General features: G+C 47.6%; 1 protein-coding gene across 1 annotated transcript; it reads right to left on the minus strand.

Moving 5' to 3' along the window:
* Window positions 1–105,121: 105,121 nt before the first annotated feature.
* LOC144811768 (uncharacterized) lies at window positions 105,122–241,175 on the minus strand. The gene is made up of 6 exons (XM_078673880.1): window positions 241,041–241,175; window positions 240,898–240,928; window positions 147,213–147,365; window positions 138,099–138,212; window positions 135,161–135,281; window positions 105,122–105,667 (listed from the first exon to the last, which is right to left on the minus strand). The coding sequence occupies exons 3-6, from the start codon at window positions 147,356–147,358 to the stop codon at window positions 105,569–105,571; spliced, it is 480 nt and encodes a 159-aa protein (XP_078530006.1). The 5' UTR covers window positions 147,359–147,365; window positions 240,898–240,928; window positions 241,041–241,175; the 3' UTR covers window positions 105,122–105,568.
* Between the last annotated feature and the right edge of the window lie 2,618 nt (window positions 241,176–243,793).

Raw genomic sequence — 243,793 nt, forward strand, 5'->3', positions numbered from 1 at the left:
TTTAAACTCTTTATTCATGACTGTCACAAGGTGTTATACATTACTGTACATTACCACATGTGTTTACATACATCAGTCTTTTCCGTTTCCATCATCGGTTACTATACCTAGCATATCTGTGCCAGGATGAGCTGTTTTCCTCATTCAAGCTCGGATTCATCTCATTTGTGATCTTGAAACATCAGTATCTTGACTTACAAAACTGCCAAACCCCAACTACCCATTTTTCCCCCCCTCCCACCTCCCGTCTCCTGGTCGTCCTCTCTAGTACACTCTACATTTCAGTCCAATGTGTCTCAAGCTATCCGGAAATAGGTAGGTGTGCTAGGCCCGGTCTGGCCCTTGTGGATGGTGCCGACATTCGTGAGTCCCAGCCGCCCTCCACTATATGTAAATGTTCACCCCACCTGGTCTTCCGGAATATCTAGGTCCACCTCTTCCAGCTCAATCATCATTGAGTCCCAGTCCTGCGCGATAGGGTATTTGCGAAGGCCCTTGTTCTCCTCCTCCCGCAACGCCGCAGATTCGGCTTTGCCCCATTTCAGCAAGTCAGTCCGCCACATGTCTACCTTCGGGGCCCTGGGCGACTTCCATCGCATAGTGAGCACCCGGATTGCCAGTACGAGCGCCAGATCCGTGAATTTCAGTTGTGCTTTGCGTGTCTTGGGTCTTTTCCTATTCCCTATCAAGCAGGGTAATGCTCCCTCAGCGATCCGGAGTGTAGTCATGGAGTGTATCGTGTGTTTAATCGTCCCCCAGTAAGTATGTAATTTCGGGCATGTCCAGAGCATGTGAAGGATATGCGCCTCTTCTTGTTGACATCTCGGGCAACAATGTGCGGCGGTAGGGAACATCCTATGAAGCCTCTGGGGTGTAAGATATGCTCTATGGAGAATCATGGCCTGTATGAACTGAAACTTACCATTCCTAGACACTCTTCTATGGTGCCCCAAAATTATTTTCCACTCCCCGTCTGTTATGTTTTCCCCGGAGTCCTCAGTCCAAATCTCTCTAAGTGTGGTGATCGGCGACGTCACATGTTCTCTGATTCCGACATACAGCCATTTCACCAGGTGTCCCCCCGTGCCCATGTAATGTAGGAGGTGCACTAATTCGTGTTGTTCTGGTTTCGTGCGTTGTGGGGCCCAAGCTCGCCGCACGAAGTGCGTCACTGAGGCGTGTACCATGTATAGTCGCGGAGTCGCCCCCGTGGTCTGCACAAATGAAGCGTGATCCAGCATGGTTTCATCTCCAAACAGGTCTCCCACTCGGTCCACCCCGGCCTCCGTCCAGGGACGTAGTATGCGTGATGTCAGGGTCCCCTGTGGTGTCGGGAGTCCCAGTAGGGGTATGTTGTCTGCATATGGAGAGGTCCCAGCCGTGTATGACAGTGCTTTCCTCCAGCAGGTCAGAGCTACATGCAGGAGAGGGTGGCAGTCTCTGGGGATCTTAGCAGTGGGCAGTAGGAGGGAGTGTAATTCTCCACGTGCTAGTTTATCTGCCGTGTAAGCGATCTCTTGGAGATCTCTGCCCGCCACCCATCGGGTCAACCATTGGAGCTGGCTGGCATAGTAATAACTCCGCAGGTCTGGTACGCCTAGGCCTCCCTGTCTGGTGTGTAGTTGCAGTTTTTTAAGGCTGATTCGTCTTCTCCCCGAGCCCCATATAAGGGTGATCAGTAATGTATTGAGCGCGGTGAAAATTTGTCGCGGGAGCAGGACCGGCAGGTTTACAAAGAAATACAATATGCGGGGGAGCAGGACCATCTTTGAGATCGCCACACGTCCCATTACCGATAGGGGTAGGGACGTCCAGAAGCCTATACTACTTCGTAGGCCAGTAATGGCCTTCCGGATATTACCGTCTATTTGGGCCGCCGGGACTCTGTATACATTAATTCCGAGATATTTAAACGTGGTCGGTGCCACTTGGATTTCATGGGCGCCGAACTGTATGTGGGGGGGTTGTTGACCATCCCGAAAAAAGAACCCCAGAGACTTTCCCGGATTTATAGCCAATCCAGATATGGACTCAAATCGTCTGAAGATAGACGCCAGGTGGGAGTGGTCCCCTCGTAGGTTCCGGAGGAACACTAAGATATCGTCTGCATATATAGAGACCATGTGGTCCGTACCCTCCACTGGTATGCCCTCCTCTCTAGCTCTATTACGGAGTGCAATAGCCAGGGGCTCCAGTGTCAGAACAAACAACAATGGCGACAGTGGGCAGCCCTGTCGGGTGCCCCGGTGGACTGCGTAGCTGTCAGATTTGTGTCTGCCCGGGCGCGTCCTGGCGGTCGGGCCCGTGTACAATAGGCGGATCCATTTTATGAGGGGCTCCGGGAATCCAAATCGATGCAGGACTTCGAACATGAAGTTCCACGTCAGGGAATCAAACGCCTGGCGGAGGTCCAGGGCTATACAGCCAGCGTGTGGTAAGGTATTAGGGGTAGTTGTCATAAGGGCATGGAGGCGTCTCGAATTTTGGGAGGTACTTCTCTCTGGGAGAAAGCCACATTGATCAGTATGTATCAGGCCAGGGAGGTGGTGCTGGATCCGCATGGCGATAGCCTTACTAAGGATCTTATATTCCGTGGAGAGCATGGAGAGGGGCCTGTAGTTCCCCACCTCTAGGGCGTCTCTACCGGGTTTCGGGATAGAAATCACCAAGGCCTGCATGGTGGTAGCCGGGAGATGGCCGGTCTCGTAAGCAGTGTTGTATATTTTCTCCAGTATGGGGGTCAGCACATCAGCATATGTTTGATAGAACTCCCCTGGCAGGCCATCCATGCCCGGGGTCTTTCCTCGGTTAAGTGTGTGAATTGCTATCTTTATTTCGTTTTGTGTGATAGGCCCGGCTAGGGCCGCTTGGATTCCCGGGGCCAGCCTTGGGAGCAGAAGCTCTCCCAGGAAGTCCGCCATGTCGTCTCCAGCCTCTACAGGAGGAGGAGCATAGAGGTTCTCCAGGTGAATCTTAAATGTTTGGTTAATTCCTAGTTGTGTATGTACTTGTTCGCCTGCTGCGTTTCGAATAGCCGCTATTGTAGGGCTCTCTGGGGCATCCCTGACCAGCCGGGCAAGCAGAGCACCAGATCTGTCCGCCTCCGCCTGTTGGCGTTTCAGGTATGTCCCATGATCTATCACCCTCAAGGTTTCCAGTAGTTCTGCATGCTCAATGTTGCACATCTGCAGATCAGCTTTCCTGTCGGGGTCCTGCCCTGCCGCATTTTCAAGGTCTCGCAAGCGCTCTTCCACGTCGCATAATTTGCCATGGATTTCCTGTCTGGCTCCCACTAGCCGGCCTATGGCAGCCCCCCGGATCACAGCCTTCATTGCATCCCATACGATTAGGTTCGAGGACGCCGAGTCCCAGTTTGTGGCAAAGTAGTCAGTCAAGGGGTCAGCTAAGTGTGCCCTAGATGGGCCATCCTCGAGCAGCGTGGGATTAAGTCTCCATGTAGGGACTGGCGAGGGTACCTTTCCCCAGTGTAGATCAAGTGTTAGTGGTCGGTGGTCTGAAAACGTTTTAGCTAGGTAATCTGATGTGACGCATCTAGTCGTGATGGAGTTGGAGCACACAAATCTATCCAATCGGGTATGTAGGTCGTGGACGGGGGAGTAGCATGAGTATTCTCTGTGTGTTGGGTGCAGTGCGCGCCAGGTGTCAGCCAACCGCCACCCTTGGAGCCAAGTCCCGAAAGAGTCTGATAGTTTATGTATTCCCGCCGCCTGAAGTGGGGGGTGTGATCTGTCAAGGGTCACATCTAAGATCATGTTCCAGTCACCCCCTAATATCCAGGGGACATCCACCCAGTCCGTCAATGCCAGGCCCACTGCAGCAAGGAATCTATCTTGGTCAAAGTTCGGGGCATAGATGCTGCCCAGGACCACCACCTCCCCGTCCAGAGTACCTCTCACCAATACATAGCGCCCTTGGTCGTCCGTGCGCCTTTCTAGTTCTACAAACGGAGTGCCGTGGCGTACCCATATTGTGGCTCCCCTGGAAAAGGCAGAGTATGTCGTGGAAAATACAGTACCCCTCCACTTTTTCCGTAGTAGGAGGGACTCGGAGTGTGTCATGTGTGATTCCTGGAGGAACGCTATATGTGCCTGTTGTCTGAGCAGGAAAGCATGCACTCTGTGTCTCTTCTGCACAGCCCCCAGTCCCCTCACATTCCAGGTGACCAACCTATACTTTCCCTTAATGTCAGCCATAATCATCTGTAGGTGTCGCAAAGAGTGTTCCCATATGTTCAAGCAAGTGATTCTTCGTCGTCAACCAGGAGACAGTCCCCTCCCTATCCCAAACCCCAACTGTGGAGGCGCAGCCTCTAAACCCTGCTGTGCCAAACCATAAACTTTCAAACAGATGTAAACAGGTAACGTTGCATACGCTAGTGGGGGGTCGACCAAGCAGGTGCCGTGTCCATTGAGCCATACCCGGTCAAGCCGTCGGCTCAACGGCGCCGCCGGGAGAGTTCTGTCATATTTGCGCAGTATAAGCAGCCACGTCTCGTGGAGGGGGGGGGGGAAAGGCAGAGGAATAGGGGAGGGGAGGGGGGGAGAACTCTGCCCACCGTCTAATGCTGTCGGTAGGATGCAATCAGGTGTCCCAGGGGCACAGGAGGTGTACGAACCTCACCCCACTAGTCCCGGACAGATGCCACTCCTCTCCCCCCCCCCAGGTCCAGGCCATTTAGTGTTATCCAGCAAGGGAAGGGCCCCAAATATATCCAGGACAAACCTAAAGTCCCTCCTCCCCACCTCCGCCACCCCCCAGTCTATACAAAAAGGATATCATGTTGTGTTCCAGCCACAGGGCAGAGCCACAGGAAGTGTAATTCTTGGGCATTATCCATAAGTTCGTCCGCAGCTCTGGGTGTCACTGTCGGGAATAGGACCATACTGTTGTCCGAGTCCGAGTGGACTGTGCTATCCTCAGTGTCCGAGGGGATCTTCTCTTGGTCCTCTCTGAAGGAGCTCACCGCCGCCACTGCATCATTTTGTTCCTGCTTCTGTTGGTGGACAGTAGGTTTGCGCTGTTTCGGGTGATTGCGTCGGGCGTTCTTCCCGGTCCCTCCCCGAGTCGAGCTTTCGCTGGACCCAATATCCGTAGAGTTTTGTGTCTGGTCCAGATGGTCCTCGATCTCCATCGTTTCCATCCATTCCTCCACATCAGCAGGGCTTTCGAAAAAATGAGATTTTTGGTCATGGATCACTTTCAGGCGCGCCGGGAATAACAAGGCGTAGCGTAGTTTTGCCCGTTGGAGTCTCTGTTTTACTTCATAGTAGGAGGACCGCTGTTTCTGCACATGAGTGGTGTAGTCCGGGTACAGTGATATGCGTTTGTTCTCCCACTGTATGACCGATTTTATTCTGGCCTGGCTTAGCAGCATGTCTCTATCCCTATAATTTAGGATCTTGACAATAAGCGGCCGTGGTGTTTGTCCCGGTTTCGGTTGGCCAGTTGGGATCCTGTGAGCTCTCTCTACACAGAAGAACGGTGACAAACCTTCAGAGGCGACATTATCCCGGAACCATTGTTCCATGAACTCCGTTGCACGGGATCCCTCGCTTCTCTCCGGCAGGCCAATAACGCGGATGTTATTGCATCTATTACGCCCTTCTGCATCCTCCACGCGGTCCATCAGGGTCTGTACTTGACGTTGGATCAAGTGTATGGAGTCCGTATGTTCCGCCACCGCCGGTGTAATTTCAGCTATCGTCAGGCCCTGATCCTTGACTCTATCCGCTAATTTCTCATGATCTGCTTTAAGCAAGGAAAGGTTGGTGGTGAGGGTGCCCATCTGCGTCTCCATCATCGTCCTGGAGTCTCTGATCTCTTTAAGTATGAGGTCTAACTTGTCTCCCTGCTGGTTCTCCGGGGCGGTGGAAGTCGATGGCAGCAGTGCAGGGCCCCCCGGGTCCGCGTCCAAAGTGGGTCCTGTGCCCGCTCCCTCCTTGCCCTCCACAGTCTTTACGCCTTTACGCACCATGGTAATCTGCGGGTGTCCGGGTGGCAGAAGGGGTACGAATCAGGCCAAGGTTCGGCCGCTCGGCGTGTGTTGTACCTTCTGGAAGTGTCCCCTTCGGCCTCTCTTATCCCTCCCTCCCAGGGTCAGTTTCCAGTGGGGTCTCAGTGTTTCCTCAGAGGGGGGGGCGCCGTATCCCACCCGGTCCAGGTCAGATGGGCACTCAGTCTGTCTCTATAATCAACTCTCGTTAGGCGAAAGGTGTCTCCCTCCGACAAGCGGGGTCCAGGGTCGACAGCAGGATCAAGTGGCCGCCTTCCCGTACCGGCTCCCAGTCATGAAGAGGCAGGGGCCGACCCAGGAGGGCCCGTCAATAGCGTATGGTTGGCGGCACCCCGGGGGTTCCACTCCAGGTCCCGTTGACGCCCCAGTCTCCGATCCACTACTTCGGCTCCGCCGCTTCCTAGTCTATCCCCCGGGGCACCACGGCAGGGTCTGGTCGCGGGCTCCTGGGTCCCCGCCCGCCACAGCTCGTGTCCGCCCACGATCAGGGCCGCATTCGCACCCGAGGCCCCGGTGCTCCGCACAGCGTCAGGCCCCAGGGGCTCCCTCCTCTTGCCCCCAGGCTCCTCACCTCAATTCACTGCAGGGTGTCGATGGGCCAGGCGGGGAGAGCCCCAGTCAGCAGGCGCCGGCGCGGGCAGTCGATCTCCAGCGCCCGCGCCCCGGAGCCCCCAGCCACGGCGCAGGGCCGGTCGCAGCCTCCTCCTCTCCCGCCGGTGCCCGGGGTCGCAGGGCACCGGTCAGCGCTCTCAGTATAAGCAGAGACAGGATCTCTGTCGCGGGGACCCGTTTCCGGTGCGCAGATGCTCCGCCGCACCGTCGCCCTCCTGACTCCGCTCTCCGGGCACCTCCGCCACTCGAGCCCCCGGTCAGCAGCGTGAGACCAGGCTTCAGACTCGGCCATGGCAGATCTCCTACCCTCCAGCCGTCAGCTCTCCAGGATTTTCGGCGGAGTAGGCGGGAGGTCTGTATTACAGGATTCGGCCGTTTTCAGGCAAATTCAGCCCCTCGGCGCGGTCACAGGATGTTTTACTCCCCCGCCGGCTCCGGAGCTCTAACAAACTCCGTCCGCCATGCTGGCCTGCTAGCCACGCCCCTCCGCTGTACCCTTATGACTTGTAAGCGGGACTTCTGCAAAGGATTTTTTTGGTTTGATTTTTTGCCTATCGTCGTTTGTCTAATTTTCCCCGATCTCATATCGATCCTTGCTTCTGTGATCCTTTGCCCTTCTTCTGTTTCGCTTGTCCCTCTTCCCTGGGGGATAGGATATCGTGGAGATTTGAGTGATGTCTCCTGATGTGAGCTTATGTGGCCTTTAGGCCACCCCTTTTTGAATGGTCGCGGGCCCACACAGTTCTCATCAACGTAGGCACCCCCCCTCGCTCCACCTGCTTTTCCCACAAGCCGGTGGGCCAGGAGTCTTTTCCTACGACCGGGGGGTCAAGGGGCAATTGTCCAGCAGACTAGCACAGTTTTTGTATGCAAGCAGGAAAGTGGGAGAGGGGTGGTGACCCCCTACTCCTTCTCTCACCCTGCTCCTACCCTGCTTTCCCAACAGTGTTACTGGATCACGGAATCTCCGTGAAAACTGTTCGTTAAGAGCTATCAAGGCTCTTTCCAGTCGTTACAATACTCGCGCTCTCACCCCCAGCTCACCCCCAGCTCCCGAGCACCTTACCACTGCAGCCCTTGAGCACCACCGCCGCCGTGCTTAATTTGTAAAATATGAAGTCCAGGTGCTCAATTTTTTTTAGGATGCCACACCCACTACCCCCGGCTCCACCCACTTCCTCCACTGGCTCCACCCACTTGCTCTAGTGGCTCCACGCGCATACTCCACTGGTACCACATAAAGCCCAATGAAATACCCGATCTGAATTGCAGCAAGGGAGGTTCCCTCAAGTAAAGTTTTCATAGGAGGTTCCCACCGCCCCTTGAGGAAAAGTTAAAAAAATTAAATCAAAAGTGTATTTAAAGCACAATTTTGGAATAGATTGGCTAAAGTTATTAATGCATTGAAAAGGGAACAAGGTCGAACATGTACGCCAGGGTGTATGTCTTTATCCCATATAATACATGGCCACACCACCACCTTTTGCACATACCACTTAAAACATTGGTGCGCAGCAATTTTATATTATAGAGTGAGCATGCTTGCAATCATGAAGAATACAAATAAAATCTCTAGTGCTGCAAAATTATACACACCAAAAACCTGCTGGATGTGTGCTGCATACAGATATTAGAAACACTTCAATACAAGTCAGTTTAAAAAAAAAAGCTGGAGTAGTTTGGAACATGTAGAAAGTGGAAACATGCAGAAAGAGATTCTAGCGTTTCTCTATCTAGGGGTGCAAAAAAACATATTTTCTCTGCTTGTTCATGTAAACTATTAAAATAAAGCAGGAATAGAACACACATCTGAGACTATATCAGGGAAATAGAAGTCCCCAGCTTTAGCCCTCCCCTTGTTTACACCAATGAATAAAACGGAGTCAATGAAAGAAAATATCAGCCTAGGATCACACAAATTGGTTAGGGAAGCCGGCAGTGATCCCAGGTTTTCAATTTTCACTGCAACTCAGAAACCAACTGGGGATGTTTTTCTGATATCAACGGGTGATGTTTTGTCCTGAAAGATGATATTATAGCAAAGGTGACAGTCAGAATTAATTTTATTTTTGACGGGCATACAAGCTTTTCATTAAGGGGAGAAACTCCATACTATGTTACCATCTTATAGCAGACGGTACAGCTAGGTAGGCGAGCTGTCCTGAATAGCAACAATTGGCCCCATAATGTGTGCCACTAGCCACTGCTACCTTTAGCCAGTACAAGGTTTTCAAGAGTAGAGCACATAACCATGTGGGACTACTAGTTTCACTTTATAAGATTTCAAGAATGTGTGCTGATGGCAGAAAAACAAGACTACCTGAATGTGCCACTTAGGGGCGGCTCCTCCTGTGTCCCCTACCACATGCCCTACCCTGGCCAGTACCCTCAGTGTGACCTATGCCCCCACGACCATCTCACACTGCAATCAGACCCTTGCCACACATTTCCCTCAGATTTGCATTTGCCTCCATTACTCTTCTGTTTGGCCTGCGACCCCCCATGCACAGCTGTCTGGCTTCTGCTCAGTCACCCACCAGTCTTGCTCGTACCATCCCTTTCAGTCCCAGTTCACTTGTACCTCCTTGGGCCCCAGTCTAGTTTGTGGTCCCTTATGCTCCAGTCTGGCATGTGCCCCCTCCCCGTCTTTATGCCCCAGTCTGGCGGGTCACTGCTCATTAAAGCTTCCCTTTCTTTGTCGGCTTTCTAAAAATGCTGGTCCCTAAACATCTGATTGACTGAAAACCTGCAGTCTCGTGACCCCAGGGACCTGGGCTGAGAAGGCTTAGTTACCCTCACCTGTCCCCATGCAGTAGTGGAAGAGAGGAGTCTTGCACTCTGAAAAAAGGCCTTGCCTTATACCGGAGGGAACACTATTTATAAGTGATAGGATAATGCCACTCCCTTTCTAAATAAACCAATGATTATTTCACCAGCCTAGTGCAGACTCGGCAGAGGTAAAACATGTTTAAGATAGCTCTGCTTGTAGAGGGTCTTAGTTTCCCATTGCATTATGGTAGGTGTAGCTCTTTGCATCACACACATTTGTGATCCTTTAATTTGTTTCTAGTGCAATGGACATGAGGACGTGCACTACTGCAGAGCTGGCAGTCAACCATACTATTGTGATGTATTTAAGAGTGCACTGCTAAAGTGCACAACGCTGCTCTCATGTGAGAGCAGCGTCATGATTAGGTCGGGACGGGTGCAGAGGAGCACTGAGGTGGCGTCCGGCAGCAGCAACAGGTAAGTTATTTTATGTTTTTATTTACCATTACCGCCCACCCCCCCCCCCACACCCACCAAGTGTTTTTGGCAATAGCCGCTACTGGTGTCACTCGATGCAAAATAAACCTTTCTTTTAAGTTAAAAGCCAGCAGCACAGCAGTGGAGGAAAAACTGCAGCTGTGGGCCCCACACTATAAAATGATATTTAGCATAAAGAGCCATTTCACTGTTTTGAGACAAATTCAGCACTGAGCACTTGTACACAGTTGATGGCAATAAAACAAGACTACCTGAACGTGCCAGTCCTGGCAAAATTCACATTCAGGTAGTCTTATTTTTCTGCCGTTAGCTGTGTACCAGTGTTCAGTGCTGTATTTTGTCTACAAAGCAGTGAAATGGCTCTTTATCCTAAATAACGTTTTATATTGTGGGGCCCATGGCTGCAGTTGTTCCTCCTTTGCTGCTGGCTTTTAACTTTAAAGAAAGATTTATTTTTCCACAAAAGTTAAAAGCCAGCAGCAGTGGAGGAAGAACTGCAACCGTGTGCCCCGCACTATAAAACGTTATTTAGCATAAAGAACCATTTCAGTGCTTGGTAGACAAAGCGCTAAACACTGGTAAAAACAAACAAATGTTGGTATCATTTTTCAGAGTAATTACTTACCGGGTCTGCGGGACAGCATTTATAGTTTTAAATGATCTGCGAGGAATGTCTGCTGCATGCTTACAGGTTGCTTCCATCGTGGGATGATTAATGTTGTAGCTGTGGTGTGCTGGGCGGGCCGTCAACGAAGACACTGCTGATTGGTCTGACTCTTGCCACACACTTGACGATTCGCCAAGCAGGGACCAGGCCAGGCTAAGATTATATTTTGCAATTGTTCATTGGTTGTGCTCTAGGCTAGCGCACTACCAATGAATGATTGCAAAATGAGTTGCGACGTGAACTATGCTACTCCGAGGTAGGGACCACCCAGGCAGTTTCATTTCTGACGGAAATGTGTGTAGGGTTCGTAATGACCACACTGAGGCAGGAGTGTGCTTACTCTAATTTATTTAAGCCCGGAGCGCCCGGAGACAATACGCTGCTTGCAGCGGTAGGCGCCAATGACAATATGGCCGCCTTCCGCTTCCTGTCTCTCCACTTCCTTTTCCGGTGACGGGAGACTAGACCGTCACCACATATCTCCCCCCTTTATGCACAATAACAATAAACAATGAAGTCCTTACTTCTAGTCCATATCATAGTCCTTGAACTTCTCTGGTACCTTTACCGCTCTTCCAACTCTGGTCCTCATTACTTCAGTTCTATCTTCTTCTCCTGGTCCTTTTCTGTCTAACCTTCTCCCTTCACCTTCATTTTCTCTGTCATGAACTTCCACGTTGCTTTCAGCTTTGCATCCGCTTCTCATCTCTTCACTCGTACCACACTTTCCTTCGCTGTCTTCCACTTGCTGCTCTCCTTCTTCTACATTCTCAATTCTCCTTCCACTACTTTCTCTTCCATCTCCATCTTCTACTTGCTGAGTTCCTTCTTCCATGTCGTTTCCCCAATTCAATATTTTGCTGCACTTAGCCATCCTGTCCAGGGACCATACCTTTCCATCACTGAGCAGGGCAGACCGGGTGTAGGGCTCCAGCACTTGCAATGGTGGTGAAAATTTGCTTTCCCCTTTCTTCTTGAGTATGGCCAGTTTAACTCTCACCCAGTCTCCCTTTTCCAGTTCTGCTCCCTGAACGTTGCGTCTCTTGTTATAGTGTGTTGTGTACACTTCTTGGGCTTTCTCCAAATTCCTTCTGACAACGGCTGGTGACCACTTACTTTGCACCACTAATTTCCTCCATGCCATGTTGTCCTTCGTAAAGGCATCTCTTCCTCTCAACACCTTAAATGGGCTGTATCCTGTGCTTCCCGGGGTGATGCGATAGGCCCAGATCATTTTCTCTAATTCCTTCTCCCAATCCAAACCATCGTTTATGGCTGCTTGAATGGTGCCCATGATCACCCTATTGAACCTTTCCACTTGACCGTTTCCGGCAGGATGGTAGATAGGCGTGTGTTTAACCTCTATGCCGTTCCTGGCCATGAATGCGGTCCATTTCGCCGAAGTGAATTGCGGCCCATTATCACACGTGATAATTTTTGGGATGCCTTCTCTGACGAATGTGGTACGTAGGAAGCGTACCACTGCCTCCGAATCTACATTTTCCATTATCTCCACCTCAGGCCACTTGGAATATTTGTCTATTAGAACTACAGCGTACTTCTGTGTTCCATCTTTGTTGAGGACGGTGCCCATGATGTCCACCGAAACCATTTCCCATGGCCCATCCGGAACCGGGAATTTTCCTAAAGGTGGTCTTAAAATGCTCTGTGACTTGTCTGCCTTGGCACATGACTCGCATTGCCGTACATGTCGTTCTATCTGGGTATCAATGACTGGCCACCAGTATGCTTGTCTGGCCAAGGCTTTTGTCTTTGTGATTCCCTGGTGTCCTTCGTGTAGAAGATTCATCAGGTGCTCCAGTATGCCTTGTGGAGGAATCACTTTGTCGCCTCTGAGCAAAAAGATGGGGTTGTCAGCCAACGAAAGTTCATCCCTCACTTCCCAGAATTTTCTCAATACCTCCTTGAGATGTCGTTTTTCTGGCCACCCGTGCACCACGTATCCTTTGTTGGCTTCTAGGTCGGCGTCTTCTCGGTATGCTGCTTCCCACTCCTGGGCGCTGATCACTGCCTCCGTGTCCTGAATGGTGGCTACCACATACCCTTCCCACCTTTGTTTCTCTCTGTCATCCGCCGCTTCCATCGCCGCCGCCCTGCTCAGGAAGCCGGCTACTTTGTTCTGAGGTCCAGGGATGTGTTCCACCTCGTACACAAAATCCAACAGTCTAAGAGTCATCTTGGCAATCCTAGGTGTCGCGTGAGCATGGCCGCTTGAGGTTAGTACTCGGACCAAAGGCTTGTGGTCCGTTCGGACTAAGAATTTCGCTCCCCACAGATACTGTCTGAATCGCTCCATCGCCCAGACCACTGCCAGCATCTCCTTCTCCACTACACTAAACTTCTCCTCATTGGGTGCAAGCGATCTCGAGGCGAAGCTGACTGTCGATATTTCTTCGTTGTCTGATTTCTGCATAAGGACTGCTCCTAAGCCCCGGTCGCTGGCATCGGTAGTGAGGATGGATTCCGCACTTGGGTCGAACCCCTTCAGGGGAATTGCTGAGCTCATTTCTTGTTTCAGTGCTTCAAACTCCGTTTGTTCCTCCTGACCCCATGCGAACTTGTTCTTCTCCTTCAGGAGTTGGCGTAGGAGATGTGTTTTCGTGGCGAAGTGAGGAATGAACTTGCTATAGTATTCGGCCATTCCAAGAAATGATCGAACATCCTCCTTTTTGGTTGGTGTGGGAGCGTCTTGAATCGATTTCATGTTGTCCTTTTTCGGTAGTATCCCATGTTCGCTCACTTCATGTCGTAGGTACGTGACGGATATCAATCCAAACCTGCACTTTGTCCATTCTGCCGTCAGGCCATTGTCCTTCAATGTCCTCAGTACGGTGTGGAGTTTCTCGTTGTGGTCTTGTTTAGTTTTCCCCATCACCAAGATATCGTCTTGAAAAAACTGCACGTTCTCCACTCCCTTCAGTAACTTGTGCATGAGCTTCTGAAAGACAGCCGCTGCGGATGCTAGTCCAAATGGCATTCTCACAAATTCATAGCAGCCGAACGGCGTGATAAAGGATGTGAGATGGCTGCTCGAGGAGTGTAGTTTTACTTGGTGGTAGGCCGACGACAAGTCTATTGTGGAAAACCACTTGATGTCTTTGGTCCTCGCTAGCATCTCATTAATTCGTGGTAAAGGGAATTTGTCGATAACAATGTTTTTGTTCAATTCTCTTAAGTCTACACACAGCCGCACCTTGCCATTGGGCTTCTGGGCTACTACTAGAGGGGAAAGCCATTCAGCACTCTCTATGGCTCTGATCACTCCCTCTCTCTCCAGCCTGTCCAATTCTGATTGCACCGCTTCCCTGCTGCGGAAGGGAATGTTTCTCACCTTGTGCACCACTGGTTCCGCTCCCTCTTTTAGCTTTATGAGGTGTTTGTATTTCGTTAGTTCTCCGATTTGTCCATTGAATACTTTGGGGCACGCTCTCTGCCAAGACTCCACGTCATCTTTCTTTTCCATGTCCATTAGCAAGATTTTCTCAATGCCCCCTGGGTTGAGTTGTATTCCCAAGGCTCCTTGGTCCTTCCAGCTCAAAACTGAGGGGCCCTTCTCGGCAATGTATAACTTGCATTGTGCGTGGCGACCACAGAACTCACAGGAGGGGACAATACCCCAACATGGGAATTCTTTGTCCTGTGTACGTGACTGGCCTCAAATCCATCGGGTGTAATGTCTCCTTTATCTTGGTAGCGAATCTTTCTTCCCAAACCTGTCGTTGTATGATGGAGATGGGTGCTCCACTGTCTGCGATCATTTCCAGTGGTATCCCTCCAATGTGCATCTTCAGTCTGGGTTTGTCTGTTCCTTCCCCTTCCATTTCCAGCACCTGGACATCGATGTACAGGAACTCTTCCTGGTCTTCTGCGTCTTCTCAGTCTTCTGCATCTTTACTTTGTTCTTGGTCAACATATCTGACTACTGCTCCTTTGGTTCTTCGGCGGCATACCTTCTCATAGTGTCCGAACACACTGCAATATGAGCACTTTGCCCTAAACGCCGGGCACGCTTTGTCATTTCCCATGTGCGTGGTACTGCCACACCTGTAGCAGCTCGGCCTGCTTCCCTTATTTGATCTGTTGTCTGTTTGAGCGTAGTTGTTGTTGTTGTTGGATCTTCTTCCATCTTGGTACCTTTGCGGGTCTCTCTGTCGTGGCCGGTCACTTCTCGCCGGCGTCATGATCTTGCATACCGTCTGTGCTCCACCTGCTTCTTTCTTGGCTGCTTGTGCACAACGCTTTGACATTTCCGCTTTTTTAACCATGGCCCATATCTCTTTGAGAGAAGCATCTCCGTTTACCCAAAGTTTCTCCTGGACGTGGGAGCTGGTAGTGTGCATGATAATCTGGTCTCTAATTAGGTCGTCATGCAACCTATCAAACTTGCACGTAAGGGCCAACCTCTGCAGGGCTACTACATACTCGTCCACCGTTTCACCACTCCTTTGCTTCCTTTGAAAGAAATTGTATCTGTCTATTGCGACGCACACTACAGGTCTATAGTGGGCGGCGAGATCTGCGATGGCGTGACTGAAAACGTCTGTGTCCGTACCATCCCTCTCACCTTTGACGATGGTGTCATAGATCCTGATCCCCTCCGGACCTATGCCCCCACGACCATCTCACACTGCAATCAGACCCTTGCCACACATTTCCCTCAGATTTGCATTTGCCTCCATTACTCTTCTGTTTGGCCTGCGACCCCCCATGCACAGCTGTCTGGCTCTGCTCAGTCACCCACCAGTCTTGCTCGTACCATCCCTTTCAGTCCCAGTTCACTTGTACCTCCTTGGGCCCCAGTCTAGTTTGTGGTCCCTTATGCTCCAGTCTGGCATGTGCCCCCTCCCCGTCTTTATGCCCCAGTCTGGCGGGTCACTGCTCATTAAAGCTTCCCTTTCTTTGTCGGCTTTCTAAAAATGCTGGTCCCTAAACATCTGATTGACTGAAAACCTGCAGTCTCGTGACCCCAGGGACCTGGGCTGAGAAGGCTTAGTTACCCTCACCTGTCCCCATGCAGTAGTGGAAGAGAGGAGTCTTGCACTCTGAAAAAAGGCCTTGCCTTATACCGGAGGGAACACTATTCATAAGTGATAGGATAATACCACTCCCTTTCTAAATAAACCAATGATTATTTCACCAGCCTAGTGCAGACTCAGCTGAGGTAAAACATGTTTAAGATAGCTCTGCTTGTAGAGGGTCTTAGTTTCCCATTGCATTATAGTAGTTGTAGTTCTTTGCATCACACACATTTGTGATCCTTTAATTTGTTTCTAGTGCAATGGACATGAGGACGTGCACTACTGCAGAGCTGGCAGTCAACCATACTATTGTGATGTATTTAAGAGTGCACTGCTAAAGTGCACAACGCTGCTCTCATGTGAGAGCAGCGTCATGATTAGGTCGGGACGGGTGCAGAGGAGCACTGAGGTGGCGTCCGGCAGCAGCAACAGGTAAGTTATTTTATGTTTTTATTTACCATTACCGCCCACCCCCCCACACCCACCAAGTGTTTTTGGCAATAGCCGCTACTGGTGTCACTCGATGCAAAATAAACCTTTCTTTTAAGTTAAAAGCCAGCAGCACAGCAGTGGAGGAAAAACTGCAGCTGTGGGCCCCACACTATAAAATGATATTTAGCATAAAGAGCCATTTCACTGTTTTGAGACAAATTCAGCACTGAGCACTTGTACACAGTTGATGGCAATAAAACAAGACTACCTGAACGTGCCAGTCCTGGCAAAATTCACATTCAGGTAGTCTTATTTTTCTGCCGTTAGCTGTGTACCAGTGTTCAGTGCTGTATTTTGTCTACAAAGCAGTGAAATGGCTCTTTATCCTAAATAACGTTTTATATTGTGGGGCCCATGGCTGCAGTTGTTCCTCCTTTGCTGCTGGCTTTTAACTTTAAAGAAAGATTTATTTTTCCACAAAAGTTAAAAGCCAGCAGCAGTGGAGGAAGAACTGCAACCGTGTGCCCCGCACTATAAAACGTTATTTAGCATAAAGAACCATTTCAGTGCTTGGTAGACAAAGCGCTAAACACTGGTAAAAACAAACAAATGTTGGTATCATTTTTCAGAGTAATTACTTACCGGGTCTGCGGGACAGCATTTATAGTTTTAAATGATCTGCGAGGAATGTCTGCTGCATGCTTACAGGTTGCTTCCATCGTGGGATGATCAATGTTGTAGCTGTGGTGGGGCGGGCCGTCAACGAAGACACTGCTGATTGGTCTGACTCTTGCCACACACTTGACGATTCGCCAAGCAGGGACCAGGCCAGGCTAAGATTATATTTTGCAATTGTTCATTGGTTGTGCTCTAGGCTAGCGCACTACCAATGAATGATTGCAAAATGAGTTGCGACGTGAACTATGCTACTCCGAGGTAGGGACCACCCAGGCAGTTTCATTTCTGACGGAAATGTGTGTAGGGTTCGTAATGACCACACTGAGGCAGGAGTGTGCTTACTCTAATTTATTTAAGCCCGGAGCGCCCGGAGACAATACGCTGCTTGCAGCGGTAGGCGCCAATGACAATATGGCCGCCTTCCGCTTCCTGTCTCTCCACTTCCTTTTCCGGTGACGGGAGACTAGACCGTCACCACATATCTCCCCCCTTTATGCACAATAACAATAAACAATGAAGTCCTTACTTCTAGTCCATATCATAGTCCTTGAACTTCTCTGGTACCTTTACCGCTCTTCCAACTCTGGTCCTCATTACTTCAGTTCTATCTTCTTCTCCTGGTCCTTTTCTGTCTAACCTTCTCCCTTCACCCTCATTTTCTCTGTCATGAACTTCCACGTTGCTTTCAGCTTTGCATCCGCTTCTCATCTCTTCACTCGTACCACACTTTCCTTCGCTGTCTTCCACTTGCTGCTCTCCTTCTTCTACATTCTCAATTCTCCTTCCACTACTTTCTCTTCCATCTCCATCTTCTACTTGCTGAGTTCCTTCTTCCATGTCGTTTCCCCAATTCAATATTTTGCTGCACTTAGCCATCCTGTCCAGGGACCATACCTTTCCATCACTGAGCAGGGCAGACCGGGTGTAGGGCTCCAGCACTTGCAATGGTGGTGAAAATTTGCTTTCCCCTTTCTTCTTGAGTATGGCCAGTTTAACTCTCACCTAGTCTCCCTTTTCCAGTTCTGCTCCCTGAACGTTGCGTCTCTTGTTATAGTGTGTTGTGTACACTTCTTGGGCTTTCTCCAAATTCCTTCTGACAACGGCTGGTGACCACTTACTTTGCACCACTAATTTCCTCCATGCCATGTTGTCCTTCGTAAAGGCATCTCTTCCTCTCAACACCTTAAATGGGCTGTATCCTGTGCTTCCCGGGGTGATGCGATAGGCCCAGATCATTTTCTCTAATTCCTTCTCCCAATCCAAACCATCGTTTATGGCTGCTTGAATGGTGCCCATGATCACCCTATTGAACCTTTCCACTTGATCGTTTCCGGCAGGATGGTAGATAGGCGTGTGTTTAACCTCTATGCCGTTCCTGGCCATGAATGCGGTCCATTTCGCCGAAGTGAATTGCGGCCCATTATCACACGTGATAATTTTTGGGATGCCTTCTCTGACGAATGTGGTACGTAGGAAGCGTACCACTGCCTCCGAATCTACATTTTCCATTATCTCCACCTCAGGCCACTTGGAATATTTGTCTATTAGAACTACAGCGTACTTCTGTGTTCCATCTTTGTTGAGGACGGTGCCCATGATGTCCACCGAAACCATTTCCCATGGCCCATCCGGAACCGGGAATTTTCCTAAAGGTGGTCTTAAAATGCTCTGTGACTTGTCTGCCTTGGCACATGACTCGCATTGCCGTACATGTCGTTCTATCTGGGTATCAATGGCTGGCCACCAGTATGCTTGTCTGGCCAAGGCTTTTGTCTTTGTGATTCCCTGGTGTCCTTCGTGTAGAAGATTCATCAGGTGCTCCAGTATGCCTTGTGGAGGAATCACTTTGTCGCCTCTGAGCAAAAAGATGGGGTTGTCAGCCAACGAAAGTTCATCCCTCACTTCCCAGAATTTTCTCAATACCTCCATGAGATGTCGTTTTTCTGGCCACCCGTGCACCACGTATCCTTTGTTGGCTTCTAGGTCGGCGTCTTCTCGGTATGCTGCTTCCCACTCCTGGGCGCTGATCACTGCCTCCGTGTCCTGAATGGTGGCTACCACATACCCTTCCCACCTTTGTTTCTCTCTGTCATCCGCCGCTTCCATCGCCGCCGCCCTGCTCAGGAAGCCGGCTACTTTGTTCTGAGGTCCAGGGATGTGTTCCACCTCGTACACAAAATCCAACAGTCTAAGAGTCATCTTGGCAATCCTAGGTGTCGCGTGAGCATGGCCGCTTGAGGTTAGTACTCGGACCAAAGGCTTGTGGTCCGTTCGGACTAAGAATTTCGCTCCCCACAGATACTGTCTGAATCGCTCCATCGCCCAGACCACTGCCAGCATCTCCTTCTCCACTACACTAAACTTCTCCTCATTGGGTGCAAGCGATCTCGAGGCGAAGCTGACTGTCGATATTTCTTCGTTGTCTGATTTCTGCATAAGGACTGCTCCTAAGCCCCGGTCGCTGGCATCGGTAGTGAGGATGGATTCCGCACTTGGGTCGAACCCCTTCAGGGGAATTGCTGAGCTCATTTCTTGTTTCAGTGCTTCAAACTCCGTTTGTTCCTCCTGACCCCATGCGAACTTGTTCTTCTCCTTCAGGAGTTGGCGTAGGAGATGTGTTTTCGTGGCGAAGTGAGGAATGAACTTGCTATAGTATTCGGCCATTCCAAGAAATGATCGAACATCCTCCTTTTTGGTTGGTGTGGGAGCGTCTTGAATCGATTTCATGTTGTCCTTTTTCGGTAGTATCCCATGTTCGCTCACTTCATGTCGTAGGTACGTGACGGATATCAATCCAAACCTGCACTTTGTCCATTCTGCCGTCAGGCCATTGTCCTGCAATGTCCTCAGTACGGTGTGGAGTTTCTCGTTGTGGTCTTGTTTAGTTTTCCCCATCACCAAGATATCGTCTTGAAAAAACTGCACGTTCTCCACTCCCTTCAGTAACTTGTGCATGAGCTTCTGAAAGACAGCCGCTGCGGATGCTAGTCCAAATGGCATTCTCACAAATTCATAGCAGCCGAACGGCGTGATAAAGGATGTGAGATGGCTGCTCGAGGAGTGTAGTTTTACTTGGTGGTAGGCCGACGACAAGTCTATTGTGGAAAACCACTTGATGTCTTTGGTCCTCGCTAGCATCTCATTAATTCGTGGTAAAGGGAATTTGTCGATAACAATGTTTTTGTTCAATTCTCTTAAGTCTACACACAGCCGCACCTTGCCATTGGGCTTCTGGGCTACTACTAGAGGGGAAAGCCATTCAGCACTCTCTATGGCTCTGATCACTCCCTCTCTCTCCAGCCTGTCCAATTCTGATTGCACCGCTTCCCTGCTGCGGAAGGGAATGTTTCTCACCTTGTGCACCACTGGTTCCGCTCCCTCTTTTAGCTTTATGAGGTGTTTGTATTTCGTTAGTTCTCCGATTTGTCCATTGAATACTTTGGGGCACGCTCTCTGCCAAGACTCCACGTCATCTTTCTTTTCCATGTCCATTAGCAAGATTTTCTCAATGCCCCCTGGGTTGAGTTGTATTCCCAAGGCTCCTTGGTCCTTCCAGCTCAAAACTGAGGGGCCCTTCTCGGCAATGTATAACTTGCATTGTGCGTGGCGACCACGGAACTCAAACAGGAGGGGACAATACCCCAACATGGGAATTCTTTGTCCTGTGTACGTGACTGGCCTCAAATCCATCGGGTGTAATGTCTCCTTTATCTTGGTAGCGAATCTTTCTTCCCAAACCTGTCGTTGTATGATGGAGATGGGTCCTCCACTGTCTGCGATCATTTCCAGTGGTATCCCTCCAATGTGCATCTTCAGTCTGGGTTTGTCTGTTCCTTCCCCTTCCATTTCCAGCACCTGGACATCGATGTACAGGAACTCTTCCTGGTCTTCTGCGTCTTCTCAGTCTTCTGCATCTTTACTTTGTTCTTGGTCAACATATCTGACTACTGCTCCTTTGGTTCTTCGGCGGCATACCTTCTCATAGTGTCCGAACACACTGCAATATGAGCACTTTGCCCTAAACGCCGGGCACGCTTTGTCATTTCCCATGTGCGTGGTACTGCCACACCTGTAGCAGCTCGGCCTGCTTCCCTTATTTGATCTGTTGTCTGTTTGAGCGTAGTTGTTGTTGTTGTTGGATCTTCTTCCATCTTGGTACCTTTGCGGGTCTCTCTGTCGCGGCCGGTCACTTCTCGCCGGCGTCATGATCTTGCATACCGTCTGTGCTCCACCTGCTTCTTTCTTGGCTGCTTGTGCACAACGCTTTGACATTTCCGCTTTTTTAACCATGGCCCATATCTCTTTGAGAGAAGCATCTCCGTTTACCCAAAGTTTCTCCTGGACGTGGGAGCTGGTAGTGTGCATGATAATCTGGTCTCTAATTAGGTCGTCATGCAACCTATCAAACTTGCACGTAAGGGCCAACCTCTGCAGGGCTACTACATACTCGTCCACCGTTTCACCACTCCTTTGCTTCCTTTGAAAGAAATTGTATCTGTCTATTGCGACGCACACTACAGGTCTATAGTGGGCGGCGAGATCTGCGATGGCGTGACTGAAAACGTCTGTGTCCGTACCATCCCTCTCACCTTTGACGATGGTGTCATAGATCCTGATCCCCTCCGGACCTAAGTTGTGCAATAGTATCTTTTTCCTCCTCTTGCTTGAGAACGGAGTGTCGCCTTCCTCTTCCAGGGCTTCAAGATAATTGAGGAAATACCTCTTCCAGTCTTCCCATTTCATCTCTGGTTCTCCACACTTCGTCAGAAATGGCACCAATTGGGTGAGGGAGGAAGACTGAACCGCCATCTTGGATACACCTCTCTGACGAGCTGGAACGGGGAGCGTCCGACCCGGTGGGCTCTCCGGTGTGTGTTGCTCTGTGGAGTCGCCCTCACTTATGTCGCTGGCGCTGTCCTCACCTCTCTCTCTGTTCGTGGGACCAGGTGATGCCTGCTGGTATCCCCTTGTGGCCGGAGTCGTCGAACTGGGTGCTTCTGTGCTCTGCCGCTGCTCCGCCAGTGTGCCTCGCTCCGCTGGGGATAGAATGCTACCTCGTGGGCTGTGTTCTGTCAGGGCTTATTACTTATACAATCAGCACCGGCCTTGGTGGGCATTGGATTGTCAAGTGCTTGTTTGTGTCCTTTATGTCAAGTCCACATAAGCAGAACGACGCCCTGCCAACTCACTACTAGCGCTGGGTTCGTTGTGGGGTGAGCGGTGGGGGGTCCTCCTTGTTCGGGCCCTTTACGACGCTGTTTCCGCTCCTCTGCCACGCTCCGGGCAATTTGCGGCACTGAACTAGTGCTACGTGGTAGGTCCGCGGTTCCGCCGTGTGTGGGCCGCTACTCCGCATTCCTCGTCGCCATTGTAGGGTTCGTAATGACCACACTGAGGCAGGAGTGTGCTTACTCTAATTTATTTAAGCCCGGAGCGCCGGGAGACAATACGCTGCTTGCAGCGGTAGGCGCCAATGACAATATGGCCGCCTTCCGCTTCCTGTCTCTCCACTTCCTTTTCCGGTGACGGGAGACTAGACCGTCACCACAATGTGTGGCACAGAATAAGGCGGGCGGCCAGGCTTCCAACATCTCATTTGAAATATTTATGCGCACGCAGTCACATGGGGATCGGGCGATATTAGATCTTCACAGGGAAGACTCGGACCCTACTCTGTGGTATTACATGTGAGCACAGTGTACTCTACACGCAATATTTGTAATGTAATAACTGACAGTGTGCTGCTCAGCGTGAGAGTGAAGACCCGGCCCTGAGAAATAAGTGCCGGTGCTTAGCACCGGAAAGCACCGGCACAAATTAAGCCCGCTGTAAAGAGCCGAGCTCCGCTCTGAGACACGACAGCGTGTCTTGTGGCGTAACACGAGGCTCAGCTCACTTGCGGCTCCCGCGGCTCAGAGTTCCCAGTTCGTGGCCCTGGCTTCACAGTGCGCGCCTCCCGGGTTCCTGGGCCGGCACGGTTCACAACCGGTGAAACACTTCAGTGGGGTTTTTAGAAAATCAGATTACTCCGGCGCACTGCCTAGGATATACGTTACAGGGTATTGATTGACAATCAGACATGTAGTGCGTAAAGAGCAGGCGGAAAAACACCCTTAACCGTCTAAAAAGTCAAGGGACTAAACAATGTATATACAAGTGTGCTCTCGCTACTACAACAAAGTATCACAAACAGTGCAATGACTGAAAATTATATAAGGAAACAGAAGCAGAATCTTTGGTGTGTTCTTGATACAGCAAGAAGATGATTTATTCTCTCCAGACTCAAGAGATGTAATGAAAAGCCGACACGTGTTTCGTCGTGTACAGTTGAGTCAACACGACTCTTCAGGGCTGATGATACAAGAATAACATACATCAAGTCAGTACTGCCGTTGTTAAATACTGCAAATGGTGACAAACTGCAGCCAACATGCAGTGGTGCCGTACGTATGGGTTCGCACGTGATAGTGTTGTGTAGTGGTGACATCAACACATTAGTACATGTGTCACTCAAAGGCTGTGAGTGGTAGCCCTCGGGTGGTGGTGCATCGACATGAAATTTCGTGACATAACGCTTTAGTGTGTGATCGTGTTTAACACATACACAGAGATCTTGCATTTCGAGGGTTCATGCAGTTGTGGATCAATCCGAATAAAACTAAGTGAGCCTGTGTGAGGGGGTGTGGGTGAGGGACCATAACAGTAACATGACGTGGTTGGCCGGTGTTGTCTTTATCCGTGTTGTTTAGGGGTACTCAGGGAGTTCTGTTATTGCGCCCCTTAAGAACGTGTGATTGGATAGGATAGGACAAGTCACTGTCTCTCGCCATTATGGATTATTTACCTTGAGGAATGATACGTTCGTGGTGTTTGGTAATAGGTCTGGGCTAATATCCGAGTACTGGACGGTACTTGCCGGAGAGAGACTAGAGGAGAGAGTATATGCAAAAAGGAATCATTAGAAGAAGCATTCTAAGGTAGGGGAAAAAGGACATCTACTCAGTTGAATAGACGGCGAACAAAAAAGTGCGGTATTCTTACCACGAGTCTAAATGTGACTAGAAAGAAACGGTCTGTCCCTTTATGATAGTCACGTGGAAGGTACTAATTACTTGGTATTCTGTATTCAAGAAAGGCACAAATCTTCGTATTTGTCCACTCTGTGTAAACGGGGATCACAAAAAGAAGAATACAGAAAAAGAGTCAAATTAATGCGCGAGTTAGCGCAACGTTTAACAAAAGGACATATTGCATTGTTTCTTTTAGAAATGATTATGGGTCTATAGAGCATTCCGTTAAGGAGAAAATACTAGACTCCTGGTGTGTTAGGTATTGGACATTTAAAGCGCATAATAGCGTATTCTTACATGAGGACATATTGCTCCTTGGAAAGAGATAAGGTCTCTAGGACTAAATTAAGAAAATACCTGACTCCTGGTGTGTCAGGAGATAAGCCGGGAGGGGATCCGTCTAGCTGATGTCAGACGGCTGGCTGGTGGCTAGCGGCTCACGGGATCTCACTCCCTCCTGTGGCTCTCAATAGTTCTCTCCGCCGCCGCTTTCACACCTGTGTGCTCTCCTCTCCACTCCTCTAGACACCGAGATAATAATCATCAACAAATTGGAGTTATGATCAACAGGAATGATGTGTTGAGCTTGACAATGGAAAGAATGTTACTGCACATCTTGGCATGTATATCGAACAGCCTTATATAGAGATGAAAGTTCAGTACCAATTCCCTGGCTGTGACGTCATCACAAGTTTTCCTTTGTCCCTAACAGTTTCTATACATTTTGCATTTTTGGCAGAGTTTGTAGGGCCCTTAATTGCTAGAGCAACTAAAACTTGCAGATGTGCTGTTTCTCTGGGACACCTTTTAGGTGCTCTCAGAATGGGGGGATCCTCTATTGAGTACCCACACATGTAGTCTCATTGGGGTAGCCCCCTTATCCCTCTACACAAGCTCTGTCACATGCACTGTGCATTGGTTGGCTAGACCACCTGGAGCTGCCTAGCAGCGCACTGATCATGTTTTTAGACTTCATCATGTCCGGACCTTTGCTGATGACGTACATCCAGAATGTGAACCCAGCATGCTTGCCACTTTCTTCTGCCTAGGCCTAAGCCTGTGGCCCTATAGAAGCTCTCCTTTCCTGTCTTGCTGCTAGCTTGCCTTTCAGCTAGCCCAAGAAGCCCTGACAGCCTGAGGGCACTTTAGCCTTCACAACAACATGAAGGTCGGCTGCTGACTATCCAAACTTGATGACTCTGGGCTCTCCCGGCACCCTTAACACTGTTGTGGCAGTTTTCTTTCTGCTGCATTGTTCAACTGATTACAAATAGGTATGCAAATATTTTGTAAATCAGTGAAGAGATACAAAGTATCCGATTTTGTGGAAAGGATACTGTCCTGAATTTTGGGCACCAGTGTCCGTATACATAAAGTTTCAGGGACATTAGCTGTAGGTGGCTCTAGTAAACCCTTAGCTGCACATCTTGCATTGGATCATGTAATTTTATGATCTGAACCTCATGAACAATAGAACTTTGTGAACTGATCATGAACATTGTATGGTGTTGACCCAGGAGCCTGGTTTCTGTATTGTAATTGCTCTAGCTGCTTTTTGGTGGGAACCAACATGAGCCCCCGATTTACACTGTGAGAATATTAATTCAGGATGACATTACTGTATGAAATGTATTGTTTTGTATGTTTATATAATTTCACTACCTGTTAATACTGTCAATGTATTTTATACGTGCAATGTTAAGTGTTCTGTACTCCATAACATGTGGCTGGACAATCATACCTTCTTGTTACTCTTATAACTGTTAACTGTGCCCTTGTGCCTAGATTCAACTCACTTTCCTCTAGTGAGTCAATTCTTGGAGTCCTCGTTCGTTTTCTACCCAGAGAGTGAAGGACGCTTAATTGAGACTCTTTCTGTTACGAACTCTTGAGCACTGGTTACCAGGAGTCCTTCGCTTTCTTTCCCTTTTGTTGAGAGCTTAGTGGTCCATACAGCTCCATACCCCGGAGAAATAGGCCTGACACCATGTCTCCCATAAAAGCAAAGAGTAGCCACTCTTATGAACTCCATCCACTCAAGAGCACCCACCGACCAATACACTCATCAAGTCCTACACCTTGGAAGAGACTAGATCAGCCACCAGCTCACCACCATCCTTAACACCTCCATAACCACAGCCACACTTCTCCACCTCTCGTGGAGAAGTGTGGCTCAATGGTTAGAGCGGCAGACCCTGATGCAGAGGTCTAGCCCGGGACCAGGGTTCAATTCCCCGCCTCGGCGGGTCTTGGGCTAAAAAATTCCACGGATCTGATAATTCTCGCCTCGGTGCCTATTCCAATCATGGAGTCCCACTCTGCAACTCTGGGCAATAGCTTGCTTAATCTCCACAACGGCCCCCACAACGCTAAGGATGCCTGGCCTCCACCTTGGGGGTGCCCAGGAGTGGACACCTCACAGGGAAAGCCAGGGTGGGTTCCACAGCGGTATTCGTACAAGCGCCTTGAGACCCTTGCGGGTGAGTAGTGCGCTATACAAGTATCAATTTACATTTACATTTACCTTTCCCGAGGCATGGAAACGTGGTAGTAGACCCCTCCTCAAGAAACCATTGGCAGACCCTAGTGAGCTCTAGAACTACCGCCCCATCTTCCTGCTCCTGCTCCCTGCCAAAGTCCTGGAGAAGGCCATCAACCTTCAACTCGCAAAACACCTGGAGAGAAACAACCTGCTGGGCCCATCCTAATCAGGTGTGTGGAGATATGAGAGGTCAAGCTCATAGATACACTGGATTGAGGTAGACTATTAGGTGATTTACAGAATAGTTAATATCAGTGGCGAAGTGGGCAACAATTGAATGTGGATTCTGCACCTAGATTGGTAGTGGTTAAATATGCAGATTCATAGGATTAGTGGACTGAAATGAAGCATGAGGAATCTGTTGATTAAAAGCCTGGATGGGGGAAACTTAGGGGGACAAAGAACTACTTCTGGATCTACTTGCGTGCCACTGTCCTGACGAGATGACTGCGATGACATAGGAGAGACTCCAGAACCCTTATTAGAGAAGGCCTCCCCTGGAAGACTGAACTGAAGGGACAGCTGTGGATATTTCCTCAGGGTTCCCGAGGCCCAAGCCCCCAGTAGCTCCAGACACAAATGAAGACCTAAGTCACTCACTGCGCCCCACATATCCGGCTTTAACCAGTTCTGGAATCTCCTTTGTATTATTAGTTGGTGAAATGCCGCTATACTTCTAGATATTCGGACCCGAGTATGTGCCAAATTACGAAGAAGGTACAGCCGAACCTGAAAGCACTGGTAGAGAGGAAATGAAGGCTTTGTTGAACCTGACTTTTTCTGGAAAAAAACAGAAATAGAAGACTGTGATGTGTAAAGTTGCTGCTGGGTTCCTCTATTGCAACTGGTGGATTTCTTTGTTTTGAAGCAAATGGAATTACATGCCCAGAGCTCAATTTCCTCAGTGCCGTTGCCGGGGGGAGGACAGTGCTTTGATGATTAAATAAGGGCCTGAGTTACTGCTCCCCGTAGGTACAAGCCACACAGGCCTTACAGCGGCCACCTCCACACTCAGGAGGGCTGCAGGCACCCAGCGCACTCCTGCGAAGAGCTGCATCTCCACACGCAACCCCTATGCCAAATGGCAACCAACTCTGACTGCCACCAGGGAGGGCAGAACAGGTGTAATGAGCCGCAAGCTTCAAATCAGGAACTCTGTGTGCACTCGCACTCTGAATGCGCAAAGTTGGACCTCTGATGCCATTTCACAGGCACTTCGCCTTCCTCCCCTCACCAGTATCCAGTACCTTAAATGGCGGCAGCAAACTGTAGTGGAAATCGCATTTTATTCGTATGGGTGCATTATAATCAAGTGTTGAGCGCACCCGCGTATAATCTTTTGTCGTATTAACATGAGGTATTAGAATTGTGAAATATATTAACATGAAACATGTGGGCGTAGGGGTAAACAACATTTACCCCGAACCTTTAACGCAGGGAATCACAACGCGGTCATTACAACAACCGCATTGTGATTCCGCATACCATTACTCCGCAAGTCAGCACAACAACTTGTGGAGGGGATGGGGAGGTGTTGGATTTAAAATCCAACACCTTCCCTAGTGTCCACACAGACTGGAGTTGGAATAGTAAATTATACTTTTCCAACATCCAGCGCCCCCCCTCCGCAAGTCGCCGTTCGGACTTAACATAGAAGGTGGATGTAACTAGCAGAAAACATTAACAGGAAGGCTTTGTTGTGAAACTGATATTCATGTACTAAATTAATTTATTAATGTGTCGTTTTACATGTAGATAAATGCATTAATTGAATGTGCCTTATTTTCCTATGCAAATTTGTAAAGCTCATATACTGGTTTCTTATGTTAGTTAAATCTTGTAGGCCTAAAATGCAGTTCCCTGAAACTCTCGCTTTAGAATTAATAGCTGAATTTCATGTGTGCTGTGTAATTTGTTCTTTCTCACGTTTTGTGTTGCAGGTGTAAGAAGCACTCTTGTTAGCTAGAATAATGTCTCTGTTTTACTAGTCAGGCAACGAGAGAAGTTACAATTGCATAGCCTGAGTCGATAAAGGAAGGTCGTTGTGCTTCACATAGTAGAAGGCCTGGGAACCAAGGACAAACTGTTGCAAGAACACTATTATCCCATGGAAAACTACCTTTAGAATTATACTCATAGCAGATGGCGTAACCTGCAAACAGTTTTGGGAAAGATACCTGAAATAATGTGATGCTGAGAGTAGGGAAAGTGCCCACTTCTTCCTTTGCCATCGGTTAGAGAGCATCTTAAAACAAGCTCTGTCTCGATAGCTTTATGGTGGAGAGACTTCTTAGGAAGACTTCACATGCTGACACCTTTTATTCTTTCTTTCTGAAGATGCTTAAGTGGGAATGTCACTTTAGTGTAGGGATAGATTAATGCTTTAACTCATCAACCTTCAATGCAGAGACACTTGGACACATGCTTTCTGATCCTCTGCATCCTGCTTCTTTCATTCAATGTTTTACATTTGCTACATAGTCTTAATTGGATACAAAGATTTGGCTTTATGCTATTTCTGATGTACTTTTACACTCTTGTCTCGAGGTGCCTTTATGTTCAATTATTTCTGGCTTTGTAATATATTAACTAACCATACGTAGTTGTCTGTGGTTACTATGTGTTCAAAGGATTTCTTGTTGATCTGATTGGTAATAACTAATTTTCTCCCCTATATGTGTCCATGTTGCTAAAAAGAACCATTGGATTGTGATTCTAGAATAGGTCCAGAACTCACGGGCCCTGACCTTTTAGTTGGTAGCAGAGTAGGATGGTTAACGCATGAAATAAGGGGAGAATGGACAGTAACGGAATCCGGCAGATACTCAGGCCACCAAGACATATAAATGATGTGTGAGCATCGATATAGGAGCAGTATGTTGTTGGGAGGGTTAATGCTCCAGTTAGATGACCTTGTGTGTTAATAACGTTTATGAATTGTTATGTGTGAACTATTTGATCTTATGATTATTTTACTACCCATGTTTGATTCATGATCTGATTGTTACCTTTCCCTATAACTGTAAAGCGCTCTGATATCCTTCGGGATCTAGTCCGGGCTATATAAAACTTTATAAATAAATAAAATAAAATAAATTTATGGAATCTGATGTGCGGAAAGATCAGTGGTGAGCAGGGGAGTGAGTATCAATAGGGTGTATGTTGTGTGCTAGATTGCGGGAATTAATTGCTTGTGTGATATCTTGCGTAGTTGGTGTGGGAGTCGAGTGAAAGTGGTTTCAGGCGGGACGTGGTCCAAGGATTGAGATTTAAGTTTCAGGTTCCGAAGTGGCCGAAAATCCTTGGACATATATTAAAGATTTAGAAAACACCGAGATTGATTGTGATGCTCTGACCGAAGAATTGAGGAGTTGTGAGACATCCTCGGCAGTTCCACCTAAGATAGGAAACTTTGTGTGAATGGGACGTATGGAAATCGTTTGGTGAACCTTGTGTACAGGGGTAAGCTTTATTGGTTCGGGTGACGAGTGCAGGCCGAGGGTCACTGCATGTGGATGTTCTTGGATGATTGAATTCTATCAATCTTTTAGGCGGCAGGCAATTCCGGAGTTTAAGACAATTGTGTGAGTGAATGTGTATTGAGAAATTATGAAAGAGGGTGAGCTGCTGCAAGCAGTGACTGTGACGTCAGAGTGTGCTGTTATGTGATAGGTTGGTTGGTTGGTGTAATGCCGCGCTGGGATTGGTTGGTAGTCATCGGGACACTGTGGTTGAAGAAAATGTCAGTCGAAAATGTTCAAACCACAAATAGCAATTTAAATCATGCAATGTTTTAGGGTGTTGCAGGAACTTTTCAGGGGTGATCATGGGTTTGTCACTCGAGTGGGCACCACTCAAGCATACTCCAGCACATTATATGGCAATGAAAACTGGACTCCATACTATAATTTGGCTTCAAAATTGACATAAAATCACTGAAAAGGAGGGTGAATGGTCATTCCTACATTTTGGTTCATTTTGGTTAGATGTATTGCACCAGTTGAGAGGAGTAATGTTTGCACTGCGACCTTTGCCTAGATCAACACAGTTTGATACATTAGACGCTTCAATGTCTGTGAAGTCATATCAGAACGCACAGTGCGATGCGTGTACACATATGAATTCTTGTCTTGTAGGGGATGTTATTTACCAAGCCACTTTGTTAATGTAATGGTCAATGTTGGGTTCCTAGAATTTGGAACTATATCTGGTTTTTTTGGTTGTTTTTAACCTGTACATAACAATGTGTTTTTAAGCTCAGTGTGTCATGTCAATCACTATAATATATAAATGTGTGTGCCTATTAAGTGGGTAACCTCAAGTGAGTCTTTTGCAGTTATGTAACATATTTTGGTCCTAAATATCTTAATGTCCTTATTTTGATGTTTGTCCCCTATGTTTATGCCATGCTTTTGTACCTCATGTAACTATGCTCCAGCAACTGATGTAACTCGAAGGTATCAGAGCGCTTTACATGAGGAAGAACATAGTTTCAAAGTTACATTGCTGGAGCATAGTTACATGAGGTACAAAAGCATAGCATAAACATAGGGGACAAACATCTATGTACTGAAACTATGTTCTTCCTCATGTAAAGCGCTCCAATACCTTCGGGTCTAGCCAGCGATATATATAACTTTTCAAATAAAGAAATAAATGCACAGCTTATGAAATAAGTGCGTACCATAGAAGGAGAAAGGTTATATTCAGTACTGGTTGAAGAGGGAGATAATTTGAGTGATTCAGAATCTTCCGATATGAACAGACAACCATTCAGGGGCCGGGGAAGAAGAGCATCTTGGAGAGGGTATACGACACCTCCATTTCAACATTGGTGGCCACCTACACCATGGGGCTACCCGCCACAACAGTTTCAGCCACCTGGAGGTCCTTTTCAACCTTATCAACAAGCCTACAGTGACCAGTATTTTTAATACCCCAGGATGCGACACTGGATACCATCTCAACCATCTTGAATGATACAGATTTGAATTCAATCATTCCAGTACATTTTATCATGACGTTGGCACATCTGGCCATGAAAGACAACTTCTTTAATTTCAAAGAAACCTTCTACCTCCAGGTCTCTGGAACTAGCATGGGGAGCGTTTTTGCGCCGAGCCTGGCGAATCTCTAGGTTCACAACTTTGAACAAGAACATGTACTGAACAACGATAATCCCTTCCATTAGTTGATCAGTCTAGGGAAGCGATATATCGATGATATTCTGGTTGTATGGCGTGGAGACTTGACGTCGATAGCCGACTTTCATACATGACTGAACACCAGGAATTAATTTTTGAAATTCACCCTAGAGGTAAACAAAACGAGGATTTCTTTTCTTGATTTATCCATCTTTGTGACTCCAACAGGATTGGAGAGTGAACTCTACAGAAAACCGATGTCACGCAATTCGTTGCTGCGATATGATAGCCAGCATCCAAATCTTTGCGTGATAATCTGCTGTTTGGCCAGTTTTTACGGGTGAGACGGAATTTCTCTACCAATGAGAGATATACCCATCATGCAGACAATCTGTCGGAACAACTATTGGAGAAGAAGTACCCGAAGAAACTTATCAGACCGGCATGTAAGCGGGCTTCCAGTAACCATAGGGAGGCTCTGCTGGAACCGAAGATCAAAAAACCACCAAGGGGCAACTGACTTTTGTTAATACCTTCAGTACATTGTCCAATGGTATTCAAAAATGCATTCGAAAGAATTGGCGGATCCTGAATATGAGTAAAGAAAAGATTCCAATGCCCCTTTTCTCATTCAAACGAGGTCAGAACCTACGCGACAGACTCATGCATACTCGCCCTATACAACAAGGACCAAAGAAAATTGGAACACTTTGGAATCTACCACAAGTACAAGGTCATTTTCCTTGTGGAGCCTGTGCCATCTGCCCACAAACTCAACAAATCAAAATGTTGGCTATTGGGCTATCTAAACCATGGAGACAAACCAGCTTCTCCAATTGCAACAGTGATCACCTAATTTATTTGATTCAGTGTCCCTGTCAGAACCAGTATGTCGGGATGACTACCCGGAAGGTGAGACTGAGGATGTTGGAACATAAGAGCACCTTTCAGTGTAAGAAGACCATACTAAATTAACAAGACATTTTGCTGAAGCTAACCACCAGCCCGATGAGTTTACATGTACGGTTTTGGAGAAACCATTCATACCACCTCATGTTACTGACAAAAAAGTTTCTTTTTTTACAAAGAACAGAAATGGGTGTTCAGATTAAAGAGTGACACCCTGGGCCTCAATGACTCAATACCATGGATACTGCTATGAGACCATTAAACGGTTTATTAACCATATATTGGGCTCGCTCATAGGGTTATATTCGGTCATGAATATATTTAGGTCCTATACAGGGGTGATAACATACATCTGTCCCTTAAGCATCTGATATAGTTTGTAAATTGGGTGTTCGAACAGGCATATGATCAAGAAATAGAGGAATACTCAAGACCTATTTCTTGTTCATGTGATACAATCTAATGAACATTACTTTATACGAGCACTTAATCAAAGATTTTAAGTTTTGCAAAACACTCCGAAACGACATGTAGTCATAGTTGTAAGTCCCTCTCTAGCCTTTTGATTATATCTTTTTAACAACAGAGGAAGAGACTCTCTACCATTAGGCCTTTCTTTCTATGTTGTTTGTGCTTTATAAAGTAAGGTGAAATGAGTCTATTTTCTTTGCTGGATTTAATTGAGAGCGCTTGATATTCATTTTGGGTTAAAATGCCGACAGGGAGTGGTATTATCTGGAGTTAAACATTCAAACTACAAGTCATGATGCATATGACATCACGTTGTAGTTTTGTTTACGAGATGCCAACCTTATTCACCCGGTCGTCCAACTCGCTAAGCACTACCTATGCCAACATCTGTAATTCGGGATGTTACAGGCATTTCAGAGGCAGGAGTCACTTTGTTTGCTTTGGGTACGTATATTGAGCTATGGCTGCAATTATCAGGATTTACCAGGCTCATCTTTGTTGATAGCATCACGGAAACACTAACACTAATTTGATATCAATTTTGGGCAAAATGTTGACAGGGAGTGGTATTATCTGGATTTTAACATTATTGTACTGCTGTGGTAAGGGGAAGGGGACGCCTAAGCCACAGAGTGGGGCCTAATCTCCACTCAGTGAAGGATTTCACACAGACGCTGACTGCAACTACGGGCTGAAGACCACGAGCGGTCTCGCGCCCACTTATTTATACCCTTCGGGCGAGCCCGCCCTCAGGGTGTATGAATGCGTGCATGCGTGTGTACGTGTGTGCGTGCGTGCGTGTGTGGACGGGCCGGGTGGCTCCGTCAGTACATCCCTCCAAACTCATAGATCTATAGTCCATCTCACAGGGGCGTTTGTCCAGGACCCAGTGTCCAGGCATAGTCCTTCAGTCGTTGGCTGGGAGTTGGATTGGGTCGGAGGTTGTACCTCTGATTCCGCTGGATCTCGGCACCTCCCCCCTCTCCAGCACACTCCTCCGAACTCCCAGTTGCGCCTGTTGCACCTTCACTGCTCGTGGTCGTCCAGTCCTGGTCTTGCTGGGGAGGTGTCCTCCCTTGGATGGCTTGGCAGTGTCTCGCTCGGGGCCTGATCTTCCATCTCATAATCCACGTCCGCAGACGCGGGCCCATCAGATTCTTAACTTCTTGTGACACGCTTAAACTAGGATACGTTCCGCGTCACAGCTCTGTTGCCTCTGGTGACGGACACCATGGTGCCCTGAACGTTTTTCGACCTCCCACAACTCGGGTTCATACGCTGTGAGATATTTCCAGTTGCGGTATCGATTCTTCAAAATCACCTTGTCACCAACTACCAGGGACCTGGGTCTCGCCCTCCTTGACCGGCTTACTCTTTCATTGGTCCGTTGCCTTCTTAGCTGGGTAGCATTTTTGTCCATTGTTGGCGGGTGCCAGGAGGGCCCCGTTGGTACGCAGTCTCTTGGAACCTTTCTAAACAATAGGTGTGCTGGTGCACATTTGGTGGTGCAATGGGGTGTCTGACGGTACGCACTCAGAAATTGCGACAAACACTCCTCCGCTACTTCCCCTCTCTCAACTCGGATCTGAAGGGCCTTATTCAGCGTGCGCATGAACCTCTCGACCTCTCCGTTTGCCTGAGGCCATTGCGGCATGATCTTCCTATGACGGATGCCCCGTGCTGCCAGATACGCCTGGAATTCCTTCCCTTGAAAAGGTGGGCCGTTGTCTGACCTTATTTCGGTGGGCAGGCCCATCATGGCAAATGTTCGGTTCAGTGCTGCCTTGACATGGGCAAACGCGGTAGATGGCACTACTTCGACCACGGGGAAAACGTGAGTGCGAGTCTATTATCACCAAAGTGTGTCTCCCGTCCGGGAAGGACCCAAAGTCAATGCTTAACTTCGTCCATGGTTCTGTACATGGCTCCTCCGTGATGACCGGGTGTGGGGCAGAGTCTTGGCCTGTGATGTTGCACGAGTGGCAGTTACGCACCTCTTCCTCGACTGCAGCGTCCATTCCTGGGAACCATACCTTGCTGCGCAGTCGCGCTTTGGTTTTCGACACCCCCTGGTGGCCCTGATGCGCGAGCCGTACCACTTCTTTCCGCAGGCTTGTGGGAATCACAATGGCGGTGCCACGCAGGACTATCCCATGGGGCCCTTCGCTGAGTTCGCTTTGAGCCTGCCAGATCTGCTGACGAAAAGACTTCTCCTCGGCCGTGAGGGCGCTTGCTCCATCCAGGAAGTGCTTCCAGCTGCGGTCTGCCAGCGTCGCCTTGGCTCGGCGAAGGCACTCGTCCTCCTCAGTGGCTTTCCCTATGTCTTCGAGTGTGAGGGCCTCCGGGCAAGCATCCTGCGTCAGCATTTTCACAAACTCTTCCACCTCTTCTGTGTCCTCGTGATCCGTCGCGGGGAACGTGACCTTTGGGTGCCGAGACAGAAAGTCCGCGGGGTTGTCTGCTCCCGGTCGGAAGATGACTTTGAAGCGATACATTTGTAATTGGACGGCCCACCGTTCTATCCTCGGGGGAGGGGGGACGGGGGGGGGAAGCCTGTTTGTTCCTGCAAATAGGGGCACTAATGGCTTGTGGTCCGTGACGACCTTGAACTCATGGCCATACAGTTACAAGTGGAAATGGTGGCAGGCCCATTTGATCGCTAAGGCTTCACGCTCAATCTGTGTGTAGCGCATTTCGGTAACCGTGAGGGCACGACTGGCATAGGCGGTGGGAACCCATTCGTGTGCCTCCGTCTCTTGCATGAGCACTGCGCCAAGCCCGACCGGACTGGCGTCCACTACAACTTCCGTGCGGCGATGAGGGTGAAAGTAGGCCATGACTTTATCATCGATCAGGGCATCCTTGATTGCTGAGACCGCTCCATCTTCTTTCGCCGACCACGTCCAAGGTTGGCCGTCTTTGGTCAGAGCACGCAGGGGTTCAGCAAGGGAGGCTAGGTTGGGGATAAAACGACCGCAATACGTTGCCATCCCAAGGAAGCTCCTGACTTCGGTGGCCGACGTGGGCCGAGCGCTGATCGAATGGCCTCCGCTTTCTTCGGGTCGACGCGCAGTCCATCTTGGGAAAACACATATCCCAAAAATTCCACTAACTCCTGGTAGAAGGAGCACTTTGCCGGTGCAGGGTGAGGCCGTGGTCTGCTAGGCGCTGGAGGGTAGCGCTGAGGTGCGCATGGTGTTCCTCGAGTGTGTTAGAAAAGACGAGGATGTCATCACTCAAGTTGATGACGCCGGCAAGTCCAGAAAGAGTCTCTTTGATCGCATTCTGGAACACCTCAGCGAGGAGACACCAAAACTCAGCCGCTGGTAACGCCGTAGGCCGACGTGCGTCGAGAAGGGGGTTATATTACGGCTGTCCGGGTGGAGCTCTAGTTGGTGGTACCCCTCATTGAGGTCTAACTTGGAGAACCACCGGGCCCCGTTTAAGTCCGCAACGATGTAGTCCATCGTGGGGGTGAGGTGTCTCTCTCTCTTGACGGCCTTGATCGAGAGGCGCATGTCCACACATAGATGAATGGCACCGGGCTGTTTTGGCTTTGGGGCGACCACGAGGGGTGACACCCAGGGTGTCGGGCCAGAGACCTTCTCGATGATGCTGAGTTCTTCAAGTTTCCGTAGTTCCTCCTGCACCTGCGGCCACAAGTGGAACGGTACCCTTCTGTGCCTCAGTGCCGTCGGTCGTACTGTACGATCAATGTGCAATTTGAATGTTTTGCCCTTGAGGCGACCCAGACCCTGAAAGAGGTTGGGAAAATCCCTGAGCATCATGTTGGCGTGCAGCTCGTGCACCTGGTTAGCGAAGAACACCAGTTGAAGGTCTTCGGCTGTATAGCAGCTGAGCAGCGTGCCACGCTTTCCACCGGTGACGTGGAACTTCGTCTTCACTTCATGCCCGTTACTGGACACCACCACATCAATTACGCCTCGAAGGGGTAACTGATCGTCACTGTCGTAGGTGTAGTTTTTGCGTTGGACGGAGAGAGAGACGGGCGAGGGGTGAGACGGTCATATTGGATGCTGTCCATAATGTTTAAAGGCCCCAGTATCAATTAGAGCGTGTACTGGGGATCCTGCGATCCACACGTCGCACATTGGTGGCGGCCGCCTTCGGGCACCATCCCTGCCAAAAAAGGATACAAAGTACACTTCGTTGTCTTCATCATCCAGGCTGAACGCTGCGCGGGAAAGGTCGCTACAAGGACCGGGGTCTTCAAGCGACAACTGATGCACCCCTCGTGTAGGTCCTCTTGCGCCTGCGTTGGACGGATGACGATTGTGGCCACTCCGGCACACCTTCGCGAAATGGTTCTGTTTTCTGCAGTTGGAGCACGTCTTGCCCTTCGCGAAGCATCTCCCACTGGCGGGGTGGTCCATCCCGCAGTTCCCACAGGATGACTGAGGGTTCGCCCTCGCGGGTCCTCTCACCGATTGCTGCCGCCGGGGAATTTCGTCGAGGTGTTCCTCCTTGATGGGTGGTGTGCGATTTGTGGGTCCCGATCGGTGGAGCGCTGCTTCCATCTCATCAGCACGGGCATTGGACAGTTTGTGCGACCTGGCCAGCACAAGGATCTCATCAAGCATGATGCGTGGTTGTCTCAGGATGAAGCACCGAAGCTGGACCGACCTGCACCCTTGTATAAGTTGAGCCCGAAGCTCCGCCCTCTGGTCCGGTAATTCGCAAGCTCTCGCAAGCTTGCGGAGGCGCGCATAGTAGGTGTCGATGCACTCAGTTTCGCCTTGGCGCGCTTGGCGCAGCTTGAACCATTCATACTCCGGGTTGACACGTGGGTCAAAGTATCGGTTCAGAGCAGTGACTGCCGCAGTGTAATCGTTAGCCTCACCCCTGTCAGGTAGGGTCTCAAACAGCTCGTACAGCTCTTCACCGCCGTAGCCCATTAGCAAGGATCGCTTAACTCGCCGACAAAGTAGTGGTCCAGGCGACCAATCCACAGCCGCCATCGGGCTGCCACAGTCGAGGGATCGGAAAGTTCGCAGAAAGGCGGCAGAGGAGCGGCCATGCCATGGCCGAGATGCGTCGGTGGGTTATGCGCAGGTGGAGTAGCTGTGGCGGACCCTTGAGCGCCAGTGCCAACCGGCGGTACCGCAGCATTCTGGGGTGCAGCAACTAGTGGGGCCTGAGCGGCGCGTCCCGCGGTGCTGTTAGTGGTAGCGGTTTGACTCATTCCCCTGGTCGGTGTGCGTCTGCAGGCCAACTGCTGCGCCACTCACGATGAATCACCCCCTACTGGCACTGGATGGTGGGATTGGTGTCCTAGGATTTGGATCCGATCTTGCGCAGTGTCAGGTGCTAGGAGCTGGCAGGCTGCGCAAAGAGGCTGGGGCGTGAGGAGCCAAATGACAGGCAGGGCCTCCGTGGCCACGTGGGGAGCTTCAATCTTGCTGTGCGCCACCCGTTTCTTCCCCTCCTGAGGTGTTCTAACAAAACGCCACCAATGCCAGGTTCTGGGGCGGGTGGGGGGGGGGCGGGAAACGGGATGCGTGTCCCTTAAACCATCAGATAGGCTCCCTGTTCCTCCGGCAGTGTCAGGGCGGGCTGCGCCGCCGGGAGCACCGTGCGCTGTTGCTCAGCAGAGCCAGTCACGGGCTGCAGCCGGCTTGAACGGGAGGGCTCACCTTGGCGCCACGCCGGGCGCGAGGACAGTGCGCGGCGGCAGGTCCGCGCCAGGCCACGGCTGCAAAGGCCGGCCAGCAGGTCTATGTGACAGGCACCTTCGAGAGTGCGCCGCAATCGCCTCAGGCTCGAATGCCGAGGCGTGAGCTCCGCAAGGACAAGACCTGCGGCTGCGGGCGATCGCGGTGACAAGGCGTGTGAAGATCCCGCCCTCCATCGCCAAATGTACTGCTGTGGTACGGGGACGCCTAAGCCACAGAGTGGGGCCTAATCTCCACTCAGTGAAGGATTTCACACAGACGCTGACTGCAACTACGGGCCGAAGACCACGAGTGGTCTCGCGCCCATTTATTTATACCCTTCGGGCGAGCCCCCCCTCAGGGTGTATGAATGCGTGCATGCGTGTGTACGTGTGTGCGTGCGTGCGTGTATGGACGGGCCAGGTGGCTCCGTCAGTACAATTATAACTACAAGCCGTGACGCATATGACGTCACGTTGTAATTTGATTACGAGACGCCAGGTGTCAACCAACTTTATTTACCCGGTTGCCCAACACGCTAAGCACTAACCATGCCAATATTTCTAATTCGGGATGTCACGTACATTTTAGAGGCAGGAGGCATTTCCTGTGCCTTGGGTACATGTATTGAGCTATGGCTGTAATTATCGTGATTTGCCAGTGTTATCTTTATACCATCACGGAAATACTAACAAACTACAATCTTGACGCTGATGACGTAATTGTGTAGTCCTATTAAGAGACGCTCTATACGCTTCTATTTAATGGCGTTTTCCGAGTGCCTCGGGACCTCCCACGATCTCAGGGAAAGCCCGAGGCACCACCGACCGAGAGCTAAGGCCATTCATTGTTTTTGCGCCAAATAGTGTTAGAAGCACTCTGGCCATGCACTGACTTTACGTTTAATACTGAAGCCGTTAGATACATTCGGTATAAAAGCAGCACAGTTGCAGCAGTTTATGCTAGCTTTACAAACGAAAAGTTCCGTTTGTTAACATGTGTATTTCTCAATATATATGCTTCAATGAGGGCTTGGTGAAACACTTGATATTATTTAAACTCCCGTTGTAGGCCGACGATGACATGCTTATGTAGCATAAACTGTAATCTGTTTGAAAAGCACTAACGGGCTTGGATTAGGAAACAGACTGTAGAGTCGCCGTTCTAGTGTTCACGCTACATAATGACGTAGCGTGAGCAGCGGCCATTTTGTATTCGCGCGACTCACAGCGCGAGCAGTCGGGCGCCGGAGCGGTGCACAGACAGCACGCTCGGCGCTCTGTGTGCCTCATTGATTTAAATAATAAATAAGGTATTCACCCTCAAACAAGGTGCCTGTCTTCATTATAAGTGGCATCTTTACAATGGCGACGAGGAGTTAAAAGTGATTAAGACGGGGACCCACAGCAAACAGTGGAAACTAAGGAAGAAACACGAACCCTGGCCATCTCTCCTCACCAATACTAGAGGACAGAAAGACCTACCCGTCGGACAGCACCACCGGAGAGAGGGGAAGCACACAGAGCGTGGCAGAAGCGGCTGCACCCTGCCCCATCAAGCATTGGTCATCATAAGAGGTATAGGGGACACCACTGAGGCTCACCACTCGCTAGAAGGGTTGCAGGGTGGCACAGGAAACCAGTCCTGTAAGAGAACCCGGCCGGATAGTAGCTCTGGCGGATCCAGGGGACGTAGAGAGTGGTGAAGAGGGAGACACCCAGCACTGACCAGGCGAAGGAGAGGAGAACAGCGCGCCAGGCAGCCCCAAAACCCAGAGTGTCACACCACAAAGGCGGGAGACCATGTGCGCTCAATCATCCTCGGCGCCGGCGCTGATTCCCTTCCTGCCAAAACCGGGAGAACCCTTAAAGAAGTGGGAGGACTGGAAGGAATACATCACAAATTACATTGAAGTACTGGAGGATGAAAACGAAGAAGCCTTCACAAGCGTCAGGAAAAGAAGAATCTTACTACACAACTTGGGCCCGGAGGGAATCAGGGTGTTCAAGAACCTGGTACCCAAACAGAGACAATCAAGTGACGACGATGTGTATGCGCACGCCCTAGAAGAGCTCGACGAACATTACCGACCAGCGGTTTGTGTATCGATTGACCGATACAATTTCCAACAGCGGAAGCAAGAGCAGGGCGAATCTATCCTAGCTGTTTGTGTAAGTGAGTCCCTCCTGAGGCGGAAGCCGGGAGGTTGTGGTGCTAATTCTGTCAGATTTCCTCTTGTGCATTATTTATCTGTTTTGCTTGAGTCACGAAGCACTTTGATTTCCTGCTGCTAATTTTTTACTTACTATTTTAAAATTCCGGAAATCGCTTTTTTATTAAAAACGAGTCAACTATTGACTCTTGCTCACTCACCCCTGCACTGCCTTGCCTTCTAATTACATCGCAGCCGATTTTGGGGCTGGGGAGACCCTCTCCCGGGCAGGCAGAAGTGCGGCGGCCATCTTGGGTGGGGAAGCATCTCCACACATTTCGAGTGGCCAGTACATAAGGGGTACTTGGAGCCAGGCTCCGTCCTAGCCGTTTGTGTAAGTGAGTCCCTCCTGAGGCGGAAGCCGGGAGGTTGTGGTGCTAATTCTGTCAGATTTCCTCTTGTGCATTATTTATCTGAGTTGCTTGAGTCACGAAGCACTTTGATTTCCTGCTGCTAATTTTCTATTTAGAGTGGCCAGTACATAAGGGGATGGGCTCTCCTCCGCGCAGCGGACGCGATCAGCGGACGCACCGGACCTGCGCCGTAGTCGTGCCAGAGTCCAGCCCGTCTGCGCCCGTCAGCGACCATGCCGCGGCCGCGGCCACACCCTCTGATGGATTTTCTACTTCTGAGGTTATTACTTTCAGTAAGGTGACTTTACTTTCTTTGAAGCCTACCTCCTGTGCCCTCCTCCCCCCTATGCAAGCTGATCTTTCTGCCTTTCCCAATCTTTGTAGCCCGTGCTGTCAGGTTCACGATACTGCTGACCAGCCGTAGTCCTGCCCCTTCCTACACACCCGCCCTTGGTCTCGACATAGTTTAATTAATCCAAAAAATGTAACCTTCAAAGCTGGCTTAATTAATTGCCGCTCCTTGGTAATCATTCCTTGGATATCTTCCAATCATTGGTGGACAATAATTGGGATCTCCTTTTTTTGACGGAAACGTGGCTGGGAGAGGAATCCAATCCTGCTATATCATTAGCTATTCCCCCGACTTATAACATTTTATGTGTTAACAGACAGAGTCCTCATCCCGGTGGTGGCATTGCGATTATTTTTAGGTCACACTGGACCGTTTCCTCCTTCCCTTATCCACAAATTGAATTCATTGAAGGACTCCCCTTTTCCATCCAGCTTTCAGCGAATATTTCGTTCTCAGGATTCTTAGTTTATCGCCCCCCTAAGTCTAAGGTCTCCTTTTTGTCTACCTTCCTGGATTTTATTCTTCAGGCTAGCCTCCGCTATGCTAATTTTACTTTATTGGGGGATCTTAACCTCCATGCGGAGGACACACTAGATACCACCTGTCTTAATTTTCTCGCTACCCTGAATGATGGAGGGTTGAGTCCGCTGATTTCTCACCCCACCCATAGAGCAGGCCACACATTGGATCTCATTTGCTCTAACCTTAATGAAATCACTATAGGGGATCTCTATCCTGTAGTTTGGTCGGATCATTTCTTCATCCCTTTTACCTTTTCCTTTGACCGCCGAGATAAACCTCCTGTTCCTGCCAAGACCACAGGTCGTAATTGGAGCAAGGTCACCATTGACAGTATGGCCGCCTGCCTGCCGGCTGCTACCCCATGGGAAGTGCCAGATCTAGATTCCCGATTGACCACCTTTAGCAATTGGGTATCTTCCGCTATTGATTCCCTTGCCCCTACCAAGCCTATAAAAACGCACCGAGCTGCCCCTTCTTCACCCTGGTACTCTGATGAGTTACGCAAATCTAAATCCGCTTGCAAACTTTTGGAGCGGCGCTGGAGATTGTCTTACTCTCCTGAGTGTAAGCGGATATATAAAACAGCCCTTAAGGACTACCGTAAGAATATTATAAATCACAAAAGAATCTTCTTAGAAGAGAACATTAACGGGGCCCATGGCTCATCCAGAGAGATTTTTAATACAGTCAAGTCTTTCTCAGAACCAGGAGCCCTTAAACGTGTTCAGAGGACATCTCAAGCCCTATGTAACCGTCTCTCAGATTATTTCGAGGAAAAAATTGCTAATATTTATGATTCGTTCCAGAGCAACTCTAACTCTGTCATGGTTGAAAAAATTGATACCCCCTCTGACCCTGTATCGGTCTTCTCAGCCTTCGAGGAGATTACCCTAGAACGCTCCTTAACTGAGCTGTCTAAATGCAGATCAGGCTCTCCCCTTGACCCGTGGCCTGCCAAACAATACAAACTACTGGCTCCTCTTTTAAACCCCTCACTTAATGACATCTGGAACGAGTCTTTGAGGTCCGGGCTTTTCCCGGATTCCTGGAAACATGCCCTCCTCGTCCCTATCCTCAAAAAGGCTAATGCTGACCCCGATGAACCGGCCAACTATAGGCCTATATCGCTACTGCCTGCCCCTGCAAAGGTACTAGAAAAGCTCGTACACCAGCAACTAGCCGGTTTCCTTGAGACCCATGGCCTTCTCCATACCTCTCAGCATGGATTCAGGACTGGCCATAGTACTGAGTCGGCACTGATTGAAATGGCCAATTCTGTAAGGCGGAAACTGGACGGGGGCTCTAGAGCGGTGTTGGTGCTGCTCGATTTATCGGCAGCATTTGACACCGTCTCTCACCCCGTCCTGATTGACCGCCTTAGGTCTAAGGGTATCCGAGGTAAGACTCTGGATTGGCTGTCCTCTTTCCTCGCCAATCGGACACAGGCTGTGTCTACTCCCCCTTTCAAGTCCAATCATCGCCCACTAAAATGGGGAGTCCCCCAGGGCTCGGCATTGAGTCCGCTATTATTTAATGTGTATTTCTCCCCACTTGCAGAGCTTATCTCGGAGCTGGGAATTAAGGCCATTTCATATGCAGACTACATTCAATTGTTGTTTGCTTATGATGACACCCCTACTGCCACTACCTTTGACCCATTAAAAAATTGTCTCCGTAAAGTTGCTCAGTGGATGGATGACAACTTCCTCCGACTCAATGCCAGAAAAACGGAGGTCTTATTTTTTCATCAGCCATCATCTCTGGACTCTAACCTTTGGTGGCCACTTGACTTGAGCTCTGCCCCTCTCCCGAAGGATTCAGTTAGGAACCTGGGGGTTAGATGGGATACCACTCTTTCCTTTAAGAACCAGGTCCAAACAGTGTCCTCCTCTTGTTTTTCAAAGATCAGGATGATCAAGAAATTCATTAATTTCCTTCCCCCTAATACCAGGAAAACGATTGTCCAGGCCCTTATCACCTCGCATCTAGATTATGCGAATGGTCTTTACCTAGGGTTGGCCTCTGGCCTTTTAGACAGGCTTCAGATCGTCCAAAACGCAGCGGTTCGGTTAGTGTGTGGTATCTCTCTGCGAGAGCATATTTCCCCCCACCGACGGGCATTGCACTGGCTACCGATCCAAAGAAGAGCCGAATTTAAGGCTCTCACCCTTGCACATCGTTCACTTAGGGGTAAAGGTTGCGCCTATCTGGCCTCCTGCCTCCAACCCTATAGCAATGCAAGGTGTCTCCGCTCCAGTTCTCAACATTTGCTGTCTACTACTAGATACAAAAGAGCTCACTCAGGGGGCAAAACTTTTCAGGTCAGTGCCTCTGCCCTATGGAACAAACTGCCTGTTTCTATTCGTATAATTAATGATGAACTGCACTTTCGCAGAGCTCTAAAAACTATCCTCTTCTTTTAATTTCCCCTCATCTGAGTATGATCATGCACAGCGGCTGAAGCGCCGGGACACCCCGTTGGGGTAGCTGCGCGCTATAGAAAATACACTTAAATAAATAAATAAATAAAATCTATCTGAGTATGTAGCGGCCTTAAAAAAGTTGGCGTCCACGTGTCAGTTTGGCGGACTCCATGGTGATTTCATCAAAGACCAAATAGTGATGCATACGACAATGAAATCAGTACAGGACAAGCTGTGGTCGAGTGGGGACACCACGTTGAAGGAGGCGATTGCGATGGTGGAGAAGGCCGAATTACCACGGAGATGCGCAGATGTGGCGAAAAGAGAAATGGCGGCAAAACCCATGGTCAACAGAATAGAGGACGAAGAGCAAAAAGGAGGGAGCAGGAACACAGGTTCGACCTACAAAGGACCCAACAAATGGCAAGGAAAGCCAGGACCGCCGGGGAAGCAGACTAAAGGAAGTAAGACCGCATGCTACAGGTGCGGCAGTTGGGCCTACGAGGCGAATTACAAAAGATGCCCGGCCTTCCGGGCTAAGTGCATGTTCTGCGGAGTAATGGGACATTACAAAAAGGCCTGTTGGAGGAAAATAGCCCGCAACACGGTGAAATTCGTTGACGGAGACCAGGAAGAGGTGTAAGGCAGAAGTCAAGTGGAAGAGGACGAAGTACTATGCATTGAGGAACAAGTCTTGAGGGTAGGTGCCAGGAGATCGAACAAACCCGTACTGGACATGTTGATAGGTGGAGTGATGATAAGCATCGTGGCGGACTCAGGCTCACCGTACACGTTAGTACAAAGAGCAGTGTGGACAGAGAAATTCTTACCCCATTTAGGCCCACATCTAGAACCACCGGACATCAGACCAGTCACGTACCTGGGAAACCGTATCCCCATAGCAGGCTATCGACCTCTGACGTTCGAATTCAGAGGACGCTGCGCAGATTGCAAACTATATGAGACGGAGAAAGGCCCATGGGTATTGGGCTGGATGGACCAAGGAGACTTGGGCATCAAGCTGGACCCCGGCGGAGCAGTACAGGTACTATTGACGGAACCTGAAACGTGGCCAGACATGGAGAAATGGAAAATAGACTTTCCCAAGGTATTCGGGGGAAGAGTTGGGAAATTGGAGAAGTTTTCACACAAGATCATCCTCAAGATGGATGCCACACCAGTGTCACATAAAGTGAGGAATGTACCGATAGCAGTGAGAGAGGCGGTGCAGCAAGAACTGCGCGACTTGGAAAGAAATGGCATTATCGAACCTATCACATGTGCGGAGTGGCTTGCCCCCTTGGTGGTGGTGATGAAGCCAAACGGCAAGGTCCGGCTGTGCGTGGACCTGCGCGAACTAAACAAAAACATTGTTGTGGAGAAGTTCCCGCTGCCCCGTATAGAGGAAATGCTGGCGAAGACCAAAGGAAAGAAATGGTACTCCACCATCGACTTGACGTCGGCGTACCACCAGATAGCGTTACACCCTGTGAGCAGGCGGTTGACGTCGTTCATCACCTCTTTCGGGTGTTACCAATTCTGCAGGATGCCCTTTGGCCTAGCGTCGGCAGCAGCGGTCTTCCAAAAGCTGATGCATCGTCTCTTCAAGGACATGGAAGGGGTCCAATACTTCCAAGACGACATTCTGGTCATGGGGGCTGATCAACAGGACCACAACGCCAAGTTGACCAAGGTGCTGAGGGTGCTGGAAGACAAAGGACTGACTGCTGAGTGGGAGAAATGCCTCTTAGGCATGGCATCCGTCACCTACCTGGGGCACGAAATCGGAGAACGGAGGGGTCACACGAAGAAGGAGAACGTAAAAGCAATATGTGATGCTCCGCCGCCTACTAGCAAAGAGGAAGTCAGGTCCTTCCTAGGCATGGCCGAGTATTCTAGCAAATTCATACAGCATTTCGCATCCAAAACCCATCACATGCGGATGTTGACAAGAGAAAAAACGGCGTTTGCATGGTCAAAAGAAACTCAGAGGGAGTTTGAAGGCGTCAAGAAGGATGTGACTCAAGCCATACCCCTCCGAGGGTACGACCCACAGGGGCGGACAGTGGTAACAACAGACGCCAGTGACAAAGGACTCAGCGCGGTCCTTATGCAAGACAGAGGTGGAGGAACGATGGAGACCCTCAGTTTTGCGTCCAAGGCCCTGACAGACACTGAGAAGAAGTTCAGTGTCATTGAAAAAGAGATGCTAGCAGTGGTTTGGGCTTTGGGAAGATTTCGCCAGTTCCTATGGGGCACACGATTCCGGCTAAGGACAGACCACAAGCCATTGGTGCAGGTCCTCACGTCCAGTGGGCATGCGAGTTCCACCCTGAGAATAGCGAAATTGACCCTAAAATTGCTGGAGTATCGCTATGACGTAGAGTACATCCCGGGCAGCAGAAACAAAGTCGCAGACTATTTGAGTAGGGCAGCTGCAATGGAGTCAGCGGAAGAAGAGAAGGAAGAAGGGGATGAAATGGTGGCATTGATGGAGGATCCAGAGAAGGTAATCAGCAACCAAGAATGGAAGGAAGCATATCTGGCGGACAGGAGCCTCCAAGAGGTTAAAGGGTACATCACAGGAGGATGGCCGGAAAAGAAACATCTGAGCGGAGACACGAGAAAATACTTTGAAGTGAGAGAGGAACTCTCACTTGGCGACAAGGGAATCTTTATGTACCGAGTGGACAAAGTGGTACCCCCAGAAGGACTCGTCCCCAGACTATTAGCAATACTACATGAAGGCCATTTAGGAATTGGGAAGACCAAACTGAGAACCAAACAGGGTTACTGGTGGCCGGGCATGGACACGCAAACGGAACGACACGTAAGGGAGTGTAACCAATGCCAGCAAGCTGATAAGACCATGACACCATTGAGGCCGTCCATCGGAAAATTCGACCCACCGAGGAATCTATGGGAGGAACTCTCCATTGACATTTTGGGACCTATCCTGGACGATCAAGGGACCCCTAAATACCTATGTGTCCTAGTGGACAAATACTCGAAGTGGCCAGAGGTACATATCAATGAAGAGATGGACACGGACACTATACTAAAGTTCCTCACCACCATCTTCCTCAGAGAAGGCATCCCCAAATTTATCTTAAGTGACAACGGCCCGCAATTCACTTCAGACAAGTGGCTAAAATTCATGGAAAGAAATGGAGTCTGCTCCAAACACACGTCCATATATCATCCGGCAGGAAATGGACAAGTAGAACGGTTCAACAGAGTCCTGATGGGTTCCATCCAAGCAGCCATCATGATGGGGAAGGACTGGGAGAAGGAAGTGCTACATATGATATGGGCGTATCGCATCACCCCCACAGGAACGGGGTACAGTCCTTTCCAGATTATAAGAGGAAGAGATCCATTTACCAAGGACAATATGGCGTGGAAAGAAAAGACGGTGACCAGCAAGTGGTCTCCGGCGGTAGTACAAGCAAATTTAGAAAGGGCCCAGAGTATATATTCGGAGCACTACAATAAAAGAAGGAATGTGAAAGACACACTGTTGGAGGAAGGAGAATGGGTGAGAGTCAAACTGGCTACACTCCAATGCAAGGGGGACAGTAAATACAGCAGACCGCTCCAAGTCAAAGAGGTATTTGGCAGAGCAGCAAGGTTGAGTGACGGAAATGTGTGGTCTCAGGATCGCAAGGCTCGATGCAACAAGATAGTGCAATGGACCCCGGAGGGGAGAGAACATGAAGTGACGGATCAGAGCACATCAGAGAATGAAACAGGTAATCAAGAAGGAGAGTTGGAAAGCACGGAACCAGGGTTGGAACAGGAAGGTGGAGAAACCCCATGTGCAAGGATGACAAGGCGAGAAGGGAGAGAGCCAGAGGACAATGAGAGATCGTATGCCCACAAAGGTAAAGAGGCGGAGTCCCCAGCCAAGGAGGAGAAGGAGGCAACATCCACTCCGGTAAGGTGCACCAGAGGTGGGCGATTGGTGGTGAGACCCTCCAGGTTTCGGGACTATGATATGAGTGATGGACGCTGAAGCCGCCACAGACTAAGTTACTTTGTTGGACAAAAAGGGGGAGATATGTAGAGTCGCCGCTCTAGTGTTCACGCTACGTAATGACGTAGCGTGAGCAGCGGCCATTTTGTATCCACGCGAGCAGTCGGGCGCCGGAGCTGTGCACAGACAGCACGCTCTGTGTGCCTCATTGATTTAAATAATAAATAAGGTATTCACCCTCAAACAAGGTGCCTGTCTTCATTATAAGTGGCATCTTTACACAGACAACCAATAAGAATAAGATCTGATGAAGGGCGGCAGTTTGGGCACAATAAACACTCCACTTTTAGGTGGCTGTTTTTTTTACAAAAAACTACTTTCAAGCTCGAGGTAATATTAAAGATGAGCGTTTGCAGATAGCAGGCAGTGTTGTCGGTTTAATCCTTCTAGGTGTCCTCAATAGTGATGTTTTGTGGTACCATAGAGAGGCTAACTTATTTGTATTTACATAACTATACAACTTCAGCGTCTGATTAGTTAACAGCAATGAGAAGAATTATTGGTCTATACATGCGTTTTTCTGAAGAAGATACAACATACAGATTTGTATCTGGCATATTTTTAATTTTATTTTTAATATTTACATTTGAAATATAGTAGATTCCCCTGTGACTAGTGACTTCATTTTCATTACAGGGCGGGGTCTCTAATTCCTGAGTAGTTACTAGGTGAGGTGAGGCCTAGAACTCATACAAAGCAGGTGAGTCCAACTCTTTTGTTTTAAGATAGCCAATTTGAGACCGAAATGGTGCATATTAGATAGCAAGGAGATGAATATTTCACAACTTGTATTTGTTATTCTCTCCTACAGGTGTGAAGATCACCCAGCTGGTATTGAGGTATTTTTGTATATGAATTAGTGTATGTACACTTGCACAAATGATAACTATGCAGTAGCTAATTTACTATTGGGTCCTGAAGAAAGCCTGGGCAAGTGGCCCGAGAGGCTGAAACTAGTTGACCATCACCTATTAAGTGGCCTATTTGTTAAATGCCGCTTTTTGACATGGTTTTAATGGGATTGGAAGAGATCTTAGAATAAAAGTAGTTTTTTCTTCCAATTTTTTTTAATGTTCACTCACTTTGCACTGCACAAATATTTTCCATCACCGAACCATACACATATCCTATCTGTTGTATCTAATGACTACATGGATCATTCATTCAAATACTTTATTCGGTTTCCAAGTTCAGAGAAAACCATAAAAGTTCATAAAAAATACAGAAATAAGTGTAATTATTGCACATCATCATAGTACAAATAAAATATTAAAACAGTGTATAATGCTATAAATATTTCCAGTTCATCGGTTTTCTTATATATAACCGCGTTCTTTGGGGAAGTAAAGCTGCTTTTAGCCAAGGTTTGCTCTGTGACTAACACAAAATCTAAGAAAACAAGCAACATTTTTTGTATACAGCTCATCTTCAGCAAGTTGGAGAGCTAAAAAGGCTGGACGACAGGTGCGTAGTCCCATCATCTTTAAAACTGGCATTATCCAGGTTTTTCTAGGCTCAGTATAAAATCTGCAAAATAAAACTGGGTGTATCAAAGACTGGGGGGAAACATCATCGCAAGAACATACTGGAAGGTTCTTTGACCAGTCATTAATGTGAGGGAATGACACCAGTCGATGAAAAATATTGAGCCTAAAATGGGTCAATAATAGTTTATCGTAATTACTCATCTTGAATGTTAAATAGGGCTGGATGCCAAAAGTAGTCTGAATGGTTAAAATGTGCTGGACTGAGCTCTTTCCAATGTCTTCATTTAATCTTAACTCTTCCAAGTGTGACATACAAATCTTCTTTAAGGCGCTTTTTGAAACTTCGGAAATAGTTAAGGGAGATAAATAGTATTTCTCCAAGCCCAAATCATAAAAAAAGTTTTTTACATAAGCGAGCCAACTAATTTTGTGTCTATTTTCTAACAAGAGACAGTCACGGAGAAGGTTTCGAGTTAGGTCATTTTTTGGGGACCTCCAGACCCGATACCATAAAAGAATCGGTTGGAGTTTGATGATATCTGAGATATAGGCCATACCCAGTTCTGAGTGACAGCAGTAAGACGAAGTACTCTGCGGTAGTGCTAACAGATGTCTCAGGAAAGTATTCTCAATTTTCTGAAGTGCGTCCACCCTCCCATGGCCCCAGACCCCTGCTCCGTAACAGGTGACACTTATGCATTTGGCTTGGAATATCTTGAGCATTTCGGGAGGTGACCTTTTGCCCAACCTTTGCACAAATGCTATCAGGGCGATCGTCGCCCTGAGAAACAATAGTTTCCTTGCCTCTATCGCCTGCTTCCAAGAGGACTTGTTATCAATTAGGATCCCCAGATATGGATATGTTTGTGTTCTTTCCAGCTTTGTATTATCAATAAAAATGTCCTTTGTTTTCTTAGAACCCGAGCCGGAGTACATTGTGAATGTTTTTTTAATATTAATTTTAAGGTCCAACCCTATCATAAAGTTCTGATATTTTTCTACGCTACATTGGAGCTCCATGAGCGTTCTGGCTAAAATCACGGCATCATCGGCGTAGAGAAGAGCCGGAATCAGCCGGGATCCAATGCGGGGCAGGTCCCGACCCCCCTTCAACATTGCTTTTTCCAACCCGTTTGTGTAGAGGGTGAAAAGGAAGGGAGCCAGGACACAACCCTGCCTGACCCCCCTCTCCACTCCGAATGACGTCGTGAGTTCGCCTCTGAGCCCGTATCTCACTCTTGCCGTTGTTCCAGAGTAAAGTTCTCGAAGGAAATTAACCAACGGCAAGTCGATACCCATTTCTTCAAGGATCGCCCATAGTTTAAAATGGGTCACACAGTCAAAGGCGGCTGTGAGATCGACTTAGGTCATATATAATTGACCACCTTTCGCTCCAACATATTTCCCTACCATAAGGGACAAAGTGAGCGCTTGCTCCACCGTTCCCAATCCCGCTCTGAATCCATACTGTATGTCAGAAACTATATTACTATTTTCTGCCCAGGATTGAAGTCTTTTCAAAAGGATTTGACCTGCCACCTTACCAAGGGAGTCAAGGAGAGAAATGGGACGGTAACATGAGGGGCTATGACGGTCTCCTTTTTTAAAGATAGGGACCAAAATTGAGGCAGACCACGAATCAATTAGCCCTACAGTACAAGCAGCTTCCATTACTTTAGTCAGGATTGGGGACCATAGTTCCAGGTTATATTTAAAAAGATCGACCGGGACCCCATCCGGTCCTGGTGCTTTACCACCTTTACTGACCATCAAGGCTTCTTCGACTTCCTGCAGCGTGAACATAAGAGAGATTGGAAAAATTGATGCCCGCCCTTCAGAGTCAAGTGAATCTATATGGTCACTTGGATCATTTCCAAAAATCTCGGAGTAATGTTTGATCCATGCGGTAGCGTCGACAGCGACTTCTATCCATGGATACTCGGTTTTGCCCCGTAAAAAGGGAGTTTTTACAACCTTCCAAACATTAGCACTATCTTTCATAGTGCAACTATTGTGCAATTGGTCCCAGAGTTCGTTTTTTAATTCCGTCTTGCGAGCCTTTAGTGCCATGTTATAAATCTTTCTAAGTTTGGTGATTTCAGCCGTGTCCCTTGGTGAATTATGGAGTGTAATTTTCAAGGTGGAGTAGGCTTTTGTACATGCTTTATTAAACCATCCCCTCACTGATTGCTCTTTAGCCTTCGTCTTGTGGAATAGAACTTCTTGAACAGTTTTAGTAATACTAATATAACTAGCCAATATCTTGTTAGGTGTAGTATCTGGATTTATGCATTTTTCTATCATTGGCAGCGCTTTCCTCACTATTTTGGATGATATTTCGACTGGGTCAATTGTTGACCATTTTAGTGAGAACCCGTTTAGTCTGTCCAAGGTTAACATCTGTTGCCCCAAAATTCTTAGTGAAGTCAGGTTTGCGTGTTTGACAGGTATAGATATTATTATAGTATTTGGAAAGTGATCACTTGTGGCATTGTTAACAGTTATGAAGTCGTGAACACTTTGTGCCATACTACTGGCTACCAGAATATAATCGATGACACTAGAACCACCCCTGCCATTAAATGTCGCAGAAAATGGGGCTGGTCGAGCCAGTAGTTTATTTGCAAAACCCAGCTCCAGGGCAAACATGATTTCATTCAGGCGAGTGCCAATAGGTGTGTGAGGGAAATGAGTTCATGCATTATTGTGCTCATCCAAAATTCCACAGTTTTTGTTATTTTTATTTTTGCAAAGCAATAAATTAAAATCACCACCCCAGATTAATTTGAAGTCCTCTTTAGGGTGCTTATTTCTTAAGTCCTGTAAAGTGAAGAAGATATCGTTCAGAGCTGTTATGAGTTCTAGCTGTGGCAGGTTATTATAGAAGTTTACCCGAAAATAATTAACCACTTTGTTCAGTTTTAAATTCAAAATTGGAAAGTTGGTCTCTGACCTTAAGAAGACTATATTATCAGTTTCTATGATGTTTGAAATAAACGTTATCAGCCCACCTTTTGGCCAGTCCGAGGTTGACGGAAGAGCATATAAGCAGTAGATTTTATAACCCTCAAGATGTATTTCTGTGGTTGCCCATGTTTCCTGGAGACATAAGATGTACTTTCTTTCCAGAACTAACCAGGCATCATTTGTTAGTTTGGATTGAAGGCCTGCCACGTTCCAAAAAATGTTAAGTTTAAATGAGCCTGAGTTACTAAGAACTTTTTTGACTTTAGGGACTAATACATCGTTTCCGCTGTACCCAGTTAGTAATTCAGTGGGCATCGCCGTTATCAGACCACCTCCCGAAACGTCTTCATTCGTACCCTCTTCAATATTGCCAGCAAGGACTGTACTTATGGGGAAATGAAATGCGGTCGCGCATTCCAGTTGTTGTTGATCTAGTCCAGATGGTATCGGCCCTTGCCCCAGGAGAGAGGAATGGCTGTCAGTCAGTCATTATCTTCAAGACCTGAGAGGGGGTTAAATCTGTGGTTAATCGGGACAAGATACGTCTGGGTATCATTAAATGTGGAACTTCTAGGCTTGGGGGTATTTTCATATGATGCTAGGGGAGGGTAAAAAAACCCTAGAGGCAATATATTAATTCCTGCAGTATCTAGAAAATGGTTCTCACCCCCGCTAATATCTTTTTCACCAGTAACGGTGATGCAAATGTTAAAACTATGCAGTCCCCCATCAACCTTTTTTCACAGCCCCCCACCCACTGCACCCTCCTTGCCATCTTGAATTCATGAAACAGGTGTTTAGTCAAACCTACCTTTCTACCTAGTAAATGAAGGGATCTATTTCTTAGGGAAACCCATGATTCGTCGTCAGTGGTCTCCTTTTCTGGCACATTTGCCAAGACAACAATATATGGGGTTGCTGCCGGAGGGAGATCTAGATAATTGATAGGCGTCCGCTGATCCCAATGGCGTTGAGTTTTAACCAAGGCTTGACGTCTTAAGGTCTCAGTTGGATTCATTCATTGAAGAGACTCAGAAACTCCTGTCTGTCTGTTAATGGCGGCAACACCCCACGTCTCATGCCTGATGTCTGGTGGGCATGATAATTCGCTGGCAGGCCTACTGCTCCCATTGCCAGAGGAATTTTTTTTAGTTAAGATGTTCTCTTTTTTGTTGAGCGCCCTTTCCACATTAATGCGGGGCCCTGATGGAATGTGCTTATCGGGCCCGCAGAGGGGACTCCCACCCCTACTTACTGAGCACTGAGCTATTAAGCAACTGTCTGTCCCCCCCTCTTTTTTTTTTTTTATAAATCTTTTTATTATTTTTAAGTAAAAACAAAAGGAAAAGACATATCCGGTGCCATATATACATATATGATAATAGGGTGAACAGGGACAATAGCAGGATAGACATGAAGCAACAGAGAAACCTCCGAGAGGCCCGCGCTAGTGAATTCAAGATATGACTTGCAACATTATAATCGATAAACAGTTTAAATGCGGACTCTCGAGACCCTCCCACCCGTAAAACCAGAAATGCAGAGATTCATGACAGCCAGATACTAGAATGTAAAAAACACAAAATCAGGATATTTCGACAATATTACTAATAAAGCAAAAACTAAAAAGAGATCAGAAAAAAAGGAAAAACCATATGAGCGATAACAAAAAGAAAACAAAAAACCCATCCCCCCACCCTGCACCCCAAGCAGTGTTCCTGTCGCCCCAACTAACTAGGTTCTAAAAGAAGAAAAGAGAGACTGTGGGGGAGGGCATTTCTATATAAGCTCCCGGTCCCCTCTCCCCCCGCCAGAAACCAGCACCCCCTATGGTGAAAAGTCAATAATATCTATAGTTACCAAGAACAAGACAGGGGGAGCCGTGACGCACCGCCCAACCTCCCGTGAGACAAACAGCCACAAACTCCACATCCTTTAGGGCCGTAATACCAGTTACCGTCGACCATGTTCAACCCTGGCCCTTCCGAACCATTGTGTGGGCCCCTCCCATCACTGCAGCAGGAGAATCAAAGTGAAAAAAGAGTCTAAATAAATGCAATACAATACAATTCAAAGTCAGCAAGTGGCCAAGAACTTCAGCAGCATAGGAACACTCCCTCACGGACGAATAGTCCCAATGTGGTTTTCTCAAAGAGAGTAAAGTCACTAAAGAGGGAGAGGATGAAACAGAAGTCCAAGGACAGTCACCCAAAGGATTCTCCGGGGAGGGGACACAAATCGGTTTTCCCAAAGTCAGCAACGATGGTAAGTATGTCAATACGTTCAAAACACTGGGTTTGGGATTTTCCAAGAGACCAACCAAGGGCTGCTGCTCCTCTTGTCGCACGGGGTCCTCGTCCAGAATCGAAATGGTCGTAGTTGAAAGCGCAGCTTGTGGTAATACTTGAGATGGAGCAGGGTCCGGTTCCACGTACTCCATCACCAATAAGCTAGTCATCATTTTGTGGATCAGGGCATCCACATGTGAATGAAATGCCCCGATGGCAGCCGTTATGGTCTTTAGCGACGGCTCACTCACCGTCCGATCCATTTATCCACGCTCAACAACGATCATGTTCACTTCCCCTGAGAAGCCGGCTTCCCCGGAGGGAACAGACAGGAGCGGAACGGACGGCGTCGGAGGGGACTGACCGGATTCTGCGGCAACAATATGCAGCTCGTCTGCGCGAGCGTAGACCCCGACCTGCCGAACCCCGGCCGAGTCACACCGGGTCCATGGGTCAGGGACCTCCACTCCCGGCCACTGTCGTGCCACGTCACTCCTCCCTCAGTGTTGGTCAGGCAAAATGAGCGCCGTCGAGATCGGGCAAGGAAAAAACCTCCACTACGGTAGACCGGACCCTGACTGGCTCCCAAGGCCGATGTTGTTCAACTACGACACGGACAGATCAAAACTCGAGGCCCCGGCTCTCCTGCTGGATTAGGCCGCAAACTTCCACTCGACGCAACTTTGTCACTCAAGCGAATTAAGTCTTCAGAATTGCACCATCGGAGTGAGCAGCGGTTCACCCACACGGGGGTCGGGCGTTAAATCAGGATTACCAACAGGATCTTCTGGCAGGATACGGAGGTTGGCGGAGCCGGGAGCCTAAGCGGCCATCTTGGTTGCTAGCGTAGCTCCTCCCCTGTCCCCCCCTCTTTAACACGGTTAGTTAAAATTAAATCCTCGATGGTGGTGAGTCTAGAAGATAATTGGTCCATCCTGACTCTCATGTATAGATCTAGTCTCTCCACCATGGAAGTTAAGGACTTGATGTCGTTATGCACTTCATCGTTATCATTTGATGTAATCTTACTCTTCGGGTGACCTTTTCTAGCCCCCTCCCCCCCGTTTTTTCCCTAGTGGGGTCTGTTTTGCTGTTTAAAGGGCCTTATTCGAAGGATGAATATTTACAAAAGGACTTTTGGTGGTATGGCTCTCCACGAGGCCCGGATTTTTGGATCTTTTTTGTGGTGGTTGGGAGGGGGAGTCATTATCAATAGATACAATCTCCTCAGGACCAGGGTGAACACAACCGTTAGACCAGACTACATTTGGGGTACCCTGACCTGGTGGGAGGAGCTCATCTGCTGGTACATTGTCTGAGCTCAGCCTAGAAGAACCTGCTTCTATTGATTCTTCTACGGATGATATCTGTTTATCAAGGACCCCCACCGCCCCCGTCAGGTAATTCAACAAGGTCTGTTGAGAATCGGCCCCTGTCCTAGTAGCTAATGGGCGTTTCGGGCTAGGTAGCTTCCTTTTTCCCATTACGCCTTGCAAAACTAATATTACAATAAAATAACACAAAAAAAAAGAAAATACGTTCTCAACCAATCTAGTCCTTGAACATTAAGTCCACTGAGAGCTGGCAGTTATTTACAGGTATTATCCAATCAGAATAAAATCATTAGGATATAGCAATAATTACAAACAGAGCAAAAGGGATAGGCCCAGCCCAGCCCAGCCTCATCCGGGCACAGACAGGCAAGGGCGGGCCCGCCCTTTGCCCGGGCTTCGCCCGCGCTCGTCCTGCGCCGCGAGAGCCCTCCGCCCAATTTATCTGCCGGTCCTCGCTGGGTCTTACCGCACCTCTCGCGGGACCGCACTGCCTGCTGGGAGATGGAGTTTCCTGGCAGTCTGCGGCCCGCGGTGAGGAGCGTTTGTGGCGGCTGAACGGCAAAGCAGGTCTCCCAGGGCGTCCATCCAGCGCCAGGAAACCCATGGTGTCAGTGCGCTCTATAAGCACCCCTTACAATACAATACAATACAATACAAGCACCAAGGTCAGTAGGGCACGGCCTGCAAAGTACAGAGATCCAAACGTTTCAGGGCGTCACGCGCCGCGGGAGCCCTCCACCCAATTTATCTGCCGGTCCTCGCTGGGTCTTACCGCACCACTCGCGGGACCGCACTGCCTGCTGGGAGATGGAGTTTCCTGGCAGTCTTCGGCCCACGGTGAGGAGCGTTTGTGGTGGCTGAACGGCAAAGCAGGTCCCCCAGGGCAAGCACCAAGGTCAGTAGGGCGCGGGCTTGTGATGTGGGACTACATGGGTCATTTTTTGTAACTCTTTTTCTACACCTCTTTCTTTCTGCGATCATCATGAGAGGTGGTGGTAGGATATCCAAATGATGACACTGGCCTCTCTTGGCAGTTGATGGAAATCCGACTTTTCCTCATTGGGGTCGCCTCTCAGTGTTCTTTATACTCTAGTTGTGGTAATATTGGCGACCTCCTTTGCTCTCTTCTTTTATTTGACCACCAGATTTTGTTATGATAAGATATAATTGAATTGGGGATTGAATCTGTTAGTTGGTCGTTAAACTGTCCGTTGGACCCTTTTCCCGTTGTGGAGTTATGTGCGATGAAGAGGGAGATTCCCAAAACAGGAGCAGAAAGGTAAATTGAAACAATGGTAGTGACCCTGACAACAGCTTGTTGGATGGGTTGTTATCTGAGCGTCCTCCAACTTATAATCCAGAATCGGGGGACGGGGCAAGATTTGGGAAGCGCAGAAATCGTGGGAAGCGCACCAGCTCAAGTAGGTACCGGTACAGAAGTTGTGGGGAGTATATCAGCAGGAGTTGGGGGTACTGAGTGTCCACCTTAGGAGGCATGGAACAGAATGGAGTGAGCTCTGCTTCACGGTTACCGGACGCTCTTACAGTACCAGTCACCATTAGTGCGGTGGGAAACCTTACTCAACAACAGCTCATACAGGTGGAAGGAACTCAATTGGGAAGATCAGGGAGCACAAATGGCAATCGGCCATCTTTAGTGTTCCTATGGAATCTAGTACCCCTTTAGCAGCTTTGCCGTTCCTTCGGGAGTACATATTGTTTCCAGTACTATACGGTCAATACTCATGGCAAGCACTAGTTCAGATTTACAGATGTGGGAAACTCCAGTGATAGGGCCAATTGTGTGGTCTCAGGAGAAAGTACAAGTCAGGGAGCTTCTGGAAATCAGCATTTTTTTTGATGTTTCAGATTTGGAATCCTGGTTGAGAGATCACAGCAATAGTAAGGAGAGTCAAAGTTGTACATCGAGTCAAGGAACTATCAAGGCTGCAGCAAAGGCGAAAGCTATTGGATGTGGTGAGGTTGAAGGCTGAGGTAGACGAGATCATCAGTGGAAATTTACCTTTGAAAAGAATAGAGACCTATGAACTGGATGACATGTTTATAGCAGAGAGTGTAACCCGCAGGGCAAGAATATTGCATGAGAAGTTGTCAGAGTTAGCTCAGAGGTACAGACTTTTCTCGAATGGAAATGTTACAGGGAAATCATAGGCTTAACTACAGAGACCATAAGCTGGAGGAAAAGAGAGTGACGGGATTAAAAACACATATCCGAGAGTTGGTTATAGAAATAATATATAAATGTGTGTGTGTGTCAAGTGTGTAACCTCAAGTGAGTCTTGTGCCGTTATGTAACATATTTTGGTCCTAAATATCTTCATGTCCTTATTTTGATGTTTGTCCCCTATGTTTATGCTATGCTTTTGTACCTGATGTAACTGTGCTCCAGCAACTGATGTAACTTTGTAACTATGGTATGAAACTATGTTCTTCCTCATGTAAAGCACTCTGATACTTTGGGTCTAGCCAGCGAATATAAAACTTTTCAAATAAATAAATAAGGGCTTGGAGTATGCTGGATAAGTGCGAGGAAGGGTGGTCTAAGAAGAAGAGTATAAGAAAGGTGATAGGTGGAACCCCACCTCCAGGAGGGGCAACACCAGAAGTTGAGGTATATCCACTATGTAAGGTGCCTAGCGGAGGGTATGTGCATGTCCCTTGGTGTAGAGGTGACCTCGCTGCATTCACAAATGATTTTCCAAGGTTGAGGGAGAAACCTGCTGAATGGTACAAACAATTAGAACGTTTTGTTAAGATCTAGAAGGTGTTGTGAATTGACCTAAATACCTTGTTTGAAGTTGTGGTTCCTAGTGATCTATGGTCTGCTTGTAAAATAGCCATTGAGTGGCCTGCTGCAGAGCCGGAGAGGGATTTAGTGGTCATGGTCCTTCGTCGCTGGTTATGAAAAAGTATGAACAGGTGGTCACATGTTTGCAGTCGAAAATAGCCCCTCAGGACATCGATTGGGTTAAGATAGTTTGAATGACCCATGAGCCTAAAGAGTCAGTGCATGCTTATTACTAAAGGCTGTTGCAAGCCTTTAAGCAGTACAGTGGGTTAGACACACTCGACTCTAAAGACATGGACCAATTTGTCTCAAAGTTTGTGACAGGACTGTGGCCAGAAGTTAGCCTCATGACCCAGCAACATTTGATCGGCTGGCAAAGTAAGTCCGGGGACGAAATTCTGCGGTAAGCCAGGTAATGCAGTGATGAGGTGGATTCCAAACATAGGAGGATAATGGAGAAGTTGATGCTGGTTCAAATGCGAAATGAACAGAAGGGAGGCAACAGGAGGAACAGTAGTTTGCAATCAAGGGAATGTCCCAGGAGGTGATCAAGTGGCGCTTAAATCCTGCGAATCAAGTGCAGGAGGGAGAACTCGTACAAGTGACAGATGTGGTAAATCAGGTACAGACAGTGACTAGGCTGAAATCTTAATCCGGGCAGGAATCGCAACCAGTTAGTGCAAGTGCCGCAACCTCCGAGAATCTTGCAGGGCAATTGAACATATCATCAGATGCCCTTAATGGAAGCGATGGACGGATTTGACCAGGACCCTTCTTTATGACAGTGCCTGGGGGGGGGGGGGAGACTGTACACTTGGCACAGTCTTACAGGTAGACCAGAGTGGACCATATGTAGAAGCAGACCTAGATGGTCATCCCATTACATTCTTGATTGACACTGTTGCTACCTGATCTACTATGAGATCTGCAGTTAAACCCAATGGCAAGACATATTCATCGAGAAGCTCTCATAGGGAGGGATGCAATGGTGAGATTGTTCAGACTTGGTTCAATCCGAGCTTTTGTGTGATTGCGGAAGCAGTGTGTCATCAGTATGTCACTTGTCAACAGATAAATGCTGGGAAAAAGACAGTTGTTGCACTAAATCACATTGGCAGATCGGGGGTCCCTTCAATCAGATTCAACTGGACTTTGTTGAGATGCCTGTGTGTAATGGGTTGAGATATATCTGGTGGTTATGTGCATCTTTTCTTGATGGGTGGAAGCTTAATCAACTAGAAGATGTGATAGTCTTGCAGTAGCAACGTTATTGCTGAGGAAGCTTGTTCCTAGGTCTGAATTTCCAACTACATTGGAGTCAGATAGAGGAACGCACTTCCACAGCGAAGTCCTGAAATTGCTGCGTACCGCCTTGAGTGTGGACCAAAGACTGCATTGTAGTTACAGTACGGAAGCATCTGGTATAATGGAGCAAATTAATGGAACCTTAAAGGCGAGACTAGCAAAAGCATGTGCTTCTACAGCATTGAAATGGCCCGATGTGTTGTCTTTAGTTCTGATGAGTTTACGCAACATTCTTGACAGGACAACTGGGTTATCGCCGCATAAAATTTTGATGGGAAAGGTGATGCGCTTGCCTGCAGTGCCAGAACTGCTTTGATTAAAATGACTTGATACTTGTCAACTGTAAAGGACTGGCTGTTGTTCGTTCTATGTCTCATCGGTTGAATCAGCAACTGCACCGACTTCGAAAGACCTCTGCAAAGACCTGAGTTTGGGTGCTTGTCAGAAACAATGTAAGGAAAAACTGTCTAGACACTTAGTGGCATGGGCCATGTCGGGTGATATTGGTAACAAATAATGCTGTGAAGTGTGGTGGAGTGCCGAACTGGATCCATGCTTCCCAAACCAGAAGAGTCACAGGTCCCACCGCTGTAACAGCTCCTCTCCCAAAAGTAGTTCCAGCAGTGATCATTGTCACCGGAGAGTGCAAGCCAAGCTGTGGATGATCCTGATGAAGCTGAATACCCACCAGACCAAGCTGAGGGGGGTCTTGCTACACAAAACCCTGGTATATACTCTGAGGGAGATGGGAACGTTGTGAGTGGCATACAGTCTGACTCAGCAGAAGAGACTGCAGTGGAAATCAGTCGTGTGCAATCAAGGAAGAAAGATGCAGCAGGTGAAACGTAGCCTATGAGACAGAATCAAAGGAACCTGAGACTTGCATCTGAAAGAGAACTTGCACCAATAAGTGAATCCTCTGAGTCTGATCTAAGTGAGTCAGAGCAAACCACAGGATGCTTAAGGAGGCCAATGAGAGCAAGAGTGCTGTGTCAGAGATATTCCTCTCCCGAGTGGGCTTATCTGGTTACCAATGCCGGGGAGTGCGAGCCAGTTCTCAATATTGATTGTCAAGATCGTGCTGGGAGTTCCTGGAATAGAGGGTAATGCAATTCTGTCATTGACTGTGCCTTATCCACCAAGTTGAGTGGTTTACGGACTCAAATTCTTGAAGACATCGAATTTCTGAGCTTCGTAGCTCCACCGTCTCCTCAAGAGATTGCAGCATTGAGAGCAGAAAGGTTATAGCAAGCCATTGAGGAGATTGGCTCTGATCTCATCGGGGATGTAAATTGAACTTTTGAACTGCAAAACAAATTGCTTAAAAGAAGATAACATAGGCCCGAATGGAAGAAGAAGAATAAAATGGGACCTTCCAGTTAGAAGAAGAGGGCTAGGGAAGTGTTCCAGGCTGTGTAATTATTATGCAAAGACTACTAATAGAACTTTCCAAGAGACAAAGAAAATTTGCTCAAAGACTTGTTGCAAGTGAGTAAAAAGGTTGGAGAAAAAAACTGTGTGTTGATCCTCTTAAAGCTACAATCCAAGCCACTTTAAAAATGGAGTCTGGAAATTTAAATCGTAGGCACAAATGTATTATAGGTACACTTATTGTAGGAGTAATCATAGTGATAGCTGTAGTCATTAATGAATCCATTTTAAGCACCCACCCAGTTGAGGGACAGGGAGGGGAGGGTACATTGGACAACCACACCACCACTGCTGCCTTAAATGAGGGTTCACTAGGATACAATAAAGGCTTAATAGAGCAAACTAGTCACTTTCTGCATGTAGATTTGTCTAAAGGTGATTATACATTGAATGCTTATGTTAAGCTACCTTACGAATATGGGAATACTATGGATGTGAGAGATTGTTACATGTGTATGCAATTACCTGCTTCGGTCGATGAAGAGATTAAATATTATCATCTGCCCTTGACGTATGGCATTACTTGTAGTTTGCTCCTTAGCATGTTTTATGGAAAGGGTCATTACGACTACTATTTCTCAAATTAAGATTTGGTACTCTGAGATACCAGTTTATAAACACCTGAACAAATATGATAATTCCAAGCAAGAAGAACGAATGGGAAAGTATTTTGTAACACTAGAGTCTAGACACTGCTTATGTGCATAGACATAATCTAACCTGCACATTAACAAACATAGAAAAGAGATTTGTAGACCAAGTAGAGGATAGGCATAGAGGTTTATCTATTAAGCTTAATAATAGGGAAGGAAAATTTGAGTGGACCGAGGAAGAGTTAGCTCACAAGGCTAATGGAAACTATGGTCGAATAGATTTGGATTGGGAACAACGAGGCAAGCTTTGCATTCGTCAAGTTCAGACCCGTTATGACACTGTTTTTGTGGGACAGGGTTGTGTGACCACATCTTTCTAATTGATGGTTCCTCAAAAATAATTTTCAAGAGGCAGTGCAAGTGGTGCCAGAAGTATATTTTGTGCGTGGGAAGAATGCATATGTTCGGCTTCCGAACAATTGGTATGGTACTTGTTATGCGGTACTTGTGTTCCCAAAGATATACCATGTGGAAGATTTGAAAGGAAATTCGAACCTTAGGGAAAAACGTGGACGGAGTGCTGGTGAAATTGTAGGAGACCTATTTGGAGCAATGATAGCTAATTTGGGAGTGATGCTGAATGACATCAAGGTTAGGAGGTTGTCTACCATTGTGGATAAGTTATCGGTTAACACAGCTCAGTAATTTAATACGAACTTGGATGAATGTAACCCTGGGTTCTACTGGCGTTTGGCCTATTAAGGTCTATCTAGTAGTTCACCAAGTATGTCTCCTTAGTTGCTGCTTAGGATTGAGGCAGTCATCCAATACCTCCTACCAACAGATCAACCGATCCTGTACCTTAAAGCAAAAAACTAGCACACCACCATACATATATCAACAAAATAGATTTGACTTTTAACGTTGACAGGATATATTTTTAATTGTCAAAAAAGATGTTCCAGCTCCAGCCGACACGTGTTTCGTCGCTCGGGCAGATCACCCACGACTTCCTCAGGGCTGGAAAAACATATACAAAAGTATACTGTATGTGTCCCAACAAATTCAAAATACATGCAAATTAAATACTGCAACATTTAGCAAGCCATGTGCAATTTAATAACATTGGCTTCATCTCACCATAGTAGTGTGCCAACGCAAGAAGAACCTTAAAATCCACATCAAATCCAATTCAAAGTCAACGGATAATCAGATCAATGGTGGTCATGTACGTGCAGTGCGGTCATTTGGTTATCCATAAATGTATAGAGTCCACATGTGTGTGATAGTGGCGGGGACAGGGGTGCTGGATGTGATATCTAAGTCAAACCGGAAAAAATAAAGCCCCAAAATACGTGCTCGAAGTGCATTGTGCCAATCCAGAAACAAACTGAGGAAAATACCCCAGGCCTACCTGTATACAATAGCTGTCAATCGTTATCACCTAATTGTAATGAACATAATGTAACATATGATAAGCAACATATCAAATCAATAAGTCTCATGACGCACCTATCTTCATGGAACCACATAAGTATTCACATACCTCCGGGCTGGTTGTAATTCCGACCCAGCCTGTTACGGGTAGGGCAAATTGCTGAACACAACGTCAGTCATTTATTCTTCTTACTGTATAAACTCTGTAAATGAATTTAAGCAATGAGAACTAGCTCCCAATGTTATACAGTGTATAACATAACTACATGATCCAAACCATGACTCTACATCTTTGAGAAAATATCTAGCTTATTTAAACCTCACTCATGTCCTACACGGAACCATCCACATACTTCCTCTATCCATAAAGGTATACTGCAACAGCATCGGCTGGCCTTACGGGCATGATGCGAGCACAGTGGTCTGAGCTGTACAGGGCCCCCATAATAATTTGATGAACATGCAATGTACCAGCAGGGGTGGTGTCATATTGAACATAAAAACTGCCAGTGATCTCTAATTCAGGCTCCTGGACACCAAGCAAGTCTTGAATGTGTGGAACCATCTCTGGCAGGTGTGTTCTTTGCACATGGTTTTCCGTAGACAGAGGTTTGTGGTCATCCTTCTACCCTCAACAGTATCAGGGTAAGTTTCGAGTACATGATGCTTAACCGTGGAAACAGAGGCCTTGCACTCACATCATGTAACAGGTTCACATCGTCTATTTTCACTATGATTCCTTCCCTCCGTTTTTTAAACCTGGGAATGAAGCACAACCAAGACAGCCTTCCTTGTGACAGGTAGACAACCAAATCTATCTGACTGCAAGAACGCGAAGAACTCGCAGCATGAAAAAAAATGCAACAATCAGTACATATAGGCACCTCAATCTGATACATGATCGTGGTAACCGCAGGACCTGAACCCTTAACCTTCAGGCTCAGAAGCAGGGCACTTTAATTATTATGGCACGGGTAACACTTAGGTTACATAAACCTCTCTCGCATTACTGCAGGGAATGGCATCACCTCAGATGGTTATGTGAAACCTCCAGTGTTGCTTTGGTGAGTGCAGAGAGCTCAGGCGGGAAGCAAACTATTTACATGAGGTCAGCAGAAAACAGAGGCAGGTTAGCCACCACATAACTTTCACTACTTCATGACAGCAGGATCATGCCTCTCCTCGAGATGCTACTCTTTGTGGCAAGGACCCATGGAACCTCTCCGCCATCCATGCACAATGCAAGGTGGCGGGCATTGTGGGGCCCACACTTCCATCCTGCATGATGCCTGCTACTCAGGCAGGTGAAACAAGCGTGGTCTGGTTACTGCTCAGGTCCCCTTACAGCAGAGATGGGGTGAACAAAACAACACATTATGCATCAGTAATTCATAAGGGCAGGGTGGCAATAAAATACAAATACTCAGAAGAAAACTTACTTGTCACAGCAGTAGGGGCAAACGGCTACAAATCGTCTCGAAGAGGAGGATCACTGCTTCATGCTTATAAGGATTGGAAGATGGACAACAGATGTTTCTGCATAGGTGCATCTTGTTTATGATAACATATCATCCTGAAATGCCTTAACACCTGTCATACCCTTAAAATAACAAGCATTGGCATAACCAATAGGTCTCGCCTTTGGGACCTTATAAGTGTTTAGTTATCCAACACAATATCCTTGGTGCAACAACATCAACTGTTGCATAGCTAAACACTCATAAGGTCCCAAAGGCAAGGCCTATTGGTTATGCCAATGCTTGTTTTCTATACCTGTTATACGGTGTGTCCACAAAACCCACCAAAATATCTATATTGAGCTTGCTTCCACAACTTAACATGTTATAGCAAACTGTAAGAAAATAAGTTGGTCCTTTCGGGGGGTGGGTGAGCGATTGAATTACTTTACACAAGTGAGCCATACCATATTACACAGGATTTGATCAAATGTACTTTGAGCTATTAATATAACCAGGCCTCAGAAAATAAATAATTTTTAGTAACAGTGCCCTCTTATTCCATCTACTAGGTAGACTCGTTATACCATCTAAGTATGATCATAACCAATCTCCTTGAGTAGAGGGGAGTAGATTACTCCGAAAAGGCGGTTGTAACTTGATGAATTCCCAGGTACCTGATTAATGTCGAACAAATAAAACTTACCTGTTAACTTCGAATCACCTGCCACTATTCCAGGGTGCCAAAGAGGGCGAGCAGAAAGCAAAGGTAAGGAGAGGGCTTTGACAACAGTGTGAAAAGGGGAGACTGGGAATGGAAGCAGGACATTGCAGCTAGGCAGAGGTTACACAAAGTCCATGGCAGGCATGAGTTCGGGTTCACAGAACAGACAATAATAAAGGGATGACGGGAGCCAATGGAATATTATAGGCTTACCTGATAGGTTGTAAGGTCCTGGGTGCACCAAACTCTGGCCTTGCTCGCTGTAATTACGAAGCAGGGAACGCACATTTAATAATTAATCAATGACAACGGATTTAATCTTATTCACCGTACTGGTTCAAAGAATATCTGATCTGGTGGGTCACCTTAAACACAGACCGCCTGCGTAAACAGGATTGGTGTTGGTGTAAAGATTCTTCTCTAAGGCGGCCTGAGTTGACTGGACTCTAACTCTGCCCCGCAGCAGCTTCTGATGGACCAACCACCCCCGAGAACCACCCGGTCTGTACCAGCGTTACTCTTGAGTCTCTTGAGTTTCACTTAGAACGGCCGCCCAAAATCTTTGAATAGTGTGATGGTGTGGCACATATCCGTGTAATGCCTTGAGAACCCTATTTTGGGTCATAAATGTAAAGTGCATGGGTGCCGGTGCAAACATAAGGGAAGACGGGACTCAGCTGACCAACTTTACGTTTTCATGTTGCAGGATCCGGCGCACGCGGAAACATCAGAAAACGTTTACTTGGGTGCTGGAGAGAAGAGTTAAATATTCACTTAATCGGACCTTTTGAAAGAGATAACTCAGCTGGGTATTTCTTATTGACCCTGATTACTGTGTCATACACTTTATTACCGCCCGGAGTGAACCTTGGCACCGTGGGAGAGCCGGCTTTGCATGCACACAAGTCCTTACAACAAGCATTGGCGGCGCGGACATAAAAATAATGCCGCGTGGCCGCGAATTTTTTTTTTTTTTAAAAACCACAAGTTGTGCGCACGCGTGCGACGGGAAAAGTGCTGTGCACGTAATAGCAAGCTGGTAGCCGGCCTGGGTAGCACTTTTAAACCACCTACTAAATTTCTCGTAAGAGCAGCGCATGCGCTGACTCTAGCGAGACCTAACAAGAGCAGCGCATGCGCTGACTCTAGCGAGACCTAAAAAAGCATGATTCTCAGGAATTTGCACCGTGCAGCCAGAGTTTGTTTTTCTCACGTCGTTCAGCTCTGGCGCTTTTCGCATTATAGATTTGTACACACTGTGCTTTCGACTATGGGTGCTTCATGCGCAAAGTACATTTTCACCTCAACGGTGGTCATTTGGGCTATAAACTAGTCTCTCTACTCCATTTAAAACGTTGTGCTCCACTTCTAGTCACACACACAATTTGTTTTAAATGTCTTTGCGCTTCCTGCGCACCATACATTACTGACCCTAACTATGGATATTACCGCTTTACTTCTGACTACCGTTCTCATTTTTTAAACTCGGCTTTGTTTAGGTTTTTGATCACTTTACTTTGAGTATTTTATTAGTGGATACTTGACCATTCTCCCATATTAAAACATTTGATAATAATACTCATTTATTGGTTTCACCTTGCGGTGTGTTAAACTACTAGCGATGAAAACCTTCCTCGTGCTTATCGCACTACTCCTTTATCTGCAGGTACCTTGCTTAAACACAGAACTGTTCTCCACCACAAGAATTCTTTATTATGTCTCTTGCACTATCTGTGCGTCCATGATATCATTAAGGTTTTGGCATGCTTAACGGGACATTTATATCTATTTCTGAATTTGCTTTTTGTAGAACGGTTTTATTTCCGTTCTTGATCCAGCTACTGAGGATCTAACTCCTATCATTATCTCTTTGGTAATCCAGCTACCCTAGGATTGTAATAGTCTCTCTCTGAGCACGGGCACTTGTTTCTTTTGACCTAGTTCCACTTGTGAATCACTGCGTTTGTTTTCCCTAAGGATTCTGTGGGTTTCCCTACCATGCAACATCTAAACGCATCTTTTGGATGTCACTGGTGCTTTCACTTTTTCTTTCCGACTGCAAGCTATTCTATCCCCTCCATGGTTTCACCATTCCTCCATAACCCCATCAGTCCTTGGCTGTGTTTTTTCCTCTCATTTCTTTTCCTCTTTTCTCTAACTTTTGCTATTTTTCACAAGGGGGATGATGGACAGAGTGTTGAGCAATGCATGCACTCACCCCCAGTCATCTGATCTGGGTTTAATCCATCATCATTGTTCAGCTCCCTCCGCCACCCCAGTTCAGACATGGCCATATGCAAATTAGTCTGACCCTGTGCCTCATGGGAACAGTCCAGCCCAAACTGCCAAGCCAAGTCTTCCCTGGACTAGAAACAAGCACCCCGGGACCGGTTTCTGGCTAAACAGCTGTCATCAGCCAGGCTAGCTTGAATCCAGTGGCAAAGTGAGCATAGGACCAACTTAGGGCGAACAAAGCAAAACCAACGGGGATGATGGACGGAGTGTTGAACAATGCAAGCACTCACCCCCAGTGAACTGATCTGGGTTTAATCCATCATCATTCTTTAGCTCACTCCGCCACCCCAGTTCAGACATGGCCATATGCAAATCAGTCTGACCCTGTGCCTCATGGGAACAGTCCAGCCGGAACTGCCAATGGAATCTTCGGGGCATACGGACGATTAATTCCGCTGGTATCTGTTCCAGCACTATCTCAATGTCCGCTCCTCAGCGATAAGTGATCCCAGGCGCAATCGTTGCTGTAATATTGTAAATGATAGCACGTGACGCGGAAGCCACCGGCCCTCAGGTCCACCTGTACCCCGAAACTCTCGAGCCACCGCCTGAGTGAGCCATTGTAGCTGAGCCGCCAAATAATAGAGTTCAAACTCTGGCACCGCCAGGCCCCCATCTGCTCTTGGCATCATCATTGTAGGCAAAGCCACCTTTCTTCTGCTGTTTCCCCATAAAAAATGGCTAACCATGGATCGAAGCTGTCTAAAGGTTGCCCCCGGTATCCAAATTGGCAATGTCCTGAAATAATATAGCGCCATGGGAGCGCCACCATCTTCAGGAGTGCCACCCTGCCAGTTACTGATAGGGGTAGCGCACTCCAAAATGCCAGGATTCCTCTCAGCCCGTGTAAGGCCCTTCGTACATTCCCTTCCAGTAAGTCAGCAGGCACATGGTATATATTAGCCCCCAGATAGGGCAAGAAATTCCGTTCCCACCAAATTCCCATTACTTGTGCAGGACCCGCCGCTGACGGAAGTACCGGGAAGAGGCATGTCTTCCCCCAGTTAACCCCCAAACCCGAGATTCCTCCAAACACCTGCAGCAGGTTTGTCGCCCCCTCCAACTCTTCATCCATATTAGACAGGAAAATAAGGAGATCATCAGCTTATAGGGACATATGCTGTTTGACGCCTTGCAAAGCCGGTCCCTGATAGTGCCGCCCTATTCTAGCATGCACAGCCAACGGTTCATTGGTCAACGCAAACAACAGTGGTGACAGTGGACATCTCTGTCGTGTTCCCCGACCTATGGAGCAGGGGGAGGACATCACCATCCCTGTCCGCACCCTTGCTGTCGCAGCGCTGTACAGTAACCCCGTCCATCTCACAAATGCCTTGCCAAGGCCAAATGCGCGCATAACTCGATACAGGTAGGGCCACTCCAGGCTATCAAATGCCTTTTCTATGTCCACCAATAGTACCGCCGCATTGGGGTTATCCCTGTGATCTGCATCCAATATGCGGAGAAGGCGTCTTATATTAGAGGCGGTATTCCGGGTTGGGATAAAACCCACCTGGTCACGATGCACCAGTTGTACCATATGGGGGAGGAGCCGAGTCCCCAAAATTCTGCTTAATATCTTATAATTAGACGTCGGCATAGATAGCGGGCGATAGCGGGCGATACGCCGATCTGTCTAAAGGGTACCTTCGCGGTTTCGGAAGTGGGATAATGATAGCTTCTCTCATAGAGGTTGGGAGCCACCCCCCGCTCGCGCTTCTTTATAAACCGTCAACAATCTTGGAGCTGGTATATCAATATAACTCGAGTAAAACTCAATAGGTAGGCCATCTGTGCCCGGTGTTTTGTTACGTGCCATGTGTTTAATGGCCAGCATATTTCCCCCAGAGTAATGTCCTGCCCCAGTAGATCCGCCTGCTCCTCCTCCAGCTGTGGCAATGTTATATCAGCCAAAAATTCCTCAAGGGCATCATCCGTGCCCCTCAACCGGCTTCTATATAAGTCATCATAATACTCCAAAAATAAACCAGAATCCCTTTCTGAGTGTAAACCGGAGTACCCGACGGTGAGTTCAACGCCAGGATAGGTGTGCCCCAGGGTGCCGGATTAGCTAGTCAAGCCAACAGCTTACCTGCCTTGTCTCGTTCCGCGTGCGCCCGTGCTAGGTTTGCCCTATAATCATAACATCGTAATCTCTCTATCTGGGTCACCACCTCCTCCATGGCACTTGACACTTCCTCCTGCGCCTCTGGGTTCTCAGGCCGTTCTCTCTCTGCTCTTCTCAAGCGGTGTTCTGCCGATTCAACATTACATAGCAATGTCCTCCGCACACCCGCCGTTTTGGCAATGCACATTCCCCTCACCACCACCTTAAAGGCGTCCTACTCCGTCGCTACACCAGTTGCCGTCCTCTCATTATCAGCAAAATACTGCTCAATTCCCATTTCTATGTCATACGGAAGACAGTGTCCTCCAGCACCTCCGGTCGTAGGCGCCACATTGGTATTACAGGTCTCTTTCGAATCCAGCTAATCGTCATTAATAATAGATTAGGATCCGATATTGTTCTTGCCAAATATTCAATATTGAGTACCTTTGCATGTACGTCCGGTGTGCACAATATGGCATCCAAGTACACATGTAGTTCGTGCAATGCAGAGAAGAAGGAGTAGTCACGGTCCTCTAGATGTTGCATTCGCCATGTGTCCACAAGCCCACACCTTTCCTGCCAGTCCCTTCTAGCTTTAGATAGTCTGTGCACAGGTGCCTTCAGCAGTGGCGGATGCGATCTATCCATAGTTCCAAGTGGCCTCAGTCTATTTTACCCGGTTCTCTAATTTTATATGGTCCGCCCGGAGCAAGCCCAGCCCCAATGACACCTGTGCAATGTCCCACTGGAGTGTGTCTCTAGTGTCCGTGATGGCCTTCAGGATCACCTCCACTTGCTGTTGCATCATCCCCTCAGGCTGTGATTCCAACGCCTCCATCTTCCGATGCTCTGCTGCTTCCTTCTCGTGTTCCGGGGGCGCACCCTCCTGCTTGCCCCTCGGTTTTCCCATTATCGTCCTTTCTACAGGTCCAACAGCCCCCACGGCGTTCTACCGTGTCCTCTCTAGTCCCCCGCTCTCGACTGGTATTCCGTGCGACGTTCCCTGATGTGGGGCGTCCCCCCTCAATTCCTGGTAGCAATTGGTCACCACTCAGTCTGCCAGGTTCACAGGATTCTCTCCTGGCTATTCCCCGCTAGTCGTGGTTCCAATAAGTGCTGCACCCCATCCGTCTCATGAGATCCCAAGTGGCCGCTCTCCTGGATCCACTCTCCGATACGCCGAGACCTGGAGGTGTAAACGCAGCCAACCTCACCACAACCCTGATGGTCCCGGTTAAGGATCTTACCAGCACACTCTATGCCATTCGGATGTACTTTGTTGTCCAGGGCCCCAATACCTGCACCTGGCCTTATCTTGCGGAGTCCAGCCTCCGTGTCCTGCTCCCAGTGCCACACTGGAGGGCTGTACCCTTTCGTTAACAGGAGTAAACTGCGGTCCTCAGGCTGCCAGAAGTGGAGTCCACCAGTGCCTCTCCCCTGCTGAGGGGCAGCTCAGGCGTCGGGTCCAGATGGGCCCCTCACTGCCATATGGCCTCCTCATCCGACTCTCCGCTGCCCCCACTCACCGCTCTAGTAGCTGTGCCAGCCAGCTCAGCAGGCTCCTGTGATAATATCCTGAGGGCTTTCACTTGGTCCACTAACCACCGGGCCACTCCTGTATGGGCGGCTCCAACGATGGCCTCCTCGTTATTGGCCTCACCTCAGGCTCAAATGGTGACTGCGCCAGGAGCTGCACAGACCTTCTTCATGCCGCACCTTAGAGACCCCAAGATGGCGGCCTTGCGTTCCCATCAATCTGCTTGTTTCTTCCGCGACTCCCAGTGCCCTCGAGGGGAGATCTCTGCCACAGTGCGCCTGGTCTTCTCTCGCAGTGCATCGGAGCCCTGCTCCGTCTCTCCTTTTCACCGTGGCCGCCCCAATGGGGCTTTGCGGGGGTGGCCGACCGGAGGGTGGCTCGTCCCCCCGGGGAAGTTTGGGGCCCCGGGAGAGAGGGGGGGAAGACTTTGACAGGGGACAGGAAGTAGGTTTGGGCTCCTTGGGCTGTTTTGGGCTCCTTTTGGGCTGGGGGGATATATGTACGGCCATTTTGGGTCACTGGGCACCATTTTGGTGACAGTGACCCAGCAGCCGAGTGCTAGGAAAGTTGTTGTCTGGTGATTTGGTTACAGTGGCTAGTGTAGGGCCTAGGACGTTCAGCGGCGGATTGTGGCGAGTTGTTGGAGGCTACGAGGTGCGCAGGGGCTGAGGCGGCAGTGCGGCGGTATTGTGTTTGGGCGTTTGTGATGGCGGGAGCGGCGCTACCTGGTGACTTCATGGCGGAGACGGCGATCGCGGATCCCCGTGTGCGGGAGGCGTTGTGCCTCTTGGGGGAAGCTGGCAGGATGGACCTGCTGAGAGGAGACGTGAGGGTAAGGCCTCCGCGGCGCGCTGCTGATGGCGCCGCGGCGGCAGTGGTGGCCTGCGAGTCGCCGAGATCGGGAGCGCGGAGGGAGGAGGGATCGGGGAAGGGAGGGGGAGTGACGCACAGTGGCGGTTGGCTGGTGCGCCGGGCCGGGGAAAAGGGCCGGGGAAGAAGCGTAGGGGAGCGAAGAAGGCGCCGCTTGTCTTTGTGGAGGGTGCGGGGAGTCAGGCGGGGCAAGGGAGAGAGGTGCGGGGGGGTCCAAAGGGGTTGGCAATGGTGAGAGGGGTGGGGGGGTGCCCGTGAGAAGAGCCAGGTTGGAGCTGTTGGCGGGGGGGAGGGGGCAGGAGCCCGGGGTGCAGGATGGAGGGGTGCTCGGTGGGGGAGGGGGTAACGGGGGGTTGCTGACCGGGCTGAGTGGGGGGGGCAACAGGGGGTTGCCTGGTTTTCAAGATGCTGGGAGTGGGGGGTGGGGGCGGCTCGGGGTGCAGGCAGGGGAGAGGGGCCCGGGGGCCAGCTGGAAGCGGGGGGCTCACCGCTGCTGTTTGAGGAATCAGAGGGGGAAGAGGGGGCAGGGGGAGGGGGGAGAGCGACTTGGACTGGGGGTCATCGTCGGAGGGAGAGGGAGGCGCGGGGGGGCCCAGCAGGCTGGCGTCACCACGGGGGGAGGATGGACGGAGGGCAGGGGGGTGTGGGGCGGGGGTGGACGGGGGGGCGAGGCATGCCCGCGGAGGACGTTGGGGGTGGGGGAGGGGGGAGTGCGGTGAGTGGAGTGAGTGGAGTCGCAAGGGTGGGGCGGGCTGGGTGTAGCTGGGGCGGGTCGTGGGGGTGTGGGGCATGCAGGGGGTTGGGGGGGCGCAGGGGGAGGATGGGGGCGCAGAGGTTGCGGGGGGGGGTAGGGGGGTGGTGGGGACGTCCGGCGCAATGGGAAGGGCATTCGGCGGCTTGGGGGAGGGGCGCGCCAGGGAGTTGGGGGTGAGTTTTCCTCGGCATGCTGGACTTCCCCACTTTTTTCTTGGCAGGAGCAGTTGGCAGGGGGCTCGGGTGAGCAGCATGCGGCTCCAACCCGCCGAGAGGATGGGCCGGCTCTGCCTAGTACGGGCGGTCGCGCTCCACCGAGGGACCATGCACGTGAGGACAATGGATGGCAGGGCCATAGGTCTCCACCGCACCCCTCCCGATGGGTCGAGACGGCCGCCGGGGGACGGGGTTGGAGCAAAAATGTGTCTGGATACCCGGATTACCTAGTAGAGAGTGGGAGGAGGGGGAGCGTGGACTTGGGGGCGTTGATGACAGCGTGCAGGGATAAGGCAGGTTTGAGCAGGGTGAGCACAGGAGGTGGCCAGGCAAGGCAGTGGGGATGGTGAAGGGGGAGAGAGATGGAGTCGGAGGAGGAAGGGGAGTTGCGGGAGGGGGAAATGAGTAATGCTGTTGGAAGTATTTTGCAGGTATGCCCCCGGCAGTCGGTGCCGCGAGTGACGGCCCCCCCAGCGGAACTGGTTAGGCGGCGGTATCCGGTGCGAACGCCAGCCTTGACGCCAGGTAAGGCTGGTGCACGGTTGGGGAGTGGCTTGGCGGAGCCTCATGAAGGCCGGGTGTTTGGAGGTGCGGATGTAGGAGGCACGCCGCGGGGTGGCCAGGTGTCTGTGGGTACGGATGCGGAGTGTGGGGATTTGGTGCGTTTGGTGAAGGGCAGGTATGTGATGGATGCGGGGTGTGTACGGGGACGGAGGGGGCAGCAGGCGACGCAGCGGCGGGGGGGCGCAGGGACGGGGGACGCGGCGAAGTCTGGTGAGTCAATGCCGACTGGCGTTGGGGCGAAGGAGAGTTGCGATGTGCCGGTCAAAAAGATGCCTTACATGGGGGTAGCGAAGCCTTTGGGGGCGCACTTGTCACTGGCGACTAAGGAGAAGATCTGGAAGGGGGAGTATGTGGAGATTTTGAAGTTGCTGCACAGGGAGTTGATGGCTAAGGAGGGTTCGAAAGAGGAGGAGCAGGAGTTGGCTAGGCGCCCCAAGGTGCCAGTGACCATTGAGAACTGGTCGGCGGCTTTCCTGATATACGCCAGTGTGTACTGCGAGAAGTAGCCGGACAGGTCGGTCGCGTTGTTCAAATATATGGACGTGGTGCAGCGGGCACAGGTGAAGTACGGCGGTTACGCGTGGTCACATTACGACGAGGAGTTCTGAGCGCGTATGGCGTCGGACCCGGAGGCGCAGTGGGGAGAATTGGCCGCGGACTTGTATCAGCAGACAATGAGTGGGGCGAAGTTTGGCCGCACCATCTACACGGCCAGTGGGCTTCCGCTGGCGCCGCCCCCCTTTACGGCCCGCCCCACCCGTGGGTGGGGTCAGGGGATACAGGAAGTACGAATAGCATCGGGGCCTGCTGGGACTTCAATAGGGGGTCCTGTCTCAGGCAAGTGTGCCGTTTCCGGCACGAATGCTCCAAGTGCGGGAGGAGACACCCAGTGGTGCGCTACTGGGGGCTCGGGGGAGGGCCCCCACGGGGGCAGCAGTCGGCCGCGGCCCATGTCGGGGAGAGGGGGGGTGAAGGGGGGGAGCGGTGCCTTGGGGCAAAGGCTCATACGCCGGTTAAGCTGGACAGGCTCGAACCTCTTTTGGCGGCGTATCCGCGGGCGGATGATGCGGCCGTGCTGCTGAGTCGGGGTTTCTGGGAGGGTTTTCGGTTGGGGTACGAGGGTCCTCGGATTGCTCGGTGGGCGGAGAACCTGAAGTCGGTGAACGCGCACAGAGGAATCATTCGGGAGAAGCTTTTCAAGGAGGTGAAAGAAGGGAGGATGGTGGGTCCCTTTCAGGAACCGCCCCTGCCGGACTTGATCATTTCACCGATCGGGGTGGTCCCAAAAAAGGAGCCGGGCCAGTTTCGCCTGATTCAGCATTTGTCCTGGCCAGAGGGCGCGTCGGTGAATGACTACATTTCGGCGGAGTTGGCGTCGGTGTCGTACTCGTCCGTGGACGTGGCGAGGAGGCTGGTGACGGCGGCGGGGCGGGGTGCGGTGCGCTCATGGCAAAGTGTGACGTGAAATCTGCTTTTAGGTTGTTGCCGGTACATCCAGCGGATCATCAGCTGCTGGAGATACAGTTTGACGGCCTCATTTTCGTGGATAGAGCGCTTCCCATGGGATGCTCCGTGTCGTGTGCATTGTTTGAGAGGTTCAGCTCCTTCTTGCAGTGGGCTATTTCCTGGCGCACGGGCTCTGAGGCGGTGACGCACTACCTGGACGACTTCTTCCTGGTGGGTCGGCCCGGTTCGATGGACTGCCAGCGGCAGCTGGACAGTTTTACGGACTTGATGGGTTATCTTGGGGTGCCCCTGGCGCCTGAGAAGACTCAGGGTCCCAGCACAGTGCTGTCCTTTCTCGGTATAGAGCTCGACTCAGCGGCCATGGAAGCACGCCTACCGGAGGATAAGCGGGTGGTGATGATGGACTTGGTGAGGGGGATGTTGGGCAGGCGGAAGGTGAAGGTGCGAGAGGTGCAGGTGTTGCTGGGGCATTTGAACTTTGCGTGCCGGGTCGTGCGGGCGGGGCGGACGTTTTGTCATCGGCTGGGGATGGCTTTGTCCGGTCTGTCGTTACCACACCATCACGTGCGCCTGTCGGCGGGTTCGAGAGAGGACTTGAGCATGTGGCTGGCTTTTCTGGGGCGTTTCAATGGAGTGCCCATGGCGCCGCCGGAGGATTGGCAGTGGGATGTCACGATGTCGTCGGATGCGCCGGAAGTCGGTGGTTTCGGGCTTTACTGGGCAGGGAGATGGTGCGCAGAGCAGTGGCCGGCGCAGTGGCAGGCGGGGGGAAGGAGTATTGCGTTCCTACAGCTTTTTCTGTTGGTGGTGGCAGTGACGGTGTGGGCGCAGGACCTGGGGCACAAGCGAGTCTTGTTCAAGGTGGACAATATGTCGGTGGTGCATGTGGTGAACCGGCAGTCCGCAAGGGAGGCACAAGTGCTGAAGTTGATGCGCGTTTTTGTGTTGAAATGTTTGGAGAATGATATCCTGTTTCAGGCTCAGCATGTACCGGGGGTGGACAATGACATTGCGGATGCTTTGTCTCGTTCACAGTGGCAGAGGTTCCATGGGCTAGCCACGGAGGTGGACGAAGTCAAAACACAGGTGCCGGAGGAGCTTTGGATGGTGGGAGAGCGCGGGTCGTTCAGCTGGTGAAGGCGTCGGTGGCGGCGTCCACATGGAAGGCTTATGAGCAGGCTTGGTTGGAGTTTCTACATTCGGGTGCGGTAAGGCGGCGTGGCAAGTGGCGTCGGGAGGAGCAGGTGGTGAGGTTCATGCTCGGTCTGATGGACAAGGGGCAGGCGAGGGTGACGATTGCGGGGAAGTTGGCAGGAGTGGCGTTCATGGGGAAGCTCTGGTGGGGTTATGCACCTTCGGCGGGAGAGTTGGGGGGTCGGCTGTTGGAGGGTTAGGAGAGAGAAAAGGGGGCGCGAGTGCGGCGGCGTCGTCCAATCACGGAAGTGATGTTGGAAGCCTTAGTGCGCCTCCTACCGGGGGTATGCAGGGATCAGGCGGAGACGGTCTTGTTTTCTACACTGATGTCGTGGATGTTTTTTGGTGCTTTCCGGGTGTCGGAGTTGGTGGGGTTGCACGGAGGGCTGGGAGTGAGTTGGGGGGAGGTGGAGTTGCGGGGCCGGGAGGTAGCGGTGCGTTTGCGACGGTCAAAAACTGATCAGCGCGGTGAAAGCAATTGGGTGGTACTGGGTCCTGGGAGGTCAGAGGCGGTGTGTCCGGCGGAATGGGGGAGACGACTGATGGGGGTGCAGGCGCAGGACGGGGCAGAGGTGTTCGGCCGGGGAGGGTCCAGACGGGTGACAGCGGCGCAGCTGCTGTGGGTCCTGCGGCACGCCCTACGGTCTATGGGTGAGGACCCGAAGGAATTCGGGACACATTCCTTTCGCATTGGTGCGGCGACGGAGGCGGCGCGACGGGGTTGGGGTAAGGAGGAGATAAAAAGGCTGGGACGCTGGAAATCGGACTGTTATAGGATGTACGTCAGGATGCGTGGTGGAGGGGTAGAGTGAGGTTGACATGTTTGGCCCATTGCTTACATATGTATCTTTGCAGGTGCGGTGGCGGGGCCTACTGCGGCAGCGATGAGCATTTACGTGGTGGGCCATTCCTTTGTTAAGGGAGCGGAGAGGGCCGAATGGGAGAAACACAGGAACCTCAATTTGGAGTTGGATGACCAGTTGTTTAGGTGTCATTGGAGGGGAAAAGGGGGCATGCGTTGGCACGAGTTGGTGCCGGTTTTAAACAATGTTGTGTGGGGGAGGTCTGTCCAGATGTGGTAGTCATCCACTTGGGAGAAAACGATTTGGTGCAGTGTAAGGGACTGGCACTTGTGAAGCAAATGAAAAGGGATTTGCTGGAAATTAGGAGGCAGTGGGCGGGGTGTTATGTCATTTGGTCGGAATTCATTCCTAGGCGATGCTGGAGAGGGGCAGAGAGGCCTGCGGCTATTGACAGGACACGGAGGAAAATTAACAGGGAGATGAGGGCCTTTTGTGAGAAAGAAGGTGTGGGTAGGAGGGAGCACCCGGAGCTGAGGTATGGAGCGGTGTATTTTTTCAGGGAAGATGGCGTGCATTTATCGCGATATGGGATGGAGCTCTATATTGTGCAGCTGAAGGAGGCAGTGGATCAGGCAGTTGGGGTGCGCAGGGATCCAAAGGTGCAGGGGCCCTAGGGGGGGGTCGAAAGCTGTATGGGGCTTTCGAGTGGCGCTTTTCCTAGTTAAGGGGGGGTAGGATAGGAGGAATGAGGTTTCATGGACAGAGGGGGAGGGAGTGTACATATGGCAGGAGTTAAAAACAGTCGAGGCAGGTGTTTGGGTAATTGGTAACTATGTATATGTTGTTGCGGGGGAATTTTTTAGGAGTGGGGGTGGGGGGTTTGGTCAGGTACGTGTTTATTTAGTTAGGTCTAGTTTTGTACGGCAAAGGCCAAGGATGTGGTTTGTGTTAAGATGCACCTGTTCCCAATAAAGCGGCCTTTATCACACCTTAAAATGTCTCCGGTCGGTCTTTCCCCTCCCCGTCCCCCGATGGGCCCCAATCGCCTCGCACGCTGCTGGGAGGAAGAGGTGGTAGGGGTGGGGGGCGAAACCTCCGTGTGCTACTTTGGTCGCCGCCGCTCTAGGATTAACTCCGCAGCAAACCGCCAGGGCCGCTCCAGGACCCACTTTGCTGGAATATGGATTCTCTGCCAGCTGATCCTCCGCTCAGCCGTCTCGTCAGCTGGCCGTCGTGCTCCGCCTCAGAGCATCTCTTCTCCCCTCAGCTCTGCACCATTTTGAGCAGCCATGGTCCCTGATCATGTTCGTCCTCTAGGTCCCAGGGATGCTGTCGTTTCCACCAACAATTGCTGCTGGCATCTCCAGGATGGTGCAGCACGTCAGCGGATATTCTTTTTAGGGGTGATATCGGCACCCGGCCAGAAGAAATGTTGGGGTTGGCGCGGAGCTCTCTGCTCACGTGACCATCTGCATTGGCTCCTAAGCCATGTCCCACAACAAGGACAGCCATTGTGATGATTTGGTAGGGTCTGTCTTGTCAGCATTTTGCACCATTTTCTTCGCACTTTATAGAATTTTTCATGTTGTATATATTTTTATTCAAATAATTGCTATACTTTTTCGAGTACAGTACCAAGGTGCACTAGAGAATCATGCCTCCAAGGGGCATTTTAAATCAAATGAACAAACTTGATTCCAATGTAAACCACAGTTCTTTGAATTGTAATTCTTCTTTCTATTTTTTGTGAATCTCTTATTTTCATGAGTTTCCACATGTTTTAGGTTGACACCAATACATTCTCAATTACTTTGTGTACCCATTACATTAATTCACAGGTGATTATTGTGGTAATTCACTCATATATGAAATAACCACATGCATAATAGAGAGTAAATCATTAAAATACATGATTTAACATGGTGATCTTACCCAAACAAAACGTGTTCACAGGTCATGCAACAATGTGTTTGTGTCTGAGCCGTGCCCACCCGTGACTTCCTCAATATGGCTTTGACTTCTTGATCGAGTTAACATCAGTGATCGAGTTAACATCAGTGATTAGGGTGCGTCCTTTGGACGCATCGTTTGACCTGTGTAATATGCGTCAAAGTGATGCACAGCATGAGTGATCAGTTGTAGTGAGCGCCACCGTTGCATAGTGTAGCGATCTTATAGTGGTGTTCTCAACTACGCTTGTTGCTACTAGTTTGACTATACAGACTGCAGGCATAGGGGGTGATGTACTTAGTGTACATGCGCCGTATAGGCATGACACATACAGGGACTTGGGGCGGTGGAAGTATATGCACGTTTGAGAGTTATCACATTGACTCGCATTTGTTTTGTTTTTTTCTCTCACTGTACTAATGTCGGGCATGAGGGCGGAACAATATGGTGTCCACTTTTTTTAATTGGGTGCGCTGACTATTGCTATTAGTATTTTGTACATTGTTAATTTAGAGTACAGGTTATGATTTATCATCGTAAGAAGTGCGTATTACTTTGACGGCATGAACTGTAACTGCAAGTTTGTGTTGTGAGCGGTTTTGTACATTTATTTATTTATTTTATTTGAAAAGTTTTATATAGCGCTGGCTAGACCAGAAGGCATCAGAGCGCTTTACATGAGGAAGAACATAGTTTCAGAACATAGTTACAAAGTTATATCAGTTGCTGGAGCATAGATACATGAGGTACAAAAGCATAGCATAAACATAGGGGACAAACATCAAAATAAGGACATGAAGATATTTAGGACCAAAATATGTTACATAACGGCACAAGACTCACTTGAGGTTACACACTTGACACGCCCACACATTTATATATTATAGTGATTGACATGACACATTGAGCTTAAAAACACATTGTTATGTACAGGTTAAAAACAACCAAAAAACAGATATAGTTCCAAATTCTAGGAACCCAACATTGACCCATTACATTAACAAAGTGGCTTGGTAAATAACATTCCCTACAAGACAAGAATTCACATGTATATACTCGAGACCAGTGCATTACAAAATGTATAGTGACAGAAGCAAGAGAGACCATATCACAGAGAACAATGGGAGGATAGAGTTAGCTTCAAACAACATAAGCTTAGAGGGTATATAGCCAGGGTTCTATAGAAAAGGTGTTCACAATAAAATGAATTAGTGAATCGCAACACATGTGTACTTTATAAAGTCATCAATGTATATCAGGAAGTATAGTGGCTCATTAACCATTCTCTCCAGTATATAGCGCTGGAAACCACTGGAGTTCTCACAGGTATAATAACGCATGTACGTTAGAAACCTATTATATATAGAGAGAGAGCCTGTGTCATAGGAAGGAATGAAATCTCATTATCTCATATACTTGTATCTTCAGCACCAGGTGGGCATAATGGTAATGGTCCCATTCCATTAAAAAATGTTTATAGTACCCTCATAGGTCCAACAAGCCCATCTGTAATAAATAAGGGTCCATAGGGTAGGTACTCATCCCTATGCATAAACGACTTACAGCAGCAGACAGAACATGGGTTTCAATAGCATAAATAACAAGAACTGAGCCAGGACAGTTGTCTCTCCTTCACGACACGTCCCTTGGTTGGATATAAGGGCACCATATTAACGTACCCCTTAACCTCATATCTCAGTAAGCACAATCTTTGCTTCTAGTGCACAGCCGTTCATAGAGGCGCGAATTCATGAAGTTCAGCCCCCTTTAAAGTGCAATTAGACTAGGCAACAATGTGCAACAAAAAATAGTCAGCGCACCCAATTAAAAAAAGTGGACACTATGTTGTTCCGCCCTCGTGCCTGACATTAGTATAGTGAGAGAGAAAAAAAAATGCAAGTCAATGTGATAACTCCCAAACGTGCATATAAATCCACCGCCCCAAGTCCCTGTAAGTGTCATGCCTATACGGCGCACGTACACTAAGTACATCACCCCCTATGCCTGCAGTCTGTATAGTCAAACTAGCAGCAACAAGCGTAAATCAACCAGCCTGTTTTGTCCTGCGTCTATATTTCATAAGCACTACCAGTTCTAGTATCCTCTTAACCCATGACATTCGATGTGGATGAGGGGGATACGCAGCCAACAATCCGTAGTGCCAAATATCCATAAAAATAAGCCCACATCCCTCTCCTTACCATCAAAACGCACATCCGGCCAAACTCCAAAATGAAGGTACACACCACTTTCACCATTAAGAACGCTTAAACACCTCCCTCGCAGCTGGGTGGCCCTATCAAGTAGCACCCACTTAGAGGGACTGATAGCCTGGAGCCTCCACCCATCTCTTACTGGAGATTGCAGTGGCGGCATCACCTCCTTAGCCGCCATCTTTGAATTGCCAGATGGGTGTCAATAAAGTTAGAAAATGAGGGGGCGTGGCTTGGAGGGCGACGATAGCGGACGTGGCTCTGTAGAGCTCCCGCCGGCCCGACTCTTATCCTGGTGAAATTATCCTTCCCCGAACCCACACTTGCCCTGCACGCATCGGCGGAGGCTGCTGGAGCTTCGGGATACCCTCCGGTGGTGCTTCCGAGGCATTTGTTCATCAGCGGGGACTGTTATTTGCGGTGAAGCCCGCCGGGCCTACCAGCCGCGTGTGACGCCGGGGCCTCGATTCCTGTGTGACCCCGGCTGCCGGCGCTGGGCCCCGGGCGGTTGGAACATCGGCGGATCCGAGGGGCGCCCTTGCTACTGTTCGGAGTGCGGACGGTGCACTCTCCTGCTGGTGCCGCTCTGTTGACGCTGCTGGGGGCCGTACGGGGAGGACTCTGCCAGTGGCCCTGTGACTCCCGGGATCGGCCGGACGGTGCGGCGGCGGGCCGAGTGCCCCCACGTCAACTCGGAGGAGACACACCCTGCTGCTGCAAGCCCTGTGTGGAGACCTGTGAGGTGGTCGGCCCGGGGCCTGGATCCGCGCCATTGTTGGGGGCGCCTCGTCTTCCCGCCTGGCGGGTGGTGCAGCCTGTGGACTCTTGGCACCTTCATATTTCCGCCGCTCCGGTGGGGTGGACTGTGGCGCGTCGGCGCCTTTCTCGCCCCCCCCAACTCGGGGGCCGGAGCTGGTGGTTGTTGCGGCCGGAGGGAGCGCCGGTGCTTGGTTGCCTTCCCGCGGCGGTGAGGTGCTCTACGACCTGAGGTGAGCGGTGGCGGCTGGTGCGGACCTGCGGGGGCCCCGTGACAGTGGGGGCAGAGCCGCCCTATACCTTTGCTGCTGGGGACCCGGACTGCCATTTGGAGCCGCCGAACACTGGTTTTAGGCGCAGTGGAGGGCGGGTGCGGCGCAGTGCCCTGCAGGACTTCCAGGCTCCTTCACGTCTGGGGCGAAGGTGGCGGACGACTTTGGGATTTCTCTGGTGCCGGGACCGGCGCGCCCGGACTCTTCCAGGCGGCGAGGCGAGCTGGAGCAGCGAACGGCCTAGTGCCGATCTGACAAGCCGGGACCTCAATTTTGGCGCTGCCGGACCGGAGAGCTCGTCCTGGGGTCTGCGGCGCCATTTTCTGACCGCGATCCGGGGCTGCCTGCTGCGGGAGTGCCACCTCGGGCTCCCCTGCCCTTCCTCGTAGTGCGAGCGAGGAGGGCCAGTGCCTGGTGAGCGCTTTGGAGAACCTGCGGCCTACCTGGCCTTGGCGGAGCCGGGGCCTCGAGTTTGGTGGCCTCTATCCGGAGTCACCGACGCTGATCCTTGGACCGGAGGTGTGGGAACATAGGAGCCCCGAAGGCCCTGATCGGGGGCCTGAGTGGTGGACTTCCGTGAGGGGCGGCCCTCTTGCAGGTGCGTGTTGCCCGGCCGTCTCTGCTGCTGCCATGACCAGAGGTGGAGGTGGCGCGGCCGCCGCTAAAACGGGACCTATCGACAAATTCACTGGCCTTGGAGGGGGTGCCGGAGGAGGCCAGAATGCTGGACCGGACAATGCTGCGCTGCTGACGGCCATTACGCAGTCCCGCGACATGCTGGACGCAAAGATTGGCGCGGTGGGTGCCGATGTGATGCTGTTGCGTCAGGACCTTCGCAATGCGGTTGCCCGCATCACCGAAACGGAGACCAGGGTCACGACGGTGGAGGGGGACGTGGGCACTCTCAAGAAGAGAGTTGCTGACCTGGAACAGACTCAGCGTGGCCTAGCGCTTCGTGTGGAGGACGCTGAAGGACGGGCGCGACGGAACAACCTGCGCTTTATTGGCTTTCCGGAGGACTGTGAGAAGGGGCATATGGACACCTTCCTATCCCAGTGGCTGGAGAGCTGGCTGCCCCCGGACGCCCTGTCGCGCTGCTTCGTGGTGGAGCGTGCACACCGCGCCTTGATGCAGAAGCCGCCGACTGGGGAACGGCCTCGCCCGATCATCGCCCGGATCCTCAACTTCCATGATAGGGATGTCATTCTCCGCGAGGCACGGCTTAAAGACACTCTGCTCTATGATAATCATAAGATCATGATTTTCCCAGACTATACCAAGCTGGTCCAGCAGCAGAGACGTTCCTTCCTGGAGGCCAAGGCCAAGCTGCGCGGCCTGAAAATTCAATACTCGCTGCTCTACCCGGCCCGCCTCCGGGTGATCTTCAACTCTAAGACCCATTTCTTCGATACTCCGGAGGCCGTCTTCAGGTGGACGGATGAGGCGGTCAGACTACGGCCACACGCCCAGCCGGGGTTGAATTCCGGCTCCTCACGCAGCTCATCTCAGGAGCGGGGGGATCAGCCAGGCAGAGGAAGACGACATCGCAAATCCCGCTCGCGACGACGGTCCCTGTCCTGGGACCCCCTTCTGGGGGACACGCCACATGCTGCGGACACGTCTGATAAGGACGTCTGATCATCGTTGGCTGGCCACCGACTGAATGCCTTTCTTCTGTGATCTTACACCGTGGCGGCTGAACTTCGCTTGGTGGAACTATCATTGGCTGGTGCAGTATTACCCTGTTCTTTGGCGGAGATGTGGGACCCTTGCGGCCTACTGTTTCTATGTGCTACACTGCCTTTAGCCTGGCTGTGTGTTTGATGGGGTTCGGGGCACGCTATATGGGCTGCCTCCTCCTATTGGGACTAGGGGGTGGTTTTTGGGAGTGTCTAGTTGGTTGAGGGGGGGCTAGTTGGGATCCATTGGCATGCTTGACTTTCGGCACTATGTTTTGGGCCTGGAGTACCGTATGCCGCGACAGATGCTTCATTGTTTTTTTAGGTATTGGGGTGGGGGAGGGGGGAGCTGGGGTGTGGGGTTTGGGGTTGTGTTGTGTGGGGTGCACGTGTTCTTTGTGATCTTTGCAATTGGGGTGTGGGTGGTCTGGGTCGGGTGCTGGGGAGTGCGGGGATTCCCTATTCATGACAATGGCTGATGTTCCAAATCTAGCATCTCCTGGCGCTTCCATGCGCATTCTGAGCTGGAATGTTCGGGGGCTCCTGGACAAGATTAAGCGGGGGGCTGTGCTTCGCTGGGCAAAAAGGGACCTTGCGGATATACTCCTCCTTCAGGAAACGCACATGTTGGGCACTAAGGCACTGAGTCTGCAGCGGTTTGGCTTCCACCAGGTGTTCCATGCCGGATTTACTAGGGGCTCGAGGGGGGTGGCCATTCTTGTCCACAGACGGCTGGCCTACACTCATGAGCGTCAGTGGCTTGATCCCCAGGGCCGATTTGTGTTTATACAGGGGAAGATCGGTGTAGAGCCTGTGGTGTTTGGTAGTGTGTATGCCCCTCCCCCGCTGCAATGGGCCCTGGCGGAGCGCTTGTTTGCCCTGTGGACTGAGCTCCCCCGTTCCCTGGCTGTGATTGGTGGCGATTGGAATGATGTGGTAGACGTGGCATTGGACAGGCAGAGAGGACTGGGGGCTGTATCTGTGGCTTCCCCTACACGGTTGAGTGCTATGATTGATGGCCTAGGATGGGTGGATGTTTGGCGACACCTGCATGCAGCGCGGCGGGAATACACTTATGTCTCGGCTGTGCATGGCTCCCTTTCGCGCCTTAATTGTGTGTTTGTGCCGGGGGCTTTCCTTGACAGGGTGAAGGGGGCGGCGATCCGGCCTCGCGGGCTGTCTGACCACTCCCCTGTGGCGGTCCTAATTGATCTTTGTAAGGCGCGCCAACCATTTCGATGGCGGATGTCTACGTGGCACTTGCAGCGTCCGGACTACTCCCAGCATTTGCGTGGCGCGATTGCCCATTATTGGCAGGACAATCTTGCGGTAGGGGTGGACGCGGTGACGGTCTGGGAAGCTATGAAGCCCGTCCTGCGGGGTGTTGATATTGCCTGGTGCGCTTCTGCCCGTCGGACTCGGCGGAGTGGCATTGTGGCCGCTGCGGCGCAGGTGGAGGTACTAGAGGCGAGACACAGGGAAACGGCCGATGATATTACACTGCGGCTCCTCCTACAGGCACAGCGGTCTTACTCCTCTGCCTTATTGGACGAGGCTCGCCAGGCGTGGCTGGCTACGCGTAGTAGGGTGTACCAGTGGGGCGATAACTCTTGCACCATGCTCCACAGGCTTTGTCAGCAGTCCTTGCAGCCAGTCACTTTGCCGGGGTTGGTCGACGGCGCCGGGGTAGCGATAACGGATCCTGCGGTACTGGCGGCGAGCTTTGCGCACTATTATGGGCGTCAATATGCCTCTCGGGAGGACATGCCCCCGGACGGCATTGGAGGATACCTTGCGGCGATCCCCCCGCATGCTCTCTCTGATGAGGTGCGCGATGCCTTGGATCTCCCACTGACGGCGGAGGAACTGGGCGACGCACTGGGTCAGCTCAACGCGGGCAAGGCGCCTGGGCCGAGTGGGTTCCCCAGTGAATTCTATAGGAAGTTTCATTTGCAGCTCGGTCCCCACTACAGGCAGGCGCTGGAACTGGCGAGGGAGCATGGCAGCCTCCCCCCGGACTGGCGCCACGCCGAAATCGTGGTATTCCAGAAGCCTGGCAGACCCCCCGATCGCCATGAGTCCTATCGTCCTATATCCCTCATTAACTTTGAGGCTAAGCTCCTGGCCAAGGCGCTCGCGAACCGCCTGCTTCCTCACATCTCGGCCCTTGTTCACCCGGACCAGGCGGGCTTCATGCCGCATAGAGCGACGAGACACAACATTCGGCGGGCGCAGGCCGCAATTGACGCGGTCGGGTCTTTGGGGGATCAGGCGGCGCTTCTGCTGGCGGATATTGATAGTGCCTTTGATTCGGTCAGCTGGACCTATCTTTTTGCTCTTCTGCCACTACTGAACTTGGGCCCGGTCTTTGTCTCCTATGTTAGGTTGCTTTATACAGATGTCACGGCTTCGGTGCGGGTCTCAGGGGCGATCTCCGCTCGGTTTCCTGTGTCCAGCGGTACGCGTCAGGGGTGCCCCCTCTCCCCGTACCTATTTGCACTGGCTATGGAGCCGTTGGCCGCCCGGGTGCGCCGAGATGAAATTTATCGAGGCTTTGTGTGGGGGACGGACCACTCGGACCGCATAGCTTTGTATGCGGATGACGTCCTCTTCTTCATGACAGATTTGCAGCGTACGGGCCCCCGTGTCCTTGAGTTGATGCAGGAGTTTGGTCAGGCGTCGGGGCTCTTTCTTAATCCGCGTAAATCGACCCTGTGGATGTTGGGAGGTGACTCGGCCTGCTGTCCGTGGGCTGCGTCCGTTAGGGTGGCTGCTGATGGCGTGAAGTATTTGGGCGTTTTCCTCTCGACTTCGGCCTCGGTAGCGTGGGATCGGAATGTCCAGCCGGTGTGGGATCGGGTCCAGATGGACGTCAAGACGTGGACGCGTATGCCCCTTAACATTTATGGTCGGTCGGCCATCTTCAAGATGGTGGCCCTACCTCGACTTCTCTACCAACTGCAGAACCATCCATTCCGGATCGACCCACGGTGGTTCCGCAGTGTTAACTCGGTGCTGGGTCGGTTTCTATGGGCTGGGGGTGCTTCTAGAGTCGTGCTGCGCACATGCTTTCTTTCTACTTACTGCGGCGGTTTGGCGTCCGCTGATCTGTTATCTTACTATCAAGCCTCCCACCTCCTGGTGCTTAACGAGTGGTGGTACGGGGACCGTAGTGATCCGGCCTATGCCCTGGAGCACTCTCTGATGGATGGCGCCACCCTACACACCTTATTGTATTCGGCCAGACGGAGGAAATTGTTACCGAGAGTCACTCAGGTGGTCTTTGCGATCTGGCGACAAGCCTTGCATCGTGTGGGTTGGTGGGGTAGGCTAACGGCCGAGACCCCGTTGTGGCGTAATGGCTTGCTTCCGGCGTTGGCTTCCTTATCGGGGTTTTGCGGTTGGGATGCGATCGGGATCTCGTCTCTCAGTCATGTTCTTACTGGCACTACGCTTAAGTCCTTTCAGGACCTTAGTTCTGAATATAACATGCCCAGGTCCCAATTCTTCCGGTACCTCCAGTTCCGCCACGCCCTTGCCCCTAGCCTAGTGGGCCTAGAGCAACTCCCTGAATTTAGTCCCATTGAGGCGAAACTCTTTATGGGGGACCTGGGTGACAAGAAGGTCTCTCAGATATACCGCTCCCTGGTCACGCACTGTTCCCCTTCCCTGTCGACGCTGAAGGCCTCCTGGGAGAATGATGTCGGCCCCCTGGATGAGGATGACTGGCGTGAGGCTCTTGAATCTCCCCGTGGTACTGCCATAGCCATTCGTCTTCGTTTTATCCAATTCAAATACCTTCACAGGGCGTATTATACTAGGGATCGTTTGTGGCAGGCGGGCCTGATAGCCGCCCCGGAGTGTCTGAGGTGCGGTACTGAAAGGGGGACGCTTTTCCACACCGTGTGGTCCTGTGAGCGACTGACTAGATTCTGGGCTGGGGTTTGGGACTGCCTGTCAGAGGTGTTGGGTTGGGACCTGCCCCGTACCCCTAGGCTGGGCCTTCTCCATGTCCTGGAGGGCGTTGGGGGTAACGTCTACAAACGACACCTGCTGCTGTTGGGTCTGGTGGTGGCCAAGCGGGACTTGGCACAGGCCTGGAAGAGCGACCGGGCCCCCCCGCTGGGTGTGTGGAAGGCAGGTTTGGACTTTCTTATGGGCCTGGAGCTGCCGGTCTTTGAAGCCCGGGGGTGCCCACGCAAACACTACAAAATCTGGAAGCGGTGGGCGGACTACAGGGGCCTGATGCTTGACCCCCCGATAGACATTGATGATGTCCCGTCTCCTGATGTGGATCCTGTACCCTAGACTGTTAGCCCACACTGCCATTGCTGTACATCTCATGTTTCTAAGTTGATCACGTGCACCGGGGTTTGGGTGGGATAAGGGGTGGGTAGTTGGGGCTGGGTGGGATGAGGGGGGATTGTTGGGGTATGTCATTTTTGAAACTTTGGGTTCACTGCCATGCTCTTCCACGTGAATCATTGACAGTCTCCTCCTGATTGTGGAGGGCTGTACCGAATTCTGCTTGAACTCTTAATAAAAATGGTTTTGAAAAAAAAAAAGAAAAAAATTAGAAAATGCCACCCTTAACACACAGTGTTGCGTCCAAAATGGCCCAATGTATAGGCACAGGCTAAGGGTAAGTAAGTACACATTATTGTATTTTAGCAAGATGTATTTTAGATAACATATTAATCGTGAATACAGGAATTTGTACAGCCATTTTTTACCATATATTTTAAATAATGACATTTTAATCCTGAATGCAACAATTTCACCGCTATTTTTCATAGGGGCCCAACTGAGTAGGATTGAGCGGTGGGTCACGTAACTGAACCCAGCAAATGCATGTGTTTAAGGGGGCAACAGCCATATCACAAATCCATGCTAGTAGTGCTGCCAATCTTGGAGAAAGATAATCAGTAACTACCTGTACCAATGAGACACAGGCTCAGTAAATGCTTGTGTTGAAGGGGGTAACAGCCATATCATCAATCCATGTTAATAGTGCTGCCCATCTTTGGAAAAAAGGATAACCAGTAACTACCTGCACATTTGAGATGCAGCCTCAGAGCGAGCCAAATAAATGAGAAGTGCGAGCATGGGCATGTCTCAAAAACCAATTTACGAATGCACCTGCACCCTTGAACAGCTCATAGTGTATTGAACAAACAAAGGGCACACATCCAATTCTCATAAAGTGCAGAACCGTCTTGCATTTAAAGGGTTTTTACTCTATTGCCCGCCAGTGGGAAAAACTAGGTTCCTCAACTCACTTAAATCCCTGCTTGAAACCTGTGCTATGGAGAATTCAGTCCATATCTTGGGTGATTTTAATTTTCACTTTGAAGATGACTGATTCAAACACTGTCTCCCTAATCGATTTAAGACTGTGGCTGGTCTAAGTCAAATAGTTATAGGCCCTACAAATCGGGCTGGCCACATTTTAGATGGCATATTTACTAACAGCAAACTCACTGTGATTAAGGAGATTTTGTCACTAACGTGGACGGATCTTTCAGCAATAATCTTTGAGCTGAACAACCCTTCCATGGATAAGGTCAATAATCTGAAGCAACTCACTAGTACCTACCATAACTGGAAACAGGTTGATGACAATGCTCAACTCTCTAGTGCCAAAAATAAACTCCCAGAAAATGTGAAATTAGCGTCAATCCAATCACTGGCTCTCATCTGTCACTGAGAAGATAGCCCCTTACAAAAAAACCTCAAGTAATAGAAAAACACCAGCTGCTCCATGGTTTTCAAATCCCTTAGAACCAAGAAACAAGAGTGTAGACGACAGGAGAGACGCTGGAGAGTCAACTATAACATCTGCAAACTCTCCAACTACAAATCCCTACAGGCTGAATACAAACGTCTGATATTGACGCAGAGGCACTTCTACTTTGCCAAGCAAATTGAGAAGGCAAAAACTTCACCAGGGAACCTTTTGAAGTAGTCTCCAAACTGTCTGTACCTCCAGAGAAAATGCAACTGAGCATTCACAAGCTTTTTGCAACTCTTTAGCGCAACATTTTTTGAAGAAAGTGGAGCAAATATATGTCACTTTCGACAATAAGTGCGTCTCAGGCATTGCTGACTCTTCTAATGTTTCGACTTTCTCTGAATTCAAACCAATTACCAATGATACAGTCATAGCTCTTCTCCAGCAGGCCAAATCAGGTTCTCCCCATGACCCCCCCCGCTAGTATGTTTAAGCTGGCCCCTGAGATTTTGGGTCCTAGTCTTATCGTCATTTTTAACTCCATGTTCATACAGGGTGTGTTTCCCTCCATTTGGAAAAGGGCATCTATTTTGCCCCTGCTGAAAAAACCTAGCCTTGATCCCACTGAACTGAATAATTACAGACCTATTCCACGTCTTCCTCGCTCAGCTAAACTGGTGGAAAAAATAATGAAGGAACAGCTCCTATTTGTACAATAAAGACTGTCTAGACGAAACTCAGTTTGGTTTTAGGGTAGAACACAGTACCGAATCTGCCCTAATTAAAGCCAAAGATGAAATTAGAGCAGTTTTGGATGTGGTGCTGCTGCTCTGATTCTGCTCAACCTGTCAGCAGCCTACGACACGGTAGATCATAATCTGCTACTTAATCGTCTGAATTCTATCTGCATTTCCGACAAAGCCCTCACATTGGTTTCTTCAATTCTATCTGGAAGAAAACAATCAGTAGCCTTGGGTAGCTATGATTCTTCTTTTTGTGTCCTTCCATGTGGGGTCCCACAAGGCTCTTCTTTGAGTCCCACTCTTTTTTATATCTATGTATCTGAATTAGCGATACTTATCAGATCTTTTGGATTGGCATTACCATCATATGCAGACGATACACAAATTGTCCTGTCTGTTTTTAAAAATAACCTGCCACTGATGCAAAGATTTAGGGATTGTATGCTGGCAGTTAGTTTCTGGATGAGCTCAACTGGGGACGGCACCCATCCCACCCGCCAAGGCTAAGTACCTTGGCGTGATTATAGATGAAAAAACTCCAATGTGATGCACAAGTTAACACCGTCTCTTCATCTAGCTTCTTTCTACTTGAGGTAATCAAGAACATTACCGGACAGCAAGAAAACAGTAGTTACTTCACTGGTCCTTGCCAAATTATACTACTGAAACGGGCTCTATCTTGGTGTGCCTGAGAATCAACTATATAAGTTGCAAATGATTCATAATGCTGACGCTAGGCTCTTGTTAGGGATACCCAAGTTTCAGTCAGAAAACCCTTGCAAACGCTGCACCTGCTCCCAGTAAAGAGTTGTATTATCTTTAAGGCCCTTTGTATTACCTAGAGGGCACTTCATGGCACTGGTCCTCAGTTTCCGAGACATCTGCTACATTGGTACGTCCCCAAAATACATCTTCACTCAGAAGTAGCAAAACTGATAGCAACTCCCAGATTCTGAAAAACTAGCTGGGGTGGCAAAAGCTTTATGGTGGCAGCCACTAAACTCTGGAATTATCTTCCCTTTCCCATTAGATCACTTCCGACCTTGTCTGCTTTTAGGAAGGCCCTGAAAACCTTGTTGTGGTTGTTCAATAAATAGAGGCCCTTGCTTACTTCGGACCATCAGCGCCAAGACACCTCTGGGTATTCATGAGCTTAATAAATCTATGAACATATGCCATCACATCAAATACAACAAACAACTAAACCAGTTCTGAATTTGGCTGCCCAAGAGGAAGTGCTAATTTTTAAGCACCTGGGGCCACATGTATCAACATTTGTAATAGCGATTACTTAATTGCGATTTTCTATGAATTGCAATTAGGTAATCGCTATTACAAATGTTTGAAACTCCAAGAGTTTCATATAGCAATTCATAGGGGAACGCAAATTGATCTACCCCATTAGGTAGGTTGCAATTTGCGACCCCCTAGGAATCACTAAAACCACATAGATGGTGGCCTGCTATGGTCAGCAGACCACTGAGTCTGTGATTGTTTTTTTAAATAAATCAATCTTTTTTTTAATGCATCCCGTTTTCCGCAAAGAAAAACGGGTTACGTTTAGAAAAAAAAAAGAGTAGTTAACTATTTTTAGAAGTAGGCAGTGGTCCCCGGGACCACTGACTGCTCTGAAAAAATGTTTTTGCATACATTCACAAAGGGGAAGAGGTCCCTTAAGGACCCCTTCCTGCTTGCGAATGGGTTATCACCAACTTGAAGTTGGTGGTAAAATGCAAATGCATTGCGACCGCATTCACGGTCACAAAACATTCATACATACTGTAACCATTGGTATTTGGAAGGGACGCCCTAAACACGCCCCTTCCAAATACTGAATTGCAAACCTATTTTTCGATACTGAATGGCAAAATAGGGTTTGATACATATGAAAAGCATTTTTTGCGTATGCAAACAGGCCGATTCTGAGAATTGTCCTGTTTGCAAATGCAAAAATGCTTGATACATGTGGCCCTAAATTAATTACTGTGAACTCCTCCTTAACTGGCCAACCATCCAAATGGTGCCAAGCTGGATGAGACCAGGGGACTGACTGTTTTTCTATTAGGTTACATCTAACCCTGGGTCCCAGCGCCTAATTTTTATTTACACATTGGTTGATAACTCGTCAATGCGTTTCAAACCCTTAACCTTTTCCAGGTTCTGCTAAAACAAAATGTAAATGTAGTGCTTATATAGCGCATGTATCAAGACGCTCAAGACTCAGAACTGTAGACCACTAAAACAAAAACCAAATAAACACGATTTGTACCTCCACAGAACACATCTCACGTGGGTGAAAAATTAATCTTAACATACAGCCATCATCTATTTACCTCATGTCTACTCAATGGTAGATGAAATAACTGTGAAAAAAACTTTCAATAGTACTTTAAGAGATTGGCCTCGGAAAAGAAACACGGGCTCATTACCCTCACTCTGTATCAAATAAAAACCTCCAACATTAGCCAGTTTAAACACTACTCACTTTACAACAGAATTATGAAAAATCCAACAAACAATGCAATCCTTCGTCTGACTTAGCCGTTGTTATGAAAAACAAATTCAAAGGAACTAATTCACAACTCGAACTTGCATGCTTATGCGAACGTAGGATGCTCTCGTCTGTGTTAATGGCAAGCGCATGGTTAAGTGTCAGCCTTTGTATTGATAAACACCACTCTGAGATGGATTTGGGGTGGACAGTTTTGACGGCGATACAACTTGACCCCCGAGGACGGTATATTGACAGGAAGCTCACTCAAAAATAGGCATACCTCGTTTTATATTTTAACACTGTGATTGCTGGATTAAATTAGATGACTGAACTTTAGAACCTGACTCCAGTAAACACAAATATGGGGTAAACATTTTTGAAGTGCTCAGTGCACTATTCGGCTCCCCATTCTTGATTAGTGATCTACAAATGGTTTAATTTTGAAATAAATTGAGTAAACATTTTAGTCATTTTTACTACAGGAATGGGCAGGATACATTGAACAAACCACAGGTCCCAGAATGCTTGGCATCAGAGATTCCAGTGCACTGGAGCGCATGACGTTATCTCCAACCAATTCGCTTCATTGTGGACTGTAAAGAGGAGGTACATGTTCTGGAGAGAAGATGAACCGGGAGAAAGGCAGCTTGCATAGCCACGCTCGCTTTGCCACAAAAGTAAGTTCCCAACCATCTTCATTCAACCAAGCAAGGAGTTGTGAGGTTTGTGAGAACAATAGATGAAGCTAGCATTTTAGTAGTTTCAAGTACCCAAGCTGCAAATTTGAGCAAGAGTTTAGCCGCTTCTTTTCACTTGACACTTGTCAGAGAACACAAAGGCGATGCCCTAAAGCTGTTCAGAACAACGGTTTCCCTTCCAAGTCGGACGAAGGATTGCATCGTTAATAGGATTTTTCACAATTGGGTTGTAAAGTGACGATTAAGGTGGATTACGGTGAGTAGTGTTATACTGGATAAGGTTGGAGGTTTTTATTTGATACAGAGTGAGGGTAATGAGCCCGTGTTTGTTTTTCCAGGTCAATCTCTCAAAGTACTATGGAAGGTTTTTTCACAGTGATTTAATCTACCATTGAGTGGACATGAGGTAAATTGATGATGCTAACAACAAAAGAACCGAGGGTCTATAACGGAGCTTCAAGTACTCCGAGCTGCTGCAAAACTCCTACATAAGTGAGTTAGGCGCTAATAGAGCTACATAAGTCTCTATATCAGAATGTGTGCCAGGACAAACCTGTCGAAGGACCTACTGAGATTGTTGGTAAGACCCGTACAGAGATGTGTTGGATTCCCATCAAATAGGTATGTAGATCAAGTGTTCTCATTTGGTCATCCAAAAATGGGGTGGTATGTCTCTTGATCAATGAGACCCATCCATCGCCCTTACTCAATTGGGTCGCACCATCAATCGCTAAGGTACCCATGAACAAATGATAAAGATGGGATCGAGTGCAGTGCAAAAATCAAAAGATGTGTGAGTTAAAAACAAGGGGTAAAAGGATCAATAGGCGAAAAACTCTAATGTAATTTGTCCTTTCCCTCAAACAAACAAGAACAATGCAGAGGAAGCAGTCTAAACATATAACTGCATTTACAAGGCCAACATGTTACAGCCGGTAGGGACAAGATCCCATGGCTTTCTTCAGGGCCAGAGTTCTAAGCATTAGCTACTGCATACATAAAGTGAATGTAACGACAATCTGTAAAGGATATACATAAATAGTCCAAAATCGTGTTCCTCTGTACCAAACGGTGTCTCTTACATCTGTTAACAAGAAACAAGAAATAAATTGTAGTAAGTCCTATCAAAACAGGAAAGACCTGGCACTGGCTTCTACTAAGTAAGCCAATTTATTTTACTAATGTTACTCACCTGAATAGTACAGGGAGTGTACCTCACCTCTCCTGGAACCCAGCTCAGGAAAAAGGAGGCCCCGCTCTGTGAAGGCAAGGAAGGGGTAATGAACGGAAGGGTGGACAGTACTACTCTATCTCTCCCTCCAATACATAATATAGCCCCTATAACAGTCAAGCTTCACAGAGCCACAAAAAATCCTAAGGGTGGAATAAGTCACAGAGCCCATAAAAGTCCCAGGTTCCCAAGATCCATCACTTAATGTAAAAAGCTTTCCTCTAAATATGAGTGTCCTAAATAGTAAATTGATGATGGCCATCTTTTAAGATACATTTTTCACCCATTTGAGATGTGTTGTGTGGAGGTACAAATCATGTTTTTTGTTTTAGTGGTATACAGTTCTGACTCCTGAGGAGAACCCAGAAAAGGTTATGGGTTCGAAATGTGTTGATAAGATTTCAACAAATGTGTGAAAAAAAACACTAGGTGCGGGGACCCAGGGTTAATGGAAAAACAGTCCCTACCCTGGTCTTACCCAGCTTGGCACCGCTTTGTTGATTGGCCCATTAAGAGTTTACAGTAATTGATTTAGTGTGTACAAAATAGCACTTCCTCGTGAGCAGCCAAATTCAGAACTGGTCTAGTTTGTTGTATTTGATGTGATAGCATATATTGGTATTCAATGGGATTTGTTTGCAGTTATGTGGAGTGGGTGCAATGTAATTTATATATCTATGTGAAATGCACATGTTTTGCATTTGTGTATTGCAATTTTATTCACAAATTCCCCAAAATTGTTATTACTAATGAATTTTTAGAATAAATGGTGATCACTGCTATTGAATACAGCGGTCACGAAGGAAAACAAAGGTGTGCAGAAGCAGAGTCAGTATTGGCATTTGTGTGGTGTTTAACTTTCTAAAAGTGACGTTTTCAGAACTTCAATTTAAAATTTGGTTTCACATTCAGGTGATATATATAGACGTATTTCATTGTTGGTTAATTTTGTTTTATATTGGAGGTTATTGTGAAATGTCCCCCAGATGAAGGACCCTGAAGGTTCAAAATACAATGGGGTTCAGGATAAAGGAATGGATTAACACAACAATTGTCTGTAAATGAATATATTGCATACACAACGTAATTGAGAATGTATTGGTGGCAACATAAAATACGTGGTAACTCACGAAAATAAGAGATTCACGATAAGTATAAAGAAGAATTACAATTAAAATAAGTATGGTTTGTTGAGAGATCCGCTCCCTTCAAGATCCTGGGTGTCAAGGTCTCTATGCGGCGACTATGCTGTGGGGATCATGGTCGTTGCCCTGGCTTAACTGAATGCCCTTCGTGCATTGGTTGTTGGGTGGCCTGGGCTGGCACGCCTGCAGGGTCTGCTGTTCTTCTTTGACTCTAGTACTACCCGCCTGGTCACACACACACCAAACCCTACACTGCGGTGCTCCTCTACGTGCTCAGGGCTGCTCCCGGAGATGGGTAAGGATAGACCCGGGGGCGCAGGCCCCAAACAGGGCACCATTGATCAATTCACAGTACCCACTGGGGGGGCCACGGGGGGTGACGGGGCAGCGCAGCTCCGGATAACGTGGCCCTCCTGGCAGCAATTAACCATGCCAGAGACACGTCGGGCGCCAAGATAGGTGCGGTGGGGACTGAGGTCTCTTTCTTACGTCAGGACCTTCAAACGGCTGTGGACCGCATCACTGAGGCTGAAACCAGAGTCTCGACGGTGGAGAACCCGGTGTCCACCCTTCAAAAAAAGGGGAACAAGCTCACGGTGGTGTTGCAGGAGTTGGATACCAGGGTGGAAGATGCGGAGGGTCATGCAAGACGCAACAACCTGCGCTTTGTGGGACTACCGGAGGGATGCAAAGGGGTTTCGATGACTAACTTCATCGCCAAGTTGCTCACAGACATCATACCATACGACTTCCTCTCCTTGACCTTCGTGGTGGAGCGGGCTTTTCACACCTTGATGTAAAAGCCTCCCCGTGGTGCAGCTCCTAGGCCAGTCATTGCCAAAATCCTGAACTATGCCGATAGGGATGCAATTTTACGGTTTGCCTGGACCCACAAGGATGGCTTTCAACATGACTCTCGCTGTATTATGGTATTCCTGGATTACACACGCTTGGTTCAGCAACAGTGCCAATCCTTCACAGCTGCAAAGCGCAGACTGCAGGAGCTGAACTTGCAATACATGCTGCTGTATCCAGCCAGGATGCGTGTTATCTACAACTCCAAATAATTCTTCTTTGATACACACGAGGCCGTATTCGCATGGACGGATGAGCGCCACCAGCTTAGACCAAACTCTCCACAGGTGGTGGATTCGGACTCCTCTTGCAGCTCATGCAGTCAACGGCCACAGCAAAATAAGTCCAAAAAATGACTGGGATCCGGTTCAAGCAGGAGGTCGGCGAGTCTGGAGCGGCCACCTTGACCACCCCGGAGCTGCATAAGAGATCAAACCGCAAGTGAACTTGGGATTGTTTGTTTGGGACTTTGATAACTATAATCTCCCCTGGGTGGGCATGGGGGACGACCATGGGACTGCGCAGCAACAGACTTATTGCCCCTTGTTTCGTATGGTTGTGGGGTGGGAAGGGATCCTTTGGTGTGGGTATGGGGGGTCCCTCCGTTGTGGATCTCATATTCCGCACACCGCGACAGATACTCCTATTTTGTGGCTGTGTCGGGTGAGGTGTAGTGGGGTTATAGAGAAATTACATTTTTATATGTTAGAGTTTTTATCTTTCGTTTTACAGGCAGCTCATTCTGTTACTGGTCTCCGTGCTCTCTTTCGGTTAATCTCAAGAGGTGTTGATGTCAGGTGATGCTGCTTTCATAGGGGACCTAACGGTAGTGTCCTGGACCGTCAGGGGTATCCTTAACAAGGTGAAACTAGGGTCGATTTTATGGCAAGCAAAAAGATATGGGGCTGATATCCTACTCTTACAAGAAACCCATCTATTGGGCACTAAGGCCACCTGTTTAGCTTGATTCCGTTTTCACCATGTACACCATGCTGGGTTTACTCGGGGCTCCAGGGGTGTGGCTATTCTTATCCACTGTAGAGTTCAATTTCAATACATTGCACACAAGGCAGACCTAGGGGGTCGCTTCCTCTTTGTTACATGCACAATGTTGGGGGAACAGGTAAGTATAGGCAGTATCTATGCACCTCCTCCTCTTGGAACTCCATTTATTGACAAACTGTTGGGGATCTGGGGCGACATATCCAAGGCTTTGACTCTGTTAGGGGGTGACTGGAACGATATCATGGGTCCACTGGATCACCAACGTAGACCAGACATTGCACCTTTACCGGGCCCAACTAAGCTACATACACTTGCCTCCACTTTGGGATGGGCTGACATATGACGCGAATATCATCCCACCGAACACAACTTTACTTATTTCTCCACGTTGCATGGGTCACAATCGCAATTAGATTATTTTTTTGTTCCCCGGGTGCACCTTCAAAGGTTTTCACAAGCGACCCATCTGCCCCGAGGGTTATCCGACCATTCTCCGGTTAGTCTACAGTTTCACACCCGCTACCGGAAACCCCCCCTTTCGGTGGCGTATGTCCCCGTGGCACCTGCGGGACCCCGCATATCTTAATATGCTTCACGAAGCAGTCACCACATATTTAAAAGAAAACTGCCCCACTGCCCCCTCTCGGACTATTTTGGGGGAAGCCCTTAAGCCGACAATCCGCAGGGCTGCGATTAGCTATCGCACTAATGAAAAGCGGGCAATACGGGAACAGTTGGCAACACTAGAGTCTCTGTGTCTACCTGTAAAGTGTGTACAACAAAAAGGAAATGAATCCCATCAGCCCACCCATATGGCAGAGCTTCATCATCTGGGATAGAACCAAAGATGCCCACAAGACACGACTTGCATGGCAGGCTCATATTCCCGAGCTGACAGATGATGACTGGGCCGAAGCCATCGCTAGCCCAAGGGGCGCGGCACTTTCCAGACGTTATCTGCGCCTCCAGTTCAAGTATCTACACCACCCATATTTCACAAGGGTTCGTCTGTGGCGGATGGGGGCTATCCCATCTCCCACATGTCTGAGGTGCGATAGGGAGGAGGGGACATTTTTACACACAGTCTGGAGCTGCTCGGGACTACACCCCTTTTGGCGTAGGATCAGATCGTGTCTCCACGAGGTGTTGGCGTGGGACCTTCCATTAGATCTACATTTTTTTCTATTACACTCGACAGAGGATATTGGGGGAAATCGGTACAAACCACATTTATTGTTTCTAGCTCTCACTGTGGCCAAGAGGGACATAGCGCAAATGTGGACGGCGACATCTCCCCCGACAATAGGCAATTGGAAAGTTGAGCTCGATAAATGTATGGGGGCTGAGATTGCTGTTTTTGAGGCCCGGTGGTGCCCTGCGAAACACCTCAAAATATGGACTTGATGGGCGGAGTATCGTGGAATCGACATTCCTCCATTGCCAGAGTTAGATCCCTAAGAACGGCTCTACCTTACTTGAGCTTCAATATCCCCACTGCAAGTCTTAAATTGGTTATATCACTATGTTTTATAATGCACGCTATGACAAATGCACCATTTGCTCAAATAAGGAGACCGGCGACTGCCTGTATGTTATATGTTTATTACACCTGTATATTTAATGGGTGTTGTTATATATGGTTGTTGGCTCAAATTATCCTTCTGCCTTATAGGCCTTGGCAGGACTGTGACCCCTACGTATTGCAACATAACCAAATAAAATCTGTTGTTAAAAAAAAAAATAAGTATGGTTAACATTTGAATTAAGTTTGTTCGTTTGGTTTAAAATGCCCATTGGAGGCATGATTGGTTGGTTGGAGAACACACCCAGTAAGCACTGCCATATTTAAAGAAATTTGCTCAAATTTGAGAAAAATAAGGTGTGCTGGCAAAGGCCCTCATCTTCCGGTGATTCATATATTTTTATATCATATTTTGTGTATGTAGTGACACGGACAGTGAAGCTGCAGAACCTTCTGCGTCCCTGTAATGCAATAGACTAACCGCATACTCCTTCACACTCCATGTAGTTTCCTCCACCAAGTACAATTGAACTGCTGCTGCACTAATGGCGGGGGGAGGGGGGGGGGGATGGAGCATAGACGACACGCACAGCTCATATCGAGAACACTTGATCCTATATTTGTGTCATCTTGCCCTTGGCTCATTGGGTGGGATAGGCTGTATAAGGGGAGAGGGGGAGGGAAGCTGTTCTGATATTGGGGGTTGTTATATAGGTTTTCCTTATTTGTATTAAAGTAAAAGCGCGACTGGCCACAGGGCAGTACTTATCCGCATTGGGCCTCTGTTGGGCTTACATGTATATGTTGTGTCTACATTGCCGCCCGACCCTCGGGTTGTGGGCTAAATGGCCGTGTATCAGTTTCGCAATAAAAAATTTTAATAAAAAAATAAATCATATTTTGTGTATGTAATTCCATCATGCTAATCTAATTATGTGTCACACTCATATCAGTCTAATAAGGTCTCTAAACTTACTCTTTGACATTTCTCTTCGTGAGGTCTAACGTACCTACTGATGACTTTAGACAGACAATGCTGCTCACCGTTCCCCCAATTCATGAATGTGCTACAGGAAGGGAAGTGGACTTTTTTTACCTAGAGGTACCAGTGGCCTTCTTCCTTCTCACTCCTGACTCCTTTCCATCCCTCCCTTAGGAATGTTATGAACTGAATTGCTATTTTCTCCAGCTGTGTCTTGCACCTTGCTATAGGCCCCTCTTCCAGAACAAATAACTAGCACAAGAGAGTGCGCATATTGGGAGGATGCTTTTCAGTGACTTGTATTAAAGGTCAGTACGTTTATTGTCAATATAGCAATGAAAAATTACAGACTTCGGTCAAGGACCCTCACGTCTCTTTGTCAACCACCCTTAAAAAGAACATCGTTTTGCTTCATCCCTCAGAACATAGCCTTGTACTGGGTTGTGTTATACTGACGCTTGCTTACCTTTTAGCCATGGGGAATCTATTAATAGGCACTTGATACTCCTAAATTATTGACAGCACACTTATACTGATAGGAGAGAGGGGAGCATCTTGCTTCAGAATGAGGTAGCACTGCTTATTATCACTGGAGAAGCACAACAGGTAATCCCCACCAGAGGTTCGCAGGTTCTTTAGTGAAGGCATCAGGGTCCAGATTCATAGCCAGGCACCGCTGAAAATATCTCCCCTTCCTCTGACAATACTTGACACTTTTATCTGTGCCTTGGGTGTTATTGGAAGAACCTAGTAGTAGTCTTATCTGGTGTTTGAGGACATGCTCAATCCTTCTGTGGATACTGTCTTACAGTCTCTGTCAATCTTATCCACTCCCAGAACACAGATTTAATATAATATTGACCTCATGCAGACGAATGTACCCTAATATGCTTGCACACCGTCTGCAACAGAGGTTTGCCCATTAGTCTTTTATCTCTACCTTTAAGCACAATTGTGCCATACAGCTATCCAAGCAGACGGATCTCATATGTGTCCTATGTTCCTTAACAAATATTTAGCTTCTACAACCCCACAGTTCTGCAGTTTTTATAAAACAGTAATGTATGATGAATTGTGTTTACTGGACCTGAATCAATTACCATGTTATCACTCTTTGCCTTGTACCTATTTCAAATGAAAGGGCCTGTTTCACCCTCTGTTTAAAAACTTTCCAAACTTCAGAGACCATTAGTGTTGATTTCTCTCCTGTTAAAGGCATTACAAGTACCTCCCATGTTTCCTGTAAGCACAAGAGTGAACCTTGTTGTGGCTTTCCTTAATCCCAGTGTCTAATATCCAAAGGATTACAATTTACAGCTAGCTCGCACGCAGGTTTGCATTCTTTTCTATCACTTTTGTCGGCAATGTTGAACCAGCAATTGGGCTTTAGGTTGACAGACAGAATGGTAGTTTTATCAGCAACAGAGAAACTGGGCCTGTTTCTGTGCTGATGGGATCAGGGCCTTCTGAGAGGAACTCTTAAAGATAACAATTACGGAAGACAATACTTCAGTGTAGGGTTTACCCACCGGTCCTAATTTTATTCACTACTTTTTGTCTGTAAGTGCTAATGAATTTCTTTTATTTCATTTGGTCTTTAGATGTTGTTATTACTAATGACTGCAGATATTCAAGATTTCTAATGGTCTAGTTTTACAGTTAGTATCCTAAATTTAATAAAAGCTATAAAAATGTTTCTAATGGTTTGGTTTGACAGTTAGTTTGCTGTAACATTTTCAAAGTCAATAATTTAAGAAAGTAGTAGCTCGATTTTTTCTTTAGTTACAATTTCCTTTTTTCACGTTTCCTACAAGAGTTGGTTTTGTGTGGTGATGTTTGGAAGCTGGGTTATCAATGATATTCCCAGTGAACAATTTGGGATCTAGCCAGGATGCTAGTTACACGGTTAAATAAAGGAGTTTGGTATTTTGGAGTCCGGATCTGACTAAATGTATGTCTTTAATTGTGCACTGGGTTATTAATTTACAAAAAATGTGCATGTATTTGTTTTTTCTAAAAATGGCTTATCCCCTGGCCCTGTTTACCCTTGACTAAAATGGTACATTTCCCCAATGTCAAGATGCAGGATTAGTTACCCTGTGCCGTCTATCTTCCACTTTGATATGTAAATACGCTAATAATATATTTTATTTATTTTATTTTAGGAGTTTTCCATAGCGCTGGCCGTCCGAGGGTATCGGAGTGCTTCACAACAGGATATGTATAAGTCAGATAACGAGTACAATACACACAAAGATAAACGTTCAGAAAGTCCACAGGTAAAATACGCACAAAGTTAAGCGTTCAGATAGACCACAGGCGATGAGGGCTGAGGTGTGACGCTGAGGAATAGGGATCCGGGGATCGGAGGCCCTCGTTGAGGTAGAGACAGTCAGGGAGAGTTCTTGCTGACTCGGCAAAGTATTATCCTGAGAGATTCACCTAGCGGGGCCGACCCCATGTGATGGGGAGGAAAGAGGGGATGAGGTCGGTTGCAGGTGTGTGCGGTCTGAAGGCTGACAAGTTAGAGCTTGAGAGTTACGTAATTGGTTTCGGGAAGGCACAGTTGAGGTAAAGGTTTTTTAGGCGGCTTTTAAACTTTAGAAAGGAGTGAATAGTTCTGATATCCACGGGGATGGCGTTCCAGATTTCTGGAGCATCCCTGCAAAGGAGCGGTTTGCCGTTTTCTGTTTGCGTGTTTTCAGGGGGATGAGAAGGAGGGAGTTTGAGCTTCTGAGACTTCTAGATTGACCGGCTTTCTTGAGTTTCGAGGCTAGGTATTCTGGTTTCCCTGTGTGCATGGCTTTGTGTGTTAGGCAGATCGTTCTGAAGCTGGCCCGCATTTCCACTGGGAGCCATTTTAGATCTCTGAGTGCGGGAGAAATGTGGTCAATTTTTTTTACTCCATTTTGGCCGCTGCATTGAGGGTGGTTTTTAGGGGTGCTAGGTGGGAGAGAGGCGTATCAGAGAGGATGGCGTTCCCGTAGTTCAGTCTGGATAGCACCAGAGATTGGGTGGCTTGTTTGAGATCCGCAGGTGGAATGTAGGGTTTGATTTTGTTGAGTAGCTTCAGATTGAAGAAGGCGCTCTTAGCAGAGTTCTTGATGTGGTTAGTCATGGATAATTTGTGGTCCAGGGTGATTCCCAGTGATTTTACCGAGTTTGTCGGATTGAGATTCGGGTTGAGAGAATCAATGGCTTTCAGCCACTCCGTCATTTGCGGGTTTTCTTCCTTGTTGGAGATGAGGAGGATCTCTGTTTTACCGTGATTGAGTTTCAGGTGGTTCGATGATAACCACTCTTACACTTCTTTGATAGTATTATTGAGTCTTAGAATGTCGTTGAGGGAGGAGGATTCCAGGTATATCTGGGTGTCATCTGCGTATAGATGGAAGGGGATGTTGGCTTTATTCAGAATGGAGGACATCTTCTCTTGTCATACAAATGATTTGTACCCAAAAAAAATATTTTCAGACTTCTCCAAAACCCCCTACTGAAATTGACATGCAAGTCCTGCTTTGTATTTTTGTTGTTTTTATTCTTTCCTATAGCACCTTCTTTCTATTTTTGTTTTTTCTACTTTCAGTTTTCTCAAGTTCGTTTTTTCACTCTCTCTTCTTTCCAGGCAAAACATCTTGCACAAGCATTATGTAGCTTACTAGACTTCTTAACTGCTCCAGTTAAAAATGTAGTGCAACCAGCTGAATGGACTCTGTCTGTGATTTTGTAACAATAAATATAATTAAAAAACGAAATTGGACTCTGAATATGGTGATCATTGTATACATTTTATTTTATTTTTTTTCACAATTCTCACTAGAAAATAATTAAGGTTGGCCAGCAATCCTTCTGACTTCATTAGTTTGGAGTCCCTTATTAAAAACATCTTTTCAATAACCAGTCATTAAAAAAGTGTTCTTAGAGCAGAAACCAAATATTTGATTAAAAACTGCTTCATAATAGACTATTACATTTTCCAATATCAATACACCACAGGCAGTTAGCCAGTAACAACCACATTTAAAAAAACATTATTTCACAAAAAATTGTATGAAACATTTAGAGTGACCCAGCACTGGTTTAGGCTTTAAAAGTATCAAAACAATTTCAAGAAGGAAGAATTTAATTAAAAAACACCAACAAAAATGCCACCTCCTGGGTGTCAAACTTGGTTTAGCCGAAGTCCAGCAACGGTCTGTTACTGCTACCATTTGTCTTATTTGTAGAGTTCGAACATGATCATTCCGGACACAGCAGCAAACAGGACAGTCAGTGTCACATTGCGGCCCACATTATTGGGAGCAAGTGTAGAAACCTATTTAAAAAGTGAAAAAATTTAAATAAATGTTAAATATAGGTATTCCCTGACTTTTTACCCCAAATAAAAACGCACGGACATGTTCATAATAAGTTCTAGTGTAAAATGAGTATGTTAGGAAAATATATGTTACACTTACTTGTGCCTTAAATTTATGAAATGCAGCCATTCACATAGATTTTTATGTGAATCATGCAAAATTTACGTTTTGTAAGTTATGTATGTGTGAGTATGGTATTCACATATAAAAGAGAATGAATCAATTTACCAATTTGTAATAAACATTTTACTGTTTCCCCAAAAATATTTCTAATTCATTACACCCCTACCTACACACTTCATGTAACAGTTGAGTTAATTGGTGCACTTTTTACACAATTTAAGCAGATTTCTTTGTGTGTAAATTCGGTCTTCTGAATAGAAAAATAATTCATAATGCTGTGAATGATCCAAAGGTAAATATTTAGTAGGAGTAAGCAAAATATGAATCATATGCCCGTGGCCAATCCTTTGTCACTCCGCTCGGAATGCTCGCTGTTTGACTCCTACTCAAAGTTTGTGCACATAATGTATTCATGCCATATCCATATTTACCACAGAGCACACACGTAAGTTTCTTTTTTAGATCATCTGTAGTTTACGTGTGCATACCTAATGATTCTTTCTTGATCTGTGTTTAACGTCTGCCAGGATTGCCCTTCATGGGTCAGAAGGTATTGCATGCGTATGTTCTTCTTAGCAACCGCTGTGCCTGCCTCTGCAACCCCTGATATGCTCATCTATCAAATGAGCCATGGTCTTCAGCATATTATCCTGACACCTTAGCCTAGTTAAGTGGGCACGATTTCTCTTGTGGGATAAACGTTATCTGCTATTTATTTACTGTTTGCATTGGGCACTCAATCTTATGATGGGTACGTGAAGTAATTCATGAGAGCTTAAAGTATTGAATTACTTCATGTCCTTTCTTTAGGACTTATTTTCTTTACCCCAATACATTGCTTTAAGATGGGTTGTTCCATCATTCTTTTTCAAAACATTTTTGAATGATTCGGGGCGAATTAGACTATTGAAACAGAACTGAGCTTCTCCTTGATCTTCCCCCGAGCTCCTTAACATTCCCCCCACGCCTATACCACATAAAGACTGTTGGACCTTCTGATATGTCTGATCCCTACATTTAAAGTTTTTGTTGGTGTCTAATGGGACAAAATACGAGCATTCTGTCAGCTTTGGTAAAGAAAGAGTACAAAAGAACTATCTGTGAAATTTAACATCTCTTATCGAGCGCTATCCCAGCCTCAAACTAGAGTAGTAGAGAAAGAAAGGAGTTCAAATGCACCTCATTACCCCTCTGGCCAATATGGATGTGAGATGTTCCACCTAATAAATGTTCTTCCTCATGTAAAGCGCTCTGATACCTTCGGGTCTATCCAGCGCTATATACAACTTTTCAGATAAATAAATCATAACATAACTGCAACACAGCATTTTACTCTTTGAAATTCTGCACCACACTAAACCATAACTGACATATCATACCACTCCAGACCAAATGTACCCCATCATAACACACAACGCGGCATTAAATAAAAACACAGCACAAGATAGATACAATATCACATATGACATCACATAATATATAACATAAGATTCTTCCTTAAGCTAATATTACATCCATACTTGGTCTTGTAGTCACTGGCCCAAATGCCCTCAAACATGAATGCACCTGACATTCAGCTTCCTAAGTCTATGCCAGCCTTTCCTCAATACCTAATTGCCTCTCGTAGGCACAATAACAGCACACACCTCCATTCACATTCACCTTACTCTGCACAACAACAGTTTCATGTTGGTCTCCTCTAATCCTTCAAAATTCCTGGGTCTGGGCAGGATCTTCTCTAATCTCTTCAGTGCTCCTTGAACCAAGACACATACTTGGTACTCAGTAGACTGAGGACTCAGATAAAACTGACCATGAATTCAACATAGCCTTAGCGCCTGACGTAGCAGGCTCTACCGACCATTAAAGACCCATTACAGAGTCAGTGCCTTTAACAAGGGAGCGGCCATTTAATGGCAGATAGCGCTAGCTATGAAGGGCTCTAAGGCTATTAGAACATTCCGCCCTTAGAGGGCAGAATTTTCTAATTTGTAAAACTAAGGCTTCACAGAGCCCGAGGGGGTTGAAAATCCCCTCGGGCTCCATGAGGCCTTTGTTCACAGCAACCTCTGTGAACAAACATTGGACTGTTGATGTTCCAAGCTTCTACCAGCCATTAGAAGCCCGGAGCACTCCACTGTATTCAATGGAGTGCTCAACATTCCAATGTTCTAATAAGGTATGTATTGATGTGTGTTTGAGGCCACAATGTATGAAACTGACAGCATGCTCCTAATGACATCTGTATCTACTCAGAAATCTTGGAATGGCATCAGCAGGGTTCTGCGCCTTTCCACCTTTATTGCATTCTTAGCCCTTTACAACCCATTCACAAATCTGGTTCTTTCTAGATAGGGAAATAAATTAATTATTTATCATGTTACTTCCTTCTGACAGGGACACAGATTTTCATGTGAATCATAGCAATGGTACATATGTCGTAAGTTACGCACATGTAATTATGGTATTCCCATATAATCGAGACCATTTTTGTTAGGAGAATTAAACAATTTACTGAATTTGTTTTAAATAAACTCATTAGAGCAGCAACACTGGTGAGAACTTTGGAAACCTAGATCATTATGCCCTGAGATGAGACTGTACCTGGCTTCATTCACTTTAAACAATTGCCTTTATCTAAAACCCTGATGTTCCTATCCTCTCAGAAGCCCAAACATTTTAGGGAAATGAACACCTGGTACTCACATAGCTCTCCCTCCTATAAACCATATCTGTAACACAGAAAGCCTGCCTGTGCCTGTAGATAATGTACAGATTAGGGAAAGACAGCACCAAAGGCTACCTGTCCATGCACTTCATCCTGGGTAGAGTTCACCCGGGCTTGGAATAAACTTTAACTAGTCCAGAAACAAGAACAAAAGGCCAGCTGTTCAGTTGCCACTGACAGCAGAACCATCCTTTACTCCACTGACTTATTCTTTGTTCACTGCAGACAGCAGTGCTATTTCTCACTAAGACACAAAGCAGATCCCTGACCTGTCTCCTCCAGTTGCTAACCGCATTGGAGACACAGTTATGCCTTGGTCTGTTGATCTATCCCTCAACAGGTTTGTGTACGTATTGGTCTGATTAGCTATTTGTCTACCTTTCTGTTTTGGTGTTCCGTTTACATGCATTCATCTATCTCATTGCTCACTTAGGTGAGCCCTTTCATGACCACAGTGCCATAGTTAGTACAGCTTAGTTGAAGGGCTGAACAACCAGAACTCCTACACCCACCAAGAGCACACCGCAGGGATAATCCTTGACATGAATCTGACACACTCATGTTAGATTGGAGGGTCACAAAATAGGTCTTTGTTCTACGAAACACCATCATAGGATAACTCATCTCACAACCGCTTCAACACCACCCACACTTGCTGCGACCCGGGGAAACGTGAAATATGCCAACCCCCACAGAGGCCCTCCTTTGGGTAAATCAACTATTACAAACATGAATCTACTCAGGAGAACATAAAAAGCCAAGAGAGCAAGCCATTAGCGACTGCTGCAGTATGTAAATATTCTGAGCGTGTTTGGAAAATTACATTGAGGTTGCGGAGTATCAAAATTGAGACAGATGCACAGACAAGGGAACAGGGGTCACTGGGCAATGAATATTCCCCGTAGAGTGCTGTGCTGAATAAATCACAACTACAGAGAGACTTACCTATTTCGAACGACTGAGGGAACAAATTCAAACCATTACGCTAGGATTGCACAGGTCACCAATTCAGCAGCCGACATTAGGATCAACTTAAAAAACACTCTGCAATTGTCAGACCCATACACTAACCCCTAAGAAATCAAAGTTGTACCCAGTACAGAACAAAGTCTTGAAGACCGCAACAAAATGTATTAAATGACACAGCCTACACAGGAAAGGCGGAGGTTCAAATGATCTGCACCCCCACTGCTCTACACCCAACATAGAAAACCTGCAAAACAATTTCACCCTCTGTGAGAAATTGAGTTGTTGGTTGAGGAGGGTGAAACTCTGCTCAAGCAACAGCCACAATCCTTGTCAGGGTGAAACCACAAAAGTCCCTTCATTAACCTGTACTTAAACCAATACATTATTTGACACTAAAACAGCAAATATCCAATCAGTAAAACCGAAGTTAGCAATTTTTAAAGGTTTTAGTAGAATCTAGATTCTATGTCAGGACCGGAGGCGAGGATTATGCTTATTCTTTCTTCGCCTTTATTAACAAAATTTCAACAGCACCTTATCACCATCTTATAACAAACTACATTTCCCATAAAACCAGGGAAAAGAAAAACAGCCCCTTATGTAGTCCATTCACTGTGTCCATGACTCTAAAGCCAATCAATCCGGCCACTTCCTCTTTCTTCGCTGCTCGGCAGCTTGAGTTAAGAGCTTTTCTTTGTTTCTTGATTCTCAGTGTTATTGTTATTTGCGTGTGCCTTCAGGGGGATTGTGTGCTTTAGGTTTTTTTTTCCTCCACAGATTCCCTGTCTGCCGCGGGAACGCTAGTGCGCTCCTTACGCGGCTTGTTTTCCCTCTGCTGTGATCGCGGTGCAGTCCTCCGCCCGCTAGAGGGCGCTGTGGGGCGACTAGCCTTGGTGTTCTCAGAGCGCGTTTCAGAACCAGCATCCTCAGGGCAGGGGACAAGGCTCCGGACATGGACAGTACCAGACAGACCAACGATTTACTAACTTCTACCCGACCAGGGGGCAGCGCTTCCGCGGCCGAGGAGGTTACAGAGGTCACAATGGCAATGCCAACGGTGAGTGTTTTGTCCGCTGCACGAAGTCGGGGGCAGGCTGGCACAGTTTTTCCCCACTTGGGAAGCTCTTACTGGGGACGCCTGGGCACTTCAAACGTTAAGGGGTTTCCAGATAGAGTTTTACAGTTGTCCCAGTCAGAATGTTAGTCCCCGGCCAATAGTTTTCTGTGCAGCAGATGCGGCTATGGTGGACAAGGAAGTGGCCGAATTGCTCCGCAAAGGAGCAGTGTGCAGGACGGAGGTTCATCCCATGGGATTCCTCAGCAACATCTTTAGTGGACAAGGCCGACGGGGGTCGGAGACCGGTCATCAATCTTCGGGAATTAAACGAGTGGCTGGTGTACAGACATTTCAAGATGGAGGGCATTCATCTGCTCAGGGATGTACTCCTGCCACTCGATTGGATGTTGAGGCTGGACCTGAAGGACGCATACCTGGTGGTGCCGATCGTTCCTCCGCACAGGCGGTTCCTTCAGTTTCTTTGGCGTGGACAGGCTTACGAATTCCGATGTCTTCCATTCGGACTTTCCTCGAACCCGTGGTGCTTCACCAAGGTCCTCAGACGGGCGGTGGAATACTTGAGAGCGCATGGGGTCCGCTTGATAGTCTACTTGGACGATATTCTCATCCTAGCCCATTGTCCCTTACAGTTGCGGGCCCACCTGCAGATGGCGGTGTCCTTACTTCAGGAGTTGGGGAACAGAAATCCCTCCTGGTCCCGATTCAGAACGCTTATTTTCTAGATTTTGTAATAGACTCCATCTCCGCCACGCTCAGTCTGCCCTCCAGGAAGGTGGCGAAAATCCGTCACGAATTCCGTCAGACTCTGGCCAAGCAGGGGGCTTCCTTACGACAGATAGCCCACCTGGTAGGTCTCTTCTCTGCCTCTATTCAAGCAATTTTCCCAGGCCCATTGCACTACCGGGCCCTTCAGCGCTTAAAGGCGCAACATCTGCGGAAGGGCCTGACGTACTCTCAGGTGGTTCCTCTGACAGACGAGGTGCGCGAGGAGTTGGAGTGGTGGCTATCCCATACGGAGGCCTGGAACGGAAGGGCAATCTTCGGTTCCGCTCCAGACTTGGTGATAGAGTCGGATGCATGCCGGGCAGGCTGCGGAGCGCGGTGTGGGGAATTCTCCACCGGCGGAAGTTGGTCTCCTCAAGAGCAGCAACTTCATATCAATTGCCTCAAACTCCTGGCGGGCTCCTTTGCGGTCAGGTGCTGGACCAAGGACCGTGTGCAAGCTTCGGACAATGTGTCGGCGCTCAGGTATATCAATCACCTGGGCGGCACTCGGTCCAAGGCCTTGGCGAACATGGGGAAACAGTTTTGGGAGTTCTGCCTCTCCAATCACATATCGGTCACAGCGGAATTTCTTGAGGGGAAGGAGAACTTGGTTGCGGATTGGCACTCCTGCTATCTCTGAGATGCCAGCTTTTGGAAGCTGGATCCGATGATTTTTCAGTACCTGCAGGAACGTTGGGGTCCTTTCTCCATCGACCACTTTGCTTGTCGCCTGGACCGACAACTTCCCCGGTTCTTCAGTTGGATGCCGGATCCTCTGGTGGTAGCATAAGATGCGTTCAGCCAGGAGTGGAGTCAGGAGAGCGGATATGCATTTCCTCCTTTATCCATGATCACCTGGGTGGCGGGCCCAGGTCCGCAGACAGGGAGCCTCTGTGGTTCTGATAACGCCATTTTGGAGGTCGCAAGTATGGTTTCCGGTTCTACTGAAACTTTCTTGGGATTCTCTAATCCGACTCATCCCAACTCCCCATCTCCTGTTGAGTCCGGAGGGGACTCCTCCCCGGTTGGTGGAGGAAGGCTCGCTCCAGCTTATGGCATGGTGGATTGCCGGGCCTTTCGAGGCACGCTGAGCTCTTATTGTCCAGAGCTTGGGCGGACAGCACGTCAAAGTGCTACAAATCGGCCTGGACGTGACGGGAAGTGGATCCCGTGGTCGCAGATCTGACGCACGTTCTAAATTATCTTGCGGATTTGGCTCAGAAAGGTCTAGCGTATAGGTCAGTGAACACGGTCCGCTCTGCTATTTCGGCGGGGCATGCTCCAGTGGATGGAGCCCCTTTGGGGGAGCATCCTTTTGTTTTCAAATTGCTAAGGGGCATCAGATTATCGTTACCGCCGGAGCCCCGCTATTCCGTCCTTTGGAACGTGAACCAGGTTTTGAATATTTTTTTGCTGTCCTGGCAACCGAATCGTTTCCTTTCTAGGAAGGAGTTGTCGGCCAAATTGGCGATGTTGTTATGTTTGGTGTCATGCAGGAGAGTTTCAGACGTCTGAGTGTTGGATATTACAGCAAGGATTTTCTCCCCAGAGGGAGTTACCTTCACGGTGAGTAGACGCACTAAGTCCAATACTCGCACGATTTCTTAACCTGCTTTTGTGGAATCCCCGAAGGTCTGTGTGGTGCAATGCTTAAAAGCTTATGAAGTTGCCATGGAGAAAGTTCGTCCTCCGGGCGAGCGACAACTCCTGATAGCCCTCAAGAAGCCTTTCAAAGCAGTTTCCTCTCCCACTATAGCCCGCTGGGTGCGGTGGATCATGCAAGAGGTCTGCATTAATACGAGAGCTTTCGGTGTGCACTCCGCTCAAGGTGCAAGGGCCTAAAAAAACGTTAAGCCTTGAGTGAGCTTGAAGGACCTAATGATAGCAGCAGATTGGTCATAGGACTCTACGTTTAAAAGGTTTTACTTTAAGCCGCTGCTGAATAGGGCTCAAGTGGTTGTGGACAAGCTTTAAAGGAGCATAATCCTCGGCTCCGGTCCTGACATAGAATAGAAATTAGCCTAGCCTACGAGAAGATAAGTTTCAATTCTATTAAGGACGCGGAGGTGAGGATTATCCCTCCCAGCAAGCGCGTTGGTTGCTGTCCCGCCCAGTATGGTTGTAAGTAATAATTTTTCAATTTCTAGAGTATCATGAAATAAGACTGGCGGGGTTTTATGAAAAGATGTTTATTGCTTGTGCTATGATGTCATTTACATAATAATCAAAGTTGTAGTTTGCTTGCATTGTTTTTCCATGGGATAAGGCCGTGATTAATCACTGTGGTTTCTTTCAGGAAACGGAAATGCGAAACAGAATGCGTAACCATGGGAGAGATCCTCCAGCGAAGAAAGAGGAAATGCAGTAAGTGGCAGGATGATTTATTGGCTGAGAGTCATGGACACAGTGAATGGACTACATAAGGGACTGTTTTTCTTTTCCCTGGTTTTATGGAAAATGTAGTTTGTTAAAAGATGGTGATAAGTTGCTGTTGGAATTTTGTTAATAAAGGCGAAGAAAGAATGAGCATAATCCTCGCCTCCGCGTCCTTAATAGAATAGAAACTTACCTTCTCGTAGGCTAGGCAAATTTCTATTCTAGATCAAAGCACCAACAGCGGACATCTAGGAAGAGGTGTGGTGCAGCTGCCAGGGCGGCTGACTCTGGACCACAGGTGCTCACGGTTCAATCCCCGGCGCTGGCCGCAGGTTAGCACAGCACCTTGTGACTCTGGGCAATAGTTCGCTTAATCTTCCTGACGGGCCCCCAGCATCGGGACACCTCGCCTGAGGTAGGTGCACACTTTACAAATGCTGGTATTATTATTAGTCACATGAGCCCAGGGCAAAGTCAAAGGTTATGGCAAATCGCGATGGAACAGCGTTCGGATACACAAACTGGATTGGGTCCAGTATCCACTTACCTTCCAACGTGGAATAAATTTAGAAAAAGACATGTCTGAGAAGGTAAAGTTCAGCAGGGCAAGGCAGTCAGCAGTGTCTGAGGAGGAAGCATTGTCATTGGGGAGCCTTTTGACAAAGTTGTCATGAATAGTCTACATTCCAACTTAGATCCTAACTACGATGCCGGTCAGACGCTGGTCAAACCGTTATCATTGCAGATAAATGGACTGGCTGACAGGTAGTCGGCGGTCCCAACCGCCTAATTAGGATCCGACCACCGTGGAGGCGGTCGGCATCATGCCTTTTGGCATTGAGGCTTGTGCTGCGGCATGGAAAGGGCCGCTGCACCAGCCCCAATGCCAAAAGGTATGTTTTTAAAAATCCCTTCCCCATGTGGCAGGCACCATAATGTGGCAGGCACCTCAAGGTGCCTGTCACATGGTGCAGGGATGTTTGTGGGGCATCTGTGGTGCCCCCTGGCCTTATAGGAGAAGCCACGGAGGCAATGTCAAATTTCATAATTTGAATAATGAAATCAACCAGGGTCTCAACTGCATGAGTGAACTGAATAAGGCATGAAACACGCTATAGGGTCAGTGACAACCACAGTAGAACTAACAGTGTGGGGTCCCCAGATACTTTGTACGCAATCAGAAAAAAGTATTTGTCCCCACATGGCTGTCCATTCAGTGCGTACCATTTTGTAACATTTGAAGTTTGCACAATGATAAACCTTTTAACTATGGGGAACAGGCGATCTATTTAAATATGAAATACATTGCCCATAATGCATCGCAAATAGCAGAGGGAGCATCCTTTTCTGATTGGCAGAACGCGTGGGTGGAACACATGACATTACGTCTCTTACCCGTTCAAAATCACAAACATACTAGCAGCGGGTCCACACAAACCGCACTGGAGGGGACGCCATGAGGAATTTAGCTTTCCAATATGGAAAGGTGAGGAAACTGAGATAACGTTTGGCCAGCTGGCATTCGTCACACTGAAAGTTCACGGAGGGTTTAATATAACAATTTCCCCTTTTTTTCAAGCAAGCGCTACAATAATCAAACCGGAGGGCAGCGGCGACCTTCACTGTAGTTCCAGCAATGGTAATGTGAGTATAAATGCTCATCCCTTTGCCCTTTTTCGTTTTTTCGTGCTTTCCATTTACCAACAAAGCCACAATGCTCCCTTCATGCTTTTTCAGATACACACCCTGTGAAGTTATTCTTTAAAACGCTTCGTACTGGTGATTAACAAGACATACATCACCCAGCATTAACCTGACAAGGTAATTCATATTGAACATGGTCCCTGCCACCTCGTCTCATAATTCATAATAATGACATATGAACGAGTTGATTGAAAAATACCATATTTTGTTGCAGAAGGGTGCCCACAGCTTTCACTACATTAAGTAGGCCAGCGCTACTTTGGCAAAACGAAGGTATGTTGCCCACAATGATGAAGTTTATGTATAATTACTTCTTTTAACGGATTGAGGAATTTCACTAAAAAATCACTTTTTTTTTTTGTTACAAACAGTCGCCTATGGAAATGATTAATCCTGCCCTGAAGAGAGCCCTGTAATTGAAATACCAGGACTCGAAATGCGTCGGCAATGGCATTCATTCCCAAAAAGGCATTCAATTCCTTACCTAATTAGAGACATTAAATTCTTGGGGTTCAAAGTTAGGCCTTGTAAGGATCTGTTCACCCCTCAAGGAACTGAATAGGAATGATTAATCATGTATACATTAATGGTTTTCATTGCAATCATCTCTGTTTGTAAATGCATTCAATTGTTGAATAATTGGATATATGTATAGTATAATCTATGTTTGTGCTTACACTATATGATGTATGTTTGTGTTCACACTGTATTATAATAATTTGGCATACTGTCTAGTTGATAATGTACCCTTTTTTTGCAAATTCATGATAAAAAAACTTTATTTAAATTGAATAAATAAAAGGCATAAGTAATTGCCAGGATAAACCTATAAAGTTCTGTTTATCTTGTTTCACATCAATAATGTGTTGAAATATTTCGACGCATAGGTACATTTTTTTCTATTTTCGGAGGTTATTTAAGGCATGTGACACAGAGTGATGTCAAGGTGTACTGGGGCTGTGGTCTCAAGGAAGTGATGTCAATGTGCTGGGGGGGATTTGGTCTCACGGGCTGGTATTAGTTACTGTATGCTTTTTCTTGCGTGGGTGTTGGTTCATGGAGATGTATGAGAATGGCCTGTGGGAAATGTTGGATATATGAGTATTCCATGGAAAGATTACAGTGATATGTTTTTAAGGCGAAGATGCTGCCAAGTGCGAGTCCTGCTAAACAGGTTTGTCTTTTTGCAATTTAGCGAAGGGAGTGCCTTTCCCATACTTGCATTCCCTTCCAAACCTATACCTTGATGGCTGAGTAGTGTCTTACATTTTATGTGTGATCCGCTGGCTAGTTGCTTGTTCACAGAAGCCTTGTGCTTCTAGTGTGCCAGAGGAAGTTCCTATTTGAATTGTTAGCCTGGGTTACTGAGGCAGGTACGAGTTAACCTCCTGCCTGCGTGCACATGTGTGACTTGTCTCACCATATGCTTAATAAAATACCTGTTTATTGATCTTCTCGTTTGATACCATCTAAGCTTATGTCGTTTGGGGCTAACTCTATCCTCCCATTGTTCTCTGTGATATGGTCCCTCTTGCTTCTGTCACTATACGTTTTTTAATGCACTGGTCTCGAGTATACACATGCAAATTCTTGTCTTGTAGGGGATGTTATTTACCAAGCCACTTTGTTAATGTAATGGGTCAATGTTGGGTTCCTAGAATTTGGAACTATATCTGTTTTTTTGGGTTGTTTTTTAACCTGTACATAACAATGTGTTTTTAAGCTCAATGTGACATGTCAACAACTATAATATAAAAATGTGTGGGCGTGTCAAGTGTGTAACCTCAAGTGAGTCTTGTGCTGTTATGTAACATATTTTGGTGCTAAATATCTTCATGTCCTTATTGTGATGTTTGTCCCCAATGTTTATGCTATGCTTTTGTACTCATGTAACTATGGTCCAGCAACTGATGTAACTTTGTAACTATGGTCTGAAACTATGTTCTTACTCATGTAAAGCGCTCTGATGCCTTCGGGTCTAGCAGGCGCTATATAAAACTTTTCAAATACATATGGTGGATCGTTACAGATTCCTGTTCTCTGTTACTGAACTTTTGAGCATGGCCGTCATTTAGGGGTCATAATTGAGACCCTTAGCTTGCCCTTGCAACACCTGGCACTGCCTTTGCAACCCCTGGCCTCAGAGGTGGCAAAATCAGTGACAAGAACATAGGGGTCCCTTGCATTATCAGAGTCAGGCTCTAACCTTGTTTTCTGTTCATTTGTATTACATTAATAGTTTATTATTCACTAGTTGTGTAATAAAAAGTGGACCTGGATCTTTACTGGCATCTTAGATAAGAAAAATAAAATGGGTTTGATATATGTTTTGTGCGTGGGTGAGAGTGAGTTTGGGTGACAGTGTGTATATGTGTGAACATGTATCTTTGTATATGGGATCTATTTTGTGTGTGTGTGTGTCAAAATGAGTAAGTATAAGTCAGTCAAACTAAGAGTGAGTGAGAGTGCGAATAAGGGATTCAGGGAGTGAGTGAGTGCACAAGAGTAGGTGAAAATGTATGAGTGCAAGTCAGTGCTAACAATTTTTTTTTGTGCAAAGTTTTATATAGCGCTGGCTAGACCTGGAGGTATCAGAGCACTTTACACGAGGATCAACGATTTACATTTTAAATAATTACATCAATTCCAGGAGCCAAGTATAGGCATAAGAGAAAAAAATGAGATTACACAATAATATGGGTAATTAGCGTGTAGTATAGCCAAGCTACATGTCTTATGGGGAATGGAAGGTGCAGGGGAATGGTAAATGAATAAGGAATGTAGATAGTCAGACGGACTGGCAAGGGGGAAGAGTAATTCGGGGGGAACAAGCAGTCAAAGTGAAAGACAGACAAAAAGAACTCCACTATAGCTGCATAGGAGAGCTCCACCGGGCATCGTCCAAGGTTGCTCGGGCTACAGAATGAGTCTATATAGGTGAATGTAAGTGAGCATGTGTTGTTATGTTTGCAGATCTGCTGTTGGTCCTGGCAAGCTTCTTGACTTATAGAAGCACCCTTGACAAAATGTTGGCATTGGAATGCTGGAGGTGATACTTGCAATTGGATACCCTAAGCAAAATGCTACTGCTGGCAATCTGTAGTTAAATTTTGGCATGGAGCCCCCATGAAAAAATGCCAGCGCTGGCCTTCTGGAGGAAATTATTGGCATAGTTGGCACCTGTGGCAAATTGCTTACGATGGCACTTTGGAGGAAATTCTTGGCATGTGGGAAGACAACTGTGGCAAGATTAGGGGCCATCCATGACAAAATGTGGTCCTTGACATATTAGATATCACATTTGACATAAGGAACCTCCACAGTGCAAGAGAAGCAGTTTTAGGAAAATTCTGGCACTGGTATACTGTATGTAATGTTTGGGCAAAAGGGGCCACCATGGCAAACTGCTGGTCCTAGTAATGGAGGTAATTTTTGACATAAAGGGCACTCATAGGACATTTTAAAAACATAATTGGATGAACTCAAGGAGACTGTCAGATTTCAGTTGATTGGTCACCATGAAAGGACTTGAATATTTAGTGAGTGTTTTTAGAAAGTCCTTTTTTTGTTTTAAACGTTTCTCATGGAAGAGAAACCCCCGCCCTTTATTCTCCCCTAGAAGAATATATAATATTAATTATGCAATTATGTAACTTCAGAAATGTTAATTATTGTGAAGTTATCCGGATTAAGGTTATGTGACATCACTTCTTGGGATGACGCAGGGTCAAAGGTCATATGATGTCACTTCCTGTGACATCATTAAAGTCAAAGGGTATTTGATGTCACTTCCGCTATCCCAGGCATTTTGGTGAATCGACGTCCATGGTTTTGAATCTCTGCTACAGAAGTCAGATTTTTGTCAAAAGGAATGGTAGGTAGCAATAATGGTCGGGGGCAACAATGCCGAATATGCTGTGTGTCCTATACAGAATGTAAGTAAGATGGACACCTGGTAGGAGAAGAACTATGGGCCACACTAGCCTATACTCCATGAAGCATAGGGATAAGTACATGCTGCAAAGCAGGCCTGCATAGCCCCTCTTTCTTTGCCCTTCTGAGATTCAATAAGTATGTGTTCTTCTCATCCCGCAAATGGTATGACTCTCTCAGCAGAAATTAACTTTCTCCATACCAGGGGTCTCAAGTCAGCCTTTGCTTCGCAGCTGAGTGGTTGCTCTACGTGGCGGCTCTGCTCCGCTCCTGTGGTGGTTTCCCCATTTGAGTGTCTTCCTGGCATCTACTTCTGCCATTTGTTCCTGGAGGTTCGGTCGGCTAAACCTTTTTCTTTTCTGATATCTGTCTTCTTTTTATGCAAGCATCCTTGTCAACTTTCTGGAAACTTCTGTAAATAATGTCCACTGCTCTTGGTATTACTATACCGGCAGCAGAATACCGTTTTGTCTAGAGAACATTGCTTCACACAGGCTTATGTTCACTACCTGACTTCCTCACTCAGTTACCAAAAATTCATCTGCCATCCGTCTTCTGAAAATGATGACTAGGATTTCTGACCAACTTTGAGTATCACTAGTGTTACCAGGGGCGAGCTTAAAAGGCATGCCATATTTTAAACTTTTATAGGCAAGCAAGGGCAGGGAGCCATCGTTTTGGCCTGGAAAGTACCATCGGAGTTTCAAAGTGAAGAATAATGTGTTGAAGTCAGAATATTTGCTAATATTGCTATTTGATATTTGATCAGTTTAGGTGTGAATCTGTTAATATATGTTTAGTGATACCGTGGATTCTTCTGCGTTTCTTAATGTATGCAGTCCAATCCCTAGTTATTTCTAGGCTGAAATATGGCTGCTCCACCCTTTCTGGTTTACCCAAGATCTCCCTAGCATCCTTAAAAGCCTGCCTCAACGCAGCTGCCAGACTACTTACCGGCACAAGGAAATTTGATCACATCACCCCTCATCTGAAATCATTGAATTGGCTCCCTCTCGAGGCTAGGATCCATCTCAAGCTGGCATGCATCACGCACAAGGCCCTACACTCAAACTCCCCTGCGTATCTTGCTCGGAAACTTGTGATATCCGGAGGAAGCAGAAATTCACGATCGGCCAGTGCCTTCCTACTCCAGCCTGCTCGCCTTCGAAAAAAAACAACCTATAATCGGGCTTTCGCTGGGGCTGCACCAAGAATATGGAACTCCTTCCCTCCCGCCATCAAAAGAATCCCCTCTCTGGCACGCTTCAAAAAGGAGGCCAAATCCTTCCTCATGAGTAAATTCCTTGACTAATCCCGTTCCACAACCACCCCATAGACTATTGCCTCTATCCTGCGACCTCGCCCCACCAAGAAATCGGAGTCCGTCCTCAACAATTGTAATATGGACTATGCTGTTTAATGTTTTTTCTTTCCCTCTTCTACCCTCACCCCATCCCCCTAATTTACAGTATCCTGTATTACCCTTCCTATTGTTCAATCTGTGACTTGTGTAAAGCGCTCTGATACCTTAACCGGTCAAGTTTGCGCTCTATAAAACACTAAAATAAAATGAATAATAAATGACACTTTCTGTCCCATCCACTTATCAATGGGGCACACCCACCAAGATACTTGCAGGCATGGACTTTGTTAGCAAACCACCTTAGACTTTACACAAACAGCAGGAGTTTCTTTCCTTATAAACACATCCCCTCTACATTTCCAGGGTGGATTCCCTTCTCAATGAAGCTCCTGCAGGCATAGTATTTATATTTCCCATAGGTACCTCAAGCAGGCCAACCAGCTCTTTCGTGCACAAGCTATAGGAAGTGGTGGAGACCTGTGCATGGCTGCATGATGATTTTTTAGGGAATCACAAAAAGAGGAGATTGCCAGAGTGTAGTGCACAAGGGTGTGGTAAGGACTCCAGTTTTTACAGGTTATCGTGGAAAATGTCTTGAAGCGGGAATGCATATCCTGTGGAGAGGGTTGAAACAGTGTGAAAACAGAAAAGTGGGACATACAATCGAATAGGAGTAGAACGTTACAGAGGGGAAAGCAAAAGGATACAGCTAAATATCAGGTAATAAAGAAAGAACTTTAAGAAGCTTTAGTATTAAATCTGTTTATTAAGCAGAAAGAATAATCACACTGCACCTCACAAAGAGAATTAGCATCGACGCCGAGGGGCGGCTGTCTGGGCCAGTGGCATAGTACACGCCCAACATAGTGATACCAGACGGTCATAGTTAACACAGCAAGCCGCCTACAACCCATCCGGGCCGGCCGCGTCTAAAGAGGTGCTCGGAGGATGCAAGTGGAGCTAATGACAATGCGAAGAAACAAGAGTCTGCAAAATGAAACAAAACTAACCCCAAACTCCCTGCCCCCCCCGCCCCCCCCTCCTTGTCCAGTAGTCAAGCACAGGGTATCACATCTACGCCATCTCATCTACGAACCCAGTGGAGCCGCCGTCACCGGGCCCTTGCGTTTGCGTGTACGCGCCTCAGGCTCCGGCAATGGGGTATCTGCGAGGCGTAGCAGTCGGAGATACCGGGGACAGCTTACCTCCCGGAATTCCCCGGTCAGCAGGGAGAGGAAGGGCTGCCACAAAGCTGCAAAATCCACCCCCCTCCCTGTCGCGGTTAGTGAGAGCTTTTCCATACCCAGTATTGCCCAAAGCCTATGTAACCAGCCCAGTTGCAGTGGAGCCTGCGCCGCCCTCCAGTGAGCCACAATGTTCTGTACCGCCGCCCCCAATGCCAGTGCAATCAGTCTACCCCTCCAGGACTTCAGAGGGTACATGAGGGCGTTAGGGAGACCAAGTATGATGTAGGCAGGGAAACGGGGCAGTTGTGTATCTAGGTGGGAGTCAATGAGGTCCAGGATGGGGGTCCAGTACGGACGGAGCTTATCGCATCCCCACAGCAAATGCTCCAGTGTCCCCAATTCCCCACACCCCCTCCAACAGCGATCGCTCACTCGGGGGTCCCACTGATGCAACCTCTCGGGGGTGTGATACCAGTATGTGGCAATTTTGGTCATCGTCTCAGTGAGGCCTGTGTGATGGGCCGAGTGTCTGGCCCTGTAGTAGACACCCTCCCATTCCTTCCTCGTGAGTTGGCGCCCCAGGTCCCTTTCCCACCTAATCTGACCTGCGTTGTATGAGTGAGTATTGGTGAGGAGAAGCTGCTGGTATAGATCCGAAATGATTTTCTTATCTGATGTGCGGGTCCATAGCCACTTCTCATAGTGTGTGAGATGTCGTTGGGCGCCCGGTGAGATGGAAGGGTGAAGGACCCAGTGCCGCACCTGTAGGTATCGCAGTCGGTCTGCCTCAGCAACACCATAGTCCTGCTGCACCTGGTGAAACGGAAGTATCCCTTTGAGGTCAAACATGCGACCCACCGCCCTGCAGGGGGTCGCCCGCCATGCCTCAAAAGCCTTCGTGTCCAGTCCCGGTGTGAAATCTGGGTTATCAAAGATCGGCGTCATCGGCGACGGAAAAGAAGTCAACCCCTTCTTCACAGCAACCTTGTCCCAAACCCCAAGGACGGTGCTCGTGATGTCGGAGGCGTATAAGTTGGGGGGTCTGTGGCAGCGTGGGAGAAGTGGGACCCCCTGTAGTGGACGACCGGCCACTGCCTGGTCTTGAAAGAGCCAGTGCTTGCCCGATTCTAGTTGATGCCACTCCACCAACGTGCGTAGTTGTGCCGCCTGAAAGTATAGCGCGAGGTCGGGTATCCCCACTCCCCCATGTTCCGGTGGCAGAGTCGCTATAGTATGCTTGAAACGCGGACGTCGCCCATTCCAGATAAATCTCGAGAAGTCCGACTGTGTGTTCTTGAGCCACTCACGTGGTGGTCGCAGGGGGAGTGTCTGGAACAGGTACAAAATCTGTGGGAGCAAGGTCATCTTGACCGCCGCGATTCGGCCAAGCCACGACAGCGTGAGAGGCCTCCAACGCCGCAGCTGGTCACGGATCTTTCCCGTCAGAGTCGCGTAATTGGCCTCTGCAGTGGCCCGCACTGTCGGCGCCAAGTGGACTCCTAAGTAGGAGATGGAGGAGGCCGACCATTGCACCTGAAACTCCGCCTTGACCTCCGTCAGGACGTCGGGGGCCAGTGAGATATTCAGGGCCTCCGATTTCGCCTCATTGATTTTAAAGCCCGAGGCTTGCGCGAAGGTGTGGAGTTCCACGAAAAGCGCTCGCAGTGATTGCATCGGGTCAGTGAGGGATAGCAGTATGTCGTCCGCATACAAACTTATTTTGTGAGTGTCACCACCAAAGCGGACACCCGAGATGCGATCGTGTTGTCTCACTCTCTGCGCCATCGGCTCCATATAGAGGGCGAACAGGAGGGGAGAGAGCGGGCAGCCCTGTCGAGTACCCCTGCCGATTTCGAACCTCGGGGAGGTATGGCCATTGACCCGCACCGCGGCATTGGGACGCCGATAACAGTTGAATATGCGGTGACAGAGAGTTTCCCCAAACCCGAAGCGCTGCAACACCTGTTCCAGATAGGGCCAATGGACCCTGTCGAACGCTTTTTCTGCGTCGATGGTGAGAAGCATGCAACCCGGTCTCGTGCGCGAGCCAGCCTCGATGAGATGGAGGACTCGCCGAGTATTGTCGCTGGTCTGCCTCTGGGGGATGAATCCCGACTGGTCAGGGTCTACCAGCTGCTGCATATACGGCGCCAAGCGGCTCGCAATGATGCCGGTGTAAAGTTTCAAATCCACATTTAGCAGGGAAATGGGCCGATAGGAGCCGCATTCCGTCGGGTCACGACCAGCCTTAGGGATCACTGATATGGCCGCCTCCAGCAATTCAGGGGGAATGGCACCGGGTCGATCAAAGGTGTTAAACAGGTCGCGCAGAATGGGGGCGACCTGCTGGCAGAATGTCTTATAGAAGGCCGCCGTATAGCCATCCGGTCCCGGCGACTTCCCCACCTTGAGGCGGGATATCGCTGATATGACCTCCTCCAGGCCAATGGGCCGGTCTAGGAAGTCCGCTTGTGCTTGCGTGAGGGTGGGGAGCGTCGCGCCGTGCATATAGTCCAGGCCCACCTGGGGGTCAAGGCGATCCGCGTCGTAGAGGCCGGCGTAGAAGTCGCCAAAAGCTGCCGCTATATCTGCATCTTCCGTAACCTGCGTCCCGCGCGTGGAGTTGAGGGCGCCCACTTGGCGTCTCTGCTCCTGTGCCCGCAGCCTACTCGCTAAAAGCTTCCCGCAGCGGTCACCACCGGTGTAGTACACGTGCTTGAGACGGATGGCGGCGTATTCTGCCACATCCTGGTCTAGTGCCGCGAGCATCTTCCGCTCCGTGCATAACTGGCGCCACGCCCGCGCGGCCCCAGTGCGTTGGTGCATCTGTTCCAATTCAGCCACCCGTTGAGTGAGTTCGGCTCTTTTCAGTGCCCTGTCCTTGTTATCAGCGGAGGCGATAGAAATGATCTCGCCTCGCAGGACTGCCTTGAGGGCCGCCCATTGAGTGGCCTTGGACGTGTCGTCGTTGGCATTGTGGGCCAAGAATTGCGCGAGCGCGGTCTTGAGCCTATCCTGTGTTGCGGGAGACAACAGGAGTCCGTCCCGAAGCCGCCAGTGGCGCCGTGGTGTCGGCGTAGGCGCCATCCGGAGAGTCGCCACCACCGGGCAATGATCAGACAGCGAGGCTGGGAGTATCTCTACGTCCTCGGCCTGCGCCATCAGCTGTGCGGAACACAAGAAGTAGTCCAGTCGCGCGTAGGTCTTATGTGCCGCTGAGTAGTAGGTGTAAGCCGCCGAATGTGGGTGGAAATGTCGCCATAAGTCAGTGATGGCCAGGTCAGAGAGATGTGCATGCCCCGATTCTGAGAGTGCCCCCACCTGTCCAAACCTCTGGCCGGTGCGGTCAGCTGTGTTGTGAAACACCAGGTTCAGGTCTCCCCCAAGCAGTAGGTGTGGATGTGGAGTGGCTGTGGCAGCTTCCAGTGCCGTGAGAAGGAACTTTTCCTGCCCCTCATTAGGCGCGTACACCGAGCCCACCAGCAACGTCTGCCCCGCCACCTGGAAGCTGTGGAGGAGAAGCCGCCCCTTGATCTCGGCCTCTTTCTGCATGACCCGCCCCTGGAAGGACCTGGCAACCAGTATAGCCACCCCAGCAACCTTTTTGTGTGAGGAGGAGAAAATTTGCCACGGGAAGGCGCGCGACCGCAGCCTAAGGTGGTCCTTGGGCACCAAGTGTGTCTCCTGTAGGAGGCAGATATCTGCCTTCGAGTGGTCTAGGAAGGACAGGACTGCTCTGCGTTTGACCGGGTTGTTGAGGCCTCGCACATTAAGGGAAAGTATCCTCAGTGGGCGTGTCATGGTGGGCGTAGTGAGTGGTAAGCTATCGTTATGTCTGGTGCTCGCGATGTGGCGGCATGGCGCGGGGCAGTCCCCTGGTCAGCGCCACCCCAGTTCGTGACCCCCAGTAAAGAGCCCACAGGCCCTGGACAAGGAGAGTGCCCTCCCCCCTCCCTCCCTTCAACCAACTCCCTTCCAACTCCCTCTTGCAGAACACCCCCTACCCACCCCCTCCCCCTCCCCCTCTCCCCAACTGACCCTTCCCCCACTCCCCCCCCCCTCTCTAGCCCCAAAAATGAACTGTCCCCTGCGCCCCCACCCTCGCTTCCCCCCCCACCCCAATCCCCAAAACCCAACCAAAGAAACCAGAATGAACATCATAGTCCCAGGTCAACCTAGTGAAGGAAGGACCTGTGGAGTAGTCAGTGTCCAAAGTGACCCAAGCCAGTTGGAGTCAAAGTACAGATAGGGTACGTGGTGGTAGCGACCGTCGTGGCTCCCCACCCCGCCACCCCTCATGATGCTACTGTCTCTGCATGCCCCCGCAAGGAGTGACTCATGGAGGTCCAGAGGTGTCCTTTGCTACTTCCTGAACAGCGTCAGCCTGCTCCTTGGCAATTGTCAATGGGTCCGGTCGGGCCCGCTGCTTGGGCTGTCTCCGTCTGCGGACCTTCTGCCAGCCGTCGCGACGGGGTCTTGATGAGCGTTCCTGTGACGACTCCGTATTAGTGTCGTCGCCGACATCCTGCTCCGGGAGCTCGATCCCCAGCAAGGTGCAGACGTCCTGGAGGGAACGCATCTGGTGGAGAGAGCCATCCCAACGGAAGATTAGTCGAAACGGATGGCCCCAGGAGTAGGGCACCTCCTTGTCTCTCAAGAAAGAGGTGACAATCTTGAATTCCCGTCTCTTTTGGAGTGTGATCGCCGAGAGGTCCTGAAAGAGCTCCACTGATGCATCTCGGAAGCGGAGGGGTCGCGACTGGCGCGCCTCTCTAAGGATTCTCTCCTTCAGGGGGAAGTCTGGGAGGAACGCCAGTATGTCCGGGGGAGGTGCAGGAGCCCGGCGGGGCAGGCCCACTCGGTGTGCACGGTCAATGCGGATGGGGAAGTCCGCCGGCTCCTTGAGGATTTCCCGGAACAGCTCCTGGAGATATAGGGTGACACTATTCCCCTCCGTCTTCGATGGCACGCCCCGGACCCTGATGTTGTTCCGCCTGGAGCGGTTCTCCAGGTTCTCGGCGTGTGCCTGTAGACCTATCTGCTGTTCATGGAGCCGCAGGACTTCTTGCTGAAGATGCACCATCTCCTCGCAGCGGACCTGGTTCGATTCCTCCATCGCGGCCACCCTTTCCCCCAAGCCGTCCATGTCTCTGCGTAGTTCCTATTGTTCGCTCACCAACTCCTGCTTAAGAGTCTGGAAGTCCTCTCTCAGCGATCCGAAGAGGGCCTCGAGGAAGGATCTCGTGACCGGGGCCTCCTCCTGGTTCCCACTCTTACTGGACGCGGGTATGGGCGACAACGACGCCGGTTGAGCCTTGTCCCCTTTCTGGGATTGTTTCCCCAGCAGGTCAGCGATAGAGCGGCCTCCTCTTCGATTGGCATTTGCCATCTTGGTGTGGTTCGCCGAGCCCTCTCTCTACGTTCACGTTCCCGGGCTGACGCTCCGGCAGGACAGTCACTACCCCCCGGGGGATCGCTGTGACTCCGGGGTTCAGGGATTATGCAGTGTCTCTGGGGGGCCGCCGGGTCTGACAGATCGCCACTCGCTAATGGCCCAATGCCCCTGTTGTCCCGTGAGTGCTCCCCGGGCGTCCGCGGTCGTCGCGGCCTAGTCCGTCCGACGCTAGTCGTGCCCCCACTCACCGCCAGTAATGCTCAGGGCTCCTCCGGGGGACACCGCTCCTCCCGAGATTGCAGACGTCTCCAACCCCCTGGCTCCTCTCCGCTGGTCCGCCTAGTCCCAGACCGGGCCCTCTATTCGGGCGATGGCCGCCTCCCGCCCGGCTGCCGGTCAGGGTGCGCGCTCGTGGGTAGATCCTACGGTGATCAGGGCCGCAGGTGTCACTATCGCCTCCCAGCCGCCTCCGGGAGCCCCGATCACAGCCCTCACTCGCTGCTCCCGAATCTGTGCGCTCCTCCAAGTGGCGCAGGTGAGGTCCTGTCCACAGCCGGCCCTTTTCCCGGCCGGTGAGTAGGCCCCGACCGGGCCTTTGATGCCAGCACTGCCGGCCTCCTACGTCGCAGGGTGGCACACCTCGGGGACTCTCAGCGTGCCAGTCAGTGGCGACCGGGCCCCGAGCGAGGAGGCGCAACAACACTCAGCTCGGCCGCCAGCCACCCGGCGCTCCCCTTTCAAGCCTGCTCAGGCCCAAGCCGGGGCCTCGATTTGGGCGCCGGTGTCATCCGCTCCCGGGGCCGCTCAGCCGGGACCAAGGCTGCCGCGGGCCCCGCCGCTTCGCCGCGGCTCCCTCACCAGCAATCCTGTGCTGTGGCTACGCCTGCCGCTCCACTTGCCGCCGACGGCGAACTCGCCGCCTCACTAGCCACCGGGGACCACGGCCTGGGTTGGGCCCCCCTCTCGACTGTTCTGTGGAGCTCACCGGCCGCCGTCAGGAGCCAGGTACTCCAGGTCTGAATACAGGACCATCCGCCCACCAGGGGCCAAGGCGGGCGGGCGAGGCGACTCCCGGCCAATGCTCCAATCTCCCAGGGTCCCGACTCTGCACCCGCTCGGCCCACGCTATCCCGCCAGGCCCCGACCGGGCCCTCGATTTATAAGCTCCCGGCCCACCTTGTTACTCACTGCCGGGAGCTCCACGGGCCGCTCGAGTCTCTTCTCTCCCTGCCAGTTGCATCAGGGGCCAGGTGCTTATATTGCGTGGGCCAACTCCTCCAGTGCTCCGCCGTTGCCCAGTCGCATAGGCCCAGACCGGGCCCTCAATTTTCGCGCTCCCGGCGTATCAGATTTCAGCCGCCGGGAGCTCAGTGCGCCAGGCCAGCCCCTTGCTCACTCGGCGCCTCTGGAGGTTGGGGGGGTGCGCGGCGTCCCCCGATAGGGTCCCCGGCCGCCCAGCACCTCCTCGGTCAGTCCGCTTAGGCCCAGCCCGGGGTCTCGATTTGGCGCCTTCCGCACCTCTCGCTTCTCTCGGTCGGGGTCTCCCCCGGGCGGGACCAATCTCCGGCTTCCCGGTGTTTCAGGGGACGCCGCTGGCCTCTCAGTCGCGTCGGGGGTACTTGCGGCGGTTGTGGGGAGCAGGGCCTCTTGAAGGTCGATGTTTGGGGGCAATTCGCTATGTTTATGGGTGCTGAAGGGGAATTAGGGCAGGGAGCCACGCAGACCTGCGACTGTTCAGGTCGCCATCTTGGCCACGCCCCCCCTTTAAGAAGCTTTAAGAGTTATTAGTAATAGCACATGTAGATATTGGGCTTAAATCAAGTTTATGTTCTTTATTGTGGGAAGAAAATGTAAGGCTCTGAAATATTTACAACATGTATTGATGTCAACAAAGAACAAGTTTTAGTTGTTTGATTGGGGCACTGCTAAGTTATTTGGCAAATAAGAAATATGATCAAGTATTCACAAAACCAATAGGTCCCTTAGAATTCAAGTGAAAAGGTGCAATAACTCAGGTCTATGCTAGGTGTTTTGGGGAGAGGAGCTGCAGCTATAGTGGGGGTCTACCAGAGAGCCGAGAGAGTGGTGACTCAAAGTGGTAGGCCAAGGATTGCACTGACCCTTAAGGAATTTCATACTTCTTCGGCCAGACTCGGTTTGTAAAGCACTAAAAGCCGCTATATGAGGGTCTCCCCTGGACATCATTCCAGCCAGGGTCTTAGCAGCTCTGTCCATTCAGCTTGTCCTGGTCATCTGCTCCTTACTCAACTTTTCAGTCCGCTCAATGATAAACTCATCTTGCCTAGAAAGCCACTCGGGTCATTCCTACCCACAAGAAGGCTAATTTTCCAGCCACAGACCTGCCCAATTATCGTCGTATCTCGCTGCTTCCCTTATTGAGCATACTACTAGAAGGGTAAATCAATAGCCAACTTATGGAGTTTCTAGAATCTTATAGGATTCTGGACCCCTCCCAATCTGGTTTCAGACCCATGTAAAGTACTGAAACTGGGTTTATTGCAGTTATGGACTACATTAGATGCTCTCTGGATGAAAATAAGTCATCGCTGCTTGACGTGTCTGCAGCATTTGACATGGTGTCTCACTATAGATTGCTTCTGAGGCTAAAGAGTATGTGAATTTGTGGCATGGCTCAATGGTTCACAAGCTTTTTATCGCACAGAACCCAGACCACCAACCTAGGTCCTTTTAGATCACGCACCATAGAGCTCGACAAGGGGATGCCCCAGGGCTCATGTTTTAGCCCCACTCTGTTTAATATCTACGTAGCCCCCCTTGATGAAACCATCGGAGCTTTTGATTTCAAACCTCTTTCATATGCTGATGCATAATATGAAAGCACGTTTTGCAGCCGGAATGAAAGCCATCTCTTCTTGGATGACCGATGATTTTCTCCAGCTGAATTTCAGCAAAACAGAGATAATGCTTTTTGGCAGAACCCAACTGCTCTGGTCTCCTGACTGGTGGCTTTCGGAACGAGTCGCAGCACCTACCTCTAAAGTGACAATAAAAAAACCTTGGTGTTTGCTTAGCTCAGACGCTGACCATGGAAGATCAGGTAGTGACTACCACTGGCACCTGCTTTCATATGATGCGTCTGCTGTGAAGAGTCTTTCCTTTGCTTCCACTTTCTGTGTGTAAAACTTTGGTCCAAGCATTGGTTATCAGCCGCCGGGAATATTGTACGGCCCTACTGGCCGCTACTAGTGAGACTCTACTTACGAAACTTCAAATGGTCCAAAATGTAGAGGGTCGCCTCATCCAAAATCTCTCTTCCAGGGCGATCTCTACACCCCTTTTATGCTCGCTTCACTGGCTCCCGGAGTGTAAAAGAATAATTTTCAAAATCTGCTGTACCAGACATAAATCGCTGAATGGCATAGGACCTAGTTATCTTGCTGCAAAGCTTACACTTCACCAGCCAGACAGTCTTAAGATCCACGGACAAATCCTTTCTCATTATTCTTTGAATCAGGAAATCCCGTTTGGGAGGTAGATCTTTTTCCAAATTGGCCCCTTGGTACTGGAACAAACTACCCATACACTTAGGAAATGCACAGATAACTTCAAATTCAGAAAACTTCTTTAGACTGAGCTGTTTCTGAACCAGTGTTGCTTTCCTGGCCTGAGCTCAAAGCTGCGCCGAAATACCCCTCACGAGGTGATTCGTGCGCATTATAAGCTGAAATAACAACATAACAATCTAAAGTTGGCCCAGAGTCTCGATTGCCCTAGATATTAGCTGCTTACATTTGTTTTCAGACTATAAAAGCTATGTACAGCTCATTTCTGCCTCTTGGTTATGTTAGCGCTATACCAATACAATATGCATACATACATGCAATAGTATTCAGTTATTCAAATCCTTCATTGTTCAATAAAATTATATTTACGATATTAGTTCTTACATAGACAGGAAATAGCCTTCTTAAATTCCACATATTCTACATTCTTAAATCACAAGCATATTTGTTGTTTAGATAGAGAAGAGCTCATACATTGGTCTAGTTTTTCTTCCACACAGGAAAACATAACCTCGAACAACTTCATAGATTAAAGTGTGAAAACAGCTACAGATGTCATCCCCAGGTTTTAAATTAAACCAACATGCGCTAACTTGCAACACTACATACGAGTTTTAATAAATAGAATGGAATCTCTTAGCTTGGGCCCAGCCTGCTCACCATCAACGGAGTCCATGTAGAAAGGAAGTAAATGAATTGAGCAAAAGCTGCAGAATGCAAGTAGGGGGGAAAAGAGAATATATGCAGTGTTGGGTAGGAAACTACAGCTCCTTTGTAACAGCGAGCACAACTCCAGACCTAACCGGAGTTAATTACTGGACTGCGGCAACCAGGGGAAGTGAGGTCGACAGACCAGTCTTTCCCTGGGGAGTTCGCGCGATGCTAGGACAGGGGGTTAGGTAGTGTAGGGGGTGGGGTTAGGTAGGGATAGTTAGAAGGGGACAAGGGAGGAAGTTCTTCCTCTTCCTGTCCCAGTTTTGACCACCCTCCCACCCTACAGTTTCAGGAGTGGAATAAGGGTTTTTTTTCCTCTTGGTTATTGAAGCGTGCCAGTTTAGGACGGGTTGTGGAAGATTGTCTTGTGGCAGTACTTGGGAGGGTTGGGGAGTCCATGACGGGCATAATCACCCTTCCGGGGAGGGGGATACAGGTGCAGGATGGGGGTGTGGCAGGCAGGAGTGCGTTGGCAGGAGATGCTGGAGGAGGTTGAAAGAGAAGTGGGAAAGTGAATGATTTAAGTGAAGAGGTTGTGGTGTGAATTGGGAGTGAATAATTGGAGTATGAGAGTGGATGATGGTTGGAAAGTATGAGGTGGGGGTTTGTTAACTTTATTGGTGTTATGTTTGAATTGGTTGTCAACCGTGTCCTAATAAATGGCCTTTTACGCTAAAACTAACAGCTTGGAGTGGTTATTGCATGATGTAAAGCTATGACGACCACCCTCCAAATCCCTTTTCATTGAGGACACTGGACTTGTCAGCCAGGGAAAAGACTGATGGCTTCCTGTCCAGGCAGCCCCTTTGCTACATGGTTTGGCAAAGTTTGGTTAATGATTGCCCAATTGTAGAATCAAATCAAGCCCTCACACTTCTAATAATTGCAAAGACACTTGGGGCTCTTACGAGTGACACTGTAAGGGGATCGCGATTACGAGTGTGTCCGAAAGATCTACCGCCCTCACAGTGTTTCCAGGTAATCATCAGCAGGTCAAACATGTTGACAGTTCACCGGGTGAAAAGGCTTGGTAAGTACCGGAGTACGTGTATTTATTTATCAATCATGAGGTAGTAAACTGAAACCACTGCATGGTAAAAGAATGCCTTGTAAGAAGTACAAAAGCGCAAGCTTGACACCAGGCCCCTTCAATAATTGCCCTTGATGCTACCAAAAGGTGGTTGTGAGTAGCAGATGAGCATGAAAAATGGGGGCGGATATTACCAGCATGAAAAACTGTGAAAAGGTACAATAGCAAACAAGGTGACTCTTCAGTAATTGTCCTTAATTGCGTCAGACATTCACCAGGTAAAGTGCCAGTGCCTGGAAAGTGCAAATGAAAGAGGGGAAGCCTTTAGGAAATATTTCCTCAGATTGGCTGTGCGGCTACTCTAAATAGCTGCTCCACAATGATCATACATTTTACCAGGCAGGCTGTGCTTCGGGGACTCCGGCCTTGCAAGCAGCAAAGCAAGGCTTGACGGCATGTTCTTAGGCTGTTGGTTTACGTGGAAGCTTTCTGCGTGCAAGGTGCAGGGTGTGGCATATGCACAGTATGTGTAAAAAAGATCCTTACGGCCCCTGCCACAGCCAGCATGATGCAAACTCTTCTCTGGGGCTCCTGGTGGCAGGCCATCCACTGCCGGTAGAAGGCCGAATCTTAGCACAAAACATCTGGATTTACAAAAGCCTTTGATTTCAAAAGGATACCTCTGCGGCGCTGGGAATTGATATGTGTTGATACATAGCCACGAGTGTTTCCGCTTATGGAAGCGTTGCTTATCTTGTGCCCATGATGATAGCTTCCTTCGTTTGTTCAATGTGGGTTGAGGCATTATGTGGTAGGTGTGCTTCCCAAAGATGTGGCGAGGCCAGTGATTCTTAGGCCCCACTTCTCGTGTGGGCCCAACAGTTCCAGGTTCTCTTTCCAGGTGAATGCTTTTAGTGTATTCGCCTGGGAGAGTGGCGCTTGGGAAGCCACTCCTCAAGATATTCGTAGCTGGGACTCTTTTCTACTAGACTGTCTCCCAGGTACCAATTGCCCTTCTGTTTGCGGCCATTTCCGAAGATGACTATTAAAGTTTTGTCTAAATTAACTGTCATTCAGTTTATTGCACAGTAAAGAGCCAATGTTTTAAGCAAGTTTAGAAGGCCAATTGAGGTTAAATTCATCAGGACTATATCGTCTCCATGGGATCTTAGCAGTTGTTGTCCCAGTTTTAGCAGGTATGACTACTCCTCATCCAAAGCTTTGCTCATATCAGAAACAAGTAGATTGCACAATGTTGGAGCAAGAACACAACCTTGTTTTATGCTTTGTACTGTTGGCATTGATGGAGTATGTGGATTGTCGGGCATAAAACACCAAGATCTGCATGTTATTCTCCATTTCACTGGCGAATCAGCATAATAGGTGCAATTAATCATACCTATTAAATTCTGAACTCTACAGTATCAACATATCACAAGTGCCACAAGTATCACAGTGAAACCAAGGCTGTTGCAATCAAGACCACAGGTTAGTAATGTCTTCAGGGTATAATGTTTTGTGCTCCATGTTTAGGACAGCTTCCGGTTAATCTATGTCGGCCTCCTTATAGAATGTGGGTGCCCTGGAGGGAGACGATATTTTGTCTGCTCGAACCCCCATCACCGGCACATGTTATTTGGACATAAGAGCCTGCCTATGTCTAAGTACCGGTATGCTACCAATCCTACTACTAACCCCACATATTCTTATTTTTGCTCAGATTGTTCCACTTGCACAACTCCCATATTGGCTGGAGAGTGAACTGAAATGGCTGACTATAATCGCATTTTCTAAATGTCTGTTAAGACATGTCTGGATTAAAACATATTTCCATTACATACCAGGAAAACGTTGTAATTGAATGCAACTTGTGCCCCTCTGAACTTCCAAATTCTTTCAGTTGTTTCGGTGGGGATGATTTTAAATTGTTCACATGAGCAAGAAGGGTCAACGCTTTTACAGGGTGTGTAAAACAGGCACTATCTAAGTATCTGCAAGCAGGGCTAAGTAATCGTTTCTGAATCTGTGGAGCAAGGTTTTTGTTCATTGCCCATATGTAAACGTATTTACCTCCTTTCTTCTCGTTGGGGACCATTCAGCAGACCACAGGATGTGGCACAAACATATAGTATATTGTCTTTATTAAAGTGGACCAAAGGATTGTGTCTCTGACAGAAGGAGGGTGGAGATGTGTAGGATAAATGTTAGCAATGTGACTTTGGTCCTATATAAACACACTTCACATTTCCCAAAATATACGAAAATAAAGAACTGCTACTACTGGGGAAATCTTCCAAAACAACAATAATTGAAAAGAAAGAATTTCATGCCTTTTAACCATGGACCTGCATACATTCCTGCACAGCTATCCTTGAGCTGAGGTGCACTAACAAAGATCATGGTTGGGATTTGGCGGATTTAAACATTGGGATCACAGTAGAGGAGGTCAACAACACGTTTCTTGGATACATGCTTGCTACACACCCACCAGAAAGAACCAGCAAATACAATCAAAGCTGGAATAAAGCATATGAACATACCCAGTCTCCTCCATGGGCCACAATCCTCTGACTTGAATTGTTCTTCACAAGTCGCGTAAACCATCTCATAACACTTTTCAAAATACCCGAAACACGTAGCTGGCAAACACTGGCCGCCATCCTATAAAATAATGTAATTTTTTATGTTATTGTTCAGATGCAAACATGAAAAGTGCATTTTTCTTGAATAAGAGATTCATATAGATCACCAAACGAGTGCACCAGGGGGGTTTAATGCAAGAGCAATGTAATACAACTGAAGAATGGACAATTAGTAATGCAAAGAGGAGAGCATGGTGATTAGGGGTCTGATGTAGAAGAATATTAGCGTTGGATGTTGCGGGCACTTGGGAAACAGCCGAAGGGCTGGTAGCAGAGTTCCAGCTGTGAGCTGTTTTTTTGGGCAGCCTGGGAGCTGTCTGTGCTGTAAGGATGCTGCCTGCGGCCCAGTGGGTGCCTGAGTGGCCATTGTGGTGGCGCCCGGTGCCGCATTATTTCTTGGCGCTCCCAAAGACCACCTCCGCCATGAATTCCCTCACTACCACCCTTTAACAGTGTCCCTCAAGTCTCCATAACTACGCTCTCTCAGATGCATTTTATTAGTTGTATTGCGCCACTCATGACAGCGTAGTGTGTCAGAGCACTTTACATCACACACACATTACACAGAGACAATCAATCATGCATGTGTAAATCAGTATATAGGAAATGTTACATAAGACAGAGGAATTCAAGGTGTAGAAGTTACATGTCAATTATACTGTTAGGCAGTATAGTTTAATAGTGCTCGGTCTGGAGAAGCACAAACTCTGATTTTAAACCGTAACACCATGGTTGGAGGTTACCTTTAATAATAAGAATTGATTTCTACCCAAATGAGCCCCTTTTTGCAATACTAAGATAATGAAAGAGAGGAAAATTCCTAACGCTTTAATCTATACCATGCAGTATGCATGTAGCTCCTTGATGACAGATAATAACTCACAGTTCTATGTTAGAATTTTAACTTATAAACTGCAAGTAACAAAAGGATCTCTCTAAAAAAACAGTAACCCACTGACCTGTTTACATTATCACTTTGTGATCTGCTTGGTACACATTCTCTACAGCAGGCAAATTGATACTCTGTGCTACCTTAATGAGTCAAAACTTCCACTAAACAAAACTCTGATCTCTCTCCAGCAAGAACATTAATCACTGTAGTTATCTTGACATTTTTATTGCTGCCTGAAAATTGCTGGAGGCAAGGAAGATAGCAGCAGGTGCTTTTAGCACCATAATAAACTTGCAAACAGAGCTCCCACCCGAAGCCAGAGCCCAGTGAGGTCACACTGGTCGCACCGCCCTAGAGTCGGCCCTGCATGGCACTTCTGCCCATGTAAGATGAATCGTTCACAAAGGCTTGTCGGACCCTTCTTTATGTGACAGGTATTATGATATATAACAACAATCTTTGCAATACATACCAGTATTTACTAGGTGACCAAGATCAAGAGTGAAAGATAAATAGTTCTCTACAGGCAATAATTAGACTTATATCACATTTTAGTTCTTGTAAACTAGTACATTTTTATTATCACTTTAACCTCACTGCAGTACTGTAGGTTTTCCTTGTCTCACCGTGGCTCATGGACCTTCCATTTCACAGAGAGGTGATTATATTCTTTTCATTGATGATGCAGCAAGGTTGGTCACAACACTGAGGGCTCTGGCTGACCTGCTTGAGAGTAACAGGACAGAAGCTGCTACATTGCAGTGGTGGCTTGGTCAAGCTTTATCTGAGGAGACTGGAGCGGAACGGGTGGGGGTGCTTCTCTGCTTTAAATTCAGAGAAGAGGACTTGAAAATATGAAATATGTAAGAGTGGCTGCACAGATGCAGAATATTAGAGAGTGTGTGCCCTTTTAGATAATTAGTAGAGAATAAAAACTTCCATTGGAACCAAGAATATAACATATTGGGCATATCCCACCAATCAAATCACTACACTGTCTTTATTTATATATTTACTTTATATACTGTTCCCTTAATATGAAGGGCCTCCTCTCTATTTCTTAAGTCCTCTTAGATAATTGTCATTTGGATCGCTTCAACAGTGGAGAATGCTGGTGGGTGGGAGACTTCTCAGTCAGACCAATTGCAAGGAAAGTTTGGTTGAAAGTAATGGGGTGGCTTATGAGGTCCAGAGAAAAGCTATGCTTCTCTGCTACAAGATGCTCCTCAATGCACAATGCAAGTCACATCAAAACATATCAACAGAGTTGAGAGACCAGTGCTTTCTTGAATGAGCATATTGCACAGAAAACTCCAGGTCTTACTGTGACGTTTACAAATCTTTCCTACAATGTGTGGTTCTCAAATGCCAATGAAATGATCTCAGGTTGGTTGCAATGTAATGCAGCTCCAGTTTGGAATTCATCATCATTATTCCAGGTGGGGGAATAGAGTAACTATACATCATGAAGAATCACCATTTGGAAGGAATATTGTTTCAAGCAGCCCTTTGTATAGGGGGGTGAATTATCGCCTTCAATATCATCCGAGTTGTAGTGGGAGGCTACCCTGCCTGAGTGTGCAGGGGTTTCTGGGGGGTTTCAGATCATGGGGGCAGGACTGCTCGATTGATACAACTTGTAGACTGCCTCAATAGGGGCAATCAGTGATTTAAATCAATAGTGTGTAAATCTGGGTAGGTCTCAAATGTTCTGATCTTGACCATAAGGATTAAAAACAGAAATTAATTTTAAATAAACATATTTTCCTTGATTTGAGAAGAGATAGCAAGCATTACTCCACATTACATGAATGCAAATGTGTATTAAGCAAGCTGGATCACAAAGGGCATAGTATCTTATGAAGAGTAATTTACATCATTTGTATCACCACCCTAGATTGCAATGCACAGTATTTAGTATTTTGTAACAGAAATTAAATGTACCGCCACAAAGATGTGCGTGCAAAACGGACCAGCCGATTTTGAAAGTTCCATCTGTAAATTTGATTTAGCTCATCTCCTATGATTGCCAGACGATGAGCAATCAGGATGGCAGACCTGAAATAAACAAAACAAAGCACAGTAAATGCCCTATGTCAAATCATTTTTTTTAAATATAAAGCTGTAAACGTACTTTAGTAACGTTTTTCTTGTAAAACATGTATACAATACCAGGACACATAAAATAAAACCTTTTCAATAGGCATCCTTGAAAATGTACATTTAAAGTGTGGAGTTTAGGTATAAGGCAAGCCATTTTGACAGCAGTCATTTGGTACAAATTTCTCAAAGAATTCCAAATCTTCCCAAACTTATAGTTATATTGCCTTCCTACAATCTTTAAAATATGGAATGTTTTGTCTTACAGACCATGGTGCTGTAAGACAAATTAAATCAATTAGTCAAAATTGGTTTATTTCGGAAACGTAACCAAATCAATGTACAGACAAGGACGCCATTGTGCTGCTCTCCTTGCGGCAGCCAGTAGACCCTTGAGCAGACTCCGATCGAACATGAAAGGTATTGTGAAGATCAGGAAGTAAAGTGCTTTAAGGGAATTTTGAGTTTGGTTGAACGAGTGCAATGAGGTTACCAGGCACAGAACCTGTTCTGTTGGATAAAAATGTGATACCCAGATGATACAGGGAGTATGAAGTGTCTGTCGAGACCTGAGAGTGTCTGGTGAAGATGGAGCAAAGTACACCCAAATATACGGGGATCGGAGTCTGTCTGATAATATTACAAGGGATTGGGATAATATAGTGGCATTTGCTAAATTCTACAAATCTCTGTATGCTACAGGTGTTGAAGTATAGATTATGATTATTTCACTACGCATGTTTGATTCATGATCTGATTGTTACCTTTCCCTATAACTGTAAAGCGCTCTGATAGTCCGCGCTATATAAAACGTTATAAATAAATAAATAAAATTCAACAAAAAAGTCTTTATCAATTCCATCGAGTGAAGATGAGGCATGAGGACGTCTTAGCTTATTGATGATGGTTAGTGCAAACAAGAAGGCTTGCATACTGTGTAAGACTTCAGTGCCTGATAGGCTGACAACAGAGTATTACAAGGGGTAAGTAGACCATATAACACCATAGTTATAGCAGATGTAAGAAGAAGTCTTGGGGTGTGCCTCACACCACCCATGAGGTGTTAATCATGTTTCTAAAATCGACTTCAGACCTATGTTTTCAAGGTAGTGACCAGCGTCACAGCCCACAGGCTACTCCCATTAATGGAATGATTCCAAGTACATTCACATTCTATAAACTGTGCAGGTGTTTCCAGTGACACTCCAAGTAAACGGATGCTGAGGCTGTAATGGTGATGCCACACACAGGCATCTGGTTCAGATGAATTGCTTTTTCTGAAGGAAATACCAAGTATAACTGAGATAGAGGAATGTTTAGGTCACAAGTAGATGTGTAAAAGGCACATTTTTTTATTTTTTATTTAGGAAGTTTTATATAGCGCTAGCCTGACCGGAAGGTATCGGAGCGCTTCACAACAAGTACAGAGCAGTGCAAAAGAAGGCAAACATAGAACAGTAAGCAAAACACTCAGGGAACAAATCGGGAGAGAGGATACTGACGAGTTCAAAAAAACTGTGCTGAACATAAATGCCAACAATATTCTATGCATCAATGGTAAATCTCTGTCATCAATTATAAATCTATGGCCAATTATGATAGAATTATGAAAGTAAGGTGAATTAACTAGAATATGTTTAATCTGAGGTCTTGTACTGATGAGGCAAACAAGACAGAGAGCTGAGGTTCAAATGGCAATCTGCAAAAATTGCCTGGTGATGGTTGTCAGCAGGAATATGTAGCTCATTTACTACTAACTGTGGGCTGCCCATGTCTACTTTGGAGGTTAATGCTCCCAATTTTTCTTTTTTTACTTCTCTACATACATTCTATTTACATTACAATGATTGCAGTGATTGTACTTCAGGTAGCTCAGGAGGTTGTGAACTGATTTGATCCAGGCAGGTGAACAGACCCACGTGGGCTGGGACACAACAGACTTATCGATTTAGAAGAGCTGAAAAGTAGGGAATATATTAATGCCTTTGAAGCCTTCATTTATTGTTGACTCGTGCTAGCTTTTTCTTCCTTTTTTAGGACAATGACAGTGTCCCGTCTGTAGTGTCCCGCCTAGTACATAGACACGCGGACACTCGTTACAGGGTAGCAGCTTCTTTATTGCATCCGTCCTCGGCTAACGGCTAACTGCCTTTCTTGAACCCAGGCTCCTCCCTTTCCGCCCGCCACCAGCCTTCCTCGGGCCGGTCCTAGTGCCCTTACATATGTCCATCATTACATCTCCCCCCTCTGTAAACAAACAAAATAATATTTTTAAAAAAACACATCGTTCTATCTACGTCCTTTACTTTTGCGTCGCTGATGATTGCCGCTCAGATTTCTTCAACGAGGCGCGACGGTTTTCTCGTGATCCGTGAGGAGCGCGACTGAGGATCAGGGATGTCTTGCTCACGTTCATCAGTAATCTCTATCAGTGCTTGACTGCGGTTTGGTGGTGTCTCTGGCTCTCTTTTCTCAGCTCGCGGTTCAGTCAGTAGTTCTCTGACATTAGGGCTGCACTTCTTAAAGTGCGTCACGTTCCTGGTGACTCGTCTTCTGTCGGTTTCCGCGGTGATCATGGTCCCTTTTTGTTGCACCACCTTTAGCGGAGTCTCGTGATATTTGCAGTCCGTCTTTCGGTGCTGTTCTTGCCGCGCCAGCACCCAGTCTCCTTCTCGAATGTCTGTATGTAAAGCATGTCGACGTTCGTCCGCATATCCTTAATCTTTTCTTTCTTCAGCTTGTCTGTGTCTGCGATTTCCTCATGGTCAGAGTTGGGATATTGTTCACACGCTGGGATGCTCATCATTGGCAATCTAGTGCGCACTGAGCGGCCTAGCATGAGGGTGGCAGGACATTTGCCCGTGGTGGAGTGTGGCGTGTTCCGGTAGGCTCTTAGCACCTCGTTTAGTGCTGTCTGAGTATTCTTTCGGGTGAGCTCTGCCTGCTGAATGGCTTTCTTGACCATGGCCATGAAGCGGTCAACCGTTCCGTTCGCTTGAGGCCATAGTGGTGTGATCTTCCGGTGTTTTGTAGTTTAGATGTTGAGCAAATTCGGCAAAGTCGTGGCTGTTGAATGGGGGCCCGTTGTCAGATTTCACCACGTGAGGAATGCCCCACGCAGCAAATACTTCCTCTAGAATTGGTATGGCGCTGGAGGCTTTTGTTGATGTGCACAGCTGTGCAATGGGGAACCTGGAATATTCGTCCATGATGACCAGGACATATTGGCCCGACTTGAATGGCCCAAAGAAGTCAATGGCAACGTGCTGCCAGACACCCTCTAGCAATGGAGACATTTGTAACGGTGCAGGTGGATCTGGACGGCTCACTAGCTGACATTGTGGACAATCCTTCAGTGTTGTTTCCACCATTATATCCAGTGTTGGGAACCAGACTCTCTCGCGGAGTGCTTTTTTCATTGCTACTATGCCCCGGTGTCCTTCATGTGCTAGATTGATTACCCCTTGTCTGAGTTGTCGTGGGATCACAATTCTGGTGTCTCTTAGGATGAGCCCATTTGTCGCTATTGACAGTTCTTCGTGGACATGTTTGAATGCTGCCATCTCTTGGTCGTTTTGTCCATTTGTTTGTGAATGTCGCAAGCTATTCGTTTGTATCCGGCATTTCACTTCTTGTAGGGTGACGTCAGACTGGGTCGCCTCACAGATGACTGCAGGAGGTCTGGCCTTATCGACCACGAAGTGGATGTATTGGTCTGCGATCGATTGTTCCGATTCGCTGGTCTTGGTGGGGTGTCTGGACATGTAGTCGGCAGGGTTTGCAGCTTTCCCTGGTTTGTGTATGATGGTGTAGGTATACTCTTGTAGCCTGAGACCCCATCGCTCTATTCGTGGTGGCATTTTTGCTCGAGGATTTCCGAAGATTGTGATCAGAGCTTGGTGATCAGTGACTAGAGTGAAATGTTTTCCGAAGATGAATATGTGGAAATGTTCACAAGCCCATACAACAGCTAGACTTTCCTTTTCCGGCTGGGAGTATGCTCTCTCCGTGTCTGTTAGACTCCTACTGGCATATGCTACAATGTGTCTTTGGTCCTCATCTCTGACATATTGCGCTAGGATGGCCCCTAGGCCTACGGGGCTGGCATCCACTGTTATTTCAGTCTTCTTCTTTGGATTGAAGTACGCCATGTTTTTAGCCGACTCCACAGCTGCCATGATCTCTCTGAACGCTCGTTCACATTGGGTGGACCACTGAAACGGCTGCCCTTGTTTGGTGAGCATTCTCAGGGGGTGACTTAATGTGGCGTAGTCTGGTATGTATCTGGAGCAGTAGCTAGCCATGCCCAGGAATGAGCGTACGTCACCAACGTCGTCTGGGCTCGGTGTGTCATTGAGCGCTGCTACTTTTTCGGGGTCTGGTTTCATGCCATTTCCGAAGAAAATGTGGCCCAAAAATTTCAGTGTTGTTTTATGGAATACACACTTGTTCTGATTGAGTGTGAGGTTGGCTTCTGTCAGTGCATGACAGACCCTATCTAGCGCTTTGTCGTGTTCTTGAGTGGTTGCTCCATAGACCAGGATGTCATCGCTATAGTTCAGTACATGAGGAACATGGTGAATTGTTCTCCTGATCGCTTCTTGAAAAATGTCTGCTGCGGAGGACACCCCAAAGCTTAGTCTTTTGTATCTGAATAGCCCTAGATGTGTTGAGAATGTCGTGATGTATCTGGACCTCTCATGTAACTCTAATTGGTGATACCCTTTGTTAAGGTCTAGTTTTGAGAATATCTTGGCTCCGTTGAGTGACGTGATCATGTCACTGATGTGAGGGCCAGGGTGCCTCTCCCTCTCTATCGCCGTGTTAGGTGCTCTCATGTCCACACATAGACAGACTCTGTTTGTCTCTCCTTTCTTTGGGACCACTACGACTGGGGAGACCCATGGGGTTGGCCCCTCAGTCCTTTCTATGATGTCAGCCTCAAGTAAGTCTTGGAGCTCTTTATCCACGGCTTCCTGCAGATGAAACGGGATTTTCCGATGGTGCTGTGCCACTGGTGTGATTTGTTTGTTGATGTGTAGTCTGATTTGGCAGTTTTTCATCCTCCCAAGGCCTTGAAAGAGTTTGGGGAACTTCTTGATGATGTCTGTTTTGTCTGGTTTGTCATCCACTTTGTACAGAATGTCTACCAGCTTCAGTCGTTCCGCGGTGGCCAGACTTAGTAGACAATCTGCCTCAGGCCCTTCGATTACGTGAATGTAGGCTTGTATCGTGCGATCTTGGTATGATAGATCAGTTGCGAATTTCCCAAGACAGTTGAGCGGTGTCTTGGACATCCACGTGTACACTCGTACATGGGCGTTGACCAGCTTGGGAGGTGGCTTCATTCTTTGATATTCTGCCACCGGCAGGTAGTTTAGTGACGCCCCACTGTCCAGCACAAACTTGGTGTGATGAGAGCCGATTCGGATGTCTAGCCGCGGATACTCTTTTAGCCGATCAGGATCTACTACAAAATATACATATTCGTCCCGGTCTTGTGAGATAGGTGATAGTGATCTTGACTCTCTTGATGACGATCGTCGAGATTGGTGTGTTCGGCAGGAGCGACAGCTGGATTGTGACGACCCAGTGGATTAGTCTCGCCTATCCTGTACTGCTCGGACATGGTGACGACTGCTCGAGGGGCGATATTGCCTGTTGTGTTCTCGTTGGCCGTCCTTGTGTGACGTCCCGCACATGCTTTCGAAGTGATTGTCTCTACCACACTTCCGACATCGTTGGCCTGAGGCCGGGCATGCGTCTGCGTGTGGAAAGTCACATTTTAGTTGCTTTTCTGACCTTGTCTTGGAGCGACTTGTGCTTCCGCGTCGACGACTTGAAGGGTGGTATTGCTTCTTTGATCTGGAAGAGCGTGCTTGAGGTGGAGACCGTCCGTGCACTTGTCGCGACTGCATCCGGAACGCCTGTTCGCGTTTCTCATTCTTCCCGGCTTCCATCTTCTTCGCGTGCTCATCTGCTTGATCGTCCACTCTTGTCATCTCCTCGATCTCCTCTAGCGGGTAGCTTTTCTTGAGAAGCTTGCGCCTCAAGGGCTCTGACAGACAGCCTTCTATGATCCTCAGTCGGATGGCATCGTCGGTGGAGAACTTGTCAAAGTCACAATATCTTGATAGGCGTCTCAAGCGTGTGACAAATGCACTCATATGCTCGCCTTTCTCTTGCGATGCCAGGTTGAATGTGTATCGCTCGTAGTCAACTTTCTTTTTGTATAGGAACTTGCAGTTGAGTGCTTCACAGACCTTGTCATAGGAGCCGGTTGACTCAGTAGGCAACTCTTTTATGATCTGGCCCATTTCTTTACCTACAAGATTCTTGAGAGCGATCAGTTGCTGTCCAGCGTCAGTTACATAGGACCCTGTCATGAAGTCTGTGAAGTCTTCTAGCCACCGCAAGCCTATACCCCCACCAGATTCAAGAGTGAGGGGCTCTGGAGGGCGTAGGACTGAGACTCCCAACACGCTCACGGGAGTGGGGTCAGCCATCGCCCCCTCTTCTGTTATTTCACACGTGTCAAATGGGTCACCAAGATCCTTTTCTTTGCACTCGCTAGTGCTTGTATACTGTTCCCCTTGCACTTGCCAGTGCTTGTTTACTGGTTCACTTGCACTCGCCGGTGCTTGTTTACTGTTCCACTTGCACTCGCCAGTGCTTGTTTACTACATTCGTTGCACTCATCAGTGCTTGTTTGATATGTTCATTGCACTCGCCAGTGCTTGTTTGCTATGTTCGTTGCACTCGCCAGTGCTTGTTTGCTATGTTCGTTGCACTTGCCAGTGCTTGTTTGCTATATTCGTTGAACACGCCAGTGCTTGTTTGCTTTCTTCGTTGCCCTCACCAGTGCTTGTTTACTAGGTTCATTTGCAACTGCCAGTGCTTATTTGCAATTCAGGTTCTCCGCCTGACTTCAAGATGACCTCCGAGGATCCCTCGCAAGGGATTGGACAGTACTGCCTGACCTCAAAATGGCCGCCGTGAGAATCTCGTTTCAACGAGATTTGGCCTTTTTCACCAGAGACACAGCATTTATCTACGCTTGCTTCCACTCACCGATTGCCGGTTGCAGCCAGTGTTCACTGCCACAGCCACTGCGCCAGGTGAGGCAGTTTTCCTTTCTTCTATCTGTTTTTTTTTTGTTTCGTGTGTGTTTGTTGCCGGGGTGGGCTCCTGGTGGGCAATCATGCAGCACGCTCCAGCCGCCACACGCGGGGCGAGCCCCGTTTGAGTCGCCGCCGGGGTGGACTCCCGGTAGGGAGGCAGGCGACACGCTCCAGCCCCCACACGCGGGGCGAGCTCCGATTCCTTTGCCGCCGGGGTGGGCTCCCCGTAGGCAGGCAGGCGACACGCTCCAGCCCCCACACGCGGGGCGAGCTCCGATTTCTTCGCCGCCGGGGTGAGCTCCCGGTAGGCAGTCAGGCAACATGCTCTAACCCCTCACACACACGGGGCGAGCTCCGGGTGGGTAAAACGCCGCCGGAAGACTGGGGTGGGCTCCCAGCACGCGAGGACGCTCGTGCTTGGACGTGTACTGAGCTAGCCGTCCGACTCACACATGTGTGATCTCGAAACACCCTCGTCGCCAGTTGTAGTGTCCCGCCTAGTACATAGACACGCGGACACTCGTTACAGGTTAGCAGCTTCTTTATTGCATCCGTCCTCGTCCTCCGCTAATGGATAACTGCCTTTCTTGAACCCAGGCTCCTCCCTTTCCGCCCGTCACCAGCCTTCCTCGGGCCAGTCCTAGTGCCCTTACATATGTCCATCATTACACCGTCCACCCCGAAAGTATCCTATTAGATATGCAGGTGGTGGGAAGGCTAGTTTCAACTAGTTGTAGGTTGAACATTTTTAAAGTGGTAAGAAGTGACAAAGGTAGGCTTAATGAGCTAGTATATAGCATGTACATGTGACCTAACTAAGCAGGTTTATCAAAATTACAGGCAACAGTTGCTTACACCTGGGCTAAACTTTAATTGCACATAGTAAAACTGCAAAATGTGTGACGTTTGGGAATTTCGTATTATGCAAAATTTGCTATATTTCTGATTACGAGATTTCGTGTAATTTCACCTGTAGGAGAGTGTATCTAGCAATAATTGTCTTTCTGAAAAATATTTTCTGCTCAAATCAATATCATGTTGGTATCTCTCATGATGGTACTCTTACAATTAAACGAGTCATGCGTGATACCAGCAAACCACATTTGGTGCCATATGAGTAATTTCACAACATTTTCACAAAAAATAATAAAAATAAATATGTAGATTTGTGCACATCTATATTGTTTTGTAGTCCATCAAAACTATTGCACTCATAAGAGGATCATGAAAATATTTCTGTGCAAATTGGTGTTAAGCAGTATACATGTTTAGGGGGGTAGATGTTGATTTTCTGCATCTGGTGTTGATAACCCCTCCAGTAAAGTAGTCCTCTGAAGATATATGAGCTAGTACAGATGCTGTCATGGACATTCACATCTGGAAAGACATGCCAGTTGAGCTGGTGAGTGGACAAAACAACTCCCTAAGGCTTCAATGAGATTTACTGGTCTGGCTTTGCAATGGTAAAAGGGAAGACCACCATAACTTGACTTAGAGAGTGGTTGAAACACATATCCCCTTGTAATTAGCATGAGGATAGATACTCAATTTGGATCATGGCGAAGGTATAGAATATAAGCATTCCCTACTGCACACCAAAAGTGAACAGGACAAGGATAGGCCCTGTCCCCACTGCCTCACTCCTGCAGAAGATGGGCTTGTCGGCTAGTCTGGCAAAGGGGTCTTGTGCTAAAGAAATAGTAAAAGTGATAGAATTATAATGCCTCCCTCGGTAGAGGTTATTTGGGATATGAATGGGTTACTATAAATAAAGCATGCAACATGACATGCTATTATTATTTAAAAAGCTTAATAAAATAAATAAAAATGCAAATACCTGGTATTTATGTCACTTTGATGTTCTGTGATCACAGGGGCAATGGATGTACTAGGCCTGTTCTGATGACCAGCTTCTTCTTCTCCTCCATTTTGGAAGTCATGGACAACAAAGTGCAAATAGTTTGGTCTTGCTTGACGAGACATTTTGTTTCTGAAAAAAAAATGGTAAATATGTGTTCTCTATATGAAACAGATTAACATTTTCTTATTCACAACAAATTGGAAAAGCCACGCTAAATCCTACTTTTTACAAAGACATTTTGCAAACAACTGTACTATATGATGTCTTACGGAGTGGGTTAAGGTCCCACAACCATGAATAAATGAAGAATGTATGTTGATGTTAAATCCAATCCAAATCACATTGCAAATTCAGAATGACATTTTCTTGTCAATTTTTAAAACTCTATATTTGACCCAAAATCTTCCTCAACTTTTTCTGAACAGTGGATTATATGAAGGGACTGGATTGTTGCACACTCAGGATGTCAAAGAACATTGCTATGTACACCAGGACTGCGCCAAACCTGCTCAGATTTAGGAAAGAACTGTAGACACAACTCTAGACCACAGGTGAGAAGTGATCATGACTTCTTATCATCTGGCACATTGCATGACAGCCTACGTGAAAGAAGTCTCGAATCAGTTTCATTGGCCAATGTACAATTGTTTAAACCTTGCCTTGCAATTTGCAGAAAATGGCAGACTTGTTGGCAGATTTCATAGAGAGCCTCTAACCCAATAAATAATTGTGGCCCTGTATTCAGCTTCCCTTCGAATCCCTTCCTTCTTCTAGCAGCTAATAAACCATTTCCCAATGCTCCTTGTTAAATCGACCAGGACTATTTTTAAAATGAAATGTACTTTTACTTTTAGGAAATGTTGCCACTGATAAACATTTTACACGATTGCCCAATATGCACTGGTTTTCTAGTCGAAGAGACAATACTTTGACTTGCTGAAATGGTTACTTAAAAAGGAATCTTTAATACTCTCCTCCCTTACCTTACTGTTGTAAAGCTAAAGAAAGTGACAAACATAGCCTACAGTGAGGAGGCTACCCTTTTAAGCATTTGAGAAATAAACAGTGTCATACAAGTGCTTGTTCTTCTGCTATTCCAATGACATCATCCATAACTGTATCATTGTAAAGACTGAATTGCTTCAATCATGCTGTATGTCCTGTAGTATCTCTAAAATCGGTTACACCTCAAAAGAACCACCCACAACTTGGTTCTGCTGCATGATTAGTGTATGTGAGGCTAAACAAAAACTTATCAGCCACTGATAATGTATGGGGCAGAGTGTCCGCAACTACTGCCTTCACAGAATTTGTAACCGAGTTATGTGTCTGCTCAGCCTACGAAGCCAACATAACATCGGGATTAAATAAAAATTCATCCCACTAATGTTCCCCCAGTTTCCTCTGCACACCTCTCCTCCCTTGAGTGCAATGTCAGGCTTTCAGATATAACGCATTTTGCAAGATCCCCTTTCCATCTGTCGAAAGGTTGGGGTGCATCACATTTCCATGCCACTGCTATAAGTCGCTTCACCAACACTGAGAAGCCTACTCAAAGCATCTGCAACTACCTAGAAAACGAAATATTAAGAGATTGACAAAGTGTAAATAAATAAAGAACTAAAATATACAACTGAAATTTTTTAAGCGGTCTGTAAATGAGAAGGAACTCGAACTCCAGTAATGACTCAATGGGGGTCCTCGGATTTCAAGAATGATTTTGTGGGGGTCCCTTGGTTCCAGTAATGATTAAGAGGGGGGTACACACAAGTCAACATGTTAAGAATCACTGTTGTAAGGTAAAACCACACATTTCAGAAATCACACCTAGGACAAGCTGCAACCTCCTTACCAATTATTAAATTCATTCGCCTTGGAGTCCTAGAGGTCATATGGATGTAACTGAATTGCGTGTATTTCAGCTTGGCCTTTCTGGGTAACCTTGATATCCAGGTCTTGTTTCCCAGTTCTTTCTCCTATTTGGTCATAATGTGTCCCAGGTCGGCTCCTATCATGCCCAGTAAGGATGTATACCATTATACTAGTTTGCATGAAGCCTCTACTGTGAAAACAGATGTAACACCACATACCTTTCTGGTTCACTAGTACCAGTTTTCCAGAGTTTTTTTATCACATTGTGTTAATGATACATAAGCTAAACACTGTGATGGTAGAACTCTACATTAAAGAGGCTACTTCTGTAACTACAAATCATTATCTCACCACATCATCATAATGCGTGTACTGGGAGTCAGAGGGGTAGAGACAAGTCTCACAGTTTTCTTCATTATGTTCCCTATTCTTGAACATGTCAGATCAAGTCACACAAGATACCCATGCTAGAAACGAAGCAGGAAATTGAGAGGGCCCTCGCCACTGGCCTCTGGAACAAGAAGTCCGAAAGCAAAAGTGTTTAGGTGCAAGGGCTCACAAAATAGTGAAGTGTGGAGTCGTGCACTATATTCTGAACATACGGTGAGGCTTTTACTGCTGGAATGACACATTTCTACCTGTCGCTATAGTGCTTAGGTGCCCATTCCTGTTATGCTTCTGTGCTTATTTCTTATCACTTCCCAGACAGTGAGTAAATATTCTGGGTGTGATAGAGGGGTTTTATGATCGTGAGAATAAATGAGAAAAAACAAAAAACCTTGGGGTCCATTACGATGTCGGGCGGTTTGCCTCCGCCAGCCTGGCAGAGGCAAACCGCCTGACATCGCAAGCCCAAATCCCCTCCGCCAGATTAGGATGGCGGAGGGTAAGGCGGCCGTGAAAAACACCGCCCGCCTGTTTTCTGCCCCGGTCGCCTTGCGGCCGGGGCGGAAAACCTGTAACATGGTGGCGGTGTCTGTAAAACACCGCCCGCCATATTACAATGGGCTGTGAGGCAAGCCTTTCCGTGGCGGCAATGCCGCCACGGAAAGGCAGGCGGTCTTCACTCTGGGGGCCCCCTGTGGGCCCCCAGAGTGAAGGACAGTAGGGGGGTGCACACGGGGGGGTACCTGTGGTAAACCCCTGCATTTGCACAATGAAAGCGGCAGGCACCGCACGGTGCCTGCCGCTTTCATTATGCAAATGGTGAAAAGCTTTTTCAGCATTGTGGCGGGCGGTGCAGAGAGCACCGCCCGCCAAAATGCTGTAAATACAGGATGTGCCAGCCACTGTGGCGGGCACATCCTAATCTCACCCCCGGGACACCCGCCCTTATGGCGGCGGTCCCATTCCCCACTATGGTGACGGGCGGACAAAGTCTGCCCGTCATCATAATGACCCCCTAAGTGAGATAGTCAATGCGAGTAAAAGACAGGGAAACTCTGTGAATGGGAAATTATTGTTGTGAGGGAGAGGAGCTGAGTGTGTGACAGCTATTGGGTGAGAAAGTAAACGTGGCTGAAAAATGACAACATTAGGCAGTGAGACAGGAAGCGAGCAAATCTAAAAGCAATCAAGAAAGAGCGTGAGAGAGTGATTGGGTTAATGTAAGCCGGAGAGACAGGGTGGGTTACGGAGTGAATAAGGGTGTATGAATGGGTAAGCGAACGTAAGTCTGAGAGCGAGTGACAAGGAGTGCGACAATGAATGTGGGGATGGGGATATTTGAAAATGGAGAAGAGAAGAGATGACTGGGAAGGAGAGGAAAAAAGAGAAATAGGGAAAAGAAAACAAGTTTGGAGACAAGGACATATAACAAGGAGGAGAGAAAGAGTACGGGTGCTCTGTAGCACAGTAAAGGATGGATCATCACAGATATACACACCATCTGGTAGCTTAGCAATAAACCTGTTTTCTTTTTAGGTTGAGCCTGGGCAATGCATGCTGTTCTTGAGTATAGACTTGAAGCTCCGCCCATATTTTTCATTGGCTTGTGTCATTGTCTTTTGTAAATGCTGGCTCCTAATTCGTTAATAGGCTTGTTAGTCCCTCCTTAGTACTGCCTTGTCTTCATTTGTAACCTCCCATGAGGATTTGCCCTTTTACTTATGTTCTTACACAGTATGTCTTATTTAGTCTGTAAGCACTATTTTCTTTAATGGGTTTCTCCTAATGCAGTCATGACATGCTTTCCTGCAACATTCTTCGCACCATACGCGCTTTCATTTTCCAAGCACAATGGCGGGTGCTTCTTTGAAATGAAGTAAGTCTCGCATTTACAAGAGTTTGAGCTATTGGCATTGTAAATGACAATGCCTTTCATTTATGTGTTAATTATCAAAACGGAAAATTAAAAGGCATTGTCATTTACAATGCCAATAGCTTAAACTCTATCAAATGCGAGAAATATTGAATTGCAAAAGCTTGTCGCTTGTTTGGTGTCGGCACACAAATTGCTCGATTTCTTCTTCCCTATTCCCTGGGCTGTACATCTGATGACCATTACATCACCCATTCAAGAATGTGTGCCAGATAACATTTCTCTTGGTACAAACTTCCAATTGTTAACTTGTAAGCTGCGGTATGATTTGTTCAGTTAGGCATGGTTTTGCATGTACCACAACTATGTTTTACTGTGATGTGATGTGGAGGGAATGTGTTCGATGTATTTTTGGCAGCAGGATAGTAATGCGACTTAATAATGTGACAGACCTTGATTTATTGGGTGATTTAATCAGATCCCCTTCTGAGCTGTACAACATGCTTTAAATTGCAGTATTTCCTGACACTTATGAAAAGACTGCCAGAGGGTGTTCAGTTCCAAATTTCGCATGGAGGTGTACTCGTACCAGGACATATCCCATCACTCAGTTGGACAAACAGCAAGAAGGTGTGCACAGAAACCACACATAAAGAAGAATTACAGGGAAAGCTGGTTATGCCAGTATCCTCAAATATCAAAAAAGAAGATTACCATTTGTTTTCAATTCGGGAAATTTTCAAACATACGTAAATGTTGCTAATTTTCAACTGCACTGCTATATCACAAGGTTACCAAAATGTACAGAAAATGTTTGAAACTTAATTGTGACAGAATAATTCTCCTAGGGAACCCTTCCTCTTAAGTAGCACACGTCTCCCCGAGAATTATTGATACAGTACATATCTTCAGTAGGAATTATAACTATAATAATTCCTCAATTCTCCACTCCCAGAACAGCTCCCTAGATTAGCACATAGTTGGATCGTGTTTAAGGGACTGTGAGAAGCAGAAGATTTGGGAAGTGAAAAATTAAGGTGACGCATTAAGCATTAGCAAGATATTGCAAGGAGGCAGAGCGAAGTAAGCTTGCTCATTTGCAAATACAATTTATGCTTCACAAAATAAGCCCCATCGCCCACAGGCAGCACATTCATGGATGGAAACAGGTAAACACTTGCTACACAAGCAGCCTAATTACTTATGGACTCTTTGGAATACATTTCAAAATATCGACAAGTTCAGCTGTAAATAACCGCAGCTGGTGACAGAACAGTATTTATTTGCAGTAATAAAAAATACAATTAATCACAAAGCATGCATGTGCAACAAGGTCCACAGCAATTGCTAGAGTCTCCCTCCCACACAGTGCAGAAGATCATAAGGCTAATGAAGTAGGTTCTGTGGGAAAGGGGGTTTCTGTTGCAGTACCCCCTCACTTTTTGCCTGATTTTGATGCATCTTTGACTGAGTGTGCACTGGAGATCTGCTAACCAGGTTCCCAGTGCCTGTGTTCTTTCCCAAAACTGTACCATTGTTTCCACAATTGTAACATCTCTGGCGCACATATAAGTCCCTTGTAAAAGATGCCACTTGTACGAAGGGCCTTGTGACCAAAGAGGGTCTCTTAGAGCTGCAGCATGTATTGTGCCACTCTAAGAGACCCCTCACCAAACATAGGCCTACTGCCACTGCAGCTTGCATGTGTTGGTGCAGATAAAAGTGAGGAGTCCCCTTGGCGCATATCCCTGTGTGCCAGGCATCATAGCACAGCAAGAGGCATAGGCAATTCATCCCTACAGCAGGCCTTACTGCCCTAGGACAGGGTGCCCTGTATCTCATGTGAAGGCTTAACTGCATTAGCAGATATGACCCTATAGTGTCTAAGTCCATTCTTAGACATTATAAGTGACAGTGAAGCCATACTGACTACATGAGCTGGGAGCTTGTCACTACGAGTTCCACAGCTCCATGATGGCTTCACTGAATTCCAAGAAGATTGGTACCAAACATCTCAGGTTAATAAACCCATAATAATTCCAGTGTTGGATTTATTAAGAAATGCATCCAGAGGGCATCTCAGAGGTGCCCCTTGAAATCCCACTGACTCGCTAGTGTGTGCTTGACTGGTCCTTGCTAGTTTGCTACTTTGAGACCTGGTTCTGACCCCTGAGGTGGGAGCCTTTTGCTCTCGTGGGTCAGAAACAAAGCCTGCTCTGGGTGGAGGTGCTTCTCACCGACTCCCAAGCAGGACGGTGAAAGACGGTGAGCCTCAAAGGCTTCCCATCCTTTGAAATGCTGACCAGGGCCTCTCCAGCTAGTAGAGACACCTGTCCCACTGACGAAACCCGATTTTTGACTGCAAAGTCGGCGGGAAAATAAGTAGGCAAGAGAGGTGTGCTCCTTAAGATGCTCTGACCAGAATTGACCCCCTCCTTTCGGAATCCACCATATTGTTTTGGAGGACTCTAGCCAATAGGGTTAGGGATATGCCCCCTCCCCGGAGGGAGTGGCTATATAGGCACCCTGTAGGTAAGTAGCCCATTGGCAACTCCCTTCTGATCCCTGTAAGGCCCTAAAACTAGTATTAAGTGTGCCCCTGAACCTTAATCCTCAGATTACTGATGACCTACAAAGAAGAGGACAAAGAAGAACTGATCTCTGCATGACTAGAAACTCCAGACACTGACTTGGCCCCAGCTCTGCCAGTTTGTCTGTAAACTACGAACTTTGCAGCTCCCACGACTCGTCCCACAGACCAGTGACCTCCAAAATCCTGGGAGGACTGCCTACCTTCCATAAAGACTACAGATCTCCTGTGGACAGTGGACCTGTCCCAAAAAAAAACAACTTTAAAGACCAAACCTCTGCTTGCGGAACCGCAAAACCGCCTACCTCTGCACCCTAGGCCCACGGCCCAAGTTTCAGTGGCCCACCAGTCCAGCATAGGTTCCCGGCATTTCTGAGCAAGAGTCCAGCATTGGCTGATCTCTGCCAGACTACACCTGCAGTTTCTGCACAACGAGCCCCCATCCTCAACCTGCACCAGTAAGCTGTTTGCCGACCCCAAATGAAACACCTGCACCCAGAACTCCTGGGTGTTGGGGAGATCAACTGATGATTTCCCGATGCTCAATAGCTGATTGTATTTCCTCCCATAGGATAACATTGTATTGTTGAAAAATGCACTGAGTCCTCTTTTTACTTTGAAAAGCATTGATATTGCAAAATGTATTTACTTGCAACAAAGTATCTTTGGTTTTTATAAAAATAAATATACTAAATGGTATTCATTTTACATACCATTGGTCTTGGATTTCGCCATTTAGTGTATGTATCATTTATTGGTTGTGTGAGTACAACAATTGCTTATCCCTGCCCTCTGATAAGCCTAACTGTTCGCCCACACTACCTCAAAAGAGAGCATTAGTAGTATCTACTTGAGCCTCTATAAAACCTCTGTGGGGATCCATTGGACTCGGTGCACACCATACCTCACTTTGGTATAGTACATACAGAGCCAGTTTCCTACAGTTTCGATAAGAGTGAGTTTGGCTATGTACCTGGGGCATGCCAGTTTCATGGTTGAGGAAGCGGCTAGATGCCTTAAAGGGGACCAGTAAGCGCTCCGACAGCAAAGCGTGTCCGTAGCATCACTTTGAGCACCACCATTGATAGTCTTTAAAACTGAGAGGCTATGACTGACCATTCAAGCCAAGGAGACACTGGCTTATGGTGGATGAGGATGTCAAAAATCAACTTTCAAGCATGGAATTCATTCACCAAGCTTACACCAATGTCGACTTGACCAAGCATTCCTTAGTTAAAGGGAAAACAACGACACTAGTCACAAAAAAGGCAGAGCAATGTAGCAAAGTTTTGCAGGAGGACAGAAGGTGGCGAGGGAAAGGTTTGCCATGCCTACTACTCACCCTTACAGTACTACAGGAATACTATAGCCAAAGACCTAGAGGCACCACCACACGTCAACATATAATAAAAGGGTTGTGTATTAATTCATGTTTTTCTTGTAAATGTTGCTTGTATGTTCCCAGGCATCAGCTAATAGGAATAGGAGCCTTTGTTCGCTCTGTGCTTAAGTGACAACGAAAAAGTAGAGCTGGTCTGCAGACTGCCAAAAGAAAGTGGCCATGAATCTGATTTACGCATGCATTATTCTACTGCATTTCCACATATAGCATCACTGTCTGGCCCTTAAAAACTCCTGTGATCTCTCCTAAAGCGAGCCATAAGTAAACATTCGTCAAAAATCTGTCAATGCAGCATCTCAAACAAGTGCGGTTCATAAAAAATAAAAGTATTGTGCTTGGGTAAAATGCTTGTATTTTATCATTAAGGTACTTTAATGATTAGGTGTGTTTCACTAGCAACCAGTGATCCCAATCTAAAGAGTGCGGTAATGTTATTCTCAATACAAATCTAGTGCATATGCGCAAAGGCGCCTTAAAGTGCCCTGCATTAAGGACATGCAACCCAGACATGTCAACAAAGCTCCTTTCAGGATGACAAAAGCCTAAAGCACAACATAAGGCACCACACCTGTTCAGCTAAACCCTCCTTGCCCACAGGCAAGCAACTGTCGGGGATTATGCTGGTCAGGCACGCCTACGCAGTCGGCTGCCCTTTTTTCCAGCCAAACAAACACATTTTGAGGCTGATGCAATACAACAAAAGAATTTTACAAGTGCTAGGAAACAAAGGATCTCGTTTATTAATAATGTATATATACAATAGTGGCAACATGCTTACTTTATCTGTCTCACGACACTTACTGTCTCGACAAGTTGATCAAAAGATAGAGGAGTGTGTGTGATGAGAAACCGTTGCATCTGGCTACATGCTTCCTTCCCTTTGTCCTAACATATTTAACATATTTGTACTTTTTGTCGGTTAATAAATGTGCATTCATCTGGGAGGGGTATTTCCAGAGGAGAGGCCTGCCCCTTCCTGAGGTCTGGTTGAATTTAGCTGGGTTGTTGGCAGTATGATATGTGAAGTCCTCGTCCTACAGGTTCACACTGAATAAATAGTCCATTATGAGGTCCTTTACGCCAGAATGGTAACTACAGCTGCAAAAATACCCAAGACAAATGACATTGCACTGGAATCTCCCTGTGTTTTTGCACCTGATGTACAGATAAAGGTGAAAAATACAAATGACCCCGAGCACAGTGGGTAGTGAAAACAGGAGAAAGCGCAAATTGCGCTCAGTTCCTGATACACACTTGTATCAAAAGGGACATGCACGTGGTTGCATCCTTTATTGCTACGCAAAGCTCTGCAAAACGGTAAAAAAAGGTCTGCGCGCACGCAAAAGTTCAGCGAACACACGGAAATGCTTGTTCTGCCCGTTCGCGATGTTTTTGTGCTCGGGGAGAAATATCTTGCGAACACACATTTTGAAAGAGCAAACAAGCAAAAAATTCTCCGAAGCTGCGGATCGTAACATTTTGGGAAATTTTGGGAAATTTGGCGTTCTCCACATAACGCGATATTACCAAAATTCCGCAATTTCGGGGAATTTACTGCCCAGGTCTAATGAACACTGCCTATTTCACGGAGTCTCTCTGAGGGAATTCCCCACCTTGTTTACTTTTGAGGGGTCGTGTCGTTCATTACTATAGCGCTGCTTAGGCCTTGGCCCAGATTCATTCATAACGTGCACCGGTGCTAGTGCCATGCAAACTGGTGCAAAGAAGGCGGCAGCGATTTACTTTCAAGTACAAATGGTGTTGTGCGCTGGAAAGATGGCCTTTCGTGTAACCAAATCCACTTTGCCCTTTCCACTTTCAGCTACAAAACAGGAGTGAAAATCAGGCCAACACATCTCCACCTATGTGGACCATGTATTCTTCTCAATGAAAGAGTTTTCTTCCCTGGACAGAGGCAAGACAGAAATCCTTTTGCATCAAGAGGGGGTTTCTTGGGGAGGATCACTGCTCACACCTGTATGTTTTCACGCAAAAGATGTAACATACTAAGGTAGCCTGACTGGATTTTGTATCAAAAACTAACACCAAGTAAAATCATGTCAGACAGCAGGGAATACTTTGATTTCCCCCAGCAGAAACCCACACATTGCATGTGTACCGTAGTGCACAATACACATCCAATGCATCTGACCCTTCTGCTGTTGTGCACAAGAATTTGTACTGGAAGGGCATACGTCCAGGACAATTCATATGCTGGATAGCGCACACAATCGCCTGTTCGTCACGGTGCGAAGCTGTGGATGGCATATCTCAGACTCAGCCTGTTTGAATGCCAGGCTCATGGGAGGGCACCAGCAGCAGGCCAATCTTATTACTTATGGCTTTGTGCTGTGTTTTCCAATTCTGTGTCTTCGAAAGTAGTGCAGCATATTTGGAGCTGGGTCTGGTGGCTTAGAGGACTAATGTGTCCACTATAAGAGCCTGTGTTTGATCTCATGGCCACAGGTTCAAATGCTAGCAGGTCTACTCAGCCTTTCATCCTTCTGAGGTTGATAAAATGAATATTATTTGGTTGGGTAACAATAAACATTTGTTGTTCAGATGCTCGTGGGTGGACGTGCACTTTACAAGTACACCTTATGGTATTTGGAAGCTGTTCTGCATTGAATGAACGGTATAAAAGGGGTGGTGATGGACGGAGCATCTGAATCAATCAAACACTCACACCCAGTCAAAAGATCTGGGTTTAATCCATCACCGTTCTTTAGCCCACTCTGCCACCCCAGTTCAGACATGGCTATATGCAAATCAGTCTGACCCTGTGCCTCATGGGAACAGTCCAGCCCGAACTGCCAAGCCATGCCTTCCCTGGACCGGAAACAAGCTTCCGAGGACCGGTTTCTGGCATTCCAGCCGTCTTCAGCCCGGCTTGCTTGAATTCAGTGGCAAACTGAGCAAGGGACTCACGTCTGAGCATACCCTGCCACACTTATGGCGGCCAAAAGCGGTACAAAAGGGGGTGGTGATGGACGGAGCATCTGAATCAATCAAACACTCACACCCAGTCAAAAGATCTGGGTTTAATCCATCACCGTTCTTTAGCCCACTCAGCCACCCCAGTTCAGACATGGCTATATGCAAATCAGTCTGACCCTGTGCCTCATGGGAACAGTCCAGCCCGAACTGCCAAGCCATGCCTTCCCTGGACCGGAAACAAGCTTCCGAGGACCGGTTTCTGGCATTCCAGCCGTCTTCAGCCCGGCTTGCTTGAATTCAGTGGCAAAGTGAGCAAGGGACTCACGTCTGAGCATACCCTGCCACACTGCTTTGAATGAAAGCTTAATACGTTTGGGCCTTTGTGTTGCATTTTTCCAAAGCGTCAGAGAGATTAGAGGAAGAATATTAAAGTTAATGCTTAATTATGCTTATTAGTTTGAATTTTAAACAAATATGCTACCTTGTTAATAACTGATTTTTTTTTTATTATTCTTTTTTTACTTTTTTGTTTTAGGATAATTCTTATAGGTTTAGAATTCAGGAGCCTCTTTGCCCCTCCCGTGAACCCCTGAAAGAGACTGCACCAGCTCTTTATGGGAACTGCTAAGGGACTAAAGCCAAATACTGATCATTGCCTTTCCTACCTCACTAGTCTCTGGCTGTCTGCCTCTCCTCCATGGTTTTAAAAGCATTAAAAAATCAATCAGCATTCCTGAGTGTGAGTTCTTGCCAGCATACCCTAACTCTTCAGTCGGTGGATTGATTGTATTCCCCATCCTCAACAGTAGTATGTGTACCCTCACTCATGTACTCCTGCACCAAGTGCTGCATGCAGCATTTTATAAAAACCCAAATAAAAAAAGTATCTGCCATAGAGTACGGGACTGGAACGGTTTCTAGAGATTAGATTAATACTGCAACGGCACTTGCCTATTGATTCTATTTTAAGTCCTAAGCATAAATCAACTCGTATACATATAGCACCCTACATCTTAGACATATATTCAGTAATACTATTGCCCTATGAAATAGATGCCTATAATTTGAACAAGCTTTCCGAATGAGGTAAATGTGCAGCGAGCACTGAAAATGTGTTTCTTTTCCCCAAGCCCTGCCTCCTACCATGTGGCGTACCCCACATAACTCTATGCCTTCCCATGCACTCTTCAGCTAAATTTCCTACATAACCATTGACTAGGCTGCAGGACTTCAGTCAAGCACGCTCCAGAAAGGGAAGGAGCGTCAGTGTCAGCAGTGGAGACAGTGCAGTACCTTCTCATGAAACTAAACTCCCCCCAAATTAGCATTCCCACCCCAACACCTTTCCACCTGGCCTCACCTCCATGCCAAATTGTGGTTCTCCTCCAACCTTAGCATTGAGGTCTCATATTATATAAAATCTACCTTAGAGATACCCAACCCTCTACTTTATCCACCAAGGTTCAATTACACTGATTTACAAAAGAACACACAGTAATACGTGCCCACTCTTGCGTGCCGTTCTTTGCACCAGTTAGATCTTGGCGTATCCCTTCACCTCTTCCCAGAAAAGACCAAAGAGAAAGTAGCAAGGACAGCCTGAGGGACAGACGCTTACAACATACCACAAGAACCCTACAACAAACAAAGCAATTCCTTCCATCTCTAATGATTGATCTTCACGCACTTCGCAATGTGTCCTTTGTGCACAGAGTTGAAAAGGCCCTTTGAAGTACACTGTCACACCCTGCTAGCGACCACCTCTACCAACCTGAATGCCCTGACCAGCTATAAGCGTATCTCTATACAATCCTAACCTATCATGATTATGGAAAGGGAGGTTACAAGTCAGTCTCAGGAAAATCTCAGACTAAACCTTATCTTTCATAACCACCAATCTGGGTTTGGGCCAGCAGCGGGTGCCAAAAAAAATGTCAGAAAGGAACTACTGCTGTCTTTGGGTGAAACCAAGAACACAACACTAATACTCCTTGACATCTCAAAAGTGTATGACACAATGAGCCTCATCATATTTCTGAGCAGATTCATGGATTGGGCTGAGATCATTGGTCCTGCCTTGGAATAGACCCAGTCTATCTTCTCCAATTAGAGTCAACAAGTCTGTATAAGGGCAATGAAATTGTCAACTCATAATACGTCATGTAGAGCACCGCAGGGGTCGCTTCTTTCATGCATCCATTAGTGCAGTTTTCCGAGCAGTACTAGGTTAACCTTTGAATGTGAGGCGGTGAAACTCAAATCCACTTTCAGCTACAAAACAAGTGTGAAAATCAGGCGAACATCTCCTGTGTGGACCATGTTTTCTTCTCAATGAGAGAGTTTTCCTTTCTGAACAGAGGCAAGACTGGAATCCTTACAATAGAAGGTCATAAATCCACCATAATGCCTTTCTGGCTGCCTGTCTATCTATGAGCATCATCTTACACTAAACTGAAAGACAGAAATATTGCAGTTATATTTGATCCTTTTTTTCCTTAATTCCCCTGATAAATACAGTGGTCAAGGGAATTAACCTGCAGCTCTCCTACCTCTCGGTAATCCTTCCATTCCTCGGACTGACCACTTGATGAAGCTGACAACAGCCCTCGGAATTGCCTATCAACACTATTGCAAGATTGTGTACACCAGACTTCCCAAGAAACTCATCATCATGCTCAAAGACTCCAAGGCATGTATATGACTTTTGTTGCGCAGGGCCGCTTGGCAAGTCACGCTCAGTGGCGTTACAAGGAAAGGGCAGGAATGCTTCATATTTATCTTGTCCTTTTTCATTACGCTGGCACCGATTTGGCAGCCTAGCAACAAGACAGACAACATTGCACCATAGCGCAAGGGTGCCTGCATTGCATGCAGGATTTCTATGTGCAGGAAGGGGCACCTTCCTGCACAAAAACAATCCTGAGAGATGAAGCACACAGAGAAAGAGGAAAAAACGAGGAGAAATAAAGATATTTCTCTTAGTTACGACCCTCCCGGGAAGGCATAAGATTTTGGCGCATTCCCATGTTTACAAGTCCTTGTTAATCTGGGAATGCGTCCAAATCCATGGGAGTAGCTTGGTAAGAGTATTCTGCATCATTCAGAAACTCTGTCCATCACCACCCCCTTTTCCAAAATCGAGTAGCATGGGAACACCCACTGCATCGGCCGTGTAACAACTACCCATGCTAGAGTAGCGTAATGAAGCAATTTGGGCTGCGTTGCACTACTCCAGATTCATGAGGCTACTCAGAGCCCCACAAAGTGGCTTTGCTTGGATTCACAAAACTGACTTAGAGGTTTGCGTCACGCATGTACCACATTGCGTGGTACAAATGACATAAAAGCCTCCCATAAAGATGCCCCTCAATGACCAAGTGGCCAGAATATGTCTGAACCTAAAATGGCACAACTACATAATCCAGCCTTAAAAGCTTTCCACTGGCTCCCAGTAGATGCAAGGATAATATTCCAAGCCCATAGCACTATGCAGAAGACATACGTGGGCACATTCCCAGGATATGTGTCGAAAAAGCCATCAACAACATTTCCAAGAGAAACTTGATTTCTGCTCCAGCAAACCCAATCTCAGTGTTCACAGAGTAAAAAAGATGTTTTTTGATCTCTAGGAGTCCAGGGACTCAGACAGAGTACCAATTGACTCCATGCTTCAGGGAAGAACCAACCTACAGTGGTGGCTCCTCCTCTAAGGCAAAGGAGCGTCGCCCCACTGCTCAAAAGGAAAAATAAAATTATAATAACATCATTATTATCATTTTATTTTTCCTATTGCAGTCAGTGGCGTGGCTGGCCAGAGCAGGGGAGGAGTGGTATGCACTCCTTAGGTGCACATGACTGACTGGCCAGCCCTTTTGGCCTGGCCAAACATCATGAGCACTTTGCATGTTCCCTACCAGGCTGCATTACACAGCCTGGTGAGGAACATGCACAGGCTCCCTGTCCCTGTCTGAGGGGCGAACCACAGCGCTCAGACCAATCACAACGCTGCATTGCAGCATTGTGATTGGCTCAGGGGAGAATGTGTGCCCGGTTGCTTCCTGCTGCTGGCCGGGACTGCACACAGGAAGAAGGACGATAGAGCAGGACGGAGGAGAAGCTTCAGCCAGCCATTCCAGGTAAGTACTTCTTTTTCCATCCTCTCCCTCCCCCGCTTCACCACACCCGTCCGGTAGCAGCCGCTACTGCTAACCTACCTGTTTCAAGTAAGGCCTGAAAACTGAACTTTTCAAGCTTCCTTTCAACTAACCCAGAGGTGGAAATTATAGAATATCGGACTGGGACCCTCCTGTCACTCATTGGACCCATAATGCCCCCATCCTACACTTTATATTTTGAGTTCCTTCGAGCGCTCTAAAGTACCCAGAAGGTAACTCACAGTATTCTATAAAATCTCTAATCAATAAGTGAACGTTCAATGCACATATGGCAAATCTGCCCTTCCTGTAAATTGCTGGAACCCTACGTACCAACGGCCATGCACTGTGAGGGCGCTAGCAAATCTGGTTTAGTTTTGAACCCCGTTTTAGAAGGATAGACATTAGATGTCTGTCATACCACAGGATGTGCCCTGCAAGAATGCTCACTCTCCAGAACCACTTGGGTGGAGGGCTAGGACCCTGCTGATGTCAGCTGACCCTCATTTCTCAATCCACACCTACTGGAGACCACTGTATGGCAAATGTCCTGTGCTCGCCAGATACTTTGATAATCATGGAGGGTTGAGCCTCAGGGCATGCGCTGTACATGTCCGTCCTCCCATAACATACCAGTTCAATAAGCAGCCAGGCATCTGAATCCAAGAGCCCATTTGTTACATTTGTAAATCACAGTTAAAGTCATGAAAAGCCTTACAGACATCTTTTTAACTCCCAGACACATACACATTGAAGCAGGCAGTGCACAAACCATGTCCAGGTCCTAAAGATCACGAGCCCAAGTCTGGAGAGATAAACATAACAATAAAAAGATTAGCCTGTGGCGCCAAAATGTGTGTATGGCCGTGAGTCATTTACTCTGGAACACACTCTTAGCAAACGTACAACTATGACACGTGATGTGATTGTCAGCTAATTTGGGTTTAACATGTCTCGGTAATTGTGCATTTTCTCTGGGTTGGCTAAGCGGCAGCAGGGTACAGTCGAATCTACAAAGAAAACAAGCATCTGCAATGGAATAGGTCTATCATTTATGAGAGTTTGAGCTATTGGCATGTTAAATGACAATACCTTTTATTTACGTTTTGGTTTTGAAACCATAAATAACAGGCATTGTCATTTACAATGCCAATAGCTTAAACTCTCTACAATATGAGACCTATTGCATTCCAAATGCTTGACGGCATCGCTGAGTTGCCCCCTTCTGTCTCCTGTGGCCAATGAAGAGCTCCCCGTATGCTATGAGTTAAATAAACAAGCCGGTGGTCATAACTGCGCACGTGAGACCTCTGGCCCTCCTGCAGTAGGAGAAACTTGTTAAAGAAAATAGTGCTTACAGACTAAAGAAGACATACCGTGTAAAAACCAAAGTAAAAGGGCCAGTCTTCATGGGAGGATACAAATGATGAGAAGGCGGTACTTAAGAGGGACTTACAAGCCTTATAATGAATCAGAAGCCAGCATTTACGAATGGCAATGACACAAGCGATTGACAAATATGAGCGGAGACTGGGCGAGGCTTGAAGTACAAACTCCAATACAGCATAGCTCGCAAAGCCGCGCGTGCGCTGCCTAGGCCCGACCTAAAAAATATTTCTACAGTGGACATATCCTATTTTTCATTTGAATATTTAAACAACCAAATGAAATAATACTACATATATGAGCAAGGGATTACAACACACATTGCCTACAACTCTCCCAATCCACACAGTTTCGATGTTTTGCAAATGTAGTTGATATTTAAAGGTTAGAGACTCGTCTGAGCATCCTTCTTCTCATGGGGCCAGGCCATACTTTCACTAAGATCAACTTACCCCTTAACTATGCAGGGAGAATAATCTGATTTGTGGATGTGGAGCTACATTGCATTGTGAAGGTACATGTACGCAAGTAATGATAGTTTCATAGTTTCTTTATAAATTCAGATTTATGTATACAATTGGTGAGGATTCAATGTGTTAAAATGTGCAAGATATACAGGGTCTCGTTATGAGCAGCCTGGTTAAATTTGATATGTGGTGTAACTCCTGTTATCCCACATATTGACATTGTGAGTTTTGTGATAAATATCAGCAGGTCAAACTTGCCTACATTGATCGGGGAAAATGTGTGGTAACCCCAACATCTGCACGTTATTCCTCCTAAACACATAACAAGGGGGTATTTATTGAACACAATGAATTCAGACTCAGCAGAGCCGGATTGTATAATGTGAGATAAATATCACACCAATTACCTGGGCACTCGTGATAAGGACCACAGCGTTACGTTCCATGCGCTGATCTGCTTACATTCTGATGCAAATGTTATGAGAACTAATGTTCACCTTCCTAATCTCGGTGCATCATTAGAACAAATGTCATCCAGTTATAAATATATCCTATGAATTTTTTAGCTGCCCATGTAAAAGCTACTTTTTGGGTTGATCAGCTACTGAGACTCAGTGGAGGACACATATACATTTATCTCATGTATAAATGTTTTATGTGGGCTCTAACAGGCCCTGAACTGGAATCCAACATGCATGGGATCCTTGCAGGCTAAGGAAGGGGGTGTCTTTAGCCTGAAGGTTTCAGCCCTCTAAACCTATTCTTTTTGATAGTACATAGAATTGGAACCCACAGTGGTTAAACACTCTGCAGATCACTTAGTCTAGCATAAGCTGCTCTTGCCCCAGCGCAACAGTATCACTATCTAAATACAGAAAATTATTCTTAATACTTGTAGATATAGCTGTAGAATATAGCTGTAGAAACAACGGCCCCTGCAGCGAGGGTGAAGTTCTTGATGGGCCTCTTCTCAAAAGGGGTCAGCTCAAAATTTATATGGAAAGGCGGGCGAGTAAGTAAGTGAAGGGATGGGTGAATGGCTGGGTGAATTAGTGAAAGGGTGAATGGATGAATGAAAGATTGAATAAATGGATAATGAGAGAGGATGGATGGATTGATGAGTGAGGGGAAGGATGGAGAGAAAATGTAAATAGCTAGATGTATGAGTGGAAGGGTAGCTGGATGAGGGGAAAGATGGATGAGGGGAAGGATGATGGATGAGGAGATGGATGGATGGATGGATGGAGGGGAAGGATGGATGGATGAGAGGAAGGATAAATGGATGGGATGGATGGATGAGGGGAAGGATGGATGATGGATGAAAGGAAGGATGGATGAGGGGAAGGATGGATGGATGAGGGGAAGGATGGATGGATGAGGGGAAGGATGGATGGATGAGGGGATGGATGGATGGATGATGGGATGGATGGATGAGGGGAAGGAAGGATGGATGGATGAGGGGAAGGATGGATGGATGAGGGGATGGATGGATGGAGGGGATGGATGGATGGGTGTTTGAAAGGATGGATGATGGATGATGAGGGGAAGGATGGATGATGAGGGGAAGGATGGATGGATGGATGAGGGGATGGATGGATGGATGGATGATGAGCGGGTGGGTGAAAGGATGGATGATGAGGGGAAGGGTGGATGGATGATGAGGGGGTGGGTGAAAGGATGGATGGATGATAAGGGGATGGATGATGAGGGGGTGGGTGAAAGGATGGATGGATGATGAGGGGAAGGATGGATGGATGATGAGGGGAAGGATGGATGATGAGTGGGTGGGTAGAAGGATGGATGGATGGATGATGAGGGAAAGGATGGATGATGAGGGGGTGGGTGAAAGGATGGATGGATGGATGGATGATGAGGGGAAGGATGGATGGATGATGAGGGGAAGGATGGATGGATGATGAGTGGGTGGGTAGAAGGATGGATGGATGGATGGATGGATGATGAGGGAAAAGGATGGATGGATGATGAGGGAAAGGGATTGATGGATGATGAGTGAAAAGGATGGCCGGATGATGAGTGGAGGGGAGAGGGGTTGGCCTAACGGCTAAGGCGCCCGACCTCGGACCTGGGGATCTGGGTTCGAGTCTCGGTAACGATGCCAACAACCTCCTGTGATTCTGGGCAAATCACTTAATCTCCCCGTGCCTAAAAATGAAAGTGTGGCGGACTGGTCGCAGTTGGGGACGGACGGCATGCTTTCAGTGTTATACAACCACTCACAGGTTCGAAAATTGCTTGGACCAACGTTACATACAGCTACCTTATGGCATACAGCGCAATCACGACTGGGGTGGAAGGGGAAGATCACTAGAATGACGCCGTTGTGGGACGCGAAATCGTTAGGAAACTTGAGGGTCAGTAAGGGCTTCACACGCTGGGATCAAATTGGAATTTCGGTGGTGGGAGATCTTTGGGATAAGGGCTCGGTGATTACATTCTCACAGCTGCAGCAGCAGTATGGTATGGGCCCCAATGAAACATTCAGGTATGTGCAAATCCGTCACGCCCTACTACAAGCCATTCCACTTGACACCACACTCCCAGAATCGTCCCCATTGGAGGACAGATTGTTAACAGAATTTATGGAGCAGAAGGCGACCTCTCTTACGTACAAAAAACTGGTTAACAACCTGACAATCCCTACGCAGACACTTAGAGAGAGGTGGGTTGAAGACATAGGGGACATGGATGACACAGAGTGGAATGAGGCGTTGGCATCGCCGAGGGAAGTGGGCATCTCGGCCAGATTCAGGTTAGTCCAGCTCAAGATCCTACACCGCACCTACTACACCAGGACACTTCTACACAAAATACAGAGAGCACCACACCCCTTCTGTCTGAGAGGCTGCGGGGAGGAAGGTACTTTGCTCCACACACTGTGGGATTGCCCGTTGATCCAGGAACTTTGGAAGCAAATTATGCGCACAATATCCCAAGTTCTTGAGGTGTCACTCATTCCTGAACCCCGTAAATGCTTGTTAAACATTTGGGACCCTACTGACCTGAACAGGTATGGTCAATTGTGGGTCACGTTGGCAGTGACAGTGGCCAAAAGAGACATTGCACAGAAGTGGGGTGCCCCGGAGGTGCCTACGAAGCATGGCTGGATTAGAAATATGGACCTTCTAATGGTAAGGGAGAGGGCAGTATATATGCTGCGGGCCTGTCCCCGTAAATGGAATAAAGTGTGGTTGCCATGGAATAAATACAGGGGGGAACCATGTGTGCCCTTGCCAGAGAGCGAGGACTTGGAATCGGAGGAAGAGGATGATTAGGAGGGGTGAACTAGTGCTTGAGGCTCTGAGTTGTGGTGGGAAGAAGCGGGAACACGGGAGTGCCTTTAAATGAGTGTAAAAACTATGTGCAATGGATGAAAAATGTCTATGTAAAGATTTAGCATTAGATTGTGATGATGACCTTAGTTGAGTTTTTGTAGTTGTGATTTTCGTTTGATTAGTTGACCTTGCTGAACACAACTTGCTGTATCGTAAGTGGGCAAACTACGACCTGGAACCGGGACTGACATGTTGGCATATAAGAATCTGCACTACACAATGACGTTTATTCTCTTCATATTCATACTAGTGCAGTAGACTCGGCCATCTGAACGAAATGGGAATTATCTGTATCTCTGATAAAAGTATGCTATAATGTCAAACTGCTAATTCATGAAGTTACTGTGAATGTCTTTTTTGCCTTCCTGACAATAAAGTTTACTAAAAACCAAAAAAATAAAAAAAAAAAAAAAAAAAATGAAAGTGTGTCCTCATGTAACGTAACTGGTGCTATGTAAAGCGCTCTGATACCTGATTCGGTTCGGGTCTAGTTCGCGCTATATAAAACTCTTTAAAAAAAAAAATAATAATAATAATCCATGAAGCTTTATATGAGGTGTTGGTACTGGCATCAAAAACGGAATTATAAATGCATTGCTGACCTCTACAAATACTTGGAGTAAACATTACTTTATGAAATAAATAACATTAAAAAAAAGAAAAACCTTCTAAGCCCCAACTAGTTTTCTCCCCAAATCAATACATACATTTGAACCGTTTTTTTGCACTATACCCTCTCAAGACATTAAACAAATTCCAAGAAAGGAATTGTAAAATGTCTCCTTTGCTGAGACCAACCTGATTGTGATTGTGATAACGATCCCCTGATTGTGATTGTCATATCGATCCCCTGGATTCTATAAATGACCAAACTATTGTTTTAATATAAGTGAGCTGCAAACATTTATTTAAACATTCTAGACTGGATGGTTTTATGCAAGGCGCCCAGAAATTATTCAGCCTTTCAATTTCTCAATTTTGATAAAATGTACTAATTAGCTGGGTAATGACAGTGTCTATGATGTAAGCATCTACAGACAATTGGGTTTGTAGAGTGCACTAATAAATAGTTTGTGTTATTGAAGTCAATAGTGTTATTGATATTATCATAATTATTTTTATTATAGATTAATTTTATTTGATTATGCTACCGATAGCATAGGGCCAATGCATCTGGAGACTTTCGTTATTGTTGCCCTACAAATCATATGGGTCTAATGTAAATATTAAAAAAGAACGGGTTTAAAATGTTTAAAACATCCTTTTTGATGTATAGGATTATAGCCGAAACATGAGATTCCATCTCATCACGTCCTCCTATAATGCAACAACAGGCACTGATTCTTAACAGGTGCCTTTCATCTTGTCCTTGAACACAGCTACATGAATTTATTGAAGGGACCCAGCAGAGGGATAGTTCATATAAATCAACACAAACAGGTGAGGTGGCTTGACGTGGCTGACCTGTTGTGGTCTAGGCGAATATAATAGCCCTAATTGGGTACAAAGAAATGTCCTTAAAAGATACTAATCTTACTGGAAGAGGAAGCCTCTACACATTTTGTGTCATGTTTCATCATAGGCAACCTCTCCCCAACTAAGTTGGATGATACCACCAGGACAAACTCAACCCAAAAAAGGGAGAGAGTTCTTAGATCAATTTCTACTGGACAGGAAGGGATCTAGAAAACGAAAATACTGAGACGTAACCCCAGGCTATCAGCTTTATTACTGGGGACCTCTGGTACAGTTTAAAAACAATAATGGGATGGAGTGCAGACTTAATGGCCCAATCCATCCATGTTAGGCCAACATGTTTCTGCCCTATTCTTAGCCAATTTAGGTCATAGGGGCTCTTCAGGGCCAAGGGTCCCTAACAAACTGACTTACCTAACCTTAGTAAGTGAATTGCAAAATTAGAAATGTCAAGGTGAGTCCTGCCTTGGACATAAATAGTGCTTCACTAGTTTAAGGGATACCATGCTTCCTGTTCTGGGAGGAGACAATGCCCTCTGTCGTCACATATTTGTCAAGAGGTACATCATGTGTGAAACCTGACAATTCCCTAAACCCAGACTTATAGGCCGCACCTGTTTGTGTTGATTTGTAATCTTGTGGAGGGTGCGTTATGGTTTTCCTCCACCTCTCCCCCTGGGTGTATTGAAGGATAGTACATATGAACATTTAACAGATACAGCAATATCTTATAAACAGTGATTAATTTGTAAAAAAAAAATAAGTGCTGGGGCTCTTGTTGGGAGGCAGCTTGCACCAGCCCATTTCTCCTGTTAGCATCGCCTAAAAGAGAACCATGAAATCAGCGAGAGGATGTGGAGTAATGGCCAGAGCTGCCAACTTCAGAGCTGGGGAACTAGATTCGAGTCTCGACGTCGGCTCAAAATCCTGTGATTCTGGGCAAATCACTTAATCTACCCGTGCCTAATGTGCCGGTGTTGACGATTAAGTGTCAGCCCTGATCACTGGTCACCACTTGCTCAAATTAAGCATTGCTTATAATACTTCTGTCACAAACTGTATGGCGCGACCCTTTTTGGAATAATTTCGAAATAGTCCCAAGTTCACAATATACCGCAGGGAAATTAAAATCACACTTCATGTGTAATACAGTATACCCCGAGGACATTATCTAGCAACTCAATCATGAATTTCCTGGATAGAAAGTTTTACGCTTGTAAATTTAAACATCAACCTGATCATATACACAATATTTCTCCTAATTAATGCACGTTCCTTAATGTTACTTTCATTGGGGAGATGAAAAACATTCCATTAAGATATGCTTAAGTCTCTCTTCATTTTTTCATTGATATTGGTCAGACTTGATTTTCACTATCATTTTTCTATGTTATCAACACAGCTTTTCGTGAAAGTATTAATGAAACCTCCTAGAAATGAGTCTGGGAAATAAAATACCGAAAACAAATGGACTGTAAGCCCAATTAAGTAATACATTGAGCTTAATACACTTTCAGGAACGATTAATATAGACATTAGACTAACTGCACAGCCATACTGATGATCAGAAAAAAGATAACTCAACTAGGCAATACCAAGACAAGGGCCACAGGATCAGCTCAAATTGGCACTGATAAATCTGTGAACACACAAACTCTAGTTCTTGAAGAGAGTGCTGCATTTTAGAAGCATACCAAATATTTGCCCTACAAACATACAGCCAGGGTCCACATATAAGTTAAACAATGGCTCTAATCTCTCATATTTGTTTTGCCACAGTACAACTGAAATTCACAGTAACCTACAGCGAATTCCCTGCATGAATATAAATTGATGGATCATCATGAAACTATGTGTCAAACACCCTGAATGATACCAAGTCCCCTCCAATAACCCCCGAAGACTCGAATGTATTAGAATGGAGCATGGGTCAAACACATTTCGTTTTTATATACAAAAATACAAACTATTCCAGAGTATTGATTTGTAATTTATTCAAAGCAGGTGCATGTCAAACATGAGGTGAAGGCCAGGTGAGTCGACTTAGTTACTTAGCCATAAACTGAAGATAAAGAAACGTCTTGAGAAATTCATAACAAAAATCGCTTATGAAATGGCCCACGTAAGAGGCCAATTTTTAGAACTGCTTCAGGATCTGTCCAGGAACAAATTTCAGTATCCACCAGATATCTTCATGGATTCCAGAAAAACTTCACAAATCAGGCCTGAAGTCAACTAATTACTGATGCTATTGTAATAAGTAAACTGGTTCTAACCTACGCTTTTAAACTAAGGTCTGGGTTTTAAACCAAACCACAGTTTCCTTCTCGATAAAACCAGTTGTCTTAGATTCCCATTTGGAAAACACATGTTCAATTATCATTAGCAATGCAGTGGTGGCCGACACAAACAAGAAGCTGTGGGTTGGCTGGAGGGGTCCGGTGGGGCGCCGGGAGCTTAATAATTAAGAAGAAAATACTTACCTGAACCTGCTGGCCACCTCGTGCCTTGGTGTTCTTCTTCCTGGTTCCAACTGACGCGGGGACAGCATCAAAGATTCCCTGTGCAATACCCGCGCTGCTCTCTTGTCATGAAAGGAGCATGGGGATTAGCCTAAGCAGGCTGGTTCAAAGCTTGCTCAGGCACAGGGAGTCTGTGCTGTTTCTCCCGCCAGGCTGTGCAATTCAGCTGAGTTGGAGAAACCTAACTGCGCATGTCTATCTGGCCGGCCTAAGACGGCCAGGCAAACAGACATGCACACTTAGAAGTGTACTCCACTCCTCCCTCCCATGGCCCAGCCCCTCCCTACACACGCTGGCTCAGTCAGCAGGTGAAAAATAAAAGAATACAATATCTTTTAATTTTTTAGCTGCTGGCTTTGAGCCAGTGGGACAGCGCTCCTCTGCCACTGTGGAGGAGTGCCACTGTAGTAATGTTTTCTACACCGCGGCTAGGGCGACTGACTCCGGAATCTGGGGATCACGGTTCGATCCCCGGTGCCAGATTAGCCCAGCACCATGTGACTCTGGGCAATACCTTGCTTAATCTTCCCGACGGCCCCCAGCGCCTAGAGACCCTTATGGGTGATTGTTCGCGCTTTACAAATGTGGATTATTATTATTATTATTATTATTTCCATAAACTGCCATTTACTTTGATGTCTTTCTACAATATTTTCAGCCTGTAAGCAGACAGAAGTCCAAATTGACTCTCCTTTCCTGCCTTTAGTTAACAGAATACAACCCAACAAAAGACATGTTGAGCATGTGATACAAGACTGTTACCACTAAATCGAGGTAGACTGATGAAAGTTACGCCATTGTAAGGGCAACTTATTCTTTGTAATAAACTGCGGCTGACCTAGTCAACAGCTAAGTGAAAGCATGGTCTACCATTAGCCAATTGTGAGGAACCACTAAAGCATGTACATGTTTAATCATTAAAGCCAAAGGAACAGATAGTATGTCAGCTTCAAAATCAATGTTTGCTTTACAGTAATGTCTGTTTTCCCTACAAGCCCATTGTTAGAAAGGCGATCCCGGGGGAGGCAGAAGATGTCTGACTGACCACCCCTAGGTCCACCCCTCCGTCGAGAAGTAGCCGAGCGTTATCGAGAGGCCTCCTGGGTGAGGGTCCTCTCCTAGGATCGTACAGCAGGGTAACCACAACACTACAAACGGACACCACACAAGAGGTTAAATTCTTAGGCTTTGTCAAGAATAAAGGTTGCTGGGTCTCAGCGGTATATACAGGCAGATCGAGGGATCTGTAGAGTCTCGTAAAAGGGACAGGGTAGCGGGACAGTCTCGGTATGGATACAGGAAGGGATACCCTGCGCACAGCTCTCAATCCTCGAGCCGGGGGTTCCGAGAGGTCGAGCCGCGGCAGCGCCAGCAGGACTCGACAGGTGGTCTTAACGGAGAGGAGGCCGCGGCAGCGCCAGCAGGCTCTCAAGATGGTTCAGCCGCGGCAGCGCCAGCAGGCTCTCAAGATGGTTCAGCCGCGGCAGCGCCAGCAGGCTCTCAAGATAGTTCAGCCGCGGCAGCGCCAGCAGGCTCTCAGGTGGTTCAGCCGCAGCAGCGCCAGCAGGCTCTCAGGTGGTTCAGCCGCGGCAGCGCCAGCAGGCTCCTAGGATGGTACAGCAAAGGTGGGCCGCGGCAGTGCCAGCAGGCTCTCAGGGTCTCTTCAGGTTACAGGCAATGAGTTCTTCTGGTGTCGGCCGTGACAGCGTCAGCAGGGCTTCCAGTCCAGGATACAACTGGCGTCCTACTCCGGGGCTGGCCCAGATATAGGACTGGAGTCCTATGATGTCCGGACCCTCGCGCCTGGGGGGTCAGAGGGGCCGGGATGATGGTGTCCAGACACCCAGCAGGGGGGTGGAGCCAGCGTCCAGGGAGGCCGGAGGGTGATCGAAACCAGGCGTCCGGGGACGGCTGGAGGGCCATCGAAACTCCCTTTTCTCCGGGATCTGTCGAGTGGCCACTCGACCACCTGGGTGGATCTTGGTGCCTCAATGTCTGGGCTTCGCTGGACCTGGGCCGGGGCTGAGGCCACGTGGTCGGGACGTGGTGGGCCCAAGATGGAGTCGGGCGCGGCCTCGTGCTTAGGTCGTGAGGGGCCCATGATGGAGCCAGGCCGGTAGTGGGGGTCCGGGATGGTGACCGGACCAACAATATTGGGGCGTGCAGTGTCGGGCAAAAGGGCTGCCCGATGCTGGGTGGAGGGCCGATGTCGTCCTGGGCCCGCCATGCGGGAGGGGTAGGACCACGCCATGAGGCCGGGTCCAACACGCGTCCCCCCCAGCTGAAGGCAGGGGAGAGTCACCCATCTTCTTGGGGATTCTCCTCGCCGAGGCGGAAGAATCGTGACAGGCCGTCAGCATTGGCGTGGTCGTTGCCGGGGCGATGCTCCACCGTGAAGTCCATCCCTTGCAGGGAGATGGACCATCGCAACAGTTTCGGGTTTTCTCCCCGCATCTGCATCAACCACCGCAGGGGCCGGTGGTCGTCTGGACCCGGAAGTGGGTGCCGAAGAGGTACGGCCGGAGCTTTTTTAGTGCCCACACGACGGCGAAGGCTTCCCTCTCGATGGTGCTCCAGCGCTGTTCTCTGGCCAGCAGCCGCCGGCTGATGAAGGCAACGGGAAGGTCGATTCCCTCAGGGTTCACTTGTGAGAGGACCGCCCCAATGCTGTGCTCCGAGGCGTCGGTTTGGACCACAAACTCTCGGCTGTAGTCGGGGGCCTGGAGCACAGGGGCGGTGCACATGGCAGTCTTTAGAGCCTCGAAGGCTGCTTGGCACTCTGGGGTCCAGTGCACCTTCGGGGGTAGCCTCTTGGAGGTCAGTTCTGTGAGGGGCCCCACAATGCTTCCATAGTCTTTTATGAAGCGCCGATAGTATCCTGTGAGCCCCAGGAAGGCTCGGACGGCTGTTTGGGTGATCGGGGGCTCCCAGGCCCGGATGGAGTCAATCTTTGGCTGGAGGGGAGCCACCAGGCCGCTCCCCACTTGGTGTCCCAGATACGTCACGGACCCTTGGCCGATCTGGCACTTGCTGGCCTTTATTGTTAGTCCGGCCCGTCGGAGGGCCGACAGGACCTCCCGGAGGTGGGTCAGGTGCTCACCCCAGTGGCGGCTGTACACCGCAATGTCGTCTAGATAGGCGGCACTGAATTCTTCGAATGCGGCCAGTACCCGGTTCACGAGTCTCTGGAAGGTGGCCGGGGCGTTTTTCATGCCGAAGGGCATCACTTTGAAGTGGTAGTGGCCATCAGTGGTCGAGAAGGCCGATCGCTCTTGTGCTCCAGGGGTGAGGCCGATCTGCCAATACCCCGCCGTGAGGTCGAAGATGCTGAGATATTTGGCGGCCCCCAGGCGATCGATCAGTTCATCCGCCTGGGGGATGGGATGGGCGTCGGTCCGGGTGACTGCATTCAGCCCCCGGTAGTCAACACAGAACCGGAGCTCCGGGGGTGTGCCAGGGACGGTGGCTTTAGGGACCAGGACAACAGGACTGGCCTAGGGACTGTCGGAGGGTTCGACTACCCCCAGAGCTAGCATCTTGGCCACTTCGGATTGAATGCAGGCCCAAACTCGGTCGGGCACTCGGAAAGCTCGGTGTCTTACAGGCGGGTTGTCTCCGGTGTCCACATCGTGGACACACCACCGGGTGACTCCAGGGGTGAGGAAAAATAGGTCTGCAAATTGCCCCAGCAGCTCCCGGCAGTCTTGGTGCTGTTCTGGGGTTAGGGTCGAGGACAGTGTGACCCCTTCGATGGAGCCGTCCTTCTCGGTGATGCTCATGAGATCTGGTACGGGTTCGGAGTCGTCTTCAGCTCCGTCATCGGTCGCTAGCAGCAGACTTCGTTCAGTGCGGGCGAAGTGTGGCTTGAGCCGGTTAGCGTGCAGAACCCGGATGGGGTTCCGGGGGGATTCCAGGTCCACCAGGTAAGTGACGGGGCTCTTGCGCTCCACCACTTTGAAGGGCCCCGTCCATTTGTCCTGGAGGGCGCAAGGTTCAACCGGGGACATGACCCAGACTTGCTGGCCCGGCTCGAATTCGATGGATGAGGCGTTCTGGTCATACCAGCGTTTCATCTCCTCCTGACTGACCTCGAGGTTGGCCTCGGCAAGTTCCCGGAACTTCCGAGTCTGGTTGCGGAGGGTCAGGAGGTACTGGTAGACATCTGGTGGGGCACCCCGGACAGCCGTCTCCCAGCCTTCTTTGACCAGGCTGAGGGGGCCTCGGACCGGGTGCCCATACAATAGTTCGAAGGGGCTGAACCTCTCGATACGCAAACAGGAGGCAGGGCAGCAGGACGTCCCATCTGCGTCGTAGTGGCTCGTCTAAGCCTTTGATCATCCCCTTCAGTGTTCGGTTAAACCGTTCTACAAGTCCATTTCCTTGGGGGTGATACGGGGTGGTGAACTTATAGGTGACCCCGCACTGTTGCCACAGGGATCGCATATGCTTGGAGATAAAGTTTGTACCCCGATCACTCACGACTTCTCAGGGGAAGCCGACTCTGGAGAAGATCCCCATCAGGGCTCGGCCTACTACTGGGGCCGTGATGGTTCGGAGGGGGACGGCCTCAGGATAGCGGGTGGCATGGTCCACCAGACGAGGATGAAGCTGTGCCCCTGAGAGGTGCGGGGGTCCAAGGGCCCCACGATGTCGATCCCCACTCTCTCGAAGGGGGTGGTGACCACAGGAAAGGGCTGGAGTGGGGCCTTGACTTTTCCCCCGCTCTTCCCGCTGGCTTGACACGTCGGACAGGATCGGCAGTGGTTGTGCACATCATTGCGCATCTTCGGCCAGTAGAAATGGGTCACCAGGCGGCTGTAAGTCTTATCCTGCCCCAGGTGCCCGGCGAGGGGCACGTCGTGGGCCAAGTTCAAGAGGAAGTCTCTGAAACGGAGGGGAACGACCAGTACTCGGCTGGCCCCTAGTTCGGCAACTTTCTGCTCGCTGTAGAGAAGGTCGTGGTCCCAATAGACCCAGTGGGACCCCGAGGGGCCTCCCGCGGCTTGAGTGGCGGCTTGTTGTCGGATTCCCTCGAGGGAGGGACAGGTTTTCTGTTCCTGCCGGAATTGTTCGTGGGTGGGGCCACCTTCTTGGTGCCATTGAGCTAGTTCTGGAAGGTGGCCGAGCTCGGTGAGGTCTTCATGGTTGGGCCCCTGGGGGCCTGGCTCAGGGTCGGCGTCCTCGGGGACGGCGGCCGGTGGCGGTGCGGGCCACTCTGGTTCCTCGGTCGGAGCATCCTCCGGTGGGGCGAAGGCTCGGGCGGACATGGAGCGGGTGGTCGCACAGACCCACTCAGAAAGGCCTAGCATCCCCAGATGCTCTCTCCGCTCGACGCTGGCCCAGGGGGAACTTTCCAGGTCGTTCCCGAGGAGGCAGTCCACGGGGGCATCGTCCCGGACGGTCACCTTCAGCACGCCCGGCACCCCTCCCCATTCGAAGGGGATGCGGGCCATCTGGCACAAACTCTCGGAGTTGTCCGCACCGGGCACATGATATTAGGGAGAATTTGCTCTGGGGTCACCAAGTGGCGTCGGACCGCTGTTACGCTGACTCCAGTGTCTTGGAGGGCTTTGGCCCGGCGGCCGTTGATTTAATTTAATTTAATTTAATTTATTTATTTATAAAGCGCTAACAATCATCCTGGGTAGGATATCACGGCGCTGAGGTTTGGTGCTGAGAGGTACGATAACCGCACTGATTACTAATTACTCTAGTTTAGGGAAGAGTAGTGTCTTTAATTGTTTCCTAAATGATAGGAGACAGTCTGTCAGTCTGAGACTGGAAGGTAGTTCATTCCATTTGGTTGCAGCTAGATGAGAGAAAGCCCGCTCTCCCATCCTAACAGTCTTCACGCGGGTAGTGTTTGCTCTTCCTAAAGTTCTGGAACGAAGGTTCCTTGATGGTCTATGGAATTTGACTTTATTGTGTAGAATAGTAGGGCCTGTATTGTAAAGTACCTTGTGTGTGATACACAGTAGTTTGAAGTTGGCTCTTTGTCGCATTGGGAGCCAATGTAGCTCTTGCAGGCAACTTTTTGCCGAATCATATCTCTTCCTATTGCATACAGCCTTTGCCGCGGCATTTTGCACTATCTGCAGTTTGGAGAAGAGATAGTCTGCCATTCCAACAAACAGAGAGTTGCCGTAGTCCAGTCTGCTTATCAGCAGCGACTGGATCAGGGTCTTCCTACACTCAGTTGGAATCCAGGGGAAGACTCGTCTGAGCATTTTCAATAATGCAAAGCCTCTGCCACAGACAGTGGAGACATGTGATTTCATGGACAGAGCACTGTCCAATACCACACCCAAGTTTTTCGCTTTTATGGTGGGATTTGGGGGCAAGCCCAGGTTACTTGGCCACCAGCTGTTGTCCCAGAGCTGGGGATTTTTGCCAAACAGGAGGATTTCTGACTTGTCTGCATTTAATCTCAGACAGTGCTCTTGCATCCAATTGGCCAGTTCAGTCAGGCTGTTTAGTAGTCGAGTTTTAGGATCATCTTTCTCATCAATGGTGACCATCAGCTGGGTGTCGTCAGCATAAGAACACATTTCAACACCCCACTTTCTTCCAATGGCTGCCAATGAGGAAACAAATACATTAAACAAGGTTGGGCTTAATGAAGAACCCTGAGGAACCCCATATTTAATGTTTCGCGGGGGAGAAATAAAATCACCCAGACACACTGATTGTGTTCGATCCGCCAAAAAGGATTGTAGCCATCCCAATGCCTTGTCTCGAATACCTTTCGCTTCCAGGGCTTTCAGTAGTTGGTCGTGTGGTACGGTATCAAAAGCCGCTGATAAATCCAAGAGTATCAGGACGACTGTCTTACCATGATTCACCTGGGCCCTGATAGTATCCGTCACCGCCAAAAGTGTTGTTTCAGTACTGTTGTTCGCCCTGAAACCTGTCTGAGAGACATCCAACAGTTCATTGGCTTCCAAATAAGTGGATAGCCGTCTATTGACCAGTTTCTCCAGCACTTTTGAGAGGTAAGGTAACTGGGATATTGGTCGATAGTTGGCAGGGTTGTTTACATCTAATCCTGCCTTTTTTACTAGTGGGGTGACTAGGGCCTGCTTCCAAGATCTTGGAAATGTAGCGGAGCATAAGGAAAGATTAAGTGCTTTCGTTACAGCAGGGCAAATTATAGGGGTTAGCTGAGAAAAAATGTGGTGCGGACATGGATCTAGTGGGGATCCTGACTTAACTTCGAGCATGACTCTGCCTACCTCGGCTTCTGAAAAAGGGCCAAAACTTGAACAGATAACTTGAGTTGTGGTTGGTACACTGCGCTCGATGGTTTCTAGCCTACAATTAGGAAAAGAGGCATAGATGATATCAATTTTCTCACAGAAAAAATCATTTAGTTTATTGCAGTTCTCTTGTGATGGAGTAAGTTTTACTGAAAGATTTGTTGGGTTACATAATTCCCCAACAATTCTAAAAAGTTCCTTTGAGGAATTTTTATTCTCAGTGATTCTACGTGTAAAATACTCCTTTTTTGCCTTCTTAATTGCTTTATTGTAGAGTACAAGTGCTTGTTTATAAATGTTTCTGGTGTCGTCTGACTTGCCTATTCTCCATTTATGTTCCAGAGATGTACATTTTCTCTTTAAAAGTTTCAATTCTGGTCCGTACCACCTTTCCGATTTTGTAGTTCTGGGTTTGTGATGAACTCGGAGGGTGGAACAGAACTCAAGTGCAGTCTTAATATTTGTGTGAAGTAAATCTATTTCTTCATGAATATCAGTAGGTGCTAAACCCGGGTGTGAAAAATGTTGTTTGAATTTGTCTGTTGAGAAATTTTTCCAGCTCCTTGTGCTTGCTACACTTAGACCCAGTGTTCTCGTGTGTATAGTAGGTAGATAGATACGGAAAGTGATCATATAGTGATCTGTCCATAGCAGAGGTGTTACAGAGTCAATGTCAATCGATTCCATGTTAGAAAATACCAAGTCCAATATATGACCTGCCGTGTGTGTAGGTTGGTTAACTCTTTGGGATATCTGCAGGATTTCCATATCCTCCACTAGTTGTTTTGTTAGGGGGTTATTGCATTTATCAAAATGTATGTTAAAATCTCCAAGGAGGAGGATATTTTTGTTCTTCAAGCAGACTGGCATAATTTGCTCCAGTAGTTGTGTACTGAAATTTAGTGTGCAGCCAGGAGGATTGTAGATTAGTACTCCTCCGAATAACACATTAGTGTTTAAGGATACTGAAAATGCCATAGTTTCACAGTTTTCCACTTGTATGTCGGTCTCTTGCTTACAAGTGAGAAAATCTCTAAATAAAAGAGCGACGCCTCCTCCCTTTTTCCTCATTCTATTCACGTTCAGAATCTTATATTCTGGAGGGAGGGCTGTGACTATATCTGGAGTATTGTGATCATCCAGCCATGTTTCGGTTAAAAAAGCCAGGTCGGGTTTATGTTCGTATAAAAAATCCCAGATGTATGTAGAGTGTTTGGGCATAGATCTAACATTCAAATACATGCAAATAAGGGGGGTTGTGGGGGTGTTCATTGTCACATGACTTTGTTTAGGAATGCTCTCCCATCTACAATTGTAGCAGCTGATTGGGCCTAACGTCTCTATTGGACCCACGCGAGCACAGGCATGGGTGTTAATTGGTGCCTTGTATTTGATCTCCCTCAGCTCATGACTTGAGTAGGTTATAGTGCTTGTATTAGGAACATTACTATTGGTTTGGGCAGGGGTTGTGGTCCCTTGTCCCGGCCGGTTGCGGACGGGCGCAGACGGGCTGGACTTTGGCGTGACTTCGGCGTGGTTCCGGCGCGCCCGCTGCGCCGTCTGCTCATGGTGCACATTTATAGATAGCTGAGGAGGGTAGGAGTCAGCCAGCGACTAGCGCGTTGCCCTGTGGATGGCCATCCGGGTGGTGCAGGTGTCCAGCAATAAACAAGGTTGGGCTTGGGAGCTGGTCGTTACCAGCCAGTGCAGGGGTACATGGGTGCCTTATGTCTTAGTGCCCCAGTAACTGGCCAGGATCCTTGCAGCGAATCGGGGTTAGGTTCCTATCTTGCGAGGACACCACGTTTCATATTCGCGCCCTTGCAGCACTACTATGTTGTTATTTGCGCCGGCCCAAACTGTCTTTTCATTTGTTAGCATCGATTATAACCCAGCACACAGTACTTCAGTTTGCAATGCACATAGCCAGTAGTATCTTCCTAGGTATCATGCCCAACAGTGCGCGCCATTTTGCAGATCTATTGATTTATCCGCCGCCATTTTACTGTCAGTACTTGCCATCTTGACCGCGTGGTATGAAACCTCACTATTGTCTTCCTCACATCAATCGTGTTCAGGCTCAGTGAGCAGTATCTGACACAGAACTAGAGAGAACAGCCTTAATTGCATCCCGGGATTGTTAGGCGATTAATGTGTGACTGTGGTAGTTATTGTGCATTTCTTTGTTCAATGCAGTGCTGCCATTTTGTGCCCAGTGTACATGAAGGAGAATGATAGCTGTTGTCAGGGGGCTTATCACTCGATCACTAGCGCTATTGTCCGTGACTGAGTCTGAGAAATGCGGCGGGTATTACATTGGCCACAGTCTTTCCGCCCGCCTCCGCTTACCGGTTCACTGCCTCGTTGATGTCTCGTTCAGTCGATACTGCAGGCATCTTACTGTGCCCTCCCGGGTCTGTCCCAGTAATGTCTACCTTCCGGTTTCTGCCCGCAACGATCTCCGGCACCGCTACCCACAGTCAAAGCACCCTCGTAGCACCGTGCACAGCTTCCTCGTCACGGCAGTCTCCCGGTCCGTTCCGCGTACAACAGCGCTAGGCAGCCGCCATATTGCCCAGTGTCCCGGAGTGCTGGCCGAACATCGCCTGGTCAAAGATCTCGATTGTAGTGCAGTTTGGTATTAGGTCTCACCTGGCACGTCAGTCCTCAGATATTCCGATGCATAATCCTGCCAGTGTTTGTCAGTAATGAAGCCGCTACTCGCAATTTACAGACCATCGTTTGGACTTGGTCGGCGGAGCTGTCTCAGTGGCAGGCATTCCGCAGTGCGCCCTCTAGCGATCAATGACCCATTGGCGATATTTCTGGGTGTTGCCTGGAATCGGGTCTCGGGGGACCATGTCTCGGTCACCCAGGCATGCCAAGATCATGGCGGCGGGCTCCCACTCGGCCTGTTCGGGGTCGTTGTCGTTTTCCTCGCCTCTGTCTTCCCCCAGGGCGGCGGCCGCGATCTGGCGGTTGGGAGGACCGGTGGTGCCGGGTCGCTGGTTCATCGGGCAGAGGGGGTCATTCGCATAGTGACCCTGTCGCTGGCATCTGTGGCACGTCACATTCGGGCGGGGCCCGGGTCGGGCTAGGGGAACCCCCCTTCGGCCCAGGGCTGGTGAAGTGGAGGTAGGGGAGGACCCCGTGGGGGTGTCTCGTCCCCTGCTCTGGCCTCCTCCGCCGCCCCGTGGTCGGTGGATCCCCGGGGATCCCCGGTCGTAGTCTCCCATCGGACTCCGGGGGACTCGGGTGCTCACCCATCTATCCGCCTCAACAGCGAGTTTTCGGGGCTCAGTCAGTTTGCTGTCGAGGAGGTGCTGCCGGAGTTCGATGAAGCAGTTGTTGGACAGATGTTCCCATATAATGAGGTCGACCAACTGCTGGTAGGTGGTGACCTTGCTGCCTTTGATCCACCCCTCGAAGGCTCTGCTGTAAAAGTTCACGTATTCCACCCAAGTGGTACCGGGGATTTCTTTACAGTCTCGGAATCGCTGCCGGTACATCTCGGGGGTGAGTCCATAGCGAGTGAGGAGAGCGGTTTTCATGTGCTCGTACGAGGTCATCTCGGCGTCGGGGAGCTCTAGCAGGGCGTCTCTCCCCTCATTGACGAACTTCCCCCACAGGCCGGCGCCCCAGTCCTTGAGGGGTACTCGATGTGCGGTCATGGCGACCTCGTAGGCTTTGAACCACTGTTGGATGTCGTCGTTCTTGTAATATTCCTTGACGACATCCTTGGGTATGTGCACCTTTATGTCCAAAGGCGGGGGCGAGGTCTTGCCCCCGGAGGCGTTGGCATCATTCATTTTGGCCTTGAGTTCTAGTTCTTTTAGGCCGCGCTCATGCTCGAGCAGGAGTCTCTTTTCATCGAGGTCTCTTTGTCTTCTCTTCTCTTCCAGGTCTCCTTCTAGCCGTAGTTGCTCGAGGGCAATTTTCCTTTCCGCCAGCTGTAGTTCTCCATCCAACCGGAGTCGGGCGAGCTCCAACTCGTGGAGCCGGTTCCTCTCTCCCTCTCGGGCGTCTTCGTGGGGGCTCGTGCCTGGATTGGCGGGTCTCTCCCCCGCTGGGGTCGTGTCGGTCTCCGGGCGTCCGCTCGGGCCCGGGTTGTCTTCATTCTGGGGTGGTGTCTCATCGGCGTCCACCCATGCTTGTAGGGCTGATTTAAAGTCTTCCTTGGTGCTTAGCCCAGTGGTAGCGATGCCCAGATCTTTGCAGAATTGTTTTAATTCTTTGTGACTGTAATCTTCCATTTTTTCTTTCTGGAATTCCGTAGTTGGTCTTGTCTCTTGCGTAGTCATGGTCGTAGTGTGTTTTTCTCGGTAGTGAGTGAATCACCCTCTGTACGATCTGCGTCGGCTCGGATCCCGTCGCTTGCCACCAATGTTAGAAAGGCGATCCCGGGGGAGGCAGAAGATGTCTGACTGACCACCCCTAGGTCCACCCCTCTGTCGAGAAGTAGCCGAGCGTTATCGAGAGGCCTCCTGGGTGAGGGTCCTCTCCTAGGATCGTACAGCAGGGTAACCACAACACTACAAACGGACACCACACAAGAGGTTAAATTCTTAGGCTTTATCAAGAATAAAGGTTGCTGGGTCTCAGCGGTATATACAGGCAGATCGAGGGATCTGTAGAGTCTCGTAAAAGGGACAGGGTAGCGGGACAGTCTCGGTATGGATACAGGAAGGGATACCCTGCGCACAGCTCTCAATCCTCGAGCCGGGGGTTCCGAGAGGTCGAGCCGCGGCAGCGCCAGCAGGACTCGACAGGTGGTCTTAACGGAGAGGAGGCCGCGGCAGCGCCAGCAGGCTCTCAAGATGGTTCAGCCGCGGCAGCGCCAGCAGGTTCTCAAGATGGTTCAGCCGCGGCAGCGCCAGCAGGCTCTCAAGATAGTTCAGCCGCGGCAGCGCCAGCAGGCTCTCAGGTGGTTCAGCCGCGGCAGCGCCAGCAGGCTCCTAGGATGGTACAGCAAAGGTGGGCCGCGGCAGCGCCAGCAGGCTCTCAGGGTCTCTTCAGGTTACAGGCAATGAGTTCTTCTGGTGTCGGCCGTGACAGCGTCAGCAGGGCTTCCAGTCCAGGATACAACTGGCGTCCTACTCCGGGGCTGGCCCAGATATAGGACTGGAGTCCTTTGATGTCCGGACCCTCGCGCCTGGGGGGTCAGAGGGGCCGGGATGATGGTGTCCAGACACCCAGCAGGGGGGTGGAGCCAGCGCCCAGGAAGGCTGGAGGGCGATCGAAACCAGGCGTCCGGGGACGGCTGGAGGGCCATCGAAACTCCCTTTTCTCCGGGATCTGTCGAGTGGCCACTCGACCACCTGGGTGGATCTTGGTGCCTCAATGTCTGGGCTTCGCTGGACCTGGGCCGGGGCCGAGGCCACGTGGTCGGGACGTGGTGGGCCCAAGATGGAGTCGGGCGCGGCCTCGTGCTTAGGTCGTGAGGGGCCCATGATGGAGCCAGGCCGGTAGTGGGGGTCCGGGGTGGTGACCGGACCAATAATATTGGGGCGTGCAGTGTCGGGCAAAAGGGCTGCCCGATGCTGGGTGGAGGGCCGATGTCGTCCTGGGCCCGCCATGCGGGAGGGGTAGGACCACGCCATGAGGCCGGGTCCAACACCCATCCTGCCAGGCCTGCGCCATAAACAGTACTCGCATGATAGGACAGAACAATCTACTGTTCGATTAGGCATTACCCATTCATAATTCATTGGACACTGTTGTTTGCCACTTTGGGATTCATATTAATTATAAATTGTTTTGCATTAATTATAATTTTTAGTAGTCATCGCTACTGTAGCTCAAGTCTTCTTGCTTCGTTATCCATTTTCTTATAAATCTAAAGTCCAAGAGAAGTTGAGAAAATACACTTTACACAGTATATGGTGGTGCAGAGGAGGATTACAATCTTCTTTTTTCAAGTCACCTTGACACAGGAGTCTATATAGTAGACAAAATAACAAAACAACCATGACTTTATATTAGTGATGTGTGAAATTATGATTCACCCTTTACGTTCAATACAGGTGACAAATAAAGGTTCCTGCAAAAAAAAAACTATATTTGTCAGGATTTTCATCTTTGACAACTTGGCATTGTTGGTGAACGTTTAGAACACAAATTCACAAAGTAGGCAAAAGCCATTTTTGCAACTTTCACAACCCCTTACTCAATACTAAAGCAAGAGAATCCATTAATATGGTAGCAAATACAGCTCAATGGGTTTCATGTTACATTTCGAATTCAGGAGCAGGCTCTCAGATGGATTAGCTTCGTGCTTACGAACCAGATTCGAATTCAGGAGCAGGCTCTCAGATGGATTAGCTTCATGCTTAAAACCCAGATTCGAAGAGAGGAGCAGTCTCTCCTGTCCCTTCCTTCACATAAACAATCGCCCCTGCAGCACAGGCACCCTTGCAACATGGCGCAAGGGTGCCTGAGCTGGCGCTAGGCAGCTTTTTTAGCGCAAGCATTAGGGGAAATGCAGGGGCGCGCTGTATTTTTGTAAATAAGGAGCATCCCTGCATTTAAAAAATGTCGGAGCATGGAGCTACCATCCGTCCATCACCATCCCCTTTTGTACCGCTTTGTTCGCCATATGTTGGCAGGGTATGCTCAGACGTGAGTCCCTTGCTCACTTTGCCACTGGATTCAAGCAAGCCTGGCTGAAGACAGCTGAAATGCCAGAAACCGGTCCTAGGATGCTTGTTTCCGGTCCAGGGAAGACATGGCTTGGCAGTTCCGGCTGGACTGTTCCCATGAGGCACAGGGTCAAACTGATTTGCATATAGCCATGTCTGAACTGGGGTGGCAGAGTGGGCTAAAGAACGGTGATGGATTAAACCCAGATCTGTTGACTGGGTGTGAGTGTGTGATTGGTTCAGATGCTCCGTCCATCACCACCCCCTTTTGTACCACTTTTGGCATAACATTGCGCTTCAACATCTTATTGTAAATATCCCCCTAGATGTTATTTTTTGCATTACTGTCATTGCACTTAGGCCTGACCCACATAATGCACTAAGAGCCTCCCTCAAGGATAAGCAGTGAAAGTTCTCTAGAAAATAAGCATGAAAGTGGAGTGAAACTACAAGCCACTTATTCTACGCTTTTCTTTCTCTGCCAGAATTCTCTATGCCTCTCTCTTAATCTCTACTATGTATTTGTTTCCCAGTTATTTACATTACTTTATACCACCAACAATAGAATGCGCCAAAAAACACTTGTCCAGCTAAATTCTCAATATTTGCCTCCCACCCATTTCCATTTTTTTATTCTTCCATCCAAAGCTGCTCCGTTCCACAATATGCTTTGGATTACCTGCTATAATGAGGCGCCATCAGGGACAGGAATGGTGAATCATATCTTTATTATTGTAACAAATTATTGATGCAGACTGTTCAAAACCTAAAAAAAACTCAGCACTGTCATTTGATAATGACAAAATGATCAGTCGTGACACATTGGCCCAGGTTTACGAATCTATCACATAATGCAGCGCAGCCCCTAAAATTGCTGTGTCACGTTGCGTGAGAGGAAGAGAGCAGGAAAGCACCGTATCTACTAAGATATGGCTGCTCTCCCGCTGGCGCCTGCACACAATTAGGCTGCTGAGCAACACACACTCACCTTGATGCAGAGGTGTCTCCATGAGTCTAGCATGGGTTTTGTACTGGAAGGGTACCCTTCTAATACAAAATGCTTTACCTAGAGAAACTCTAAAACATTTCTTATTTCAGATGTGTGCTGTGCAGTGCAACATACATGCTAAATGGGAAAGGTTAGGAGAAATAAAAGCATTTCTCCTTTTTGATGCCTATTTCAAAAAGGTGATACTTTTGGGCGCAAACCCCTGTTTACTGTTGTTATTAGATAGGGTTTTGCATCAAAAACCATGGGCTGTTGCAGGGGAATGCCCATGTACCACCCATGGAACGCTCCCGTGAAGCAGAGTAAAGGAAAGTAGTGCTTTGCGTTACTTTGAATCAACTTTACAGTACGTTTTGACCTGGAAAGTACATCTAAAAACAACATTTTTTGCAGGTTTGCACCACTTTTGTGACGCAAACACAGCACAAAATGTTTGTACATTTTGGCCATTCTCTCTTGCTGTCTTCTTCTGTTGCACTGTCCTCTCTCTCTCTTCCGCCCCCGCTCCAGCTTCCATGGAACCCCCACGCCTCGAGTCCAACCCAAGGCTACATTTCATGCTCAAAATATTCGGTCCCTAAACACAGGCCCAGACCTAGTGTGCTTGCCACTATTTGTTTGGTGTTATAACCGCAGATATGTGCATGTGATGAGCGTGGGAGGACAGCGTGAAAGTGAGAATGCACTGGTCTATGTATACCTTTGTTTTGTTTGATACTGAGAGGTAAAATGAACATTATTTCTGGGGTTAATAAGCCTGCGGTGGTTATTTTCAGTCAGTTTCTACCACAGATGCGACAGAATTGATGTCGTTTAAGGGGTACAGCAGGAAACTGCACGCGCCATGTCTTGACTAGGAGGCGGGACCTGTTCATTGTTTACATTGTTGCAGGTGGCAGGCAGGCCTTTGAGAGCGTCTGTTTGGCCTCAGGCTCCTCCTGTCAACATCTGCTCTCATTCTGGATTCATCTGAGAGCAGGGTTGAAAGACATAATTAAGTCCAGGCTTCTATGTTTTGTTGGATTGATAAATATTTCCGCCACAGTGCAACCTCCACAGAGCAGACAATCTGACCAGCGTGGTCTCTTGGTGACATTTGTTGACACTTTGCACATTTTTATAAAGTAGGCTCTTTTAAATGTTCCCCACATTAGGACCACTCCACATCACTGATCTGCCTAAAAAAAACAGGAAATTAGCGAACTTGAAGGGAAGGAGTCATGACTGAAAAACTCAATTCACATTCAGCAAAAATAATTTGATTTGGAATCAGAGAAGAAAGGTAATGGGATCTTTAAACTGTAGTATAAAGCCAAGAGGTAGCAAGTCAACATTTTTCTTAAATACCAAAGACCTCACTGGCTAGAGGCACATGTTTGGGAGGCAGAAAGGGACATGCTAGAATGGCAGATTCCCTGAGAATGTCACACTACTAAAATCATTCTTCTTATCGGTTAGATGACTTATTGCATCTCCCGAAGCCAAATAGTACACAAGCACGCTCAAGGAAGCGCCCAACAAATACAGACCAATTTTCAAGATGATCAATCACTCCATCAACCCCTTCCTAAATACACCAATCCCACACTCCACAGACAAGTGCCAAGCTATATCATCCTCTTCAGTGAAAAGATACGGGAAATTCAGCAACACATCAACGGCACCAAGCCAACAACTCTACCATCACCTATGTCACAGAGCAACATCCTGCAATAGTCATCTTTAACCTCTCTTGCTCACAGGCCCAACCGACATTCTTGACTCTCTCATAGCCTTCTCCTAAGAAAACATGGTACCACCCTCATACTCCTAGCATCTTTCAAGCATTTTTGGAACGCCTCTATACTGTCCAGAAACTCCTGCTCCTGAAGTTACCCACCTTAGAAACTACCGGCTCATCACCCATATACACGATTGCCACTATCACCAAAAAAGCATCTATGCTAAACTCTCAACACTTCAATGCCAAGTCACTCCTTCACAACCACCAATAAGGCTTCAGATTACTATCACACATTTAGTACTTTTCTGCCAACTTCAACACAGTTGACTATCCTATCCTCATACAACACACTCACATCATCAATGAGATTCACTGACAATGTACTCCATTGGTGCTCCTGCTACTAATCCAAATGCATGGCTCCATCCATTAAATACATGGAACCCTACCCACTGGTAGCAACATCAAAATTCACCAACATGCTATTGGCCCTCCACCCTCCATGGAAAGCTCCTCAGTTCTCAGAAATCTGCAGCTCAACCAGAGCCTCTACACCATTCAGACCATGACTACCTGCACATACCTGAAACTCAATCCCACCAAGATTAAATTCCGTGTGTTCATGATCAACTACAAACAACTAGTCCAAACCTGATTCAACGACTAACCTAGATGGCTTCACCTACGAACTATTAACCAACACCAAGTCAGTTAGATTCACCCGTGGCACTGGCCTATCTCTCATGGAACACTTCACCAAGAATGCCAAGGCAGTCTAGTACCAGGTCTCTCTCTTGTAAAGAGTTAAGCGATCCCTACTTTTAAACTTCAGAACTGCTGCCCAAGCTCTAGTATTCTTGCCTGTGGATGGAAGCAAAGAATTGCTCCACAGCCTTTCAGATACTACACAGCCACTGTTGAAAAGCATTCCACAGGTTACAGAATGACACATTAAAGGCCTGAGAACCACATTACCCCCGTGATGGAACTCCACTTACTCCCCACATAAGCCTGCATCATCTTCCAATGGATTCCTGCCTGTGCGACCAACAAACTAACCCTCTCCAGAGAATCATGACATGCCCAAAGCCAAGGGAGCACTAGACTTGAGATGAAGAAGAACCGTAAGAAACAAAAAAAGGGAAACAGGCCTTTTATATCAACACATCCAGGATCTTGAACAACATGCCCTGCCTCCATCCAATTAAGAAAAGAGTTGATGCCTCACCTCTTCAAACAACACAACATCTCTATACACTCCGCTACTCAGCTCTAGAAACAATATTTACCATAATATTAGCTGCTACATTGTGCTCTGTTTCTCCTGGCAAGGCCTGCACCATTCAACTACCCACATACATACATATATAGATACAAATGTATGTCCAAACACACAAAGACAGCATGGTGCAAAATCCATGTACTATATTGGCTGATCATCCACAATACACATTCTTGTTGTTCCTAAATGAACAAACTGGTAGAAAACATAATAAGACCCACACGAGGAGCTATTGGAACTGACTGATAGGAAGAGGATGTCCACCTTGTGGAGGGTGAATTGTTTGCCAAATGATTGGTTCTGAGAAGTGATTTAAAGATGGTGCTATGGTGTATTGGACATGTAACTGAGGAAAGCAAAGGGAACAATGGAAATGTTTCGAAAAGTAACAGTAAGCAGGAGAGGAGCCTCAGGGTGGGTGGTACAACGGTACCTAGTTACACAGTACAGGGTGCGGTTGGAATAGTCATTGTCACAGAATTAAGATGATGTGTAGAAAGTTGGGACAGCTGAGAGGTGAGCTATGGAGATTAGTGTAAGGTGCCTGTTGTGTGTGCCCTTGAGATGGTTGCATGTTGGGAAACATACAGGTAGTTGGGAAGTTTAATCAACTAATCCATCACCAATCGGTTTGGTTAATAAAAAGGGGTAGTTCGGTGACTATGAGGCATGTTGGAAGTGCGGTACAAGTGGCTGGCCATTACTTAAATGTTCATTTTAACATAGTTAAGAGGTATAATAGATGACACAATCATAGAAACGTTCTGGTGGGATAAGTGGAATGGGCAGTTTTAATTAATAATGGGATACTGTAGGACACCAGCGACTTGAATGTTAGATGCCGGTTCGGTTGTGTGGCACTTTATATTGAAGAAATAAAGGAAGAAATAAATTGCTACATCAATTAAGTAAGGACAAGAATTGACCTAGGACATGACATGTCACCTGAGGTGATTTCACAATAGCAGCCACTCATCTGGCCTCCACTGAGGATGCGTTGTTGGAGCAATGGACAACACTTGCCATAATCTATATGTAGGTGGTAACTGAAATGACAGTAAGCCACATTTCCTAAGGTGAACAGTTAAGACTTTACTGGACGGTCATAAATAGTGATACATTTGCTAAACGAAATGATCTGTAGAGCACAGCAACGAGGCATGGTAAAATCTGAGCAAAGGTTGATGGGTTGAGACTTTGTCTTCCTTGAGAAGTCACTTAGGAGTAGTTTGCAAGGAATTCCTGGCAGCGTCACTCAAGAATAACCTCTGCGTCTCCCCTAGCCTTTTTCTGTATGGCATTTTATTCTCGGTGAAAAACAGTGCAAGACTACAAAATGGTTCCTATCAGTAGGGGCATGACTTAGGGGATCTTCTTTGTGGCCTGTGTATGGAAACAGGCTTGATTCCACATGCTTTGACTGATACGATCAATCATCTTTGAACCTCAAAAGCTCAAGGGGTTATCCCTTTCCCTTGTTTCAATTCCAAAGCGAGCCCTGCCCTGCAGCCCGTCCATATAGTTTGTCAATCGATATCAGAGTATTACTGGTGGACCGAGGCTGAGACTTGTCGCTACCTGCTCCTTAAGAAGCCTTTTGCATCCAGCATCCAAGGTTGCTGAATTCTCAAATCCTAACTTTGAAAAGGTAGTACCCCTTGAGATTTGAAAATGATCCAGGTGAGACCACTGACTGGAGTGGATTGAGTGAAAATGTAGTTATTAAAGGAATCCCAATGAGACTGTGGCATGTTATGCGCTATAAGGGTAGTTGATAGGTTTATAAAACTCATCCATCAACAGACAGCTAGACGAACTTAAACAACTGTACTAATGTTTACTCCAACGGCAGCCTTCAGCATTCAAGTGTAGTGACTTCTTCAATTTTGCGCAAATTGGCAATCATGCACAACATCGTGTGGAGACTGCTGACTCTCGGGTCTATTCAACAGATGACTATCTCTTGCCCATTTCAGGATCTTTCTTTCAGTCCTTGGTATATTTGATTTGTTAGTGGTCATCAATGGGTCCTGTTGCTGCAGCTGAGGTGTGATCACTGATTAGAGCCACAACGCTCCAGTGGATTACCTCCTCTCTGCAGGATTGGCTCAACCATGTAGTTATGGACGTGTGTTCTTTCCTTATTCGATCAGTCCTATTTAGGGATTCAAAGGCCTCTCTGTTCTCTCAAAACTGCCAAATGAATACAGCTTCGGAACGCAGACTTAAAGGGTGTAAATTCTTCTTTGAACACCCATTAATATGCGATGTGTGTCTATACTTGTATTAAAGGAATAGAAGCTTCCTATCCTGTAAGAAAGCAGCCTCAGCATGTGAAAAGGTTGTAGCTACTGAATGAGTCCCCCCCCTAAGTTTGCTTTGTGGATTATGTACTGTATAATTAAAAAACAATCTTCTAAAAGAGGCAGCACAATCTTAGTGCGAGGAATTTGACAATGAATTGTTTACCCAGATGTCTGTCAGAAATCAAAATTGGCTAATGTTGGTCATCTCTGTTATAATTACCTACTTCTCTATCACTCCTTTATGTATAGCAGGTGTGGATACCATCATTGTGGCTGGCCTTTCAAGGGTAGGCGAAGTGAGATCAAACTGAATAGAAAGTGCCAGGTATAAGTGCCTCCAAGACAGTTTATAGAGCATCCTCCAAATTATACACACATGGGTACAAGAGAGTGTGCTTCACCTGATTATTTTTATGGACTGGACTCATCTGGTAGCCATGTATTGCTGAAACTAGGCACAATACTTTCAATAACGTGGTAAAAGACAACCTGGGCTCTGCGCATTGCTAGTGGCATAAAGCATACGCATTCACGAGAAACAAAGAAGCGCTATATAGCACTGGTTTTCCCTATCATCTGGGAGAAATGGCACAAGCACCTATTTAATGAGCCACCATCAGCTCTAGCACAACGATAGTTCAGACCTGTTGGCACAGAAAGGGTGAGTGAATCGTAGGTGGCATGTGTTATAGTACTGCTGGTCTAACAGGAAGGAAGATTAAATGGTAAGGTACTATGGTTACTGAAGAATCGATGGAGCACCAGCCAGAGTTCAACTCACACTGCAGTGGTGGGAAGGGGTCAGATGCAGGAATGGAGACTAGGGCAGACTGATAACGACACAGTATCTCTGCAGTGGGGCTGTCTACAGGCCTATGTTGGTGCCAGAGCAGAAGGCGTTGATGGCAGCAATATCAGACTATGGTGAGGTAATGCATACAAAAGTGAAAGTACCGAAGCAACAGCGCTGTGAGGTCTCTAGGGTCAGAGGTTCTCCAGTCCCCACTGGCTGAGCCTGCATTAGTTATAGGAGTGCAGTCCCTCCCATGGGCAAAGGACCTTCCTTTAGACAAGTCAATGGTTTCCTTCCAGTCTCTCGCCCTATCTTAGAGATGGGGGTGTGGGGGAATGGAAGGCTGTGTGTTTGGTAGAAGCAGCGTTAAGCCGGCTGATGACACAGGGCAGGAAGCACTTGGGACTGCGTTTGAGGGTTGCAGTCTCCAGCCTTCAACCTAAAGGGAGTGCAGGGCCAACAGGTCACAGAAGTTGAATCCCCCCTAGGCACACGGATCAAGTTTGTCGCAGAAGCTTGTCTCTAGGCATCAAGCTTATGTCCATCTAACAGAGGTATAAAGTTCTACCTCTTGCTACAAGAAGTCCCATCGAAGGTTATATGTAGCTTTCTTGTAAGGAGACACCTTATATAAACCCTAGTTATGGAGTGCCATGCTTTCACAGTTCCCTAAATGGGTGTGAATACTTAGTAACACAACATATTATAAAGTGTTTGAGACATGTCGCTCCTGTTACGTCACTGATCTCTAGGGTGCCCCATGCAGGGTTGTTCTTCCTCTTCTCTGTAGACTCCTGACTTGAAAGTTCACGCCTAGGATGGCACAGAAATACGTTGTATCTGTGAGCGACTATTATCCTTAATGGCATGTTTATTCAACTGCAAAGGTTAACGACTTCTGCTAAAGTTCTGTTTGTCAGGTACCATTCATCTGCCTCAATGCCATTAGATTGATTGGACAAAACTTTGCTGGGCACTACCGCCTCAGGACCAGGCTGAGAGCAGCCGGCACACCAATCAGGTTATCGCAGAATAAATGAAAGGAGTATGTGGGAATGGAACTGAGCTCACAGGAACGTCTGGTTACACCAGATCATAAACAATAACCACCAGCAGTAGACTGAGGAACAGCAAGAAATGGCAATAACAGGCTGGGTCGTATTGGCAAACAAACGGGTATCGTAGACAGGGATCACTGCCTACAGCATCAGCTCATTTTCCTGCATGGGGACCTCTCTGCCTTCCCCATGCCTGAGCTCGCTGTTCGGGAGCCCCGAGGATGCGCACACTAGAAACGAGCTCAGGACAGCATCAAGCCCCACACTCTACCACCAACTAGACTGTCATTAAAGTGGGTATATGCTCTCTCTGGGGGTGCAATGTGTTGGTCAAGACTAGAGTGCTCCGGTGAAGGCTCAGGTTCAGGTCCTGGGAAGGAAGAGGATAACGTGCCCAGGCGTTATCAAAGGGAGTGGCTTCTCCACTACCCTCCTCCATTACTCACAACTCACCAGTTGATAGGTTTGGAGGGATCTCCATTCAGTCTAAACAAGCAGAAGAGTTGGGGGTTACTGATTGTTCATCAATCCAGACCGTGAGCATAGTGCCCCTGGAATACTGTGCCACCAGCTTCACGAACTTATCCCTATGAAGGCCTCATCAGTCAATCGTACTCTTCAACAAAACACTGACAAAGTTATAGGAACAACTTTCCCAAAATCTTTTCCTACCGAAGAAGTTACTTGATTGATCAAACAACAAAGTGCCTGAAAGTAGATCCAATGTTACGGCAGATCGGAGGTTCCAGAGGCATCCAAAGTCCACAGCGGCATCAGGTACACAGGCGGCAAATGATGCATAAGGGCCTTTATGTGTCAAAGTACATCACTTTCCAGCATCAGATCAGTGAGATTATAATCGTCATCCAACAGAAAATTGCACTCACTGAGAGAATTTATCAGTAATTGACTTGACATACTCGTGGGATAAAGGATATATGAAGAAACTGATTCTGATGTCACTTCCATGGCTGTGTCACGAACTGGAACTGGATTGCTGTTCAACTTGTCATTGTTTGTAATATGCTAGGTTTATGCTATACAGATATCATATACATGCTTTTTAATAATCAACGACCTCTACTTTCACTCATTGATTGTATGCCTGAATTGGTTTTTCTTTGCTCGCCCTAAGTTGGCAGGGTATGCTCAGACGTGAGTCCCTTGCTCACTTTGCCACTGGAGTCAAGCAAGCCCGGCTGAAGACGGCTGTAATGCCAGAAACCGGTCCTGGGAAGCTTGATTCCGGTCCAGGGAAGACATGGCTTGGCAGTTCGGGATGGACTGTTCCCATGAGGCACAGGGTCAGACTGATTTGCATATGGCCATGTCTGAACTGGGGTGGCGGAGTGAGCTAAAGAACGGTGATGGATTAAACCCAGATCAGTTGACTGGGGGTGAGTGTTTGTATTGTCAATGCTCCGTCCATCATCACCTTTGGTTTTACTATGACCCTCAGCACATTGCTTCGCTGCATTTTTAGCACACGATGCTCATTGCAGAGAAAGATGAGGCTGTCCCATCTGCCATCTTTGCGCAAGACCCTGAAGTGACTAACTCTTCACATTAAGGGCACAGCGTTCACCAGCATGTGGGACACTGTAGCTGTTGAGAACAACTCACAATGTAAAACCACTTTCTATTTTATTTGAAAATCAGGGTCAGGAGGTTTCAGAGCAGTCAGAAATTACTAGCCTCAACTGTGTTAAATGGGGCTCTTTCACCTCTAGTGTCCTGGTGCCTCTTTACCCCAAACCCTTAAACTGAGGACTGTCAGAAGTTGGCCTGGCATATGATATCCACTATTCTAGTGGGCACCTTGCACCAGTCTAAACGACCCTTATTGATTGTGGTTGTAAAGTCAACCTTATAGACAAGCTATCCTAGTGGTAGCATGGACCAGAAGTCTTAGGCTAAAACTTCAGAGAGCATGTGAAGCCAGCTGTTTTACCATATATAGGGCCCGATGTAGGTAAATCTAATTTACCACTTCTAAAATACCGAATCATACCGAATCGGTATTTTAGAAGTGGTAAATTAGAGGGGGGGAGATGTAGGTATTTCAGATTCGGTAAATACCGAATCGTTAAGATTCGGTATTTACCGATTCTGTAAATACCGATTCGGTATTGCCCATTGAATCCTATGGGCCCTGAAGCCCATAGGAATCAATGGGCAATACCGAATCTGTAATTACAGATTCGGTAAATACCGATTTTAGCAAGGGTGCAGAGGGTGTCACTTTGACACCCTCTAGCACCCCAAAGACGGGCATGTTTGCCATGTGGCACACAGACATGCCCTAAGGGCATGTCTGTCTGTCACATGGCTAGGTGTGCATGCACACATGTGCATGCACACCTGGAATCGGTATTTTACCACCCAATTGGATTGGGTGGTAAAATACCGATTCTGTAAGGCCATAGGGACTCTGAAGAGTCCCACCTACATCTGGCCGCTACCGAATCGGTAAAAATACCGATTCGGTATTTTACAGATTCGGTAAATTTACCGATTCGGTAAATTTACCGAATCTGTAAAAATGGCCCCCTACATCTCAAGATGCCAAATACCAGTCGGAAACGGCCGAATTCGGCCGTTTCCGACCGGTATTTGCCGCCTACATCGGGCCACCAATCCCTTGAATACCAAATGAAAGGACACCACACAAGGTATATATCAAATATATATGTATTTATTACTAACACAACCCCTCTGCACTCTTTATGAGGTCAGAGTTCGAGATACGTTACAAGTTACTCATTAAGCATACTATAAGTTGCACAAATACAATTCTGCCCTAGGGGCCTCACGAACCATATACTAAGTAAGTGGTATAAGAACCATTTCAGGAATAGTTAATAGGCCTAGGGCCTAGGGAATCGCTGGGGCTACACTACAGAACCAAAGGTTAGGAAGTAGGAGACCCACGGGAGATGCGTGCAGTGTGGGAACACAGTCGCGAGATACCATTGACTTACAATGGTGAACGAAGAAGTCACAAAGTTACTGATTAAGGACACTTCCGGGTGGACTACGGTGAAAGCACCGGAGTACTCAAGTTACCTCACCCAGGGAAGCCGGGTGCATAGGTGTCTTTTCGTGTCGGGTTTCGTCAATGCTTTCAATGGAGACCTGCAAAAGAAGTGCTTCAGGCGGCCGAAGGAAGAGTGTCCGGGTGGATTGAAGAACTGAAGAACCCGAAAGCAGAGGGGACAGAGTCTGGGTCACTAGCCAGTGACCCGGTAGGAACCAGGATGGAACCAGGTGATGTCGCGATGCAAACAGGTGAAGAGGTGAAGCCTGTATCTGCAGCCACGAGGACAAGGAGGTGTCGACGATGACCAAGAGCTGGATTCGAGCTGTCCCACAAAGGATCTAGTAGACTGCGGTGTCGGTATCCGGATTGGACCCAACAAGCCTTGGCAACCGCAACTCACGCAGGAAGTGAAGATTGGCTTCAGGTCAGACCAGCAAGGTCTGATGAGCTTTTCCTTTGCAGGGAAGTTGGAGCAAGCCTGGAGCAACCAGGAAAGCAAGATGATTTCAAAGGTTCGCCTTCAGGCGCTCACTAGCCAACGGGCTAGCAACCGGGAAGACGCGTTGAGCTGAAATGCAGGAGCGGGCCCCACGCGGCACTCGTGAAGTGAGGGGGGCTGAGTTTCGGTGCAAATGGTGCTCGAGTCTGGGGCTTCTCGTACCCTAATGCACAACTGCGAGTTACCTCAGGAGTCGATGCAGTTAGCAATTTGCAGGATGTCCCGGGAGTCTGGCCCCACGTCTCTCGTGTCCGCCACAGGTCTCAGCTTTGCTGTGAATGTGGGTCGGAGTCCAAGAAGTCTGGAAGTCCAGTCCTGAGTAGCTGAGTCTTCGGATTCCGTTGGGAGCGTCGACAAAGCAAACCGGCAAGTTACTGGTAGTGCCTGTTTGAACAGGGTGATCACTCCTTGACCACAAGGGAGATGTCTTCAGACTTCTAGTCGATATAGAAAGTCGAAGGTCCAAGAGTTTCGTTTCAGAGTTTCGTTCCAGGATAATCTAATGTCTCTAGACACAGCTCCTATCTTTATACTAATCTTAGGGGCTGAATTACCTGCTAGGTCCCTCCTATGGGTGGACCCTGAGAAGGGGGTGGTTACACCCCTCTCTCTTTGTCCAGTTTCGCGCCAGAGCGGGGCTGGAGTACCCCAGCAACTACTCTCCTACAAGGACCAAGTGCACCTTTTAGCACTTGTCTCTAACAGTAAATAGATAGAGCAGTCCAAGACTGACTCTGCAAGACTAGAAACTCAGCCAATGTGTTTTCTTTAAAACTGAAAAGTTATTTCGTGCACACACAACTAAATACTAAATGAAATCAAAATAAACAAATATTTGGTAGATTTCAGACGGCATTACAAATTGAGCAAACTGCAGATTTTTCAGTTACACTATTGATATTCAACCCCTAATACAACAAGTGTTACTAACACTAAATTTTACCTTAAATTTTGGGAATGTCTTGCTACAGTCGGATGTTTGCTGCCAATAATCCAACTTGTCACCTACGCTGATGACACGCAGCTGGTCGTCTCCCTGGTGAGGGACGACGCTCTAGATCAGGGGATCAATAATCTGACCCCGTGTCTCATTAAAGTCCTGGAATGGATGACCACTTCTTTTTTAAAGTTAAATGGGTCCAAAACGGACATCATGCTCTTGGGTTATAGAGCCCCAATTAACTTGGACCCTTGGTGGCCACATTGTCTGGGACCCCCTCCGGTGCCTAAGACTCAAATAAAAAGCTTGGGAGTCTGGCTGGACACCTCCTTAGGATTCCAATACCAGGCCAAGAAGGTGGCCGCGACCTTTTACGGATTGTTGAGGGTTCTTAAGAAAGTTTTGGATCTTCTTCCATTTGAAGCTAGACGCGTGCTGGTCCAGTCGTTGATTCTGTCGCGGCTGGACTATCCAAATGCTGTCTATATGGGGGCCCCAGCAGGTCCTATAAAAACTCTGCAAGCTGTGCAGAATTGTGCAGCGCGTCTTCTTATGAAAGTCCCTAAACAATGCTCGGCAAAGGCCTCACTTCGGTCGCTTCATTGGCTACCAATTCAGGAGAGGATTATGTTTAAAACCTTGTGTTTGGCGCATAAGTTCATCCACAATGTCGGCCCTACCATTCTAAGTCCCCTGTTTCGTCGCCATCAATCGGTGAGACCTCTGAGATCTAACTAGCAAAATTTGCTGGTAGTACCCAGGGTGAAGCTAGCCCGTATGGGCGGCCGCCAGCTCTCCTTCCAAGCTGCCAAGGGATGGAACAAACTCCCAGATAACATCAGGCATGAAGCCAACCATCTGGCTTTCAGGAAGCGTCTAAAGACATTTTTGTTTCAATAATGTCTTTTTACGTCCTCTGGTCTTACAGCGCTGGGATGCTCAAGGGTAGCCATGCGCTCTATAAGAAAGTATTCATTCATTCATTCAATAACCTTTTGCTGTTGAATGCACATAAAAAGAAGTTGCTGGTTCTAGGGAATTACCCGTGGATCTCTGCATGGTTGGTCCCCTCACAGATACTGCTACTATGACCAAAACTGCTGGTGTTACTATCAATCCTGAAGTTATTGTCTACCTGCATATCTATAAATCCTCTGTCACATATTAAACCCCTTTGAAAAGTTTAAAGAAAATATGTATTTGCCTCTTAAAGAAAGGAGGTTGGTGATCCAGGCAGATATATCTTCCTGCTTGGATTTATAGGAATGCAGTCTTGCTGGGCTTACCTAACCATCTTATTGTTCACTTTCAGATTGTGCAAAATGCAGCTGCCATGTTTGTTGCTTAATTCACCTCAGTGCACTTCTGTTAAATCCCAGTTGGACTTCCTCTTCCAATAAATAAACAGATCTTTTTAAGACAGTTTGCATGGTGCATAACATATATATCTATATCCATGTATTGTATTTGAACCCACAGCAACCAACATTTAAGGTTTGGCAACTCTAGTCATGACAATACAGCCTTTCCACCAGATGGCTCATGTGCCGCCTAGAATATGGCAATTGAAGCAGCCATTAGAACAGCACAATTCACTACCCAATAAGTGAAGTACTGTGCTATTTTTGCACGATTTGGCAGTATGGACAAGACTCCAGCTCAAGACACATTGTTCGACTTGGTGACTGGGGTGGGTTTAGGCCTACTTAACTGCCTGTGGCCCATGATCTGCCCTCCTTGTGCCATTACCCCGGAATCATACACAGCAATCGATCGCACGCCCTCTTCAGGAAATAAGGAATTGAAGCCTTCATTATGAACCTTTTGTTTTTGACAATTCCCCCTACCACACAAGCGGGCACTCATTAACAGCTATAGAGAGGAAATAATAAGATAGGGAATGCAGGGCGTAGCTTCAGGGGTGGTGTTTGGGGTGTGACACCTCCCAAACAAATGTTTGATTGGCTTGGTAGTTGGATCCGGGCCCAGAGTCAGGTCTGCTATACCTGTGTCCGTTTCTCTCATCGTGAGAAACAAATGAACAACAAAACAGTGACCTTTTATGTGAACTGGAGAGAAAGATACCCTTGGTCATCTAACGCCTCCACCCTGCAGCCCATTGCTTTTTGAGTTGGGAAATTTAAGATTCACACTCCCGCCGAATCTCACTTACTATGCGACACCCTTGAGGAAATGGACATAGCTGAAGACATATATAGGAACACTCACTATTTTATGCTCTACAGGAAATTGAACCCAATGACAAAATATAACTGAGGCATTCTGTAGGGATGATCTCTTTCCACATTCTGTTGGGATGATCTCTTTCCACACTGACACCTGAGCGTAAATACTATATTTATAATATTACATTTTGCCACCTGATATTAGATGCTTGTTAGTTAAAAGTTGAGAGTTTGTACAATGTTACAGTTTCAGAATATTATATTCGTTTACAGGATCAAATATAAAGCCAAGTTATTTACAGCTGCAAAACGAGAAATACATATCGAACTATCTATTATACTGAGGGAACAAATATGTGAGCAATATAGTTTTGGATAATGAGTAGTATTTTTTTTCGTTAAAGCAGAATGTGAATGACTTACTGGGGACAAAAACAGTAAGATTTTGGGGGCAAATGGTGAATTGTTTTCCTTTTTCTGCACTGCAATTATTGTATGTCTTTATCTGAATTGTAATCATTTTAATTTTGACCAGGGATATGTATGGTGGGAAGTATAAGGCATGGTTGTTGGTACTCTCGTCTTTGCATCTAGGTTCTGTCACCAGGTTTTTCCCTGGGCTTATGATAGTTCTGCTCATGATCACGGATGCCCCTCACCCCGCATGTTTATGTCGTATAGGGTTTTGGATTTTTGGCAAGAAAGATTTATATGACACAAAACTTATCTTTACACGAGAACCACTGCCTGTACCATTGTGTGTGATTAGCTCCTTGTAAATCAATGCAGATGCAGACTTTAAACCACACCTGTTGTGTACTGTCCTCGCTGAGGTCACTATTTCCTGATGTCTCAGCTCTGTGGCCGCATCACCATAGGAGGCAGCCGGTATTAGAGGAGTGAACTGGCTACTCATTACCTTTGGGGGTTTCATCGCCAACGAATTTGAGCCCTGTTGTTTGGTCTCTGGGAGGCAGGAGGAAGCCAAGTGTGGGAAGCGCGCCGAGTATTCGGGGTATCACAGAGCGGCTGGGATAGAGCTACTTGGGACTGGACCCTCTACGTCTCCTCTTCTTCCACACTGATTACAATTGTATTCCCACTCTGTGATCTCCGTATGATCAATTTATTGCTAATAGGCATATTTCACTAGCTCGCCAGTTGCCATGCTATTTTATTGAATGGCGTGTCTAAAATTAAGGGACTAAAAAAACCCTTTGTTATGAATTGTTTTTTTTCCTTGCACTAATGGCATTGTTTAACAAAAAATGTAATGTCCCAAGTAAATTACTAATGTGTCAATGTGTGTGGTTCTGGCATCTGCTGCTTTGAAAATTAGTGTGTTCTTGACGTTTACCACCTGTTGTGTCCTCGCTCGAGGTGAATACTGACCACTGCTCCAGCTATTTGTGGTATAGGTAGCTTCCTATGAACACCGATTCAGTCTTATAGGAAATAAATTCACATAAATGAGATCATTCGGTGCCTAGTAAGCATGTCACTCCTTGTACTGAATGAATATAGGGGCATCTCACACTATCATGTTTTACCAGCTGCTTATGCAAACTTCAATTTAAATATAAACAAATGCAGACATGCCTATTTGCATAAGGGGCTTTAGGAGACATTCGATCGTTTCAAAACATGACATCAGCCATATCTTTGTACACTCGAAGATCACTTCCTTATACAGGAAAAATCCCCATATGTAGCAGAGTTACCCATGTCAGAAGTGTGCCAATATAGTCCCCATAGTGGGCGATGGTGTGTAGTGCATCAACAATGTCTTCGAACATATACATTGTACCACAGGTACACTTTCAAAAATGCAAAAAAAATCCAAAAGACAGATTACTCGCTGACCACTCACACAGATTTGAAAATAAACTTTAGCACATTTAACATAAGAGTCGCTAAGAAGTTCTAGAACGTTGTTCCTGGGGAGAAAGATAAATTGGACTAGAACTTATGAAATGTACTCACAACTCATTTGTTTTAAGCACTCACCTCTTCACTACAGACACCTACTAAGATGTGCTGAGCAATTGTTGTCTATCCTCGATTATTTTCTTGTTTTCATGCCAATCTTTTCAATTAACATTTTGTAACAGGTCTCAGCATCACTGATTTTTATCCTACTCTGTGATTTCCATATTTTGATTTTATATAAGAATGTAATGGGAGTTCACTTTCATTTTCTGTTATACAGTTCAATAGCGGGTTGTATCTTTAACACCAACATGTTTGCCATTGGAATTTGTCACTCTCAGCCTACGAGATTTTTAGCTAATGCTCTTGATGATGGATCAACATATTGAACCTTTCATTTGTGTATATATAGTATGGTTGTATCCCTCTGCTACATGCAATGGTTATCCCGCAAGAATATGCCACAAATGAATGCTTTTAGGACAATTGTTTATAGAGAGTCCTCAGTATACAACAGTTACCTAAGGATGTCCATGTTACATCGAAAGTTCATGCATTATGGCTCCATTATTTATTTAGGAGTTTTATAAAAAGCTACTGATCGCCTTTCGCATACTGCGCATAATGTCTTTCAATCCATTTATGTGTATCAATTCCAAGATTGCTTGTACAAGTGAATTAACATTTACAGCAATACGCAAACTAGAAAACAAATACCACATGATGTTGAGCCTCTTCTGCACCATCATCTTTAATGAAAGATGTATTCCATGTGGGGGTTCCACAGGGAAAGGTGCATGCACAGCTTCTCTTTGTGCCTTAATTCTAAAGTGACGCCCCTTGATAAAGGGATGCAAGGAGTACAGTACATATGTTCTTGTGAACATTTTGTAAGGTTTCAGAGTAAATAAAAGTACATTGTATTAATATTATGGGTTGTTTGAGGATATTGTCCTCAGTTTAAGTAACAGGTCACTTCCTGCAATGGAAAGAGGTTCTCTTTTAATGACGTCACAAAATATGCTATGGCAGGGAGAAGGCGCCCAAATATTTTTGCACAGTGCACACACATTTAAACCAAATGTAAGTATGGGCGAAATTTGCGAATTCGCGTTCCCCGAAATCCGCGAATTTGTGCGAACTTGCAAATTTTTTTATTTTGGCGTGTTCACTGGGTTTTTTTTCAGCGCGGCTACCGCAAACTTACCCATGTGGTCGTTTTTGGACGCGACTATCTTGTTCGCGGGAGGAAAACAACTGGGCAAACTCAGAATCAAGGTAAGTCAACGCAGCGCACGCAAGATTGTATTTTTGAAGCGCGAACAAGCAAAACAAATTCGCAAACTTGCAAATTGCGGATTGTTTGGCAATTTCACGCGATTCGCGGAACGCGAAATTGCCAAAAATCCGCAAATTTCGCGAGTGGAACTAATTATCAGCCCATGCTTAACCAAATGCCTCCATTTTTTGCCATCCACATCTTGGCAGGAGGTCTGACGATACTGCGCTGACCCAATTTTATGCATCTGAAAGAACAGAAACTGGGTAGACAGTTCCCTACGAAATCAAAGAGTTTGACAAAAGGAAATATATAATGGAAATATGTGCAATGAGAGAGCTTGAAGTGAGGTTGAAAAGAGGAACCGAGGACCTTGTGTAATAAGGCCTGGGGTAATATTGCTACTTCCTTGTCATTGACCTTGAACATTGTTTATTGACACAAGTTCCTGTTTACTGTAAACATACATTCTTACTGAATGCACAATCTGCAAGAACAGGTTTTCATTACAAACGTCAGCTCACTTTTGACAACAATTTATGGTAAAATAAATAATGGAGCAAAATGTAAAGTTTTAAGCAAAGACATATAAGTAAAAGTATAAAGAAACAGTATTGTAAAAAATGAAATGGCTAACAATATTATGTGTGAAAGTATTAAAATATATATTTTCATGTGATAAGTATAGTCTAACTTTCGCTTGTACATGTTGTAAGCACATAACATTTTCTAAAAATCTATTTTTGTGTGAATTTTGTTTTAGGTTTTTTACACAAATCTGCAGGATGCTTTTTGGATGACCTGTAAAAAATGTATTTAATTATCCACGAATATCTGACCTGCAAAAACGTATTATATATTTTGTGCCATTCAAATTAGTTGAATGGGATGAGACAGCTTAGTGCCCAAACAATCTCTAAACTGTACTTTCAAGTATCACTGTAAGATACACAACAAACTGATTTGGTGCCAGCAGAGAACTCGCCCTGCAACCAGATCTCAGTTATGGACCAATCCAAAAGGACTGTGATCCTGTTAGACTTAGCAGAGGACTATTCTGATCTCTGCACCTGAGGTCTTGTGGTATCCTCCCGCTGTTGTGTGCTACTCAACTTGTCCAATGACCCTGCCTGTGTAAGGACTTCCCTAACATGTATGTTCATGCTGAAACACAAGGTAAAGCACGTGTTATTACCAAAGATTACATAACAGGTCTCTCCACATCCCAGGTTAACAACTTAGAACAAATCCAGCAGTAAAGATTAATGACGTGGGCCGACTCAGAAAGATTTTTCTTTGAGAAGTTGTGTCTTTCTCATGTCTTGGATGATGGTTACTTTGTGAATAGTCAAGCCTTGCTAGCAATGCAATTTCTGAGAGTTGTTTTAATGAGAAAGACAAGTCGCTTCCCATGTCGCACAGCACCACCTGTGTGTCTGTGTCCCTACTGCTGATCGCTGCTGCTGCCGTGAGTTCGAGGCCCTCCTCCACCCGCAGGCTGCCACCTGCGCCTCATCCCTGGTAGCCCAGTGGTGGGCCGTGAGTATCTGCCTGCTTGCTCTGCATCTTTTTGCCATGTGTCTGTTTTACTTCTGTCAGCTGTTTTTATTCCTTTGTGTACTGTTTTCCTTTTGTACTGTACTCTGTGCCCTTTTATATTCTGTATGTCTGCCCATTTTTGCCCTTGTATTTTGTATTTCTGCCCGTCCTGCTCTCACCTTCCCGCCGCTGCGTCCCCTGCGGCCCGCGCCCGCTCGCACATTCGTCCCACTCCAGCCTCCCAGCTGCTCCTCCCTCCCACCTCCCCTTCAGCAGCGGGCGCGCCAAAGGCAAGCCCGTCTGCACCTGTCCGCGCCTGGGCCGCGCTTAGCGCCAGACCCCCTGGCCCCCGCAAATGCCTCGACAACCGACGCCACTATGACGCCAGCACCCTCCATGTACTCAACGCCAACCGATCACACACCTGCTTCCTGGCCACCACAAAGCGCACCCAAGGACCCTTCTCCTGCCGGAGCTGCAGCTTCACCAGCCTCCGAGCCGCCAAATCGTCCACGAGACAAGACGCAACCACCTCAGATGCCTACTTCTCAACACACGCTCCACCCGCAAGCACGCCATCCAACTCTGGGACCTACTCGACTCCTCCTTCCCGGTCGTCACCTTTCTGACGGAGACCTGGATGAACCCCTCCTCGGCACCCGACATTGCCATAGCCATCCCTGACGGCTACAAGATCACCCACAGGGATAGCATCAACGGAGCTGGAGGAGGAATTGCCATCGTCCACAGAAACACCCTCAGAATCTCGACCAGCACCAACCACACCCTCAGCGCCACCGAACACCTGCACTTCCAGATCCACATCGACCCCACCACCACCCTCGGAGGAACCCTCATCTACAGACCCACCCGGCCACAGTTCAGCTACACCATCGACGACTTCGTCAGCACGCACGCCCTTGCATTCACTGACTACATCCTCCTCAGAGATCTGAACTTTCACCTCGAGAATACCAACGACAGCAACTCCACCACCCTGCTCGACAACCTCGCCTACCTCGAACTCAAACAGATCGTCACGTCCTCCACCCACACCGCCGGACACACGCTTGACCCCATCTTCTCCGCCAGCAACTACATTACCTTTAGCCACACCACCGAACTCCACTGGACCGACCACCACTGCATCCACTTCACCTTCGAAAAGCCCACCGTACACCACCACGCACAATGGGCCCCCCGCCACAGCTGGAGCAAAGTCACCGAAGACCAGCTAATCACCACCCTCGCCCGAAACCCACCAACTGACACCACTGACTGACACTGCCACCCGCAACCTCAGGCATTGGATCGACGACTCTGCCAACACTCTCGTCCTGTTCAAGAAACCCTCTAACAGAAGCACCGACAGAAGAGCTACCTGGTTCACAGCCGACCTCCAGGCATCCAAGCAGGCCTGCCGTAGGCTCGAGAAGAAGTGGCACCACGAACAGACACCGGACAGCAATGCAGCCTACAAGAGCGCCACCCGCAGACGCCATCAACTCATCCGTACCGCCAAAAGTACCTCCTTCAAAGAACGCATCAACAACAAAGCACACAACAGCAAAGAGCTCTTCAACATCGTGAAGGAACTATCCAACCCCAGCTCCAACTCCAACTCCAACGACATCGTGTCATCGCAAGACCTCTGCGACTCCCTAGCCAACTTCTTCCACCACAAGATCGCAGACATCCACGACAGCTTCAACAACCAGGTCCCCCGGACTGCCACCGACACCTCAGACTCACCGCCCCCCAGCCACTCCGACCCCCTGCTCTCCGGGACCCACGTCAGCGACGACGACACCATCAAAATCATCAACACCATCCACTCACCATCAGACCCCTCCCCGTACCACATCTTCAACAAAGCAAGCTCCACCATCGCACCCCATCTCCGCAAGATCATCAACAGCTCCTACGAGACCGCCACCTTCCCGGAGGACTGGAAGCACGCCGGGCCGTTTTTTAGCTCACTGCACCATCCCAGTTCAGAACCTGGCTATATGCAAATTAGTCTGTCCCTGGCCCAGTGCATCATGGGAACAGGGCAGACCAAACTAACAAGCCAATTCTTTACTGGAAAGGAAACAAGCTTCCGGGGACCGGTTTCTGGCATTACAGCCGTCTTCGGCCCGGCTTGCTTGAATCCTGATGGTGCAGTGAGCAAGGGACTCACATCTGAGCATACCCTTCCACGCTTGTGGTGGCCAAAACGATTCAAAAAGGGGGTGGTGATGGACAGAGTATCTGAGTTAATCAGAACACTCCTACCCAGTCAAGAGATCAGGGCTTGATCCATCACCGTTTTTTAGCTCACTGCACCATCCCAGTTCAGAACCTGGCTATATGCAAATTAGTCTGTCCCTGGCCCAGTGCATCATGGGAACAGGGCAGACCAAACTACCAAGCCAATTCTTTACTGGAAAGGAAACAAGCTTCCGGGGACCGGTTTCTGGCATTACAGCCGTCTTCGGCCAGGCTTGCTTGAATCCTGATGGTGCAGTGAGCAAGGGACTCACATCTGAGCATACCCTTCCACGCTTGTGGTGGCCAAAACGATTCAAAAAGTGGGTGGTGATGGACAGAGTATCTGAGTTAATCAGAACACTCCTACCCAGTCAAGAGATCAGGGCTTGATCCATCACCGTTTTTTAGCTCACTGCACCATCCCAGTTCAGAACCTGGCTATATGCAAATTAGTCTGTCCCTGGCCCAGTGCATCATGGGAACAGGGCAGACCAAACTACCAAGCCAATTCTTTACTGGAAAGGAAACAAGCTTCCGGGGACCGGTTTCTGGCATTACAGCCGTCTTCGGCCCGGCTTGCTTGAATCCTGATGGTGCAGTGAGCAAGGGACTCACATCTGAGCATACCCTTCCACGCTTGTGGTGGCCAAAACGATTCAAAAAGGGGGTGGTGATGGACAGAGTATCTGAGTTAATCAGAACACTCCTACCCAGTCAAGAGATCAGGGCTTGATCCATCACCGTTTTTTAGCTCACTGCACCATCCCAGTTCAGAACCTGGCTATATGCAAATTAGTCTGTCCCTGGCCCAGTGCATCATGGGAACAGGGCAGACAAAACTACCAAGCCAATTCTTTACTGGAAAGGAAACAAGCTTCCGGGACCGGTTTCTGGCATTACAGCCGTCTTCGGCCCGGCTTGCTTGAATCCTGATGGTGCAGTGAGCAAGGGACTCACATCTGAGCATACCCTTCCACGCTTGTGGTGGCCAAAACGATTCAAAAAGGGGGTGGTGATGGACAGAGTATCTGAGTTAATCAGAACACTCCTACCCAGTCAAGAGATCAGGGCTTGATCCATCACCGTTTTTTAGCTCACTGCACCATCCCAGTTCAGAACCTGGCTATATGCAAATTAGTCTGTCCCTGGCCCAGTGCATCATGGGAACAGGGCAGACCAAACTACCAAGCCAATTCTTTACTGGAAAGGAAACAAGCTTCCGGGGACCGGTTTCTGGCATTACAGCCGTCTTCGGCCCGGCTTGCTTGAATCCTGATGGTGCAGTGAGCAAGGGACTCACATCTGAGCATACCCTTCCACGCTTGTGGTGGCCAAAACGATTCAAAAAGGGGGTGGTGATGGACAGAGTATCTGAGTTAATCAGAACACTCCTACCCAGTCAAGAGATCAGGGCTTGATCCATCACCGTTTTTTAGCTCACTGCACCATCCCAGTTCAGAACCTGGCTATATGCAAATTAGTCTGTCCCTGGCCCAGTGCATCATGGGAACAGGGCAGACCAAACTACCAAGCCAATTCTTTACTGGAAAGGAAACAAGCTTCCGGGGACCGGTTTCTGGCATTACAGCCGTCTTCGGCCCGGCTTGCTTGAATCCTGATGGTGCAGTGAGCAAGGGACTCACATCTGAGCATACCCTTCCACGCTTGTGGTGGCCAAAACGATTCAAAAAGGGGGTGGTGATGGACAGAGTATCTGAGTTAATCAGAACACTCCTACCCAGTCAAGAGATCAGGGCTTGATCCATCACCGTTTTTTAGCTCACTGCACCATCCCAGTTCAGAACCTGGCTATATGCAAATTAGTCTGTCCCTGGCCCAGTGCATCATGGGAACAGGGCAGACCAAACTACCAAGCCAATTCTTTACTGGAAAGGAAACAAGCTTCCGGGGACCGGTTTCTGGCATTACAGCCGTCTTCGGCCCGGCTTGCTTGAATCCTGATGGTGCAGTGAGCAGGGGACTCACATCTGAGCATACCCTTCCACGCTTGTGGTGGCCAAAACGATTCAAAAAGGGGGTGGTGATGGACAGAGTATCTGAGTTAATCAGAACACTCCTACCCAGTCAAGAGATCAGGGCTTGATCCATCACCGTTTTTTAGCTCACTGCACCATCCCAGTTCAGAACCTGGCTATATGCAAATTAGTCTGTCCCTGGCCGAGTGCATCATGGGAACAGGGCAGACCAAACTACCAAGCCAATTCTTTACTGGAAAGGAAACAAGCTTCCGGGGACCGGTTTCTGGCATTACAGCCGTCTTCGGCCCGGCTTGCTTGAATCCTGATGGTGCAGTGAGCAAGGGACTCACATCTGAGCATACCCTTCCACGCTTGTGGTGGCCAAAACGATTCAAAAAGGGGGTGGTGATGGACAGAGTATCTGAGTTAATCAGAACACTCCTACCCAGTCAAGAGATCAGGGCTTGATCCATCACCGTTTTTTAGCTCACTGCACCATCCCAGTTCAGAACCTGGCTATATGCAAATTAGTCTGTCCCTGGCCCAGTGCACCATGGGAACAGGGCAGACCAAACTACCAAGCCAATTCTTTACTGGAAAGGAAACAAGCTTCCGGGGACCGGTTTCTGGCATTACAGCCGTCTTCGGCCCGGCTTGCTTGAATCCTGATGGTGCAGTGAGCAAGGGACTCACATCTGAGCATACCCTTCCACGCTTGTGGTGGCCAAAACGATTCAAAAAGGGGGTGGTGATGGACAGAGTATCTGAGTTAATCAGAACACTCCTACCCAGTCAAGAGATCAGGGCTTGATCCATCACCGTTTTTTAGCTCACTGCACCATCCCAGTTCAGAACCTGGCTATATGCAAATTAGTCTGTCCCTGGCCCAGTGCATCATGGGAACAGGGCAGACCAAACTACCAAGCCAATTCTTTACTGGAAAGGAAACAAGCTTCCGGGGACCGGTTTCTGGCATTACAGCCGTCTTCGGCCCGGCTTGCTTGAATCCTGATGGTGCAGTGAGCAAGGGACTCACATCTGAGCATACCCTTCCACGCTTGTGGTGGCCAAAACGATTCAAAAAGGGGGTGGTGATGGACAGAGTATCTGAGTTAATCAGACCACTCCTACCCAGTCAAGAGATCAGGGCTTGATCCATCACCGTTTTTTAGCTCACTGCACAATCCCAGTTCAGAACCTGGCTATATGCAAATTAGTCTGTCCCTGGCCCAGTGCATCATGGGAACAGGGCAGACCAAACTACCAAGCCAATTCTTTACTGGAAAGGAAACAAGCTTCCGGGGACCGGTTTCTGGCATTACAGCCGTCTTCGGCCCGGCTTGCTTGAATCCTGATGGTGCAGTGAGCAAGGGACTCACATCTGAGCATACCCTTCCACGCTTGTGGTGGCCAAAACGATTCAAAAAGGGGGTGGTGATGGACAGAGTATCTGAGTTAATCAGAACACTCCTACCCAGTCAAGAGATCAGGGCTTGATCCATCACCGTTTTTTAGCTCACTGCACCATCCCAGTTCAGAACCTGGCTATATGCAAATTAGTCTGTCCCTGGCCCAGTGCATCATGGGAACAGGGCAGACCAAACTACCAAGCCAATTCTTTACTGGAAAGGAAACAAGCTTCCGGGGACCGGTTTCTGGCATTACAGCCGTCTTCGGCCCGGCTTGCTTGAATCCTGATGGTGCAGTGAGCAAGGGACTCACATCTGAGCATACCCTTCCACGCTTGTGGTGGCCAAAACGATTCAAAAAGGGGGTGGTGATGGACAGAGTATCTGAGTTAATCAGAACACTCCTACCCAGTCAAGAGATCAGGGCTTGATCCATCACCGTTTTTTAGCTCACTGCACCATCCCAGTTCAGAACCTGGCTATATGCAAATTAGTCTGTCCCTGGCCCAGTGCATCATGGGAACAGGGCAGACCAAACTACCAAGCCAATTCTTTACTGGAAAGGAAACAAGCTTCCGGGGACCGGTTTCTGGCATTACAGCCGTCTTCGGCCCGGCTTGCTTGAATCCTGATGGTGCAGTGAGCAAGGGACTCACATCTGAGCATACCCTTCCACGCTTGTGGTGGCCAAAACGATTCAAAAAGGGGGTGGTGATGGACAGAGTATCTGAGTTAATCAGAACAATCCTACCCAGTCAAGAGATCAGGGCTTGATCCATCACCGTTTTTTAGCTCACTGCACCATCCCAGTTCAGAACCTGACTATATGCAAATTAGTCTGTCCCTGGCCCAGTGCATTATGGGAACAGGGCAGACTAAACTACCAAGCCAATTCTTTACTGGAAAGGAAACAAGCTTACGGGGACCGGTTTCTGGCATTACAGCCGTCTTCGGCAAGGCTTGCTTGAATCCTGATGGTGCAGTGAGCAAGGGACTCACATCTGAGCATACCCTTCCACGCTTGTGGTGGCCAAAACGATTCAAAAAGGGGGTGGTGATGGACAGAGTATCTGAGTTAATCAGAACACTCCTACCCAGTCAAGAGATCAGGGCTTGATCCATCACCGGTTTTTAGCTCACTGCACCATCCCAGTTCAGAACCTGGCTATATGCAAATTAGTCTGTCCCTGGCCCAGTGCATCATGGGAACAGGGCAGACCAAACTACCAAGCCAATTCTTTACTGGAAAGGAAACAAGCTTCCGGGGACCGGTTTCTGGCATTACAGCCGTCTTCGGCCCGGCTTGCTTGAATCCTGATGGTGCAGTGAGCAAGGGACTCACATCTGAGCATACCCTTCCACGCTTGTGGTGGCCAAAACGATTCAAAAAGGGGGTGGTGATGGACAGAGTATCTGAGTTAATCAGAACAATCCTACCCAGTCAAGAGATCAGGGCTTGATCCATCACCTCAGATACTCTGTCCATCACCACCCCCTTTTTGAATCGTTTCGGCCACCACAAGCGTGGAAGGGTATGCTCAGATGTGAGTCCCTTGCTCACTGCACCATCAGGATTCAAGCAAGCCGGGCCGAAGACGGCTGTAATGCCAGAAACCGGTCCCCGGAAGCTTGTTTCCTTTCCAGTAAAGAATTGGCTTGGTAGTTTGGTCTGCCCTGTTCCCATGATGCACTGGGCCAGGGACAGACTAATTTGCATATAGCCAGGTTCTGAACTGGGATGGTGCAGTGAGCTAAAAAACGGTGATGGATCAAGCCCTGATCTCTTGACTGGGTAGGAGTGTTCTGATTAACTCAGATACTCTGTCCATCACCACCCCCTTTTTGAATCGTTTTGGCCACCACAAGCGTGGAAGGGTATGCTCAGATGTGAGTCCCTTGCTCACTGCACCACCAGGTTTCAAGCAAGCCGGGCCGAAGACGGCTGTAATGCCAGAAACCGGTCCCCGGAAGCTTGTTTCCTTTCCAGTAAAGAATTGGCTTGGTAGTTTGGTCTGCCCTGTTCCCATGATGCACTGGGCCAGGGACAGACTAATTTGCATATAGCCAGGTTCTGAACTGGGATGGTGCAGTGAGCTAAAAAACGGTGATGGATCAAGCCCTGATCTCTTGACTGGGTAGGAGTGTTCTGATTAACTCAGATACTCTGTCCATCACCACCCCCTTTTTGAATCGTTTTAGCCAACTTCTTCCACCACAAGATCGCAGACATCCACGACAGCTTCAACAACCAGGTCCCCCGGACTGCCACCGACACCTCAGACTCACCGCCCCCCAGCCACTCCGACCCCCTGCTCTCCGGGACCCACGTCAGCGACGACGACACCATCAAAATCATCAACACCATCCACTCACCATCAGACCCCTCCCCGTACCACATCTTAAACAAAGCAAGCTCCACCATCGCACCCCATCTCCGCAAGATCATCAACAGCTCCTACGAGACCGCCACCTTCCCGGAGGACTGGAAGCACGCCGAGATCAACGCCTTACTCAAGTATTCCAAGGCGGACCCCAAGGACCTCAAGAACTTCCGGCCCATCCCGCTACTCCCGTTCCCGGGGAAAGTCATCGAGAAGATTGTCAACAGGCAACTGACCTCCTTCCTCAAAGAGAACAACATCCTAGACCCATCCCAATCCGGATTCCGCAGCAACCACAGCACAGAAACAGCCCTCATCACCGCAACCAACGACATCAGGGCCCTGCTGGACAATGGAGAAACCACGGCCCTCATCCTCCTGGACCTTTCGGCCGCCTTCGACACCGTCTGCCACCACACCCTACGCACACGCCTCTACAACGCAGGGATCCACGTCAAAGCCCTGGACTGGACCACCTGCTTCCTCACCGGCAGAACCCAGAGTGTCCGTCTCCCTCTATTGCGATCTAAAGACACCAAGATCATCTGCGGCGTACCCCAAGGATCGTTCCTCAGTCCGACACTCTTCAACCTCTACATGGCACCGCTCGCCAACATCGTCCGATCGCACGACCTCAACATCATCTCATACGCCGACGACACCCAGCTGATCCTCTCCCTTACCATGGCCCCCACCACCTCCTAAACCAACCTCCACGAAAGAATAAAGGCCATCGCCGAATGGATGAAGAACAGCCGCCTGAAACTGAACTCGGACAAGACGGACGTCCTCATCATCGGATCCACGCCCTCCACCTGGGACGACTCATGGTGGCCGGCCAGACTGGGAGATGCACCGACGCCCACTGACCACGCATGCAACCAGGGGGTCATCCTGGACTCATCGCTGTCTATGACCCAGCAAGTCAATGCCGTCTCCTCCACCTGCTTTAACACCCTCCACATGCTCCGCAAGATCTACAGATGGATCCCCACCGGAACCAGAAGGACGGTCACCCAAGCCCTTGTCAGCAGCAGGTTGGACTGCAGCAACGCCCTCTACGCGGGAACCTCAGCCAAACTCCAGAAACGACTACAACGCATACAGAACGCCTCTGCACGCCTCATCCTCGACATTCCCCGCCACAGCCACATCACAGCCCACCTGAAAGACCTTCACTGGCTCCCCGTCAACAAGAGGATCACCTTCAAGCTCCTCACCCACGCTCACAAAGCACTCCACAACGCCGGACCAGCGTACCTCAATGAACGACTCATCTTCTACATCCCGAACCGCCAGCTTCGTTCTGCTGACCTCGCCACCGTCCCCCGCATCCGTTGAGCGACCGCCAGCGGCAGATCATTCTCACACCTCACCACCAAGACTTGGAACACCCTTCCCATCCACCTGTGACAGACCCAGGACCTGCTGACCTTCAGAAGACTTCTCAAGACCTGGCTGTTCGAGCAGTAGCAGCACCCCTCCTCTCCCCAGCACCTTGAGACCTTCACGGGTGAGTAATGCGCTCTACAAATGGACTGATTGGTTGATTGATTACAGAAACCCGAAGCAAGGCTTGCTTCTAGAATTTCTTAAGTAAGTGACATCTAACCCTGGAGTAAGGCACAGTTAATTATTTTTTAAAGATTTATGAATTGGGTACAATGTTTGTAGTTTATAGAGTAAAGAGGTCAACAAGTTAAAGTGAATGGAGAACATAAGTGACAGTCAGTATCCTAAACAGAAATGTAATGTAGAATCATGGACATTATTCAGGGGTCACAGCTGCGACCCCTGGCTTGTCCCTTTCGAACCCTGGCACTGCCTTTGTGGGTGGCAAAACCAGTGCCACAAACACTTGGACAGCGCACTATTGTGGTCGCCAGTTCTCCGCGTTCCTTGCTCTCTGACCATTTTTGGTGCTGGCATAATTGAGGCAACATATGCCATAGAGTACACCCAAGGCTAATGTTGGTAGTGCATTGGAGATAATTCTTGTCACGACGAAGGATAACCGTGGTATATGGGAAGGGCAAGCATGACAAAATGCTGGCCTTGACATGCTAGAGGTGATTTTTGACATAAGGGTCATTCATAGTACAGGAACGGCACTAATGGCGAAATTCAGGCACTAACATATTGTTTGTACTTTTTAGCATAACGGGTACCCATGGCATATAAGGGGCATCCATGACAAAATACTCATCCTTTCCAAAGGAGGTATGACGTATGGGGGCACCTATAGCCCATTTTGAAAAAAAAAATTATTCAACTCCTGAGGAGATTCAGGTTTCATTGACTTGGCATACCACAAAAGGGCTTAACTATTTAATGGGAACCCTTTCAAAACCTATGGTGTTTAGCAAACGTATGCGAAAATTGTGTTTTAAAATGCACTAAAATCACATTTCGTTTAAATGGACTCAGGTGGAGAACCACCTGAAATGCCCTAAAAGAGGTCTGTCCCGCTCGCGTTCCTCATTCGCTAAGGTTTAAGGCAATTCAGTATTACACCCCATCATTTACAAAAATGATGGTAGCACCCTACAATATGTGGCATCTCAAATAAACATTTGTCTGTTTAGTATTTTTATAGTAAATGTGTAGTCAATGTGATCCTTCAGCAATGTCAATGATTGTGATGTCATTAGGGTTAAGGTCCTATGACATCACTTCCTGGAAAGAGAAGGGATCGTAGGTCATATGAAGTGGTTTCCTGTGATGTCATAAGGGTCATACGGTATGTATTGTCACTTACGCTATCCCTAACATTTTGGTGAATCGACATCCAAGTGTAGAACATCTGAGTACCATCAAAAACTGAAATATTTATCCAGAATCAACGGTGAAGCGGGGCATACAAAGGTGCATGTCCTGAAGACTGCTGCAATTGACCTATAGTATAAAGAGTCCTAACATGGTTTTCCTCCCTAGTATACAGTACATGGAAGCAGGGGAAGGACTAGATTAGGACAACTTCTTGATCCAACCATTGAAACATTAGTTTTGTTTCATTAAAGCTGGATCTGCCTGCCAGATGATGGGGGCCCTGAAGTTGTCTATTAGCAAGTCCTATGATTGTCCTGGATATCTATTCAGGCATGGAGCATATGAGCCAATATAAGTCTTAGCATGTGAGTTCCTATCATTAAAATTGCTTTCCCACTATTTTGTGTGCACCTCATCACAGGGGAAAAGAGTTACTTCTTGTGTGTCTCACAAAGTTTCACTGTATCCTAGAAACTCCCTTAGGGCCGGACTGGCCAACTATGTATTCTGGCATTCCTCCAGAGGAAAGACTGCGTGCAGAGCTGAATGGGTTGGTTGCCCATCTGACCCACAAAGTACCCAGTCTGACTAGCCGGGCAAACAGCCAGTCCCATATCACTAACAAAATGTAATACAGTTCCACAAGTTGCCAGGTATTCTAAGCAGGACTAAAACACCTCCATCAAACTGTTGTGTGCAATACTGTGAATGGGGGCTTTACATGTGTGATCTGTTACAACAGGCACATAGACACCCTTGCTAACTTACTGGCATAGAAAGGAACGATCTACAGGATACACATATAACCTATATCTTGCTGCAGGAGAACTAACCGAGCATGCTGCCTTGCCAGGAACTGAACCTGTAATCTACACATACGTTCACGTACACCTCTGCATTAGGGGCATTAATATTGTTCTGGAAAATATATTAATCACTAATGGAGCATGTGACTCCAAGTTACACAGATAGAAGATGCCCTCTCTGTTTTCTCTCATTGAAATTAGAGCTGGTAGCCGGCAGGGTGCACAGTTTGTGGCATGTGCTCAATACACTTGTCTATCACTAGCTTGTTTCAAGCTCCTTTTATGCCACATACAGAGACCTTAATTCCTACACAGGTCTAATGGGCTTCTCTTTGCCCCATCGCCTGCAGTGATAAGTGTCTGGTGGTTTGGATAGAGGACACAAACAGCATTTGCAAAGCACATTTTAAATCCATCTACTCATGTTTATCAAACACGAGATCATGTATAGCGGGGAAAGAATCTCCTTGATTTGACACCGTCCACCTACAGACAAAAAACACATCTGCGCTAGATCTGTTCAACTCCAGAAGTACCTGGGAAGGAAGAACATCTTCCTTCAGTTCCCTCCTCGAAGGCAGTGAGCTTATTAGCACTCCAAGAGTCTCCATACTGGGATCTGAGAACAATACTGCAAGTCAAAACAGAGGTACCGTGGAGACTGCTGTGGATGTGTCAACATTGCCACATTAGTTCCTGGAGGAAGGATAAAGGCATTTCTAAGAGCCTTCCAGGTGGCTCAGTATTACGAGTATTATAGCACTGCAAATAAGGATAAACACACTCTGTGACATCCCAGCAAACATCTCCCTAGTTACCTCATATACAGACCAGAAACATGAACAAACCTTTATTACCTAAGTCTAAAATGTCATCTTTCTGGCAAAAACCGACGTTTAAGAAGCGAATCTCTGCTCAAGCTGGACACTCCCAGATTCAGAGGGGCTTATTTACAAGCCCCTTGCGCAACGTTTGCGTCACAAACAAAGTGACACAAAAGTGGCGCAAGGGGCTTGTAAATCTGCCACAGAATGTCTTCACAAAGACTTCTAATTCTCTTTTTGAAACCTAGCCATTTGCTTGCTTCACTCTTATTGCTATGCCATTCTCTATAAATCCACCATGAAGAAAAGTAATAAATATCAGTACTGGCATACGAGTGCAAGATGCAAACCAGGCTTTTGGTGCATTGTCTGACCCCTGAGTATGTTGCAGAACTGCTATTCTGGTGTATGATGTTAGTCAGGATTATGGGGTACTATTCATACTAAAGGCACATGGTTTCTTAAATAGGAATATGCCCGAGCCTGGTACCCATAAGCATCAACATGTCCTAGAGTTCTTTAATAATATGATACATCGCAGTGTTCAGATTCACATAATGAAATGTGCAGTAATGTTAACAAGTCTATGGAGTCACAAAACCTCACCTATGCAGAAGGACCCCGTTAGCTGTAGGTTGCCCTTCTTGGTGACTGTTTTAGTCAAACACTTGTTGCGTTGCCTGGTGATGGTCATGGCCATGCCTTTTTTTTGCTTCATGTTGTGTGGTCATTTAAAGCCACAGGTGATCCTAAGGCAAGCCTGTCTGTGCCCGTCCACGCTTGCCAGCAATGCCGCCTGATGATCCACAAAAGTGGGCCTTAGCTTCGATGTAAGTCCACTGTGTTGGTGTCTTGTTAGGATACCCTCTTATCACTCAATCCTTCTAAAGCAATCCTATAAAATTTCTCAGGCCTTTTCTCAGCTTCTCATGTGGGTTGCTGGCACAAGTCATTTTTTTTTGTATGTCCACTTCTGCTTCACTGGAACTGATGATCAACCAATCTAATTGTTCACTAATATCTGTACCCTTGCGTGTGCATTCCTCAATGCACACTCTCTGGTGAAAAGCGTATTAGAAATTCATGACCTCGCGCGTAATGCTTGTTTGCTGTTTATTGCAGAATCTTGGTCTCTTCTGATTTGGCAGTTGCTCGCCCCCTAGATTTAAAGCACTTTGTATTTTCACTTCAGCTTACCCCTTTTGTGTGCACCAAGCTGTTTGGCTTTTCTGTAGCCATTACGCCCAGTTATATTGCCTCAAGGATATAATGTTACTGCTCCCCCTCTACTTGTCACACTTTTATTACTCTTTTCGCAGACTTCTCACTCCACTTATTCTCAGACACTCCTCCTTCATCGTATTGTGAGACCTTACTATCTGAGCAGATGCCCCTGATAATCTTGTTTTCTGGATTCTGCTAGATTCACTCTCGGCGTTACGTCTGCACCAATGGGCCACCGAGTCCTTGCACATGGCTGGCCATTGCCTTTATCTTATTTTCACCCCCAGCGAATTGGTCAAATGTGGCTGTCCTGTACCTCAGTCTTGGACTGACTATTCGCTCATTACTTTTTCCTGGTACTATCCGATGATGCTGAGTGGTTCTAAATGTTAATTCAATTCTGGTGCCTCTAAAAGTGCATAGTCTAAATTCTCATCAGAGGCTTTCAACAAGGGCCTTAAAGAGCAAGGGAGTTCACCCTGCACACAGACCACTGATAAAAACCTGAAGGAATTTAATCACGGAATCAATTTGGCTCTTGACCTAGTGCTTCTCGTTATGGCTGCTTGGTTCTAGTGCTCCTGATCGACAGCTCCTTTTGTGTACTCCTGCTATTAAGGAGGTTAAATCTAATGGCAAAAAGTTAGAACGTTTCTGATATAAGGACATGCTACCTCTAGTATGGTTGAGCTTTAGAGTCAATCTGCAATCAATTCAAACCACTAAGACTAGTTATTATGTAGCTAAGATTTCTAATTCTTGCAATGCCACAGGAGAGGTCTTTAATATTGTTCATTCTTTGGTCTCTTCGAAATGTATGCACCAGGGTTCTTCTTTGGTGGCTCCAGCCATACTGACCATCTACCATAAAACCGTTCGTATTCGTTCTGTTCCTTCTGCTAGGAACCATGCCCTGGTGAGCCCTTAAAACCCTTCTGAGTCTTCGATTCTTAGCTTTTATGACCAATTTCTCGACTAATTTTCCTGATTTCTCTGTTTCGTAAATCTAACAACATTCTGGATGCTACCCAATCCAGCCACCACATAGTACAGAGTATGCTTTGATCTCTGTCTTGATAATTTCTGACAGTCCATACAGATCTTCTGCCTTGGTCCTTTTGGACCTACCTGCTGCTGTGCACTTTGCACCTTTTCATTCAAAGTTTGAAACTCTCTCACAAGGTGTTCACAGGAATTTCCTGAGTCCTACTCTCTTGACTTTGTACATGCATCCCATGACTCAGCCTTTATGTTCAGCTGGGCTTAGGTTCATGTGTGTGCCGATATCACACAAATTTCTATTTCCTTGGGCGACAATTCGGAAGACGCCATTATCAACTTTTAACATTGTATGGTGAAGATTTTTAATACATGGGCTGCAATTTCCTTATAACTACACAGATAAGACCGAGATCTTATTAGTCTCAGATCACAACATTCTGCAAGCTGCTGACCTTTAGCCATTTCAGCTGGGTTCTTCTCAAGTTTCGGTCGCCTCAGCTCTAATCGATGGATCCACTCGATCATGACCTCTATCTACTCAAGCTAGCAAAACCTCCTCATTCTATTTCCTTATTTTGAAACTTCTCTGGAAAAATCTACAATATCTTCCTTCCAAATCCTGATGTGATATTCAGGCTACTATACTCAATCGTCCTGCCTATTCTAATTCTCTTTTTCATGGGTTCACCTGACTACCCACTACAGCGTCTACCACAAATCCAGAATGCTACTGTTTACCTAGTGCTCATTCGTAAATCACAAATTATAAAGCACATTTTCTGGCAGTATTACTTACATCCATTTGAACTAAAAAACATATTTTTGGTGAAATTAGCAAATTATATGCAAATCCTTTGTAAAATGAGGTAAATCCATAACTATGCAGTAAATGCCGCAGCCAAAGACACGGACACAGCTGCATGTCCACGGTGTGGAGAGAGGCACACATAATCCACATGTTCTAGAACTGCCCCCACGTTACAACCCTTTGGGAGAAAATAAGACAAGTAGTATGTGATCTCATTGATAAAGAGCTTCTGCACGCCCCTGAGCACTTCCTGTTAGGGTGGATCCCCCATAAGGCCAAGAATAGAACGACTGGGAAGTTCCAGGACCTGGCCTATGTGCTGGCTAAAAGAGAGATAGCCAGGAATTGGGGGGAGGGGGGCCGGGGGTGCAGGTTTACTTCCTGATCAAAAGAACTTGGGAAATAGGCAGGAGCAGAAGGCAGGTTATTGGTCAGGGAAGCCAGCAAGGGGATAGGCACAATACATAGGGCCAGAGCGTGGGAAGGACTGGTAAGCGAGCTGATAGCCGGCAGGCAGGACAATGGTAGAGGGGCAAGCACTTTGCAACCAGCAGCATTAGAACACGGGAGCGCGTGAAGAAAAAAACGAATATGGCCCCAGCCAACGATCCGCAACATATTGAGGCCGGAAGCCTGACTCATGGAAACCCAATAACATGCAGGGCTTGTAAATATCCACTTAACACGACTCAAGGGGGGGGGATGTTTCTGTTAAATGGGTATGTTAAGTTAAGCACAATAGGGTGTAATGATTCTCTGTAATGTGTGCAACATGTATGGGGTATGACATGACCATTGAGCAATGTATTTGTATACTGACTATGTCTTGAAAATCAATAAAATCTGGTTGAAAAAAAAATGCTGCAGCCAAAAGAGTCACATAAATCCACCGGCCCTGACCATTGTCCATTGTTTTATCAACAGTTTGTTCATGAAAGATTAAAAGAAACCTAAACATTGTGATTTCCATCAGTGACTATTTTTAGCTGCACTAGGGGAAAATAGCTTTTTCAAGCTAACTACCCCAAAATAAACAAGTAATTTAAAACATATATAACAGGTGTAAAAGCTCCTATTTTGCCTGGATTCTAGTGACAAGTTTTTAAACCACTGCTTTTTGTGCAACAAAAGAAGCCATGGAAACTGATCATTTTATAGGCACATACAAATGAAGGGAAGAAACAGCCCTCGAGCACCTCTTGAGAAATATCTTGCCTGATTTTTCAAGGATAATCGCACAATTTCTGACAGTAACCTGCTCTACCTGCCTGACATATATTCTTCCTAATATGTGTCCCGTAGCGTTAAGTCAGCAGAACCGGAAATTCAGCCACAATGAAAGTTAATAGCAGTGTATCTCTCTCACGCAAATGCCTATGATGTAATGGGTGTGGGTGGGGCTACAGTGAGGAGGTGGGGCTTTATGCACTCTGGAAGTAGGGAGCTGCTCCTATCAGCATTGAAAGGTTCTGAGAGGGAGCACTGAACCATAGTGTAAGATCTGGCAACTTTGAAATTGTTTCACTCTGTGAGTGAGAATGGGGGTGGGGCCATAGTGAGGGGGTGAGGCTAGTTAGGAGGCGGGGCTATAGTGAGGGATGGGGCTTTATGTATTCTGGGTGTAGAGGGCGGCTTCTGTCAACACATAAAGGCTGTGAGAGGGAGCACCGAACCATGGCGTCAGATCAGCCAACTTCAAAATTGTTTCACTGTGTGAGCGAGAATGGCGGTGGGGCCACAGTGAGGGGGTGGGGCTTTAGGTCGAGCAGCAAAATCCAGATGCGGCTGCTACCTGGAAGCAGCAGAGGGAAGTGGTTGGGTGGGGGAGCGCCTGTGCCCTCTTCCTGGCTTCTTGGGAGAAACAGGAAGCAGGAAGCAACAGGGCTCCCACACTCCCTGCAGCCAATCACAATGCTGCAATGCAGCATTGTGATTGGTCTGAGCACTGTCACACAGCACTCAGCCATGGGCTGGAGGGGTGAGCATGTTCTCCACGCAGGCTGTAATGCAGCCTGCATGGAGAACAGGGAAAGTGCGCATGACTGTTTTGGGCTGCACGAGAGAGCCTGCCAAACAGTCATTGGGCACTTAGGAGTGTTCAACCACTCCTCCCCTGCTCTGCAGCCCCGCCCCCACACGCAAGCTGCCGCAGCAGGAGGACAAAATAAAATGATAATCACATTACGTTATTATCATTTTATTTTTTCCTGCTTCATGGCAGTGGGGCGATGCTCCTCTGCCTCATCGGAGGAGCCGCCACTGCCGAGATCCACTCATACTATTCCCTGAAACTCAAAGAAAACATCTGAAGCTGCTGCTGATGTCTAGCGGTGGTGACACAAACCCTGCTGAATGTCAACTGTGCTGCAACGCAACTAGATGTGGGCGAGCCAACAAATTAACAGGGAGAGCTGAGCAAGAGCCGAGCCAAGGATCTTAGAGCCCGTGCATGAGTCGAACCCTTAAAATATTAGCTATGTAAAACATACAACAAACATCAAACAAAATATAATAGTCTGTTACCCAAAAAAATGTAAGTGTATTTCTTTACCATATGAAAGCTTTAATAATAATAGGGTACATCATAGTATTGCTTTTTAAAAGTGATAGTTTTGTACATCTGGTAGTCTGAATTCACATATTTGAAAGTGATTTCTTACGTAATAATGAAGTAAAAAGAGTTTTGGTGAAATAAAGTATTTGCTTAACATTACACAATTTAAGCAGAAAAGCTGCAATTTATCCAGGTTTTCTTGTTTCACTTTGGACAAATCAGCTAGTAAATGTATATGTATTTGTCTTCCCTAACGTTAAGGCTTTGTTTTTATCGCTTATTGCACTTTTTAAAATATAAGGCAAACTTTATCAGAAGAGCTCTATGTGAAACCAGTTGGAGGTCACATGCATTGTTTATAGGTACTGGGAGATTAAGTGATTTGCTCAGAATCACAGAATGTTGAGCCGGCCCCGAACCAGTTTCTCCAGTTCCTCAATCTCAAACTTTGACCGTAAGTCACATGCAGGCTCGGATCGTTATGGGCCCGAGGTTCCAACAGAACCCGAGTCGAGCTGATCCTGAGCCATGATTCAGGGTAGATCTTGGCTAGAGTTTCAAGTGGCTCGCCCACCTCTAACCACAACATTACAACACACAAGCTAGAAGCCCACTCTATGCATGGGTTTCTAGCTCACCCTATTGTGCACCCCGTGACGTTGGCCCTTCGCTTGGAGACCCTGTGAAGACACAGCTGATACTGTTCGATACACAGTAGCACTGCGTGAGCAGCGAGATCAATGGTGGAGTGCAAACTGCATTGAACTTTACTCGGTTTTTGGCAATTTTTTCACAATTTTTTCCAACCCCTTCGTTCAGAAATGGTTAATTATCCATTTGTGATGGAACTCAGACAAACCACGGGCAGCAGGCCTCTGAGCCCCTTTTTCATTTCCAATACAGCCCAGGAGTCCAAAAACACCGAACTGCTCTATGGTAAGGCCTGTCATGTATGCAGAGTGCTCACAATGCTTCAGTGTGCTGTGCCTCTATCCGCTGTTCACCTTCCTGCGGCTTCTGCATGGTGTGACTTTAGAGAGCAGTGTCAGCAGGTGAAAAACATGGTTATCACCACTAAACATCTCTATATGACATATTGTATCCAGTTCGAGAAGTCCCTTAGTAGAAGAATGAGCATACATCGGAGACATGTTACCATAGGAAGTATTTAACACTCAAGACCTGTAAAAGAAAGCTAGAGCCTATAACCCTGTGCATTTTGGCAGAAAGAACGATAGGCAGATCACAGGAACACCTAACCAAAAATCAAGCTATCGCATCATTCAGAAGGGTGTACTCTTAGACCTAGAGGGTGGTGATATCAGATGGGGAGCAATGGAAAGAGGGCAGTGAGCACACAGTGCAGCATTTTAACACATAAACAGCACGCAGACTGAAAAGAAACCACGACAGACACAAGTCAAAAAAATGTCTAGATAAGCATGCGTAATGCTGGAGACAATCCGTGGTCTCTATGACTTAAGCAGACACAGAAAAGGACCAACTGCATGTGCCTTGTGCTCTTTATCTGCTGTCAAGTCTATATCTCCTCAACTACTCTTCGCCTTATTTTTCTTTCCCTTACTTCTATATGTGGCTTGTAGCCTACTTCTGCCGACATTGTGTTTCTAGAATTTTAAATCTTTCACTTTCTAATGCAGTCTTCCACTCCATCAACGTTCATTTAATCAACTTCATGATACGAGCATTAGTCTCTTTAAATTTTCTAAAGACGAGATAAGAACTTAGGCGGAGGACGGCTGCTCCTTTAAACACTGTGAGTGACCTTAGAAATTGTAAGATTGACCAGAAATCATACATCTTTTTCAAAATGTTATAGCCTTTCCCGGGTCCCTCTTCAACCCATAATTCAAACAGTTGTCTACTTTTTCTTTTCCAACCTCTTGCCAAGTTTCAAACCCGTCCTATAACATCAAGATGTTCAACGAAGTAGTGGTTGAAGGAATTCATCTCAATACTCGCTCCCGGCATCAATAACTTGAGGAACACTTCCCTCCAACAGAGAACATATGCTGACCACTTAGGACAGCTATCAGTAACTCCCCTCTGAAAAAATAACCCTGGAGGTCTCAAAGGCACGATAATATCCCACTGATAGTGAATATGCATGACTCATGCAGGATCCTGCAAAATTGATAACACCAACCAACTACTTGGCTGCATGGAATTTAAACACTTGTTCCACACCTGACAATTAGGGTTCCAGATACTTAGCAAGTACCAAGAATTTTCTGGCAGACATCTAAATGAAAGTCTACCCTCACCCGCTACTATGTTAACAAGGTGAATGCCCTATACAAACTTAACCAGTTTAAATATACAGTACCCTGGATCACAATATCCTTTTCTGCTTTTGATTCACTGGATGCAAGTGACTGGCTTCGAACATAATTAGTCCTTTTTTAGAAAATAAACGCAAAAGGCCAAACTAGGCCTGCACCAATCCTCTGCAAGAACTATAACATTTGTGGAATCACATGCTTCCTCTGTATTCTGTTTTAGTGTATGTACACGCCTTTGCCAGGGGCACTGTGAGCCACAAGTACCACTACCATATGTACACAGGTGACTCCACCGCTTGACTGACTCAGCCATTAGGGACTGGCCCCATAGTGCACGATGCCTAGAATAAATTTCGACTGGGGAAAACAGGAGCCCACTGAATCAGTGCTAAAATCCCTCCCCCCCACAGGCATTATGCTGCAGGGACCCTAACTACCAACAGTAACTGACCCTTCACAGGGTCCCCACCAAAAACACAGAGTCCAACTACACTTCCATGATCTCACCATTGTGTTCCAAGGTGGCGAAAGGACCCAAAGAATGCAGGGATCTTTTATATAACCCTTCTCTTAAATCACAAATGGGTCGTGTGGTATGTAGAAGGGAATAGAATGCTGCCTTATTCGGACAATCCTTTAGCAATGAATGCACGACAATTCAACCTACTGTCTCCTTAATCGCTTTCTGCCGTAGACCTAACGAGATCGCTAACCAATTCAAATGTATTATTTCCCATCCTAGGAAGTGGCAGAGCCTGTGAAGAGGCTATACCTACAATGGATCTCGGTTCTATCAAGATCCATCGGACTGACTCCCAAGCTCATGATATGGCCTTAAGGAGGCATGGTTTTCTAACTTAATGTTTTATGAACTCTGTTTGAGTTAGTTACTCTTATAATTGCAATTGCACCCTCACTAGATGTTGTGGACATAAATTCAGCAATTTTCCTGCTACTGAAAAATAACTAGACATCACCAAACGAATTCGAGCTAGAGTTGTTGCAGTTCTTAGTCATTTTTTTTGTGTGTGGGTTAATACTCTTGTGATCACGTCGCCAAAAGTGTGAGTGGTATTAAAATCTTTGTTTTACGCTCTATGCAGATTATTGGACAGAAGGAGGAAAAACTATTATATTTCTCTCATCTGAATTTTTGCAACACTGTTTCTGACTTACTTCTTGGGACCGTGTCGTTTTGAACATTTATAACTAGTGTACCTTGCAACATTTATCATTTGTAGCATTCATGTTCCAGATGTATTTGTTTTGATTGTAATATGAAAAATGTGATATATGGCTGTGTTTCTAAATGTGTACAACTCTCTTGCTTCTGGAAGCAAGGTGTACGCTAAAGACATGGCAAAGTATGCAGGAGACTCTTTGTAAATAGATACATGAGTGACTACAGCAGACTTTGAGATGGGATTACACTGATTTAGGCGTGCAATTTTTAAGGTTACATTCTTCCACCAGTGTCCTAAAATGTCCTGCGCTCAGGTCGGTAGACTTGGAAACATGTTCGATCTCTGCAAATAGACCCACTCCGACGTAAAGACAACTATGCAAAGCAGGTACATTCTAGATGCTAAGCACCGCCCTGCAGTAAACATGCAGGAGCCCAGCGTCATCCTCGTTTCACCCCAGGGTGTACCCAGAGTTTGTTTACACAGCATCTGCTTTCACCAAGGTCACACCTCGCTCCCTAGAGCCCAGGGACGCAGGGTCCTCGAAGGGATGGGTGATCGCTTCTTCTCAGCCTGCAGCACTCTCCCCCTTACTAGTCTGCTCTTCCCTTCACTCTGCACCAACTTGAACTAACTCTGTATTTTATTAGTTTGATTTCAGGGTAAACACTGTCATGCCATTCGTAAAATACCATCGACTACATTTATATATAAAAAAAGTTACAAAAATAATTTACAAAGTAAATAACTCGTGTTATTGCTTGTGATTTCCAGTGATGACCGTGAATTAACCGAAAAACTGTCTATATTGCGCTGTAAAAAATTTTGAGTCTCTGCCCTCTATCTTTTCTTAATTGCCCGTTCCTTCCTCTCAAGATATCCCACTTCATGACGTCATCCTTAACTCTCCCCACCCCTATCACCTTATTGTCACTAGGTATATGGGGCGAAGTGCCCCTTACGCTGCCAGGGTATTGCTATTGTCAAAAAGACCAATGTGCATAGATAAAGGTAGGGTGGGGTTATTATGTGTCTTTGTCCATCCAACGTCCATGGAAATTGGACATATGGGCAAGGGATACTGTCGAGCAAGTCCATCCCACAACCAACATCAAGGTACAGTTACTATCGAACATATCCATCCCACATCCAAGGAAAGATACAGGGCACCGGGGGTGTGGTAACTACCAAACATGTTCATACCATATCCAAGGAAAGGTACCGGACGCCAGGGGAACGGTAACTACAAAACATGTCCATCTCACATCCAGGCAAAGGTGAGAGACACCTGCCTATGGTAATTATCTGAGTTTGACTATCGCACAACCATGAAAATGTCTGGACGCCAGGAGTCAGGACTCCTATCTAAATATGACTAAACAACTATCAAACAAAGTACAGGTGATTCAGGCAAGGACTGCTATCAGAATATATCCATTCCCCATCCACGGAAACATATGAGACTTCAGGTTGAGGGCTATTATCTGGACATTTGAAGGAACATGGAGGGCCTTTTGTTAGCATATCAGTGTGATTAGGTATCTGTAGTGTCACGCTGCACCCTGTAGTACCTAGGTAATGCCCTCTATCACAGAGGCAATTATTTTTAACAAGAGAGTATGAGGTGCTGAAACTTCAAAGCATATTATCAAAATGCATCATATTTCAAACCTCCATCGTTGCGATGAAACAAAACACACAGCATTGTGTGTGTGTGTGTGTGTGGGTGCATATATACATATATTTTCTAGTATATATTTTGATTACAAATTGTGCTTTAAAAACAAAGATGTACAGTCTGTCTGTCCTTTCAAGATGAGGAGTTATACATGAAAAAGATACAGCTCCAGTATTCAGCATCAATAGCTGTGGTAAACAACCTTTACGACGCAACTTTTACCACGCAGTGCCTTTACAACGCAACTTTTACAACGCAAACCATTACAACGCATTGCGCTGGGGGGCGCTCTAGGATAGGGAATAGGTTTAATGTACTATCCAACACCTTCCCTACTATCCACGGGGACTGGAGTTGGAATAGTAAATTAAACAATTCACTATCCAGCGCCTAAAAGCACTATGCGTTGTAAAGGTATTCGTTGTAAATACCGCATTGTAAAGGCATGCGATGTAAAAGCATGCGTTGTAATGTCATACATCCATAGCTGTTATTCCCAATTTCAGCAGTTTAAAAGGGACTCTCATTTCCAATCATATTACGGCAGGAGATAAAATTTCACAGTCATTACTTGTTTTGCCCCACGGAGGCACGCAGCCCCAAAGCTTTCTCAAGGCTGCAACAATAATCAACATAGAAATGCAAATTAAAAGCAAATGTTTTATACACTATTGAAGTACTTCATCAGTAGTGGTCACACTGCTGTCTCAACAATCATAATGGTGACATAAGTGGGGCACACGTAATGTAGTGCAAAAGCATGAGGTTCACACAAGCGAAGGAGGTTGAGGATAATATCCCAAGGACTAATCGATGTAGTAGGGGTGCTAGATTACACATTTAGCTGTTTGCGTGTTCTCTCGCTCGCGTGTGCCACACCGTTTCCAAAAGAAAAAATCTGGCAGCAACCCAGATACGAGAGGTTGCTGCTTCGCAGCCCCCATATTGCCCCATTCCAAGAAGCAGCTTGTACAATATGCACAAATCACCGGCAACAAGAAACAAGCTATGGTTTGAACCCTCTCCTGATAGTTTTTCTTGAAGCTGTGTGATCAGCTTGCTGTTTTAACAATATCCCTACACCAAAGGTAGTCTCATGACAAGAGAGAGCCGATCAGTGACTATGGTACTCCTAATACTAGTTTACCAGTTAAAGACAGAAATACAACAAAAAACGTACTGCGAAGAAAACACAGTCCTAGACGAGTTATTCACATCTGACACAAGGCAACCTGAAATCTCTTCCGTGCTTTACTTCTTCCAGGCATCTAACTATGAATTTCTGGAAGGTGTCTTTCAAGAAAAGGACTACTCAGGAAAAACTATAAGTATCGTTATATTTCATTTAGCTGCCAAATGAGCGCTTATAGTCAGGAGCGTAGCTTTGGAGCTTCAGGGGTGGGGCTTTCACCCCCCTAATAAAAAAAATGTTGTGATAAATATTTGGGTACAAGTGCTTTTAGTCGGGTATGGTGCTATGTCTGTCGTATTTCACCGGGAACTTTTACAGACACAGAAAATAACGCAGTCACACTCTCTCCCTCTCTCTGTGTAGAAAGACTTCAAAATGTTGGTTATTTCACAAAATATTGGGTTTTCTTTTAATTAATACGCCTACCAATCTGCATTCCTCTCTCTTTCTGCTGCCCCCTCAGGCCCATCTCATCCAATACTGTTTGTAGTGTAATGTATTTTAACATAGGGTGCCAGCGTGATTGTTGGGAAATTTGAAGTTCACCCTCGTCCCCAAGTCTTACTGACCAGGCTATGCCCCTGCTTATAGTGCAATGCACTTATAGTGAGTGAACAGCCCATTCCATACACTGGAGGTGTATGATACCTTTCATGCTACTCTCTTGGAACAGAGTCTGCTAATTAAAACATCTTCTATCATTATTGCAGTCCCTTACCAGTGTCCCACACTCTAGCTGTGAGCATTACCACCCAGAGATGCCATGGCACCAGTACTGTACAGATATGTACTGAGCACGTTTGCCCAGCACCCTCTCTCTGCTTTCATGATGCTAGAGGACAGCCCTCTTCTCGTCTTCATATATCCTATTTAGTGCCCGGTCCCATTCTGCCCCGTTGCCTTGACCCTTGCCTTCCGCCCCCCTCTGCCCTGCCTCACCCCGCTAGCTCCCCTATCACATACTTCTGCCTCGCCCTCCTCATCCCTGGCCTATGTCTCATTTGACTGCAGCCCCCTCCTGCACTTGCCTGATCCAAACAGTGGCGGCTCGCCATGGGAGTGCTGCGGAGCGGTGAGGCGGGGGAGGGGCAGGGTGGAGGGGAAGTGGAGTCCGACTTATGACGGACAGAGTAAGGTAAGTAATTAAATAAATAAAACAATTTACCTTACATTCGGTGCATCGCCGAGTTGGCGATGCAGCACGCGCAAGGCAAATTATTTTATTTATTTAATTACTTACCTTACTCCTGTCCGTCGTATGTCGGACTCCACTACCCCCCCACCCTTACCTTCCCCCGCAGCGCTCCCATGCCAAGCTGCCACTGGCTCCAGACCTGCTTACTCCGGCCACAGTTTCAGAGGCGTACATATCAGTATTGCAGCAGCTGGGGCAGTGCCCCTGGGCCAGGGGTTCACTAAACCTTGACTTTTGCTGTATTTCACCCCTTCCATGCTAATGACAAGGCCAGCTCGTCATGCAGTACCACTGGAGCTGTGCTTATGACGAGCTGACCTTGTCATGAATAAGGGTAAATATCGATTTGCAGCACAGGAGAAAAATACCCTGTAGCATTGAAGGTGTTAAACAGCGGCCAGGGGCCCATTTTCTTTCTTGTACTATGCCCTAAGACACACTGACATCGCCTCTGAACGTCTAGCTCGGGGCTCCGGGAAAGCTCATGGGAGAGTACCTTTTTCGGCTCCCTTTCTCATGCTCTCGATGTCTGTCCACCACCGGTTCTGTTAATGAGAGAGATGCAGACTGAGGCCGGTGCAGAGTGCGCCCCAGTAGTAGCTTCAGTCTACCTTACATCGCCCAGCAAGCCGCAGGGATCCGCTCATGGTGCTCACCTCTCTCCCTGTGGCACTGAGCCTGGGTGTGATTCAGTGGTGGCTGGTGATCCTGAAGAGGTGAGGGGTAATACTTGCCAGGTGTTCACCTCACTGTTTTCAAAATGTGCCTGGGGTGCCTTCACACAAAAAGTATCCATACATTCACACTCACTGTTTCTCTCACACAAACGTACCTGCATACATTCACAATCACTGACCCACAACTTCTAGTGTATAGAGACTCTGATTTGAACTCCTGGGGTACAGGCAGGAATACTGCAATTATGCGATTGTGCGGCAGCTGCAACTTTTTCATTATTATAAAGTTTACACATAATCCATCATCCTCTGCATTATCTGCAGATTTTGACCCCCAAAAATTTGTTTTTAGCTCAAACAATTCAAACGTTACTAAAAATGCAACAACACATGTTGCTGCACAGTGGAAGGCCCTTTGCAAAGGTTGACTGGTCACCTTTCTGTAGCCTATTGCTATGTATGGTTGTTAAACTGGTACAAAAGAGGTGCAACTAATGCCCAAAAAGTGGTAACAAGTTTAAATTTGACAAAATAATGAAGTAATGCTATAAAAATAAATGCACCATAATGTCTTTTCTTGCCTATAATTTACTCAACCCTGCTGCATAATTTGGTCCTGTGCTGCCGCATAATTTCAGTTGCCCTGGGTACAGGTGTGCTGCTTTAATACTGCAGCAGGTGCATTTGCACCAGGGCTTCTGTACCCTGAAGCAACTGCTGCCCCACTGATAGAGGCACCCCTGATGCACTCCCACTCCCTCTCACAGTCTTCCCCTCACTCACTCATTCTAACTCACACTACTTTACTCACTTCTTAGCTTTTCCTTATTCATACTCACTCTCACTCACTGATTCTCATTGGCACTCTCTCAAACATATTAAACTAATGCTTTCATTCTATCTCATCCTCTTTCAATCACTCCCAAACTTACTTTTACTCAGACATGCACAGGGAAACCACACTGATTTTTTTGTACTTACCTTTCTTTCTTTGCTGGCCACTCAGAGGCTCCATGGCACCAGCAGAGCAGGAAACTGGAGCGGACGTTGGAACCAGAAAGTCATAATTCCTAACAGGGAGACAGTTCAGAGCAGCAGGAGGACCCACCTCAAGCCCTCTCCCAGCTTCTTGATTGGATCAGAAGCACAGCCCTATCAGAAGCTGGGGTAGTGCTGAGGATCCTGCCCCTGCTGCTCTGTCTGGCTCCATGGTGGTCTCAGGGATGCACTGGTATAAGCCCTGGCAGCCCCATTTTAGCAGATATACTGTGCCATGCACAGGATGTCGGATAAATAAAAAGGATTGTACCTGTGTTAGGGGACCGTAGTTGAACTATGGCGCTCACATGCGCAATCCAGGCATCCAACCAATTAGAGAGTGCTGTGCTTTTAAACAATACTCAGCTCAGCCCCCTCCTCCTGTCACCAGGAGTTCATGGGTACACCAAAGTCGTGTTTCCATGAACACTGCTAAACTAAATTATTACAACTTTAATCATTCAAATTAGCAGTGGCTCTCTGGGCTCACAGAAGGGATGTGCCTCGGGGCCCCTGAAGGGGAACCGCCCCTGGCGAAGGTGCACTGCCGCTGCCATCTACCCTCTGTAGGTGCTTAATGTTGGGGAAGCTTGCACTGCTGATGCCCACACTGTGCTGGGTGTTATTGAAGCTTGGTAGAAACCTTTTCACTACAAAGAACGATAAGTGCTTTAGAACAGCCATCCAGACAGATAGGCCCCAGAAAGAATCTCCAGCTAGATCAAACTTATTTCACTTTCAAATTAACATTCACAAACCACTTTTAAACGAAACCGTCAACAACCCTCATCTAATCATACACCATGAAACACTACTCACAACACACACAACCAAATAAAAACTGCTCGGAATAAATAAGCGCCACAATGCCATACTAGTGGCAGAGAGCGCTATGCAAATGCCCATAAGATAAAAGATGCAAACGACTACATTATCAATGCCTTTTCATTGTTTGATGTCATTACTCCTGTGCAACTATTCATCGCTTTCATCGTCATTTCTGTGAAGGGCATTTTGTTAATGTTATGTGGTATCTGGTTCTCAGTGCCATGCATCTTTCCTGAATCTCTGCCTTACTGCTCAGCCAGAGTGGATGTGCTGTGAAATGCTGGTGCATGGTGAGGTAATGGCATGTTTGGGATGCCTGGTGGATGAGTGTCAGTTGGGAGTATGGGCTGAGCAGCAAGGGAGCTGCTCCTGGTGGGGCTTCATTATATCTACCTATCTACATCTAGAACATCTTCCATAAACCTTCATCATCTATCTACATCTCGGCTACTGGACTTATTTACCATTACAACATTTGGCGGCGAGGATATGATCTTACAACATGTTACGCTCTATCCGCGTCCAACAGTGCGTATCTTACGGCCCTCTCTGTTCTGAAATAAACACAAAGCTGACGTATGCTTACTCTAGGCTCCCCCGGATTGTCCACACATCCGCATGTCTCAGTTAAACCGCGCCTCCCCCTTCACCCCTCACTCAGACTGTGCATGTTTTAAATCATTGCAATAACCAACAGGATATTATTTAGGCCACCAAGAAAATGGGAAAGTTCGGCAGAAAAGCCAAAGTGGATGGCTAATAGAACACGGTGCGATTTTAGGCACTTTCACTGCAAAATTATACGTTTGTAGCTGTGGCACTTGGCAGCCAATGATAAAACGAATGCAAAATAGACTAATATTATTAGCCAAAGATCACAAGTGCGCTTCAAATTGGAAGTAGGAATTTGAGCGAACTCTCCTAGTTTTATAGAGGGTAATGTGTCAACCAGAGGCCAGGATTGCAGGCGATGTAATCACCAGTAACAATTATTATTTTTTGTACATATACCACAATGTTCAGAGCGGCATATGGGCCTCTTCACATTATACATTGGTGTGATAAATTATTCAACACATTGTCATTTCGGGTCTATGAGAGTGATTCAGACAGCGAATACGCCGTCTACAAAAACAATGGCACCACAAGTGTATTTATTATATTGTTTACAGGTGTTTCATGAAGTTTAGACCAAATCTAAGAAAGGCTAAGGGCGTAGCTGAAGCCTGGCAAACGTCTGTGGATCATATACTGGTATACGAAGGTGAACAAGATTAACAAAGTGGCGGTAAAGGGCTGGTTATGTTATGTTATGTGACATTTTTAATGCGCACAGATGCTCCAGCGAAGGAGCGTCCTGGCGCAGGGAAAGGCAGACACAACACAACACTAAAACCAGCAACAGAAAAGCAGAACACTTAAAACAGGGGAAGTTTAAAACAGAAAAGTTTTCAAGGCCCTACGGAAGGATAATAGATCATCCAGAAGGCGGATTTCCAGAGGGAGCGCATTCCAGAGAACTGCAGCTTTCACTCGGAAAGAGCGTCCCCCCCATCCGGCTGAGTCTGAACCGGGGAACAACCACCAAGGATTGTCCAAGGGAACGAAGTGAGCGAGTTGGCACATAGGGAGAGATCAATTTATTAAGTAACAAAGGTGCCGACTCTCGAAGAATTTTAAAAACCAGGCTGAGGGCTTTGAATTGAATTCGCTTATTCATCGGGAGCCAGTGTAAGGACCGCAGAGTATTGGAGGTAGGGCAAGTCCGGGGCAAGCCGACCACCGCCCTAGCCGCAGCATTCTGGACTCGCTGTAAACGGAGTATCTCAGCTTGGTTCGCTCCTAAAAGGAGTGAACTAGCATAGTCCAGGCGAGAAATAATCATCGCTTGAATGACCAGCTGTCTTGTAGGAGCATCGAAGAATTTGAGCAGGGGTCTTAGCCCGCGTAATACTCCAAAACAGCAGGCCGCCACTCTCTTCGTGTGAGTCACAAAGCTTAACGTGTGGTCAAGCCATACTCCCAGATTCCTGAGTTCCAGGACAGGGGCTGGAGCTGTTCCCAGCTCAGGAGGCCACCATCCATCTCCCCAGAGGTCCGCATCCCTTCCAACGATCATCACCTCCGTTTTTGATGCGTTCAGCTGGAGACAGTTGTTATTCATCCAGCTGGCCACCTCTCTCAGTCCACTGCGGAACCTGAGGGCATCCTTCTTGGCATCCCCGCTGATCGTAACCGCCAGCTGAGTGTCGTCGGCATAGGAAACCATGGTTAGGCCCCATTGCCTGGCGACTTCAGCCAGCGGCTGCACGTACAGATTAAAAAGCGTGGGACTCAGCGAGGAGCCCTGAGGCACCCCCAGGTCCAACGGATGGTATTTGGACTGAAAGGGAGGGGTGGCAACGCAGAAGGAGCGATCACTAAGGAAGGAGCGGAACCACTGCAGAGCTGAACCACCAAGGCCAATGTCCTGCAAGCGGTGTAAAAGGATGCGATGGGAGACAGTGTCAAAGGCAGCGCTCAGGTCTAATAAAATAAGCGCTGCCGTTTGACCTGCATCCAATACAATCCGCAAGTGCTCAACCATTGCCAGAAGGGCCGTCTCAGTGCTGTGACCAGCACGAAACCCATTCTGCACGGGATCCAGGACATTAACTTGGGTCATATGCTCTGTGAGGGCCAGGTTTACATGGGCCTCCATGACCTTGGCCGGCCAAGGGAGCAAAGATATAGGGCGGTAGTTTTCTGGTTTCAACGGATCCAAAGAACGTTTTTTCAGGATCGGGGAAACTACCGCTTGCTTCCACTTGGCAGGAACAAGGCCAGAAGTCAGGGAGAGGTTAATCAGAGAACACACTATTGTGCGTCCCTGAAAGGCAGCATCCCTGAAAAGGGCCGATCTTACCGGATCTGCAGGCGAGCCAGATTTGACTCGCACGGCCCATTTCGCAAACTCCTCATTAGAAAGAGTTGGGAGGGAATGCAGCGATGGACAATTACTGGAGCCGCTCCAAGGAATCACAGGTGGCAGTGGGCTCGGAAACGCCTGGTAGATTTTTTTAACTTTGTCCAGAAAGAAAGTGGCTAGTACTTCGCAGTGGAAGGTGGAACTATCCAACTGCGGAGGAACCCTCTTTGCCATCAGGTCTTTTATGGTTTTAAAGATGGTTTTAGTGGGATTGAGGCTGTTCCGGAATTCCGCTGCGTAAAACGCCGCCCGGGCCCTACATATAGCTCGATGGTAGAGCTTAACTAAGGCCAGGTAGGCGGATTTCCTATCGGCGTCATACGTCTTGCGCCACTCCCTTTCTGCCCGTCTACAAGAGCACTTCATGGCACGCAGCGCACTGTCATACCAGGGGCTGGCCTGCCGAGGACTGGACTTACTGGAGATGATAGGTACCAGGGCATCAAGCGCCCTGGTAATCCAGTTACAGAACCGATCATAGCCCGAGGTGGCATTCAGCAAAGGACCCAGAGGCTCAGCACCCATAATGCAGTGAAGGTCCTCCAGCCTAAGTTTATTCCAGTGGCGCCGAGGTATCCGCAAGAGAGGTGGAATAATAGGGTTGGCAGGAAGAGGGAGCCAAGCAGACACCAAGTAGTGGTCAGACCATACCACAGGATCAACCGCCACAATCTGGACATCCAAGAGAGTCGTGAAAAACGGGTCACGGATGTGGCCGGCCACATGTGTAGGCTGGGTGACAAGCTGGATCAGCTGCAGAGCCTCTAAGTCGGCCAGAAAACCACTGATGGCCAGAGACTCCAACCTATCGAAGTGGAGGTTGAGGTCGCCTAAGATCGAAAAGTTAGCGCAACCACTAGCCAATAGGCTCACAGCCTCCGGAAAAGCACCTCTAAAAGCTACATCGCTGCCTGGGGGACGGTAAACAACCATTCCCGACAGCGAGAACTGGGGGCTGATGGTAACTTTAAACAGCGCACTCTCGCAACCAGCAATCTGCAAGACCGTCCAGGTACATGTATAAGCAGATTTAATAAATAAGGCAATACCTCCACCTCTAGAATGGCGATTAGATCTAAAACATAGGTAACCCGGGGGACAAGCAAGATTAACTATGGCGTCATCAGTGTCTTGAAGCCAGGTTTCAGTTAAAGCCAGCAGATCTGGTGTCTCATCCAGAATAAGGTCTGCCACGGACAAGTGGTGCTTTACTAGAGACCTGGTATTAAGATTTAAAAATCGTAGACCAGATCCCAGGCTACCAGGCGCAGGAGAGACACCGGGACGAGCTCGTAGAGCAAGAGAGGTAGCAGGCTCGCGAATACCTACAGGCCGGTCAAGCGACCACCCATTACAAACACACTGACACGGGCCACATAGCGGATGGTATGATGCGGCCGAGCACATATATACAGACATTTACAAGGATTGCCACAGTAGAACTAATAAAAGACTTCAGTAGAAGTGTTTACAGTGTACAAAAAGGTTGAAATCATGGAATTAAATATTTAGTCAAAAATATTTATAAGATTCATCAATGGGTTTAAGAAAAGGGGTCATCGAGATAAACGGCACAATAGGTCAGCGAATACACAAGTAATCATGGTGTCTAAGGTTGGATAGCTATAACAACAAAATAAATGTTCCTTAGGCAAATTATTTAACCTTAATTTCACAGTTATGCAATTGTCACAATAGTGAGCATAAATTGAGTTTTTCAAGACAGTACAAATCTTAAATCATTTGTATTTATTAAATCCAGAGGATATATGAACACATATCTCAATCCATTTTCGGCAACTCAAATAGGTATACTGTATTTTCAGTTTGTAAAAATATATACACAGTACCACAAGACACTTTTGTAAAGAATATGGACAGTATTGACATATCTTCCATATATACATAAATTTTGTAAAGGTTATATACAAAATTATAAATCACTCAATGTTAATGCTATTTACAAAGAAGTGCCGTTGCGTCGACGTTTCGGTCTCATACAAAACAAGATAACGAGACCATCATCAGGACATAGGTTGCGCAATGGACTTGACAACCAATGGAATGAAATCTAATCCTTTAGTAGTGTCTTATCAATCACTATCTCGTGGGGGCACTTAGCTCTGCTCCGCTTTATTTGACAGCGAGTAAATCAACAGCCAAAACAGTCAAGGTCGGTAAAAACACATGTAAGCATTAACAATTTATGCTCACTATTGTGACAATTGCATAACTGTGAAATTAAGGTTAAATAATTTGCCTAAGGAACATTTATTTTGTTGTTATTGATCATACCCAGTTCCTTGGGAATATTGGGTCGCCCTATTATTTGTTTACATAAGGTTAGATAGCAGCGGAGGCATCATAAAACGATGGTATAGTAAGTCAGCGCCTACACAAATGTCTTGTCTCGGATAGCAACTAGATCATCATAACAGTGGTGCAGTATGTCAGCGTCACACATGGTGTCTAAGCTCAGGCAGCAACGAGATCATCAGATGTATGGTACAGTAGGTCAACACCTACACAAAGAATCCTCATGTATAAGCTCAGATAGCAACAAGATCATCAGGTACAGGAAGTCAGCGCCTACACATTTAAGCTCAGGAAGCAAAGGGCTCATCCCAACCAGCGGTGCAATGAGGGTCTAAAATCAGGGAACGAAGAAGTTATCAGCAGCCCCAGGAATTTCAATTCAGCCACATAGGAGGCAGTGTACTTTAGGACAGATTCTCGCTCGTAGATACAAGAGTGCAACGGATTCATCCTATCTCAGGTGTAAAGACCCGTGGAATTACTCTGCGACTGCTGTGGGTTGAAAGTCCAGAAATTGAAAAAGAGGGACATGAGTAGATAACACATACTCCAATTTAATAAGATGTTTATGAGCATGAGTTTTAGGCCTGTCGTTGAAGTTGGTGTTTTCAGGAGTGGGTGCCTAGGGCACTACAGACAGTGCTTTAAATGGGCTGGTACTGTCCTACTGAGTACAAGCACTTTTTCATTTTGAGAGGGAGAGTACCTGCACTTTTCAAGAGTGACGTAATACTTTTCATTTGAGAGCACTGGCACTTCTCAGAAACAAGCAGACACTCTGGGTACAGGGTACCTGCACTTCTATTTTTCTAATCCAAGCACTGACTACAGACCCTGTGTGCATTTCCTGAGAAAGATCTAGTCAGTGGGTTATTTTTTTTACCGAAGAGAGGGGTGTCAAAGAGGAGTTTTCCGTTTCTGGGTTACACGGGAGCTCGTGTGGTTCTCAGTTTCAGTCTGAGTTATTTGTGAGTGTTTAGCTGCAGGTGCTCGACATGTAACACTTGCTGTTGTGTGCAAGAATTGTGTCTCTGGAGGTAGCCAATTGTGTGAGGCAAGAGCCAGGGTGGCTTGTTTGTATTTTTTACGTGCTGTTCAAGAAAGTGCTGTTGCATGAACTGCTTTAAATAGGGCGAGGTGCTTCTTAGGAACAACAGTGAGGATAGCTCACCCAAAGTTCAAACGAGATACCACTGTGGATCTAATTACAAGTGACCCGATAAGTTCTAACTGCTGTGCAAAACTCCTGTATGCCCTGCACACTGCAGGCGTGCATTATTCATCACACCTGGTCATTACCGGGTGCGATAAAGTCTGCATTTCTCGATACATGTTGGCAAGATTACTAATAGAAAAAAATGCCCAATAAATACTTGAGCATGTACATGTTAGTGTGGAACCATTAAACTACTAGTGTTAGGCCACATTTTCATAAGCAATACTTCTAATAGGCAGAACAGGGGTATCGGATTTTATCTAGTTCAACAAATTCGTCTTCCTCCTTCATTGCCTTCAAGCACTGGTAATCAGGAACGTCTTCAAAGATGTACAATGTCGTATGTATTAAATTAAACACTTTCAACGGCAATCAGATTTCAACCACATCCTCGCTAGCAAGGACATTCTTCTTTTGAGTTGTTAGGAAAATAGAGAGTTCTAAATGCACTCTCATTTCAAAGCAGAAGCAGCAGAAAAAGGCATTTCCTAAAATAAAAGTAGGAACTACACAGAAGGTCTGGTGCTGGGCCCTGTCGCTCATCTGTCTGTCTGCCAGTGTTGACACTGCGGAGTGACGCGTGACAGGCTGGCTGTCTGTGAGGCCAGGGCGCACCTGCAGAGAGGATCCTCAGCAGAGGCAGCGCTGTGTTTACCGCCGTAGAACAAACTGCGCCACCGGCGGACGCCGTCCCTGCTCTTGGGCGCGTGACCCGCCCGAGGAAGCGCTGCGCGCGCTGGATCTCCAGGACATGGGAGCTCACCGCCGCCACCAATACAGCCCCCCCTCGGCGCACCCCCTCCCGGAAAGGCGCCATTTTACTAGAGTTCAAACATTCGGGGTGCTTTTGTTGTGGATTTAAGATGTCAAACTGCCTGTAGCCAAAGTACACCCAAAGCAAGGCTAGAAACTATCAATGTAGTTCTTTTGTTATCGTGGAAGAAATAGCATTTTTGGGTCGCGGCTCAGGTGGAAGTTTCACCAGCGATTCCAAAGTCGACCGATAATCACAATATTGGATCAATAAAACGCAGCGCCTTCTTTCACGGTGCAAGGACGACTACCAGCATCGTGACCACGTAAACAAACTTCAGGAGGTACATAATAAGACATGTGACAGCAAACTCCGAATAAAGTACATTGACGCAGGTGAATCATTACCTTTTACCCGTTCCCTGCCGTGACAGCTGCCCTGTTAAAGAGAATTTAAAGGCATTAGAATTACATTTCAAAGGCATTCGAATTCAGGCACGATTCTGGTTTAGAGACATTTGTTTGTTTCAGCCAGGCAGCTGAGTACTCACCGCAGCGTCACTCGTGCAGTGTCTTGTTTATTTGTTGTGGTTTCGCTGCAGTTTCGAGTTTACTGTATTACTTCATGGGGGCGGGACACCGTTCGGACACACCCGTACCTGCCCACCTGCTGTACAGACCCAACGGGACCAACCATCCTACTGTACAGAGGCACACCCTGTCTGCAGCTCCCTCCCACCGCACACACAGGCCTGCTGTCACCTTGGGTGTACAGACACGCCTGTCCCCTCCCTCCAGGGGCGGCACGCGGGCCCAGGCAGCTCTGCGACACGGGAAGGAAGGAAGGCGTCCGTCAGGGTTTTGAATACATGATGTGAGATATGAGACTGGGACAGGAAATAAGGCCTGGCACTAATGTAAAAGTGGCACCCCATTAGCGAATCAGATAGCTTAAAAAGTGGCCCAAATTTGCAATTCATTGCCGTGTTGAACTTGAAAAGACTTCTGTATATGTGCTTTGCAGGGTGTGGGAGACGGCATTTGTGCTTCCCACAGGCAATGTTTGTGGTAACAGAAATCATCAGTAACAAGCTTACAATAACACAAAACGTAAAGCTAAAATGATAGCGACCTCTATATGCAGCTAAGGATTCAAAACTCTTATGGAGGAGGACCGCACATGCCAACAGGTGTCCTAGATGACCTACTATAATCCACATTGTTCCTGTTGTTAGACGGAGCATGGTAACAACACCTGAGCTTACCAGTGTACCAACTCAAAATAGCACAAAGTAAAATGCAGAGATAAGCGATCGAATCTCATGTGTCATATGGGTGTGCAACCCTTAATATCACCAGATCTCAGACACGGGAGGTAGGGGAGCTGAACTAAGCACTCACCCGACGGCGGGTCCGGTCTGCATCCAGGATGCAGCCGGCTGCGGTCACGGTGCCCATTTATGCAAAAGGCAGCGTGTGCACGTTGGTGCCGCGGTGGAGAAGACTCTAAATGCTTACTGTTGACAAGACGGTTTTCCGAGAGGGCTTGTCCCCCACCTTTGGCATTATGTTGTATAATCTCTATATTGGAGTTACTATCCATCATTACGGCGCACATTCTAAAAGATTATTAATTGAAATCCGGTGGTCATAGGAAAGCATGACAGAGTTAAAACTTTACTAATAAAGTTTACATGATGTTATAGGACAATAAATGATGGAAAAGGCGTTCATAACTTAAACATTGCGGTGGGCATGCAAGAGTCAAAAACGTATTCATATTATCAACATGATGATGTAATCCACATGAAAAATGATGGAAAGAGCATACATAATTAAACATAAATGAGGTGGTGAAAAAACATCTAGACATACGGGCGCAACACAATTGTTCGTGTGAATCATCACGACCTCATTGTAGTTGACATTGACAGTAGATGCCTTACAAAAGTTACAAAAAATATTTATAAGTAGGCTATTGTGTGGACAAATGCCTACCTTGCCCGTGTGTTTATTGAATAAAACGGAGCAATGACAAAACACTGGTTGAAGTACACAGTGTTCACAAACAATAAGTGGTTATGAAAAATTCTTTATCCACCATGCTGGTGTGGGCATAATCAACCCATATGTTAAAAAATGGAACAGAGGCTAACATAGAAATTGATGAGTGAGCCCCATGGAGGTGGACTAAAATACCTAGAGTGGAAAATATACCATATTCCTACTTATGTGAGAGATATGTATGTTCTATTCCATATTTAAACAAGATAGTTGCGCGTAGGTAGCATCCATCTTGTTGAGCCCATTATGGACAGAATCAAAAAAGTCCATTCACTTGCTCTCACGTGTATACAAAACGGAGTCCAAACTGCCACCCCTCGGTCCCATCGAGATCTTTTAAAGAACAACCCACCTTATGGAATCTGGCTAGTGATTGTTGGCTTGAAAATGTTCCACCAGTGGAGCCCCAGTGGTGTTGCACCTGATCCTGCTACAATGTTGTGTGATGTATTCCTATAGGTTCTGTATCGATCCCCTATTCCTGACCCTATTCTGGTTAACAAGTTAACTAGCAGCCATCCCATGATGCAGAAAACCCCCATGATGCAGAAACCGTTATCTGATTAAGCCACACTACGGCACAGGAACGTGTTATCTGATTAGGTCATAACGCTTGCCATCTAATTAGACAAGCGATATTCCTCCAGCCCCTGATAAGGCATACGGAGTTCTCAAAACAAATCAAACCTATGACAACCTGGGAAAAACCCTGCGGCCATTGTTTTGATTTCACCGAGAACTTCAGCAAAAGAATGTGCTAACGACCAGGTCGTATGACATCCTTATTGACGTATCTATGTCCATCCTTACGTCAATCTCGGCACCTTAAAGGTATAAATATTACCGATATTGCCCTATGCAAACACACGCGGTGGTGACGAGATCGGAGCAGCCAGACTTGCCGAAGCCCAGAGCAGAGCAGACCCCGCTGGCGCAGCCCCGCCTTCCTGACGCGCTGAGAACGACACGCTGCCTTTCTCCTGCCGAGAAATCCAGCTCCGGCGCTTCCAAGCAGCCCTTGCAGGCAGCCTGGAATATCGAGACCAGAGACGAGAGATACCATCCCTCATTCATCCTAAATTCCAGGTACAGAACTGAACAACCCCTCGTAGAGAATTCTTGAGTCAGTCACTTGGCAAAACAAACTTAACTTAAACTGCTACTTTCTATTCCCGCCCACGTATTAGGCTCAGGTCAGGTACACTGGGGTAGGCGTAGTTAGAAACACCAGTCGAGTACG

This window comes from Lissotriton helveticus, chromosome 1_1 (genome assembly GCF_964261635.1).
Source record: "Lissotriton helveticus chromosome 1_1, aLisHel1.1, whole genome shotgun sequence".
Lineage (NCBI taxonomy): Eukaryota > Metazoa > Chordata > Amphibia > Caudata > Salamandridae > Lissotriton > Lissotriton helveticus.

Coding starts and splice junctions, on each gene's coding strand:
- LOC144811768 (XM_078673880.1), bottom strand. CDS start 147,358: ATGTCTCGTCAAGCAAGACCAAACTATTTGCACTTTGTTGTCCATGAC. Junction 138,213..147,212: donor CAAAGTGACATAAATACCAG/GTATTTGCATTT, acceptor TGTTTATTTCAG/GTCTGCCATCCTGATTGCTC. Junction 135,282..138,098: donor GCACGCACATCTTTGTGGCG/GTACATTTAATT, acceptor ATTATTTTATAG/GATGGCGGCCAGTGTTTGCC.